Source organism: Crinia signifera, chromosome 4, assembly GCF_055691185.1.
Source record: "Crinia signifera chromosome 4, ASM5569118v1, whole genome shotgun sequence".
Lineage (NCBI taxonomy): Eukaryota > Metazoa > Chordata > Amphibia > Anura > Myobatrachidae > Crinia > Crinia signifera.
Window position 1 is genome coordinate 9,798,770 of NC_139220.1, and position 288,358 is coordinate 10,087,127.

Below are 288,358 nucleotides of genomic sequence, written 5' to 3' on the forward strand. Positions count from 1 at the left end.
GGTAATCCGGGTCCAGCTCTTTACTCACCTGGTAATCCGGGTCCAGACCTCGCACACCTGGTAATCCGGGTCCAGCTCTTACTCACCTGGTAATCCGGATCCAGTTTTTGCATGCCTGGTAATCCAGGTCCAGCACTTAACTGATAACCCGGTCTCAGATTTTGCACAACTGGTAATCCGGGTCCAGCTCTTACTCACCTGGTAATCCGGGTCCAGAACGCGCACACCTGGTAATCCGGGTCCAGTTCTTACTCACCTGGTAATCCAGATCCAGACCTCACACACCTGGAATTCCGGGTCCAGTTCTTTACTCACCTGGTAATCCGGGTCCAGACTTCCCACACCTGGTAATCCGGGTCCAGCTCTTACTCACCTGGTAATCCAGATCCAGACCTCACAAACCTGGAATTCCGGGTCCAGCTCTTGCAGACACCTCACCTGGCTGCAATCTCCAGGAGGTTCTGCAGGTGAATGGAAGTGAAGACTCTGTAGCATTGCTGGATGCCTCCTGGTGTTTGGGGGATGATTCTGTGCACCCTGGCGTTTCCTGCCCTGCTCCTGTCATGGGGTGAGGTTATATTTCAGCGTGTTACATTGGGTTAGTGCTGCCACACATATTGCATTGAGTTACCCCCGGTTCTGGGCACGAACACATCACCTGTGAGACTGGCAATATAGGGAGTGTGTATGTCCTATCCCCCTGTTATATCTCTCTGTATGTAATACGCAGTGCTGCCAGGTGTGACAATGACTACTGCGTCCGGCTCGGTGGTCTCCAGGAAAAGGATGATGTCGCCCAACACCAGAGGTGAGCTCTGTGTGACCCCAGCTGCCCTCTTATGGCGGAGGGCCGGGGTCTTATTGTAAACTGACTGTATAACTGTATATTTGCCTTTTAGCAGATCTGAGTAGGTCTCGCTCTGATTGGTCACTGGGCTTCAGCGCACGTCTTGCAGCAGAGTGCAGTGTTTGTGGATGGGCCCCAGTGGGGCGCTACCCGTACAGAGGCGGGGCTCCCACGCCCCATTACATGCTGTATGATTATGCAGTGATAACTGTGCAGTGTACGTGATATTCCTTCATCTTACATTACTGCAGAGAACTTGGTCCCACAAGACACAAGTCACACAAGACCGTGGGGTAGATGTATGAAGCAGTCATAAGGGAGGAGAAGTGATAAAGTGCCTAGTACTATATAACCGGCCAATCAGCTCCTGACTGTTAAGTTACAGGCTGGTCTTAAAAAGGGACAGTTGGGATCTGATTGGCTGATGATAAACCAGGCACTTTATCACTTCTCCTCCCTTATCACTGCTTCATACTTCTATATACACAGAAGTGTGTGTGTGTGTGTGTGTGTGTGGGGGGGGGGGGGGGGGGGGTGTTATATTGGTGTTAGTGTCTTATATAGCGCAGCAGATTCCGTTACGTCTTATATAGCGCAGCAGATTTAGTTGCGCTTTACAATTTTAGACCGTGATAGAACAAACTGGGTAATAACAGACAGACCTGGAGGTAGGAGGGCCCTGCTGCAAGGTTACAATCTACAGGGATTCAGTATAAAAAGTTTCAGCTCATTTTCTCAGCATCGAGTGATCTATGGGGGAAACATTTTGGTGAGCAACTGAAATCTTTCAGGTGTGGAGGATGCTGATCTGTGTACACTATTACAAAGCTCAGGTAACGTCACATACGCAATCTGCGCACACAATCTACACACAATCTGCACACACACACACATACAATCAGCACACATACACACACACACACACGTCGGGTGAGGGGAACCTGATGGCTTTTGCTTGTCACCTGTCTCCCGCTCAGGAGGGAAATGTGGCGTCCAGCACCTAAGGAAGGAGACCACGAATATATTGGAGATGAACTCGCGGATCATTGGTGGAGCACAGGCTGCGGTGGGGGGACAGCCGTGGACAGTAAGTGTGAGACTCTGAGGGCAGAATGGAGGATGATGTTGTTCATGTGCTGTATGGGTCTATGTACCAAGATTACTAAGATTTGGAGAGAGATAAAGTACCAGCCATCACCAGTATGTGTCATTAAGTCAACAGCATGTACAGTAGGTTGACAGACAAAAGGTTGACACATGAAGAGATCAACGTGCATTCGGTCGATGTGGTCAAAAGGTCGACCTGAAAACAGTCGACATGGAAAAGGGTCTACATGAGTTTTTCTATGATATTTTATATTAAACAACTTTTTTATACTTTACCATCCCGGTGCACACAAAGAGAATATAATACTAGTGTTCTGAGCACAGCATGTCGACCTTTATCGATACAGACACCAGAAAAAATAAAAAAAATTGTGTCACCCCTTTTCATGTCGGCCTTATGACCATGTTAACATTTTGACTGTCGTCCAACAGTGGTCGATCTTTTGACTGTCAAACCTAGACCCTGTAACCTAATAACCGCTGTGTCACAGCTGTGTTTGAAAAGGAAAGGAGCTGATTGGTTGGCCCTGCACAGGGGGGTTGGTGGCGGCAATGGGGCATGGGAATGCCCAGCGCCCCCATAAAACCGCTTGTGGCGTTCCCATGCAAATGCGGGTGGGACGCAGTGTGCCGGGGCGAGCAGCTGATGTCACATGGTGTCAGCCCCCCTGCCCTATCTTTGTCCCAGAGCCCTCAAATATAAGGCAGTCTCCATTGACTTATATTTGCGAGTCCAGGAGAAATGGTCTGGCAGGGGGGGGGGGGGAAGGGGTATCCAGGAGGGTTGCCCACCTTTCCGGGGGGGTGGGGGACCTGATTTTCAGGAGCCTCCCATCCATTCCGGTGATAAGGTGGACTGCTTTAGTAAATTTACCTATAAGGGGTTTATCCAGAGGCGGAACCCCCGGGCCCCTAAAGACTAAAGGGCCCACTGCTGCCACCCACTGCAATGAAGCATATTGTGAACTTGGGTTGGAGTGCAGGAGGGGGGCCTAAATTATATTTTTGCACCTGGGCCAACCACTCACAATTTCCGCCACTGGGTTTATCTGCATAATAAATAAAGAGTGTGTCTGTCGCATTGCACCCAGAGCCGCAAATTCGGCAACAAGGTGCCTCTGGACCCGGTGGTGTGCACCTCAAAGCCGTTTTTGGGAAATTTTGCTTAGAAATTTGAAAAACGCAAAGGTTCAATTTGCATATCTGTTTTTGTTGCTGTGGGGCATGGCCAGCAGCTCCGTGAGCTGCTGACTATGACCCCAGCCCCTCTGGGGCACTGCCGACTCCGGGAGGGATGTGGGAATGTCCCAAAAAACCGGGACGTTCCCGCGATAAGCGGGACAGCTGGGGAGGTATGAATTTGCCTTGCTTGATCTTGGAAATACGATCTGGGAAACAGAAGCCGAAGGAACAACTCCACACCTGATTTCATTGCTGTCATTGAGTATGAATGACTCATTCTAACATTATGGTGGAGGCTTAAAATAGTTGGGGATATACCGTACATATCTCACACACACACACACGTACACATACAGTAAACCACATACGCACCCACAACATGCTACACACACATATATACGTAGCACACCTTATACACATAACATACAACATGCAGTACAACCCACATATAGTGCACTTCACAAACCTACACATTGGGCAGATACACACATGCATAACACACCACACACAGTACAACACATGCCACAACACACACCAAAAAAGTACAACACACACAAACACAGAGAACGCACCAATAATAACTGCCTGATAGGTGCTACATCTCAGGTGTGGATGTGGAATTCCTCAACACACACAATCTATCATGTCAGGAGCGGTGTGTTTCTCACAACAACACAACACCTGATTTCATTGCTGTCATTGAGAATCAATGCAAACACATTCCAACATTATGGTGGAGGTTTTAACAAACGACAATCTTGGGCCTTTGGCACAGCATAGGACGAGATTTTACAGCAGTTTTGGAGATTAAAGTTTTGGAGACAGGCGGGTCAGCTAGTTTACGAAGATGGGAGTTCTATTGCAGAGGGGACGTTTCCCATAGTAACCAATCAGAATCTACTTATTTATATAGCACTTTGTAAAAGATAATAGATAAGATCTGATTGGTTTCCCATAGCAACATCCCATCTTTATTAAAACGCCCATCTTAGTAAATAAAACCCTGTAAGAGTCGATTCACCAGACTGGTATGGGAATGGGGAAGCATCCAGTTTCACCATCTTTATTCCGAAATTATTATGGTTATTTCTGTTTCCCCAATATACCAAAGCCACCAAACTAATAATCTCCCGCTCTCCCGCTCAGGTGTCCCTGCAGCTGAACCACAGACACATCTGTGGGGGAGCCATTGTGGAGAAGCAGCTGGTGGTGACGGCAGCACACTGTGTGCATCCGGTGTCTGAGTAAGTCTGTCCCTCGGGCTCCGCGCACTTTACATCTGCCTTATGGCTACAGGACTGTTCCTGTTATAATAGTAAAATGGCAGCAGTGGCCATTTTGTGTCAAGTCCCAAAATATTTCCAAGTATCCATTCATTAGGGCCCTGTGACCAAGATGCTTCAGGATTCATGAGGTACCACTTACTGACTACACTCTGATTGGTTAACGGTGTGGCATACAAAATGGCTGCCATAACCGTAGGTTACAATATCTATGATTATTAGGAATATGTAAACGTGACTTGTATTTATGTTATCTGGTAAGTATTATATATATATATGGTACATGGTTTTATGTAGTTAATGCCTCGTGAGACACCTATGCCTCATTTTTCTTCTCCATTTTGGATGTTTCCAGAGACAAGGTCCAGCACCTGACCGTTGTCGTCGGAGAGTATGACCGTAATGTCATGGACCCTCAGCAGCAAGATATGGCCGTCTCCCATGTGAATGTGCACCCCAACTACAGGAGCGACGGGAGCATGAGATATGACATCGCATTGGTTTATTTGTATAGAAAGATCGTTCTGGGTGAGCAGCCGGAAAAATGATTACTAGAATCTGATTGGTTTCTAAGGGCAATATCCCCACTTTTCACTTCACGAATCTTTAGTAAATTACGGTGGCTCCTCAGTGATGTCTCTACTTCTTGTGAAGAAATAATCTGTAATCTATTGAACTTTGTTTTAGCCCGCAAAATGGCTGACAATTGAATTGCCTCTGATAAATCTCAAACCGATGGATAATAAGTGAGTTTTGCAGTTTACGTAAAGAGTACATAAACTTTTAACCTTTATACCTAACTACGGGCTAACCAATGCTTAGCGCCACCTTATCAGCGTATCTCTCACACTACAACGATACCCTTATGGTGTAAATTAAACACATTTAAATATACCAGGTATTATTCCTGTAAACCCTTCCGCTTATAGCGAATAAGAACACGAGACGGTATAAATTCCGGAGTAAGGGTACGAAGTCCTTCACCGTATATTTAGTCCCTAATGGACACAGGGGTAATAGAATATGAAACAACAACACCATACACAAATCTCTACACGATACTTAACAATAACTAATGAAAAGGGGAAAAACAGATTCAAGCACAATCAGCCACAGTACAAATACAACAATACAGAAGCGCAGTTACCGTCTCACAACTGGCAGGCGCCACTCGGACCGAGTAGCTGTATTCAGTCCAGAGCACAGTCCAAATAGACCGTCTCTACTGAGTGTGCAGCAATTTATAGGGTCCAGACGATAGGGTAAAGTTCTTCATTGGCCAAGAGGTCAGGTTTCGCTTCTCCTGATTGGTACAGTATGGATGCACAGCTGTGTCTTTGTCCAAAGCTTCGTCGTCATATTTCCAGGGGTGCTGTGTGTCCGGTTTCAGCTGGATCTTTCAGTTAGCCCTTACCCATGGCAATGTGTAACATAAGATATATATTTTGTCCATAACTTCTGACTGGTAAATGCTGTATGGCTGCCCTCAGGGTTTGCACAATTATTCCTACTTGCTTCTATACACTATTTACGTAACTCTGCCAACCAAAATGGCGGCCATACCATGCTAGTGTGGCGGGGATGCAACACAACTTCGACACCTCACAAAATGGCTTCCTCCATAATTGTGTAACCTGCCTAGGGCCCATTGGCTCTTAGTCAGGCTCTGCAGGGGAGGGTGCAGAGAGCGAGAGACCTCATCTATGTCCCGCATACTGTTTGGATGGCACTGAGATGAGACGTTAATCCCTTGTGCTCCCTACGTCAGGTACTCAGGTGCAGAGAATCTGCCTCCCACAGGTGGGAGAGAAGTTTGAGCCTGGAACCGTGTGTGTCGCCAGCGGATGGGGAAGGGTTAATGAGAGTAAGTTTGTGTCAAGTAGATTTATTTTTTCCTAATTACCTCACCACTTACAGCTGTTTTCTACCTTTACGCTGTTTATGTGCAGGTTGGGTATATTATATTATTTTGGCAGTCAATACGTAGGGGAGAGATAAAGTACCAGCCAATCAGCTCCTAACTGCCATGTTACATGCTGATTAGCCGGTACTTTGGAGACAGGAGCTGATTGGCTTGTACTTTGTCTCTCTCCATCGCTTTGTGCATCTACAGTTTAATCTCCCGTCCCCTGTTGTTGCCAGGTGGGGCGCTCTCTGACACCCTGCAGGAGGTGAAGCTTCCCTTATTGGATGATGATACCTGTAGCGCCGTGCTGGATTATATGGGGCTCCCACCCTTACACAGGTCCATGATGTGCGCCGGCTTTCCGGATGGGGGCAAAGATGCCTGTCAGGTGGGAAACAAAGTGTGTGTGTGTGTGTATGTGTAGTTGTGGTTGTGTGTGTGTCTCCATATTCAGTTACATTACCAATGGCTACAGGTAAACCAAATATGCACCCTGCGCCTCCCCCCTGTGTTACCCATTGTGGTCTGGAACCCCTCGTCAGCTTGTGTCCTGCTATCTTTACTACAGAACCCATTATCTCCCACCAGTACCACCTGTCGCAGTGCCACATTATAGTGGTCAGCGGTACATGAGGTGGTGGGAGCACATACAGGGGGTGTGGTATAGGGTACCGACAGTCAGGATCCCTACAGTCATTAGCCCGACGTTGGGATCCCGACTGGCCGGACTCAGACAGCATGGTGTGCTCAACAAAGCCACTTGCGGTCTCGCTGTGCTCGCCATGCTGCGGGCATGGTGGCTCGCTATGCTCGCCACCTCGCTTCGCTAAGCTGGACCCCCATGAGGGAGAATAGCGGGTGGCCGTCGGGCACCCATCTGTCGGAGTTTTGACAGTCGGGATCCCGACATCCGGTAAAGGACTGTCGGGATCCCGACTGTTGGGACCGCGTCCGGCACCCCATACAGGAGGGGTGTGTGTACCATGACACATTGATGCCACACTTACAGTGCCACTGTCTTGTATAACCATTTCGCAAAGGTGTATGACAAAGTATCACCAGTTATGCCACCCTCCTTATAATGCCAGCTTTGTCATGTCAGTTGGCATTTTATTACATCTGAAAAAAATGGTTAACGTGGATAAGTGCGTGTGAGCCTGTCACGCCTGTACCATGGATGAGTGTGAGTCTGCCACCTGACATGCTTGTACCACGGATGAGTGTGAGTGAGTCTGACACCTGCCACATCTGTACCATGGATAAGTGTGAGTGAGTCTGACACCTGCCATACTTGTACCATGGATGAGTGTGAGTGAGTCTGATACCTGCCACGCGTGTACCACGACTGAGTGGAGTCAGACACCTGCCACGCGTGTACATGGATGAGTGTGAGTGAGTCTGACACCTGTCACGCCTATACCATGGATAAGTATGAGTGATTCTGACACCTGCCACGCGTGTACATGGATGAGTGTGAGTGAGTCTGATACCTGCCACGCGTGTACCACGACTGAGTGGAGTCAGACACCTTCCACGCGTGTTCATGGATGAGTGTGAGTGAGTCTGACACCTGCCACGCGTGTACCACGATTGAGTGTGAGTCTGACGCCTGCCACGCGTGTACATGGATGAGTGTGAGTGAGTCTGACACCTGCCATGCGTGTACCATGATTGAATGTGTGTCTGACACCTGCCACGCGTGTACATGGACTGTATGTTCTATGTTTGCTGAGAATATTACTGTATTCTGTCACATTCTGAGGGGCCCAATGTCCTATCTTCCATCATACAGGGAGACTCTGGTGGCCCCTTGGTTTGCAAGCGGCGATCTGGATCATGGGTCCTGGTTGGTTGTACATCGTGGGGTGTTGGTTGTGGAAGATCCTGGAGAACGCAGATGAGTAACCGGGATGCTATGGGGTCCCCCGCCATATACACCAAGGTCTCTGCTCTACTGGACTTCCTGAGGAATTCCACGGAGGACAGTGAGTACGGCCGGCGTACGCTTCGCAGAATGACCGGCACAGATTATACGGATTACACTGGAACATGGCGGTAAATGCAGTGTTTGGTCTCACAGTACCTTGGCCTACCCTAGCAGTCCGCTTGTGGTCAGTATGCCTCTATGGCCTATTAATCCTGTAATACTTTCTGTAGTATGACCAAATACCAACCAATATCTCTGGTCATGGATACGCCCCACCAGCCAATCAGAATAATCTTATTTATTTAGCACCTTCTAGAAGATAGCAGATTGTGGGCCAGATTCTCTAAGCTTCAAAAGTGATAAAATGGAGAGTGATAAACAGCCTGCCAATCAGCTCCTACCTGCCATGTCACAGGCTGTGTTTGAAAAATGCCAGGCAGGAGCTGATAGGCTGGCTGTTTAACACTCTCTATTTTATCACTTTTGAAGCTTAAAGAATCTGGCCCAGGATCTGATTGGTTTCCCATAGCAACATCCCATCTGAAGTAGAACTTTCATCTTAGTAAATAAACCCTTTAAGGCAATGCTAAAAAAACTAAATACATTTCCTATAGATGTGATTTTAAAGGAAAAAATAATATAATTTACTTTGCTGTTTTATTTGCGCACACGCAGTGGAGACGGCCATTTTGAGGGAACACATTATTGGCTGCTCAGGTAACAGCGGTCACCGTAGAAATAAGTTGTGTCGATGCTTCCAAGTGTTTGCGATCTTGTGAACATCGATTCGGTCCACAAAATGGCTGCCCGCTGCGTGCACTTTGCCCATCAAAAACTGGTAAATGCGTAACCTCAAAACGTCCCTGATACTCGGCATATGCTGCATTTTATCTCCTAGGCGGCTGCAGCTCCGATCCTCTGATTATCGTTGCCGTGAGCGGTGTCATCAAGTACCCGCTGGTTGCGGCCAGCAATTATTCCAGTAACCGGTAAGCCGGAGACAAAGACTCTGTGATTGTGGTATTACAGTGTATTTGCTGGGAGGCTTCCTATACGCCGGCTTCTCCTCATTCAGTCCTGTGTGCTGAGATGCTCTAGCTGCAGAAATGTGACAGGGCATGCTGGGATGTGTAGTTCCACAGCAGCCGGAGTCCCCCAGGTTGCCTATCTCTGCCCTGAGTTGTCTGTCGTATTGGACACAGAATGCCTCTCGCTGACATGGTAAAGTTAGGGCATACTTGCCTACTTTTGAAAACTAGTTTCAGGGAGATTATAGTTGGTAGGATAATTTTGAACAGAGCCACATTGAGGGGGCGTGTCATGCTCCGCCCAAGGGGCGTGTCTAGTTCCATATATGGTGAGACTGTGAAAAGAGATTGTGAACGTGGCACCTAGAAGTGTGGGTGTGTACTGCTACTGTACATCTGAGAGGAATCTATTAAAATTACTTATGTACAAATATAGATGATCCCAAAGCAGTTAGTAAAAGATACTATACTTGCTAAAGTGCTGGGAAATGGTGCTGATGATTCAATATAAATGTATCTATCACTCATTCCTTTCCCCCCAAAATGTAACAGTGTAATGTGGGCTAGGTAATAGGAGGGAGATTGCTAGACTAATGAGGGAGAGAGGGAGATTGGTGTTATTTCAGAGAGTCTCCTGCAGAATGCAGGAGGGTAGGCAACTATGAGTTAGGGGGTCATTTAAAAATGTGACCCTAAGAATTCCAGGTGCCCACATTTGACACCCAAAGAAACATATATAACTCACATTGCCCTTTTGCTTATGAGGACCTTGTACACTAGAAATCTGGGTAATAATGGTAACATATTGGGAGACTACAGGCTTTTGCTTCTAAGGGAAGATGTAGCAAACATTTTGAAAGAGATAGGGCTAGATGTACTAAGCTTGAAAAGTGATAAAATGGAGAGTGATAAACCATCAGCCCCCAAACTGTAATTGTTAAATCACAACCTGTAACATGACAGTTAGGAGCTTATTGGCTGGTCTCCATCTTATCACTTTTTAAGCTTAGTACATCTGGCCCATTAAATGTTAAAGTTTTCCCAAATCAACCAATCACTTATAACTGACTGTCGTGGAAATACGCTGTACTAGATAAATGATAGGTTGCTACGGGAAACGCCTACACTTTATCTTCTGCCAGGTTTGATAGATCTCCCCTAGGAGTACCCATGTTCTGCTCCACAGGAGACTCTGACAAACCTAAACGAACCATCTAAATGTGTCATTGCAGCCTCTGCCGCTGGACGATTATTTCCTCCGAGGAGACCATTATCCAGATTCAGTTCATTAAACTGGACATCGAGGATCACGTCACCTGCGCCCACGATTCTCTGACGTTTACCGTGAAGCTAAAGGATTTCCGTGAGTGTTTCCATGGCTACAAGAAGTATTTCTTTGTAATAAACCTTTCACTGCATGCCCCAGGGCCAGATTAAGCCTTCGCGTCACTTTAGACGGGGCCCCCTCCCACTTGTCATTACTGGCCACAAACTGCACGGGAGAATATTACACTGTCAAAACATAGAGTACAGGCAGTATAAACTGACATGCTCAGCGCTGCCTTTGCTTAAAAACCCTCCCATGACGAGGCTGTTGCTGCTGTCCTCCATGGGCCTGAGAAGCATATGATGTGCTCCACCAAGCAGAGCTCAGCTCTAGCCGCTCAGCCTCTGACCTCTTGTGCAAAATCTCATGGGACTTAGTCAACTCCCAGTAATGCATTGCACACTTGTGCAGTCAGTGTGCCTTGGCTCCTGATGCTCAGCACCATTAATCATTGTCACATTGGCAGATAGGTGAAGCTGCAGCAGTACCCCACTCCCAGGCACAAAACCTTTAGCTGAAAAAAAAATACATGCCAACCACAGGGGGCCCCTGGATAGAGGGGGGCCCAGGCATCCTGAGCCCCCCCCCCCCCCCCCCCTAATCCGGTCCTGGCTCGCCCTCTGTATTGGGGATAGGGGGCTGCTATTACGGCTACAATGACGGCACGGACATCATATTAATTATAGTTACCCTCATTGGGGAAACATTTCCAGGAACCACATTCTGGGGAAGAGGTAACGGAGGAACTAATAAATAATTATAACTTAGAAGCTGCATTGCATTGTGCAAAACTTTGGGGTGTGGTTAGGCAAAACTGTGGGTGTGGCTTTACAGGTGTAATGAGAACTTTTCTAACATACCTGGGAATAATTCACACCAGTCCATCTATTGCACCCAATTATAATAGCCTAGGTCACATGATGTCACATTGTAGGGCTGTCAGTACACTTGACGCAACACAGTGTCCCCTATTCACATTATGGCATAAAGTGTCCCCAGTGCATATTATGCCACAGTTCATATTACAGTATGTAACAGTGTCCCCTCCTATTCATTTTATACCACATCACAATGAGCAGGTCCAGGGGCATAACTAGATATTAGGTAGGCGTCTGCGGAGGGCACTAGGCAGGCGGCTTCTTATGATTTCCTGAGTACCAGTGTTCGGCTTGACCTGTAACATATATATATATAGCTGAGAAATGATGGTTATATACTGTGTGCATTTCTCCTTCTATATAGGAAAGGTCTGTGGATCTGTCCTGCCATCTCCATTAATCATCCCATCAAATAAGGTGACCGTTACGTTCCTTTCGGACAACACGGTAAATGGTGGCGGGTTTAAGTTCAAGTTCTCCACATTGCCAGCCACGTCGGAGAAAGGTGGGTGCTTCGGTGGCAGCGACCGATGTATCGGATACATTGGACAGTTCTTAGCGTTTAGGTTAAGTCGTCCAGATCAATTAATTCCGCTTCCTTTATGGGCAGGTTCTGGGTGCGGCAGCGTTTCAGCGCTCAGAGAGGAAGGGAAGATATTCAGCCTTAATTACCCCGGGTCATATCCCAGTAACACCACGTGCCGCTGGATCATCGAAGCGCCAGAAGGTGACATTATAAAAGTACGTTCAAAACGGAGTGACTGATAGTGGCGCCATTTTTATTTTTATTTATTCATGATTGTTCTGCTTTCATCAATGGAGGATGATTTATATATATATATATATAAAATGATTGAATAGACCCCTCCAAAAGCTGGTACCATCATAAGGATATGGGGGAGGGGTATCACACAGACTTAGAATTTGCAGATAGTAACTAATCCACTTCCAGTTATCATTTCATAGAATGTTCTTGACAAATGGTTCTAGTTTCTCCACTTGTCTTTCTTTGGTAGATCTTCCCCATTCTACTTGGGATCGACATGGTTCCAAAACTACTAGGAACCACCTGGTTGCTCCCCCATGTAGAAGAGATTAAAAGGGTTCTGTCTGAATTTAATGACTGGCCGGCAGCCTAGGCTCACCCAATGATGTGCTTCATTTGCATTGTGTGATTTCGGACTTCTCCAGGCTCTTGGGCAAGATGGTTGGCTAGTTGCCATGACTGTCATGCTTTGCATCTCTGGGGTTCTACAGGTTTTGAGACTCTCTGATTCTACTAATTGGGAGTAGGGAAGTTTATTGACATAAAATGGAATGTTTCCTTATTTGATGAGATCCCCTGATCTAAACCAGAATTCCCCCCCCACCCCCTGTCTAGCAACCATTTCCATTCGTCCGATCAGTGGCGCTGCAAGTCCCAATTCTTGGCCACCAAGATGGATTTAAAGCACTTTTGTGTTTCTGTACCTCCTGCAAAGTTTTAGCATCTTTGTGGAAATCGCTGTACATCCTGGGGTGAGGGTTACGTGGTTCATTTAGTTGTCCTAGTTACTTTCTGTCCTTGCAGCTTAGTTTTGAAGACTTTGCGCTGGAATACCAGGAGGAATGCGAATACGATCGGGTTTCCATTTACGCCGACAGAGATGAAACTCTCCTAATAAGTAGGAACCTTAATTTTCTGTACGTTACTGAATGTATGTTTAGAAATAAAACAGAACCTGAATGAGTTGCTCGCTGCATACTGACATATCCCTATATTTAGTCCATCCCGCATTTGAAGCCTGTGTTCTGAATCTGGAAATTCAAAGTTCATAGTGGAGTAATTTTCCCCTGTCCACACACTGCAGCCATGTGCGGAGAGGAGCCCGGCCCCATAGAAGTGGTTTTAATGTTTATTAAATTTTTTATTTTTTTTGCTTTTATTGTCTGATCTGACATCATCTCAATAATAACCGGGTGTTGGTAAATGTGGGGGTGCAGAGACACTTACTGCCTTAATTGGTTTGGTAATAGTGTCCTTGGGTGGCGCAACTCACACTAGAAGGATGTATAAAAACACCATCTGTAATTAAAAAGAATTTATTCAACAATGGTGTACACCTAAAAAACACATATAAAACAAGACACAAGTGATGAATTCATTTCAGGCATTATGCACAATACATCCCTTCGTTATTCTGTACAATTTGGACAATCTGCAAAGTGACTTTCTCCTCACCAAATCACGGTGCTGCGGTGGGCTTAGCCCTTTAGTGGAAAGGTCCTGCGACCACACCGCAGGTAGCTTGGTTCTTTTGCCAAAGAAAGTGCAGCGTGCTTCAAGTATAGTCCAGAGTACCAACCGGGATGAAAGTGCTTCGTGCAGAAAGTGCCTGGTGAATAAAGTGCCAAGTGCCAGCAGCAAGTGAAAAAGCAGCTATGATAGCCGCTCCAGCAACGCGTTTCGGGGATAACGCTGTCCCCTTTTTCAAGCTGAATAATCAGTAAGCTGCTAGATGGCTGTTTAAATCCCGTACCATCGTCCGCTACCGCCAATCACTATCGCGCTGTTTTCGCGCGTTACACAAATCAAAATACCGTCATACGATCAATGATACTTCCTGCTTGCGTTCCAGCAAGTCAGGAAGTATGCGCTCCATCAGTGAATATTCTGCCGGAAGTGATGTATCGGGACTGACGTGTCTGTCTCACGTCACATCCTCTGCGTTCCATCTACCGGAAGTAGACATCTCAATACGCTGAATAGGGATTTCTTTTGTAGTTTCCTGTAACTTTGCGTGTCAGCATTCCTTCCTGCTTGCGTTCCATTGATGGTAGTGATCATTACACATTTTCTTTGTCATCTATATTTATAATATTCGGATTTCTCAATGTATAGTGAAAGGTTTATGGGTAGTGACTCTCCTCATACCTTCTATGCAGTACTTCGTTCCTGCAATGTCCAGCCCTATTTACCGGGAGAGTCAGTCCCCTTTTAGTTGTTTTCCTTTCCTTCTTTGCGGATGAGCAGCACATATGGTACATAAAAAACATGAAAATACAAGACGTGATTAGTAAACAAGAATAACGATAAAAACAAGCATATTATTCTAAAAACCATTTTAATTCAAAATCCGCATTTAATCCATTCGGAACAAGTGTATCTAAATTAAAAATCCACCTCATTTCTGCTTTTGCCAACTGAGTATCCAAATCTCTTGATCTCCAGTTGGTCTTTATCTGTTGTAACCCTATAAATCTTTTTATGGATCCTTCACATTTATTGTGTATTTTTTTTAAATGGTCTGAAAGTGGATGAGTCATACATCCTTTTCTTATGTTATATACATGCTCGGCTAATCTAAGTTTCAAATTCCTGGTGGTCTTTCCTATATAAAGGAGACCACAATCACATTCGAGCATGTATATAACATTCCTAGAGTTACATGTAATAAACTGATTAATTTTATAACTCTTTCCCTTAATTTCTAGAGTCTGTACTTTTTTCTCGTTATTTTTATGGTAGGTGGATTTACATATAACACATGAACCACACCTATGGAACCCTTTATTTCTTTCACTCATAACGTTTCTGTCCATTAGTGCGCTTCGAACTAGGTGATCTTTAAGCGATGGTGCTTTCCTATAGATAAAGTGCGGGTGCTTAGGTATTACTTTGCCCAATACTGGGTCATCAAGTAGAATACGCCAATTCTTCTTGATCACCTTTTCTACTTGTTTATGGTGTGCCCCATATTGTGAAAAAAAGGCCCATTCAGCAAAGTTTTTATCTTGATTCTGTCTCTCTTGGGGCGGGATGCTATATAGCAGAAATGCGGTAAAAACCCCGTTTTCGGGGTTTCTACCGCATTTCTATATGCTATATGCCCCCTCCGCAGTGTCAGCGCTGCGGAGGGAATCGCCAGCTAAAGCTGGCGAATCCCTGCAGAAGCCTATGGGCTTCTTACCGCAGCGCTGTTTGAGGGATCCGTCACGGATCCCTCCCAGCGTGCCCTGCGGCCGGCGCCGGGGTCTGCGCATGCGCAGATGGACTCCCGGGTCACAGACCCGGAAGTCCAGCGCCGGCACCGCATCGCAAGGGACAGCGCTTATCGCAAGAGCTGTCCCTTGCATGAATAACGGCATATGTTATAGCATATGCCGTTATTAATAATGCGGTAGCCGGCGAAGGGGGCCGCGGATGTTACAACATCCCGCCCTTGTTCTTTTACCAAATCTATTCTACTCACAAGATCCACCTTATCTCTGGATTCTTTTAGCTTTTTTTGATCATAACCCTTTTGCAAAAACCTCTCGTCAAGTTCTTTGAACTGCTCTTCTAAAACATCATTGCGGGAACAGTTCCTTTTCACTCTTTTATACTGTCCCAATGGTATATTCTCTAACTTACTGCCTTAGCCGAGACGGAATAACCGATGTCCGCTCACATTACCCTCTTATCTTTGGTGTATTTAACATTTGTTTGTTTTGAACAATGGATTATTTTTAGGGGTTTTTTTTGGAACAAACTTCCATTCATGGGACACAAAATAGCTGCTCTACAGTGCTCATGTGGATGGGTGGTGCGGCCAATTTTAGTTAAGTGGGAATTCCCAGTCTGCTGTTGTTCTGGGCCCCCATGGGATCCAGTTACTATAGTATTGCTTATCTATGTAGGGGCCCCCAAATTACACCCTTGCTGCAAATTTAACTAAGTTCACAAACTCACTAGATCTGTCTTTGGTGAATTATTACCATAATGAGCGATTTGCGTTACTTTAGAGTTTAATGATAGTGATCATCTTAGTACCCTGCATCTTTCAAAACTGGTGCAGTTCCTCTTTCCTGCCTGGGGTGTCGCTGTCTGTTGCCTCTAGCATATGTCTGGTCTGCATTTCAGTGCTGGAGTGCAGACCACACTGTGCTAGAAGCCACTACAGCAAGAGCGACACTACAGGAAGGGAAGAGGAACTGCGCGGGTTGTGCAGGGTGCTAGGATTATAATTTTATTTTGACAAAGGTAGACATGCACAAGGTTGACACTGTAAAAAGGTCAACACAAGCAAATGGTTGACCCATTAAATGATTTTCCTGTTTATTTTCCGGCGTCGACACCTGAGAGCGTGGACTCCCAGTTAGTCTAGTGCATCCCCTCGCTTGGCTCACTTCACTCACCGTGCATCGGGCTGCGCTCTGTAATCCTTCCCGCTCGCATTCAGAGTCCACGTGGATGGTAAAGTACGGAAACTCATGCTGACCATAACCATGTCGACGTTTGCCTGTGTCAACAAACGGCCTTGTGTATGTTGACCATACTGTGTTGTCATATACACTGTATATAATATCCTAACCCAGTGATGGCTAACCTTGACACTCCAGCTGTTGTTAAACTACACATCCCAGAATGCCCTGCAACAGTTTTAGCACGGCCAAATAGCAAAACTGTAGCAGGGCATGCTGGGATGTGTAGTTCTACAACAGCTGGAGTGTCGAGGTTAGCCATCACTGACCTAACCGGTCTTGTTTTTTTTTTTTATCTATATACAGTAAAATTATGTGGATTTTTGGTTTCTCGCCAAGTCTTCAGCCCAAGCAACATAATGGTCATTACCTTCAAAAGCGATCTCGAGAACAACTTTTCCGGATTTGCGGCCACAGTCAGCTTTATCTACCCCAGTAAGTGTGTTCACAAGGCCCAGTGTAAGTGCCCTCGATCGGCCATCTTGTCTGGGCTTAAACAAAAGATTTACCGGCTGATTGATCAATCGGCAAAATGGAAGAAAATAAATAAAATGGGGACATTTCTGGCCATAGTTTTTTATCTCTTCGTCCTCCAGATTAACAGTGCCTCATGCCTCCATAGCATGTAAGCAAGAGGTACCATTTGCCATTGCTGGGCATTTATTCATTGAATATCTTGATTCATTTCTGGATAAAAAGCTGAAATTCATCAAATTGGTGCCATCCTCTATAGACGGTCTGTTCCTGTGATGGTTCTCCGTCTGATGTACTTACGTGGTCATCTCCTGTGAGATCATTGAGAATTATTTATTGTATTTTTATTTCTCTATTTCAGATCAAATGAGACCTTCTACCTCTACTAAGCTTCCTCCAGTCCTCGATGCAGATCCAGAGCCAAAGCTGAGTCACATTAATTCAAGTGAGATGACACTTGGCTCCTCATGGGCGGGGCTAAACCTTTTTTTTCCGTTTACCTGGTCCTCCTATAACCTTCACCTGTCTGTTGCACAAAACACCGGAAGTTATTGGATAAGATACAATACACACACCAAAAGTGTACTGCAAGTTTGCAAAAATGTATTTTTTTATTTTCACTTTGAGACTTTGAAGGAGCCCAAAAAACCTGCCCCCCCACCCCCAATACTGGGTGCCACATCTGTATTATTTTTATTTGTTTTGATATGTCCGCACTTCCACTAGAGCTGCTAATATCGGTTTCTGTCCCCAGGTGTTTGTGGGGTGGCGCCACTGTCCGCTCAGTGGCTCCTGAATCGTATTGTCGGTGGGGAGGATGCCTGCAGTAACTGCTGGCCCTGGCATGTTGGGATCCTGTTCCAGAAAACATTTCAGTGCGGAGGAGCGATTCTGTCCGCGGAGTGGGTTCTGACCGCTGCGCACTGCTTACCGTACGCATGGAGAATATGAAACTTGCACCATCTTTTCCTACAAGGGAGATAACTAAATATAGATGCAGGGTTTCTTACACTATATGCCGTTTTAATGTATAATCCAACAGTGCCCCCTTGTGGCTATATTATCATGACACTTTCCCTTTTACAGACAGACAGTATTGTGGAATAATCTCCAGTTTATCTAATACTGTAACTTAATTTCCTCCTGCAGTAGGAAAACTGTTTGTACCTGCCTAGAACAGTATATTTTTTACTGATCTCTTAGTGTAACACAGGTGTGCGGGTGGGGGGGTCCAGTTGCCTGAAAATGCCATGAAGGGCAGCAAATATAGATTGTGTATCTGTGCCCACATCTAGGAAAAAAATTCAGCTGAGGCGTGCTGGCTCTTATCTGGTTGACCTGACTCTATATATTGGTTGGTGTATCTCACTTTAACGTTAAACCTTCTAACTCCCCTGCTCCGTGTTGCTTCCCCTTTCTGCACTTGCAGATCCACCGATATCTCCCTCTACGTGATACTTGCCGGCATCCATGACCGATACTTGCCTGAGAAGACTGAGCAGGTCAGTTGTTGCGTTCTTACATTTGCTGCGGTCAAAGTGTTGGGACCCGGGAAATACGTAAGTTACAGATCTTGTGTTGACTGCAGGAGAGGACTATAAAGACCATTGTCGTTCATGAGCTGTTTAACACCATCACCTATGACTATGACGTCGCTCTGCTCCAGTTGGAAGAGAAATTTAATTTCAATGATTTTGTGCGTCCGGTCTGTCTGCCCAATATGGATGAACCTCTTGAGCCATCCTCGCTGTGTGTGGTCACTGGCTGGGGCAACACTGAAGAAGGTGACTATTTATGGCCTAATTATTGCTTCAAATTAGGTCTTGCATGGAGGAACCATTGTTGAGTACCTTGCACTGATGAGATCTAATAAAAGTGAAACAGTTCTATCAGTCGCCTTGTCTTCTTGTCTACCTTTTCTTTCTTCCTCTATTCAGCCAACCTCATTGACCTTAACTGTGACCATCATAGATGTGAATTTGCTCTTCATTTGTTGGACTGGTCCTATGCATAAGAACGGGAAGTGTGGAAAATGCTTACACACCTAGTCTTCTGTATTCGGTGTTGTCTTCTTGTCTTCTGCTCCAGTTGGGCAACTTTCCAGCCGCTTGCAGCAGTTACAAGTCCCCATTCTGGACAACAAGATCTGCAACAGCTCCTATTACAAGGGACTGATCTCGGAGCGCATGTTCTGCGCGGGGTTCCCAGACGCCGGAGGTAAAGACTCCTGTCAGGTTAGTAGGTTTCCTTGGAAATATAATTTCATCTTTACTTTCTCTCATGCCGGTAGTGACGCTGCCCAGCGCTAACCGTACGATTCCGGTTTGAAGTCGGTGGGTTGTTTCCTACACCATAGACCTGATGCGTATCCGGTCGATAGATCGAGGGTGTAGAGAATAGATTGACCATGTTATGTCTAGTTGGATGCCTAAGGATAGATCGACAGGAACGTTGATCACCATTGATCTAGACACAGTCGACTATCTTTAGGCGTCTAACTAGACTGGTTCGACTAAGCATGGTTGACCATAACATGGTAGCTCTAGACACAGTTTATCCACTATACAATAACGGACCTGATGACCCCCAAAAGAGTCATTATCTTGTGTTTGGGTCATACAATATTAATACTGCAATTGACAAACTGGGTGAAATGTGTTTGATTGATAAAAGTACATTGAGAAACTCCAGTAACTGAGATACCAGTTGGCAGCTGTATAGATCATATCATGGAATTTTGAATATTAAAACATGGAACTAACTGTAGACAAAAAAATTGGATTTTATTGGGTGTGAGTCCAAAATTTTTTTGCATTGTGTGTCTATGAATCCTGTCCTAGAATAGACTACAAACTACACAGCACATTAAAGATGTTTTGAATGACTGGGCTCTATATCGCCATCTTGTGTGTATAAATGATATTGCAGTTTTGTTACCATTTGCAGTGCTTCTTGAGGGGTTTCCAAATCCACCAGTGCCAAGTAGAAATTCTTTTCTGCTATCCGGGGTGTGTTCTGAACATTGTCTATGCAAAATTAATTTTTTCTATTTCAAATTGACACAAATGACACATGGTTAGATACCGTTAGTAACGTTTTTTTTTTATTTTTTTATTAAGGGAGATTCTGGTGGCCCGTTGGTCTGTCCCAGTGCGAATAAATCCTATGTGCTTTATGGCATTGTCAGTTGGGGCGTGGGCTGTGCCAGGGTGAAGCGGCCGGGTGTATATGCAAGAGTCCGGTCTTTCCTGCGCTGGATACAAATCGCCCAAGGTAAATAAACTGAAAGATTAAATGGATTTCATCGCTGAGGGAAATTGCCGGGCCTATCCTTTATTTTTCCTCCCATCTTTTGAAGGTATAAACCAAACCCTCAACAACGAGAGCTACCCAATAAAGAATCTGCGGACACTTTACAAAGAAGATTCACCACCTGCTGGTAAGATGCACATGAAAGGGGTAGGTAGCCTCAATGGCCAGTTGTGCCTTTATAATGAGCTATCGGAGAACCCTTGTGGACCAAAGCAGTCCTCGGAACCAAAATTGTTCCCATTTCCCAAGCTACCTAGCAGGTGCAAATGTATATTAGGGCAGAAGTTGACATCCACCCGCTCTGTGAATGAAATCAAATAATGTAACTTTTTATTTTAAGAAGTCTTTAAAAAATGTACTTAATTGACAAAAATTTACTGAACTTTCTTTTATTTGCCATCTCTGTAACCATAAAATAACAAGGTGTATTCCTGTAGGGTGTCCCGATGGGCTTCATGTAAGCGATTCAGCGGGTTACATCGTCTCTCCAGGATATCCGTATGGATATGCCGGTAACCTTAACTGCTCGTGGGTGATCTCCTCCAGGTCCACTTCCAGCATCATAAAGATTGTTGTGGAACATCAGTCTATCGAGAAATCTGTAAACTGTGTCACGGAATCTCTGTCTGTCTTCCAGGAGGTGAACAATGGAAGTAATTTATTAGGTAAGATGCCTCAGTCTGCCCACTAAATAGGACTGCCAAAACAGACTGTGTGGAAAGTGGAGAAGCTTGAGCTGCACACTCTAATTTTAAATGTAAGTACTGTCATGCTGATACTTGTAGTGCCATGCAGGAAAAAGAAAATGCTGGTGCACACTCTAAGCACAAAGAAAACTGATAGCCAATGAGCTATGATGTGCTCTACAGTTAACATGGGGTACAAATTAGGTTCTTGGCCAAAAATGTGTGCCCATCCACTACATCCAGGTGAACCCTATCAGGCGGGTCCCAAACACATTATGCCAATTTATCAAGGACTTGTCATAATACAGACCTAATACAATACAAGGCAGTCACAGGAAAGATTGTGGCTGAAATACATCTTGCATTTAGGACTATTAAAAAATTAATCATTTTAATTAGAATTTACTGATTTACCTTAGTCTCAACATTCAAGACACTCCAACTGAAATGTGGTGGAAGCAGGGGGAATGCGTTCATTTTAGAGGTTTATTTTTCAAACCTAATTGTGTCATGTGGAACCGCCATGGGGACCAGATTTGCCCCAAGTTTTTCTAATGTATAGTATGTTTCAAAGAAGACTGCTTCTGTTCTGAACTTTTTGGGGCATCTCTGGTTTTCTATTGCTGAAATGAAGATAATTCACACTTTAGGTGACACTATCTCAATCAATATTTGTAATTCACAAGTTAGCATTGCAAACTTATTTTTGCATTTTCTCAAATAATCAATCGACAGAGATTTTTTTTGGGGGATTTATACTGTTTGCCTCTGAAAGTGTGAATGTTTGGAGATATACTGTGTGTGTGTGTGTGTGTATATATATATATATATATATATATATATATATATATATATATATGTATATGTATGTATGTACACAGATTACAGTATATATTATTTTTTTTAGCAGATCATACAGATATTTAACATTGTTGTTTTTTTTTGTTTATAATAATATAAGTCTATAACCAGAAGTATTTTTTCTTGTTCTAAAGAATATCAATGTAGTTCCCTCAGTAATCTTAAACGATGCTCAGTCTACCTGTCTGTCTGAATAAATCACATCACATCATTTATGAGAAATATGGAGTTGAAGGTCTATTAATTTTTTATCAATTTATCACTAATAACCTTTAAAACTTTGTAGGTAAAACCTGTGGCTTCCTTTCTACTCCGATAACTTACGAATGTCGTTGCCTCATCATTAGAGTTGTTTTCATCTCCATCAGAGAAGGCCTGCGCGGTAGACGGGGCTTTTCACTGCGGTATAATATGTATGGCGGACAAGGTAACATATTATAGTAAAAGACTACAGCCACCCACACATAAGCATGCAGATTTGAGTGAATTAGGTGAGAATAACATTTAAATGTTCTTTTTCTGTGCTCCGTTGACCTGTCTCAAAGATCCTCTTAATCCGACCTTGTTTGGAGTTGCCATAGACCCTCCCCTCTAAAAGGTTCATACATATTAATGGGAAGTTCAAATATACTTTGACAACACCTGTATTGGGGCTATTGGATGCATTTTCTAGGAAGCAATAGATAAAAGACAATCTGAATGGGACGGAAGTCTCCTCGGTGACCTGAGCTCTCGTCCTTTTAAAGAGCAAAATTAATTGTCAGGCTGATGAAACAAAAATGTACTTGTGTTTGTCACTGATTTGTTTGTGTTCCGCAGCCCGGAGATTTACAGCGGCGCGGAACCGTACAGGACCTAGCGCACAGGAGAGCTGCACCGATGTGATTGTGACTACAGATAATGGGGTGATCTCGTCCCCTGGATACCCGGATAAATACCCCAATAACCTGAGGTGAGGGTCGCACATAGGGCCTGATTCACAGGGCTCGCTAGGCAGCATATTGTCAGAGATGAGGGTGAGCACCAGGCCTCTATGCATCAAGCACTGGGCCTAATTCAGTAGTGATCAGAGATGAATGAAAATCGTTATCTGCAATTTCCATTAATCTGCAGGCGCGCACAGTCGAGCGCTACAAATGCAATCGCACTGTGATCAATTATGGTTACACCGTTGTGCCACAACACCAGGAAGTAATCCAGCTTTCAGGAGAGGCTCCTGGTTGGCTCTGTGAGGACACATGACACCAGTGGCTTCAGTGAAACTGAATTAAGTATTTTTGAATTATTGAAGGAAATGCGTTGCGCAGAGACCCGGCCACATTTCTATTGCTTATTGAGAATTATATGTATGTCACATTACACTGCAAGATGGCTTCCACGCAGCTCATACTAATGATTAAACCTTATTCCACCCTCCATGGCAGATTTGTCTTATAATAACCCTGGATAAAGAAGTCAGGACTTGGCTGTTGCCTTGTCATTTTCCCTATGTCTCTGTTATTTCCCAGAGTTCCCTATAATTTTGTCCCCCCCCCCCCCTTGTATGAATGTTACTATAGATGTGAATGGAGGATCATCTCCCCACTTGGAAGCATTATACGGCTGGACATTGAGCACCTGGATACCGAGGAGGATGTTACGGGCTGTCTGGACAGTCTCCTAGTTTATGACGGAGTTGGGGAAAGCAGAGTCTTACTAGGTGAGGTGATGCCATGGGGGGAACCCGTCCCGGATGTGATAAACAGGCTCATAATTTGAATTTGAATATAATAATCTTTGAAGTAACGTATACGATGTCGTCTTTCCCAACAGGTTCCTTCTGCGGGAACGTGTCTCACTATGCTATGAAGTCCAGCAGCTCGGAGATGACTTTGATGTTCACCACAAACTCCGAAATGGTCATGGACGGATTTTCCCTGAGACATTCCTTCTGGAAGCTGCAGCCAGGTACTACAGCCATTGGCTCGGTAATCCACTGTTCTAGATGATGATGATTACGTAGCCAAGCACAAGTCCCAGCCACCCCTTGCTGGACATATATTATGCCCCACGTGTATGTTTCGGATGCAGTCTAGATAAGTGACGTGTTTTCATGCTTGACTTTCTAGACTCCAAGAGCATGAGAGATGACCAGCTTGCTGTAGGTAAGTGTGCTTACGGTATGTCTGTATATGTATACATTAAATTGCTGTAGATGCGGTCCCCCCCCACTTAGCATTAAATCTGCTATAAATGCAGTTTATACCTGTTTTTCTCCTTGATGGGCTCATTAAGGGCAATGGAGCTGTTCCCTTCTCTTGCGGACCATACAGAGCCTTCTCTGACCAAATTGGTGCCCTCCGATCAATGAATCTATAGATGAATTTGATGATGGCCCCAAACCCCAGAGTGGTCATGGATGGGTTTTCCCTGCGATATTCCACAATGAATATGCCACAAATTGATGCCTCGTGGCCGATGCTGACCGGTCACACTGCTAGGAAAGGTCACGTGGTCTACTAGTGGCTAACAGATGTGTCCTCTTCCAGCAACCATAAAAAGCCAGTGCTTTAATGTGGTTGCTGACTGGTGTCTTCTCCTGTCAGTGTCTTTGTGTGGCTAAGAAGCCGTTCAATGTTCCTACTGGGCTCCCTGGAAGTAATAGCGCACTAGATATTCGCCTGTATAGCCTACCAAATGCTTCACACCCACTTGTGGAACCTCTCAGACAATAAATCCGTTTTCTCATGTCTTGTCTTCAGGTTGTCCCACCCTGGATCTTCTTACAAATGGATCAGAAGTTCTAAGATCCCCCAACTATCCTGAGGCCTACCCCCGTGGCCTGGATTGCTGGTGGATCATTCATGTTGCTTCTGGTAGCCAGCTCAAGGTTCTCGTTGTGGAATTGGCTTTAGAGGAATCTCCAAACTGCACATGGGACTTTCTGAGCATTTATGGTGGGGCCGGCAATAGGACCCAGTTGATGGGTAGGTGTCTACAGTGGCGTAACTTGAAATATTGCGCCCCCCCCCACATATATACTTACATATTCAGGAGCTGGGCTGTCAGCGATGCTGGTGGGAGCCGGGCATGTGACATGATTCTGTAGAGCAGGCATTCAGAACCACAGTCCTCAAGGCACACCAACAGTGCAGGTTTTAGGGAAATCCAGGCTTCACTTCAGCACAGATGGTTTAATCTGAATCACTCATGTACTAATTAAGTCACCTGTGCTCAAGTCTGGATATCACTAAAACCTGCACTGTTGGTGTGCCTTGAGGACCGTGGTTGGGAAAGCCTGCTGTAGAGTCTCACATACTAAGCAAATGGCCGTAGCCTACACTGATGGGGCCCATTTTTCCATCTTAGGAGCAGCAAACCGACAGAGGTAGGAGGGCCCTGCTCGCAAGCTTACAATCTATAGGATAATAGGAGGGATACATAAGGATAGAATTCCATAGCATGGCAGTCCCATCAGATTACAGGACAGTCCTGATGGGTTGCAATTAGATATGAATGCTACTGGAGGTTGTGTGGGGTCCTGAGTATGATAAGCTGCCTGAAGAGGTGAGTTTTCAGGGAACGCTTGAATGTTTGGAGGCTAGAGGAGAGTCCTAAAGTGCATGGAAGGGCATTCCATAGGGTGGGTGCTGCTCAACAAAAATCCTGCAAGTGTAAGTGGGAGCTAGTAATGAGTGTGGATGAGAGACGCAGATCTTGTGCCGAGCGGAGGGGTCGGGTGGGGATATATTGTGAGATAAGCGAAGAGATATAAGTCGGTGTAGTCAGAGTGATCGCTGTGTATGTAAGTAGAAGTATTTTATATTGAATGCGGTAAATTAAATGATGGACTCCCCCACAGCCCTGTACATGAGTATAAGAACAGATGAGTTGTTTCTATTCTTCTATTCTAGTTACGCTTTGCGGGAACAAGTCCAATCTGGTCTTTCACACTGGCAGCGACTTTCTCAACCTCCACTTCCACACCGATGTGTCCGTGGCCGGTCGGGGATTTCTTATGCGCTACAGTGAGATGACAGCATCTACGAGTGAGCCATGTTGTCCTGCGCCAACCGCCAAGGATGATGGTAGATCAGGGATCAGAAAAAAATCGTATATTTTACAGCATTTTCTATCTATCTATCTATCGCTATCTATCTATCTATCGCTATTGTCATAACCTATGAAGTTTATTTGGTTCATTATACAGAGATCTGCGGCAATGCTGAAGTAGACCCGATGCCAAAAGGAAAGTCTGCAGCGATGGCGGAAGTTTCCCTTGATGAGGAAGGAACGTCACGGGTGGTGGGCGGCCACGCGGCCCTCTCCAAATCCTGGCCTTGGATTGTCAGCCTTCAGGAAAAGAATGGGAACTTCTACTGCGGAGCTGCAATCATCCATGAGAAGTGGATACTGACGGCTGCGCACTGCGACTTCCTGTAAATGTACTTTTAGTTCTTCTCCTTATTGGGTTTAGAAGAAAAACAGAACAAAACAAAAAAAAAAAGCACAATAATTGCTCATGCAGCAAGCAGGCCTGTGGGACTGCCAATGCCGACGTCCGTTTCACCCTTCGTTTGCTTTTGGGAGATTCTATATACATGGGAAATTATGAGTAGACCTCACAAAAGTCCCTAATGTACTGCAACTTCTTTCTTATGAAAAGCTTTACTATAAACTAGTGTATAATATTATAGAAAAGGTCACATGATCTGATTTGGCACCCCCCAAAAACAAATTGTTGCTTCAAGTGTAGTAGCTGGGTTACTGAACTTAGGCTTTTTCTAACAACTCAGAACCTACATATGCCCCCAATTGTACCATGTGATAGCAGAGAGGGTAGAAGGAGGAGGGAGGATGCTCCAGTGAAAACCGAACTCAGAGGGGTCTTCCAAAGAGTCTCTGCACATGCCGCTTGGTGATCTTTATATCTAACACTGTACAGCTGTGTGTAGAATTCTGTGCTACAATGTTATATTTTGTGTTTGTATTCTCTTCGCAGCGTCGGATCAGACCGAGTGTTTGTTGGACAGACGGACCTATCGCTTAGACCCAGGACAGAAGCCGTAGTTAGGAAGTCCTACGTCCATGAGCAGTACGACAGAGATCTCGCCCCTCCTGACTATGACATCTGCCTTCTTGAGCTGGAGACCCCTCTTGTGCTGGGTAGGTGGTCTCTTCTGAGACTACTTCTGCAATTTGAATCTATAATTAATAAAAGCATGGCACTGGTCAGTGTTAAGGCCTGCAGACAGACTGTTCAATCTGTTTGGGGCTCATCAGTGTAGCATAGGACACTTCATTTTGCATGTGACGTGATTCTGTAGAGTCTCACATACTAAGCAAAAGGCCGTAGCCTACACTGATGAGGCCCATTTTTCCATCCTAGGAGCAGCCTTTTACAGCAAGTGCCTCAGGACAAGTATGAACCTACTGTGCAATGGTCTGGTGAACATGGTTTACACCAGGCATGGCCAAACTGTGGCTCTCCAGCTGTTGTGAAACTACACATCCCGCTCAGCCTCCGGCTCCAGGGGCAAGGCAGTCATTTGGTCCTGCCCCCCCCCCCCCCCGTCAGGGGAAGGGGGGTGGGGGGGAACGACCAAATGACTGCCTTGCCCCGGGCGCCAGAAACCCTAGTTTCGGCCCTGGGCAAGGCATGATGGGACTTCACAACAGCTGGAGGGCCGTAGTTCGGCCACGCCTGGTTTACACGGACCTCAATGCTTTGCTGGTGACTATGAGGCAGAATGATTCTGAAGAAATCACGAGACCAAGTGAAGAAACGCGTTTTAATCTGAGTTGACCAAGACAAGGAATCAGACCGAGAATGGTTTGCCTCATAGTGGGATAATGAATATGAAGTGGCACTGATATTTTATAATGAGCGCGCTAAAGGGATTCATTTAATATTCAGACAATGACTCCAGAGTAGTTTTGTATTTGTTGTCCATCTCTGAATGAATTGTAGGTGAAATCTTAAATCAGGGTTGCCTACCCTCCCAGAATGTCCGGGAGGCTCCTGAAAATCGGGTCCCCTTTCTGGCTCCCTGGGAAGGTGGGCAACCCTCCTGGATACCGCCCCCCCCCCCCCCCCCCCCTGCATCTCCCACGCAGCGTTAATTTCCCGCGCTTCGTGGCTTTTGGGGGGCTATAGTTACAAATTGCGTTCTTTAGCCCCACCCCAGTACTGGGGGCAGGGCTTGATCACATCTACACCAGACCCTGTTCCCCAAGGTGCTGCTGACAGTCTCTAGAGTCTCCAGGCTTCTCCTGGATAGGAGACTTTAAAAGAAGGCAGTCCTGTCTTAAATACCGGTACATTCTTGTTCATTTCTGTTTAATGATGTTCTACATAAAAATAATGTCAGATGGTTGGAGGGGAATCAAAGTTCAATAACTGAAGTGGTTTGTTCCTAACAGGTGATTCCATCGCAGCGCTATGTTTGCCCCAGGATAATGAAGTCCTTCCAGGGGACGGCTGCCTGACCGCAGGATGGGGCGCTACAAAAGGCATGAGTAAGTGTACTGCCGTTCCGGTGTGTAGCAATCCTAAATTGGAGCGATGAGAGGTTCTAATTCATTTTCAGTTACTTACTGGTAAAATAAGTAAGCGTACAGTATAGTTATACACCGTATACTTGTGAGATGGGTCTGTGTATCTAGTGAGAAAGGAGAGAACAATGTGAGTGAGAACTGAACAATATTAATCTAGTGTCCCTAATAAAAACAAAAAATATATATATATATACAAAAAAATATAAATTTAAGGTTCAGTTATGTGGTAAAGGGATTGGCTTCTGTTTGTTCACATTTTATGATTGGCAGCCACCAGCACTGGTTTTGTCCATAAATAATTGACCATGAATAATTTGAATTGGTCCAGGTCCACCAACCCGGGGCGCCCCTGCAGGTGTCCCAAGATACCCCAGGGAACCACAGCACACAGTTTGGGAACCACTAAGATAGGTACTTACATTTGACACTAAGGCGCCCAAGGGATTATGTTGGTTGCCTTGTGTTGTTACCTTTACCTTAAATGCCTATAAATAATTCACACGGACACCTTAACTAAGAATAAAGACTCAGACAACCATGGCGTAAGTTTAAAATGGTCAAGTTATTTATTTAGGTGGTATGACCCTTGTTTGTCTATCAAAGGGATGGCCAAGAAAAGCACTTGAGACCAGCACCAGTCAGAGTTGTATGCCAATGGCAGCGACTGCACCGCTCCAATCTAACAAACACGTAAGGTACAGCCTGCACCGTGACGGCTCCCCGCCCCCTCTAAGGTAAGGCGCGGCCACCTCAAGGAAGTGCCCACCGTCCCCGCTCAACTCGGGACTCGCCCACCGTCCTGGCAAGGGGGGGGGAATACCGCACGGTGACCACCTGCCACCTCACCCGACTGCTGGTCGAGAGCGCCTTCTCGCCGGTTTTTTAAACTAAACTAAATTTACTAATTGGTTGGGCAGCCCGTAGGCAATGTGGACCAGAGGAAGAAAGAGAAAAAGGGAAGGGAGGGTTGGGATCCGGATTCCAAGAGGAAGTGCCTCCCCCCAGAGCTGGACCCTATATACCCTGCTTAAGCTGCCTCCCCTTTTGCTGCTAATTGGCCCAGCGACCCCACATGGCTGAAGTGCCTGGGAATCATCCCATTGCACCATTACTGCATTGCTTATATGGTTAACCCCCAAATCCCCGGGCTCTTAACTGCACTCTGGCCTATGCTGCCCTTGTTTTGCCTTGTGTTCCCTGCTGTAAGCATGCAGTACCCATGACTGGCCACATGGTGGCATTAAATCACAATTAATTCAGGGACCTCTAACAAGGTACAGTACTGCAAAAGACGTGACATTTAGAACTCATGGGTTTAGGTCAACATTGGTCAAGGTCGACAGTCAAAAGGTCGACATGGGGTTTTTAACTGTTTTTTTTGAGCCGACATGTGTCAACAGGCGGTATTTCATGCCTTACCATCCACTAGGGCGTGGTGGGAGAATAAATAGTGTCCCGAACGTAGCGAGGCACCGTGAGCAAATCGGTTCACTTCAAACTGTGTCCATGTCGAATGTGTTGACATTCGGGTAAAAAAACTGTGAAAAACCCCATGTCGACCTTTTGACTGTTGACCTTGCCCATGTCGACCTAATGCTTGTGTCGACCTAGACCCATGTCGAACTAGACCCATGTCAACCTTGCTGCCTGTCGACCTAGTGGTGTCGACCTAGTTGGTGTAGACCTAACAACCCATGAATATGTCTGTACTCCCCATGTTCGCGTGGGCTCCAGTTTACTACTGCTAGGATTGGCTGCAGACCTATACGGCCTGAAGCAAGCAAGTGTGCAATTATACCATGCATTGCTCTCTGCATATGTTACATCTACCCCACCTGCAGTGCAGCATGATATTGCCCAGTCGCTTGCTTTCTTTACTTGCTCATAGTACGCTTGTTTGTGTATTACTATTAATGAACTTGGGGGCTGATTCAGGTCCGGATCCGGTCCCAAACAGGCTGCAATTGATGTGTTTGGGACTGTGCATGTGCTGGCGCCGCAGCGGGCATGCTTCGTGATGGTGCATCACAGTGCCCGGTGAGCCGCAGGCTTATTAACCCATTGCAGGAATTTGTGGCAGCGATGGAAGTTTTGCTGGACAACCCCCATGTCTGCTATGGAGTCTGCAGAGGGCCTGGTTCCTTCTGTACATGGAGCAGGCAGGCACGCTGGTGATGTGTTGCCATGTGTGATGGGCTGTAATGAGGCCCAATCGGACACCGGTGTCACTGAAGCCTAATCCTTATTGGACGTAATTGTGCCTGCAACCGGTCAAAGTCGTCTGATCTAATTCTACAGCCAAATAATATGCTCTGAATAACTGCTGCAGATTTCTGTTCACTAAGACCCTAATCCCCGGTCTGTGTCCCGTGTGACCGCCCGCGCCTCGTCCTCTCCGTACAAAGGGCGGCGGCAATGGGTTCATGAAGTCACAGATTGTGTCTAACGCTTGTTATGTGGACTTTGAAGGCTTTTGTGTAAACGGTTAATTTCGGGTCACGCGTTCCAGAGACTTTTTTTTTTAAATGGTTCCCCACGTTGGTTTAATCCACCCCCTTTTAGGAACCCCCCCTTGGGTAACGCTCCTGATGGACACTGCTTGTGTACAGCATAGACAACAGACATCTGCCAACAGTAGAGATCTGATTGGCTGCCAGCACTACAGATCTGATTGTCTGTCATAGTGTGGCAGCCAATCAGATCTTTGACGATGTGTACTTAATTGTGACCCATCTGGGGACCCGTTTGATGACATGCTGATGTCCGCAACAAACATGTTTCATGAAGTTAGGGATTGGCAGGTTGGTTCTGTGACCCTGGCACACTTCTGATGCCCCCTTCAAATTACGGACCTTAGCTCGGAGGTTAAAGTCCATTAGCAAACGCAGGGGGGTTTCCAGTTGCCCAGAAATATGCCCCGTTCCCCAAAGCCTGGCCAGCGCCCACTCCCTGCAGTATAAATGGCGGATTGTAGCACATGCCCACTGGCAGCAGATTTTCCTACCTCGACCTCTTATGTGTGTGCGCCTGTGGATGTGAGCGCTCGCTCATCGCACCAGAATCGGGGAATTTGCTCCCCTGGATCATTGGGGCGCATATGTCTGACGTCCTGTATTACATACACCGCACTTTGGGACAGACTATAGTTTGTGACACGATATCTAAGCCTCCTTCATGGGCCGGCGACAATCACACTAAAGTCAAACATTTGGGAACTCTCGTCCAGATAAACTTTGTCTCCCCCGATAGTCCTATAATGAGCTGTACATGCTGCAGCCGATGGGGCTCAGGGTTGGCGACCGTCACCTTTAGGCTGCCCTCTCCGCCAGCTCTAGGAGGAGGGGCAGAGCTGGAGGCAGGCCTATCAGTACAAACACATGGGGGCACGGCCATTGCGATATTGTGATGGTGTAATGCTGTTATTACAGGCATTCCACAGCGGGGGGGGGGTCATGATTTGTGTCATCCGGTCCCCATGGACCCCCTGCTGAGGGTGGATTGCGGGAGGCTGCCATCATTGTGGGGGACTTGTCCACCTTTCTGTGGGGCAGGGAGACTGACCTGATTTTCGGAGCCTACCGGCCATTCCATGAGGGTAGGTGAGCATGCTACGGCTATAGGAAATACACCCAGGGACCTGCAGGCAATGAGCACATTTTGGGGTCATTAATTTCAACATTTATGTCTGGAACCCGCACTGTCCCACACTCCGCTCACCCTGCACCCATTTCTTTCTCTGCACAAATCTCTGGGTAAATGGCGCGTCGGCCATTTTCCAGAGTTGCGCGCAGTAAGAAAGTCTCCATAAAAATGTCTGCTGCACCATTTCCCCCGGAGCTATTTGTGTGCGCAATAGTCTCTTTCCCTCTAGGGCCAGCTATAGAGGAGGGGCTGATACGGAGGAGGTTGTATACATGTCTCCTCCTCCTGCCCACAAGCTGTAGGAAGATAGGGTTCTGGAGCCTACGCATGGGGCAATTTCGGACCATTTTAGTCAGGTCGCTGACAAAATGCCTCTACATCGCTCCGTGTGTAGGCGCCATAGCAATCGCTATCGCCTGGTGATTAAAGATCTTGCATGTAGGATAAATCTAGTTAGATCGCCAGTCAGTGTCAGTGTTCTCACCGGCCCTGACAGGTCGCTCAGCACACAGCGCTTCAGAATCGGAAGATGCGCCCTCTCCGGCGGAGGCTTGGCCATGTATAACGTTGGGAAGTGTCATGTCATTCATCTTTGCTCTGTTTCAGGCATCCAGCTTCCTAATTTGCTCCAGCAAGCGAAAATCCCCCTGGTGCCCGCAGAGGTCTGCAAGGACTACTGGGGGACGGATGTAACCGAGGGCAACCTGTGTGCGGGGGCAGTCGGGGCAACTTCCTGCCTGGTAAGAAGACTTCTCCCTACGCATCCAGCTCCTAATAAAACGCTGGTCCCAAAAAACCGAGGGGTACTAAATCACATTGGATTATTTAAATCCATTTAAAATTGAACTTTGACCTTTTAGTACATTTACCCCTAGGAGTTGTGGGTATTACACCAAATGCTGACTGATCCTGAAACAGGAAGAGAACTAACCAGCATAACATTTTCCCTGTGAGTGTGACCGCCACATCTACGCACCTTACGACGCACCGTATCATTCATACGCCGCCCCCCGGCCCTCCCAGCGTCACATTGTGTATATAGTCCCTAAATTCACAGAAAACCAGTGACCCTTAATACAGGGGTTCCCAAAGTTTTTGAATCACGGCACCCCAAAGCATCAGACATTTTTTCGCGGCACCCTTAGGCTAAAGGTTTCTCATTGACAAAGTCAGAAACAATTATTAAGTTAAATAAATTGTGTTTATATCTCATCCTTAGGGTCAACTATGTGGTAATGGACAGGATCCCCTTCTGTTTGTCCACAATTTGACTATTATAATGGACATAAATAACTTGAATTGGACCTGGACCACCAACCCAGGGCACCCCTGCAAGTCCCCCAAGGCACCCCAGGGTGCCACGGCACACAGTTTGGGAACCACTGCCTTAATAGACTGCACGCAGTGTACTGTCTGCAAATTCAGCTTATTGTCGACACAGGCCCATCGGCAGACAACCGAACGCACGAGATATCTGATCTACAGGAATCTGCCACCAAGTTACAGAAAAATGATCGGCTTCTCTCCCCTGGTTATTGAGGAAGTAAATTCCTGTAATGTGGCCCATACACTTGTGAGATATTGTATGCAATCATACAATTTCAACTACATCTGTTCGATAAATCGAATGATTGTATGCACATTTTAGGGACCATGTGACGTTTCTCGTCGATAGATCGTATGTGCTGCACATAATATCTATCGAATTGCTGGAGCGATCGCATGTGGGTTTTTAACCACGTGATCCCCCGGGTGGGGGGGGGGAGGGCGGAGGGAGCACCTTCAGCGGCATTGGGATTAGGAAGAGGGGGCCAGAGAGACCGCTGCCAGTCTGGGTGCTTTAGCGCTGTGAAGGAGCGCTAGCGGGAGTCAGTGGTGGCGGCAGAAATGTTGCCCAGTCAGCCAATCAGAGGGCCGCCCAGTGTTTTTCAAATTTCTGTTCAAATTCTGCCACCGCTTTGACCCCCGCAGCCCGCTAGCCCTACTTCATAGCTATATGCTACTCTGCCTTCCTCTGCCCGCCCGACGTGCCATCGGGTGCAGACTTTCTGTCTGTCGCTTCGAATCCGATCCCATAAGTGTATGGGCAGCGTTAGTCCAGACTGTGGCCACGTTATATGGCAGTGACCAGGAAGTGCAGCTGGAATTCCCAATAGCGCACGGGTTAGAATCCATTTTGCAAAGATATATTAAGCCCACGGGGAAGTAATTGCGCTAATTTGTTCCCTGTTAAACTTGTTACAAACTGACAAAAGTGAAATCTGTGTCTGACGTTTCCTTTACCGTCCGCAGGGAGATTCTGGGGGTCCCCTGATCTGCAGCAGGAAAGGCCAGTACGTGCTGGTCGGAGTGGTCAGCTGGGGCAGCGCTTCCTGTGACCCCAACACGCCAGCCGTGTATACCGCCGTGGCCAAGTACAGAGACTGGATTAAGCAACACACTGGGTTTTAATAAAATGTTTCTCCGTGTTTGCCTGGTTTTAATTTGAATTATTCACGTGTGGCCGCTCTGACCCAGGTGGGAAATGTTTTACCAACCACAGTATAGTTTGGGCAACAGTCAGCATTCAGATTATATATACTGTATATCTATAGCAAACTGGCGTGACCCTGGTTTGCAGACGCACATAGAGAAGAATCACTGTCTCGTGAGCGGCGCTGTCATCGCTATTCGCCTGCGTCTATATTCCTGGTGCAGGAGATCTGTTCGGCCATTACAGGCTGTGGGTCAGATGTATGAAGCCTGGAGAAGAGATAAAGCAGCAGCCAATCAACTGTGTTTGAAAATGACAGTTAGGAGTTGATTTGCTGCTGCGTTGTCTCCTTCCACTTCATCTCTTCGCCTGGCTTAATACATCTGCCCCCGTGTTTGAAAAAAAAATTATATTTGGCTACTACTTCATCTCTCTTCCCTTTATCTCTCTCTAAGTATTGATGTATATCTGAGAACCCAGTGATCTGCATGCGGATATGCGGCTGTAGGTGGGTGTGACTGTACCCAATCATAAGCAACTGTGTCTGTGTGTGTGTGAAAAAAAAAAACGTTGCCCCCCCCCCCCTCTGACCACATTGCCCCGGCGGCAGTGCTATCCCGCAGCCATAGGCTAGAATGGGCTATCTCCATCTCAGAATGGCGGTAGCCAAGGGATGCAATGCGCTGCTGCCTGATGTTGCTACACCAGCCAGCTATGGGGGATGCGGCCGGTGGAGATGCAGGGGGGATCGCAGCAGGGATCGGAGATTCCTGCTGTGGTCCCCCTTTGATGCATTTGGGGGAAAACTTAATGTTTGTGGCTAATCCCCCAAATCACCTATGGGCTTCTTACTGCGAAGGTGCTGTCAGAGGGACGCCTCTGCCAGCTCCTTTACCCGGAGTAAACCCACGCAAGCACAGGGAGAATATACAGTACACACAGTTAGGGTGGGAATGGAACCCATGATCTCAGCGCTGTGAGGCAGTAATGCTAACCATGACATCATCAGTGTTGCCATGTCCCCCACAGAGGGACACTGCTGGCCCTGGGACCGTCCCCAAAAAACCAAGACGGTTACGTGAAAATCGGGACAGTTGGGAGGTATGATACACACACTGTAGTGGTGTTGGAGCCGGATAAACTGCACACTAGCTGCGTACCCCACGGACTCATTACCTGTGGCAGCACTGTCGCCGAGTGAACCAGTGGTTCTTCTGGGATTTGCCTTATCCTGACACAGAGGACGAACCAACAGAGGGAACATTGGGGCAGATGTATTAAGCCGGGCGAAGAGATAAACTGGAGATAAAGTGGAAGGAGATAAACCACCAGCCAATCAGCTGTGTTCAAAATCTGACAGTTGGGAGTTGATTGGCTGGTGCGTTATCTCCTTCCACTTTATCTCCAGTTTATCTCTTCGCCCGGCTTAATACATCTGCCCCATTGACCTCTCTGCAGGGCTCCATACAAACAACTTAACTCTGTCCTCCAATGGTTTAATAACTAATATACCTTTAATTCAAGACACCTATGATTTAAACAGGTTCTGTAGTGGATTAAGACCAGGGACCAGATGCACTAAGCTTCAAAAGTGATAAAACAGAGAGTGATAAACCACCAGCCAATCAGCTCCTGCCTGAATTTTTACAAGCACAGCCTGTGACATGGCAGTTAGGAGCTGGTTCTTTATCAATCTCCATTTTATCACGTTTGAAGCTTAGTGCATCTGGCCCCAGGTGTGATGCACTAAGACACAGAACCGCTGTAATTCATAGATGTCCCGGATTAAAGGGCTATTACAGCAACGTGGCCTTGAATAATTAATATACTCATTTCATAACACTCGTTCTGCAAACTCAGCATCACATGTACCCAACATAGTAACCTCCCCTCCTGCATTCTGCAGGAGACTCCCTGACCTAGCAGCAATCTCCCTCTCTCCCCCATTAGTCTAGCAATCTCCCTCATGTCACCTAGCCCACATTACACTGTTACATCATAGTTACCTCCCCTCCTGCATTCTGCAGGAGCCTCCCTGACATAGCAGCAATCTTCCTCTCTCTCTCATTAGTCTAGCAATCTCCCTCATGTCACCTATCCCACATTACATTGTCACATCATAGTGGCCTACCCTCCTGCATTCTGCAGGAGACTCCCTGGCATAGCAGCAATCTTCCTCTCTCTCTCATTAGTCTAGCAATCTCCCTCATGCCACCTAGCCCTCATTACACTGTTACATCATAGTTACCTCCCCTCCTGCATTCTGCAGGAGACTCCCTGAAATAGAAGCAATCTCCCTCTATCCCTCATTAGTCTAGCAATCCCCCTCATGCCACCTAGCCCACATTACACTGTTACATCATAGTTACCTCCCCTCCTGCATTCTGCAGGAGACTCCCTGACATAGCAGCAATCTCCCTCTCTTCCTCATTAGTCTAGCAATTCCCCTAATTTCACCTAGCCCACATTACACTGTTACATCATGGTTACCTACCCTCCTGCATTCTGCAGGAGACTCCCTGACATAGCAGCAATCTCCCTCTCTCCCTCATTAGTCTAGCAATTTCCCTCATGTCACCTAGCCCACATTACACTGTTACATCATAGTTACCTCCCCTCCTGCATTCTGCAGGAGACTCCCTGAAATAGAAGCAATCTCCCTCTATCCCTCATTAGTCTAGCAATCCCCCTCATGCCACCTAGCCCACATTACACTGTTACATCATAGTTACCTCCCCTCCTGCATTCTGCAGGAGACTCCCTGAAATAGCAGCAATCTCCCTCTCTCCCTCATTAGTCTAGCAATCTCCCTCATGTCACCTAGCCCACACTACACTGTTACATCATGGTTACCTCCCCTCCTGCATTCTGCAGGAGACTCCCTGACATAGCAGCAATCTCCATCTCTCCCTCATTAGTCTAGCAATCTCCCTCATGTCACCTATCCCACATTACATTGTCACATCATAGTGGCCTACCCTCCTGCATTCTGCAGGAGACTCCCTGGCATAGCAGCAATCTTCCTCTCTCTCATTAGTCTAGCAATCTCCCTCATGCCACCTAGCCCTCATTACACTGTTACATCATAGTTACCTCCCCTCCTGCATTCTGCAGGAGACTCCCTGAAATAGACTCCCTGAAATAGAAGCAATCTCCCTCTATCCCTCATTAGTCTAGCAATCCCCCTCATGCCACCTAGCCCACATTACACTGTTACATCATAGTTACCTCCCCTCCTGCATTCTGCAGGAGACTCCCTGAAATAGCAGCAATCTCCCTCTATCCCTCATTAGTCTAGCAATCCCCCTCATGTCACCTAGCCCACACTACACTGTTACATCATGGTTACCTCCCCTCCTGCATTCTGCAGGAGACTCCCTGACATAGCAGCAATCTCCCTCTCTCCCTCATTAGTCTAGCAATCTCCCTCATGTCACCTAGCCCACATTACACCATTGCATTTTTTGGGAAAAAGGAATGAGAGACAGATACATTTACATTGAATCATCAGCAGCATTTCCCAGCACTTTACCAAGTATAGTATCTCTTACTAACTGCTTTAGGGCTCATCTACATTTGGATATAAGTCATTTTAAAAGACTCCTCATGCCCACGCTTCTAGGTGCCACGTTCACAATCTCTTTTCACAATCCTTCCATATATGGAACTAGACACGCCCTTTGGGTGGAGCATGACTCGCCCCCTCAATGGGGTGCTTTGCCAAATTCTATTAACAACTATAATCTCCCTGAAACTAGTTTTCAAAAGTAGGCAAGTATGGCCCCCAAATCACCCCAACATTAGAGTAACCATCCCATCATGACCTCGCCTTCAGTTAGGCCCCACCACACCCGCAAACTGTCCACAGCAACTACACACAGAGCTACTATTCTATAATAGAAGGCTAAAACACTGCTCCTCCACTCTAAGGGGGGAATTCAAGTGTTGTGCTCTCACCCACTAGCTGCCCCCTGATGGAGCAATTCAAGTATTCCACCTTTCGGCCACACACAGCCACCATTATCCACATTCCTGTTATGTTGTTCCGTCATTCTGACCCGCTGGTAACTAGTATTATAATAATTATATAGTAATAGTAGGTGTGTTGTACACTCACAGGTCAATATTAAAAGATCTCCCACTACCAGGTCTGTCTGCACCACAAGGGCACATAGTGTCCCTCATATACAGAATATAATTAAACTGGCCCATACTTACCTACCTGACCCTCTCCTTCAGGGAAAAAATGCTCTGCTCCTGGGCTTCCCTGGTAATGTAGGATTGCCATCACCTGTGGGGAGCTAGGTAATTGATAAGAAAGGTGTCACCACAGGTGCTGGCAATCCTACATTACCAGGCAAGTCCAGGAGCAGAGCATTGTGTCCCTCATGGAGAGGGTCAGGTAGACAAGTATGCGTGACTGGCCTCATATTCTATTTACAGCAATGGGGGCACTCTGTAACTAGGTAAATCGGACAACCATCGACAAATCTTTGTGCCACACACTGAATTGGTTGCCCTCATTAATCATGGCCGCCCTTGAGTGTACCACGTGATGAACCTGTTCGCCCGCAGCTTTCTGACTGGCAATGCGTATCATAGGCGGCTGCATTTCAGTGGGAGCCAATGAAGAAGTCGGCCATTTTCTTGCGGACCAGAATTAGCTGAAAGAAAAGCAACTGTCTTACGAAAAATGTCTCCGGTGATGGGGACATTGTTGTATGTGCTGTGTAACTAGAGCGCAGCGCTGACGAGGCCGGAAGTGACTGTAATGTATAGCTCAGGCTGCTATGTTCCCTGACCCGACTGCCAGCTTCTCTGTCACCTAGGGGCCGGGGGAACCCCGAAATCAGGACCAGGTAGGTGCATGCTCCCCCCGTATAATATATACACCGTGCACTCCCCACCCCCATATACTATATACACTGTGCATGTCTCCCACCCCCATATCATATATCTACTGTGCACCCCCCACCCCCATATGATATATATATTGTGCATGCCCCCCATATCATATATACACTGTGCACCCCCCATATCATATATACACTGTGCATGTCCCCCATATACTATATACACTGTGCATGTCTCCCACCCCCCATATCATATATACACTGTGCACCCCCATATCATATATACACTGTGCACCCCCATATCATATATACACTGTGTACACCCACCCCCACATCATATAGACACTGTGCATACCCCCCACATCATATAGACACTGTGCATGCCCCCCATATACTATATACACTGTGCACCCCCATATCACATATATACTGCGCGTACCCCCCATATCACATATACATCCCCATGGTGGAAATCTGGGTGTGTGATGTGTCTATAACTGCTTCAGTAATCGCCTGCATAGCGTGTTCCCATGTACACACGCAGTGTACACATCCATCTACATGCAGCTTATACAAACACTGTGCGTTCCCTTCTGTCCCCTGCACATCACACAGACTGATCACAGCTACACAAACACTGGTGTCCAGGCACACACGTCACATGCTGTATCCTGTATGTCTGCATCTACTGCAATTATTCCTACAGATCTATGTGGTGGTCACTGTACACTTCCATACCACAAACTACACAAAGATTCCCATGTGCATAGGCTACATACATGACCCAATAATTACTACATACTCTTTCACAAGAGTGACTGTAGCGCAGGGTAATGCGGCTGGTAAAGCTGTGAAATGCGTCGGTCACATCTGTCTGCACATAATGGGACGAGAGACGACATCACGTCTGTTCCTGTACCTTTATTGTGAATGCCACAGACAGTCTATGTCTCCTGCTACAGATCTCTGCATGGTGGTCGGCTAACGCTGACAGCCCTATAACCATGAGGCGACTAAACCGCAAGAAGACGCTGAGTCTGGTGAAGGAGCTGGACGCGTTCCCCAAGGTGCCGGAAAGCTATGTGGAGACATCGGCCAGCCGTGGGACTGGTGAGTGCCGGGGTGTGGTTGGCGATCGGACTTCTCTATGCTGCCAGACCGCCTAGCAGTAGATTTACTACAGCTCCTCAAACAGATGTGTGGTGGCGTTGCCCATAGCAACCAATTATATTTTGTTGATCATTTTTTAGAATGCAACAGAGAAATGATATCGAAGGGCAGATTGAAATCGCTCTCGATCTGCCATCTAAAGTGACAGGAGATTGCGGGGCGATTTTTAAATATCCATGTTTATTGTGGCTACCACGGGCGGGTTTATTTATTATTTATTTATTAACAGTTTCTTATATAGCGCAGCATATTCCGTTGCGCTTTACAATAGCAGACAGTGAAACAAAACAGGGTATTTACAGACAGTCAAAATGTAGGAGGGCCCTGCTCGCAAGCTTACAATCTATAGGGAAATAGGCATTGATACATAAGGATAGATACTGTATTCTTTATTGCATCGATTCCACCAGAACGCTAGGTTCTATGACTGGTTCTGGTATTTGATAAGCTTGCCTGAAGAGATGAGTCTTCAGGAAACGCTTATAGGTTTGGAGACTGGAGGAGAGTCTTATTGTGCTTGGGAGGGCATTCCACAGAGTGGGTGCAGCCCGAATAAAGTCCTGCAGTCGGGAATGGGAGCGGGTAATGAGTGCGGATGAGAGACGCAGATCTTGGGAGGAGCATAGAGGTCGTGTTGGATGATATTTTGAGATAAGAGAGGATATATATGTTGGTGTAGTTTGGTTTATGGCTTTGTGTGTAAGTAAAAGAATTTTGTATTGAATACGGTAGAATACAGGTAACCAATGAAGTGACTGACAGAGTAGCTTTGCAGACGATGAACGTCTGGCTAGGAAGATTAGCCTTGCAGCTGCATTCATAATGGACTGTAGTGGTGAGAGTCTGTATTGGGGAAGGCCAATAAGGAGACTATTGCAATAATCAATGCGTGAGATAATGAGAGCAGGGATTAGAGTTTTTGCAGTGTCTTGTGTAAGGTAAGGGCGAATTTTAAATATGTTTTTTAGGTGCATGTGGCATGATTTTGAGACAGATTGAATGTGGGGTACAAAGGAAAGTTCTGAGTCAAGGATAACACCTAGGCAGCGAGCTTGAGAGGTAGGAGTGATTGTCATCTTCTCAACAGCGATAGAGATATCAGGTTGGTAACTACTATTTATTGGCGGAAATATAATTAATTCTGTTTTTGAGATATTAAGTTTGAGGTGGCGAGATGACATCCAGGATGAAACAGCAGAAAGGCATTCAGAGAGACGGCTCAATACAGATGGGGACAGGTCCGGGGAGGATAGGTAGAGCTGAGTATCATCCGCATACAGATGATACTGAAATCCAAAGGAGCTGATTAGTTTGCCAAGAGATGAGGTATAGATTGAGAAAAGCAAGGGACCTTTAGATGCACATATTGGCTAAACCCAACCAAACTAATGGGTGTGACGCGACAAGTCCCGTTAGCGGGTGAGTTTTCATGCATTCCAGTTTGCCACCCCTGGGGGGGGGTCACGAGCTGAGATCTCGGCACCGGCAGCTTAATGCACTTAAACAGAGCTACATTTGAATATCTTTTGAATAGCGTTGAGCACCGTCTAATGGCTGCCTGCAGTGCAGACAATTGAATCTGGGTCCTAGAGTTTGATTGGTTGCTATTGGCTACACCCACACTTTTTACAAACTTAGTAAATCTCTCCACCCTTTGTTCTGCTGTATCACTATGGGATATACTGTGTATATATACGGATTACCGGCGGTGGGGATTCCAGCAGTCAGAAAATAGACGCCGGTATCCCAATGGAGGGAATCCCGATAGGGGTTAGGTAAGTATACTTACCTTCCCTCTAACACTTCCTCCCCACAGTCTAGCTGTAACCCCCCTCCTCCCACAGTATAACACCCCTTCTAAGTGCCTATCCCTAACCTCCCCGCACCCTATCCCTAACCTCCCCGCACCCTAAGCGCTATTTATTCATAATCTTGGTCGTGTTCTCTTCCCAGTCTCCCTGCTGGCGTTCTCTGTCATGGCCATACTCACGGTTCTGGAGTTCCTGGTTTACCGCGACACATGGATGAGATACGATTATGAAGTAGATAAAGATTTCACCAGGTGACTATACTCTGTAGATGGTTTATATCTGGTTCATTACCTTTGTTTCTAAACGGTTCCCTCATGTAAAGGACAGGTATACACTTATGTGATTTGGGCCGATTTCACCAGATTCGGATGGATCAGGCTGAAGAATCGGATGAAATTGGCCCAAATCCTATGTGTCTGACATCCCATACGATGCACGGTCCTGAGCGCTGCGGGTCTGCCTGCAGGTCTGACCTCCGACTTGTGCCTCCTCCTGGTGGCGGGGAACGGGGTTGCATGTAATACATCAGATGCAGAAGGTTTTATCTCATTGGATCCCTTCCCGGGCGGCTTGCAGGGAATCCGATGGCCATACACAGATGTGACCCATCACGGTAGTGTGTGTGGCCACCTTAAGATGGTGAGATACAGACTAGAGTGTGCTAGACGCACCAGAGCACAGAGTGGCGGGAAGGGGGTACTGCAGGGGCTTTGACAGGTGCCGCGTGCTAGAATGATCATTGTTCTACAGACACATGCATGGGATGGATAGTGATGGGTACAGTAGAGGTGGGCGTTCTGTGTTCCCTCTTCCACAGAACACCGATGTCTCATAGGTTTTCTGCTTCTATCTTCCAGTAAATTACGGCTGAACATCGACATCACGGTGGCCATGAGATGCCAGTGTAAGTATGTTCTCCCCCCAGTAGGTGGCGCTGTTGCTCCGTGCGCTCTTACACAGTTTTCACACAGTTTTCTCTCTCCAGATATCGGTGCGGATGTTCTGGATCTGGCCGAGACCATGGTGACCTCTGCCGAAGGACTCGTCTATGAGCCGGTGAGGAGGACGCGTGGTGCTGGAGCTTCAAAGCACCGAGTAACTAATTTGGGCCGAGGGGAGCTGAGGAAAGTGGTCATCACATGATAGCAGGAGGCTTTGGGGGCCACCAGATGCCTTACATTCATTGGCTCGTGCATATAATATATACCTAGCTTCAGCCAGGACAATGCAGATAGACCACTCTCTCCAAGTATACAATAGCTTGGCCCCCTAATATATACAGGAGAACTGTCTTTAGTAACGGTTGCAGGAGGACGCACAATATGTAAAGGTTGCAGGAGGACGCACCATATCCTGGAATACGCTGTACATCACAAGTACATGTGCGCCAGGCCGACCATTTGTCTCCGCGTGAAGGGAAATGCAGGGATATGCCGGAGAGTAATCTAGGACAAGGCTGTCTGTAATTTGGGTGGAGGGTCCTTTATTTGTTATGGCTACAGTTCTGTAAAAACGTAAAACAAACTAAATTCCGATGTTTGAAATTCCCTTCGGAACCCAGCATCGGGGAGAGAGCAGAATCCCACTATCTGACCCTGTTGTATCACTGATAGGAGGAGACCCCTCTAGGGTCCGGGGGGCCGGCTGCAGCTCAGGTGCCTTTTAAATGAATCCCATATAACACCTTGCTCATGTAGTCCCTTCTTGTCTCATCTTAGAGAATCAGGGGGTTTCCATCTGCTGAGTAACTATCCCTGTCTGGACAGGCTTGCTGGAAGTTGTAGTTCCACAGGATGTTTAAGCTGAGGGGGTCCTCTCTGGTGGGGATATACGTATAACTCCCATCATGATATCCAGTTTATACCTCCTTGTAGGTCCCGTATAAGGGGAAACCGTTTTCTTACTCCTGTTTATTTTGTTTCATCAAGTCGTTTGGAATTTAGGTATTATGGGGGAAGTGTATCAAACCTGGGGAACTTGCCTCTAGCAATCAATCAAATTCAAGCTAGCATTTATCAAGTGCATTCTGTAAAATGATAGGAACGAGCTGGTTGTTATGGGCAATGTCGCTCTTTTGATACCCTCTTGGTCTTGATAGAAAGGCTACGTTGGGACAACTGGGCTACATGGGGAGTGATATGTCCTGCCTGCTAATTGTCTTGTTCTTCTCCAGGTGGTGTTTGACCTGTCGCCCCAGCAAAGGCAGTGGCAGAGGTGAGGTGAAAGATCCCCAGACCAGCAGCTGATTGGTCAGTGGGAATGGGTGGCCCCTCCAGGACATTTCCCCCGTCACTATGTCCCTTTGTTTGCAGGATGCTGCAGCAGATCCAGAACCGGCTGCAGGAGGAGCTGTCCCTGCAGGATCTACTGTTCAAAAGTGCTATGAGGAGTTCCGTCACCGCGCTGCCCCCTAGGTGAGAGACCCGGAACTGCGCCAGATGGTTCTCACTAACCCTGCAGGCTCTGTTCCCTTCCTCAGCACTAATAACTGATCATATAATAATCATGTAGCGGGACTTTACCTAGATCTATACAGGGGATACACTATACTAGGTCTCTGTCTTACTGCGCCTTCATTGTCTCTGCTATGGGATAATCCTGTGACATTACCGCTGACTGGCATGTAGGCTAGCTGGGTGTGGCATTGATCCATTGGATCCACAGGCCAGTTTCTGGGGCACGGAACACAGCTGGGAGGAAGGATGACGCGATACAGGGGACATCCCGGGTAAGCTGCCTGATTGTCGGTCTCTGTCTTTCAGGGAGGATTCTCCTACTGAGCCGCCCATTGCCTGCAGGATCCACGGACATCTCGATATCAATAAAGTGGCTGGGAACTTCCACATCACTGTGGGCAAGTATGTCTGTGTCTCGTGAGCGGACTAAGTGCTGTCTTAGGGGGTAATTCAGACCTGGTGATTATATTCGCGGGTAAATACCGCCCGGCCAAACGCAAGCCCCCAAAACCCTGGGGTCCGCTCAGCGTCTCCAAGGGCGCGCCCACTGTTTGTTGTCATCCCTCCAGTCATTGGCTGCACGTGCAGCTGGGGATCCCCCGTGTCCGTGGTCCTGTACGAAGTCCGCCACTTCTCCCTACACAACGTGGCATGTTAATGGCGTACTCATCGTGGCGCCCTTGGAAATAGGGAATGTTGTTGCTTCTCCGTCGTTTCAGGTTCTACTTCAGTAATTTTTTTTTCTACTTTATCTTCATTTAGAGCAATTCCGCACCCGCGGGGCCACGCGCATCTGGCCGCCCTCGTGGCTCATGACAGTGAGTATTATCTGACCGTTTGTTACCACAGCGACCGGTGATCCCACTTTTTATTTCCTCGTCATCTTGATCTGGGGGACACTGTTACTACTGAGATTTGAGGCGTAGGCATTAGATAAAACCTATGAAGGGGTCTAGTTATGTGTCATCCGAGACCTCAATTATTTATTTATTATTGGCTATTTATAAATCGCGTACACATTGTGATTACAGAGCGTCCCTGCTTCATTGGAGCTTGAAATCTATATTCCCTATATGTGGACACAGACTATATGAACAGTCACATCAGTCCCTGCCCCAGTGGAGCTTACAATCTATATTCCCTACCACATGTATTTTTTTTTTTTTTGGGTTAGGAGCCAATTAACCTACCAGTATATATTTGGATTGTGGGAGGAAACCGGAGTACCCGGCGGAAACCCACGCAAGTACATGGAGTATATACAAACTCTGCACAGTTAGATCCATGGTGGGGATCAAACCCCTGACCTCAGTGCTGTGGGGCAGTAATGCTAACCATTACACCATCCGTACTGCCCCGTATATATAACACATGGTGGGGATAGAACCCATGACCTCAGTGCTGTGGGGCAGTAATGCTAACCATTACACCATCCGTACTGCCCCGTATATATAACACATGGTGGGAATAGAACCCATGACCTCAGTGCTGTGAGGCAGTAATATAACCATTACACCGTCCGTACTGCCCCGTATATATAACACACGGTGGGGATAGAACCCATGACCTCAGTGCTGTGAGGCAGTAATATAACCATTACACCGTCCGTACTGCCCCGTATATATAACACATGGTGGGAATAGAACCCATGACCTCAGTGCTGTGAGGCAGTAATGTAACCATTACACCGTCCGTACTGTCCCGTATATATAACACACGGTGGGGATAGAACCCATGACCTCAGCGCTGTGAGGCAGTAATGTAACCATTACACCGTCCGTACTGCCCCGTATATATAACACATGGTGGGGATAGAACCCATGACCTCAGTGCTGGAGGCAGTAATGTAACCATTACACCGTCCGTGCTGCCCAGTATATATAACACATGGTGGGAATAGAACCCATGACCTCAGTGCTGTGAGGCAGTAATTCTAACCATTACACCGTCCGTACTGCCCCGTATATATAACACATGGTGGGGATAGAACCCATGACCTCAGCGCTGTGAGGCAGTAATGTAACCATTACACCGTCCGTACTGCCCCGTATATATAACACATGGTGGGGATAGAACCCATGACCTCAGTGCTGTGAGGCAGTAATATAACCATTACACTGTCCGTACTGCCCTGTATATATAACACATGGTGGGGATAGAACCCATGACCTCAGTGCTGGAGGCAGTAATGTAACCATTACACCGTCCATGCTGCCCAGTATATATAACACATGGTGGGAATAGAACCCATGACCTCAGTGCTGTGAGGCAGTAATTCTAACCATTACACCGTCCGTACTGCCCCGTATATATAACACATGGTGGGGATAGAACCCATGACCTCAGCGCTGTGAGGCAGTAATTCTAACCATTACACCATCCGTACTGCCCGTATATATAACACATGGTGGGGATAAAACCCATGACCTCAGTGCTGTGAGGCAGTAATGTAACCATTACACCGTCCGTACTGCCCGGTATATATAACTCATGGTGGGAATAGAACCCATGACCTCAGCACTGTGAGGCAGTAATGTAACCATTACACCATCCGTACTGCCCCGTATATATAACACATGGTGGGGATAGAACCCATGACCTCAGTGCTATGAGGCAGTAATGTAACCATTACACCGTCCGTGCTGTCCCATGTTTCTATCCACCAGGGTTCTATCTGTTGGACACCAGGTGACTTGATCACTCGCTCATTATTTTATCCACCATTATCATTGTGCGAGCAGTAGGGCAGGTAGCGTGCTGTTTGTTTATGCAAAGGGAGGTACTCCTGGTATTTAGGGTTCCACTCTTCTTCCTGGTCCCTGCGCTCCGCGTAATTACGTCTCTGGAGAGTTAATGATACGAGCCGCAGGTGTACCCTGCTCTGCGCACCGGAGGATAAATAACTCTATTCTCATCTACACTTTCTCCCTTCATCCCAAATCCAGGTTATAACTTCTCCCATCGCATCGACCACTTTTCTTTCGGAGAGGTCATGCCCGGTATCATCAACCCATTGGACGGAACTGAGAAAATAGCTGAAGAAAGTAAGTGTGGGGGTCTCAGCCTGCCCCGAGACCCTCGCCTGTCACAGGCTGCTGTTGTGTTGATGGTTTTTGTTCTCGTTTTCCCCCTGGATGCTTCATGCCGTCCTTATTGGCGCTTTGCTTGCCCTGTATCCTCTGCTCTTTTGCCGCTGTGGCCTGTAACCGCGTCCGCCCTTTCTCATTCCCTGCCCGTTTACTCCGGTGTTTGTCCCCACGAGTCTTTCCTTTGACATAGTTTGTGGTCCCGCAGGCAACCAGATGTACCAGTATTTTATCACCATCGTCCCAACCAAGCTGAACACGCGCAAAGTGTACGGGGACACCCACCAGTTCTCCGTGACGGAGCGGGTGAGTGTGTGGCCTGTGTGCGCCTGGCCTCATTGTGGATACTAGCGGAGGCCATCCATCATTATATCTCCTTATCCCCTAATAGGAACGGGCCATAAATCACGCTACCGGCAGCCACGGGGTGTCGGGGATATTCATGAAGTACGACATCAGTTCGTTGATGGTGACTGTCACAGAAGACCACATGCCACTGTGGAAGTTTCTTGTACAGCTGTGTGGCATCGTCGGAGGGATATTCACCACCACGGGTGAGTTCCGTGAGCTAGCGCCGCTTGGGCGATATAGACGTAGAAGGCGGGCGTGTTTATGTAATCTGCGTGTGGTCTTTTCGCTGTAGGTATGATCCACGGACTGGGGGAGTTTTTCGTGGATCTCATTTGCTGCCGTTTCAAACTCGGAGTTTACAGTCGTCTAGAAGTGAGTGCGTGTCTTGTGATTGCTCTCTGTAACCGGGATGTATATAATATAACGCGTATGCTACGTCCGGGTGTCACGGGGTAACTTCCATTCACTTATGTTTGCAATCAGTGGTCCTCTTTTCCGTATCCCTTTTATGGGCCGGATTCAGGCTGCATTGCAGGTGGGGCAGATGTAACGGGTGCAGAGAAAGTTACAGTTGGGTGGGGGGTGTTTAAACCGATATCTAAATTGCAGTGTAAGAATAATACACCTCTTTCCTTCCGGGTATGGGTCATTGTGTCGACCACTGACGGTCTACACGGGCTTAAGTTGACATGGCCTTAGGTCAACATAATCATTATGTCGACATGGGGGAAGGTTGACAGTCAAAAGATCGACATGGGTTTTCACTTTTTTTTGTTCCGAATGTCGACATGGACACTGTATTGGCACATAATTATATTCTCCCCTCCATGTCGACCTAGTGACCCTGTCGACCTAAGGCCAGGTAGACCTTCACTAGATGACCCAACACATGTCGTCTTTATGACCGTATACCTTTCCCTCCAGTGATGGAAGCAGGCTGTCAGTGACTTGCCTGCGCTGTGGGCGGGGCACCTCGCCACTTCATATGAAATAGAACAGGACCGGCATTGGGGTGACTTTGGAGACCGGTCCCCTCCAGGCTGACACGTTTCTACATTAACAGATGACATGATGGGGTTCTAATGCTAATCTGAATGTCAGAGAGAGTGCGGGCTGACGGGCAGGGACCTGGAACTCTGCCACAAAATACTAACCATTAACCCCCCCGATTCCATCACCCGTTCTCTGACACTGACGCATTTCGCATGTTGTCCCAGAGGGTTTCTGTATCTGATCTCCTAAATCATCTTCTATACCCTAAACTTAGGGAGATCTAAGAGTCGCTACCCGGGATATAGGAGGCTTTGGGCCTGGTCATACAGGGGCGATACATTTTTGGTCATCAGGTAGTTAAACATTTTGTGTTTCTGTTTTCCAGGACAACCGAACAGCGAATATCTCCTCCAATCACTGTGCAGACACCACACCCTCCGACCCACTTTGAGTGATCAAAACTTTTGTTACAATAAACATATCGGCTGTTTTATAAGTTAAGTCCCTTGTGTGGATGTTCAGTGATACTTACCAGGGTTGAAAAAAGTACTTTAGACCTGGCTGGATGTGACACCGCTGATACAGGGAGAGACCAGAAAGGTTTACTTCCTGCTGCCTCAATTCCCCTCCTCACATCATGTGACACATCACTCATCTCCTGATATACTCTGTGCTGCTGGGGACCCTGCTCCTCCCACTATATAACTCTGTCTGTGGCTTCCTGCTGCCTCCATTCCCCTCCTCACATCATATCACTGCCCCTGTCACATGCAGCCCTGTCCTCACTGACACATCACTCATCTCCTGATATACTCTGTGCTGCTGGGGACCCTGCTCCTCCCACTATATAACTCTCAGTCTGTGGTTTCCTGCTGCCTCCATTCCCCTCCTCACATCATGTCACTGCCCCTGTCACATGCAGCCCTGTCCTCACTGACACATCACTCATCTCCTGATATACTCTGTGCTGCTGGGGACCCTGCTCCTCCCACTATATAAAGCTGGCCATACATCAGAAAGATCGATCTTAAGATCGATTGCACTCATGATTGTGTACAATTTCCCTTGAAATCCCCAGCAGTCCTTGGTGGTTTTTGGACACACAATCTACACACAATCCATCATACAATCAGTCATACAATCCATCTGCTGCATGATTTTGTACACAAGATGTGCACACAATCTGCATACAATCCATCATACAATCAGTCATACAATCCATCTGCTGATTGATTGTATGATTGTGTACACAAAATGTGCACACAATCTGCATACAATCCATCTTACAATCAATTGAGATTGTATGATTGGGTACAATATCTTTCTGATGTATGGCCAGCTTAACTCTCAAGCTGTGACTTCCTGCTGCCTCCATTCCCCTCCTCACATCATGTCACTGCCCCTGTCACATGCAGCCCTGTCCTCACTGGCACACCACACATCTCCTGATATACTCTGTGCTGCATCGTACCACCTCCTTCCACTCATTACCATCATAAGCTGCTTTATCATCAAGAATCGCACAAGCAGATAGTTCGCTCCCTTGCACAAGAGAAACTTGCGCTGAAATAATCTGCACTGCTGTTAACAATCCAGTGATCTGATTGGGTTCTGCAAGCTTTCACTTTCGATGGTGTTTATGGCCAAAATTTGTAAAAGCAGGACTTTAACTAGCAAAACACGGGTAGCAAAATCATCAACGTTTAAAATTTTGGGTAAAAACATCATAATAGAAACATCGGTTCGGGGAGCTGGCGCTTAGTAAATAAATCCCTTTAAACCACTTTTACGTTATACTTTTGATAGTCTGATTGTATTGTGGCTCGATCCCATCTGTTCCAGGACACTAGGTGGCGCTGTTGACCTCCTGAACCATCTGCATTACATGCCAGTTTGGAGCTGTGTGTAGGCACCACAGTGAGTAATAGGAATGCATATTTGGCACCAGGAGGGCATTAGCCCGCAGTACCTATTTGTTTCCCTGAAGCCCTTATTCATCGTATAGAAGATGTTCTGTCCCACGCCTGAAATAATTAATCAAAACCAGCTGTCTGATTAGCGAATTACACTTTTCACTATATATCACTTTATATCATATGAAAACTGTTTTACTATGGGCAGCACGGACGGTGTAATGGTTAAATTACTGCCTCACAGCGCTGAGGTCATGGGTTCTATCCCCACCATGTGTTATATATACGGGGCAGCACGGACGGTGTAATGGTTACATTACTGCCTCACAGCGCTGAGGTCATGGGTTCTATCCCCACCATGTGTTATATATAGGGGGCAGTACGGACGGTGTAATGGTTATAGCATTACTGCCTCACAGCACTGAGGTCATGAGTTCTATCCCCACCATGTGTTATATATACGGGGTAGTATGGACGGTGTAATGGTTACATTACTGCCTCACAGCACTGAGGTCATGGGTTCTATTCCCACCATGTGTTATATATACAGGGCAGTACGGATGGTGTAATGGTTAGCATTACTGCCTCACAGCACTGAGGTCATGAGTTCTATCCCCACCATGTGTTATATATACGGGGCAGCACGGACGGTGTAATGGTTACATTACTGCCTCACAGCACTGAGGCCATGGGTTCTATCCTCACCATGTGTTATATATACAGGGCAGTACGGACGGTGTAATGGTTAGCATTACTGCCTCATAGCGCTGAGGTCATGGGTTCTATCCCCACCATGTGTTATATATACGGGGCAGTACGGACGGTGTAATGGTTAGCATTACCGCCTCACAGCGCTGAGGTCATGGGTTCTATCCCCACCATGTGTTATATATACGGGGCAGTACGGACGGTGTAATGGTTACATTACTGCCTCACAGCACTGAGGCCATGGGTTCTATCCTCACCATGTGTTATATATACAGGGCAGTACGGACGGTGTAATGGTTAGCATTACTGCCTCATAGCGCTGAGGTCATGGGTTCTATCCCCACCATGTGTTATATATACGGGGCAGTACGGACGGTGTAATGGTTAGCATTACCGCCTCACAGCGCTGAGGTCATGGGTTCTATCCCCACCATGTGTTATATATACGGGGCAGTACGGACGGTGTAATGGTTACATTACTGCCTCACAGCACTGAGGTCATGGTTCTATCCCCACCATGTGTTATATATACGGGGCAGCACGGATGGTGTAATGGTTAGCATTACTGCCTCACAGCGCTGAGGTCATGTGTTATATATACTGGCAGTACGGATGGTGTAATGGTTAGCATTACTGCCTCACAGCACTGATGTCATGGGTTCTATCCCCACCATGTGTTATATATACGGGGCAGTACAGACGGTGTAATGGTTATATTACTGCCTCACAGCACTGAGGTCATGGGTTCTATCCCCACCATGTGTTATATATACGGGCAGTACGGATGGTGTAATGGTTATATTACTGCCTCACAGCACTGAGGTCATGGGTTCTATCCCCACCATGTGTTATATATACGGGGCAGTGCGGACGGTGTAATGGTTACATTACTGCCTCACAGCGCTGAGGTCATGGGTTCTATCCCCACCATGTGTTATATATACAGGTCAGTACGGACGGTGTAATGGTTAGCATTACTGCCTCACAGCACTGAGGTCATGGGTTCTATCCCCACCATGTGTTATATGTACCGGGCAGTACGGACGGTGTAATGGTAAGCATTACTGCCTCACAGCGCTGAGGTCATGTGTTATATATACTGGCAGTACGGATGGTGTAATGGTTAGCATTACTGCCTCACAGCACTGATGTCATGGGTTCTATCCCCACCATGTGTTATATATACGGGGCAGTACAGACGGTGTAATGGTTATATTACTGCCTCACAGCACTGAGGTCATGGGTTCTATCCCCACCATGTGTTATATATACGGGCAGTACGGATGGTGTAATGGTTATATTACTGCCTCACAGCACTGAGGTCATGGGTTCTATCCCCACCATGTGTTATATATACAGGTCAGTACGGACGGTGTAATGGTTATATTACTGCCTCACAGCACTAAGGTCATGGGTTCTATCCCCACCATGTGTTATATATACGGGGCAGTGCGGACGGTGTAATGGTTACATTACTGCCTCACAGCGCTGAGGTCATGGGTTCTATCCCCACCATGTGTTATATATACAGGTCAGTACGGACGGTGTAATGGTTAGCATTACTGCCTCACAGCACTGAGGTCATGGGTTCTATCCCCACCATGTGTTATATGTACCGGGCAGTACGGACGGTGTAATGGTAAGCATTACTGCCTCACAGCACTGAGGTCATGGGTTCTATTCCCACCATGGCCCTAACTGCAGAGTTTTTATATTCTCCCTGTGCTTGCTTGGGTTTCCTCTGGGTACTCCGGTTTCCTCCCACAATCCAAAAATTTACTGGTAGGTTGATTGGCTCCTAACAAAATTAGGTACTTGTTTCCTAGCACGGCGCCTACGATATTACATTGTATGGCATCTCATCGCATCGCATGCGGGCATATGGCATGCGATGAGATAAAAAATTGTATAAGCCCCAATACGATTTTAAATTGTATAAGCACCTTAATGGGTGATTATAATGTCAAATACACCCCCACGCCACCCCCAATATCAGCGCCAACCCGAAGCGTGGCGAGCGCAGTGGTACGCATCCTCCGACCTTTTCATACCCCCACTATCCACGTCGACGTGGAGTTGATTCTATATAGTGTGGCAAGCGCACGCGTATTACTTCACATGTATTCCGCGGGGCTCGCTGCACTCTCCACACTATCTAAAATCAACTCCACGCCGACGTGGATAGTGGGGGTATGAAAAGGTTGGAGGACGCGTACCACCGCCCCTCGCTGCGCTCGCCACGCTTTGGGTTGGCGTTGATAGTGGGGGTGTCGTGGGGGTGCATTTAACATTGTGAGCACCCATTACGGTGCTTATATAATTAATAATCTTATAGGGGGGTCATTTAACATTGAAAAACCCATTAGGGTGCTTGTACAATTTAAAATCGTATACCATCGCATTGTATGCCATATACAATGGTATACAATTTTAACATTGTATGACATCGGGGGCCATCGCACCACATCCCATTGTATGCCTTATGGTATGCGATGCGATGGGCGCCGTGCTAGGAAGCAAGTACCCAAAATGAACCCTAGAATATCTGTGTGTGCGTGTACATGTGATCGGGAATATAGATTGTAAGCTCCACTGGGGCAGGGACTGATGTGAGTGTACTAATATTCTTTGTACAGCGCTATGGAATATGTGTGTGCTATATAAATAACTGGTAATAAATTATAATGCCACCTAGTTGACAGGTTACCAAGAAATGTCAGCCTGTCGTAGTAATATCCTCTGATCAGAAGATAATCTTGACATGGGAATAATGACGCTGCCACCGATGTCTTTACGTAGTTGTAATTCTCCACTTCATTCTAGAACTCTTTGCATTAAACGAATGTACTCTCAGTATTTTGAAGGTATCCACATTGAAAGCGTACTGGAGCCCAGGTGACTGGGAGTCGCAGGTCAATGAGATATTTAAAGGCGTTTTAGCCGTTATTTGCTGTTTTCTCTCAGCGGAGGCTTCACCTGTTACTTTCCGCCCTGCGGCATGATTTTATCATTAGAAGTGATTAATTCTGTACGTCCACATCAGGGCGAAGGCCTGTTCATCACTCAGCAGCGTCACAGAAAGTACAAGTTTGATACAGCAGCGATGTGTGTATGTGCCGGAGATCTCTCCATAACGCAGGGACCAGTGTAGGGACTGACTTTCTAACTTTATTATTTTACGTTTCTATGGTTTTCTGTTGGGGGAAGGCTTGGGTGCTTAGAACGTTAGAAGGTGGATGTTCCCAGGAAATCTCTCGTGTTTAACTACATGCATGAGAAGCCACTTAGCCATATTTTTTTTTTATGGAACTTCAAGTCCCAGCGCTCCCTGCCAAACGCTGAGAATCTGTGTCTTTCATAGCTTTTGTGCAACTACAAAGCGCTGCTCTCCCTGCTACCAGAGATTTCCCATCTATTGTGGAACTACAAGTCCTAGGATGCCCTGCCAGAATGTCTTTTTTCCAGCTGCTATGGAACTACAAACTCCAGCTCTCCCTGCAACACTGGGGAAGGGCGTCGGGTGGCTGTTGCCCGTTGTCCCAGCATTCCGTGTCAGCTCTTGGTACCCTGTGAGTTTCCAGCACCACCTGACAGCCTATAGTAACCTGGGGATTTTCCAGTTGCTGCGAAACCACAATTTCTTTTCCAGCTGCTATGGGACCATGCGTTCCGCACTACCTGCCCAGCCCATGATAACTGCATTGATTGATCGTCAAATAAACCACCCTGGAGATGTTGGATAATGGGAAGGAGCCGGTGAACAACGCTTTACTGTTACCAGTGCAGCTATAACAGTGATCCCAATGTGTGCATCACCCAGCAGCGGTGATACAACACCACAAACACACTGTATACTCCACCCATAGACAATTAATCACTGGAGCAAGGGCGTAACTACCATAGGTGCAGCTGTTATGGGGCCCAGAGCTGAGAGGGGCCACCTGTGTTATATAAAGGGTGTAGCTATCATAGGTGCAGGGGGGTGCAGCTGTTATGGGGCCCAGAGCTTAGAGGGGCCAACTGTGTTATATAAAGGGTGTAGCTATCATAGGTGCAGGGGGTGCAGCTGCTATGGGGCCCAGAGCTGAGAGGGGCCACCTGTGTTATATACAGGGTGTAACAACCATAGGTGCAGCTGTTATGGGGCTGAGAGGGGCCACCTTCCCTGTCACAGTTACATGTGTTATATACAGGGGTGTAACTACCATAGGTGCAGCTGCTATGGGGCCCAGAGCTGAGAGGGGCCACCTTCCCTGTCACAGTTACATGTGTTATATACAGGGGTGTAGCTACCATAGGTGCAGGGGTGCAGCTGCTATGGGGCCCAGAGCTGATAGGGGCCACCTTCCCTGTCACAGTTACATGTTATATACAGGGGTGTAGCTATCATAGGTGCAGGGGGTGCAGCTGCTATGGGGCCCAGAGCTGAGAGGGGCCACCTGTGTTATATACAGGGTGTAACTACCATAGGTGCAGCTGTTATGGGTCTGAGAGGGGCCACCTTCCCTGTCACAGTTACATGTGTTATATACAGGGGTGTAACTACTATAGGTGCAGGGAGTGCAGCTGCTATGGGGCCCAGAGCTGAGAGGGGCCACCTTCCCTGTCACAGTTACATGTGTTATATACAGGGGTGTAGCTACCATAGGTGCAGGGAGTGCAGCTGCTATGGGGCCAGAGCTGAGAGGGGCCACCTTCCCTGTCACAGTTACATGTGTTATATACAAGGTGTAGCTGCCATTGGTGCAAGGGGTGCAGCTGCTATGGGGCCAGAGCTGAGAGGGGCCACCTTCCCTGTCACAGTTACATGTGTTATATACAGGGTTCAGCTACCATAGGTGCAGTGGTGCAGCTGCTATGGGCCCAGAGCTGTGAGGGTCCACCTTCCCTGTCACAGTTACATGTGTTATATACAGGGTTCAGCTACCATAGGTGCAGTGGTGCAGCTGCTATGGGCCCAGAGCTGAGAGGGGCCACCTTCCCTGTCACAGTTACATATTATATACAGGGGTGTAACTACCATAGGTGCAGGGGGTGCAGCTGCTATGGGGCCCAGAGCTGAGAGGGGCCACCTTCCCTGTCACAGTTACATGTGTTATATACAGGGTGTAGCTACCATAGGTGCAGTGAGTACAGCTGCTATGGGGCCCAGAGCTGAGAGGGGCCACCTTCCCTGTCACAGTTACATGTGTTATATACAGGGTGTAGCTATCATAGGTGCAGGGAGTGCAGCTGCTATGGGGCCCAGAGCTGAGAGGGGCCACCTTCCCTGTCACAGTTACATGTGTTATATACAGGGTGTAGCTACCATAGGTGCAGTGAGTACAGCTGCTATGGGGCCCAGAGCTGAGAGGGGCCACCTTCCCTGTCACAGTTACATGTGTTATATACAGGGGTGTAACTACCATAGGTGCAGGGGGTGCAGCTGCTATGGGGCCCAGAGCTGAGAGGGGCCACCTTCCCTGTCACAGTTACATGTGTTATATACAGGGTGTAGCTACCATAGGTGCAGTGAGTACAGCTGCTATGGGGCCCAGAGCTGAGAGGGGCCACCTTCCCTGTCACAGTTACATGTGTTATATACAGGGGTGTAACTACCATAGGTGCAGGGGGTGCAGCTGCTATGGGGCCCAGAGCTGAGAGGGGCCACCTTCCCTGTCACAGTTACATGTGTTATATACAGGGGTGTAGCTACCATAGGTGCAGGGAGTGCAGCTGCTATGGGGCCCAGAGCTGAGAGGGGCCCACTTAGCCTGTCAAAGTATCGATGTGCTCTATACGTTTTTCAGTATGAGATGATAATTAGGGGCCCTTACAAAATTTTGCTATGGGGCCCACATGTATCTAGTTACGCCACTGCGACTGGAGGCTCCTTTATTGCTTCCTGAGGGGAGAAAGATTCTATCCGACAACTTGGGAATCTCCATCGTGTCCCCGTATCCTTTTCTGGAAATGATTTATGGCTTCACAACTTCCTTCCCCATTTTGGATTTTGTCTTTATGGCTGGAGGCGGTCTTACCTGGCGGCCCTTTATCGGCCAACCCTAGTAGCCGGATGGTGCGCGGCTCGTAATGCCATTCTCTTGTAAGCGCGTTCCTTACATGTTGCCAGTTATCTGCAGATTTGTTCTGGGGAGAAGTTTCGGATGAAGATGGACAACTGACTTCTCATAGAAGTGGATTACAGTTAAGGATGGCCATCGATCATCGATGATTCTGAATCATCTATGGTTTATGGCCGATGTTGAATACTTGTGCCATCAATGAGGGAGAACCAGATGGTTTCCCTACATCGATGGCACAGTAGTAAGATGTTTTTTTTTTTCTCAAGGTTCCAGGACATCACTCCCAAACAACCCTGAAGCCCCACCCCTACATTTTGATTGGCCTGTGGGCCAGTCAGTCAAAGAGAATGGATGACCATCAATAGATAAAACTATCAATGGTTGTCCATCACATAGTTTGTAACTACCGATGGCTGGTTGCAGACTCACTATCGATGGCAACTGCACCAATGACCATTCCTAATTTCAGGTCACTTGGAATGAGCATCAACAGCAAAAAGGCCCATGTGGTCCAGGCCACACCCACACATCACTGACTCCACCTACTCTGCTTCTCACAATAAGCCCTTGATCATTTTCAGGTCCAGGTCGCTTTGGCCATAGGGGGTTATTCTGGAATTCCCAGCCTTGCGAGTCCACCAAACCCTGCCTTGCGAATGCTGACCTGGTCACCACCCATTCGCAGCATTTGTGTTTGCACGCACTGACTATGAATTGATATTTTACATAAACATCCATTTGCAGCCTGCGGGGGCACACCCACATCGCCGACCATCGAATGATGTGGAAGGCACACGCACAACTAAGGTTGCTCAGAGCAACCATAGATGTGCACTCTGAAGATAGTGGGCGGGCAGCTGATGTCTGGTGATGTCAGCTGCGTGCACCCGTGTCCTCGACCAATTAGCATGCGTATGCCCAGCGTTCTCATGGGAACGCACATGAACTGTTGGGCGTTCCCATATGCAAATGGACAAGCCCGCCACCCCACAAAACTCTCCGCCCCCCGCCCACACACTTGAGTGCATGCACCTGGCGTATGCACATGTGCAGAAATGACCCTGCACGTACGCCCACCATCGATGCCCTTGCGAAGATTCTTGTCCGTGCGAAGGGCCATAATTCAAGTCAGAATAGCAAGCATAGCCTCAATTTTGAGTAAAGCATGAATAACAGGAAAGAGTACGGGGTCTGAGTTCCGCGGGCGTGGTATAGGGGTCCGACAGTTATTATTCCGACGTCTGGATCCCGACTGGTGGGACCCAGACAGCATGGCAAGCGCAGCAAAGCCCCTTGCGGGCTCGCTACTCTCGCCACCTATTCTATCTCTATCTTTACATTTCAGCTGTTATGTCCCTTCTCTCCAGTGTACCTTTTATACCTAAGCTGTGACAGTGGTATCCCTAACCACAACCTATAATATTCTTTGCTGCAGTGACTCTTGGGGCGGAGCCTGTGGCTAGCCCCGCCTTAGTTTGAGTAAAATTACGGTAAATGCTGGTATTTCCCATGTGCTAATAAATGCTCTTGAAGGAAGACTTTACGGTAAATGGCATCTTCTGGGGAACGATGCCACATTATCTTCCTGGATGCCTGGTTTCAGCTTTGATGTGAGCACTGTAGGTGGCTGCAGGTGTCTTGTGTACATTATAAATCATAGCATTAACTACAAGCAGGGAAATATGCAGTAATCTGCCAGCGCCAGGCCCCCGAGCACCATGGATCAACTGTGTGGTTTATAATGCAAGCTGGATATTTCATTTTCTCCTTCCCAGATGCTATTTTCGCAGGAATAAATATTCTTTTTTTATTTTCTGAGTGACACTTTTTGGATTGCATCGGGTGCACCCTGTGCCAGTGCGTGATGCTTTTCAGATCGGTGCTGCTTTGGGTTCTGCATAAACACATTTAGGGAGATTTACAAAGCAACGAGCGGTTTTAAAGGCCTTTTAAAACGACATCTGCATCCTCCTCGTTTTACAGTGCCAAGTACAGGCAGCCTCGTGCTATGACAAGGGTGGTTTCATCTGTGCGGAACGGAGGCGGCCATGTTGTGGCTGCAGCTGGAAGTATCGCGAAAGGCATAGTTTCCGCTTGTCACGGTGTAGGGGGCTGCAACTTGGATCAGGACTTGTGTCACAGTTCATTGATAGATGGGAGGTGTGCTCCGCTGACCGCCCCCCCCCCCCCTTCACTGCCGTGTGTCCACTGGTGCGCCTATCGGTTTGTAAGAGGGATGTACTGGGACATAATCAAATCTGAGGCCACTGTAATTAGTGCAATACGGACTGGAAGCACTATAGTGTAGCATGCGATGAACTGGAGGCACTTTACTGTGGCATAAGATGAACCTATATAGTGTGGCTTAAAATGAACTGGGATCCTACAATGTGGCATACAATGAACTAGGGGCTATGCAATGTGGCGTAATATGTACTGGGGACACCCTGTGTAGTAATATGCAGCATAATGTGTACTGGCAGCACTACAATGTGAAGTACAATGCACTGGATGCACGGCAAAGTGGCATAATATGAACTGGGTGCAAAGTATGGCATAATGTGTACTAGGGCAGATCTATGGGGCATTGAATGAACGAGGGGTAGTACAGAGGACCACAAAATAAACACCTGATGCCGAGATCGATATCTCTTTAGAAGCAATGGGGTCCAATGTCAAAAAGTCATGGGGCCCACAAATTTCTAACTATGCCCCTGCATTTTAAACCCATATCTTTCCAAGCCCATATCTTTTCTGATCTTTCACCGCAGGAGCTGTAGGTTTGTCAATAGCTGTCATTCTACAGTCCCGGCTGCTGTTATTCCCTCTCGCAGCGTACCCATGTATGACACTGTCCCCCAGGGTGTAGCCCTTGCGCGGCGGTCCCCGTCTCACTTGTACACACACTTAGTGGCGCTTGCTGTGGTCGCCCAGTGTTTGGGTTTCTCAGGCTCTGGTGAGCACAGCAGATACTTGTGGATTTTTGCCTCTCTCGCTCGTAACCACTTGTGGTACGTGGTCAGCCGCCAGATACAGCATGTGCGGCGGCAGAAAGCCCCCCGGGGATAGTAGCAGGCAGGGAAGCCCAGAGCACTTTATAGTTACCCAGTTTTTTACCTTTTAGATTTTGACGACTGCAAAGTCGTCCTCATTTGCTTTGTCTAATCTCTTCTTTCTTTTTACAATCCACAGTAATATTTATTTACCCCTAATATATATCCCCGGCTTGATGTAATCAGTGGACATGGTTTAAGTCATCAACATCTGGTAGACATGCATTAGGTTGTTATGTATGAAAGGTCGACAGTTATTTTGGTTGACAGAGACAGAAGGTCAACAATTGTCGACCCACAAATGGTTGACTTATTTTTTGGGCCAAATTCTGTATATTTCATGTTAGGTGACCATCAGTGCATCTCCAGCCACGAATCGAGCAAGGTTGCTATTCCCACATGGATGGTAAATTAGGAAATGTTGGGTAAATCAAGAAATGTTGGGAAAACCCTCCAAAAATATCAGCCATTTACGCGCTGACCTAAGTCATGTTGACATTTTGAACCCGTTGCTTTTAATCATGGCCTAACGCATCTTTTGAACTTTTTTACCTGTCGATTTAATGCTTGTCGACCATATGTGTCGGTCTATTGGCCATTGTGGGAAAAAAAGTAGATAACTACCATTTGCCAACACCCATCTGACATGGCGGGGGCACCCTACTACAACATTGTCATACAAAAGGTTTGTACTTACTCCAAAACAGAGGTAGGGAACGTGTGGAACTACAAATACAAACATGGCCTCAAATGAGGTGCAAATCTCTATCGTATCATCCATAGGATTCAATATGATAACTTTTGTGCCCGAGCGGTCACGCGGTTGGCAATAAGCCGCTTGGTTGTATGCGATCACTTTGATAGAAATAGAAGGCGATTATATTTAGTAACGAGGCCTACACAACACATACACTTCTCTCATTTATTAATGGAGCCTGTCTCGGTTATGACGGCCCTTTAAGTTGGAGCAAAGATGTTATTGCAGCCCGGGGTTCTGTGAAACATTAAATGTGACCACATGAAAGGAGAAATTAAACATATTTATTATGATTAAACGTGTGATAACCGCTACTTCCTCCCATCCAGACACCACACACGTCCAGCCTATAACTTCTCTATAAGTACGCCTAAACAAGTGTCCCATAAATTTCATAATGTAAACCCTCCTTCCATCGCCCCACGGCGCTCGTCCCGCTCCATCTTGTAACATGCTGTAACTCTACGACTCCCTGACTGGCTGCCAGCAGATTCATGTTGGCACCGAGCGTTCGCCCTTATGTTTGGCTGCAGACACAAAGGCCTCTTTGTCCCGGCTGATGGTCGTGGAGACACTTACTCCGCACCGCGAGATAGGCTGTAAGTGGAAGTGTAACCGTAATTTATAATAAACCTGTTCTGCAGAATATCAGCCCAGACCGCAGGCTTTCTCCCCTGATATTCCTGGCTGCAGGTAACAGGATGCTGTGTTTTATGTAAACTCCTGACCTTCAATCTGTGGGTGCTGTTTTCCATGACTCCTAAACGCTTGCAGACGCCGCTGGCAGATGGATTTAACCCTTAAAACCACCACCGTGCTGAAACGTGACTCCTTTTTTTTTTAAGCGACGTGGAAAGTGCTCAGGTTGCAAAGATAAAATCAGATTGGTCTCGTGTGAATTCCGCAGACCACATAGGGAATGCGTCAGGAATCCAAACACGGTAATCGCAGAGCATGTTCCGTTCCCATGTACTGGTGTGGAGGGCGGATCTGGGGACTCTATAGACATAAGCTAGTGGTAGAGAGAGACAGTGCAGCGGGGGTAAGAGACAGTTCCTGAATTAGACAGTGGTGCAGCTCAGGGGAGACAACAGCAAAGAATGAGCCTACAGAGGCATGCAGTGTACAGAGTCATGTATTTATAATGGAGGCAGGCTTCAAGGTGGCCCAGGGCCTGAAATAAGTGGGCCCCAAACCGCTAACTGTGGATGAAATGCTTTGGAAAATGGTGCAAGAGTTTTCACTACACGTGCATCGGCACAAGGTGGTGGGAGGCAGGGATATATACTTGTGTTTCTCTGATCCACCATCTAAGACGTGGGGAAACTTTGCGGTGCCCAGAACAGGTAAACTTCTCAACATGACATGGGGGAATTAGGGGAAAAAGATTACACTTTCGCAACAGCGCCACCTACTGTCCCTATCACTTCTCCAGTCATTTTAGCCTGTAGCTGTTGCTATTCTCCACCAGTCAGCATTTGCAATATTCCTTTTACAGCGGAGATGGTGTTGCTGTTGCTACCTCAATTACCCATGCAGATTGCCTTCCCCACGACACCTGTTTGTCAAGGTAAACAAACCTGTTTAGGAGGTTTTCTTATGTTTTAGGTAACGGGACCAATTACCATTAGTGGCCTAGTGACGGTGTATCATTTCCATATTCAACAAATTCCAAGAATTGAACGTTTCCAAGTTTGTGGAAAATGACCTACCGGAGACCTGCTCTATCCTTGGGGATGGATGTCCAGGTTGCGAAGACAGATCTGTTTACATGTCTCCACCCCCCTTAGCGGTTTATTTACAAGGGGTCCGAGCTTCCACAGTAAAGAGGGCACATGTATGTCCCACAGCACGTAGCTATTGCCCCACATACTTGTCCCCTGGCACCGAGGTGCAGGAGATCATCTAGTGTCACACTTAATTCTTCCCCTAATAGCCAACATTTGGGGTCTCCAAGATCCCTAAAGGTTAGTGTTTTCTACCTGAGATCTAAAAAGTCCTAGATCAGGGGTAGGAAACATATGGCGCTTCAACTGCTGTATACCGTAAGGAAATAACATTCCAGCAAATACTTAACTTTATGCTGGAATGTTAATAGCTCATAACTCTTGAATGTGGATTTCTTTATTTAAGAATCAATTCTAGATAAGCAGCTTTAGGAAGGTGTTATATATATAAAAGTAAGCAGTGAGCAGAGCGGCTTTAGAAAGCACCTATGAGCTCTGCCTTCTTGTTTGAATGTAAGGTTCTTCCCCTCCATTTACCCACTCTGCCATCATATTTTATTCTGTGAGTCTGTGTGTGTAAGCCATACTTTGTACTGTGTAGATTTTGCTAAGGAGACAATGATCTATATGTGGACAGCTAAGTAAATAGTAGATGTTTTCTGAAAAGGTTCTAATGCATTTAGAGAAAACATTGTGGGGCTGCTGCTTTGATTTGTTTGTTGGCTGCAGCTGTCATAGATGGTGGATACGTAGACACATTTGTAACCTATTATAATATATCTGTCAGCAGCAGATTGTCAGTGACTGTTATATAACACCGCACAACAGCATCAGTTCTTGTTCCATTGTTACCATAACAATTACATGTGTTACGGTGACATATTAAGGAACTTGTACAATCCCATGTCACTGTCATGCAGAACAGGGGACTCTGTGTCCTTTACCCTGTAATTACCACTGTTATGTGCCAGTCCTGGTCTATAATAAGCAGCTAATATATCCCTGTTGCACAGTGTTCCCATGCTGGTGTGGTACAGCATATGCTGGATGCAGCAGTACAGTCCAATCAAGGAATGAAGAGAAAAATACCCCAATGGGAACCTCATAGAAGATATTTTCTTAAATAATGTGTTTTATTTTGGTGTTGTATAAAAGTGTATTTTGTTACTGCAGGATACACAAACAACATAACACATAAACCACTTGTCCTTATTTTACTACGGCTTTTAATGTGTGCATCATGAAAACGTGAAATTGTCTAATAAATCATTAGCAGATACAATAATAGTTTGGCAAACGATGGATGTGGAGTAATTACCGGTGCTTAGGTTTCTACCAGGTCCTTGGTTGAACAATATAGCTTGAGTGTAGTAACCAGTGGCGACTCCGGGGGTAAGGGTGCAGCACAGTTCAACTTGCCAACTTACAGAGGGGGGTGTGGCTAGCCAACATTACGGCCTAGCGGACCATTTGAGAGTATATGGTAGACATGGGAAATGTTTTCCATGTTTTTTAGTGTCTGTTGACATAGGTTGATACACCATGGACACCATATAAGTATACCGTCCAAGTTGAAAAAACGAATGTCGACCTATGGCCTGTTGACCAATAGTGGTCGTCCTATTGACTGTTTACCTTTATTACGTTCGACCTGTCGACCGCATCCTGTATATTCCTTACATGATCATTTACTAGATTAATTCCCTGTAGAAAATTCACCATAGTCCTGTGCAGTATAAGAATCCGCTTTATTGGCCAGGTATACTTGCGTATACTGGGAATTTGTATTCGGTTTGCTGTGCAGCAGCCAGGTGGGTAACAAGTAAACAGCATACAGTATCTCCTATATATTTGGCTACATCTGTCACTCAAAGTGGGTGTCTGTGTCTATAACGCTCTGTTCCTGGACTTTCCTCTTAATGTGTGATTGCCTTCATCTGTGCTGAACACCTTTCTGAGAAATTAACCTGTTTAAAACAGGTGATGGCAATCATACATTAAGGGGAAGTCTAGAAACAGAGCATTGTGTCCCTCCTGGAGAGGGTCATGTTGGGAGGTATGTGACAGAGAACCAGCCCAGTGAGCCCACAGACAGTGCCAGACACCCACTGCCTTCCCATGTTGCCCAGCACTGCTACTCCACAGCCACCAGGTGAGCGCCCCCCTCCCACGATTTGCGGCAAAACCTCCCCCCCCCTCCCGCGATTCGCGGCAAAAACACCCGCTCCCCCACGACCCCCCCACCGCGATTCGCAGCAAAAACACCCCCGCGACCCCCCTCCCGCGATTCGCTGAAAAAAGAACCCCCCCACGACCCCTCCCGCAATTCGCGGCATAACCACCACCCCGCGACCCCCCCTCCCGCGAATCGCGGCAAACCCTCCCCCGTGACCCCCCCCCCCCCGATTCGCGGAAAAAACACCCCCCCACGACCTCCCTCCCGCGATTCGCGGCAAAAATAACCCCCCCGCGACCCCCCCTTGCACGATTGGCTGCACCCCCCCTGCGACCCCCCTCCCGCGATTCGCGGCACCCCCCCCCGCAATTCGCAGCAGCCCCAGGATTAAATGGCACATGCAAAACACTGACATGGCTATGGTCGACAATGAAAAAGGTTGACATGAGTTTTTGAAGATTTATTTTTAATTTTTTTAATTTTTTCATATTCATTGTCATGTGTCGACATGGACACCAATGAAGTGGCACACTTATGTCAACATTTACATGTGTTGACTTTTCTGTGTTGATTTTTTCTTGTGGCGATTCGCGTCACACCCCCCCGCAACCCCCCCTCCCGCGATTCGCGGCAACCCCCCACCGGAACCCCTGTGAACCCCGCCCTCCCGCGATTCGCGGCACCCCCCGTGATTCGCGGCAGCTCCAGAATTAAATTGCACATGGAAAACACTGACATGGCTATGGTCGACAATGAAAAAGGTTGACATGAGTTTTTGAAGTTTTTTTGTCATTTTTTGAATATTTTCATATTCATTCTCATGTGTCGACATGGACACCAATGAAGTGCCACACTTATGTCAACATTTACATGTGTTGACCTTTCTGTGTTGATTTTTTTCTTGTGGCGATTCGCGTCACACCCCCCGCAACCCCCCCTCCGGCGATTCGTGGCACCCCCCCCGCAACCCCCCCCTCCCGCAATTCACGGGAACCCCCATGAACCCCGCTCTCCCGCGATTCGCGGCACCCACCCCCCGCAACCCCCCCCTCCCGCAAATCGCGGCACCCCCCGCGATTCGCGGCAGCCCCAGGATTAAATGGCACATGCAAAACACTGGCACGGCTATGGTCGACAATGAAAAAGGTTGACATGAGTTTTTGAAGATTTATTTCATTTTTTGAATGTTTTCATATTCATTGTCATGTGTCAACATGGACACCAATGAAGTGGCACACTTATGTCAACATTTACATGTGTTGACCTTTCTGTGTTGATTTTTTCTTGTGGCGATTCGCGTCACACCCCCCGCAACCCCCCCTCCCGCGATTCGCGGCACCCCCCGTGACCCCCCACCTCCCGCAATTCGCGGCAACCCCCCACCGGAACCCCTGTGAACCCCGCCCTCCCGCGGCACCCAACCCCGCGACCCCCCCCTCCCGCAATTCGCGGCACCCCCCGTGATTCGCGGCAGCTCCAGAATTAAATTGCACATGGAAAACACTGACATGGCTATGGTCGACAATGAAAAAGGTTGACATGAGTTTTTGAAGTTTTTTTTTTTTAATTTTTTGAATATTTTCATATTCATTCTCATGTGTCGACATGGACACCAATGAAGTGCCACACTTATGTCAACATTTACATGTGTTGACCTTTCGGTGTTGATTTTTTCTTGTGGCGATTCGCGTCACACCCCCCCCACCCCCCCCCCGCAACCCCCACTCCCGCGATTCACGGCACACACACACCCCCCCGCGATTCTCGGTACCCCACCCCGTGACCCCCCTTCCCGTGATTCACGGCACACCCCCCGCGACCCCCCCTACCATGATTCGCCGCAACCCCCGCCCCCGTAACCCCCCTCCCGCGATTTGCGGCAACCCACCCCGCGACCCCCCTCCCGCGATTCTCTGCAATCCCTCCCCTCCCGCGATTCGCAGCATCCACCCCCCCACAACCCCCCCTCCTGCAATTCGCGGCACCCCCCGCGACCCCCCCTCCTGCAATTCGCGGCACCCTCCGCGACCCCCCCTCCCGCGATTCGCGGACACCTAAGTTGCAATACAGGGCATCTTTCATACAATTCTAACCATATTTCTCATATACAAACGTTCACAAATTAAGGGGGCGCAGCCCCTTACGACGGTGTGAAGAGCGCCCGTAGGGCGCGATGAATCACCTAGTAAACAATAAACAGTTGGGGGAACATGTACAGTCATACAGAAAGTTATTCCAAGGGGACGTGTTATATTATGTGCAAAGGGTTATGGCGCGACTAGACAGTAAGGAGTTAATGAGTTCACGTGTCAACAGGTGAACCGCTTGAGGAAAGAAACTTTTTAGGTTTCTGGTGGACCTGGTGGGAATGGTCCTGTAGCGTCTGCCTGATGGCAGCGGGTTAAACAAGCCATGGTCAGGATGTAGTTGGTCCTTGACTATCCTCGTTGCCCGCTTTTTTGCTCTGGACAGGTCCTGGACAGAGGGAAGGTCCGTCCCGATTATCTTCTCCGCAGTTCTGACTACCTTTTGGAGTCTGCATTTGTTTCTCTCGCTGGCGGAGGCGTACCAGACCAGTATTGAGGAGCACAGTACCGGTAACATTTATAATGTATAGTTCGAGTGTACAATCTGTAACATGATTCTTATAGGAAAGGTAGGCCCACAGGGGGTTCCCTATGTACCTCTGTGGGCCAGACTCCTCATTCTACAAGGCCTGTTATACCTATCGGCTTCCATCAAAAATGTAAATAAAAGATGTCAAAGTCTGTTAGGGTCTGCTGGGACTTGTAGTTCCACCATCTTAACGATTTGTATCAGGAAGAACGTCAGTGCTTTTTTGCCTTTGGGGTAATTGTATGCCATAGTGGCTTTGGGTTATGTTAGGGTCTCACTGCTGTATGGGAAACCAGCCCAACCTGGCACAGACTGTCGCAGTTTGATGGGAGACCCCAATGTCGCTGTATACGCAGCCTTAATTACTTCACTAGCGTTCATGACTTTTATTAGGATAGGGAACCCATTTTTTACAATGAAATCAATTGATTTTTAAAACCGTAAACGGTTGAATCTATGAGAGTAATTCAAACCTGATCACACGGCTGCGGATTCGCAGCGGTCAGCGTACAGTTAAGCCGCAGCCCCACTAGAGTGCAATCCCGCCTTGCGAATTAATGTGCTCGCTGTACGTATGGATATGTTCTTATGAATTACCCCTTTAATTTAAGCTGTAATAATAAAGACAAACATTTTTCCAGATCTAAGCATAATGTTACTTGAAAATGTATCACTCGTTATTCAGTGTACGTGTGATGAACCTATCAGACGTTTCCCATTATAAGGTGACAGAAAACAAAGCCGTTCAGGTTTGATCCTGCCCTTATCCGCCCAGCAGACACCTGATCCCGCAGGTGGTCCTCGTAACCTCTGAAACGTATGAATTACACGGTGCTTACGTCTAAACACCACACCGTTGCCAGTGGTTTTCTCCAGCAATAACAGTGATTTGCACACCTGCAGGAATAGGGACGTTGGGCACAAGGCCAGTAGCGGTAGGGGCAGGGCGGGCACCTCTGCCACCTATGATCATACCTGAGGAACACAACCTCTCTTTGTGATCTAGGTTTATCTCTCGGTGGGAGGGCGCACAGAGCCCATTCCTGGGGGATCGGTTAATCTGCTGTAATCCACAGCAGGAGTCTGGTGTTACAAAGGTGACGGGGCGTGTCAGTCCGCACAGACTGCGAATACAGAGGCAGCAAACAACTGGAACAGTGAAAGTGAGGTGATCAAATAAATAAGAGAGAAGCCTATTATTGAGGAGCAAAATAGGACCAAGAGCAACAGAAGGTGGCATAAGACAGGAGCAGAGGGGATTTACCATCTGCAGAGATGCACGCAAATGAGTTTGAGGGAAATCGTTGATGGCATTACATCGATTGTAGTGTCATCCTAAATTGGAGAGGGGGAACGCACTGGGGACCCACCTCTATTTCACTAACCAGAACTAAAGGCCCACACACACTGGGCGACCTGAGCTGAAAGCCGCTCAAAACAACAGGTTTGAGCGGTTTTCAGCTCAAAGATGCCCATAGTGTACGGCCTGGTGATGAGCGCTGCTGCACGCTCCCACATCATCGCCAGGAAAGCCGCTCATCTGCTGGTATTACCAGCAGACGAGCGGCTTTACAGAGCACTGCGATTTGCAAAGCCACCGCGCTCCCCTCCCCCCACTGAGGGACTGCTCAGATTGTCAATAATGATGGGGAACCCCAAGACTTTTTTGTTAGCAATTATTAAACATAATAATCTTAAAATAGCAGCTGTATTACGGAAGGTCTCAATGGCTACATAGGGCACTAACAACTACAGACATCGATGAAGGATTTATAATGAGTCAAAGCTGATGCTTAGTAAATACTGGCTTAGACACTGAGGGCTATTTCACACGCTCCGGCTCCTGCCGGACGGCGAAACCCTGCGCGGCCAGGAAGCCGTGCTGCACACAGCAGTTTACAATGGTGGGTATGACCACAGCCCGGCAGCCGTCCCTTCCAGTGGTGGGAACCGGCTGCCACCGGGCCGTGGGCTTCCCGGGTGAATGGACACATTTGTGTCCATTATTAACTATGGTGTGAGGCACGGCTTCCTGGCCTTGCGGGGTTTCGCTATCCGGCAGGAGCTGGAGCGTGTGAAATAGCCCTAAGGGGGGTATTCAATCTCAGATTATGACCGTTGGAACATTCCGACAGTCGAATCCCAGGCTGTTTTTGTTCATCTCGACTGTTTGAATTCAAGGTCTCGATTTGTCGGAAAGTCAGATCATTGGCAAAAATGGCCGGAGATTATCGAAAAACGGCGGCAAATTTGACAATCCGTGGGCATTTCCGAAAAACCAGAATCGACTTGTTTTAGAGTTAGATCTGTTTTGTCTAAATCTGCTTTCAATGACATTTGGGAGCTGATTGGCCGGAACACGTAATAACAAGAATATCACTCATCGTTAAATGCCCTGTCTTGAACCGACAGCAACAACTGGCGCTTAGTAAATTAGACTCCTGCTGTTTTCCCTTCGGAGCAGGCCGGGGTCAGTACAGATCATCTCAGCGCAATGCTTTTTAGCTTCCATTTGCGTACATCAAACGTGTGCACCCTCCATACGAGTTGCAAAATGTAATATTGTATAATAACCCTCTTTACAGCAAAAGAGAATTTCTGACACATAAGACAAAGGCGGCTGGCTAATTAAAGCGCGCATGTGGTATATCTGACAGCGTTCAGACTTTTGGCGACGGCTTCCCTTCAGTGTTATTTATCCTCACCAGGAACGCAGCATGAAAGCGCATTTTATTTCCTGGAAAGATATTTTATTGCTGGGATCTCGCTGTTTGCCATAAATGTTTTTAAAAGCCTGAAGTATTTGTCTGTTTGTTCCCTCGAATGTTTGAGCCTCTTGTCCAGGTGAGCATCCATATTTCACTCCAAACCATGTCTGGAAATCACGTGGCTGAAGCAGGTCGACAGTTGGCCTAGGTGATCCGGGCAGGTGAAAGTGGTAGAGAAAGAGCCATGTTTCTGTGGGGCCCCCCACACACACACACGCGCGCGGCTTCTGCTGCCCTCGAGTTACGCTTTTTATCAATGACTGCTTTTCAGACCCTGCAGAGAGGAGAAAAAAAAACCAGAGCAGGACTTGGATGAAAAGAACCATTTCACACGTATATAGAATTTATGTATCACGACTTTGAGCTCCCACGGTGGCTTCGGAGAGAGGCCTGAACCTTGCAATCCCACAGGAGCAGAAGGAGAGCTGATCTGCAGAGCTGGATTTGCAGGAGATGCCTTGCCAAGTCTAGTCTTCTTGGGAGGGCCCCAGGCCCCGAAGGAGTGGCCCGGAGCTTTGGATTTACGAGCAGGAATGGCCAAGAGCTGCCCAGGGATAGAGAAATGTTGCCAAGGAGCAATAAGCGAGTCCATTCTGCAGCAGAAGAAAAGGGGGGCATACTCTGTACCCCCCCCCCCCCCTAGAAGCTTAAGTGACATGCTAGTAATGGTCTGTGTGCTCATGTGACCTGGAGCAAGTGTGACTCTGGTCACAGGGCACTCGCGTTCTGCTGCTTCAATTCCCATCATAGTAAATGTACCCCAATGAGTTGGACAGATGTCACAGAGCTACTGATTAGGGGCTGCATTGTGAGTCATCAATGAGTGCCCTGCTACAATGTATCAGAGTTATAATGAGTAACAGGTATATAGCAGCAGCACTATCAAATTGGGAACAAACACATTACTATAACAAGACTTGCAACAATCTATAACAGGGACAGACTGGCCATCTGACAATGCCAGAACGGCCAATGGCAAAACGCGCCGGCTTGGCTACTTGCCAGAGGATCTCCACCTTCCAGTGGTCTGCCCCACTCTGACTTGTGGCATACACCTGTGATGTGTGACCACGACACTTTTTGTGTGTGCGCAAGGGGCGTTGGGCCCTTGGATATCCTCAGTCCACTCCGGATTTCAGGATAACAGAAAGGTCAAGGGTGAGATTCAGAGGCGCATGTAGTGACAACATCTGATGCAAGCCGCCCATATTTTCAGTCCCAGTCACTGCACAAATGTCCCGATGGTTTACGCTCAGACGCAGAATAAAATTGTGCGCATACAGGTAGATGTATCGGGGAGGAGGCTAGACATTGGCATGTCGTGGACAGTGACTGCATCAAAGACTCAGTTGCACTGACACTGGCGGCCATGTTTAGATAGTGAAATTTAAAATTCCATAGCACTGGGGCAATCTTCAATGTACAGAGCTTCCCAATGAGAGGACATGTAGAAGAACACACCAAGGAACTAAAATATACTGCTGGAAATAGGACTAACAAGGGTCTGGCCAGGAATGTTGGGAAGGGAACAGATCTGGTGTTTCCGTAGCAAGCACGGAACCTGCCGAACATGAGCGATTTCTGCAATTGGATTGTTAAATAGACCAGTGCTAAATTTACAACCAATTACCTTACCGGCCACAGGAGGATCACTTGGTGAGAGAGTTAACATTGACCTCACCAGTGACTTCACCCAGGTAGACATTGAATGTCCTTGCAACACAAAGTAGATGTAATTCTATCCAGTCTCAGCATAACCAAGTAAAAACTGCAAATGGTGATGGTGAAGGGGAACCCCCCCCCCCCCCCGGGGCGGGTAATAATAAAAAAGTACAAATAGTATCAGTGACACATAATGACATTGCTACACAAAGTAGCAACTAAACGTACTACTTCGTAACTGTCTGTCACCTGTGTACCCGAGTAGTAAAACACTGGGGGTCATTCAGACCTGATCGCTGAACTGCGCTTCTTTGGAGCCCAACGATTAGGTGTACGCCAGCCCGCCATGGTCTCCACCTGACCCTGTGCATGGCTGCAAATACATTTGCAACTGTGCACACAGGGAAAACCATTCGCAATCACTCACCAGCTCTTTTTTTCTCCCTGTTCTAGACATACTCAGTGCTGCAATGGCCAATGGCTGTTGATGACAACGGCCCTCCCTCCCAACAGCTGCGTTTTTCAGGCACTCCCAGAATATGCCGATGTGCCGCCCCCAAATATAAAGCGCCCGTCACTCAGCATGCGACTGGACGCCCAGCGATGGCTAGTGATCGCACGGACGGCTCGCGAATTGCAGACCATGAACATACGTTGGGAATTGCCCGGGCTGAGAATTTGCAGTCGAGCGATCCGGTCTGAACGAGCCCTATTATGCAACTACTACACGCTTTCTGGATATCCAATGAACACACACACGCACATATTATGTATATATAAAAAATCAAATTCTGCGCTGGATATCAGAGACATTCAGAAAGCCATTTCCTCAATTGTTCGGCCAGCAAAGAGGATTTCCAGGACATCAGCGCTAGATTGATCACCGGTGAACCAAAGTATGGGCCCACAGTCAATGTATAAAGAGTTCACCGGAAAAATCTAATTACTAGGGCCAACTGCCAAGTCAGAATGCATCAGTTATACTGACAACCCTGGCAGAGAGTGTAAGGGGATACACAATGCCCTGCTGTAGACTAGGGGGGTGCAATTAGTGAGTATGCGTAACAGTGAATGCACTGTACAATGTGATATGAATAGGTCTGGAACAGACAGAAGGCGCAATGCTTTACAATGTGATATGAAAAGGTCTGGGACAGACAGAAGGCGCAATGCTGGACTGCACAATCTGATATGAATAGGTCTGGAACAGACAGAAGGCGCAATGCTGTACAATGTGATATACATAGTAACAGTAATTAAGGCTGAAAAAAGACATTAGTCCATCGAGTTCAACCTATTTGACTTTTAACTACTGACTTGAATAAGTCCTATCTATAGGATTCCCTTAGTGGGCAAAAATGTGTCCAGTTTTGATGTAAATTAATTAACAGTAGTTGCTGTAATCACCCCACTGGCAATGAGTTCCTGAATTTTACTGCTCTAATGGTGAAGAATCCTCTTCTTAATTCAGTACGGAATTTATTTTCCTCGAGACTCAGTACATGCCCGCGTGTCCTAAGTATAGGCCTGTTAGTGACCAATCATCTCCCAGTTCTATATGATTCCCAATCCTGTATCTGAACATACTAATTATATCACCTCTCAACCTCCTTTTCTCCAGTGAAAACACTGGTTAACCTATCGTTGTATTCTAGTGATTCGAGACCTTTTACTAGATTTGTTGCCCTTCTCTGTACCTGTTCCAATTCATTTATGTCCTTTTTAAGGTGTGGTGCCCAGAACTGAACACAGTATTCCAGTGTGGTCTCACCAATGCCTTGTAAAGAGGCACTATCACATTGGCATCCTTTGAATCCATTCTTCCTTTTAATGCATGCTATTGTCTGGTTTGCTGCTGCATTTGTGTAGTGTGCACTATTACCCAATTTTTAATCTATGATGACCCCCCAAGTCCTTCTCTACTGCAAAAATTCCCTATCACAACTCCATTTAGCCTGTAAGTAGCTTGTTTATTTTTGTTCACATAATGAATTACTTTACATTTATCAACTTTAAACTGCATTTTCCAACGTTACAGTTTAATTAAGTCACTTTGTAGTGTATCTACATTCTCTCCTGAGTTAATTTCCTTACTCAATTTCATGGCAAATATTGCAATTTTACTATATCATTAATGAATATATTAAACAAGGTGGGTCCCAATATTGAACCGTGCAGGACTCCACTATGGACCTTACCCCAGCTGAAATGTATGCCATTTACCACCACTCTCTATCCTCGATTGTGCAACCAGTTTTTAATCCAAATTTTATTTCCTAACCCTAAGTTACCTAGTTTTATTAATAACCTTTTATGAGGCACCGTGTCAAAAGCTTTAGCGAAATCAAGTAGTATTACATCATCAGATTTCCCTAATCCAATACTGACTTCCTCATATGAATAGGTCTGAGACAGACAGAAGGTGCCAAGCCGGACTGTGAAATGTGAGTGATATCAAGATATATATAAAATGCCCCAGCAGTGGTCGGTCGCTGCTTAGTGAGCGCTTAACACTGCCCACTCGAACGTCATGTGACATCAGCTGCCCCCCCCCCGGGAGGCATTGACCTGCCTGCGCTCCCATAAAATGCTGGGCATTCCCTTACTAACCACCCTAGAGTGTATAATTCGATGCCGGGGTACGCAAATGCACAAGCCCCGACCATCGGGGCTGGGGCTGAATTTGGATCACACTGAGCAATCCTGAATTGGCCCCAATAAGCATGAATAGGTATTGGATGTTGGGGTCTGGAGACAGGTTTCCTTTTATTTCCTGTTGGCCGCACCCGATGATTGCGCGGACTCCTAACTCTGAGCCGGTTGCAAAGCTGAGCCCAATGCATTGATTTCATGGTAATAAATGCATATATGTGCCTGTATCCAGGGTTGTATGTTACATTTTAGTCCCTATACACATCATTATCATCAGACCACACTGACCCCAGCCTACACTGTGTGTAAGAGATACATCTGGGAATAGTTCCATCACCACCGCGCCCGCGGATCCTGTTACAGCCCAGTGACACCGCTCCACTCGCAGCTGCGACGGTGTACTTGCGTTACGGAGATCTGTTATCATCTGTATATGAAGCCTGTCCCATATGCTGTCTTTCCATATTGGCAAAAGTGGCATCCTGTATGGTCCATTTAATGCCAGGCCTTCTATGAGTGAGCTAAGTTATCTGAGCCAGAAACCAACAGCACCTTATAATAGGAGAGAGGGCTCGTTGCTGAACATTCTCTACCGATCTATCAGCCTGCAGCCAGACAGTGAGTGGTTATCATCATGATGATTGGTGGATGGCTGGAGCTATGTACCAATCAGAGTGCAGCATTCTCTACCTGCCTACCAGCCGGTCAGTGAATGGTTTCCAGCATACTGATTGGTCAATGGCTGGAGCTATGTACAAATCAGAATGCAGCATTATCTTTTTAATTGTTTCTCATGAATGGGGGGGGGGGGGTCAGGGACCCCAGTGCAATGCTTTGCCGAGGGCCTACAATAATGTTAAGACGAATTTGTCTCCAAGGTCAGTCTAGTGGATTCCATCCACTGCTGAGCTAGGTAGTGACAGATTGTACCTGTTACTGAGCCAGAAAGTACCTGCTATGGAGCCAAGGTGCTCACCGCTGCCCGCACCTGGTGTGTGCTTTGGCCTTTTCAACCTGAATTTTTCAATTAGCAATCAAAAAAACAACATCTCCAGGTAAAAATGCAGCCGGACAATAAGGCACTTCTTGTGTCTGTACAGCGGGGGTGGATGCCGGCCAAGTCTTGCGAGCGAGAGCCTTGGGGCTTGGAAAAGAGATACGGGAGCAAATTGGGGGCAGCGGAGATGCAGTGTGCGGAGCGGGAGCCTTGCCAGCACACGCTCGCACATATACGTGTCCGTACGTACTCATTCTAAACACTATGAAGTTTGTATAACAGCGGGGAAATCATTTAGATCCATATTTCTGGGCACGGTTGCAAAAACCAAAGTGCGCTCCGTTCCTACTGCTGAGTTTCTCAATGCAATTGTGCAAATGTGTTATTCCTCATTCTAAATTCCACCTGCCCCCTCTCCCCCACTGACACCCCCTTTTACAAGACAAAAATAGAATTTTTGACAAATGCTTCTTGCTCATTCTTTGCATATCTGAGACATCTGGCATATTTCTGGAGCGTGGCGGATGCTGCCAGAGGGTGCTTGTACCATTGGACACGCGGTCTGCTCTTTTAGAGACCTCTGCAATAGAAATTACGGGAACGCTTTCAGACGATGAGCTATGATATAAAAATGTGTGACGTGTGGTCTCGGCCATTTGGATGAACAGCGAGGAACAACTGAGCGCAAGACCAGGATACACAATATAGAGGTAAAGAATGGGGCTGGCAGGTTCAGAGGCGGTATTGCGCAAAGGCTGCGGCACGCAGGATTGGCCGGCCTTGGGTGCTCAGGAAACCTGGCCATAGAACGGACCCTTTGTCATTTCTGAGCAGGGGTATGTCAGCGCCGGTCTGTCATTGTGAGTGAGCGCGTTGTGTGTTTTTGTTCTCCGGCTGTGAGATTGTGTGTGGTCCCTGTGCTGATAGCTACACAAAAATTTTGAAAGTCTGACCGGTGAGCTACTCGTGAATGCAACAAAGATGATGTGTTCTGTCCATAATTAGGTCCACATGTCCCAGTTTTCCCAGTACAGTCCTTGTTTTAAACACTGGAAATCTTTTCTGTCTTAATTTTTGGAAGTCAGACTAAAGGAGCCTACAGTATCTATCAAAATGGATGTGTGTAATCCTCCAGTATAAACTCTGGAATGCCTGGAGCAATTTACACCAAACTTGGTACACATATGACTTTACAATCTGTAAAAAATACTTTGGGGGCAACACACCCCTTGCGCCCCGTGAGCATCCCAGGGGCCCAAATAATAGTCCAGCCACTACACAAAGTGGGTCTGGGAAGCAACATATGGCAAAGTTGTATAACATAGAGGGGGTACCCAATCCGTGTCCTCTAGAGGTCCAGATTAGGTTCACAGCCACTAAGACCCACAATCCCGACAACACCGCGGACCTGGGGGACAAAAAGGGGTCTCGTTACTACATCAGGGATGCAAGATATGGCACAGTTGCATAACATAAAGGGGGTTTAACACAAAACAACTGGTCAGATCCGGGAGCCCACCACAGACTGGTGTACGCCGGTCACACCATGGGCATGGCAAGCAATTAAGCTTAAAACAAAAGAAAGATAAAGTTTACATAATGCTTACTGCATAACCAAACCCGAGTAACGCTGGGTACCTCAGCTAGAGAGAGAGAAGAAGAAGGTGTAGAGGTGCGCTCAGAAGGTGATGTCACCAATCCACAATTGTAAAAATACAAAATTTATTTCATACAATAAAATAATTTAAAATACATTTGTTATAAGTGGTTTACAGAGATTGTTGGTGAATCGTTGTAATTCATAATGACTCCAAACATAGGTGTAGATTGATCATGCGAAATAACCCTACGCGTTTCGTCCACTTGGGACTTCCTCAGGGGTAATACACCAAGATCTATGGAATCTTTATACCTTGGTACAATACATATACAATGAAGTACACTCTTTAAAGGTTATTTAAGGAAGGTGTGGTCACCGTTGTGAGTCGGATGACCCTGTAATGCTCCACTATAAAAAGCAACGATAATAGGATAAAAAGGCGAAATAACACACCTCTCCAACTGATGTCAATTTCAGCTGTACAGTTGATTCCGAATCAACTATCCACAGTCACGATCAGCAAGGAGAGAGATCCTATATATGATAGATATATATATATATGGCTAGTGGTGCCACTGGGACAGACACACATACACACATTATCTTCCATATTTTGCATCACAGACCATATACTGCCCATACAGTATATACCCACTGCACCAGTATACGCCCTCCATATATTGCCCTCTATATACTGGGCACCCCCTCTTCAATATACTGTGTCTCATAACCCCCGGTTACTTGCCAGCAGCACACACACATAACGTGCACCCAGCAGCAGGAGCCCCAGAAACCTGCCAGTTCCTGAGTGAATAGCGACCGCGCACCTTATAATAGGGCCCCGGTGTCTGCCGCTGTATCGTGCTTATAACTAGATGATCAATTAATATTAATATTTGCAGCATATCTCTAGGAAACTGATGTTTTACCCATAAATATAAAGCATCACCCGTATGTACTAAGAAGAACGGCAGCAGATTACCATTACCATTTTCAACATCAGCCGCAGCCCCATAAGGTCTACGATGCTGAGACTTGTAGTGCCACAGGAAAAGAGAAAATGCAAGTGCACGCTCATATCGATCCGTATGTGCAAACCCCCAACAGCGAACGGCTTAGGTGAGTTACACAATCGTTGGGCCGGTGGCTGCGGGGAGGGCTGAGGGGGGTAATGGCGCCGGACCAGCCTTTCATTGGCGTCCCCATGAACGCCCTGGGTGTTCCGCTGGCAAGACGATGCCTGCCAGGGGAGAGCGGATGATGTCACATGACCTCAGCCACCCACAAATAAAACAGACATGACGGGGGTGGACGTTCGGCCATCATCTATGGGCTTGCTATGCAGGGAACCGCTGCTTAGCAAAGCCTTAGTGACTCACCCCCTAACCACACTGGTAATCAGAACAATTATACATGGAGTAGAACTGAAGCGTGACAGTATAATGCCATCTGAAGATGGCGCTAGCTGCTGCAGCCTATGGGCAACGCATCACAAAACAGGGATGAGAAGGTTCCTCAAGCACTCTCCCCAGTAATGGATGCAATAGTCACTTTGGCGCAGATGTTGATGGTAGTAAGAGACTTGTCTTATGAGGGCACCACAGTTGAACGGTACGGTATTGGTGGGAGGGCACTACAGCTAGCACCATGCTCTAGGTTACTTGGCATGGGTAGCATTACAAAAAAAAACAATTATTATTCCCACGCCTATATATTGGGAGGCTGACTGCTATAATATACAGCCCCAGCAGGTGGGCAAGGGGTTATTTTCCAAGGTTAGTATTCTGTGTCTGCCCATCTGTAGCGGAGTGACCCTTTATACGTGGTCAGCATGAGGCTGGCATGTAACTACTGGCAATTTACTGTGCCTCCGCCTCAATGTAGTGGGATGGGATCATGCATCTCTGTAAAGTCATACATACTTGCGGATCAGTGGACTTGCTGGCCCTGGTGGGACTCCCCATAGCTAACCACGAAAGACTGTATACACTTGTGGTTGGGCCACCTCTACATGTGTACAGTTGTTTTATAGCCAGTGTCCTGGATGAGCCCCCCAAGGCCTGAAGACCTCCAGCACTGCAGTCACAGGGTTACCGGGGAAGCTGTACAGCTGATGTGGCACACAACCACTAAATGTAGGAGGGCGTGGATTCTGTGGAATTCTGGAATTAAAGGCCCCATGACTATGGCCAACAAGACTGCAGTTTTTAGAGATAGTAGCAGGAGGCCTAGAAGTAAGATTTCTTGGCCTCCTATAAACGGTTCAAGGTGTACAGTGGTCACAACTGCAGGGTTCCCTCCACCAGGTTAGCAGAGCCCCTTTCTCCCACCAGTTTTTCAAGGGTTTTCATCTTGCTCCATGAATTAAGGTTATGAAAATGGGGACCCATGTTGCAGGTCCGAAGCTGGTTTACACTTTGCCCCAGTGTCTACGAGAGCAGCATTTAGAGTGGGCGATTCATGACCACAGCAGATTGTCTACACCTCAATAGTACTGGGCTTCCACTTATTTCCAAGCCCACGTTCACTTCCACAGGAGTATAGTCGGCGTGCACCCATTTCTCTTTATTCTGCTATGCGTTGAAACAGGGGCGACAAAACCGATCTTCGAGATCAACAGTCCATGTTTTCCAGGCAAACGGATGTGTCGGTTAGGAATGATTGCAGCACACGTTTGAAATGTTAGTTAGTAATGACTGCACCTGTGCTCCAGGTTTGGTATAACTTACCGACAGTTAGGATTTCAATGGTCGTTTCTCCAACACTGGAATCCCAACTTTCAGGAGCCTGACGGGGGGCAAGAGCGTTCAAGCCCCTTGCGGGCTCGGTGGTGGTTTGCGCTCGCTACCTATTTTATTCTTTCTCTATGGGGGTTGTGGACCTCCACGAGGGAAAATCGCCCATGTACGTTGGGATTCCGACTGTCGTGCTCCTGACGGTGAAGAAACGGCTGTAAGAATAACAACTGTCGGTGAGTCATCTGGCACCCTTGAGCACCAGCTAGGCAGTCTGGGAAATGTGAGTTAGTAATGACTCCACCTGTGCACCAGCTAGGTCATCTGGAAAATGTGACAGTTAGTAATGACTGCACCTGTGCACCCGCTAGGTTGTCTGGAAAACATGAACTGTTGGAGGACCTTGTGGACCGCTTTGCCCAGCCCTGCAGTGAAACATACAATCCATGATAATAGTGACAATAGACGTAAAGAAAAACGGCATTTGCGAATCTTGATGCACAAATTTCCAGGTTCGAAACACAGTGGGCATTTCACGGCTGACAGTAGCGCAGCTGTGCAGAGTAGTTATAAATAGGCAGCATCATGTGTTCCCCGTGTGCACCAAGACACATACTGACTCTTATCTGTAGGGGCCCCTTGTGCAGAAAGCAAGGCTCTGTTGCCCTCCACCCCTAGTTGAGTTCCACGAATGCACAGCTCAGCTCTCCTGGTTCCAGGTCCTGTTCCACAAGCAGTGTATGAATCTCATGGCTCAGGGCTGCGTTCTCTAACAAGTGCAGCCTTGTTGTACCCCCCTGGCAGGTTTCGCCAAACGCAGAGCGCTGTCAGCGGTGCCGTGGGGGCTCCCCCTCCGCTGACGCGCACTCCCCTCTGATGTGGCCACTCTCCCGCACTCTCTGCTTTCACTCTCAAGTTTCTCATTTATTTTTCCACAAATTCTCTCATGAAACAGAATAGTCCTTGACGTTGTCCTACTCCTATACCGGTCCCCCAAAATGTGCTGATAAAACACTCATAACATACAAGAGCCTCATTCGAAGGTAACAAAAAAAGAAGACATATCACTCCCCCCCTCACACACTGGCCAGCCCTTTTTGACTCGGAGACTGAAAAAAATAATTATATATTTTTTTCTATTTTCCTGAACAAAATTCCATCATCCAGGCTCATGTCAACTGAAGCTTTATAAATAAATGCCTGTAATTTCCAAATATCCAACGTGTTCCACAGCTCTGTAGATAGAATTCTCTTTCTTACCGTCTCCATAGTAATAGAAGGGACTTAAGAGATTTGGGTAAAGAATATTTTACTGTAGCATTTAAAGAGGTTGCGATAACTTTATGTGCACAAAACACAGGCTCCTGAGAAAACAGTAGACCGAAAAAACCCAGTCTAAACTAAAATAATAAATATAGGGTCAGTTTATACTGGAAATTACTTCATAAGATGCCGTGATTTAACGATAAGCCAACTGCAGGCCTAGGGAGCAAAACCCACCTATGGGACTTTACTGCAATAGTCATCTGTAGATCTATGGCAAATGGACATTTTGAAGACTAAGTTCTGCCAAGGGCTTATCAGTCCATTTCCAAAACCCATGGCAAACATTTAGGGTAGCTCACAAAGTCCCATCCTAAATTTATGGACTTTGAGGTTCTGATGGTGCCCAACGGAAATGCAGATGTTGGAAAGGAGACCAGGTGTGATCTTCAGGTTATGAAAGGAGGTTGGTGGTGACCATCTACAGAGTTTCCAGCTTGAAGAGGATGATATAAGGCTTTTGGGAAGTCATGCGTCCCTTTCCTAGTCACGTGTCATACGGATATACAATAGTGTTAGTTATTTTTCCTATAACACAAGGATATAGTTACCACTTCCGGGAGTATATTGTCCCCTTCAATAGATCGCAGGCTGATATGCTTCTTAGGTTTTTTAAAAACAGGCTGGATCTCTCCCCGGTCTCCAGTGGGGTGCTTGCAGTCGCGTTCCCTCTGGTAAGCGTGTAACACGTTACCTTCTGTGGATGGATCTAGTAAATTATTGCCGCCCGGCAGTCATGTCAGTAGGCAGGTAGCAAGTGTGAACTGACGCGTTTCGCCGCCTGCGTCTCCCGACGGCTTTCTCAAAGATCTACACTAACCCGACAATCAACTGCGATCACTTAGCTACCACGGCAACAAGTAATTTTTTATCACTGTCTAAAAAGCGATAAAAGACAAATAGTGTCCATTTATTATGGCAAATAAAAGTGCTAAATTACTAATAAGATCCCGTTTCTGCAGAGTTTCAACTTCGCTGGTTACAAACAGACATGAGTCTGTTTAATATAAATTTTCTAGTAATTTACTAAGCTCATGCATTTTCTAAAGGGTGAAGACATTCGTGTTTGGGAGCAAAGTTTGCAGACACTCTGAACCGATGCTGGTTCTAAAAATACAGGGAAAAATTGGCTAGGTTACCCATGTTTAAAGATACAGCACCGGACTCTTAGACCAGTCCTGGTTCCAAGAATACTGAGCCCCCCCACAATATTAATTATTTTTACACTTAATGGACATGCACTCAGAAAGGTCAATCAGCAGGGGCGGATCCAGGAAAAAATGACAGTGGGGGGGGGGGGGGGGGGCGGCACCACAATTAATAAAGGGGGGTGTTGTTGTGTGAGCAGGTTTCTAGTAAAGGTGTATGGCCTAATAAAACATGGTTGTGGCCTCAAAGGGAATGCTGTACCCAGTGGGGCAAGTAGAAATAATTTTTTAGCCGTAATAATAGTGCGTGCTCCAAAAATGGGCGTGGTCACATGTTGTGAGGAGTGGCTATATAAAAAGAGGGGCATGGCCACATTATGCCACACACACCAAAATTAATCTTGTACATTATGCCACAAACTATAATGCCCATTACACAATATGCCCCACGCCATAATGATTCTTACACAATATGCCACACACCATTATGCCCATTACACATTATGCCACAAACCATAATGCCCATTTCACATTATGCCACATGCCATAATGCCCATTACATATTATGCTACACGCCATAATGCCCACTACACATTATGTCACACGCCATAATGCCCACTACACAACCTAGTCCTCAAAGTTGCAGACAGACATGTCACCTGAATGATTGTAGGCAGGGAGCTCTGCTCTCCAAATAAAACTTGCAGCTGAGCTCTCCCCATAAGATAGCAGTCATTCATCCTCATCCATACCAACCTCCTCAGCATGGCTGGTGCAAGGGTGTTGGGCGTCCCCTGCAAACTATTAATTTGCGCCCTCCCTTTAAAACCAGAGGCATGTTCCACAAAAAAAGGGTGTATTCTCACAAGGAGTGTGTTCTAAAATGATGCCAAACAGTAGCAATCCGCAATCCCATGGGAACACCCCCCGCGACATTGCAAAGTGCTGCGGATATTCAGTCAGGGTTTGCTCCTGCGCACAAATACCGACCATTGGGGCCGATTTTGGTTCACTGCAAGTGAACCAGAAACATCCCCTGAAATGTGGAGGGTGAAGGACAGTAAGGGTTTGCTCCCCCTTTGGAGATGACACGGAAACATTGTGACATTGCTGTAACAGACATTTTCTCTTGGAAATATACTCTCTCTAACAAAACAAAACACAGGTTAGTGAGATCCGGATTAAGGGGACACTTAAGACAGGAGGACTCCTATGGTCTGAGACAGTGGTTCACAACTCCAGTCCTTAGTCCCCCCAGCAGGGCCTACGTTCTGTATACCCAGGTGAGTTCTCAGCGTCAGCTTGTACAAATCCTGAGAATAAATCCTATTAGGGTTACCAAAGAACTTCAGTTGAGCTTTGATCCAAAAATAAAGTATTAAAGAATATTATAAATACTCTATAATGTGTAGTGGGTGTATGTTAGAGCGCACTGTGGCTAGCCGCTGATCTTTTCTGGACAACTTGTAGCTTGAGTCCAAGACTTCAGATCTGCAGAGGTCCGTATAGTAATTAGGAAGCTACATAAATGAGTGCACTTTATTTGGAGCACACACACACACACACACACACACACACACACACACATAACCTGGCTCAAGGCAAATGCTTTGAAAGCTAGTCTGCTACCTTGTGATGGGTGCAGGACAGGCATTTACACGACATCAGGATCCCGACTGTCAAAGCACCGACAGCCGGGTTCCCGACTGCCACCTGCTAATTTCCCTCGTGGGGGTCCACGACCCCCATAGAGGGAGAATAGAATAGGTGACTCGCTACCCGCATCGTGGCGAGCCCGCAAGGGGCTTAAGGCCCCCATACATTAGCCCGACTTGTCCTAGGGACAAGTCGGACCTGATTTCCCCGGCAGCCCCCCCGGGAGTGGAACACATGATTAGGCACTTGATGTGCCAAGTTTTGCATATGATAAATCGCCATACGATTTATCATATGCAACTCCCGGGGAGCTGCAGGGGGAGAGCCGGGCAGAATCAGCGGGCGAGGGACACTGGGGAGCATGGCAGCGAGGGGGGGACGCCGGAGAGCCAGGCAGATGCTGGGGACCTGCAGGGGGTGGAGTCGGGCATGGTAACCTCTCAAATAGGCAGCGGGCGGGGAGACGCTGGGGAGCCGGGCAGGGGACACAGAGGCAGCGCGCGGGGGGACGCCGGTGAACCGACGAGGGAGCTGGGCAGAAGGATCGGGGACTCACTCTGCAAGGGAGGAAAAAAAAACATTACAAATGAATGGGCAGCCAGTGATTGGCTGAGAGCTCTCAGCCAATCAGCAATTGGCTGAGAGAGCTCTCAGCCAATCAGCAATTGACTGAGAGAGCTCTCAGCCAATCACTGGCTGCCCATTAATTTGTATTGGTTTTTATTTCCTTGCAGCTGCAGAGTGATTCCCCGATCCTCCTGCCCAGCTCCCTCTCGGTTCACCGGCATCCCCCCGCACGCTGCCTCTGTGTCCCCTGCCCGGCTCTCCAGAGTCCCCCTGCCCGCTGCCTATTATATGAGAGGTTACCATGCCCAGCTCCACCCCCTGCAGGTCCCCAGCATCTGCTGCTGCTGACTCTGCCCGGCTCTCCGGCGTCCACCGCTCGCTGCAACTGCCCGCCTCTGCCCTCGCAGTGTCCCCCGCCCGCTGACCCTGCTGCCCGGAGGCTGCACATAAGATTTAGGAAATCTTATGTGCAGCCGGTCCGACCCCGATCCGATGCGCACGGGACCGCGCATCGGATGTTTAAACATGCGATTTGGGCCAATTTCATGGCCCGATTCATCCGAATCGGGTGAAATCGTGCCCATATCGCATAGTGTATGGGGGCCTTTAGTTGCACTGACCATGCTGTCCGGGTCCGGCCAGCTGGGATCACAACGTCGGGCTAATGACTGTCGGACCCCTGTACCACACCCCCTTGTGATTGCCTCTGTGTTTGTGCATGTGTGAGAGAGAAAGATGTAGTTTCACTCGCTGCCAACAGATGGCAATGTTTCTGAGACACACAAACGGACACTAGACATATACTGTATATAGATGATATATATAGATATAAAAACCATTCCCAGATACTTAGTGAGATGTACTATGCCTTAAAAAGTGATAAAAGAGAGAGTGATATACCACCAACCAATACTGGACATTTTTAAAAACACAGCCTGTGACATAGCAGTTAGGAGCTGATTGGCTGGCTGTGTATAGGTATAGATATAAAGCATCCCTTAAATTAAATACATACCACACCCATATATTATTACACCCCATAGATAACTGCAGAACACCACCAGCACCATTACATTATAATCACCCAAAGGAATTTATACACCGGCACCCTTCAAATAACATTAATATGCCTACATCCTATGTAATAATACACCCCAAATCATGGCACTACTGCACCTACTCTGCTGCCACAAGGGGCATTACTGCACCCTCACCCCAGGGGGGATTAATGCACCCACAGAGAGACATGAAAACCCACAACCCAGCCATAGGTGGCATTACTGCACCCACACCCCAGCCACAGGGGGCATTATTACTGCACCCACACCCCAGCCATAGGGGGCATTACTGCACCCACACCCCAGCCACAGGTGGCATTACTGCACCCACACCCCAGCCATAGGTGGCATTACTGCACCCACACCCCAGCCACAGGGGGCATTACTGCACCCACACCCCAGCCACATGGGGCATTACTGCACCCACACCCCAGCCATAGGTGGCATTACTGCAGCCACACCCCAGCCACAGGGGGCATTACTGCACCCACACCCCAGCTATAGGTGGCATTACTGCACCCACACCCCAGCCACAGGGGGCATTACTGCACCCTCACCCCAGCCACACGGGGCATTACTGCACCCACACCCCAGCCATAGGGGGCATTACTGCACCCACACCCCAGCCACAGGAGGCATTACTGCACCCACACTCCAGCCATAGGTGGCATTACTGCACCCACACCCCAGCCACAGGGGGCATTACTGCACCCACACTCCAGCCATAGGTGGCATTACTGCACCCACACCCCAGCCACAGGGGGCATTACTGCACCCACACCCCAGGGGGGATTAATGCACCCACAGAGAGGCATGAAAACCCACACCCCAGCCACAGGGGGCATTATTACTGCACCCACACCCCAGGGGGCATTGCTGCACCCACTCCCCAGCCACAGGGGGCATTACTGCACCCACACCCCAGCCATAGGTGGCATTATTACTGCACCCACACCCAAGGGGGCATTACTGCACCCACACCCCAGCCACAGGGGGCATTACTGCACCCACACTCCAGCCACAGGGGGCATTATTACTGCACCCACACCCCAGCCACAGGGGGCATTATTACTGCACCCTCACCCCAACCACAGTGGGCATTATTACCATACCTCCCAACATGACCCTCTCCAAGAGGGACAAATTACTCTGTTTTTGGACTTCTCCCTTATTTTATGATTGCCCTTACCTGTGTTGAAGCACCTTTCTTATCAATTAACCTATGTGAAACAGGTGATGGCAATCATACACTTAAGAGAGAAGTCCAGGAACAGAGCATTGTGTCCCTCCTGGAGAGGGTTATGTTGGGAGGTATGTTATTACTGCACCCTTACCCCAACCACAGGGGGCATTACCTCTCCGGACTCTGGTAAGCACTGCTAAAGAACTCGGCTCTAGCCTCCTGCTGCTGCCCGCCCCGTACCCGGCCGGCCAGCACCAAACTGGCCAACACGAGTACACGTGACTCGAGTCTTTCGCGCCCGTTCCACGCGCAGGCAGACTCCTTCCAGGGGGGGCGGGACCCGGCACTGTCAGGAGCCAATCGTGGATTTGCAAAGACACCCCGGCGTCTCGCTAATTGGCTGCATTCCTGTCACTCACCAAGCAACTTCCAATTTGGCAGCGTGACATGTACTGCTCCCGTCACCCGGTCACCGTGGTGTACTACTGTCTGTGTACAGGAAGATGGCGGCTGTGGCAACACCGGGCTCTGCAGGGTAAGTGGTGGTGGCTGGTGGGTGTTTCATGCGTCATGTGAGGTATGAGGGTCACACATGTGGCCTTTGGAATGTATCAGATCACCTATCACTGAAAATGAATTACAAAATTACCTAGTTGGTAAAACTAGCACACAATTGAGAAATGGTTTATTACATAGCGATAAACTAACTTCCCCTGTAGACTTCCCGGTAGTAATTAATCCTAACCCCACCCACAGCCTAGCCCTCCACTTACTGCCTAACCCTTCCTCCCCCTAACTGCACCCCACAGCCCAATCCTCCCCCCTTACTTCCTAACCCTTCCTTACCCTAACCCCTTCCCACAAACTAACCCTCCCCCCTTAGTGCCTAACCCTTCATCTGCTTAACCCCTCCCCACAGCCTAACCCTTCCGCCCCCTAACCCCACCCACAGCCTAACTCTCCCCCCTTAGTGCCTAACCCTTCCTCCGCTTAACCCCTCCCCACAGCCTAACCCTCCCCCTTAGTGTCTAACACTTCCTCCCTCTAACCCCACCCACAGCCTAACCCTCCCCCCTTTAGTGCCTAACCCTTCCTCACCCTAACCCCTGCCCAGAGCCTTACTCTTCCTTACCCTAACCCCACTCCAAAGCCTAACCCTCCCCCTTAGTGCCTAACACTTCCTCACCATAACCCCACCCACAGACTAACCCGCCCCCGTTAGTGCCTAGCCCCACTCACAGACTAACCCTCCCCCTTAGTGCCTAACCCCACGCACAGCCTAACCCTCCCCCTTAGTGCCTAACCCTTCCCCATAGCCTAACCCCTCCCCATAGCCTAACCCTCCCCCCTTAGTGCCTAACCCCTCCCCACAGCCTAACCCTTCCTCCCCCTAACCCCTTCCCACAGCCTAACCCTCAGCCCTTAGTGCCTAACCCCACCCACAGACTAACAATCCCCCTTAGTGGCTAACCCTTCCTCACCCTAACCCCTCCCCACAGCCTAACCCCCCCCCCCTTAGTGCCTAACCCTTCCTCACCCTAACCCCTCCCCACAGCCTAACCCTTCCTCCCCCTAACCCCACCCACAGCCTAACCCTAAACCTACCTCCCTCTAACCCCACCCACATCCTAACCCTTCCTCCCCCTAATCCCACCCCACAGCCTAACCCTTCCTCCCCTAACCCCACCCACATCCTAACCATTCCCCCTTGGTGCCTAACCCCACCCACAGACTAACCCTCCCCTTAGTGCCTAACCCAACCCACAGACTAACCCTCCCCCTTAGTGCCTAACTCCACCCACAGCCTAACACACCCCCTTAGTGCCTAACCCTTCCTCCCCCTAACCCCACCCCACAGCCTAACCCTAAACCTTCCTCCCCCTAACCCCACCCACATCCTAACCCTTCCTCCCCCTAACCCCACCCCACAGCCTAACCCTTCCTCCCCCTAACCCCACCCCACAGCCTAACCCTAAACCTTCCTCCCCCTTACCCCACCTACATCCTAACCCTCCCCACTTAGTGCCTAACCCTTCCTCCCCTAACCCCACCACAGACTAACCGTCCTCCTACAGCCTAACTTTGCTTCTCAGTATTTCTATACTAAATGGACCACATGCCCAGGAGAGCGAATAGGGGGCCCTCTGGGCGCAGTATTAGCGCTCAGGGTCGCATTGCCGAATGCAGTCACTTCAGGTGAATGTATTATCTGTCACAGGTGACCCTGTCATGTGCTGAGTGGCTATCTGGGCTGCTGCACATGCATGTTCCCCGCTAACCGCCATGCACAGCCTTTTCCGGCGGCAGGTTCCTGGGGAACCCTGATGGAACGACGCCCAAGATGTGTAGCCTGTAGGCTATAATGTACTTTTGCTATCTGTAGATGGAGGCAGCTGCAGGGCCAATACCGGAATTGCATGGTATATGGTCATTAGGTTGACCCTGTGAATGTCAACATACATTAGGTGGACAAGGTCTGAATGCTGACACAAGCATTAGGTCGACAATGGAAAGGTCAAAAGGTGACATGAGTTTTTCACATTTATTTTGAGTCAACATGTGCTGACAGGCGGTATTTCATCCACTACGGCGTGATGGGAGGATATAATAGTGTGCCAAGCGACGTGAGGCACCGTGCCCAAAGCATGGTGAGCACAGTGGTACACTTAGATGGTGTCCATGTCGACTATGTTGGCATTCGGGACACATTTTTTTTTTAAACTCATCGACCTTTTGACTGTCAACCGACAGACCCTGTTGACTTTAGTCATGTCGACCTTTTGACTGTCCACCTTCTGTATGAGTCGACCCAATGACCATACCCGATCGCAGCCAGTATCTTCATGCATCCATGTAATATTTGCTTCTAACCCCTGAAAATGGATGTCTTGGGGAAAATAGTCACAAATATTACTTTATAAATGGGCCCCTAAATCTTTGGAGGCCATTTCCCCTCTTTAGAGCATAATGTGCAGCAGTAAAGACATTCTGCTGAAAAACATTTATTTTTGTCGCATTTATAACTTATTTTTACAACTCGGCCATGTTTTTTGTGGTTGCTTGCGCATTATTTTGCAATGTACGAATATCTCCGACTTGTAGCTGTTTAAGGTGTGTACACACTTGTACAATCATGACTATATTACAATTTAGACTATCTGCATACAATTTAGACTATATAGTGCAGATCTGCACTATATAGTCTATGCAGCCAAGACTTTCTGGCTACGATACGGGATTGCATCGGGATTGTGCGATCTGCCTGAGATCCAGATGAGATTTTGACTATGTAGTCAAAATCTCATGCACATTGTACAAGTGTGTACACACCATTAGACTGACAACCTGTTTAATGTAAGGTCGCGTCTTAAGCAGGCCACGGGGTGTGAACGGATCGCCGCTGGAACACGACTCTCCCTTCATTACCAATATCCATGGGTCAGCTGCTCAGCCCTCCAGAGGGCGATGCACGCAGACGGGTGCTGTGGGGACAGGACAGCAACGTTTTTCCATGTGCGCCGTACTGACCACGCAGTACAAAATGGCAGCGTGACAACAGTAACACTTAATATTCTGACATTACATAATTTGGGAAGGACCGGTAACCTTCCAATAACCCCATTTCTCCCTAACCCAAATAAACACAAGACAATGTGTATGCAGGAACCGGGCCACAGCTATTGTATGACTCAAACCAAACACTGTAGATGATGTGACTCAATCACAGGAGAAAGGCCGCAGACTTGCCATGACCTGGGTAACTGCAGATTTTATGGCACTTATCACGTGGGAAAATTCAGGAACTTAACGGTGGTCGACACAGCAAGTACAGCATGGACAGTGAACACCTTAAAGTGATGTAAGGAAATGACAATCTTCTCAGTGACACCATAGCAAGTGCCCAACCCACTAACAGCTAATATTCCAATTATTATGCCTATGACTGTCCAATAGAGGCCAGGTTTCTAACCTTGTTTCCGGAGACATCTAATCTCATCGTACGCAGTGTGGTCTCAGCTGACCTTCAAGCAACACAATTGACATCATATTTATAATGTACTATTCTGTATGTTAAATTATCTATATTGTTTAATAAAAGCCTGGGAATAAAACCCGATGGTAAGAATTCCAAATAAAAGATAAAAGACTATTTTTTTTAATTAGCTTTCATCTTACAAATCATCATCTCCTTTGCAACACCTCTCTGGAAGGCAAACAAATATGACTGCCATGAGCTCTCAGCAACATTCCATGTGATGGCAAAAGCCGTACAGAGGAAGGATGTTACAGTGGATGCAAAGCTCAGAGGAGCATGCCTAAGCCTCTCTGCTCACAACATTGTGTGTAGTATGACAATGGTTGCCATAGCAATCGCCAACTATGTGTGGAAATCATCAATCATTATGAGTTCTTAAAAGAGACAAGCCAGCCTGCTAAAGCAATCTATGTTCTAAAAACACAATTTATATTTTACGGCGCTGTGGAGTATATCAGTGCAACATAAAGAATAACGAAAGGCCCATTTTCTTTGCAGGTGCAGCAAATATAAACACTACATACTGCAGCGCATAACGCGTTTGCAAAGGTAGGTAGATTGGGATGGGCAAAGAGCTTTCTCCGGTTCTTCCCCGAGCTAAGAGACACTCATTCATGTAAGTACAGTAACACCTCCGGCCTCAGCATAAAGTTCTGCAGCAGCTGAAACGTCTGATTTCCAGAATCTGCCTTTGCCGAGTGAAGGAGCGTGTTTATCCAACCCTGCTTGTGTACACAGTGGAAGTGTGAGGGCTTCTGTTGGCTCGACTGCCGGGCCAGCGAGAATTATTTGCAACCACCCACAGCACAGCTAGGCTCTGCAAGCAGGGATTAATAATGCACATTACTGTATGTCGTTCAGAACTGCCCAGCCAGACCTTCACCCCCCCCGAACTGCAGAGCATTGTGCAGGCAACATGGACCCTGGTACTGGTGGGCTGCATGGGGAAAAAGGTGGGTGAGGGGGTAATATGGCATCCAGAGATGGCGAGGGGAAATCGGAGCAGAACCTTCAGGAAATCCCATCCTGTGTGATTTACAACCTTCCCTCCCAAGGGTGACCTCACTGCACACGATAAATAGCGCTGTGTATATAGTACATGGGGGCAGGGGGCTCACCCCTATTTATAGAATCTATTCCTGGCTCCTGGCAGCTGTCTCTTGTTGTCTTTTCTCCCTCCCCAGATGTATGTTGGATACAATTTACCTCTCATCACTCACGGCCGGCTGTGCCAGTACCCAGCGTCCAGAACAAACAGCAGCACAGAGGGAGCGAGCGCACGGAGAGGCAGATCACACAAACATATACAGACTTATACATAGCCTGTGGGGACGGGTTATATACACTAGGAACACACTGGGCAGATGGAGTTACACCATTATATAACAGATAAATACACAGGCCGCTGCCAAGAGTTCCCGCAATGGGTATGCAGGGGTGCAAGGAGGGTCTTCGGGGGAGATTCTCAGCCAGGAGATGTATCCAACCAACTAACTGAGCTCATTTCAAACCACACCCTGTGGAGATGTCCAGGAAAGTCAGCAGAGATTTGCCGAGGTGATCAACGGTAGCGTTCGATGGTCGGTGACACGTTGCCATGAATTCAACCAGCCTTTCATTGGGCCAGCCGTTGGACTTCTAAAACATTTACCTCCAGAGGCTTGTCGTTTTGATTGTGAGGTGTAGGACGCTTGATAGTGATATTTAGCAGGTTTTTGGGAGACTGGCCTATCTAGAGACCAAGACAAACCTTATTCAGTCATGCGCAATGCCGATATTCGGTGAATTGCGTGTGCATCTTAGTGCCCTGCACAGGTTCCAAGGCACCTTGGCGAAACGCACGTAAAAAAAGACCAGGACATTGCTGAAAGATTCCTGTCTCATATGTCCACTGTCTCGGCATCCTGGACTGCGACCTCACTTGCAACTACCAAGTTTACGCCCTCTCCTATCCAGGTCACTTCCACCTTCATAGTGTTAGCAAGTGGAATGGGAACCGGTCTGCATAGTGTCTCTGGACTTAAGGTGCCCATACACTAGTAAGATTTATCTTCAGATCTGGCTGGTTGGAACAAAAACATGGTTATGGATGAGTGACAGTTTGTCAGTGTTCCAGCATTTCCAAGCAAATGGTCAACTGTCATTTGCTCTCATCCATAACCATGTGTTGGTTCCAACCAGCCAGATCTGAAGATAAATCTGCGTGTGTATGGCCACCTTGGACCCTTTATTACACTAAAGGCAACAATGATCCTCATCCACTCATTGCTCATCTCTAGACTGGTCTACTGTGACCTCTAAAATTACCTCCCTGACTCCTGCCACCCACACTCTAAATTGTACTCAATGCTGCTGCCTGGCCCATCTTCCACTCCAAACACTGTACACCTAGCTTACATAGTGGTCTATAGGCCCCCACACACTAGAACAATTTTTTGTCCGATTTCCGACCGATCATCCGATATATCACCCGATTTTTATCGATAATCGGCCGATTATTGCCCATTATCGGTAAAACCCGGCCGAAATAACGGGCGATCGGTCGGAAATCGAACAGTCGGCCAAAAAATTGTTCTAGTGTGTGGAGGCCTTATGTACTAAGTCAATAAGCACCTAACAGCCATGTTACAGGCTGTGTTTGATGAAACTGGCTGGTTGGTACTTTATCTCTCTCCACTTTATCTCTCGCCAAGGCTTGTGCATGTACCCCTTATTCCCTCACCCAAGCCTTGCATCTCGCTCCACATTTCCATCCTCACCCTTTGCTCTATTCCCCCCCCCCCCTCGCATCTCTTCCTAACCAATAACCTCTTCCTGCTCCGACCTCTTGGATCTTATTTGTGCCGCTGCCAACCACTGGTACTCTCTCCATCACTGTCTCAGACCTGTTGCCTTGCAAAGTCTATCAGATCTCGTCACCCTTGTCTATCAGCTCGCCTTTAGTAGATTGTAATCTCTCACAAGCAGGGCCTTCTTCCCACATACACTCTTCCTTACTTCATTTTTCTCTCTGTCCTTATAATATCCTGGCGCTGCCTGCTGCACTCATCTGTTACAGGTCTCCACCTGCTGGAAAGTAGGGATGGGGGAACTGGGTTAGGGATTTTCCGCACTCTGTATGGTCCCCTGTGTATCACTTGTTATGGGGATTCCAAAGTTGTCGCCTTATTGTAGCGGCGCGGGTGCTATCCAGGCAAATATCACGTCAGGTACATAACAGAAGAAGAGAAAAGGTTTTGCTCTATGGATGCACACCATATAATTGTAAATAATCTGACACACTTTAAAACTTAATAATCTTTATTTGAACGTTATTAAAACAAGTTTCCACAAATCCTGTGTCCTGTGACTTTGCAGTTATCATGGCTGTGTATAGGATATAAACATAGTAACATAGTAATTAAGGCTGAAAAAAGACGTTCGTCCATCGAGTTCAACCTATCTAACGTGTAACTACTGACGAGAGTAAGTCATAACTATAGGATTCCCTTAGTGGCCAAAAATGTGTCCAGTTTTGATTTAAATTCATTAACAGTAGTTGCTGTAACCACCCCACCGGCAATGAGTTCCAGAATGTTACTGATCTAATAGTGAAGAATCCTCTTCTTAATTCAGTAGGGAATTTCTTTTCCTCAAGCCGCAGTACATGCCCGCGTGTCCTAAGTATAGGCCTGTTAGTGACCAAATCATCTCCCAGTTCCATATGATTCCCAATCCTGTATTTGAACATACTAACATATCACCTCTCAACCTCCGTTTCTCCAGTGAAAACATTTTCAGCCTGGTTAACCTATCTTTGTATTCTAGTGATTCAAGACCTTTTACTAGCTTATTCGCCCTTCTCTATACCTGTTCCAATTCATTTATGTCATTTTTAAGGTGCAGTGCCCAGAACTAAACACAGTATTACAAGTGTGGTCTCACCAATGCCTTGTAAAGAGGCACTATCTCATTGGCATCCCTTGAACGCATTCCCCTTTTAATGCATTCCAGTGTCCTTTTTTTTTTTTTGCTGCTGCACTTGAGCAGTCTGCACTATTTATCATCTATAATAACCCCCAAGTCCTTCTCTACAGCAGAATTCCCTGTAATAACTCCATTTATTTTATTGCAATTTTACTCACTATGTCACTTCTAATATCATTAATGAATATATTAAACAAGGTGAGTCCCAATATTGAACCTTGCAGGGCTCCACTTTGGATCTTACCTCAGCTGGAATGTATGCCACTTACCACCACTATGTCTCCGATTGTGCAACCAGTTTTTAACCCAATTACAAATTTTATCTCCTAACCCAAAATTACCTAGTTTTATTAATATCCTTTTATGAGACACCGTGTCATAAACATTAGCGAAATCAAGCAGTATTACATCAACAGATTTCCCTAAGTCCAGCCCCCTACTAACTTCCTCATAGTCTGACATGATCTATTTTTGACGAACCCATGCTGAGCCTTACTTATCACCTTGTTCTGTTCTAAGAAATTTTGGATACTATCTCTTATTATTCCTTCTAATATTTTCCCCACAATGGACCTAAGGCTGAACGGTCTATAATTTTTAGGGTTAGTTTTGCTACCTTTCTTCCATATTGGTACTACGTTAGCTATGCGCCAGTCCCTTGGTACCGCCCCCAAGTTTTTTGATTCATCGAATATGAGATATAATGGTAGTGCTAAGACGGAACTCAATTATTTTAGTACTAGGTGATTCATCGCGCCCTTCGGGCGCTCTTCACACCGTCGTAAGGGGCTGCGCCCCCTTAATTTGTGAACGTTTGTATATGAGAAATATGGTTAGAATTGTATGAAAGATGCGGGAGGGGAGGGATTGCAGAGAATCGCGGGAGGGGGGTCGCGGGGTGGGTTGCCGCAAATCGCGGGAGGGGGGTTACGGGGGCGGGGGTTGCGGCGAATCATGGTAGGGGGGGTCGCAGGGGGTGTGCCGTGAATCACGGGAGGGGGGGTCACGGGGTGGGGTGCCGAGAATCGCGGGGGGGGGTGTGTGTGTGCCGTGAATCGCGGGAGTGGGGGTTGCGGGGGGGGGGGGGGTGACGCGAATCGCCACAAGAAAAAATCAACACAGAAAGGTCAACACATGTAAATGTTGACATAAGTGTGGCACTTCATTGGTGTCCATGTCGACACATGAGAATGAATATGAAAACATTCAAAAAATGAAAAAAAAAACTTCAAAAACTCATGTCAACCTTTTTCATTGTCGACCATAGCCATGTCAGTGTTTTCCATGTGCAATTTAATTCTGGAGCGAATCGCGGGGGGGGGGTGCCGCGAATTGCGGGAGGGGGGGTCGCGGGGGTGGGTGCCGTGAATCGCGGGAGGGGGGGTTACCGGGCGGGGGTTGCGGCGAATCATGGGAGGGGGGGTCGCGGGGGTGTGCCGTGAATCACGGGGTGGGGTGCCGAGAATCGCGGGGGAGGTGTGTGTGTGCCGTGAATCGCGGGAGTGGGGGTTGTGGGGGGGGGGGTGGGGGGGGGGTGACGCAAATCGCCACAAGAAAAAATCAACACAGAAAGGTCAACACATGTAAATGTTGACATAAGTGTGGCACTTCATTGGTGTCCATGTCGACACATGAGAATGAATATGAAAATATTCAAAAAATGAAAAAAAAAACTTCAAAAACTCATGTCAACCTTTTTCATTGTCGACCATAGCCATGTCAGTGTTTTCCATGTGCAATTTAATTCTGGAGCTGCCGCGAATCACGGGGGGTGCCGCGAATTGCGGGAGGGGTCGCGGGGTTGGGTGCTGCGAATCGCGGGAGGGCGGGGTTCACAGGGGTTCCGGTGGGGGGTTGCCGCGAATTGCGGGAGGTGGGGGGTCACGGGGGGTGCCGCGAATCGCGGGGGGGGGTTGCGGGGGGGTGTGACGCGAATCGCCACAAGAAAAAATCAACACAGAAAGGTCAACACATGTAAATGTTGACATAAGTGTGCCACTTCATTGGTGTCCATGTTGACACATGACAATGAATATGAAAACATTCAAAAAATGAAATAAATCTTCAAAAACTCATGTCAACCTTTTTCATTGTCGACCATAGCCGTGCCAGTTTTTTGCATGTGCCATTTAATCCTGGGGCTGCCGCGAATCGCGGGGGGTGCCGCGATTTGCGTGAGGGGGGGGGGTGCGTGGGGTGGGTGCCGCGAATCGCGGGAGAGCGGGGTTCATGGGGGTTCCGGCGGGGGGTTGCCGCGAATCGCCGGAGGGGGGGTTGCGGGGGGTGTGACGCGAATCGCCACAAGAAAAAAATCAACACAGAAAGGTCAACACATGTAAATGTTGACATAAGTGTGGCACTTCATTGGTGTCCATGTCGACACATGAGAATGAATATGAAAATATTCAAAAAATGACAAAAAAACTTCAAAAACTCATGTCAACCTTTTTCATTGTCGACCATAGCCATGTCAGTGTTTTCCATGTGCAATTTAATTCTGGAGCTGCCGCGAATCACGGGGGGGTGCCGCGAATTGCGGGAGGGGGGGTCGCGGGGGTGGGTGCCGCGAATCGCGGGAGGGCGGGGTTCACAGGGGTTCCGGTGGGGGGTTGCCGCGAATTGCGGGAGGTGGGGGGTCACGGGGGGTGCCGCGAATCGCCACAAGAAAAAATCAACACAGAAAGGTCAACACATGTAAATGTTGACATAAGTGTGCCACTTCATTGGTGTCCATGTCGACACATGACAATGAATATGAAAAAATTAAAAAAATTAAAAATAAATCTTCAAAAACTCATGTCAACCTTTTTCATTGTCGACCATAGCCATGTCAGTGTTTTGCATGTGCCATTTAATCCTGGGGCTGCTGCGAATTGCGGGGGGGGGGGGGGTGTGCCGCGAATCGCGGGAGGGGGGTCGCAGGGGGGGTGCCGCCAATCGTGCAAGGGGGGGTCGCGGGGGGGGTGTTATTTTTGCCGCGAATCGCGGGGGGTGTTTTTTCCGCGAATCGGGGGGGGGGGGGTCACGGGGGAGGGTTTGCCGCGATTCGTGGGAGGGGGGGGTCGCGGGGTGGTGGTTATGCCGCGAATTGCGGGAGGGGTCGTGGGGGGTCTTTTTGCAGCGAATCGTGGGAGGGGGGGTCGCGGGGGTGTTTTTGATGCGAATCGCGGTAGGGGGGGTCGCGGGGGGGAGCGGGTGTTTTTGACGCGAATCGCGGGAGGGGGGGCGCGGGGGGGGAGGTTTTGCCGCAAATCGCGGGAGGGGGGCGTTCACCTGGTGGCTGTGGAGTAGCAGTGCTGGGCAACATGGGAAGGCAGTGGGTGTCTGGCACTGTCTGTGGGCTCACTGGGCTGGTTCTCTGTCACATACCTCCCAACATGACCCTCTCCAGGAGGGACACAATGCTCTGTTTCTAGACTTCCCCTTAATGTATGATTGCCATCACCTGTTTTAAACAGGTTAATTTCTCAGAAAGGTGTTCAGCACAGATGAAGGCAATCACACATTAAGAGGAAAGTCCAGGAACAGAGCGTTATAGACACAGACACCCACTTTGAGTGACAGATGTAGCCAAATATATAGGAGATCCTAGGGTGTATTTTGTCCGTGCCAGGAGATTTGTTACTATTTAGGTTCTGTAATCTATTTTTGACTATTTCCTCTCTGAAAAATACAGTTTGGGAGCAGTCAGGAGCCGAGCATTTAATCTGTGGGAGATCTTCTGAAGATTCTTCCCTTGTAAATACCGAAGCAAAAAGTTCATTGAACAATTCCGCTTTCCCTTTTCCGTCTATTACCAGGGTACCCTGCTTATTTTCTAGTGGGCCAATATTTTCCTTCCTTAACCGTTTTCCATGCATATAACTGTAAAAATCTGCGGCTATTTTACATTGAGTCTCTAATTTAGCCATCTTGATTGTATTTTTACATTTCTTATTACATACTTTATATGCGGCAAATGATTTGGGTGTCCCATATTGTATAAGTTTTTGGGTCAGATGCACCAAACTTCAAAAAGTGTTAAGGTGCAGAGTGGTAAACTGCCAGCCAATCATCGCCTAACTGCCCGATTACAGGCTGGGTTTGAAAAATTAATGTAACTGGATGTTTATGACTCTACTTTATCACTTTTTATGCTTGGTGCTTCTGGCCCTATGTCTCATCCGTATCGTAATAGTTTACACTGTATATTCTATTATGGTGACACTGTACCTGTATATATACTCTGCGAGGTGCTGTGGACCCTTTGTGGCATGAAGAATGTTTAATATTAACAAATAACATTTATAATTATATATATATATATATATATATATATATATATATATATATATATATATATAAAAATAAAAAATGGATGTATATGTGTATGCTCCAGCATACCTCTGGAATGCCTGGAGCCATTTACACTAAACTTGGTACATATATGACAATCGCAAAAACAAAAATACTGTGGGGTAAGAAACCCCTAGAACCCCGTGGGGGACAAAAAAATGGGTCAGGTCACTACACAAAGTGGGTCATGGAAGCAAAGTTGCGTAACATAGAGGGGGTAGAGGACATTGCTTGGGTTCAGATTAGGTTCACGGCCACTTAGACTCCCAATCCCAACCCCACGGGGGCCCAAAAAGGGGTCTGGCCACTACACAAAGTGGGACGGGAAGCAACATATGGCAAAGTTGCATAAAATAAAGGGGGTAAAAGACATTGGGTCCAGGTTAGGTTCATGGCCACTAACGCCCACAATCCCGACACCGCCAAGGGCGCAAAAAGGGGTCTGGCCAGGGCCGGCACCACCACTAGGCAAACCTAGGGCGCCGGCCACTGGAGGGCGGTATTTCGCCCCCCCTTGCCGCCCGGGTACCTGTCCTGCGGCGCTGTGCGTATATAAAGCTGGCAGCGGGGGGTCCCGGCAGTCAATAAGAAATAACGAGCGCTATCCGCCGGGCTATGCGGAAGCGCTTCTGTTTTGGAAACACTGGCCGCACGCTGATTGGCTGAGATTCAGCCAATCAGCGTGCGCCTTGCGGCCAGTGTTTCCAAAACAGAAGCGCTTCCGCATAGCCCGGCGGATAGCGCTCGTTATTTCTTATTGACTGCCGGGACCCCCCGCTGCCGCCGCCGCCCCCAGCTTTATATATACACACAGCGCCGCAGGACAGGTACCTGGGCGGCAGACACCGGGGCGCCCCCACCCCGACTTGCCTGGGGCGCTCCGGTGCCTTGCACCGGCCCTGGGTCTGGCCACTACAAACTGGGTCAGGGATGCAAGATACTGCAGATTTGTGTAACATAAAGAGGGTAGAGGACATGAGGTTTAAGAAATAAAACCTGGTCATATCTGGGCATGGCCAGCGGGTAAGCTTAACACAAAAGAAAGATAATGTTCAAGTAATGCTAATTGCACAACCAAACACAGGCAACGCCTGGTACCACAGCTGGAAGCCTGGCCCAATGCCCCAACAAGTCCCACTGTGAAGGAGGTGGGGACAGACCTGGAAGAGAAGGACCGGATGCTAAGAATAGATTAATAGGTTAGATACATACAGATGGCACTTTCCATTCTATTGTTCTAAACTTTGTAGAGCGCTAAATTGGAGTGAGATAAAATACAGACCAATCAGCCCCCAACTGTTATTTTTTATAACACAGCCTGTAACAGGCACTTAGGAGCTGATTGGCTGCTACTTTATCTCAGAAGTGGGGCATAAATATCCAATTTTTAAGGCGATCCCTGTTTTTCCAATTATGCATAATGTATTTTTAATGTGTCTTAAGTTGGAACGAAGTAACGTTCCGCAGATCTCCATGGAAATTACTGCTACACAGAGAACGTGAGGCTCTAAGAGTTTCTGGATGGTTTTATTTATATTCTTATTTAAGAAAATAAACCGAATGCACCTGTGACCGCAGAGTATTAAAATGCGGCGTGAAACTCCGCGTACAATCAGAGCAAGCTCTTAAGCCTTGTTCTGCAAAGGAGAATGACATAATAAATAATTATTAATCGCAATAAATCAAAACATTTATATTGGAGACGCTGTGGCATTTACACCCTGACTTGTGCGTGTTGTGATAAAATTCTTCCCAAGGGGGAGCTCTTGAGTCAGTGTCTACATATCAGCTAGGCTGGGACAGGTCGTAAAATATTATCGTACAGATACAATGTGTCACTGGGGATTGCAAATCAATTACTGTTATGCAACATTACTGATAATAAACAAACACGCTGTGATGTGATATAATGTTGGATCACACAAGATCGCAATACACTCTCAAAACCACCTAAAAAGTCCTGGTTTATGGCTAAGATGGCTGACCCTAATGCCTGCAAAATCCATTTAAAATCATTCTGTTCATGAATTTATAAGCTTTTAATTATAATTTTCTAATTTGTGTAACATTCAACAAAAGTATTACCTCCAGCAAGCTTGGAAGCTTGGGTTTTAGATGTCTTAAGGAAGGCACCTCAGCAGTTACGTGCCGAACAACCAGACATGAAAGTAATGTGGAGGATTCAGACCAGGTTTAGGGAGCAGAAGCTAGGTGTGTAATCAGCAGCACCTGGGATGTCCTGCTATAAGGGTTTCCAGTGCAGAGTCACCTTGCTCTCGGTGGTGGAATATCTACCCGAGTGATAGGCCGCGGTGGTATAACATAGGGACAAGTGAAGCCTTTTAAGAGTCTGCTTTGCTGAGAGTGCCTGTGTGTTACTGCCTGCGATACCAACTGCAGATCAATTTAACCTGCTATGCTGTAAGCTGCTGTTGAGAATAAACAACAAAGTCGTCATCTGAGACCCTGTGTGTGATCCTCATCACAATAAAAAAAATATATATATATATATATATATATATATATAAAACGTAGAAGTCCATACATACACTGACCCAGACGGTCCAATGACAATGGTGTGACCAGTACAAGTAATTAAAAGAGTTTAATGAAGCTAAAAAAGCAACTCCATTAGAATCAGTAAGCAATATAGGCAGCAGGGCAGAGGAGATATGATTAATATGTTCAGATACAGGACTGGGAATCACATGGAACTGGGAGATGATTGGTCACTAACAGGCCTATACTTAGGACACGCGGCATGTACTGAGGCTCGAGGAAAAGAAATTCCGTACTGAATTAAGAAGAGGATTCTTCACCATTAGAGCAGTAACATTCCGGAACCAGGGGCGGATTTAGGGGTCAGGCTGCCACTATGCACAACTCTTTTGGCCGACCCCCCCCCCCCCCCCCTTATTAGGTGTGAGGGGGGCTGGGGGAGAGATGGGGGTAGATAGAGGGAAAGAGAGGAAAGAAGAGAGGAAGAGTTAGAGAGAGGTAGGGTAGTATATACTGCCTCTGTCTGCGGTGCTGAAGAGGGGAGAGCACGACTGCCCGCAGTAATATATTGAAAAGGGGAGGGATTGTCAGCTGACGCCTAAATAGGTGCGCCCCTAGGGCCGTGCCTCCCGGGCCTAGTGACAAATCCGGCCCTTCCTGGAACTCATTGCCAGTGGGGGTGGTTACAGCAACTACTGTTAATGAATTTAAATAAAAACTGGATGCATTTTTGGCCACTAGGGGAATCCTATAGATATGACTTACTCACGTCAGTAGTTACAAGTTAGATAGGTTGAACTCGATGGACTAACGTCTTTTTCAACCTTAATTACTATGTTACTAAGTTCTCTCTGAAAAATTACAGTTAGCAGCTGATTGGCTGGAGCCCCAATTATCATTCTTAATGAGTGATAACAAGAATGACTCGATAAATCTGACCCATTATTCATCACAGCAGCAAGAGTGTATCGCACGGCTGGTGCAGAGCAGCGCAAGGCCTTATTGCACACTGGTTGTACGGAATATGCACAGGATCTGAGCAACGCTGGGCCATACACAACTCAGTCTCATCCCCGCTTGCGGTTAGATTGGCGCCACTGGGTGGTAACGGGGCATTCACATGTCAGCTAAATTTAGCACGGGTGTGCCGTGTTGGCAGAACAGTTGGTTATGCATACCCTCTAACTGCACCTTTCTGGTCGGTACAATACCTTTTTTTATGGCCTGTACCGACCAAAATGGGCATTGTATCGGGTCTCCAACTGTCCATTGAAAGTAAAGACTACGCTCCTTTACCCGTGGACATGAACCTTTTCGAATTTGTACCGATTTCTGCCTACCAGACATTGGAGGGTATGGGCTGAGCAGAGTTGTGATTATGTGATAGTCCCCTGGTTTGCAGATTCACCTTTTCTATGTATAAAGGTAGTTTTAAGCCAAGCAAATGTATAGGGGCAATTTAGGCACGTAGATTCTTGCGAGGCAGCCTGTGCACAAATGTCAGCATCTTGTCCGCTGCCTGCAATATCGGTGCAATTACAGATGACTTACCAATGCATCGGCACCTCTGAGTTCACCTTTATCTGCAAAGAGAAACGCGGACGAGCACATAATGGTCCTACTTTCCTGGTCACCTGGCCTGCTCTATATCTATTTAGTGTTCCACCAAAGACACAGCTATTTATGCCTGAAAGTAAAAACCACATTTGCAGTTTTGTCTGTATATTGCAATTTTATTATTTATTAAGAAAAGAAAGAGGTCCTTTAAACAAATAACAGCTTTCTGCCACTCCCGCTGTAGCTGTTGGACTACATTTAAGGTTCTGATGCTGGACAAAAAGCTGAAATGGTAAAGCACAGCACATGTCAGTTATTCTCTCCATGACATTACTGACAGTGCTTCTTTCTTTTGGATCTAGCGGTGTGAAGGTGCAGAGAACATTTCTCCTTCATAAGAGACCTCATCATAATGCCCCACAGTACTTCGAGACGAGAGAAGCGCCACCGTAAGTAGCTGATCAGAGAGACTTAGTGCCAACTAGTGGCTGCCGGCATATGAAACACTTAAATCCTCCCCATAGAGGTGAGGAGTAGCATTATCCTTCTGTTATATAGGATGTGTCCTCAATTATCTATAGTATTTTGATGTCCTCAGTTAACTCTGCTCATTCTGTGAAGTTTTTTGTACAAAATTTTACTGTTCTACTTATTTTACTGTAATGTTGTGTACGGCAAAAATAAGATTATTAATTATATTTTGTGAGTATTACTAAAATGTAATAAATTAGGGAATAAATTAGTGGAGGACTTGCTAACATCCAGGAAAGAGGACTTATCGCTTATCACCACCCGCTGCTTGGCCGAGACTCCCCCCAGTGCCCAATACCCTCAGTAACATGTGAACATATGCCCCCGCATGAAGCCGAAGGGGTGGGAAATCATTAATAAAAGTCAGCCTAAACAGAGCAGCAGTCGAAGCAGTAATGCACAAAAGAATGTTTCATTTCACTGTGTCACAGAATAATGTCACATTTATTATTGGATTGATTTAATTCCTTGCAGTCTACTAGGTAACATACTTACAAATATGTGTAGGCCTATAAATAAATGCTATTACTTGCCATTTAAGCTTCTAGACCCATCTCCAGGTGTGTGGCAATGATGACTACTTTGTGGCAAACTCCTTTCCCAGAGGGTCAGGTCCAAGGGGCAACTGCTTCTGGGTCATCATTGACCCACCCCTGCTGTAAAATGCAATGATCTGCTGGATTTTGCAGTGTTATATCATGAGTCGCAGCGAAATGCGTCATCACAGAGAGTTCTGTCTGGAGTATACGTATCATCACCAATGCCGCTGCCATGTGCTATTCCACAGAGTTTTATACTATCCCCCATGTTTATTGCAGTATGCATGATACCACTGGGTCTAATAACAGGCATCATAGCCTGGTCTATGCAGATGATGCACATCTGAACCTATCCTTTGCTCCACATATGAGAACTCAATACAAACCCTACACATGGCTGCATACCTCCCAAATTGTAGGGAGACCAAGGAGGGACACAGTGATGCGCGCCGTAAATTTCAGGGGTGTGGCCTAATTAAAGGTGTGTGGCCTGTACTCACAGCTCTCCCGCGAGGCAACGCCCCCATTTTGCCGCTATGGGGGCATGACCCAGAGGCTCTATGAGCCTCTAGCCATACCCCCAGCCCCCTGGCTGCAGGAATAGACGCTGTGCGCACAGTGTTTATTCCCCACTGCTCAGCAGCCGACAGTGGACTCCCAACAGCCCCCCATCGCCGCGGGACACTGCCGGCCACCGGAGGGATGCGGGAATTTCCCCGAAAACCGGGATATTCCCGCGGTAATCGGAAGGTATATGGCTGTCTAAGTGACCTCCTGGAGTGGGTGAGTGCCAGTTGGCTGCAGCTGAACCAACTGGGCACTTGGGGTTGTAGAATTACAAAACATTGATCATGTGCGGAATCTTGGCGTTGTCCTTGATGGTGGCATCTGACACTTACACATCAGGTATCAGTCACAATCAAATCCTCATTCTTTCATCTGGAGGAACATAGCGAGAATTACTTAATTCCCTCTGAAGTTCTGCCAAAGTCACACATGCATTTGTATCATCTCCTAGACTACTGCAATGCCCTCTATCTATCACCCAGATACAGTATTGCACCGATTACAGATGGTTCAAAACACAACACACAGCTGATAGTCTAATAACCAACCAGCCCCATTCTAACCACATAACACCCATTATCTACTCCCTCCACTGACTGTCTGCAAACTCGCTTGACCGCACGGACCAGGAGGCCTCCACTCTAGAATCCTTCAAAAACATACTCAAGGCTTTTCTCTACTCAAGTGTTTCACTAATGTTCCTTTACATGCTCTCTGTATTGTATGAAAAAGCTTTTTGTTGGCAACATAAATGGTGTAATGGTCAGCATTACTGCCTCACAGCAGTGAGGTAATGGGTTCCATTCCCACCATGGCCCTAACTGTGGGGAGTTTGTACTTTCTTCCCATGCTCACGTGGGTTTCCTCCCACATTCCAAAAATATACTGGTAGGTTAATTGGCTTCCAACAGAATTATCCACACAGTAGGTGTGTGGGCGTGTACATGTGGTAGGGATTGGGAATATAGATTGTAAGCTCCATTGGGGCAGGAATTCTCTGTACAGCGCTGCGGAATATGTGTGCGCTATATAAATAACTGGTAATAATATTCTCTGTATAGCACTGTGGAATATGTGTGCACTATGTAATAACTGGTAATAATAGTCTCTGTACATCGCCGCAGAATATGTGTGCGCTATATAAATAACTGGTAATAATAGTCTCTGTACTCACTGCGGAATATGTGTGCGCTATATAATAACTGGTAATAATATTCTCTGTACAGCGCTGCGGAATATGTGTGCGCTATGTAATAACTGGTAATAATAGTCTCTACAGCACTGCGGAATATGTGTGCGATATATAAATAACTGGTAATAATAGTCTCTGTACAGCGCTGCGGAATATGTGTGCGCTATATAATAACTGGTAATAATATTCTCTGTACTGCGCTGTGGAATATGTGTGCGCTATATAATAACTGGTAATAATATTCTCTGTACAGCACTGCGGAATATGTGTGCGCTATATAAATAACTGGTAATAATAATCTCTGTACAGCGCTGCGGAATATGTGTGCGCTATATAAATAACTGGTAATAATATTCCCTGTACAGCACGGCGGAATATGTGTGCGCTATATAAATAACTGGTAATAATAATCTCTGAACAGCGCTGCGGAATATGTGTGTGCTATATAAATAACTGGTAATAATATTCTCTGTACAGCACTGCGGAATATGCGTGCGCTATATAAATAACTGGTAATAAAAATCTCTGTACAGCGCTGCGGAATATGTGTGCGCTATATAATAACTGGTAATAATAATCTCTGTACAGCGCTGTGGAATATGTGTGCGCTATATAATAACTGGTAATAATAATCTCTGTACAGCGCTGCGGAATATGTGTGCACTATATAAATAACTGGTAATAATATTCTCTGTACAGCGCTGTGGAATATGTGTGCGCTATATAAATAACTGGTAATAATATTCTCTGTGCAGCATTGTGGAATATGTGTGCGCTATATAATAACTGTTAATAATATTCTCTGTACAGCGCTGCGGAATATGTGTGCACTATATAATAACTGGTAATAATAATCTCTGTACAGCGCTGCGGAATATGTGTGCGCTATATAAATAACTGGCAATTTTCTCTGTACAGCGCTGCGGAATATGTGTGCACTATATAAATAACTGGTAATTTTCTCTGTACAGCACTGCGGAATATGTGTGCGCTATATAAATAATACATTCTCTGCGTTTCATCGTTTCTGTACTGTATTATGTTCACCTATCTGTTTAGTTCCTGTTGGAGAAAGAACACTAAATAAAATAATTATTATCCCAGACAGATGTGGGAGGGCTGACTATTTAGGGAGGAGTCCCCGTACATTTTTACATTGAAGTTGTTGTTTGGTTGTCCTTTCATGCACTCCTATGTGCACAATCGTACAATTTGTTTTTATTTAACTCGTCGATAAGAAATTCAGACACATGTCGGCAGTTGTTTACACACACAAACATGATAACGCGGGTGTGTTCAGGCATAACTGCTTTGATTGGCACATAACATGTTTATTGCCTGACGGATGGGTTTAGGAAGTTTTTTATATAAACACTGAAATATATGAAATTGTTTGAAACCAGAGTCAGATTCTCACATTTCTGTGTTATCTGTTTTGTAGAAATTCCTGAAATTCTGGGCAGCGGTCTAGCCGGATCTCTGATAAGCGGGTGCAGCATCGGCGGGGGGGGGGGGGGGGATCAAGACAGGGACTGAGTCACACAATCTGATCTCACTGTCATTGCAGCAAGTTATTTTAGAACACTAATATACATAATGGAGTTAAAATGTGTATATAATGTCGGTTATTTATTTGGAAAGGATACATGCACTCATATTAAATTCAAATAAACGGCTCATTCAGATTTGAGTAAAGGTTTCCAATTGGCTCATTCTAAATAAGGTGATGTGTGTACCCAGTGACCCGGGGGATGGGAGGGAGACGGCATTGGCAAGTGCATAGAATTCTGGCTTTTCAAGATCAATGTTGGAATAAGGCATAGAACGTGTGTCCCTGTCTGATAGTTTTATTTTTACTTTACATGAGCCAGATGTTAGGTTAGGTTTATGTGAAAGAATGCTAGGTAGTCTTGAGGTCCACAATGTATCCCAGGTTGGGTCTTGTGCGAGTGCGCTGACCAGTTAGCAGGTACTTTTTTTAGGATAACTTCTCAATAGCTGAATGTATCCCGGTGTTTTGATTATTTGAGTTTGCACATAGGCTAAAGATCCATCAAGGATGCTGCTCAGTATATACAGTAGGTTATAGTGTGCCCAACTGTAATTGGCTGTTAGATTATTATTATTTTTTTTACTGAACTCCGCAGTTGGTCAAAATTGATGCAGCACTCTCTTCTAAGGTTACATTAATTACAGTAGTTCCTCAGGGGCGTGCCCACTGAGCCCACTGAGGGAAGGAATTGTTTGGGGCTCATTTTAGGGGTGTGCTAAGTCTCCATAGGAGTGTGGCCAGCTGACACAGAGGCTCGGCTTAAAGGTGAGCATACATCGAGACGATTTGGTCCGATTTCGGCCGATTGCGATCAATCGGCCCGTTAAACCGGACCAAATCGTTTCTTAATGACATGGCATCGGGTCCGATGCGCGGTCCCGTGAGTATCGGACCCGGCCCCAGGGGTCGGACCGGCGGGACATAAGATCCGTCGCAATCGGTGGGGCGGGCGCAGTGCTGGAGCGGGCGGCGGTGACCAGAATGATCATCAGTGTCTGTCCACTCACTGTGTCCAGCGCCGTAGCGGGCGGGCAGCAGCTGCCGCAATTACAACTTTAAAATAGCATGTCAAATGACTGCCCGGCTAATGATTGGCTGAGATAGAGCACTCTCAGCCAATCAGTGGCCTCCCTCTGCGGCCGCTGATTGGCTGAGAGTGCTCTATCTCAGCCAATCAAAAGCCGGAGAGTCATTTAACATGCTATTTTGAAGAAATAGTGAGTCGTATTAACACTGCTGCCCCACTCCTTCCTCCCCAGCCGGCCACTCATTTGAGAGTCGCCGCTGCCCGCCCCCACTGCTCCTCACCGCCCTGCAGCTCCCTGTTATAAATCACCTCAAGTCCTAATCGTATGTGAGCCTCCCGGGGAGCTGCCGGGCGGCTCGGAGGAGAATTGGGTCCGACTTGTCCTTAGGACAAGTCGGCTCTATGTATGGGGGCCTTAAGAGTGCATGGTCTAGGTGCCTTGCTAAATAATATATATATATAAAGGAAGTCCAGGCACTCAGGCAGAATCAGGCAAAAACTTGGGTGCACCTCAATCCTAGGAGGATGAATATACGTGGAACGTCCGAGGTCACTCACAAGATTTGTAATGCTGCACGGCGGCAGACTTAGGGTAAATGAAACAAAAAACACAAGGCTGTGTGGGTCAACGTTTCGGGCTGGTAACTCTTTATCATATATATATATATATATAATACATACTGCTAGTGTTTACATGATAATGTACCAGAATGATTACAGTAATGCACTGTAGAGAATATACCAGCACTGTGAGTCCTGTTCATAGAGTGCTATATAAGCAAAATTATTATTTCTAATTACCTCGGTATATTCTTATATTGTTAGAGCTATGTAATTGAGAGCCTCCTAAATTCCACATGCTTTGACCATAATCCTAAAGTGTGAACCTTGCTTGATCTTCATCAGAGGTGGGTGATGTGTTTGCTAGGAGGAGGCTAGTAACCTCTAATAGGGTCTTTGCCGATCCATGTCACCCTCGTAGTGTTCATTCTAGCACCCTGCTCCTTGTAGTTCCTCCTTCCTGCCTGGGGTGTCGCTGTCTGCTGTGGTACTTCAAGAACAGTCTGTTCTGTATCTCAATGTTGAGATACAAACCCGACTGTTGTAGAAACACCACAGCAGAGAGTGACACCCCAGGCAGGAAGGAGGAACTGCAAGGATTTTATGAGGAGCAGGGTGCTAGAATGAAGACTGCCCTTGTCATTTTGTTTTATCCTTGTTGCTATCTAATACCCCTATCACACTCGCAGAGCTGGGTCATACCCGGGAATGTGTTCCCAGACGCTTCCCGGGAATGTACCCTTTTACACTGCACTAAGACCTAGGATCGACCCGGGACAGCCCCATTCACACTGATCCCGGGAAATCCCTGCAAATACATATGCCTGTCATTAGAAATGGACTCCAGGGCTCTGAAAGATGACATCAGCATTTGTGAGCCCAAGAAAGCTCCAATCAGCAACTTTTTTAAAGTCCCGTGTCCCCAATCCCGGGTACGGGACCATTCACACTGAGCGCATCTCGGGTCGATTCCAGAATCTACCCAGGTCAGGAACTAGGTAGAGATCCCGGGATGCTCATCCCAGGATATTCTTTCAAGACCCTTTCACACTGAGATAAATCCCGGGTTGATGCGCGTTCATGTGCAAATACCCGGGATAAAATTGCGAGTGTGAAAGGGGTATAAGAAACATTATAGGTGTCTTAGATTCCGTTCCAGCAGGTTGCCAAATAGTTTCTATCCATCTGTAATTGTTAGTTTACATTTTTTAGTATTTGCTGTGTATTAATTATTTACATTGGGCTGGGAGTAGGGTGGCCAATCCCGGGATCGGGATCGGCGGGATCCCGGGATTTGGCCCCAAAATGTCCGGGATTTCAATCCCGGGATTGGAGTATCCAATCCCGGGATTTCGGGATTAGACTGCGCACGCGCAGTCTAATGCCGAGCAGCTTCTGAGCACCCGCTCAGAAGCTGCCCGGCTGTTCCCAACCCCGGCGTGCGGCCTGCGCAGCGTGACCTCTGACTGTCACGCTGCGCAGGCCACAGCAGCCTATCACAGGTGACTGCTTCCGGCCGCACTGACCTCCCCGCAGCGTCCGCAGCGCTATGTGCCCCACTGCAGCCCGCCTATGTAAGGTAATCTGCGGGGCTGCAGCAGGCACCCCCCGCAGCGCTGCTCTGTCCGACCGCCCGCCCGCCCATGTCGATACCCTCCCGCCCATGTCGATACCCGCCCGCCCTCCCGCCCATGTCGATACCCGCCCGCCCTCCCGCCCATGTCGATACTCGCCCGCCCATGTCGATACCCGCCCGCCCATGTCGATAACCGCCCACCCCCCATGTCCATGCCCGCCCGCCCGACCATGTCCACCCCCCCCCCCCCCCCCGCCATGTTGATTATACGGGTGGACAGGGCATGTTTTTCTTTTAGGGATGCCAATCCCGGGATCCCGAGAATCCCGGGATTGAGCATTTTTCAATCCCGAAATCCGGGATTGAAAAAATGCCCCGGGATTGGCATCCCTAGCTGGGAGATTGCAATGTAATTCCACGTATGCATTCCTTAATATTTCAGCGACTATAAATAAATTCAGCGAGGAATCTTTAATCATCTGTTACTGAAATAGCGCAAGTTCTACTCCGTATGGGACTGGCTCATATGTGTATGCTAACTAACAGTTCTTTTTCATTTTCAAAACATTTTGAAGTTTCAATATATATTTAGATTAAATCGGTCAATTTAAAAAAATTTTTGTCTTAACTTGAAGTTTTTTATCTTTTTAATAAAAATGTATATTTTTTTTAAAAAAAAACTTTCAATTATATATATCTGTAAAAGGAAAAAGAGGTTAGACAAGGAAAGCGCATTTCTGATTCGTTTCCGCAGAATGACGCACTTTTCTCCGAGATAAATGCAAGTTGCATGTGCAGGTAATATTCGCTTGTGCATGGATTACAATCTAATTATTGGACTCTACAGTATGAGGGCATTAAGATAGAACCCATCCTACAATTAAATATAAGATGTATTCGTAATAAGAACTTCATTGATTCAATTTTGTTTTACAATTGTAAATTCTGCTCTTTGTTGACAAACGTCTGTCCGGTTTCCTGTGACTTCCAGTAGTAATATTACCGCCGGTGTAATATCTGCACCAGATCTTCAGGATAGCAAGCTGGTATTGTAACATTGCCACAGCTGCTCGTGGATTAAAAGATTACTCGTGGACAGTCAGGTTGACACCAGATTTTCGACATACATAAAAAGGTCAACAGTTGTTTGTGTTATTTTGACTGATGCATACCCCCCCCACTCCCTGGTGCCTAACCCTAACCCACCGCTCCCACAGCCTAAACCAAACCCTCCACCTAGTGCCTGCCCTAATCCCATCCCTAGTGCCTAACCCTCACCTCTGATCCCTAAGCCTTCCCTGGAGCGTAACCCTACCCCTAGTGCCTAACTCTTCCCTTTGTGCCAAAGACTAAAAACAGCTTAAGCCTAACCCATCCCCGGTTTCTAACGCTATTGTTGTGCCCTAACCATTATCTTCCCATGGTGCCAACCACAATCCGCCACCGGTGCTTCACCCTAACACACCTCTCCCACAACCTAAGCCTAAGCTTTCCCCATTATGTATTTTTGGAAGTGCTGCTCAGTCAGACACCGATTGGGGGAAACGTACAGAGCCAGATACGTACGATGCAACTCACAGAACATGCTCTCCACAAATGGGCCCGTGTCCGTCGCAGGATCAGGCCCCGCCGTGTCCATTTCTGGATTCCCAGTCATGGAGTCTGCACACATCCCACAGACAGAAATATGAAAATGCTGCGTAATTCTACTAATCCCTGAAACATACATCCGGGACCCAGACTGAATGTTCCTAGCATATCTCCTCACACACGACTGCTGTCTGCCCTCACCCTGGCAGGATCAGACACAGACAGCTGTCCGCACGCTTCAGGACACCCTGCCAGATGCTGCTTCCTAAAAGTTTTTCCTGAAAGTTTGACTCTCGTGACGACCGCTGCGATCTCGGCTTTCTGTGTATCCGTCTAACGTCTGCCTACTGAAAGACAAGGAAAAGAGGGAAAGCGCGGAATAGTGGAATAAGACCAACCAGTCACAATGACTACCTCTTGTCCAGTCCAGCACATAAAGGCTCTGTGTGTCCCAGAGAGGGCGCTGCTGGCACCGGCTCGGGGTGGATGCATTAATGAGTGACATCAGCCAAGGGAGATGCAGGGCACAAAGATTTTCCCAAGTACTGGATGATAACCTACAGGCAGATCAATCACGTTTACACAGGACGGAAGGGACACGGGACTCTCTCTAGGCGAATGTCCGAAACTGGAGCAGGGAAGCTTTGCAGCGGTTACTCTGCGGCCCCACTGAGCAAATTAAATTTTAGGACAATTACAATATTTATAGAAGATTGCAATTTTCTGCCCCTTGTGTAGAGAAGAGATGGCATGCCTGTGAACTTAGGGGTGATTCTGATTGACTCGCTAAGCAGCGAAAATTCGCCCCAGTGCCGCAGTCCGTACATCCCCGCTGCTTTACGAATGGATGTTTTGCATATACATCCATTTGTAGGGTAGCATACGGGGCCAAAATCATTCGCTGGTCGATGATTACTCAGTCTGGGCTGACTTAGATTTGTGGTGTCCGAAAACAGGGTAAGGTCCTCTGACATCAGCAACCTGCTCCCAGGTGCCCACCCAGTGGTCGCATGAGGACACCCAGCATTTTTGTGGGTACGCACCGGAAACGATACGAACGCCCCCTGCCCACCTCCACCCCAGCCCCCTTTTTATACCTGCAAACATCAATGAAATATCATTGTTCCTTTATGCTTGAGAGATGAATAAGTCTCAGACTAGACGTATTTTACAAAGAAAATGTAACTGTATAATACAATGGGCATTTCTGTATATTCTCTGTGACCGGTTTATTTTCATTTTCCTGTATTGTGCCACATCCGCAGTCTCACGGGTTAGTCCATGATACTTATTACATTGTGGATGTAGGACCATGGCCCTTATTCATGTTGACTCGCAAGTCTGCAAATTTTGCAGGCTTACGATTCCACCAGTCGCCGCCTGCACCGCTCTTGCATAGCGCTATTACCCGCAGGCATGCGAATGGATAATCTGCGTACTCACCCATTCGCATCCTTGCGTTTCGACACAAAATCATTCGATGGTCGCGGACCACCGAAAGCTTTATCCAAGCGCTCGCAAATGGTGTCTTACATCTGTGAGTGCCTGTACAGGAAGGGGGCGAGGAGCTGACATCCGTTGGTGTGTCAGACGCCCCCCCCCCCCCCCTGCACGAGCGGCATCGTGAAATGACCAGGAGAACTTCCAGCATTTTCATCGGAACGCCCATGAAATGTTGGACGTTGAATCCTCGGCCTTCAAACCCATGCCCCCTGCCGGCACTGATGTGTGCGAGCGCCTGCAAATAAACTATTCGCCATGGCCGCTCACACACAGCGGCTGCACACGCGCAGTCGCAAAACATAACTCCCCTGTGCGAACACGCAGCCTGGCTTTGGTCATGTGCCTCCGATCGTCTCCTTCCACCGACAAATGCTCTATGGAATTGCATAAACCGCATCAATATTCTTCCTGTGCTTCTCGCGATGAGCCCCAACAGACAGATGCCTACGGAGGAATTTATTTTATACCGTGTAGAGATGTACACAAAGCTGATGGTTTAGACATATCTCTGATGGCGTGAGATCTGTGTGTGCGCAAATGCAGATCTCATTCCGCGAGACGCTAGCTCGCCATGCCCTTCTCTGTGCGGCTGCATCCTTGGCGTACATCTGCAAATCAGGCCCATAATTCCTTGTTTACAAAGAGGACTACGGAGGAGGATCAAGAACGGGCCATGTGCTGAAATGTGTTTTTGGCATACAATAAAATAAAAATGTCTTTCTAAGTATGGCAGGAGATGGGATGATTACAGATCATTAAAGGGTTTGTTACCCCAATAATTATAGCCGGGAACACTGCGGCCGTGACGCTGAGTTTCTGGTCTGGCAGCGACGGAACCTTTGTGTTTAGTGGGTGTCATAATTAAACAGAAATGCTCTGGTTTAATTCCCCACTGCCCTGTTACTTATGTGACCAGCTGATTCCTATGGTGCTTTATATGTTGTGCTGTCGGGCTTGTAGGTTATAGAAAACATTCGCCTTTCACAAAAACAACACAATATTGCTATATTATATTGCATATTATAGAGGAAAGCGCAAGTGCAGTATGGAGAATAATTGGGCCGATAAATTGGTATTTGGTCATTAGGTCAATATACATTGAGTTGACCACTGAATGTAGACATACTTAAGGTCGACAGTTAAAATGTTGTCATGGGTTTTTCAATTTTTTTTCGAGCCGACATGTGCCGACAGGCGTCATTTCATGCCCTACCATCCAATAGGGTGTGGACGGAGAATATAATAGTTTGCCGAGGGTAGTACTGTGTCCATGTCGACATTTGGGACAAAAAAACCCCCAGTAAACCCCATGTTAATCTCTTGGCTGTCGACATAGACACTGTCAAACCTAATGCTTGTCGACCATGTTGACCTTCAGCATGTCGATCTATCTAAGCAGCGAATGACCACTGTTTAGTGAGCCAACCTAAATTAGACCCTTAATTTGTGGGGAGAAGACCAGGTGCAAACCCAAGACAAGAAACACCTCCGTACCAAGGGGTGTGGATCGCATTGTCGACCGACTTAGGTTGACAGTCATTAGGTCGACAGGCAACTATGTCGACAGGGTTCTAGGTCGACATGGGTGAAGGTTGACAGGTGTCTAGATCGACATGGAACAAGGTCGACATGGGTTAGGTCAACATGGTTTTTTTCCCCACAGGTTTTTTTACCCGAATGTCGACACCGTCGACATGGACACAGTTGGAAGTGAACCGCAGCCACTCGCTTCGCTCGCAATGCTTCGGGCACTGCGCTCGGCACACTATTTTATTCTCACACCACGCCCTAGTGGATGGTCGGGCCTGTCGGCTCAAAAAACAGTGAAAAAACCCATGTAGATCTAACACATTTGTCGACCTAAAACCATGTCGACAATTGTCCCATGTTGACATAGACACCTGTCGACCTTCATCCATGTCGACCTAGAACCCTGTCGACCTTGTTGCCTGTCGACCCAATGGTCTCGACCCAATGATTGTCGACCTAAGTCGGGTCGACAATACAACCGTATCCCGTACAAAGTATTGAAGCATTGGCTTCCCCACTCCCAGCACCCTGCATGCATGTAACACTTGTTGCCTTCTGATATGTTATTACACAAACGTCACTATTTGTTGCATTACATATACTAACTTAATTTATTCCTGATGGGGTGCTGACTGTGCATCTCTTCTGAGGGTGAGAGGGGTTGTTAGTAACTAATTGGTGTCCTATCAGTGACCTCATTTGAACCCAGATAGGAACATTCCTTATCTGCTCAAATACAGGTGCCGATCAGTGAACGACTACTAATAACTTTGCACCTCTGCAGTTATGACATCACATAAATTACCCCCCCCCCCCCCCCCCCCCTTGTGTAACATGTTAAAACTTCATTGACTTAGATGGGAAAAAAAGAAAAAAGTGGTGCAACTGTTATTGAGCCTGACACCACTTTTATACTGCATGTCTTCCTCCCTGACGCACAGTGAAGGCAATTCTCAACCTGTCAGTTATTAGAAGCTTGAGCTGTCACTGAGGCATTAAGTGCCTCCCACCTCAGTAGTATCTATAGTTTCTAGTAAACTGAATGCTTTATTTTCTCACACCAAAATCTGATTCTTAATCATAATAATTGACTTTAAACCCCGAACATATGAACAGAAATGTAGCGAATAGAACCGATATTCAAAACCCCCGCTTTAATGTCAGCAAACGGGGCGCGAAGGTGACTGCAACAGGCAAGACTATGACGCTGCCCACTCCAAAATCTTTGCTTCCTTGGTCGATATAGATTGTAAGCAGGGACTGATGTGAATGTTCAAATATTCTCTGCAAAGCGCTGCGAAATATGTGCGAGCTATATTAGAGACTGTTAATATATAAATAAATCATTTGACCCTTGCTCGTGGCCCAGTAGATGAGGTCATAGAGAGTACAAAGCAAGGCATCAGGCATAGCTTCCCCTGGTCATCCGGAGCTGCGCGCTGTGTTCCAGCAGACACGTGCGATTCTCCACTGCAAGATGTCCCAGGCTTAGATCTGTTTTTCAGCCTCCCTTCGCGAGAACCCAACCGATCATCTTATTTTTAACCACAGCTCGACGTCCGACTGTAAATTCCATTGCCAAAAAGCAAAGATGAAAATAAAGGCAGATTAGTGCTAAGAAAAAAAATTTGTTTACTCCTCGTCCCGTCTTTGTATATTTTACTGCTTGGGGGGTGGCGGAAAGAATCCTGGAAATGTGGGTTTTATAAGCGAGTTTGTGCATCCGAACTATGACAAGAATGAGATGTGAGAGTAAACCTGGCTTGATGAGGAAGAAAAGAGCCAGGATCCCGCTGGAGTTAGGCAATGATGGGAAATGTTCCTCGGAGATTGCAGAGCTGTCTCTCATCCAGCCCAGGGTGCTGCTGGGAAGTGATGCTGCAGAACTGGAATGCGTCCGGACGAGGCAGAAATTAGACAACACAACATCATTGGGAAGGGACAGTTTTCCTTTTAAAGTCATCGTTCTGTGAAGCAGCCGCACTCGGATAAGCTGTGACTCAGGAATGAGTCCATCTGCCCCTGTACTGATGGATTGGCTGCCTGTTCAGTAACCTGCAGAGGTCCCCTTTTACCTACATGCAGAGCGGCATGGTACCGGGTTTACCTGGCTAGAGAGAAGGTAGCCCAAACCATACACATCTTCCTACATCACCAGCATAGTGTTTAGATTGTAAACTCAAGTGGACAACGAAAATATGCCTGCGCGTTTCTACCGATTTATCTGTTCTTCCAACCCTCCGAAGATTCACACGTGACCTTCAGAACCCGAAAGCGTCATTACAGTATTACAATAAACACGCTACATGACTATAAGTATCTGGACAGCCCTTTAGTGCGCCTGCCCCTTTCGGGTGCACTTATGCTAACAGGTGTATAACATCCAGCACGCGGCTGTGTGTTCTCCATAGTCACACATTACAAACCATGAAACATAATTTGAGGGCAGATAAGAACCACTTGGCCCATCTAGTTTTCCCCTTTTTAAAACATGTTACCAAACCATATTTGATCCTTAGGTTATCAATATGCCTATCCCAAGCATGTTTAAACTGTACTACTGTATTTGCGTCTACCACCTCTCATGGGAGGCTATTCCACTTATCTACTACTCTTTCTGTGAAGTAATTCTTCCTCACATTTCCCCTGAATCTTCCTCCCTCTAGTGTCAGTGCATGTCCTCGTGTTCTGTTGCTCCTCTTCCTGTGAAAAATGTCTCCCACCTGTACCTTGTGATAACCCTTGATATATTTGAAAGTTTCCATCATGCCCCCCCCCCCCTTTCCCTTCTCTGCTCCAAACTATACATATTAAGATCTTTTAGTCTTTCCTGGTACGTTTTGTGATGTAGGCCATGCACCATTTTAGTTGCCCTTCTTTGTACAGTCTCTAATGTATTTATATCCTTCTGGAGATATGGCCTCCAGAACTGAACACAGTACTCTAGATGAGGTTGTACCAATGACCTACAGTTTACAGTGGCATTCTTACTTTTTTCTTTCTACTGCTGATACCTCTCCCTATGCAATCAAGCTTTGAGAAAGCTGTCAGCTAGGCAGCGAAACATGTCACGGAGCACCTGTTGATTTTACTCTTATTGGGCTACTTTGATTGGTATTGGACACCCCACTTTTTGGAGATGATTCTATTACCATCAATCCTGGGCTACCAGCTGGCAAAGAGACCTTTGTATACAACAACTTATGGGACTCCACCACCTGCATAACTGCGGATTACAAGTACGTATTATTGTTGAGGACACCCCGATTCCAACCAGGGTTCAACCGAGTCCTCCAACGTAACTCAAAATCCAGCAAGGTTTATGGACCCAACACTTACCCAGCTCTAAGAAAGGACCTGCCCAAGGAACATTACCTTCTCCAGGGAATTCCTATTGAAACTTCATACGGGACTCCATACCACTAAGTATACAACCCAAATTTATTAACAAATAGTTTGTTACAAATGTTTTTATAACTTATTAATTGCTAACTGAATATAATCTATTTAATAAATTACATATATTTGTTTTTTTACAATTAACCAATTGATCCATCTCTTTTAGCGCTCCACTCTTTTGTTGTTTTTTTGTACCCATTCTTTAGGGGCCGACACCCCCAAGTAGGAGCAGCTTGACACAACACCCTATTAGGCACCCGTTTACTTCTGACCGTAAGGTCATTAGTTAACCCCTTTACACTAAAACCATGGAGCACAACCAAACATGGAGCGACCTTTGGCACTAATTTTGTTTTCTTTCAAATAGAGAGTCTCCTTTAGGTCCATAGAAAAATACTGTAGATCAGTTTAATTATATACAGAACACCTGCATACTGTATCTGACTGCATGCAGACCCTGTGTAAAGTACAGTACTCACCCATATCCTCCCAAATCGCCGACTTTGGGACAAAGCTTCTCCCCCATCAAAATCGGGCCCATTGGGTATTCTTCTGTTTCCTTAGAAAGTAGTTTCTGTGCTAACAGTGCTTCTAAGAAGAGGGAACATCAGCTAATTTAGGGCCGGTTTCAGCGTGGGTTGTGGTCTGGTGAGGCTTCTCAAAACTACAACCCATGGTGGTAGGCTGCTGATGGCCACCCAGCACAGGGCAAGACCTCCCTGCTAAGCACCTGAAAAATTAATCTGTGCCCCCCCCCCCCCCCCCCCAAGATCCGGATCTTCATTAGTCATATTCATATTGGGCGATCGGGTCATTATACTGGTCTCTCGGGCCATTGTGATGGGCGATTGGGTCATTGTAAAGGGCGATAGGGTCATTGTAATGGGCGCTCGGGTCATTATAATGAGCGATAGGGTCATTGTAGTGGTCTCTCGGGTCATTGTAGTGGTCTCTCGTGTCATTGTAATGGGCGCTCGGGTCATTGTAGTGGGCGCTCGGGTCATTGTAGTGGTCTCTCGGGTCATTGTAATGGGCGCACGGGTCATTGTAGTGGGCTCTCGGGTCATTGTAATATGCTCTCGGGTCATTGTAGTGGGCGCTCGGGTCATTGTCGTGGGCGCTCGGGTCATTGTTGTGGGCGCCTGGGTCATTGTAGTGGGCTCTCCGGTCATTGTAATGGGCTCTCGGGTTATTGTAATGGACGCTCAGGTCATTGTAGTGGGCTCTCGGGTCATTGGAATGGGCTCTCGGGTCATTGGAATGGGCACTCGGGTCATTGTAGTGGGCTCTCGGGTCATTGTAATTGGCTCTCTGGTCATTTTAATGGGCGCTCGGGTCATTGTAGTGGGCTCTCGGGTCATTGTAATTGGCTCTCTGGTCATTGTAATGGGCGCTTGGGTCATTGTAGTGGGCTCTCGGGTCATTGTAATGGGCGCTCGGGTCATTGTAGTGGGCTCTCGGGTCATTGTAATGGGTGATCGGGTCATTGTAATGGGCTCTTGGGTCATTGTAATGGGTGATCGGGTCATTGTAATGGGTGATCGGGTCATTGTAATGGGTGATCGGTTCATTGTAATGGGCTCTCGGGTCATTGTAATGGGTGATCAGGTCATTGTAATGGGCTCTTGGGTCATTGTAATGGGCTCTCGGGTCATTGTAATGGGTGATCGGGTCATTGTAATGGGCTCTCGGGTCATTGTAATGGGCGATCGGTTCATTGTAATGGGCTCTCGGGTCATTGTAATGGGTGATCGGGTCATTGTAATGGACGCTCGGGTCTTTATCGTGGGCTCTAAGGTCATTGTAATGGGCTCTCAGGTCATTGTAATGGGCTCTCGGGTCATTGTAATGGGCTCTCAGGTCATTGTAATGGGCTCTCTGGTCATTGTAATGGGCTCTCGGGTCATTGTAATGGGCTCTCGGGTCATTGTAATGGGCGCTTGGATCATTGTAATGGGCTCTCGGGTCATTGACGTGGACGCCTGGGTCATTGTAATGGGCGATAGGGTCTTTGGAATGGTCGCTCGGGTCATTGTGGTGGTCTTTCTGGTCATTGTAGTGGGCTCTCTGGTCATTGGAATGGGCTCTCGGGTCATTGTAGTGGGCACTCTGGTCATTGTAGTGGGCTCTCTGGTCATTGTAATGGGTGCACAGGTCATTGTAGTGGGCTCTCCGGTTATTAAAATGGGATCTTGGGTCATTGTAATGGGCTTTCGGGTCATTGTATTGGGCTCACAGAAATGGTCTTCCAACAAACAAAGTGACAAAATGTTTCTAATTTTTGGAAATGAACCTATACATATAATACTGAGAATATTATGGATGATAATAAAATGACATTTGGTTATACTTTGCTGCTGGTTTTGGACAAAATATTTATTTTCTCTCGTATGAAAGGAAATTTGCTGTATGATTCTTTATCTTGCTGAGATAATGCAGCTCTAGACAGCAGGTGTAAGTTACCCAATACCCTCTTCCACCAATATCCTGGGTCAGACCCAGGATTTTTGACCCAGGATTTTGTTGGCTCTCACTAAAGTCTCAGTTTCCACTGCACTATACTCCCAAGGTATTTCTTGGGTAGACACTGTTTCCGGTTTCCTCCCACAACCCAAAATATACTGATAGGTTAATTGGCTTCCAACAATATTAACCATAGAATGAATATGTGTACATGTGGTAGGGGATATAGATTGTAAGGTCCACTGGGGGAGGGACTGATGTGAGTGTTCTAATATTCTCTGTACAGCGCTGCGGAATATGTGTGCGCTATATAAGAAACATAATAATATTCTCTGTACAGCGCTGCAGAATATGTGTGCACTATATAAGAAACTGTTAATAAATAATAAATAAATTATCCCGGGTTATCCTTGTACACTGCACCGAAATCCGGGTTGGAACATTTACTGGGTTGAAACCTGAGTCAGAGCTTTTACACCACCTGCAAACCTGGGTTTTTGCACGCTCCTGTACAAAAAACCCGGGTTATTAGGGCGGGTGTGGTACAGGGGTCCCACATTCGGGATCCCGACAGTCATTAGCCCGACGTCAGGATCCCGACTGGCCGGACCCAGACAGTATGGTGAGCGCAACTAAGCCCCTTGCGGGCACGGTGGCTCGCCACGCTAAGCGAGCCACCTATTCTATTCTCCCTCTATGGGGGTCGTGGACCCCCATGAGGGAAAATAGCCGACGGTCATCGGGAACCTGGCTGTCGGTGTTTTGACAGTTGGGATCCCGACGTCGGGTAAAAGCCTGTCGGGATCCCGTCTGGCACCCATTAGGGCTCGTGTAAAAGAGGTATGAGAAAACCTGAGATTTTCATGTCACTGGAAAAGAGGTACCAGTGTTCCTTGTATGATGAAGGATAGCCAACACTTGAAACTTTAGGGGGCAGCGTCAATTAGCACTCAGACCTCATGTGTTAATATTTAGCATTATTACATCATTTAGGAAATAAAATTGGAAAAACGTGCACGGTTCCGTCTGAAAAGGCGGCAGCTGCTGTGCAAAAATATGCAAATGCTACATGGGGCGTTCTGTGTAAATAAATGCCTCCAGCCGGCTTCTGTGGTCCGCTGCTGTGTCCGAAGATGGATTATCTCAGATTAGTAGAGTAGTCACTGCCAATACCAAACTCTTTCTTGGGCATCTGGAAGCGCTTCTGAGTGTTGGTATAGCTGCTGCAGCACCTCCTTGTAAGCACAATAGTGAGTTCTGCTCGCGCCTCTGCTGTAGACATCACACATCAATTCCAGATACAATGGGATCTATATATCGTTTATATGCACATGTATGTAGGGGTAATTCAGCCCTGTCACCTTTCACCAATCCAGGCTGATTTGCCTATCTTGCACGTGAATCAGCAGGGATGGATTCACACTTGCCCTCAGTGGCAGAGGGTGGGAAACTTGCCAACTCTCCATGCCCTGCCTGCCATCTCCACCTGTGCCCTGGCACCAATAATTTTTGGGCTGGGAGATTGGATATTTAATTCTCCTAATTAAATAACTTCCAGGAGTTCTACAGAATCAGGCTTCTTCAGAATGCTGAAATCTACTGCAGGAGAATGGTGACCAGATCCTGTGGAAGGAGTAACAAAACTGGGCACCAGTGTGGCACTGTAGGAATTCTCAGGTAAGTCCCTTCCGGAGACTCTGTGGTGCGGCTGCCAGCAGAGAGACCACTATTAAGGATTCCATGGCATCAATCGATGTTTTTCTCATCGGAATCGCTGCCGGACCACCACGGCAGGTAAAATACTCTGGTTATTCTATATACATTCCTAATTGCTCCTCTAAAACATTAATAGGCAGCAGGATATGAGCCGTACGGCACAGAACACCACCTCTCCGCTGTGGGGCTGAGGAACGCCGGCCACAATAGGCTTCTCTTGTCATTTTTGACAAAATGGTCTGTTTAAAATCCCATTTTTCTTGGAGTGGAAAATTAGAGCTGGAAAAAAAAAAAAACATTTATATCAGAAGATAAATCTTTGTGGCGTCCATGAATGTGACCTTTCCGTGTCACATTCTGCAGGTCTTACCGGGGAATCTGCCCATTTTTTATCTAAGTCTCGTTGAGGGAAGGGTTCATTAGGCGGCGCATCCTCGAAAATAACATTCACTCTATAATAGTACATACCTAGGAAACTGTCCGTGGAAGACTCTCATCAATCATTCGCTTTAAATGTTTTTCCACCGCTCCGTAATTTAATCTGGGGAGCACGTGTCCTGTCCCACCTGTAACGCATCTGTCCTGGATGTCGGATGATAACCAGCTGTTACTGGCCGCTCCCACCGGGATGTCACCAGACGGGGATGCGTTCCGAAGATGATTCAGAGGCGGGCGCAGCGGCGATGACAGACGCAGTGGAGTGACATCTGTCCTAACCTCATTTGCGCAGTACAGATTTGGATGCACAGTATCGGGAATGTAAGGGGCATCTCTGCAACCTAACGGGGGGTGACGTCTCAGTCCTTGCGCATTTGGGTACATGGATTTCTGCCTGGGAAGGACTTTGAACAACATTAGCACAAAGATGCAGGTGCAAATATGACAGAAGGTGCGGCCGCATCTTCATCCATCTCAGATCCAGCCCCTCTGTGAGCCCAGGGAAATAAATAGATCACAGAGTATTGTCTAACTTTATTGACAACAAAAGGACCATTCATCTTGTAGCAAATAAGTTGAATACTATACGGTGGGGGCAGAGGGCCTCCGATTGCTAAGGGAGATCTCCATAAAAGCACTTGGGTTTATGGAAACATTTAGCAACATATTTGGAAGAGCAGATAGACCAATTAAGGCCGTGGCTTGCAGAGTACAGTCACTTCTGCGTGTAGATGTTCAGGGCAGTGCGAAAAGAAGATGGACTATTAGGATGTGAGATTACTAGAATGAAAATAGAGAATGAGTCTTGTAGTCGCGTCCCCCGTTGTATGAAGGGGCATGCGGACATTTCTATTCTGCAAAACGTCTTGGCGTTTGCACGGACTCAGAGTTTCAGGATGGTGCATCGAGGGCAAATTTGATTTTGGTTCTGGAGGTCATGGGGAGCGGGATATAGGGATTTGCACTATGGTGCTGCAGATGTGGGCTGGTGGCAAGGAAGGAATAGCCATCTTGTTGCAGCTGTAGATGCGTCGGTAGTTGGGTGAGGGCAATGCCAGATAGAAGGACGAGACAGGATTAGGATGGTAGAGTGGATGAACATTTTGGTGGCATATTTGGTAAGAAGACGACATGATCCAAAAATGAAGCAGGGCACAGAGTCAGGCGTGGCACCACAGCTGAGGGCTTTGGGAAAATTGTGCTGAGGACAGAGGCAACAGGTCTGGAAGACAAGAGGTAATAGCCTATATTTTAAAAAGTCTAATGCAACTCACCTCTAAGGGGGAATTCAAGTGTTTTGTGCACCTTCGGCCTCTAGGTGGTGCTCAACAAGTGTTTCTCCATACGGCCGCACACAGTAGGCGGCTCTGACATTACGGTTGGCCACGTAGACAGGCTAAAAACTAGTATGTATTGTGATATGAATCGCATACCAAGAGTAAAAGCTCCAAACGCAAGGTTTAATTTGTCCTCCGCTTTCCGCAGACAGACAGTTCACAGTTGAACTTCCGTTGTTGTTACCAGCAAGTGACAGATGACAGCAGACAGATTTTCGTTCCAACCAGCCAGATTGAAAAGATAATCTTATCCATCTTTAATCTTCAGAGACCACTGAGAACCGGGACCCAGTAGCCACACCCTGGCCTATCACCTGGGCTGCTAGTCCACCATCAGGAGCCCTGTTCCTTGTGTCTGACACATTTTTTAAAAACAAACTGACAGGTGTCTGCAATCATACTTTAGGTGACCATACACTACTGTGATGTATCGCAGCAGTGTATGGACATCCGATCCCCACTGAGCTGATATATTGCAACACCGATAAAATATGTATACAATATAATTATATATTAGCAACTCATTAGTTGCACAGCACTGAATGATGAACTTAATAAGCAAAAATGACCTGGTTGACCTTTGGGAAGCTGGAATCTCTGGAGAAGAATGGGAACATTGCAGGGGGGATAGTTTAAAGATCAAGTTAATGCCTGAATTTTGGCTGCCGTGTTCCAGATTGGTTCATCGTCTCCTGTGCACATTCAATACGGCGTGCAGTCCCTGACTGGTGAAGGACGGACAGTAAGATGATAGCTGCTACATTCCCAGCCACAGATTCATTTGTCCAATGACTTATTCACTCGTGTCAACAGTTTCCTAAACCAAAATATATCCTTTTATGTGCAATGAAATGACGTCTAGAACAGATACATCTTTTACAGCCCAAACTTTAATTGTAGCGATTTATTAGGCTGCAGTTGGACTATGCCCAAGTAGATAAGTGGATTTAGTTCTAGAACAAGGCTTCCTGTAATTGTGCGTTCCAGGGCTGCATTCAGACAGTTGTCACCGACAGCAGCTCACGCTGTGCGTTTATATACCCCTTAGGTTAGAGATTAGGATGAGGTCAGTATCCTGGTGTTCAATATACCAATGCTGGCATCAGAAGACCGGCACCGGGACCTTGAAATGGATCAGGATACCAACACTGGAATCCTGACAGCCGGCGTCCCCATTGGTAAATATGCGGGCGACTGGGGAAGGGGGAGGTAGGTTTAAGCACTTAGGGTTAATTTGAGGGGGAGGAGGTTAGGGTTAGGCTGCAGGAAGATTAGGGGTAGGCTGTGGGGAGGGAGGGTTAGGCTGTGGGGTGAGTGGGAGGTTAGGCTGCATGGGGAGTGGGAGGTCAGGGTTAGGCTGCGGGGAGGGAGGGTTAGGCTGTGGGTTGAGTGGGGGGTTAGGCTGCATGGGGAGTGGGAGGTTAGGGTTAGGCTGCATGGGGAGTGGGAGGTTAGGGTTAGGCTGTGGGGAGGGAGGGTTAGGCTGTGGGGTGAGTGGGAGGTTAGGCTGCGGGGAAGGAGGGTTGGACTGCATGGGGCGTGGGAGGTCAGGGTTAGGCTGCGGGGAGGGAGGGTTAGGCTGTGGGTTGAGTGGGGGGGTTAGGCTGCATGGGGAGTTGGAGGTTACGGTTAGGCTGCAGGGAGGGAGGGTTAGACTGCATGGGGGAGTGGGAGGTTAGGGTTAGGCTGCATGGGGAGTGGGAGGTTATGGTTAGGCTGCATGGGGAGTGGGAGGTTAGGGTTAGGTTGCGGGGTAGGAGGGTTAGGCTGCATGGGGAGTGGGAGGATAGGGTTGGCTGCATGGGGAGTGGGAGGTTAGGATTAGGCTGAAAGGGGAGTGGGGGCTTAGGGTTAGGCTGCTGGGAGGGAGGGTTAGGCTGCATGGGGAGTGGGAGCTTAGGGTTAGGCTGCGGGGAGGGTCAGGGTTAGGCTGCAGGGGAGTGGGAGGTTTGGGTTAGGCTGTGGGGCAAGGGGCTAAGTTCAGGTGGCGGGGTACAGGGTTTAGGTTTTGACACTAGCAGGAAGGGTAAGGGTCATGGGGGGGTGTTAGGGTTAGGTTGCAGAAGGGTCAAGTGTCGGAACTGCCGTTGATTGGCGAAAGCTGTCCGCAGATTCGACAATCCAACTGCTGATCTTTCCACCTGTTGGAGATATTAGTAGGGATTGCGGTTACCCGCTCGAGAGGCAGAATGTTGCTTAGTGAGTGGATCTGAATTACTAATATCCGTAATTGCATTGAACATGTGCCCATTTTAGTGCCATAATCATTGTATATGTAGACACCCATAACCCTGCCCTTTATCATTACATAACGAAGAAGTTAATGTTCGGTGGGTGCGTTAGTGCATATGAGAGCTTAATACCTGACACAGGCAAATGACTCCTAAATGACTCAGAAATTAATCACACTTAAGGATGACAACAGGATGTCTTCTGCCTACGTCCATTGCAACACTAAAATTCCACGTTCTAAGTGTTTGACAAGCTCGTCTTTAATAAATAATCAAGAGCTAAGTCTACTGTCCAGACACGGAGCGTAATGCGAAAATGAACCCGTCGAACAAGTTCATCCCAAATGTGAAAAAAAGTATCATTATCCGCTAATGTGACGGGGAATGTGAATATAGTTGTAGCAGGTGTGCGCGCTGTTGTATAAAATCTGCTGCCAGAAGGTCAGACGGACACAAAAACATTGTAGCTAAACAGCCTATGACCACCAAGGTACAACAATCCGAAGAATTGTCATTACGTTTGTCAAAACAATCCGCTTCTTGGACCCCACGAGTTTTCTTCTAGGAAATCGGTGGAGGTATTAATATCACTCACATACCATGTATTCTAACCGATGTACATAGGATAAGGCCCTGAAATCAAACTCTCGCTACAGGAAAATTACACAATTCGCTCAAGAAGTCAACGCTGATTAAAATACAGAGAATTGAAAACATATCGATGTAATACATGTGACAGGTCTAGAGAAACAGTCGGCCGCTGGGAATACCCCTTAACTCGGTTTGACGGTAATCCATGTCCGTATTTACAATAAACGTTCTAGAGTTACATAGCGTTGCAGGTCTTGCCGTCTTCGTGATGGATAATTTTCAGGGAGATTCGTTTATTAGAGTGGAAATAATCCCCCCCAAAAATGAAAACACCATGTTCGAGTCCTCAAAGTGATATGTTCTACAGACTTTGGTTGGCTGGGGGCCGCCAAATGTATCTCTCTCTCTGTGTGTGGTAGCGGATATGATGTGTGATTAAAGAGGGGCCAATTCCGCGTTCTTACTGCGTGACAATGGGGTACGTTTGCTCCTTCACCCCAATCAACGTTCATTTCTTCTTTCCTGCAAGTTATTATTTACCCATGCAGAGTATAGGACGGGAGTGAAGTAAAGACGTTAAAGAATTTAAATTGTCCCTGTTACTTTTACTTGCGTGCAAGCATCTGTTATCGCCTGGATGGGATCACCATGCTGCGGTTGGCAAAAACGATTCGTAGACATTTTGATCTGGAGTTTCCAGTGAATCTGGGGGATACTGAGAAATCGAGGAACATTGGAATGGAAAGTGTGTACCATTTATATGTCTAATAAAAATAACACGTTACGTTGAAATGCAGTCAAGATAATTTATACCTCATTAGAGAACGCACTAGCTGTTAATATGACTGTTTAATTATTATAATCTGGAGCTCGTTCTGGCAGACGAGATAGCGGACTTTTAGCGAGCCTGCCCGAATCGCCTGTTATTGTTTACTACAGTACGTATCTGCCCCGCCCCCTGTCTATCTGCCCCGCCCCCTATCTATCCGCGCCACCCCCTATATATCCACATCACCCCCTATCTATCCACACCACCCCCTGCCTGCTTCCCTGCACTGCAATGACAATAACACCCCCCCCCCCCCCGGTACCGTCCCTACCCCATTCCTCCCAGTGACGTAACATATACATGAATGATATGTTTTTTAACCTACATGCTTGTTACAAGGGGATTCTTGCTCGTTGGCAGGGGTTTCATGCTCATTGCCAGGGGGTAACATGTATGTTGAAAGGAATTACATGCTCATTGTCAGGGGTTACATGTTTGCTGCCAGGGGGCTACATGTGAGTTGCCAGGAGATCACATGCTCATTGCCAGGGGTTTCTTTGCAATGAGTTTCTATGCCCGTTGACAGGGGTTTCATGCTTGTTGCTAAGGGGTTTCATTACCCATTCTATGCCCTGGAATCCGGCACTACTGGGTAGCGATGTATGTGCTGTGCTCTTCTGACAGTAGGTCCATCTAGCACAGGGGTGGGCAACAAGCGGCCCTCCAGCTGTTGATGAACTACACATCCCAGAATGCATTGCATCAGATTCAGCATGGCCAAATACCAAAACTAAGGCAAGCTGGGATGTGTAGTTCATCAACATCTGGAGGGCCATTTGTTGCCCACCCCTAATCTAGCATCTGTCTCCAACAAGGCGGTGGCCATTTTTTCAGGGCCAGTTTTGCAAATTCCTGGATGGCCAGACCTTATTTGTATCTGCTGCAACTTTGCACCCCCCTTGGCGCCACCCCTCCCCCACCTAGGGTTGCCTAGCCCTAGCTGTGCCACTGATTCCACCCTCTGCATTTGGGGCTCTATCTCGTGTGTATATCAGAGATAGGACAGACACGAGACAAGTATTATATACATTTGTAAATCAACACAATAATGCGGCATGCTGGTCAGTGGGTAACACAGTAGTGCTACGGCTTTATAGCTTCTGCAGAAACGACTGGCACAGAAGCGAGGATCTTACATATAAAGGAATGATACATATATAATATCTCATTTATATATCTTTATAGCCTGTTATACTAAGGTAGAAGCAGTCATTACAGCACAGGAGTCTGATTCAGGCAGATCACAGCCCATCTCTGATCCTGCCACACGGGATTGCACAGATACATGGGTCTCTCCTCTGGCCTGTGAATGGTTACGATGGCCCCTGTTTTGCTGAGTGACAGAGCAGATCGCAGTGACGAGACTTATTGCTTACACCAGACCGTGACTTTGTTTGTTGCTCTACCCCGTCCTATGTACCGTCATGCACCGACGCTGCATTAGCCTTGGATTGGCTTCAATATCTATCTCATGTCTGTCTTATTGGCATGGTCTCTGTTCCTGACATAAGGGTCTTCTTTGGCCGCAGGATACTGCCCGCCCAGGTCAGACCTCATGTTTGTAGGAATGTCTGCAGTGCTCTGTACAGAAGACAGATTAGGTGTAATGAAACAGATTCATTGTGGTGGTAAACTACTTCTGTGATCTCTTCACTGAAGATGCCCCAAGCGTCTGGCCAATGAGACATGTCCAGGAGCGTCCAACCCGTTCCAAGGGCTAGTATAAACAGGGTTAAACCATGTACCGCATCGGGAAGTACCATAAGGTGGCGGGGCACTGCCACAACATTTAAGAGGGTGTGGCAAGAAACTGGTTGCTTGACACTGGATGGGCCGTGGCCTCACAACCTTGAAGGCTTAAGGCCTCATTGGCTGAGCAGGACCCGCCTCTGACGTATGGCCAGCTAGATGGGTGAGTACTCAAACAGCCAATCAGAAGTGGCTAGGCCAGCGATGGGCAAGCAGATATAATTCAAGAATGCAAAATTCATGTGCATGAGTATAAATTCCCATACACATAATATAACCCGCGCTATTGATCTAAATAAAATAAATAAGTGGGTCAGTAGTGCGTATGGAGAATTAAAAACGTGAAAAACAGAATAATAAAAGTATTTTGTCATAAGACATGATACGCATTGGCCATAAATATTATCCATTCAGTAGACTCTAATACTGCACCTCCATTACCCTAATTCACATCCAGTTGCCAAGTGGAAATAGTATCAGTATAATCTGAGACTTCACTGACGCGTTTCATGATGCTCCACTTACCACCCATGATTTGGTTGTCAGAGGGAGACATACTGCGCAGGAAGAGATGTATTAGAACACGAGGACATGCGCTGACACTCGGGGGGGAGGTTCAGCGGAAACGTGAGGAAAAGCTACTGCACTGAAAGGGTAGTAGATAGGTGGTATAGCCTACCAATAGAGGTGGTAGAGGCTAAGGGGGGTATTCAATGTTGATTCTGACTGTCGGATCATTTCCGACAAATACCGGCCAATTCGACAGTTTGTAATCAATCTTCCGACAGTCGGAAACATTGGAGAGAGATAAAGTATCAACATTTTATCACATGCAATACACTTTAAAACTCATTCAGTATGATAAAGGTTGTTCCAACCAATCAGCCCCCAACTGTCATTTACATAATATGGCATTTGGGAGCTGATTGGCCACCATTTATAATAAACAAAACAAGTCTTAAAACCTGGTGCTTATGATAAAAATTGATGACAGGTCAGCCCCTTTATCTCTCTCCACGGCCGAATAAGGGCCTACGTCTATGCTGACATAGATATAATGGGGAGACACTATGGAATCTCTGATAACGTCTGTAGGTCTCCCCAGGTTAAAGGAAAAAAAGGGTTGATAAAATAGGAAAAATAAAAGTAAAAAAACAATAACACGAGATAAAACGAATCCTTATTTCGCTCGCTATATCTTCATAAGACCTTGATTAAAAAAAAAAAAAAAAAGTGCACATTTGGTGTCCCTGTCCCGGAACCAGACAATTACATTTCAGGGTCATTAATATGTGGCTGTAACCATAATAGTGCCCAGCTTTTCAAAATAATATCCAGGGACACATCTCCGATGAATAACATCTAGTTACACGTACTACTACAATACCGTAACCACCCACAAACCACAGCATTGTATGCTAACTTTACTTGGGGACTGATTCAGCCCTGCAGGGCGAATTTACATAGCCCTGGGATCAGAAAGTCACGCCCAGACAGAGTGAAATCCCGCCCTGCCTGCGAATGGCTTGCGATAATATCGCCTATCGGCGACCAGGTGCAAATCCGTTTGCAACTCACCATCGAATGATCCGGGGCGGAACTGATATCGCAGGCTCTACCGAAAACACCTGGGCACGCCTGGGTTTCCCTGTGCCCCCAGAAAACGTCCAGGTGCCACGCACAGCCGCCTGTCTGATCACATGGCCGCGTACTCGCATGACCGACCAGTGAAATTCCGATGTGGATGTGTACGGCTGCACATCCATTTGCACCTGAGCGAATATGTCCAAATTCCATTGGAAGCCGCTCACCATTGAATGATATTTAGACTGGGCATCAGTCATTGCAGCTGCCACGTAGCTCAGGACGTCACGCACTCTCCGCTACCAGGCTTTGGCACGCCCGCATTTCCCCCAACACTCACACCGTTTTTTTTTGTTTCGTCACACCCTGCTTTTTTCTTGGCACTACCAGGAAACAGTCAGTTCCCATCCCCACACGCCCACTCCCTGCCAATCATCGCGTGTACGGCCAGCGAACAGAAAAATTTGCAGGACTCGCAGCCGGGCGTTGTGCATGTGCATTGCAGCCCTTACGTATGTGCAATACATCGATAATCGTCCGCGGTGTGAATCCGCAGCCGGGCAATAAGGTCTGAATTGGACCCTTATTGTCAACTTGCTAGGGGATTGCTGAGTTTTGTCACTGATCGGCCTCGCACATGCTCGCTACGATACGTACGCATACCAAGTCGTTTGATAATCGAGTGCCTTCACACGGCAGCGATCTGGTCTCCAGAACCCCCTTGGATATAATGATATACTCTTACTTGTCCCTCTATGCTCAGACACGCTGCAGCAGATCAGTGCATAGAAGCGTGGAAGCAGGGTCAAGAGGTTCAGTTGTTGTTAGAAAAAAACCACCAGAAAGAAACACAGAGGGCTGATTAAGCCTGAAGGGGCATAAACCACTGAGGGTTCTTCACAGGTTACACAGTGCTGTTGGTCACATGTATGTTAATGAGGATGGGCACAAGGCCTATCAGAGCAGGGGGAGGGTTCTAAACAGGGTAGGAAGGGATCACGAGTTATAGTGACAAACTCTCTGTCTGAAGAAGCCCCACCCACCCTGCCCTCTTTCTCTTCTTCTCCGGTGGCGGTAAAGAACGGTGATTCTTTAAGAACTCTGTGTGTGTGTGTGTGTGGGTAGTGGGGTGCACTCTCCCTCGACATCGATTGTCATGGGCCATGCTTCTGTCCGGGGGATGGCCATCACCACCAGGCCGGGTGGCTGACCAGGGAGAGTGATCACCAGCGAGGTATGTATGCATAGTGATCTTTAACCCCACCTTTCCTATAGTGACCGTTCTTTAGTGCCGCCACCATTTATAGTCAAAGTTTTAGTTGTCAAAATAAATTTGACATTCTTTTGAAACGCCAGCACTTTGTGTCCGTGTCTTATTTTAGGTTAAGTTTTTTAAGTTTAGAGTTAAGGTTGTGTTAGGTTTGTCAACAGACAAGGTGTAAACCGGGAGGATACCCGATGGTGAGTTTATGTGCAAAAAACGTGAAATGAAAGTGGTTTTTAGCGTGAAACGATTGCTGTAGATGTAGGTGGGGTGGTCTGATTATCTACCGCTCTGACAAATACACCGACCATACCATATATGATATACACAAGTACAATTACTCCTTTGTGTGCATCCACAGTTAAGATTTGCATATCTAATGCTAACTCGGCATGGGCATAGAAATTGTACGGTTAATAACGGAAGTATTCAGGGTGATTTGACAACAATAAAGTAGCGGGCAGGTTTCTAGCTGTAGCTGCCCTGGCTCGCACGTTCCCATCTCATCTCAATGTCCCAAATATTTGCACGAAGCGATTGCACGGAAGCAGTCCTGCGGTTGAACTACCGTAGCTGTTTAATGGCACAATATAAGGCTCTCCGGCACTTCTATACCTCCCCTGCATGCGCGTTTAACCTGTGAGTCATTTAATGTCATATAAAAGTTAACTGTCTTCACTGTTAATGTTATAGTGGGGAAGTTATCTTCCGTGTCCAAGCTTTGTGTTTACGAGGATGTGAATACTTATATGTCAGGGAGCGTATCCAAGTGTGATATTTTTAACACATAGAGCCAATCACTTGTCATTGGGAATAACACGTATTAGTGTAGTGAAGAGCAGGGATCTGAAGTCAGTGAGTAATATACAGTGTATATACCAGGACTGCGGGAGAGTCAGCCTCTGCAGTGGCCGCCTGGGGTCTCATAAGTCGGGACGGACATCGACCATCGATGATTCAAAAATCAATGACTGATGTAGATCGGTCCTCCTCCAGATGGTTCTCCTCCCTCGATGGCACCATATCGTTTTTTTTTTTCCCCTCTCGAAGGTGCAGGGACTCAGAGCACCCATATAGCCCCACCCCAGATTTTGATTGGCCCATGTACTAGTCAATCAAAGAAAATAGATGACCATCGATAGTCAAAAACTTTGATGGTCATCCATTAGATATTATACTGCCAAATAGATGAATGAAAACAGAGGAAATTGCATCTACACACAAACTAAATGGTCACGTGCAAATTAGCCTATGTTTAAAAATGGGGATATTGCCAAGACCTTGTTATATCCAGTACAAGAAATGCTGTCATACGTATCATTGATTCCTGCTGTCTAGAAGTTAATCAGCTCTTCCCCAGCCACTAAGACCCCTCAGGGGCGTAACTAGATATTCATAGGCCCCATAGCTAAGTTTGTAAGGGCCCCCTATTAAGCAACTGATGGTGATAAATGTATGTAAAACATATTACTTATACAGTAAAGATGGGACGCCTGCAGCTCTGAGCCCCATAACAGCTGCACCCCTTGCACCTATGGTAGTTACGCCCCTTGCCATGCTTGGAGAATGAACCTCTGGCTGGCCCAGCAGTCATAGCTGGCTAGACTATTAACCATTTTTTTACAGCTGTATCTGAAAGCCTTTCTAACGTGGCGGTAATGTGTGTGCAAACCGTACTTCTGCCCGGGCAATCCTGAGTATCTGCAAACTTTACCAGAACCAACTTCAGCCTTGTAACCTGTTATGTACAGCCATTGCCAGAATATAAAGCCAATTCAGCTTTGTTATTGCATAGCTTAATTATAACCATTGGCAGAATCATCAGCTACAGTGACTTTACCACCAGTATGTAACCATCAGATACAGCGACTTTACCACCAGTGTGTAATCATCAGATACAGCGACTTTACCACCAGTGTGTAACCATCAGATACAGCGACTTTACCACCAGTGTGTAATCATCAGATACAGCGACTTTACCACCAGTGTGTAACCATCAGATACAGCGACTTTACCACCAGTGTGTAATCATCAGTTAAAGCGACTTTACCACCAGTGTGTAACCATCAGATATAGCGACTTTACTACCAGTGTGTAATCATCAGATACAGTGACTTTACCACCAGTGTGTAACCAGATACAGCGACTTTACCACCAGTGTGTAACCATATACAGCGACTTTACCACCAGTGTGTAATCATCAGATACAGTGACTTTACCACCAGTGTGTAATCACCAGATACAGCAACTTTACCACCAGTGTGTAGCCATCAGATACAGCGACTTTACCACCAGTGTGTAATCATCAGATACAGTGACTTTACCACCAGTGTGCAATTACCAGATACAGCAACTTTACCACCAGTGTGTAGCCATCAGATACAGCGACTTTACCACAAGTGTGTAACCATCAGATAGAGTGACTTTACCACCAGTGTGCAATCACCAGATACAGCAACTTTACCACCAGTGTGTAACCATCAGATACAGCGACTTTACCACCAGTGTGTAACCATCAGATACAGTGACTTTACCACTAGTGTGTAATCATGAGATACAGCGACTTTACCACCAGTGTGTAACCATCAGATACAGCGACTTTACCACCAGTGTGTAACCATCAGATACAGCGACTTTACCACCAGTGTGTAATCATCAGATACAGCGACTTTACCACCAGTGTGTAACCATCAGATACAGCGACTTTACCACCAGTGTGTAACCATCAGATACAGCGACTTTACCACCAGTGTGTAACCATCAGATACAGCGACTTTACCACCAGTGTGTAACCATCAGATACAGCGACTTTACCACCAGTGTGTAATCATCAGTTAAAGCGACTTTACCACCAGTGTGTAACCATCAGATATAGCGACTTTACTACCAGTGTGTAATCATCAGATACAGTGACTTTACCACCAGTGTGTAACCAGATACAGCGACTTTACCACCAGTGTGTAACCATATACAGCGACTTTACCACCAGTGTGTAATCATCAGATACAGTGACTTTACCACCAGTGTGTAATCACCAGATACAGCAACTTTACCACCAGTGTGTAGCCATCAGATACAGCGACTTTACCACCAGTGTGTAATCATCAGATACAGTGACTTTACCACCAGTGTGCAATTACCAGATACAGCAACTTTACCACCAGTGTGTAGCCATCAGATACAGCGACTTTACCACCAGTGTGTAATCATCAGATACAGTGACTTTACCACCAGTGTGCAATTACCAGATACAGCAACTTTACCACCAGTGTGTAGCCATCAGATACAGCGACTTTACCACAAGTGTGTAACCATCAGATAGAGTGACTTTACCACCAGTGTGCAATCACCAGATACAGCAACTTTACCACCAGTGTGTAACCATCAGATACAGCGACTTTACCACCAGTGTGTAACCATCAGATACAGCGACTTTACCACCAGTGTGTAATCATCAGATACAGCGACTTTACCACCAGTGTGTAATCATCAGATACAGCGACTTTACCACCAGTGTGTAACCATCAGATACAGAGACTTTACCACCAGTGTGTAATCATCAGTTAAAGCGACTTTACCACCAGTGTGTAACCATCAGATATAGCGACTTTACTACCAGTGTGTAATCATCAGATACAGTGACTTTACCACCAGTGTGTAACCAGATACAGTGACTTTACCACCAGTGTGTAACCATATACAGCGACTTTACCACCAGTGTGTAATCATCAGATACAGTGACTTTACCACCAGTGTGTAATCACCAGATACAGCAACTTTACCACCAGTGTGTAGCCATCAGATACAGTGACTTTACCACCAGTGTGCAATTACCAGATACAGCAACTTTACCACCAGTGTGTAGCCATCAGATACAGCGACTTTACCACAAGTGTGTAACCATCAGATAGAGTGACTTTACCACCAGTGTGCAATCACCAGATACAGCAACTTTACCACCAGTGTGTAACCATCAGATACAGCGACTTTACCACCAGTGTGTAACCATCAGATACAGTGACTTTACCACTAGTGTGTAATCATGAGATACAGCGACTTTACCACCAGTGTGTAACCATCAGATACAGCGACTTTACCACCAGTGTGTAGCCATCAGATACAGCGACTTTACCACCAGTGTGTAACCATCAGATACAGTGACTTTACCACCAGTGTGTAACCATCAGATACAGCGACTTTACCACCAGTGTGTAACCATCAGATACAGCGACTTTACCACCAGTGTGTAATCATCAGATACAGCAACTTTACCACCAGTGTGTAACCATCAGGTACAGCGACTTTACCACCAGTGTGCCATCTTCAGATACAGCAACTTCACCAACAGTGTGTAACCATCAGATACAGCGACTTTACCACCAGTGTGCAATCATCAGATACAGCGACTTTACCAACAGTGTGTAACCATCAGATACAGCAACTTTACCACCAGTGTGTAACCATCAGATACAGCGACTTTACCACCAGTGTGTAACCATCAGATACAGCGACTTTACCAACAGTGTGTAACCATCAGATACAGCGACTTTACCACCAGTGTGTAATCAACAGATACAGCGACTTTACCACCAGTGTGTAACTATCAGATACAGCGACTTTACCACCAGTGTTTAACCATCAGATACAACGACTTTACCACCAGTGTGCAATCATCAGATACAGCGACTTTACCACCAGTGTGTAACCATCAGATACAGTGACTTTACCACCAGTGTGCAATCATCAGATACAGCGACTTTACCACCAGTGTGTAATCATCAGATACAGCGACTTTACCACCAGTGTGTAATCATCAGATACAGCGACTTTACCGCCAGTGTGTAATCAGATACAGTGACTTTACCAACAGTGTGTAACCATCAGATACAGCGACTTTACAAACAGTGTGTAACCATCAGATACAGTGACTTTACCACCAGTGTGTAACCATCAGATACAGCGACTTTACCAACAGTGTGTAACCATCAGATACAGCGACTTTACCACCAGTGTGCAATCACCAGATACAGCGACTTTACCAACAGTATGTAACCATCTGATACAGCGACTTTACCAACAGTGTGTAACCATCAGATACAGCGACTTTACCAACAGTGTGTAATCATCAGATACAGCGACTTTACCGCCAGTGTGTAACCATCAGATACAGCGACTTAACCACCAATGTGTAATCACCAGATACAGCGACTTTACCACCAGTGTGCAATCATCAGATACAGCGACTTTACCAACAGTGTGTAACCATCAGATACAGCGACTTTACCACCAACGTGTAATCACCAGATACAGCGACTTTACCACCAGTGTGCAATCATCAGATACAGCGACTTTACCAACAGTGTGTAACCATCAGATACAGCGACTTTACCACCAGTGTGTAATCATCAGATACAGCGACTTTACCACCAGTGTGTAACCATCAGATACAGTGACTTTACCACCAGTGTGTAACCATCAGCTACAGTGACTTTACCACCAGTGTGTAATCATCAGATACAGCGACTTTACCACCAGTGTGTAACCATCAGATACAGCGACTTTACCACCAGTGTGTAACCATCAGATACAGCGACTTTACCACCAGTGTGTAACCATCAGCTACAGTGACTTTACCACCAGTGTGTAACCATCAGATACAGCGACTTTACCACCAGTGTGTAACCATCAGCTTCAGTGACTTTACCACCAGTGTGTAACCATCAGATACAGCGACTTTACCACCAGTGTGTAACTATCAGCTACAGCGACTTTACCACCAGTGTGTAATCATCAGATACAGCGACTTTACCACCAGTGTGTAACCATAAGATACAGCGACTTTACCAATAGTGTGCAATCATCAGATACAGCGACTTTACCACCAGTGTGTAATAACCAGATACAGCGACTTTACCACCAGTGTGTAACCATCAGAAACAGCGACTTTACCAACAGTGTGTAACCATCAGATACAGCGACTTTACCAACAGTGTGTAACCATCAGATACAGCGACTTTACCACCAGTGTGTAATCATCAGATACAGCGACTTTACCACCAGTGTGTAATCATCAGATACAACGACTTTACCGCCAGTGTGTAATCAGATACAGTGACTTTATCACCAGTGTGTAATCATCAGATACAGCGACTTTACCACCAGTGTGTAACCATAAGATACAGCGACTTTACCAATAGTGTGCAATCATCAGATACAGCGACTTTACCACCAGTGTGTAATAATCAGATACAGCGACTTTACCGCCAGTGTGTAACCATCAGATACAGCGACTTTACCACCAGTGTGTAATCACCAGATACAGCGACTTTACCAACAGTGTGTAACCATCAGATACAGCGACTTTACCAACAGTGTGTAACCATCAGATACAGCGACTTTACCAACAGTGTGTAACCATCAGATACAGCGACTTTACCAACAGTGTGTAATCATCAGATACAGCGACTTTACCACCAGTGTGTAACCATCAGCTACAGTGACTTTACCACCAGTGTGTAATCATCAGATACAGCGACTTTACCACCAGTGTGTAACTATCAGCTACAGCGACTTTACCACCAGTGTGTAACCATCAGATACAGCGACTTTACCACCAGTGTGTAACCATCAGGTACAGGGACTTTAATACCAGTGTGTAACCATCAGATACAGCGACTTTACCAACAGTGTGTAACCATCAGATACAGCGACTTTACCACCAGTGTGTAATCATCAGATACAGCGACTTTACCGCCAGTGTGTAACCATCAGGTACAGCGACTTTACCGCCAGTGTGTAACCATCAGGTACAGCGACTTTACCGCCAGTGTGTAACTATCAGATACAGCGACTTTACCACCAGTGTGTAACCATCAGATACAGCGACTCTACCACCAGTGTGTAACCATCAGGTACAGCGACTTTACCACCAGTGTGTAATCATCAGATACAGCGACTTTACCACCAGTGTGTAACCAGATACAGCGACTTTACCACCAGTGTGTAACCATCAGGTACAGCGACTTTACCACCAGTGTGTAACCATCAGATACAGCGACTTTACCAACAGTGTGTAACCATCAGATACAGCGACTTTACCACCAGTGTGTAATCATCAGATACAGCGACTTTACCACCAGTGTGTAACCATCAGATACAGCGACTTTACCACCAGTGTGTAACCATCAGATACAGAGACTTTACCACCAGTGTGTAATCATCAGTTAAAGCGACTTTACCACCAGTGTGTAACCATCAGATATAGCGACTTTACTACCAGTGTGTAATCATCAGATACAGTGACTTTACCACCAGTGTGTAACCAGATACAGCGACTTTACCACCAGTGTGTAACCATATACAGCGACTTTACCACCAGTGTGTAATCATCAGATACAGTGACTTTACCACCAGTGTGTAATCACCAGATACAGCAACTTTACCACCAGTGTGTAGCCATCAGATACAGTGACTTTACCACCAGTGTGCAATTACCAGATACAGCAACTTTACCACCAGTGTGTAGCCATCAGATACAGCGACTTTACCACAAGTGTGTAACCATCAGATAGAGTGACTTTACCACCAGTGTGCAATCACCAGATACAGCAACTTTACCACCAGTGTGTAACCATCAGATACAGCGACTTTACCACCAGTGTGTAACCATCAGATACAGTGACTTTACCACTAGTGTGTAATCATGAGATACAGCGACTTTACCACCAGTGTGTAACCATCAGGTACAGCGACTTTACCACCAGTGTGTAACCATCAGATACAGCGACTTTACCAACAGTGTGTAACCATCAGATACAGCGACTTTACCACCAGTGTGTAATCATCAGATACAGCGACTTTACCACCAGTGTGTAACCATCAGATACAGCGACTTTACCACCAGTGTGTAACCATCAGATACAGAGACTTTACCACCAGTGTGTAATCATCAGTTAAAGCGACTTTACCACCAGTGTGTAACCATCAGATATAGCGACTTTACTACCAGTGTGTAATCATCAGATACAGTGACTTTACCACCAGTGTGTAACCAGATACAGCGACTTTACCACCAGTGTGTAACCATATACAGCGACTTTACCACCAGTGTGTAATCATCAGATACAGTGACTTTACCACCAGTGTGTAATCACCAGATACAGCAACTTTACCACCAGTGTGTAGCCATCAGATACAGTGACTTTACCACCAGTGTGCAATTACCAGATACAGCAACTTTACCACCAGTGTGTAGCCATCAGATACAGCGACTTTACCACAAGTGTGTAACCATCAGATAGAGTGACTTTACCACCAGTGTGCAATCACCAGATACAGCAACTTTACCACCAGTGTGTAACCATCAGATACAGCGACTTTACCACCAGTGTGTAACCATCAGATACAGTGACTTTACCACTAGTGTGTAATCATGAGATACAGCGACTTTACCACCAGTGTGTAACCATCAGATACAGCGACTTTACCACCAGTGTGTAGCCATCAGATACAGCGACTTTACCACCAGTGTGTAACCATCAGATACAGTGACTTTACCACCAGTGTGTAACCATCAGATACAGCGACTTTACCACCAGTGTGTAACCATCAGATACAGCGACTTTACCACCAGTGTGTAATCATCAGATACAGCAACTTTACCACCAGTGTGTAACCATCAGGTACAGCGACTTTACCACCAGTGTGCCATCTTCAGATACAGCAACTTCACCAACAGTGTGTAACCATCAGATACAGCGACTTTACCACCAGTGTGCAATCATCAGATACAGCGACTTTACCAACAGTGTGTAACCATCAGATACAGCAACTTTACCACCAGTGTGTAACCATCAGATACAGCGACTTTACCACCAGTGTGTAACCATCAGATACAGCGACTTTACCAACAGTGTGTAACCATCAGATACAACGACTTTACCACCAGTGTGTAATCAACAGATACAGCGACTTTACCACCAGTGTGTAACTATCAGATACAGCGACTTTACCACCAGTGTTTAACCATCAGATACAACGACTTTACCACCAGTGTGCAATCATCAGATACAGCGACTTTACCACCAGTGTGTAACCATCAGATACAGTGACTTTACCACCAGTGTGCAATCATCAGATACAGCGACTTTACCACCAGTGTGTAATCATCAGATACAGCGACTTTACCACCAGTGTGTAATCATCAGATACAGCGACTTTACCGCCAGTGTGTAATCAGATACAGTGACTTTACCAACAGTGTGTAACCATCAGATACAGCGACTTTACAAACAGTGTGTAACCATCAGATACAGTGACTTTACCACCAGTGTGTAACCATCAGATACAGCGACTTTACCAACAGTGTGTAACCATCAGATACAGCGACTTTACCACCAGTGTGCAATCACCAGATACAGCGACTTTACCAACAGTATGTAACCATCTGATACAGCGACTTTACCAACAGTGTGTAACCATCAGATACAGCGACTTTACCAACAGTGTGTAATCATCAGATACAGCGACTTTACCGCCAGTGTGTAACCATCATATACAGCGACTTAACCACCAATGTGTAATCACCAGATACAGCGACTTTACCACCAGTGTGCAATCATCAGATACAGCGACTTTACCAACAGTGTGTAACCATCAGATACAGCGACTTTACCACCAACGTGTAATCACCAGATACAGCGACTTTACCACCAGTGTGCAATCATCAGATACAGCGACTTTACCAACAGTGTGTAACCATCAGATACAGCGACTTTACCACCAGTGTGTAATCATCAGATACAGCGACTTTACCACCAGTGTGTAACCATCAGATACAGTGACTTTACCACCAGTGTGTAACCATCAGCTACAGTGACTTTACCACCAGTGTGTAATCATCAGATACAGCGACTTTACCACCAGTGTGTAACCATCAGATACAGCGACTTTACCACCAGTGTGTAACCATCAGATACAGCGACTTTACCACCAGTGTGTAACCATCAGCTACAGTGACTTTACCACCAGTGTGTAACCATCAGATACAGCGACTTTACCACCAGTGTGTAACCATCAGCTTCAGTGACTTTACCACCAGTGTGTAACCATCAGATACAGCGACTTTACCACCAGTGTGTAACTATCAGCTACAGCGACTTTACCACCAGTGTGTAATCATCAGATACAGCGACTTTACCACCAGTGTGTAACCATAAGATACAGCGACTTTACCAATAGTGTGCAATCATCAGATACAGCGACTTTACCACCAGTGTGTAATAACCAGATACAGCGACTTTACCACCAGTGTGTAACCATCAGAAACAGCGACTTTACCAACAGTGTGTAACCATCAGATACAGCGACTTTACCAACAGTGTGTAACCATCAGATACAGCGACTTTACCACCAGTGTGTAATCATCAGATACAGCGACTTTACCACCAGTGTGTAATCATCAGATACAGCGACTTTACCGCCAGTGTGTAATCAGATACAGTGACTTTATCACCAGTGTGTAATCATCAGATACAGCGACTTTACCACCAGTGTGTAACCATAAGATACAGCGACTTTACCAATAGTGTGCAATCATCAGATACAGCGACTTTACCACCAGTGTGTAATAATCAGATACAGCGACTTTACCGCCAGTGTGTAACCATCAGATACAGCGACTTTACCACCAGTGTGTAATCACCAGATACAGCGACTTTACCAACAGTGTGTAACCATCAGATACAGCGACTTTACCAACAGTGTGTAACCATCAGATACAGCGACTTTACCAACAGTGTGTAATCATCAGATACAGCGACTTTACCACCAGTGTGTAACCATCAGCTACAGTGACTTTACCACCAGTGTGTAATCATCAGATACAGCGACTTTACCACCAGTGTGTAACTATCAGCTACAGCGACTTTACCACCAGTGTGTAACCATCAGATACAGCGACTTTACCACCAGTGTGTAACCATCAGGTACAGGGACTTTAATACCAGTGTGTAACCATCAGATACAGCGACTTTACCAACAGTGTGTAACCATCAGATACAGCGACTTTACCACCAGTGTGTAATCATCAGATACAGCGACTTTACCGCCAGTGTGTAACCATCAGGTACAGCGACTTTACCGCCAGTGTGTAACCATCAGGTACAGCGACTTTACCGCCAGTGTGTAACTATCAGATACAGCGACTTTACCACCAGTGTGTAACCATCAGATACAGCGACTCTACCACCAGTGTGTAACCATCAGGTACAGCGACTTTACCACCAGTGTGTAATCATCAGATACAGCGACTTTACCACCAGTGTGTAACCAGATACAGCGACTTTACCACCAGTGTGTAACCATCAGGTACAGCGACTTTACCACCAGTGTGTAACCATCAGATACAGCGACTTTACCAACAGTGTGTAACCATCAGATACAGCGACTTTACCACCAGTGTGTAACCATCAGGTACAGCGACTTTACCACCAGTGTGTAACCATCAGATACAGCGACTTTACCAACAGTGTGTAACCATCAGATACAGTGACTTTACCACCAGTGTGTAACCATTAGATACAGCGACTTTACCACCCTTGTGTAATTATACCAACTTTCCTCAGTAACGCCACCTGTCTTCAAACACAGGTACTTATTGATCCACCCTGGTATATAGTTCCCATTGCCTCACTACCCACATTAACATTTTTCTGAATTCCTACTTGATTCTTTTATTTGAATTGATTTTATTTTCTCCAACTCACATCCATCTTCTGCAATGTCCTTTGTTCCCGTTACAAGTCACCCATTGTCCTTCATCCTCCACCTCGACTCGCATCTAAACATTCTACGACGTACGTTACTGAAATAAGTTTACCACCAGTGTGTAACCATCAGATACAGCGTATTTACCACCAGTGTGTAACCATCAGATACAGCGACTTTACCACCAGTGTGTAACCATCAGATACAGCGACTTTACCACCAGTGTGTAATCATCAGATACAGCGACTTTACCACCAGTGTGTAACCATCAGCTACAGTGACTTTACCACCAGTGTGTAATCATCAGATACAGCAACTTTACCACCAGTGTGTAATCATCAGATACAGCGACTTTACCACCAGTGTGTAACCATCAGATACAGCGACTTTACTATCAGTGTGTAACCATCAGCTACAGTGACTTTACCACCAGTGTGTAACCATCAGATACAGCGACTCTACCACCAGTGTGTAACCATCAGGTACAGCGACTTTACCACCAGTGTGCAATCACCAGATACAGCGACTTTACGAACAGTGTGTAACCATCAGATACAGCGACTTTACCAACAGTGTGTAACCATCAGATACAGTGACTTTACCACCAGTGTGTAACCATTAGATACAGCGACTTTACCACCCTTGTGTAATTATACCAACTTTCCTCAGTAACGCCACCTGTCTTCAAACACAGGTACTTATTGATCCACCCTGGTATATAGTTCCCATTGCCTCACTACCCACATTAACATTTTTCTGAATTCCTACTTGATTCTTTTATTTGAATTGATTTTATTTTCTCCAACTCACATCCATCTTCTGCAATGTCCTTTGTTCCCGTTACAAGTCACCCATTGTCCTTCATCCTCCACCTCGACTCGCATCTAAACATTCTACGACGTACGTTACTGAAATAAGTTTACCACCAGTGTGTAACCATCAGATACAGCGTATTTACCACCAGTGTGTAACCATCAGATACAGCGACTTTACCACCAGTGTGTAACCATCAGATACAGCGACTTTACCACCAGTGTGTAATCATCAGATACAGCGACTTTACCACCAGTGTGTAACCATCAGCTACAGTGACTTTACCACCAGTGTGTAATCATCAGATACAGCAACTTTACCACCAGTGTGTAATCATCAGATACAGCGACTTTACCACCAGTGTGTAACCATCAAATACAGCGACTTTACTATCAGTGTGTAACCATCAGCTACAGTGACTTTACCACCAGTGTGTAACCATCAGATACAGCGACTCTACCACCAGTGTGTAACCATCAGGTACAGCGACTTTACCACCAGTGTGCAATCACCAGATACAGCGACTTTACGAACAGTGTGTAACCATCAGATACAGCGACTTTACCAACAGTGTGTAACCATCAGATACAGTGACTTTACCACCAGTGTGTAACCATTAGATACAGCGACTTTACCACCCTTGTGTAATTATACCAACTTTCCTCAGTAACGCCACCTGTCTTCAAACACAGGTACTTATTGATCCACCCTGGTATATAGTTCCCATTGCCTCACTACCCACATTAACATTTTTCTGAATTCCTACTTGATTCTTTTATTTGAATTGATTTTATTTTCTCCAACTCACATCCATCTTCTGCAATGTCCTTTGTTCCCGTTACAAGTCACCCATTGTCCTTCATCCTCCACCTCGACTCGCATCTAAACATTCTACGACGTACGTTAAGGTGCCCACAGACGCATCAATTATCGAATGCGTTTTGTACTTTTTAAGCACAAATTGCATCTTATGTACAATTATTGGATGGTGTTTATGTTCCCTGGAGCCCGATATTGTATGTCTAAAAAAGTACGTGCTGCACGTAATTTTTAGACTACATCTGAAATTTAACATTACAAACCTGGGTTCATCACATGCATCCAAGTGCACATCTCATAGCAAGCTGGAAGAAAAATTGTATAGAACCATTGTACAGTCAAAAACGCATAGCACAGTACAATTGTAGCGTCTGTGGGCACCTTTACTGAAATAAGTTTAGTCATGAGATTGAGTCACTTCAAGTAGACGTTTCCCACCCAACCAATGGGAGACAGCCCTACATTGTTGGACCCTGACAATGTAGTCTGGGACCTGACTCACTGGGTTTCCGAAGAGAACCATTGAGACCTCCCAGGTGTGGAAAAAAGATAAAACTATTAAATCCCATGATGAAAACAAAGGGCAAGTCTGATGACTCAAATTAATTAAAAGCAAATATTAAAGCTTGTTCATCTTTAAGGTCTCTCATTATCCATTGTATTGGACGGGAAGGTGGGAGACAATCGGGGAACTCAAGGAAATGCTATTTACAGGATATTTTCTCTGCCGTATTATAGTCCATTATTTTCCACATCACAGAAGACCATCTAATTACCAGGCTACAAGCAGACAGAGTATTCTTGATACTGCCTACGCTTTCAAAGGCTTTTTCCAATTACACGAGCGGAGACAGTCTTTGGGCGCAATGTGTAATACAATTACTCCACCTTTATGTCTGGCTAAACAGACCATCAAATCGCAGTATATGCTGTTCCAGGGAAGCTTCAATCACTTATATATACCGATTATCATAAGAATACAGCCTAACTGATAGTTGAATAGGTCGTTGAATTGTTGCTCATGTAGTTCAGTGCTCACTAGAAGAAAAAGCTCTGCACTGGGGGGGGGGGGGGGGGGGGGTCTGGTACCAGGTGCAAAAATATAATTCCTCCACCCCAACCCAAGTTCACAATATGCAACACTGCAGTGGGTGACAGAGAGAGGCAGGGGAGGCAGAGTATGACAGGGGGTAAGAGTAACAGACAGCAGGCCCCTGTGCATTGCAACTGCTGCACCAATGGTAGTTCCACCTTTAGGTTTGTCCAAAAAGGATGCTAAGAACCTCTGTTTTGCTATTTGTTAGATTACAATTATTACACATATTCTTATTAGCAGTGCATCCTGACCGCTGTCAAAAGACCAGTGCCAGAACCTCGAATAAATCAGGATGCCAGCATCGGAATCTGATAACAGGAATTCCAATTAGTAAGTATGAGGTATCCGCTTGGGTCGTGTTGGTTAGGTTTCGGCTCTGGGGAGGGGGAGGTTAGGGTTAGGCTGCGGGGAGGGGAACGTTGGGTTAGGCTGCAGAGGAGAAGGGGAGGATAGGGTTAGGTTTCAGGGAGGGGAGGTAAGGGTTAGGCTGCAGGGAGGGGCGGGTTAGGGTTAGGCTGTAGGGAGGTTAGGGTTAGGTTTCAAGGAGGGAAGGTTAGGGTGCAGGGAGGGGAGGTTAGGGTTAGGCTGTAGGGAGGGGAAGGTTTGAGTTAGGCTGCAGGGAGGGGAAGGTTAGGGTCGAGTTACAGGGAGGGGAATGTTGGGTTAGGCTGCGGGGAGGGGCAGGTTAGGGTTAGGCTGCAGGGAGGGGAAGGTTAGGGTTAGGCTGCAGGGAGGGGAAAGTTAGGCTGCAGGGAGGGAAGGATAGGGTTAGGCTGCAGGGAGGGGAAGGATAGGGTTAGGCTGCGGGGAGGGGAAGGTTAGGCTGCCGGGCGGGGAAGGATAGGGTTAGGCTGCAGGGAGGGGAAGGTTAGGGTTAGGCTGCAGGGAGGGGAAGGTTAGGGTTAGGCTGCAGGGAGGGGAAGGTTAGGGTTAGGCAGCAGGGAGGGGAAGGTTAGGGTTAGGCTGCAGGGAGGGGAAGGTTAGGGTTAGGCTGCAGGGAGGGGAAGGTTAGGGTTAGGCTGCAGGGAGGGGAAGGTTAGGGTTAGGCAGCAGGGAGGGGAAGGTTAGGCTGCCCATAGGGGAAGGATAGGGTTAGGCTGCAGGGAGGGGAAGGTTAGGGTTATGCTGCAGGGAGGGGAAGGTTAGGGTTAGGCTGCAGGGAGGGGAAGGTTATGGTTGTTAAATTAGTTGTAGGCATTTACAGGCTTACAGGGTTAGGGATAGGTAGTAGCAGGGAGGGTTCGGGTCAGGCTGCAGGGGTAGGATTCGGCTGCTACAAGAGATGGTTAGGGCAGTGGTTCCCAAACTGTGTGCCGCGGCTCCCTGGGGTGCCTCGGGACACATGCAGGGGTGCCGCGGGTTGGTGGTCCAGGACCAACTCAAATTATTAATGGTTAATTATTTATGAGCAAAACCAGTGCTGATGGCTGCCAATCATAGAATGTGTACAAACAGAAGCAAATCCTGCCCTTTACCACATAACTGCCGCTAAGAATCGCATATAAACCCAATCTACTTAATTTTTTTGGGACCTAGGGGTGCCGTGAAAAGAATTCTGATTCTCTAGGGTGCCGTGAATCAAAAAAGATTGGGAACCCCTGGGTTAGGGGGTAAGGGAAGGTTACATTTTCACTATTGGGCTGCCGGCGTCCTCAGCGCTGGGAAAGTGTATGTATCCCTTATAGCGTGTGCATCTGCATTTTCTTTGTCTTTGTTTTGTTTGCTTTCAGAAGAGATAGGGCTGTTCCCGATCTTGGGGTTAATGCTGTCTGTTGCTATTGGCAATCCAGAACAGCAGCGTGTTTTACCAGCTGTGTCCCAGCGAATGCGCCCTGCGCCTGGTCAGTGCGTACCATCGGCATCGCAATATAGCAATGGGGGTGATCATTCTTGGGATAAAACGGCTTCAAGTAGTTAAATAAAGAAGTCACATTTTTTTTAGATTTATTTAAAAAAAGTTTAAATATTGTTTTTTAAACATTTTATTTACTTTTCCCTATACCTCTGTCGGTGCCACTTTATTAGGAGACAGTGATTTTTGGTGGCACACAAAACACTGAGCAGTGATTTACGGCATGACGAGCCCACTTGGAGCCATCGCCGGTCAGATTGAAGGTTCTAACCACTAACCATCTCCTCCTTCAGAATAATGGTCCCCTGTTCGTTTTCCCCGCTCTGTGCCTGTTATTGCCCAATACTGCAGCCAATGGCGACCACTTGGCATGGCGACGGCCTGCTGCGCTGTGTTAATCATTAGCCCTCCAGCCACACCTTGTACCACAGCCTTCCCCGACTTCCTATGAACGTATAATAAACACGCTGCCTGATTAGTCAGAAGAATCCTGCTCTCCGGGTCTGGACGCAGTAAGGAAATATCAGATCTGCTGTCGGAGGCTCATTTCTGGCAGTAATGTAATGCGGGTTATTTGTGCTCTTTTGGGCATTTTTAGTTTTGCTCTCAGAATTAGAATTTGTTCACATTTCAGAAATGTACCCTTTAGTAACAACTATAAAAACACTATTCAGACTGTTCAACAGGTGCGCGCGCCTAAGGCTGCGGGCGTGGGGCGGTGGCGGATAGTCGCGCCCATGGGAACACCAATCGTTTCATGGACCTTCCCATGTAAACGCTGGGCATAACCATGGTAATCGGGCTATGACATCACAGGCAGCTGACATCACCAGATGCCCCTCTGAAGGTGCACGGATTCTAAGGGGGTTATTCTAATGCACTCGGAAAGGCACACCTGCAGTGCACATGGTTTTGTTCATTAGAGAGTGATTGTGCCTTAGTGAGTCAACCAGAATAACCCCCTAAGTCACCTGAGAGTCACTTCGACATGTGGGCACGTTCCACATCATTCGAAGGTTGCCGACCATCGAATGATGTGGGTGTTGACATCCATTCGCAGGCCCTGCATGCGAACACACGCTGTGAGGGGGGGGCAGGCGTACCACCATTCGCAGGGTGGGTTTTGGGGTTGACTCGCAAGGGTGTGAATTCACATCCTAGCGAATCAACAAGAATAACCTCCCTCTCCACTTAATCCTCAGTTTCTGCCACCCTGATGGCTTAGTGTCCTGTCCGCTGGCACAGCACTGTGTATATACCATGTAACTTGTCATACATTGTCTTCATCTGCAAGTCGCTATTTTCTTGGTTTGCTCAGGAGTTTATGTACTGTCCTGCGGAACCCTTGCTGCACCATACAAATACATTATAATGATATTCATAATAACAGCCTAATACTGCTTTCACATTGCAGAAATGGGTATTGACCCGGTATTCTTAAATGGGACTTTAAAACAGGTCTGAACCTTAAGACCTTTCGCACTGCAGGTGAAAACCGTTTTAAAAAGCATTTAATACCATTCACACATTCAACCCGTTTAACCCCAAGGGACACATTTCAAGCCATAGAAATAGAGCCATTCACACTGCCTAAAAAACGGCTTTGAAACGTGTAGGAATACCAGTTAACTTTAACCGGTAAATCAACTCTGGCACTTTCATACTGCAGCCTTAAACGTTTTAAAAAGGGAAAAAAACGGCAATATACCGTTTTAAAAGTGCAGTGTGAAAGGGGTATGAGTCCCCATGTGTGAATAAATGTTTACGCATGAAGGGTGACATTCTATGGAATGTGCTAAATGCGCGGTTTTTTTATCGCACCACTTCGCCCTTTTTAAAATCGCAAGATTGGCCCGTTTTTCGCATATTTAAGCCGACTTTCTCGGCTCCTGATTGGCCACTAGGCGGCCAATGGAATCATTCTGAGAAGAGGCGCGGAAGATGAAACATCTCTGCGCCTCTTCAGTCCGAGAGCGGGTACCACAGCAGCCGGGAGCAGCGCGTCTGCCGGAGAGGATGCCGATGTCGTCGCCGGGGACCAGGTGAGTAGGATTTCCTTCCTCAGGTACCCCTGTGGACTTCATCGGATCCTGGACCCCGGACCAGCCCCGGAACCCCAGGACCAAGGCCCCGGAACCGGACTCTTCAGCCCTGGAGCCCCGGAACCCCAGGACCAGCCCCGGAACCAGAACCAAGGCCCCGGAACCGGACTCTTCAGCCCTGGAGCCCGGACCCAGGATCCAGGGACCGACCTACGGGCTCAAGGTAGGTAAGTATCAGTGTGTGTGTGTTATGTGTGTATTAAACTTTTATTTTTTAGGGTGTCAGTGTGTTTTATTTCACTATTTTTTGTACTATAGAACTACAAGTGCCAGCGGGCCCTTAAATGCCCCGCATGCTGGGACTTGTGGTTCTCCAAGTCCCAGCATGCGGGGTAGGCTTGCTGGGACTCATAGTTCGCCAGTAGAAAACAATAGTTTATCTTCTTTTTTTTACACTATCCATCAGCCCAATGCCCACCGCCCAGGGGCATCGGGGACAGCCCCGGACTTTCAGCATGGGCTGGTAAGTCCTGGAGGGGGGGGGACCCCTTCATTGGGGGGGTCCCCAGGACCCCTGCCCATGCTGACCAGCCACGGGGATAATGCTTTGGCCGTGCGACCTTATATAATAAGTGTCCCCCGGCTGTGGCATTACCCTGCTGGCTGGTTGGGTCTGGTGCTGGTTCTTAAAATACGGGAGACCTTGAGCCTGGTGCTGGTTTCATTAAATCAAGGGGACCCCTATTTGTCGGGGACCCTGATTTTATGTCACCAGCACCGGCTCAATGAGCCCGGGGCTGGTTATGCTCTGGCGGGGGACCCCGCGCTGTTTTTTTTTTTTTTTTTAACTGTTTTTTTTTTTTTTACACCAGAACCCTGCACAGAACATTGCGATCTGTGCAGGGTTCTGGCTAATTCGCCCATCAGAACCTGGTCTGATTTTTGGGCGAATTATAGACACACTTTATACAAATCGCATACCATTAAATATGCGATTTGTATACTTTTCCATGTGAAAACATCTGGATGCGATGTGCTGCGAAAAGCAGCCATCGCATTTCCAGTGTGTCCAACTTGTTGGCAAAAATCGAATTTTTTTCACATTTTCGGAGCTCATTAAATATGCGAAAATTGAAAAAAATGCGATTTCGGCCGTTTTTGCGAAAAAAATCGCAAAAGTCTATTTATCACAACCCATAGAATGTCACCCGAAATGAAAATGTATGAAATCGGTGGAAGCATGGCTCTTAGTTTGGGGTACTCTCTGTGGCGCAGACTAAGCAATAACTACCGTTGACTATTAATGTAGTAAATCCACAGACCAGGCTATGGAGGAAGCCTGCGTATGTAACACGCCGGATGCGTAAGCTGTCCTCTTCCCGGATCATCTCTTCGGACAGACAGATAAAGAGCGAACTCATCCGCAGACTGACGCGTCACGGTCTTCTATCAGTTGGCACGTCTCGGCGTGAAAGGCCATCCATTGACACATTACCAGGGACACGCAGGGTTGATAAGAGTGACACAGAGCTGCCGCCTGGGCCGAGGGACGGGTGCAGTGCTGGCGTCACAGATAATTATAGCAGAGGGTCTTGTCATCTCACAGCCCCGAGTCACTCTTCAGATTTAACGACATTAATGCGTGCTAATGCCTGACCTTTCCTCTGACAGCTCCGGACGGTGTGATTGTCGCACTCCATGACTGGCACGATGCCCTCTGCCTCCACTGATAAACTGATTCTAATTACTATTGATTAACCTACTTTGTTTGGGCTGCTCAAAGAAGGCTGAACTAGATCCTTGCCTTTTTACTGTATGCGTTATGACATCACCGGTATGACATCACTGAGATAGGTAGTTGGGTAGGAGGCGTGTATTTGAAATATGGCATCTGTTGGAGGCAGTGTATTTGGTGTAGGGTCTCGGGTAGGAGACAGTGGGCGAAATTTACTAAGATTGCAGATTACAGCCGATCCGCGGAACGAATGGGTACGACCGGGATTGGTCGTAATCGGCTGAAAATACGAACCGAGAATTCAGCAGATTTACTAAACTGCCATATTCTCTTGATTCGTATTTTCCGATGATGAAGTCATACGTATTTGGCGCCGTATTTAACGTTAGCCAAATACGTTTGATTGGGCTGCATCGCACGGATCAGTGAGATCCCTGCAATGTTGCCCTGTGTAAAAAAATAGAGAAATAAATAATTAAACAATTGGTGTGCGGTGTCTCCCCCCCGCGTCCTCCGACCTTTTCATACCCCCACTATCCACGTCGGCGTGGATTTCATTGTAGATAGTGGCCCAAAGCGTGGCGAGCGGACACGGATTACTTTACATGTATTTACTGTACTTGATAGTGGGGGTGTCGTTGTCGATGCTATGCGATATTTCATTGTACAAGCACTCCTGTAAATTTAACGGGAATATCGCATGCATCGCACACCACTAAATACGGTATGCGATGGGCGCCGTGCTAGGAAACAAGTACCGAAAATAGAATAAAATATTGGTACTGTTGTGGAACTACAAGTGCCAGCAAGCCTCCTCCACATGCAGGGACCCAGGCCCGCTGGGTCTTGTAGTTCTGAAACAGAACCATTAGCCGAAGAAAACATACACACCTAGAAAAATAAATCACATACTTTATTACATACGACAATCACACATATCTATAGGGTCTGTCGTAGGCCTGTCCTTTTCTCCAGTAAAAATATATAGGGTACAGTACCTGTGAAAAGAAATGATACTCACCAGTCACCAGCTCCTCCGACGTAGATCCCATCCTCTTCAACCCATAGTAGGCATCCATGGGTGTAAGTAAAACAAACCGAGTGTCCCGCTCCACCGGGCTGAGGAGCCGAAAGTGTGTTTACACTCCCAGATGGGATTTCCTGGTGACAGCTGATTTTTTACACTTTTATGCCATCACCGCGGGGTGAGCCTGGAGTCATATGCTGAAGTATGGGGGGGACCCCTACTCGTTTTGTCCTCCGTATTTTGGGAATCAGGACCAGGCCGTGAGCCTGGTGCTGATTATAGAAATACAGGAGGACCTCAGCTTTATTTCACCCCGTTATTTCTGCAACCAGGACCGGCTCAGTGAGCCCGGGGCTGGTTATTGCCCGGACGATGGTGTTATACATTATTTATTTATGTTCTATGCATAATTTCTGCTGAATTACCGGCCGTAATTAGCATACGACCTGATAGTCGATTTGGATGCACCATTGAAGTGAATTTTTTTTATTTAATTACCAGTTTCTTATATAGCGCACACATATTCCGCAGCGCTGTACAGTGGAGCTTACAATCTATATTCCTTACCACATGTACACGCACACACAGACATTCTAGGGTTAATTTAGTTAGGAGCCAAACAACCTACCAGTATATTTTTGGATTGTGGGAGGAAACCGGAGTACCCAGAGGAAACCCACGCAAGCACGGGGAGAATATACAAACTCCGCACAGTTAGGGCCATGGTGGGAATTCGAACCCATGACCTCAGCGGTGTGAGGCAGTAATGTAACCATTACACCGTCCGTACTGCCCCGTATATATAACACATGTGGGAATAGAACCCATGACCTCAGCGCTGTGAGGCAGTAATGCTAACCATTACACCGTCCATACTGCCCTGTATATATATAACACATGGTGGGGATAGAACCCATGACCTCAGTGCTGGAGGCAGTAATATAACCATTACACCATCCGTACTGCCCCGTATATATAACACATGGTGGGGATAGAACCCATGACCTCAGTACTGTGAGGCAGTAATGTAACCATTACACCATCCGTACTGCCCCGTATATATAACACATGGTGGGGATAGAACCCATGACCTCAGTGCTGTGAGGCAGTAATGCTAACCATTACACCATCCGTACTGCCCCGTATATATAACACATGGTGGGGATAGAACCCATGACCTCAGTGCTATGAGGCAGTAATGTAACCATTACACCGTCCGTACTGCCCCGTATATATATATATATATATATATAACGCATGGTGGGGATAGAACCCATGACCTCAGTGCTGGAGGCAGTAATATAACCATTACACCATCCGTACTGCCCCGTATATATAACACATGGTGGGGATAGAACCCATGACCTCAGTACTGTGAGGCAGTAATGTAACCATTACACCATCCGTACTGCCCCGTATATATAACACATGGTGGGGATAGAACCCATGACCTCAGTGCTGTGAGGCAGTAATGTAACCATTACACCGTCCGTACTGCCCCGTATATATAACACATGGTGGGGATAGAACCCATGACCTCAGTGCTGTGAGGCAGTAATACTAACCATTACACCAACCGTACTGCCCCGTATATATAACACATGGTGGGGATAGAACCCATGACCTCAGTGCTGTGAGGCAGTATTGCTAACCATTACACCGTCCGTACTGCCCAATATATATATAACACATGGTGGGGATAGAACCCATGACCTCAGCGCTGTGAGGCAGTAATGCTAACCATTACACCATCCGTACTGCCCCGTATATATAACACATGGTGGGGATAGAACCCATGACCTCAGTGCTGTGAGGCAGTAATATAACCATTACACTGTCCGTACTGCCCCGTATATATAACACATGGTGGGGATAGAACCCATGACCTCAGTGCTGTGAGGCAGTAATGCTAACCATTACACCGTCCGTACTGCCCTGTATATATAACACATGGTGGGGATAGAACCCATGACCTCAGCGTTGTGAGGCAGTAATGCTAACATTACACCATCCGTACTGCCCGTATATATATAACACATGGTGGGGATCGAACCCATGACCTCAGCGCTGTGAGGCAGTAATGCTAACCATTACACCATCCGTGAATGGTGAAATACGTACATTGTCTTTCGATGGTGTATTCATTCTTTAAAAAAAAAATACAAATTAACATACCGGTCATAAAACACACCTGTATTTTTGGCAGTATACGGCCCTTATGTCGACACTAATTAGGTCGACATACAATACATTGGGTCAACCACTGACAGTCAACAAGGCTTAAGTTGACAAATAAAAAGGACGACAGGGCCAGGTTGACACAAGCATTATATCGACAATGGGAATGTTGACAGTCAAAAAAGTTGACATGGGATTTTCATTTTTTTTTTTGTTTGACCCAACATGTGCCGACAGGCGGTATTTCATGCCCTACTACCATCCACTACATCGTGCAGGGAGATTATAATAGCGTCGAAGCATGGCGAGCGTAGCGAACCACGTGAGGGGACGAGGTGCATTTTTCAATGTCCATATCGAATGTGTTGACTTTCGGGATAAAAAAAAAAAAAAGGGAAAAACCCTGTCATGACATTAGGAAGCCCTGTAGAAAGCATACGTCACACAACAAAGGGACATATGTATTAAGTCTGGTGAAGAGATAAAGTGGAAGGTGAAAACGCACCAGCCAATCAACTCCCAACTGTCATTTTTCAAACACAGCTGATTGGCTGCTGCATTATCTCTCCACCAGGATGGATACATCTGCCCTAAGGTGCTCAGTGGTTACCTTTGTCCTGTGCTACAGAAGCGTGTAACACAGAAGGTCCTTTCAGGCCGAGTTGGGGTTCCGTCCTGTATGCATGATATCGGGGTGCGCTGTACACATTATTGGGGGCTATCTCCCACACAGCCTCCCAGCACGGCCCTCGGCTCCCTCCCGTCTGCACATTCACAGAAAGGCTGCTTGTTCTACTTCTGTTTTTTTCCATTTTCTGGCTCTGCCTGGACTCACTTCTGAGGAATTTCTCTCTCTTGGGCTGAGAACGAGTTTTTCTGGGAGCTGCGAGTGTTTGTGCTGTGTCCGGATGTGCAAATCTCAGGACCACCGGGCAGGGAGAGCGGCGAAGTGGGGAGAGACCCAGCAGAGTGACATGAAAGAGAGGGCAGCGAGCAGACAGGGGAGGAAGAGGGAAATGTATAACATGGGTGTAAGGGTAAAGGCTATGTTAGCGCAGGAGAGGTTATATACATCCAGACTGCTGTAGGACAACACAGAATAAATTAGGGGGTAGTGATGGACGTGTGGATGCGGACCGTAACAGGACAGCACATGCATGACTTCCCAAGTTATTAATCGGCACGTCACTGTACATGTCCATACATGTTAGCGAGAAATAGATTGTAAGCTCCGTTGGTCAGGGAGCGAGAGCCAAATACATTCTGCTGCGCAAACTGACAATTGCAAGAAAATGTTATACGCCCACAATCCATCCTCTCATGCAAGGGACAGAGCACAGGGGTATAGACAGGGGCAAATTTAAGGGTCAAACTTTATTGGTTGCAACCCATCTTATGCCTCCTCCTCCCTCACCAGTTACTGAATGGTGACAAAAACAAATCTCCTGGTCATGGGCCTAGCAGGTCTCTTACAAGTAACCATGTTGTGCCCCCCCCCCCCCCCCCCCAGCATGTGGCACCCCTAGACGCCTGCCTCAGGTTCCCATTGGGAAATTCACAGTGGGGTATAGAATAGGTATCCTCAGGGGCGGCTCTAGAGGCGGGGCTACAGCTCAGTTAATAATTCAAATAGAGGAGCCACACCCACTGCCAGTGAGTCAGTTTAAACGGCAGTTGGTGGCAGTTGCTTTGAGTCCTCTGTTTGAATTTTGAACTGTGCTGCAGCCCCTCCTCTGGAGCCTCCCCTGGGTATCATCATTATAGTATGTACTGTATTGCATGAACGTTCACCTATGCTTTATAGGAGTGAAGTAACCGATTGATTCCTCCATACAGTTATATGAGGACCTTCTGTACACCCATCAAGCTACAAAAACAGTGTTTTCAGAGTTTGATTGTGGCACGGATGCCATCTTTGGATGGCGTTAGATCCCGTAGCCCTGTTCATTAGTGTCCCCAGCATGGTGTATCCATGCATTAGTGCAGAATCTACTGATCTACCTCCGTGTTGCCTACTTTTTGGGTTGTATTCAATGTTGGGTCACGACTGTTGGGCTGGCCTGACAGCCGTGACCCTGTTCCGTTCTCGGTCTGCTCGCCTGAGAATTTGCAGACGGGATTCAATGTCCTGCCTGATGAGAAGGGGGCGTGGCCGCGAGAAGTGGCCGGGAATCGGCAAGCTGCGGCTGGGAGCTCGTCAATTCCCGGCCGTTCTCAGCAGAACGAGCCCGACTGCTTGTGAAGTTGGGCAAATTCTGCCGAGATCCCTGTTCTATGCTGCCGGGGAAGACAGCATTGAATAGGGCCCCGCCCCCATTCCCCCCCCCCCCCCCCCCCGTCGTGAATGGCGCCGGGAGATTGAATATGCCCCTAAAGTCTCCTTTCCGGGAGAAGCCCTGAGAGGAGACTGTCAGCAACACTTTGGGGGGCGGGGCCTGATGTAGATGGTTGCCCACCTTTCTGGGGGGCCAGGAGGGGAACCCGATTTTCGGCCAGTCCGGGAGGGTAGACAACCCTGATCTACCTCCCTCCACCATCCCACCTTCCCCATAAATTGCTGTGATTTTTTTTTTATCACCATAAGTTGTTTGATAAAAAAGATCATCCCCACTGCAGGGGGTATGGATCATTAGCTCGACCAATTTAAGGTTGACATACATTGGGTCAAAAGGCATTAGGTCAACACAGACAACAGATCAAAATGCCTTAGGTCAACAGGGTCGAATGTCGACACGAGGATTAGGTCAGGGCCGGTGCAAGGCACCGGAGCGCCCCAGGCGAGTCGGGGTGGGGGCGCCCCGGTGCCGGGGGGGGGGGGAAGGTTGGTACCTGTGTAAAAAAACTTCCGTCCCCGGCGTTCCTGCTGAGTGCTGGTGCGTGCAGGGGTGTCCGTGCCGCCAGGGGGAGCCTGCGGCGCTGTTATTGTGTATAAGCTTGTCGCGCCCGGCGGGGTCCCTACAGTGAATAGAAAATAACTAGCGCTTCCTGCGCCGCCGCGCGCATAGCGCTAGTTATTTTCTATTCACTGTAGGGACCCCACCGGGCGCGACAAGCTTATACACAATAACAGCGCCGCAGGATCCCCCGGCGGCACGGACACTCCTGCACGCACCAGCACTCAGCAGGAACGCCGGGGACGGAAGTTTTTTTTACACAGGTACCACAGTGCTGGGGGTGAGGGGCGAACTGCCGCCCTCCAGGTGCCGGCGCCCTAGGCAAATGCCTAGAGCTGCCTAGTGGTGGCGCCGGCCCTGGATTAGGTCGACAGTCAATAGGTCGACATTGTTTTTTTCAGCATGGACATCATATCGGTGCACCCAGAACTTGTGGGTTGTGGGCCCAGGTGCAAATATATAATCTGGGCCCCCTCCTCCACCCCAACCCAGGTTCATAATAACTTATTGATGGTTTTATGCAGCAGTGGGCCCCTTGGTTGTCAGGGGCCCCGGTGCAATGCACCTGCTGCACCAATGGTAGTTCCGCCTCTGGGTGCACCACATCCTCTCGCATCGGGCACTATTATTTTCTCTCTCCAGGCCTAGTGGCTGTTAGGGCATAAAGTAATGCCTGTCGACACATGTCGGCTCAACAAAAGCCCTGTGAGTCAACCTGATTGCATGTGGTCCCCGGGTAGCTCAATAAGACCACATGCAATCAGCGGCTCAAGGGCAGAAGTCTCTGCAATGTATGGGGGCTCTTAGTCTAACACCGGGTACACATTAGATGATGTGTACCAGCCCGACATTGCTGCTGACGGGAGCACGGCATGCGACAACTGCCTACACACTTACCGCTGCTGGGTCCGACGTGCGGGAGCCACATGTCATGCTGCATTCAGACGCCTCCCGCAGCATGCGGAATACTTTTTTTCAGCACTGCCGCATCCAAAGACGCAGCAGCGATAGAATCGCATCCATCTCCTGAATCAGGCCCAGTCCCCAGCCACACTCCCCTCCCTCCATTGCACTTGTTATGTCTCGCACGCTCCCCATTCACATGCTTCCCTCCCACCCACTCGGGTACAGTACTTGGTTTATTTCCTTTTCCTAACTTGGGATTTCTTTTGTTTTGTTCTCATCCTGAGAGGAATTTATGATAATCCAAAATAGACTGGGATCAGTTTGCACCTGATAAAGCAGTAATGGGATCCGCGCAGGGTGCAGGTGTGAGAGCAGAGTGCTGACCGCGCGGGGAGGGAGATGTGTCAGGTGCGGGGTGGCTGCCGCTGTACAGCGCTATGGCCCTTATTCTGCATCGTGCGGTACGGCCCGCGTGCGGCCGTACCGCCGATGTTTTCAGTCTGCACATGCGCAGAGGTCAATCTGCGCATGTGCAGCCCAATTCGCCGCAGACGTAGTTCGTCCGCCGCAAAGGGGGCGTATAGGGGCGTGAGGGGCTTCATACCCTCATTTCCCTATGCATACGCCCCGCGTTTCATGGGCGTTCCCATGCAAACGCGGGGCGTATGCATGCTAATGAGGGTATGATGCCAGTGATGGGGGCGGAAAGCTGACGTCGCCGGATGTCAGTTCTCCGGCCCCATACAAGCTATCACACGGACGATTGTCCGTGTGGTCTCAGCTTGCGGGACCTGGTGGGGCGTGCGGCCCTGTCTTCGATGGTCGACGACCATCGAATGCAGGGGGCAGCTCCCACCATGGTGGAGGCGTACGCCCCACCATTTTCTTGCGGATCGCCAGCCGGCCGTGTACGGACGGCCGTGGCGATCCGTATCGTGGGCGGGGATTGGTTTGTGCGGCCGGAGCCCCGTGTGCGGCTCTGGCCGCACCAACCAGAATAAGGGCCTATGTGTCCTGCTCTGGTGTCAGAACTCCCAATCATCTTTTTTGTGTTTATTCCTGAAGCAAAAACTACAAATATCGTTTACAAAAAATATTATGATATAAAATATACATTGCAATATTAAGTGTGTGACGCTCAGAATGGGATATAGGAGGCCATTCTGTTTGACTCTGTCCCCTGGGTGTGTTCGCACTGGGGGGACGATTTTTTCGTACTGCACAGGCGCATATTCGCATATGCGCCTGTGCAGGGCTGCTGTGCGGGCGCCTTCTATGACTTGCATAGTCGCCTTGGCACTTACACAAGGGGGGGGGGGGGGTGGGGGTGGGCAGGGGGTGTATGCTTGGAGACACCCAGCATTTCCTGGGAGTACCCACGAAAACACTCAGTGTCCCCATGCAAATGCAGGCAAACAGCTGCCTGCCGGGGGCGGGTTTCTGACCTAACAGGATGTCAGCCGATCGCATTGTTCTCGGCAGGGCCGGTGCAAGGCACCGGAGCGCCCCAAGCGAGTCGGGGTGGGGGCGCCCCGGTGCCGGGGGGGGGGGGGGGTTCCTGTCCTGCGGCGCTGTGTATTTCAACCTGGCGGTGGAGGCAGCGGGGGTCCCTGCAGTCCATTAGAAATCACAAGCGCTATCCGCCGGGCTATGCGGAAGCGCTTCTAGTGTGAAAACACTGGCAGCACGCTGATTGGCTGAGATCAGCGTGCGCCGTGCTGCCAGAGTTTTCACACTAGAAGCGCTTCCGCATAGCCCGGCGGATAGCGCTCGTGATTTCTAATGGACTGCAGGGACCCCCGCTGCCTCCGCCGCCAGGTTGAAATACACAGCGCCGCAGGACAGGTACCCGGGCGGCACAAAATGCCGCCCTCCAGTGGCCGGCGCCCTAGGCAAATGCCTAGATTTGCCTAGTGGTGGCGCCGGCCCTGGTTCTCGGACCGCAATTCTGACTTCGTTAATTCAAACTCATTTGTTTATGCAAAATATCCATTCACAAAGTGGCAGGGATGTTTGGCTGGTGGCGTTAGAAGGCTCGCTTAGCGAGCCATCCAGAATAACCCCATATACTGATGGCCGGCAGTAAGGATAAATCCCAATGGGGATACTTACCTTAATAATACTTTCCCCTACCAGATGTCTAAACCCCCCCACCCCTAACTCTAACTCTCCCTGTTAGTGCCTAACCCTCCACCCCCTGCAGTCTAACCCTCACCCCTTAGTGCCTAACCATAGACCCTTGTTAATGCCTAGCACTAACCCTCCCTCCCGCAATTATCAGCGAACAGAACAATCATCTTCCCCCTTTTTGTAATTATTCCTGATGTTTCGCTGATATTATTTCTGTCTGTGAAATGAATCCGTTCTCTTGTGAAACCAGACGGGGGGTAGCGATACCTGAGTGTTTTCACGTTTGCGTCCCTGAATATCTGAGGCAGGTGAAACAGAATCCTCAACAAGACGCGCTGAGCGCCGGCTTTTCCAGGACAACAGGATAACACCCAGTGATACAGTAAATTTACTGCGGATAAAGGGATACTATCGGATGTGGACAAAATTGATTGTACACCCGATGCAAGTGAAGTGGCGTGTTCCTGCAGCAGACACATGAAGGTATAAAACGGGTAGCGGGCACTGATTAGAACATTTGCTATATACATCTATCTACCTCCTGAGGAAGCCGATGAGATCTATAAGGCAGAGAAACGCGTAGAGGAGAGCGGGGACGGCATCGGCAGCACGCAGATCCTGAACTGGTTGGTGACCCTCAGACATGGCCACATACAATACGGACTGCACCAGTGGCCGGAGTGCGCCACCAGGGACTGGAAGGAAGCCGGGACTCCCACCAACTGCAGAGATTTATCTAAGTACAATATACATTACACCATGTGCACATAGGTGGGACTGAGCTTGAATTAACGCTTTCTACTGACCCACTGACCGGTGAAGCAAAGATGCTTGGATAGTTTTTTAAACTGTTTACTTTATGCACAGTGGCATAGCTACATATGGGGCAGACCCTGCGGCGGCTTGGGGGAGCGGTGCCAGCAGGGATAGATAAGTATGAAAAAAATCACCTGTTCTGGAAAAAAGCGCGAAAAACCCATGTCGACCTTTTTCATGTTGACCTTTTTATGCCGACCTATTGCTTGTGTTAACCTAAGTCTCGTCAAACTTTTTAAGGTGTCGACGTATGGGCTGTCGAACAATAGTGGTCGACCTATTGAGTGTCAGCCTTATTAGTGTCAACCCATCTACCGCATACCGAGCGAGGTGGGGGTTCGTGTGCTCAGGTGTCAACATTGATTCCGAAATACCAGGAAACGGCATAATGACCTCTTCATGTGTCGACCTTTTCTGTGTCAACCATTTGCATGTGTCAACGTTTTACCAGTTTCGACCTTGTGCATGCCAACATTTATTTGTCGACCTATTGACTGTCAACCTAGACACTGACACTGTCGCCACAAAAGACTGTGTACTATGTATAATCACACAGTGTCAGCCGCTACTTGAATTTGTTTGTGGAACCAGATGGAATAGGGTCCGATGACGGATTCTGGATGTTGAAGTAGCTCCTGGTCTGTGGCAGGACACTTGCTGATACCGGTGGACTTAATCGGACCCGATCCGGGCTACGGCTGGACTCCACCAGACTGAATCTGGCTACTCCTATACTAGATTGGATCTGGGCTACAGCTGGACCAGAGTGGATCCGGGCTACAGCTGGACCACAGTGGATCCGGGCTACAGCTGGACCAGATTGGATCCGGGCTTCGCCTATACCAGATTGGATATGGGCTACAGCTGGACCAGAGTGGATCCGGGCTACAGCTGGACCAGATTGGATTCGGGCTACAGCTGGACCAGATTGGACCCGGGCTACAGCTGGACCAGATTGGATCCGGGCTGCAGCTGGATTAGAGTGGATCTGGGCTACAGCTGGACCAGATTGGATCTGGGCTACAGCTGGACCAGATTGGATCCAGGCTACAGCTGGACCAGAGTGGATCTGGGCTACAGCTGGACCAGATTGGATCTGGACTACAGCTGGACCAGAGTGGATCCGGGCTACAGCTGGACCAGATTGTATCCGGGCTACAGCTGGACCAGATTGGATCCGGGCTACAGCTGGACCAGATTGGATCCGGGCTGCAGCTGGATTATAGTGGATCTGGGCTACAGCTGGACCAGATTGGATCCGGGCTACCGCTGGACCAGATTGGATCCGGGCTACAGCTGGACCAGATTGGATCGGGGCTACAGCTGGACCAGAGTGGATCCGGGCTACAGCTGGACCAGATTGGATCCGGGCTACAGCTGAACCAGATTGGATCCGGGCTACAGCTGGACCAGATTGGATCTGAGCTACAGCTGGACCAGATTGGATCCGGGCTACAGCTGGACCAGATTGGATCCGGGCTACAGCTGGACCAGATTGGATCCAAACTACAGCTGAACCAGATTGGATCCAAACTACAGCTGAACCAGATTGGATCCGGGCTACAGCTGGACCAGATTGGATCCGGGCTACAGCTGGACCAGATTGGATCCGGGCTACAGCTGGACTAGATTGGATCCGGGCTACAGCTGGTCAGAGTGGATCCGGGCTACAGCTGGACCAGATTGGATCCGGGCTACAGCTGGACCATACAGCTGGACCACATTGGATCTGGGCTACAGCTGGACCAGAGTGGATTCAGGCTACAGCTGGACCAGATTCGATCCGGGCTACAGCTAGACCAGATTGGATCCGGGCTACAGCTGGACCAGATTGGATCCGGGCTACAGCTGGACCAGATTGGATCTGGGCTACAGCTGGACCAGAGTGGATCCGGGCTACAGCTGGACCAGATTGGATCCGGGCTACAGCTGGACCATACAGCTGGACCAGATTGGATCCGGGCTACAGCTGGACCAGAGTGGATTCAGGCTACAGCGGGACCAGATTGGATCCGGGCTACAGCTGGACCAGATTGAAACCGGGCTACAGCTGGACCAGATTGGATCCGGGCTACAGCTGGACCAGATTGGATCCGGGCTACAGCTGGACCAGAGTGGATCCGGGCATCAGCTGGACCAGATTGGATCCGGGCTACAGCTGGACCAGATTGGATCCGGCTGCAGCTGGATCAGATTTTATCCGGGCTACAGCTGGACCAGATTGGATCTGGGCTGCAGCTGGACTAGAGTGGATCTGGGCTACAGCTGGACCATAGTTGATCCGGGCTACAGCTGGACCAGATTGGATCCGGGATACAGCTGGACTAGAGTGGATCCGGGCTACAGATGGACCAGAGTGGATCCGGGCTACAAATGGACAGAGCAGGCTTACATAGGAGTTGCAGATCCCTGATTGGCTGCTGGGGTCAGCTGAGGTAAGAAGCTCTAACTGGAGGAATGCAGTCAGCTGACATGCTCCAAAATGGCATTGTCCATGCATCTGTTCTCAAAGAAGGACAAGCAGAAATCCTGACCAGCAAGACAATTGGGTAAAGGCCCCCATACGATGTTCGATGTGGGATGATTTCACCTGATTCCGATGGATTGGGCAGAGAAAATGGCCCAATGCAGATGTGTTTGACATCCCATCGGGCAGAGTAGGAGGTCGGACCTGCATGCATACAACCATGGCATTACCCCACAACTAGTCAGTCCTTGTCACGGTCCCTGGGGGATTGGGAAACTCCCTAATAAAGGGGCCCCCCTCCAGGGCACACTAAGGCCAGGATGGAACTGGGGAGCTAACCACGGCATCCATTGGGTGCCAAGTTCCTTGTGTGCCGAATTGTGGTAAATATACCCCGTACCATTCTACTCCACCTATATCACTTGTCGCACTCACATGCCAGACTTTACCTAGTGCAGTGGAGCGCTACAGTGAGGTTCTCCAGTTACAGCATTGTGGGTCCCATGTTTCAGTAAATATCTGCAGAATTTGCTGTTTTGGGGGGATAGCCACAAATGTGCAGTGATCCCTCCATTCCTGACAGCTGCTGCAACCCCCACAGGTGTCTATAAGGGATGCAGTCCGAGTTACTGGAGTTTGGCCCCTGCAGCTAACGTCATCTGAAGATGGTATTAGCCCATTGTAACCTAAGGTGTACACTTCACAAACTCAGCCAGTAGAGGGCTCCTGCACCAATGTTGGCTGTGCATGCACATGAGTCCAGATACAGGAATAATCCAATCGCAGAGACAGGAGCCACCCCGAGTCGCAGTCCCCGTGTGTTTTCATTCACACATTCCAGCGTACAATCGAATCTTGCAGTGCGATTTTGGGAGCTAAATTCGTGCCCAGATCTTTAAATGTGATTATTCATAAATGGCCAAACGTGCACGGCTCCTCAATGTTTTATTGACCATTAGGTAGGAGAATGATCATTACTGGCACAATACTACCCCACTGACTGCACTGTCAGGTGCCGGCGATGGGGCAGGAGTCAGCGAGCTGAGCATGGAGTCTGTACTGTGAGCGCGAGGTCAGATTCAGTCCGTCCAGGAACAGACTCAGCACCAAGAACCTTAAAACAGAGCAATATTTAGAGAGCAAACAGCGGGCGAAGCTGTGTTTTCTGAGCACTTTCCTTTATTGCTCTTGGGGGGCACATCACTACACTCTTGGGTCCTGGCGGAAGGAGAGATAAGCCCTTTGATGTGGACTGGGAAATAAACACAGGGATCTGCTGTCTGCTATTTCTGAAAATATGGCCCTTCGAGCCGCTGTGTTGTATAGGAAACGGAGACAATCATAGTCAGCGCAAAGAAAAATCCCTGGTATACTTCTGCCCACCGGCTGGCATCGATCCGGACCCAATCCTATGCATACTGGCTGGCATCGATCATTGCCTGATCCTTTACACCAGCTGGCATCGATCCCAGTCCAATACTATACACCAGCTGGCATCAATCCCTGCCCGGTCCTATACACCAGCTGGCAACAATCCCTGCCCGGTCCTATACACCAGCTGGCAACAATCCCTGCCTGGTCCTATACACTGCCTTTTGCCGATCCTAAACACTGGTTGCCATCAATCCCTGCCTGGTCCTATGTACCAAGCAATAGATAACACTGCGCTACTTCGAGGAGGAATAAATCTGATTACCACCATGGCATAAAATACATATGATTTAATCACAAACCTCAATTAAAATACAAAACAAGGTATTCTTGTGTTGATAGAAAAAATATGTATGAAACCATTAAAAAATAAATAAAAATAGCAGCATGTGTGGATGCTTTCTTTACCAGTCTCTCTGGAATTAAGTGATCTAGTAACAATCCCGTCCCGTTCCTAAAATGACCTCCAATTGCTAAGGATGTATCCAGGGCCGGTGCAAGGCACAGGAGCGCCCCAGGCGAGTCGGGTGGGGGCGCCCCGGGGGGTGGGGGCAGGGGGTACCTGTTGCGCTGTCTGGGGAACGGGCAGGGGGTCCATGCTGGCATCTGACAGGAGCCTGCAGTGGTGTCCTTGCCGCGCGGGTACCTGCGGCGCTGTGTATAAAGCTGGTGGCGGCGGGGGGTCCCTGCAGTAAATAAGAAATAACTAGCGCTATCCGCCGGGCTATGCGGTGGCACGGGAAGCGCTGCCAGGTTTGATAACACTGGCCGCACGCTGATTGGCTGAGAGATTCAGCCAATCAGCGTGTCGCCAGTATTTTCAAAACAGAAGCGCTTCCCGCACCGCCGCATAGCGCTAGTTATTTCTTATTCACTGCAGTGAACCCCCGCCGCCACCAGCTTTATACACAGTGCCACAGGTAACCACGTGGCAAGGACACCACTGCAGGCTCCTGTCAGACGCCAGCATGGACCCCCCTGCCCGCTCCCCAGACGGCGCAGCAAGTACTCCTTTTGCACGGGGGGCGAACTGACGCCCTCCAGTGGCCGGTGCCCTAGGCAAATGCCTAGACCTGCCTAGTGGTGGCGCCAGCCCTGGATGGATCCCAAGGCTGTCTTCATACACTCACTATTGTAGATCCTCACTCACTGAGCATATAAATTGGTACCTATTCTACCAGCATTTGCTACTAACCAGCCTCCCTTGGACAAAATTCCAATTGGATCTATTTACAGCGGTATTCCAACCCCAGACCAGACCGGTACAATTGATTCAGGACGTCAGAGCCTTAAACTATGGGCCAAAAGCTTTTTCCTGTGCTGTGATACCATTCTACTCCAGGATACACCTTGCCAATTTATATGCTCAGCGAGTGAGGATCTACAATAGTGAGTGTATGAAGTCAGCCTTGGGATCCATCCTTAGCAATTGGAGGTCATTATAGGAACGGGACTTGGATTGTTACTAGATCACCTACTTCCAGAGAGACTGGTAAAGAAAGCATCCACAAATGCTGCTATTTTTATTTATTTTTTAATGGTTTCATGCATATTTTTTCTATCAACACAAAAATACCTTGATTTGTATTTTAATTGAGGTTTGTGATTAAATCATATGTATTTTATGCCATGGTGGTAATCAGGTTTATTCCTCTCCTCGAAGTAGCGCAGCGTTATCTATTGCTTGTTTTTTTCCCCCTTTTAGTGGGCGTGACTACCCCACCCCACACAACAGCTGGGAATCTAACCCTAATCAGCGCCTGTTAGTCCCTTGTGGACACTCTGCTTTTTCTTTGGTCCTATGTACCGGCTGGCATCGATCCCTGCCCGATCCTATATACCAACTGCCATCAATCCCTGCCTGATCGTATACACAGCGACTGGCATTGATTCCTGCCCCATCCTATACACAGGCTGGTGTAATTCTCTGCCCGATCCTATACACCAACTGGCATCTATCCCTGCCCGATCCTATACACCAGCTGGCATCTATCCCTTCCCGATCCTATACACCAGCTGGTATTGATCCCTGCTCGATCCTATACACCAGCTGGCATCGATCCCTGCACGATTGTATACACTGGCTGGCATCGGTCCCATCCCGATCCGATACACTGGCTGGCATCGATCCCTGCCCAATCCTATACACCAGCTGGCATCTATCCCTGCCTGATCCTATACATCAGCTGGTATTGATCCCTGCCCAATCCTATACACCAGCTGGCATCTATCCCTGCCCGATCCTATACACCAGCTGGTATTGATCCCTGCCCGATCCTATACACCAGCTGACATCAATCCCTGCCAGATCCTATACACTGGCTGGCATCAATCCCTGCCCGATCCTATACAACGGCTGGCATCGGTCCCTGCCCGATCCTATACACCAGCTTGCATCAATCCCTGCCCGATCCTATACACCGGCTGGCATCGGTCCCTGCCCGATCATATACACCAGCTTGCATCAATCCCTGCCCGATCCTATACAACGGCTGGCATTGATCCCTGCCCAATCCTATACAATTGCTGGCGTCAATCCCTGTCCAGTCCTATGCATCGGCTGGCATCAATCCCTGCCCAGTCCTATACACCAGCTGGCATCAATCCCTTCCCAGTCCTATACACCAGCTGGCATCAATCCCTGCCCAGTCCTATACACCTCTTTCTGAAAGGGGAGGGGGGGATGTTGAGAGTTTTGTCCGCACTGGTCAGTGGTTACGCACCACTGTTGTTGGATTTGATGAGGGTTTAGTCTATAAAGTCTGTGAGAGACTGGTGAGAGATCCTATTGTGGATACATTGGAAATTTGTTGTGTCTGTTTATTGGACCACCAGTGGTCCCCTCCCAAACGCCCACCGCTGCCTGTGCGGAAAGGGGGACTTTGAAGTAGATCTGTGAGAGCCGGCGTATAAAGGCTTGTCCTGCGCTGTGGTTACGTTGTGTGTAAGACAACAGCAGGTGGCTGTGAGTGATGTGTAAGATGCCGCTGTCAGGGGGATTAGTGCGATGACGGGAAGGTTGGTGAGGTTCTGTGCTGCGTAAGGATGATTTATGTGGTTTGGCTTAATGATGTTTAAGTGGTTGATGTAACTGTGCATTGACTTGGAACGATGGCTCCATATTAGTCCCACTTACTGAATATGGGATTTAATGAGTGGGTAGCTAAGACATTGATGGTCGCAATTAGTGGTTAACGGAGGTTCAAAACAAGGCTCAGTGTGTGGGGAGCGACTGTGTGTTGGGGCTACCACAAGTGTGTCTCAGACTGCACAGACTAGAAATTGTGCACCCTGCCAAAATGTCTTGTTACCTACATGCTTTCCCCTTACTGACCGAACACCTCGGCTAGTGTGAAACATCGGGGACTGCGGCGAATTCGACCGGTAACGAACGAGTCTGAATTGGCCTGGAAAGTTTACAGCAGTATAAGATCAACAAGCATTATTGACAGTTTTGTTTTAGTATTTTGATCCTTTGACGCTGTCTATCTGTCAAAGCCGACCCATCCCGCAGCCGACCCATCCCGCAGTATTGGGCGTGGCGTCTCCGACATCAATGGATGTGATCAGATTTTCTCATCTTCCTGTAAGGGAACAGTTTGTGTTGTTGTCACGCTGGCGGAGGAGAGTAGACCTGTCCTCTCATGACCGGGAATTCCATCCTGCTTTGTGTTGTCCTCATACTGTAACGTGAGTAGAAGGTGTGTGTATATCGCCGCTCGGTGTTCTCCGCTTCCTGTGCTTTCATATGCACTGTCTTTGTGTCTCTCGGTACCTGCAGCGGCCTGCGGGACAGGAATCCTCACTGAGCACATGACTGAACAGTCCCTGCAGGGACTCATTATGGAGAAGGTAAAACACAACTTTACAGGTAAAGTGTGAGAATTAGCCAATAAGGTCTCCTATGTCCTCTGTGCTGTGGGAACAGCCATTATATGAACCCGTATTAATATATTGAGAATATTAAATATCACTGAATACAAAGTGCCTCAATGTGGGCAGCTAACAGTTAAAGTAGATCTCCAGTCTTAAGGCCCCCCACACATTAGTGAGATTTGGGACCTTATTCTGGATCACACGCAACACTGCAAATTTCACAGCTTTGCATGTGGACTAAACACCCCCCCCCCTGCACACTGCGATCCCCCACACGGCTGTGATTGGATGATTTGCATAATCACGATGGTTGGCGACATCGAATGAAATGCTGGGCGTTCTCATTGCCTGTACCCACCACCACCCCATGCCCCCGCCTACACTGCTAGGTGCGAGCGGGATGGCGAACATGTAGTTCGCTGTGCCCGCTCGCACCCTGCATCTGCGGACCAAACTAATTAGAATTACCCCCCTTGGTCCAATTTGACCCGACGGATCGGCACGATAAATTGAACCAAATCTCACGTGTTTATCTCCCCGCCTGACCCGATGCACGGTCCCTTGTGCATCGCATCGGAGACGGGAGGTTGGATGGGCTGCACATATAAATCTTATGTGCAGCCCGCATGGGATTTATCACATGTAAAACTTGGCTCATCCAGTGCCTAATCGTATTCGAGCCCTCATGGGTAGCTGCCAGGGAAGGTAGGTCTTAATGTATGGGGGTCTCTATAATAGTATCGTAGATCAATCTTTTGTGAAGTGTTGTCAATAATTTCGTCATCGGTAACGATATCAGATCATTTCCAACATCATTCTGTGTGTATGCACAACATCGGGGACATTTAACATTATCTTCCACAATAAGTGGCTCTACCTACGGACTTTAAAACGCACGCTCTGGCTACAGGATCCCTGCCCTGTTCCGTGCTTGTTTCTTGAGTGGATGCACGCAGAAAAAAAATTGAAGAAAGCAGAAAGACCTAAAAAAAACCCTCTTTTTGCTCCGTGCTAGCTATTTCCATAAGAGGGAGCAGCTAACAGCGCATAAACACAGCCTTACTTATTGGTTGCTTATTACGGGACGTTAAATCAGATAAAATCAATCCTTCCAAACAGGACTATCGGGACAGCAGAATTCGGGGGCAGATGAGTACCTGAAATATTTCCGGTGCTAAATTCCACCAGTGCCTACAGTAAGGGGGAAATTTACCAATATGGATTCGTAAAAAAATAGGTGTATTCGTAGGCAGAAATACACCTATTTTTTACACATTTGTATTTTCAGAATTTACTATCCCGAAAATACAACAATTCGTATTCCTAAAGATGGGACATTCGTATTTGTATTTACAAATACGAATGTCTACACCATCGATAGGATACGACAGGAATCACCATTTAAAAGAATGGTGGTTCCTGATTTACTAAGCAGCCGTACTGATAATACGGCTGCTAATTGGTGTAAAACAGGCACGCAAATACGACAGGAAAATACACCCTGATGTTCCTGTCGTATTTGGCTTTAGCCTGCACGGATCAGTCAGATCCGTGCAGGCTTTAGTGTAAAAAAATAGAAAAATTAAATAAATAAATAAAAAAAACAGCGTGGGGTCCCCCCCACAGTTGTAACCAGCACCAGGCTGAAGGAGCCGGGGCCGGTAATTAAAAATCAGGGAACCCGACAAATAGGGGTTCCCCGATTTTTAACAACCAGCCCCAGGCTCCAGGTCCGGGGCTGGTTCCCAAAATACGGGGGACAAAATGACTAGGGGTCCTCCGTATTTTAGGAACCAGCCCCAGGCCAAACCAGCCAGCAGGGTAATGCCACAGCCGGGGGGAGACTTTTTATAAAAGTCCCCCCAGCCAAAGCATTAACCCTCTGACCAGTCAGCCTGGCCAGGGGCCCTGGGGGAGTGGGGACCCCCCCAATAAAGGTCAGGTCCGGGTCCGAAGAAATCCATGGTGGACCTGTGGAAGGAAATCCTACTCACCCAGGTCCTCCATGGAAGTTCTTCTGGCTTGGTCCGACATAGTCCAGGGCTTCTTCCTTCTCCTTCCATCTTCTTGCTTCTTTTTCAAGCTGCCGGTGACTCCAGCAGCTCCCCGACTGTCAGAGCCGCAGAGATCCTTCCTCCTCGGCGTCTGTACTAAGAATGAATTCTGGCCAATCAGAAGCCGACTTTCCTGGCTCCTGATTGGCCGCTAGGCGGCTTCTGATTGGCCAGAATTCATTCTTAGTACAGACGGCCGTATATATGGCCAGCTAATACGAATGGTTACACCATCGGAGGGTTACAAAGCAGTCGTATCTGACTGCTTTGTACATTCCCCTCCGGAACACGACTTTGCATACGACTGAAACAGTCGTATGCAGCCGTAGGGAAAATACTAATACGAAAAACTAGGTTTTTCATATTAGTAAATTTCCCCCTATATGTCAGATGCTAATAGAGGGACAGCTGATTGCACGAACATTATGAAAGAAAAGAGTTTTATAAACCACCCAATTTATTATTTATTTACAGTTATTTATATAGCGCACACATGTTCTGCAGCGCTGTACAGAGACAATTATTACCAGTTATTATATAGCGCACACATATCCCGCAGTGCTGTACAGAGAATATTATTACCAGTTATTTATATAGTGCACACATATTCCGCAGTGCTGTACAGAGACTATTATTACCAGTTATTATATAGCGCACACATATTCCGCAGCACTGTACAGAGAATATTATTACCAGTTATTTATATAGCGCATACATATTCCGCAGCGCTGTATAGAGATTATTACCAGTTATTATATAGCGCACACATATTCCGCAGCGCTGTACAGAGAATATTATTACCAGTTAGTATATAGTGCACACATATTCCGCAGCGCTGTACAGAGACTATTATTACCAGTTATTATATAGCGCACACATATTCTGCAGCGCTGTACAGAGACTATTATTACCAGTTATTATATAGCGCACACATATTCCGCAGCGCTGTACAGAGAATATTATTACCAGTTATTTATATAGTGCACACATATTCCGCAGCGCTGTACAGAGACTATTATCACCAGTTATTATATAGCGCACACATATTCCGCAGCGCTGTACAGAGAATATTATTACCAGTTATTTATATAGTGCACACATATTCCGCAGCGCTGTCCAGAGAATATTATTACCAGCTACTGTATTTATATAGCGCGCACACATATTCTGCAGCGCTGTACAGAGATTATCATTACCAGTTATTATAGTAGTGTACATATATTCCGCAGCGCTTTACAGTATCAGTCCCTGCCCCAGTGGAGCTTGCAATCTATATTCCCTACCACGTGTACACACACACACATACAGACATTCTAGGGTTAATTTTTTGGGAGCCAATTAACCTACCAGTATATTTTTGGATTGTGGGAGGAAACCGGAGTACCCGGAGGAAACCCACGCAAGTACGGGGAGAGTATACAGTTAGGACCATAGTGGGAATGGAACCCATGACCCCAGTGCTGTGAGGCAGTAATGCTACCATTACACCGTCCGTGCTGCCCCAATGAGATCTGTTCCGCATACTTGACTACTTTTAAAAACTAGATTGCTGGAGATTACAGTAGGATGCGCCATGGGAAGCACAGGATAATGTCACACGTGTCTATGTGTAAATGCTTGTTGTTGCTGCAAGATATGTGGGTACTTATTTCCTAGCACGGCGCCCATCGCATAAGATTGTATGCCTTAATTAAGGCATACAATCTTATGCGATCACATACAATTGAAAAGATTTTTAATTGTATGTACAATATCGCATCTTATGGATCTCATGGATCTTATGCATCCATAAGATGCATAAGATCCATGAGATCCATAAGATAAAAATCGTGGGCGCCGTGCTAGGAAATAAGTACCGATATGTGTATATATAACACTAGTAACAATATATTTTGGGTGCTGATAATAATATTACTGCCTGCAATAGGAGGTTTCTTGTTCGCAACTATATTTTGCTTTGATATTTCTCTCTGATCACAGTATACATGATTAATGTGACGCCTATGCAATAAATTCCAAATGCTATTTGACCTTGTGTGACTTCATCCCTATTATGCTTTCCGGGTATTAGATGTAATTTTATTGTGAACACCGGACTGTCTGCAACTTGTCATCACGACCTATATTTATTGGATGTGCTGTTTTCCATACCATTATAGCAGTAGCCAAATCAGTATGGACACAAGATCAGATGTGTTTAATCGAAGAAAGATTACTAACAAAAATTCTCACTAACAGCCGCAGTATGCTTTGAATGAGTGCACACCAGCACAGGTAAGAAGACCCTGTGTGATCATGTGCTGCTGTCTCTCTCCTGTCAGGGGTTCGGAAATGGGGGGGGGGGGGATTAATTAGAGTAATCAGCAGGGACTCCTAAGGAGCTACAGGAAATCACAATGATTACAGAAAATCACTGCTTAGAAAGAAATTAAAAAAAAAACAAAAGCGCTACCTCTATTAGTAAATATATACCAACACCAAAGAATTCAAAAATGGAGTGATATACATAACTTTTTAACAATGGATAAACGGCTATCTTAGTCCATAAATGTCCTCCAATTATCTGAAAAACAATCCCAAAAAAAGACTCCAAGTTTGGAGTATTTTTGGAAATAATACAAACAGAATTGGTGCAATACTTCTTTGCAAGTTAGAGAATAATTTATTCAACTGAATACACTCACAAACAAGCGAAAGGAATAGCGCTTGATAGATAGTTCCCACGGCAAATACAGCTGGGCTCCTTATTCAGTACTTGCATCACCACTTTTAAATACGGCAGTGTTCTGAAATCAGAGGTGAACTCCCAGGCATCCAAACAGCGTATTTTTAATTGGGATGTCAGGGAGATCACATAGATGGGAACAAACAATTGGTGCAATACGTCTTCTTTTTGACTGTAGAGAATTTATTAAAAAGGTGCACTCACATGTTACAAGAAATTAAAAGCATAAACACTAAGTCCCAAAGGCAATACTGCTGGGCAATTCCACAACAACCTGGCTTCTCACCACCGATGGAATAGGGGAGATCACTGGAGTCCGCGTGCCGGCTCGAGGGTCCAGATATCCAGGCAAAGGGAATCGCCAACCAGAAGTGTCCTGCAGACCGTAACACACTTTACGCGTTTCGGACCGTCTTGTCCTTCTTCAGAAGTGTGTTTAAGAGTCCACTATTACACAAATTTATACCCCCACAATGGACGGTGTTATTCTCCATTCCAATCACGTCCGCCCGGCTGCCCGCGGCGGTCCGTTCCATTGCCATATACGGAAGTGGAAATGCGTCATGGCATATCCGGAACTAACGTCTGCGTGTCACTTGCGTGTCAGCAGCGGTATCCCGTTTCATTAATTTGCGTTCCACCACCGGACAATTGTTCATTCTTCAATTTGTTGGAGTTTTTCTAAAAAAATGTGCAAATAAGCAAAAGATGTGGACATCGATATATAGAATAAATACAGTACAAAACAGATAAAAAATAGATAAAAATACCAATACAGTGCAGATAAAATAACGGTCAAGAGCAGCAAATGAATAATTTAAGTTAAAAAACATTTTAACTCGAAATCAGTATTAAGGCCATTGGGAATGAGTGATTTCAGCTCAAATATCCATTTCATCTCAGCCTGGGATAGTCTTTTTTCAAGACCTCTACTTCTAGTTTTAGATAAAATTTGTTGGATCCCGGCAAAGTTTATTATGGAACATTCCCTTTTATTGTGGATGGCCTTAAAATGTGCCGACACAGAGTGTGTGTCGACACCTTTTCTAATATTATATATGTGTTCGGCCCATCAAGTTTTTGCATTTCTGCTGGTTTTTCCTACGTAGAAAAGATGGCACAAACATTCAATAAAATAAATAATGTTTCTCGAGTTGCATGTAATAAAATCTTTAATGGGATAAATATGACCATTTACCATAAAATTAGTCATGTTACTGCAAGAACTCTTGACCGTTTTACACATCAAACACATGCCGCAGCGGTGGAAACCCTTAGTACGAATACTCTGTCTGATTTCTGGTTCCATGCTGCTGTGTACAAGCTTATCCCTTAAGGAGGGTGCTTTCTTATATACTGTATAAAGGAGGGATATGGTGGGATAACAGTGGCTAAGACAGGATCTTGTAATAAAATTTTCCAATTTGACTCAAAAACTTTCTCTATATCTTTAAAATTGGAATTAAAACGAGAAATAAAAGACCATTGTGCTTTATCATTGGAGGTTTTCTTCTCTTTAACCTTTAGCAGCTCTGACCTATCTATTGTTTCGATTCTTGTCTTTGCTTTTATAAGGTTTTCCTGTTTATAACCTTTGGCAGATAGTCTACTGGAGACTTCTTCCATCTGTTGTTCACATACCGGTATTGTACTGCAATTTCTTTTTATGCGAGTGAATTGGCTAAATGGAATGCCATCCAACCAGTTATGATGATGCATACTGGTGCGTTCGATAAAACTATTACTATCTGTTTTCTTTCTAAAAGTTTTAGTTTCCAGTTTATCATTAGCAGCATATATCAAAAGATCAAGAAAGGAAATTTCTTCTTGGCTTTTACAGAAAGTAAGTTTAATAGACATCTGATTGGTATTTAATTGATCACAGAAAGTGTCAAGTGCAGCTAGGTCTTTATCCCCAAAAAATAGCACATCGTCTATGAAACGTTGCCAGGATACCAGGCCCGCCCCCAGTGCACCATCCTGCCATATCTGATGCTCCTCCCAATACGCCATAAAAAGATTGGCGTAACTGGGGGCGAACCTGGTACCCATAGCAGTCCCAACAATTTGCAAATAAAAAGTGCCATCAAAAATAAAATATAATAATTGTTGGTCAAAATGAGTTTAATACCATCTAAAATGAATTTTTGTAGCAATGATCCCAGATCAGTTTTTTCCAGAAAGAAAGCCACTGCTTTTAAACCCTGTTCCATATCAATAATGGTGTATAAAGTGCTAACGTCTGCACTGCACATAAACATTCCTGTTTCCCATTTTTGATTGTTTATTTTTCGCAACACATCACCTGTATCTTTGAGAAAGGCTCTTGTGCCTTGTACTAAGGGTTGTAAATAAAAGTCTATAAGAGCAGACAAATTTGATGTTAGGCTGTTACAACCTGACACAATGGGGCGCCCAGGGGGTGTCACTGGATTTTTGTGTATTTTTGGTAAAATATACATTGTTGGTATAGAGGGGTTCTTTATGGTCAGAAAATCACATTCTTTTTTTGTGATAGTTCCTTCCTCTAAAGCTTTCATGAAAAAAACATTCAATGTTTTTTCTATTCTCCCAGTGGGATCACTTTTCAGTTTTGAATAGGTTTTACCATCATTTAATTGGCTCTGAATTTCTTCCATATACTTGTCCTTATCTAATAAAACAACCCCCCCCCCCCCCCTTATCTGCAGGTTTTATGACCAACTCCTTATCTTCACTTAAGGTTTTTACAGCAGCAAATTCCTTCTGTGTGAGATTGAGATTGGATTTAAATTTGTGGCTTTTACTTTGTGTTTTCACAATTTTTTCAATTTCATGACAGACTATACGGTTAAAACAGTCTAGATGGCTACCCCTTGACTGAACCGGATAGAAAGTTGAAGGTGGGCGAAATTTATTGGTAGAGATTTCTGCGTCCATATTTATATCTGGTGAATCATTTTTATTTAGAAAGAACCTTTTTACAGTCATTTTTCTAACAAATCTTTGGACATCCAGAAAAAGATCAAAGGCATCTGGTTTGTTCGATGGCGCATATTTTAAGCCCTTTTTAAGTACATTTATTTCATGTTCATTTAAGGTTCTTTTACTAAGATTGAAAATATTTACCTCATTCTCCACTGTAGCAGTTTGATTGGAGGGAACAGACAATAAATTTGTCATCTGTTTCTTCTTTTTTTTATTATTGAGTTTTTTTTCTTTTTAACTCCTCCTCTTTTACCTCTGCTGGTTTTTATTTTGCTGCTTAAAACCCTATTTGATTTTCCTAATTCCTTTGGTGGAAATACGGTCGCCTCCCTAAAAAAGACTGTCTGGAGGTGGATGGTTGGGATTCCCCATTTTGTAATGGCTCGAACCTATTAGATAGGGGTATCCTTGGATACAGCTGGTCCGCTGTTCTCCCCTGATTTCTCCACCTGTCATAGGTTCTAGGTTCCTCTGAGTAGTTTCCATATTTGTTATTATTATTCCTCCAATTATCACGGTAATTTTGCCTCCGTGGTTTTTGATAATCCCTTTTAGTGTCACCATTAATTTGATGATTCTTTGGGGGATTCATCTTCTTCTCATTTTGATTAAATTTTCTGTTACTATTTTTATTTTTAGTGGCAGGTGTTTGGGCTACTGATGGTATTGGTTGAATTAGATTGATTTCAGTTGTATTTGCTGTATCTAGCACTTTTTGGGTGTCCCTCATATATTTCTTATTTTTCTTATCCCTCACTTCTCTAGTGTTTTTTTCTATTTTTAGCAGTAGATCGTTCTCAGCTTTTTTTTAAATCTTCCTGGTCCTTAAACGGTTTTACAAGTGTTTGTAAAGGGGTAGCCATCTAGACTGTTTTAACCGTATAGTCTGTCATGAAATTGAAAAAATTGTGAAAACACAAAGTAAAAGCCACAAATTTAAATCCAATCTCAATCTCACACAGAAGGAATTTGCTGCTGTAAAAACCTTAAGTGAAGATAAGGAGTTGGTCATAAAACCTGCAGATAAGGGGGGGGGGGGTGTTTTATTAGATAAGGACAAGTATATGGAAGAAATCCAGAGCCAATTAAATGATTGTAAAACCTATTCAAAATTGAAAAGTGATCCCACTGGGAGAATAGAAAAAACATTGAATGTTTTTTTCATGAAAGCTTTAGAGGAAGGAACTATCACAAAAAAAGAATGTGATTTTCTGACCATAAAGAACCCCTCTATACCAACAATGTATATTTTACCAAAAATACACAAAAATCCAGTGACACCCCCTGGGCGCCCCATTGTGTCAGGTTGTAACAGCCTAACATCAAATTTGTCTGCTCTTATAGACTTTTATTTACAACCCTTAGTACAAGGCACAAGAGCCTTTCTCAAAGATACAGGTGATGTGTTGCGAAAAATAAACAATCAAAAATGGGAAACAGGAATGTTTATGTGCAGTGCAGACGTTAGCACTTTATACACCATTATTGATATGGAACAGAGTTTAAAAGCAGTGGCTTTCTTTCTGGAAAAAACTGATCTGGGATCATTGCTACAAAAATTCATTTTAGATGGTATTAAACTCATTTTGACCAACAATTATTATATTTTATTTTTGATGGCACTTTTTATTTGCAAATTGTTGGGACTGCTATGGGTACCAGGTTCGCCCCCAGTTACGCCAATCTTTTTATGGCGTATTAGGAGGAGCATCAGATATGGCAGGATGGTGCACTGGGGGCGGGCCTGGTATCCTGGCAACGTTTCATAGACGATGTGCTATTTTTTTGGGATAAAGACCTAGCTGCACTTGACACTTTCTGTGATCAATTAAATACCAATCAGATGTCTATTAAACTTACTTTCTGTAAAAGCCAAGAAGAAATTTCCTTTCTTGATCTTTTGATATATGCTGCTAATGATAAACTGGAAACTAAAACTTTTAGAAAGAAAACAGATAGTAATAGTTTTATCGAACGCACCAGTATGCATCATCATAACTGGTTGGATGGCATTCCATTTAGCCAATTCACTCGCATAAAAAGAAATTGCAGTACAATACCGGTATGTGAACAACAGATGGAAGAAGTCTCCAGTAGACTATCTGCCAAAGGTTATAAACAGGAAAACCTTATAAAAGCAAAGACAAGAATCGAAACAATAGATAGGTCAGAGCTGCTAAAGGTTAAAGAGAAGAAAACCTCCAATGATAAAGCACAATGGTCTTTTATTTCTCGTTTAATTCCAATTTTAAAGATATAGAGAAAGTTTTTAAGTCAAATTGGAAAATTTTATTACAAGATCCTGTCTTAGCCACTGTTATCCCACCACATCCCTCCTCTATATATAAGAAAGCACCCTCCTTAAGGGATAAGCTTGTACACAGCAGCATGGAACCAGAAATCAGACAGAGTATTCGTACTAAGGGTTTCCACCGCTGCGGCATGTGTTTGATGTGTAAAACGGTCAAGAGTTCTTGCAGTAAAATGACTAATTTTATGGTAAATGGTCATATTTATCCCATTAAAGATTTTTTTACATGCAACTCGAGAAACATTATTTATTTTTTTGAATGTTCGTGCCATCTTTTCTACGTAGGAAAAACCAGCAGAAATGCAAAAACTTGATGGGCCGAACACATATATAATATTAGAAAAGGTGTCAACACACACTCTGTGTCGGCACATTTTAAGGCCATCCACAATAAAAGGGAATGTTCCATAATAAACTTTTCCGGGATCCAACAAATTTTATCTAAAACTAGAAGTAGAGGTCTTGAAAAAAGACTATCCCAGGCTGAGATGAAATGGATATTTGAGCTGAAATCACTCATTCCCAATGGCCTTAATACTGATTTCGAGTTAAAATGTTTTTTAACTTAAATTATTAATTTGCTGCTCTTGACCGTTATTTTATCTGCACTGTATTGGTATTTTTATCTATTTTTTATCTGTTTTGTACTGTATTTATTCTATATATCGATGTCCACATCTTTTGCTTATTTGCACATTTTTTTAGAAAAACTCCAACAAATTGAAGAATGAACAATTGTCCGGTGGTGGAACGCAAATTAATGAAACCGGATACCGCTGCTGACACGCAAGTGACACGCAGACGTTGGTTCCGGATATGCCATGACGCATTTCCACTTCCGGATATGGCAATGGAACGGACCGCCGCGGGCAGCCGGGCGGACGTGATTGGAATGGAGAATAACACCGCCCATTGTGGGGGTATAAATTTGTGTAATAGTGGACTCTTAAACACACTTCTGAAGAAGGACAAGACGGTCCGAAACGCGTAAAGTGTGTTACGGTCCCGCAGGACACTTCTGGTTGGCGATTCCCTTTGCCTGGATATCTGGACCCTCGAGCCGGCACGCGGACTCCAGTGATCTCCCCTATTCCATTGGTGGTGAGAAGCCAGGTTGTTGTGGAATTGCCCAGCAGTATTGCCTTTGGGACTTAAGTGTTTATGCTTTTAATTTCTTGTAACATGTGAGTGCACCTTTTTAATAAATTCTCTACAGTCAAAAAGAAGACGTATTGCACCAATTGTTTGTTCCCATCTATGTGATCTCCCTGACATCCCAATTAAAAATACGCTGTTTGGATGCCTGGGAGTTCACCTCTGATTTCAGAACACTGCCGTATTTAAAAGTGGTGATGCAAGTACTGAATAAGGAGCCCAGCTGTATTTGCCGTGGGAACTATCTATCAAGCGCTATTCCTTTCGCTTGTTTGTGAGTGCATTCAGTTGAATAAATTATTCTCTAACTTGCAAAGAATTATTGCACCAATTAAATTTGTATTATTTCCAAAAATACTCCAAACTTGGAGTCTTTTTTCGGGATTGTTTTTCAGATAATTAGAGGACATTTATGGACTAAGATAGCCGTTTATCCATTGTTAAAAAGTTATGTATATCATTCCATTTTTGAATTCTTTGGTGTTGGTATATATTTACTAATAGAGGTAGCGCTTTTGGGTTTTTTGAATTTCTTTCTACACAGTACTCTTTATGGTGCATGACAAAACACCATTTTCATTTAACCCGTTTCCCCTGCAGCTCCCCAGGAGGGGGAAGCACGATTAGGCACTTGATGTGCCAAGGTTTGCATATGATAAATCGCATGGATTTATCATATGCAGTCCCCGGGGAGCTGCAGGAGGAGGGAGCTGTGCGGGGGACGGCAGCGTGATGCCGGCTAATTGAGAGCCGAGCAGGGAGAGGCTACATAGGGACCCGGGCTGGAGGAAGCTGTGTTGCGGTGGGGTGACAGCGGGAGGCGAGCAGGGAGAACTTGATGACATGACGCTGGCTGCCGGGCAGCGGCGGGAGCCGGGAGAAACAGATAACTCAGAGGTCTCAGCCAATCAATGGCTTGTTAGTCATCTCTATGGGCGTTTTTTTTATTTTTAAGTTATCTGTTTCTCCCGGCTCCCGCCGCTGCGGCGCTGCCCGGCAGCCAGCGTCATGTCATCAAGTTCTCCCTGCTCGCCTCCCGCTGTCACCCCACCGCAACACAGCTTCCTCCAGCCCGGCGCCATATGCAGCCTCCCCCTGCTTGGCTCTCTATAGCCGGCATCCCCCGCCCGCTGCTGTCCCCCGCACGGCTCCGGGGCTGGGCTGCACATAAGATTTGGCAAATCTTATGTGCAGCCCGTCCAACCTCCCGACCCCGATCCGATGCGCACGGGACCGCGCATCGGATCGGAGGGGATGTCTACAAGTGCGATTTGGGCCGATTTCACTGCCCGATTCATCCGAATCGGGTGAAATCGTTCCCATATCGCATAGTGTATGGGGGCCTTTACAGAGACACTCCTTAGTGACACCCCTGACAGAATCTGAAGAATCCGGGAGATTAGGAGTACAATGCCGGACAGCAGGAGATTTATGACAAAAAGGGGATCCTGCTGCAGGATGTGGGAGGGTAGGCAACAATGCTATTCCATCTATCACAGGAGAGAAATGATCGGGGTACTATTTTGCTAATATTGTTGTTGTAGTCCTGCCTACTGTGTTTTCTGGGTCTAATATAACAGCGGCGCAATTTTAGGCTAAAGCTGGTGTCACAATCAGGTGAAATTGAAACCCCCTCTTCTGGAGAGAAGCGACTGACATAAACGGTGGAATCTTTGCTGGAGATCTGGCCTGCATTTGGCTAATAATTGTGAGAACAAAGCTGTTCTCCTTCTCATCCAGACATGTCGTTCTGATCTGCTAAGCCGCAGCTCACCATACCAGCAATTACCCAGCGTGTTTTATAAGTACAAGAGAAACCAAGAAGGCTGGGTCCTGTGCCAGCGGAGCCCGAACAATGGTTCTAAGAATAACTGCAGTTGTACACAATCGTTGTAGTGTCTGCTGCTTCCTATGCGCCACGGTCGCAGATGTTTTTGGGACTGATTCAGAGGCATGAGGCACTTGATAGCTCGGTGAGCGTATACTAGGAAATCACACATGTGTGTAGCATTCACCAGTCTAACATTATTTGCTGTAACAGATAGCGAGGGAGGTTTATTAAACTAGTGCAGATACTGTAACCCATATCGACCAACCAGGCGCCTGCCTTAATTATATAACCCATACAGGGTAAATGACGGGACCTGATTGGCTGCTGAGGATACAGAACACTTTCCTGCATTGATAGCTTCAGTAAATGTCCTCTGGTAACTTTGCACATACCTCCTGCATGCTAAATGCAGCCAAAATATTTCCTTGAGAATGTAAGGGTAATACGTCTAGGCCAAACATCCTAGTGTGCCAGGTCATATGATACCGGGGAGCAGGGAGTGCACAAGAGCTAATCCCCTAAACTGCGGATCACATTGCCTTTCTATGGTGGAACAATGAACTTTATGTCCCTGATCTGCAGTTCCACTGGTGACCAGCAGATAGAGCTGTAGAGAAAACCTTTCTGCTCTGATTTGTTGGGCACTGGAGCTAGTAAGTTAAAGGGCGGAGTCTAAATGCATTCCTCCCAATTATCTTGATATTGGCTGGGACAGTCCTGATTTGAGGGAGCAGTCCCAAAAACAAGACATTTGGATGGGACATTTATTAGATCTTCTAAAGAGCACAAATGGAGGTGTTGCCCATATTAACCAATCAGATTCAAGATATTGTTTACCTAGTACAATGCATAAAATTATAGCTCGCATATGATTGGTTGATATGGCCACACCTACACTTGTCAATGATGTGATAAATGTCCACCCAAATGTCCCTATTTTTAGTCTGGTTCCTTAAATTAGGACTGTGTAAAGTGTCGCAGGGGCATGGCACATGGCAGCCAGCGGCTGATTGGTCCACACTTGTCTCTCTCCACTTTATTATTCTCCAAGGCTTAGCACATCTGATAGGGGCTAACAAGACAGCGAGGGGGACAAGCCACAAGTGGGCTCAGGTAAGCTTTGTGGGGGCTTGTAGTGGGTGGCTCTCTCCCTTTGTGGGGGATTGCAGTGGGTGACTCTCTCCCTCTGTGGGGGCTTGCAGTGGGTGTCTCTCTCCCTCTGTGGGAGCTTGCAGTGGGTGGCTCTCTCCCTCTGTGGGGGCTTGCAGTGGGTGGCTCTCTCCCTCTGTGGGAGGTTGCAGTGGGTGGCTCTCTCCCTCTGTGGGTCTTGCAGTGGGTGGCTCTCCACCTCTGTGGGAGGTTGCAGTGGGTGGCTCTCTCCCTCTGTAGGGGCTTGCAGCGGGTGGCTCTCTCCCTCTGTGGGGGCTTGCAGTGGGTGGCTCTCTTCCTCTGTGGGAGGTTGCAGTGGGTGGCTCTCTCCCTCTGTGGGGGCTTGCAGTGGGTAGCTCTCTTCCTCTGTGGGAGGTTGCAGTGGGTGGCTCTCTCCCTTTGTGGGGGCTTGCAGTGGGTGGCGTCATTTGTTTTTGTGAGATGGGTAAGAGGTACTTTCATCTGATGAGTAATGCTGCTCAGAGGCAATGAGTGGATATTGTGGCAGACAGGTAATTATGTGTTATGTATTTTATAAGTCGAGGTGAATACACGGCCTTACTGTTTCCTTCTCTCCTCTTAATAATTCTCAACATATAAAGTATTTGGATAAAGTTCTGGGATCTGTGTTTAGGGAGTGCAGGGAGAATGATGTGCGTGTATAAATGGTGCATTCACCTTGATAACGAGCTTGTGTTCTCAGCGGATACTGCCGGCATGGGACAGAGTGCCTCAATCAGCAGCGATTGTATTGTAATGTCATCAGTCGCAGGCGGGTTAGCCCCATGTATCCACATAGTACTTCTAGCCCCCCATATTGCACCAATAGCCCGATATAGCACACAACGGACTATGCAACCTATCACCTGATTCAGAGATAAACATCCGACAACTTCACCCAACCACTCCAGTGTCTGGTGCGGGAGACATTGCTGCCTGTAGGTGGGGAGTTACCCCGGCAATACTGCTGCCTGTACGTGGGGAGTAACCCCAGCAATACTGCTGCCTGTACCTGGGGAGTTACCCCGGCAATACTACTGCCTGTACGTGGGGAGTTTCCCCGGGAATACTACTGCCTGTATGTGGGGAGTTACCCCGGCAATACTGCTGCCTGTAGGTGGGGTTACCCCAGCAATACTACTGCCTGTAGGTGGGGAGTCACCCCAGCAATACTGCTGCCTGTACGTGGGGAGTTACCCCGGCAATACTACTGCCTGTATGTGGGGAGTTACCCCGGCATTACTACTACCTGTATGTGGGGAGTTACCCCGGCAATACTGCTGCCTGTAGGTGGGGTTACCCCAGCAATACTACTGCCTGTAGGTGGGGAGTCACCCCAGCAATACTGCTGCCTGTACGTGGGGAGGTACCCCAGCAATACTACTGCCTATACGTGGGGAGTTACCCCGGCAATACTGCTGCCTGTATGTGGGGAGTTACCCCAGCAATACTACTGCCTATACGTGGGGAGTTACCCCAGCAATACTGCTGCCTGTACCTGGGGAGTAACCCCGGCAATACTACTGCCTGTACGTGGGGAGTTTCCCCAGGAATACTGCTGCCTGTACGTGGGGAGTTACCCCGGCAATACTACTGCCTGTACCTGGGGGGTTACCCCAGCAATACTGCTGCCTGTATGTGGGGAGTAACCCCGGCAATACTGCTGCCTGTACCTGGGGAATTACCCCGGCAATACTACTGCCTGTACGTGGGGAGTTTCCCCGGGAATACTGCTGCCTGTACGTGGGGAGTTACCCCGGCAATACTGCTGCCTGTATGTGGGGAGTTACCCTGGCAATACTGCTGCCTGTACGTGTGGAGTTACCCCAGCAATACTGCTGCCTGTACCTGGGGTGTTACCCCGGCAATACTACTGCCTGTACGTGGGGAGTTTCCCCGGGAATACTGCTGCCTGTACGTGGGGCGTTACCCTAGAAATACTGCTGCCTGTATGTGGGGAGTTTACCCCGGAAATACTGCTGCTTGTACGTGGGGAGTTACCCCAGCAATACTACTGCCTGTACGTGGGGAGTTACCCCGGCAATACTGCTGCCTGTACGTGGGGAGTTACCCCGGCAATACTGCTGCCTGTACGTGGGGAGTTTTCCTGGGAACACTGCTGCCTGTACGTGGGGAGTTACCCCGTCAATACTGCTGCCTGTACGTGGGGCGTTACCCCAGCAATACTGCTGCCTGTACCTGGGGAGTTACCCCGGCAATACTGCTGCCTGTACGTGGGGAGTTACCCTGGCAAAACTGCTGCCTTTACGTGGGGAGTTTTCTCGGGAATACTGCTGCCTGTACGTGGGGCGTTACCCCAGCAATACTGCTGCCTGTACGTGGGGCGTTACCTCAGTAATACTGCTGCCTGTACATGGGGAGTTACCCTGGCAATACTGCTGCCTGTGTGTGGGGAGTTACCACCGGCAATACTGCTGCCTGTACGTGGGGAGTTACCCTGGCAATACTGCTGCCTGTACGTGTGGAGTTACCCTGGCAATACTACTGCCTGTACCTGGGGGGTTACCCCAGCAATACTGCTGCCTGTACGTGGGGAGTTTCCCCGGGAATACTGCTGCCTGTACGTGGGGAGTTACCCCGGCAATACTGCTGCCTGTATGTGGGGAGTTACCCCGGCAATACTGCTGCCTGTACGTGGGGAGTTACCCTGGCAATACTGCTGCCTGTACGTGGGGAGTTACCCCGGAATTACTACTGCCTGTACGTGGGGAGTTTCCCCGGCAATACTGCTGCCTGTACATGGGGAGTTACACCAGCAATATTACTGCCTGTACGTGGGGTGTTTCCTCGGGAATACTGCTGCCTGTACGTGGGGCGTTACCCCAGTAATACTGCTGCCTGTACATGGGGAGTTACCCCAGCAATACTGCTGCCTGTATGTGGGGAGTTACCCCGGCAATACTACTGTCTGTACGTGGGGAGTTACCACCGGCAATACTGCTGCCTGTACGTGGGGAGTTACCCCGGCATTACTACTACCTGTATGTGGGGAGTTACCCTGGCAATACTGGTGCCTGTACGTGGGGAGTTACCCCAGCATTACTACTTCTTGTACGTGGGGAGTTTCCCCGACAATACTGCAGCCTGTACATGGGGAGTTTCCCCGGCAATACTGCTGCCTGTACATGGGGAGATACCCCAGCAATATTACTGCCTGTACGTGGGGTGTTTCCCCATGGGGAGATACCCCGGCAATACTGCTGTTACACCACCGCCCCCCTCTCTACTCCACCGTCCTGCATCCTCTCCATCCTGCGCCCCCTCCATCCTACCGTTTCTCATCTGAACCACAAACACTTCCATCACATCTCCTCTCTAGCAGGAATCTATTCCTCCCTTGGTGGGATCTTTCCTGCTAACGTGGATGGAGCCTCATGAGGGAGAGGACCCCACAGCTCTGGGATACAGGGGCTGATAAACATCAAGGTCTTATTACATATTATTTAAGTTTGATGTCGAGCCCCAGAGGCAGGAAGTTCTGAGAATTATCTGCGATATCAGAGCTGGACACATGTCAGCGTCTGATCCGCCAATGTTACACGAGCCACAGTACTGTCATTGTCTGCGCTCATTCCCTTTGTGGGTGCTGACACTCCCCAGCCTCCGAGACCTGTCACGTATTGGCACAGGACCCGCAAGGTAAAATCCCCAGCAGCCTATGCGGCAGGGCTGAGGGGTCCGGAGATGTCTGTTCCGTCGAGGTTTCTTGTTTGTAAAGCTGGTCTGGGGGGTGGTCGCCTATAGGGAAGGGGGGTTTCTATCAAATGTGTTTTAGAAAGTGTCAGCCTTTTATTGGGCATGCGACTCGGGAAGCGAAGGGGGTGATGTAACGTTTGGCTTCTGGTCGACTTCAGGTTTAAACCTTGGACCGTTTTCAAGATATGTAATAGTTTGCAATGTGAGGAGAAGCAGAGTATTTTCTCTGAACGGTAATTCATTTACGGAAAAAATATACCATGTTTACATGTAGATGTTATTTTCCCTTACATGGGTGGTAGAACATGTGGGGCACTCCGTCCCGTGCTCAGTGACCTATTCCCTGCCTGCACGTCTTTCTAGATGTGGACGGTATGGTGCTGCAACCACATGAGGTCTCAGTGTAATTTTTTTATGGCGCCACAAGGGTTCCGCAGCGCCTAACAATACATAAATGAGCGAAAACAAGAAACCAAAGACTTACAGAACAAGGAAATGTTGGGCAAGCACGTGGTAACGAAATACAGTTGCATCACGGGACAGGACACTGGAGTAATTATTAGGGTGGCAGAGACCTGGGGTGAGGTGCCGTGGAAAGGAGCGACTTATAATCTAAAGCTGGGTACACTCTGCGATTTTAACTAAGGAAGGGCACTATAATGTTAACGATATTATCTTGATATTATCGTGAATATCGTTTCGTTTGTAGCCACTATATCATTATCGATGCACACTCCCGCAGGTTGTTATCGATCCCCCCTGTCACCTGAACATGCAGTCCTAAGCCTGGTTCACAAAAGCAAAATCTTTCTCTAATGGACAAAACCATGCTGCACTGCAGGTGGGGCAGATGTAACAGGTGCAGAGAGTTTTGACCATTAGAGAGAGGTTTCGCTTTTTGCGATCCATACGGATGTCAGTAGCTGTATGTGCAGCAGAGGTCCATGTGACCTCACTGAATAATATTGATAATGATATTGTTCAGTATTTAAGCGTTAGATCATTCAGCAGCACCGCCAATATCATTAATGATTTTGGCGGTCCCAGCATATCATATCGTGTGTACCAACAGAGAAAGTCGGCTCATGATTGGCCGCTAGGCGGCCAATAGAATCATTTGGAAGAGAGGTGCGGAAGATGAAACATCTGCGTCTCTCCTCAGTCTGTTGCGGGTACCGGCCGGTGTTTGTTATTTTCTGAAGACCAGGACTACCACGGAACGAAAAGGACAGATCTTAGCCGAAGGACCTTGGTGAGTTGGATTTTCTTCCACAGGTCCCCCTATGGATTTCTTCGGATCCTGGAGCCCCGGACTCTGCGGCCCTGGAGCCCCGGGACTTGTGGCTCTCCAAGTCCCAGCTTGCGGGGGAGGCTTGCTGGGACTCATAGTGCCCCAGTATTAAACAATAGTTTATTCTTTTTTTTTACACAAGTTCATCAGCCCGGTGACCACAGCCCAGGGCCACCGGGGACAGCACCAGGCTTCTGCCTGGTCAGGTAAGTCCTGGGGGGAGGCGACCCCTTTATTAGGGGGGTCCCCACTCCCCCAGGGCCCCTGGCCAGGCTGACTGTTCAGTAGGGTGATGTTTTGGCAGCGGGACCTTATATAATAAGTGTCCCCCGGCTGTGACATTACCCTGCTGGCTGGTTTGGCCTAGGGCTGGTTCTTAAAATACGGGGGTCCCCTAATCATTTTGACCCCCGTATTTTGGTATCCAGCCCCGTCCCTGGAGCCTGGGGCTGGTTTTAAAAAATTGGGGAACTCCTATTTGCCAGGTTTCCTGATTTGTTAATACCAGCCCCGGCTCTTTCAGCCTGGTGTTGGTTACAGCTGTGGGGGGGACCCCACCCCGTTTTTTTATTTATTTATCTATTTTTCAAAAAAATTTTACACATTGCAACCTGCACGGATCTTACTGATCCGTGCAGACTGGCTAAACGAATTCGTATTAGCGGCCGTATACACTCTGTATTACTGCGATAATCACAAGGACGCGCCTGAGTTTGGACTCTTTCACCTGCCATCTCTGTATTACTGCGATAATCGCGCGGACACATCTGCGTTTGGACTCTCTCACCTGCTATCTCTGTATCACTGCGATAATGGCGCGGACACGTCTGCGTTTGGACTCTCTCACCTGCCATCTCTGTACTACTGCGATAATGGTGCGGACACGTCTGCGTTTGGACTCTCTCACCTGCCATCTCCGTATTACTGCGATAATGGCGCGGACACGTCTGCGTTTGGACTCTCTCACCTGCCATCTCCGTATTACTGCGATAATGGCGCGGACACGTCTGCGTTTGGACTCTCTCACCTGCCATCTCTGTATTACTGCGATAATGGCGCAGACACGTCTGCGTTTGGACTCTCTCACCTGCCATCTCTGTATTACTGCGATAATCGCGGGGACACGTCTGCGTTTGGACTCTCTCACCTGCCATCTCTGTATTACTGTGATAATCACAAGGACATGTCTGCGTTTGGACTCTCTCACCTGCCATCTCTGTATTACTGCGATAATGGCGCGGACACGTCTGCGTTTGGACTCTCTCACCTGCCATCTCCGTATTACTGCGATAATCACGGACACGTCTGCGTTTGGACTCTCTCACCTGCCATCTCCGTATTACTGCGATAATCGCGAGGACGCGTCTGCGTTTGGACTCTCTCACCTGCCATCTCTGTATTACTGCGATAATGGCGCGGACACGTCTGCGTTTGGACTCTCTCACCTGCCATCTCCGTATTACTGCGATAATCGCGAGGACGCGTCTGCGTTTGGACTCTCTCACCTGCCATCTCTGTATTACTGCGATAATCGCGAGGACGCATCTGCGTTTGGACTCTCTCATCTGCCATCTCTGTATTACTGCGATAATGGCGCGGACACGTCTGCGTTTGGACTCTCTCACCTGACATCTCTGTATTACTGTTATAATCGCGAGGATGTGTCTGCGTTTGGACTCTCTCACCTGCCATCTCTGTATTACTGCGATAATCGCGCGGACAGGTCTGCATTTGGACTCTCTCATCTGCCATCTCTGTATTACTGCGATAATCACGAGGAGGCCTCTGCGTTTGGACTCTCTCACCTCCCATCTCTGTATCACTGCGATAATGGCGCGGACAGGTCTGCGTTTGGACTCTCTCACCTGCCATCTCTGTATTACTGCGATAATCGCGAGGACGCGTCTGCGTTTGGACTCTCTCACCTGCCATCTCTGTATTACTGCGATAATCACGAGGACACGTCTGCGTTTGGACTCTCTCACCTGCCATCTCTGTATTACTGCGATAATGGCGCGGACACGTCTGCGTTTGGACTCTCTCACCTGCCATCTCTGTATTACTGCGATAATGGCGCGGACACGTCTGCGTTTGGACTCTCTCACATGCCATCTCTGTAATCACTGCGATAATGGCGCGGACACGTCTGCGTTTGGACTCTCTCACCTGCCATCTCTGTATTACTGCGATAATCACGAGGACACGTCTGCGTTTGGACTCTCTCACCTGCCATCTCTGTATTACTGCGATAATGGCGGACAGGTCTGCGTTTGGACTCTCTCACCTGCCATCTCTGTATTACTGCGATAATGGCGCGGACAGGTCTGCGTTTGGACTCTCTCTCCTGCCATCTCTGTATTACTGCGATAATCACGAGGACGCGTCTGCGTTTGGACTCTCTCACCTGCCATCTCTGTATTACTGCGATAATCGCGCGGACAGGTCTGCGTTTGGACTCTCTCACCTGCCATCTCTGTATTACTGCGATAATGGTGCGGACAGGTCTGCGTTTGGACTCTCTCTCCTGCCATCTCTGTATTACTGCGATAATCACGAGGACGCGTCTGCGTTTGGACTCTCTCATCTGCCATCTCTGTATTACTGCGATAATCGCGCGGACAGGTCTGCGTTTGGACTCTCTCACCTGCCATCTCTGTATTACTGCGATAATCGCGAGGACGCGTCTGCGTTTGGACTCTCTCACCTGCCATCTCTGTATTACTGCGATAATCGCGCGGACAGGTCTGCGTTTGGACTCTCTCACCTGCCATCTCTGTATTACTGTGATAATCGCGAGGACGTGTCTGCGTTTGGACTCTCTCACCTGCCATCTCTGTATTACTGCGATAATCGCGAGGACGCGTCTGCGTTTGGACTATCTCACCTGCCATCTCTGTATTACTGCGATAATCGCGAGGACAGGTCTGCGTTTGGACTCTCTCACCTGCCATCTCTGTATTACCGCGATAATCGCGAGGACGCGTCTGCGTTTGGACTCTCTCATCTGCCATCTCTGTATTACTGCGATAATCAGGAGGACGCGTCTGCGTTTGGACTCTCTCACCTGCCATCTCTGTATTACTGCGATAATGGCGCGGACAGGTCTGCGTTTGGACTCTCTCACCTGCCATCTCTGTATCACTGCGATAATCACGAGGACACGTCTGCGTTTGGACTCTCTCACCTGCCATCTCTGTATTACTGCGATAATGGCGCGGACACGTCTGCGTTTGTACTCTCTCACCTGCCATCTCTGTATTACTGCGATAATCGCGAGGACGCATCTGCGTTTGGACTCTCTCACCTGCCATCTCTGTATCACTGCGATAATCACGAGGACACGTCTGCGTTTGGACTCTCTCACCTGCCATCTCTGTATTACTGCGATAATGGCGCGGACATGTCTGCGTTTGGACTCTCTCACCTGCCATCTCCGTATTACTGTGATAATCGCGAGGACACGTCTGCGTTTGGACTCTCTCACCTGCCATCTCTGTATTACTGCGATAATGGCGCGGACAGGTCTGCGTTTGGACTCTCTCATCTGCCATCTCTGTATTACTGCGATAATGGCGCGGACACGTCTGCGTTTGGACTCTCTCACCTGCCATCTCTGTATTACTGCGATAATTGCGAGGACGCATCTGCGTTTGGACTCTCTCATCTGCCATCTCTGTATTACTGCGATAATGGCGCGGACACGTCTGCGTTTGGTCTCTCTCACCAGCCATCTCTGTATTACTGCGATAATGGCGCGGACACGTCTGCGTTTGGACTCTCTCACCTGCCATCTCCGTATTACTGCGATAATGGCGAGGACGCGTCTGCATTTGGACCCTCTCACCTGCCATCTTCATATTACTGCGATAATCACGAGGACGCGTCTGCGTTTGGACTCTCTCACCTGCCATCTCTGTATTACTGCGATAATGGCGCGGACACGTCTGCGTTTGGACTCTCTCACCTGCCATCTCCGTATTACTGCGATAATGGCGAGGACGCGTCTGCGTTTGGACCCTCTCACCTGCCATCTTCATATTACTGCGATAATCACGAGGACGCGTCTGCGTTTGGACTCTCTCACCTGCCATCTCTGTATTACTGCGATAATGGTGCGGACACGTCTGCGTTTGGACTCTCTCACCAGCCATCTCTGTATTACTGCGATAATGGCGAGGACGCGTCTGCGTTTGGACTCTCTCACCTGCCATCTTCATATTACTGCGATAATCACGAGGACGCGTCTGCGTTTGGACCCTCTCACCTGCCATCTTCATATTACTGCGATAATCACGAGGACGCGTCTGCGTTTGGACTCTCTCACCTGCCATCTTCATATTACTGCGATAATCACGAGGACGCGTCTGCGTTTGGACCCTCTCACCTGCCATCTTCATATTACTGCGATAATCACAAGGACACGTCTGCGTTTGGACTCTCTCACCTGCCATCTCTGTATTACTGCGATAATGGCGCGGACACGTCTGCGTTTGGACTCTCTCACCTGCCATCTCCGTATTACTGCGATAATCGCGAGGACGCGTCTGCGTTTGGACTCTCTCACCTGCCATCTCTGTATTACTGCGATAATGGCGAGGACACGTCTGCGTTTGGACTCTCTCACCTGCCATCTTCATATTACTGCGATAATCACGAGGACGCGTCTGCGTTTGGACCCTCTCACCTGCCATCTCTGTATTACTGCGATAATCACAAGGACACGTCTGCGTTTGGACTCTCTCACCTGCCATCTCTGTATTACTGCGATAATGGCGCGGACACGTCTGCGTTTGGACTCTCTCACCTGCCATCTCCGTATCACTGCGATAATCACGAGGACACGTCTGCGTTTGGACTCTCTCACCTGCCATCTCTGTATTACTGCGATAATGGCGCGGACGCGTCTGCGTTTGGACTCTCTCACCTGCCATCTCTGTATTACTGCGATAATGGCGCGGACACGTCTGCGTTTGGACTCTCTCACCTGCCATCTCTGTATTACTGCGATAATGGCGCGGACACGTCTGCGTTTGGACTCTCTCACCTGCCATCTCTGTATTACTGCGATAATGGCGCGGACACGTCTGCGTTTGGACTCTCTCACCTGCCATCTCTGTATTACTGCGATAATGGCGCGGACGCGTCTGCGTTTGGACTCTCTCACATGCCATCTCCGTATTACTGTGATAATGCGCGGACACGTCTGCGTTTGGACTCTCTCACCTGCCATCTCCGTATTACTGCGATAATGGCGCGGACGCGTCTGCGTTTGGACTCTCTCACCTGCCATCTCTGTATTACTGCGATAATGGCGCGGACACGTCTGCGTTTAGACTCTCTCACCTGCCATCTCCGTATTACTGCGATAATGGCGCGGACGCGTCTGCGTTTGGACTCTCTCACCTGCCATCTCTGTATTACTGCGATAATGGCGCGGACACGTCTGCGTTTGGACTCTCTCACCTGCCATCTCTGTATTACTGCGATAATGGCGCGGACACGTCTGCGTTTGGACTCTCTCACCTGCCATCTCTGTATTACTGCGATAATGGCGCGGACACGTCTGCGTTTGGACTCTCTCACCTGCCATCTCTGTAATCACTGCGATAATGGCGCGGACACGTCTGCGTTTGGACTCTCTCACCTGCTATCTCTGTATTACTGCGATAATGGCGCGGACAGGTCTGCATTTGGACTCTCTCACCTGCTATCTCTGTATTACTGCGATAATGGCGTGGACAGGTCTGCGTTTGGACTCTCTCACATGCCATCTCTGTATCACTGCGATAATGGCGCGGACACGTCTGCGTTTGGACTCTCTCACCTGCCATCTCTGTAATCACTGCGATAATGGCGCGGACACGTCTGCGTTTGGACTCTCTCACCTGCCATCTCTGTAATCACTGCGATAATGGCGCGGACACGTCTGCGTTTGGACTCTCTCACCTGCCATCTCTGTATTACTGCGATAATCACGAGGACACGTCTGCGTTTGGACTCTCTCACCTGCCATCTCTGTATTACTGCGATAATGGCGCGGACGCGTCTGCGTTTGGACTCTCTCACATGCCATCTCCGTATTACTGCGATAATGCGCGGACACGTCTGCGTTTGGACTCTCTCACCTGCCATCTCTGTATTACTGCGATAATGGCGCGGACGCGTCTGCGTTTGGACTCTCTCACCTGCCATCTCTGTATTACTGCGATAATGGCGCGGACGCGTCTGCGTTTGGACTCTCTCACCTGCCATCTCTTTATCACTGCGATAATGGCGCGGACACGTCTGCGTTTGGACTCTCTCACCTGCCATCTCTGTATTACTGCGATAATCACGAGGACACGTCTGCGTTTGGACTCTCTCACCTGCCATCTCTGTATTACTGCGATAATCGCGAGGACGCGTCTGCGTTTGGACTCTCTCACCTGCCATCTCTGTATTACTGCGATAATGGCACGGACGCGTCTGCGTTTGGACTCTCTCACATGCCATCTCCGTATTACTGCGATAATGCGCGGACACGTCTGCGTTTGGACTCACTCACCTGCCATCTCTGTATTACTGCGATAATGGCGCGGACACGTCTGCGTTTGGACTCTCTCACCTGCCATCTCTGTATTACCGCGATAATCGCGAGGACGCGTCTGCGTTTGGACTCTCTCATCTGCCATCTCTGTATTACTGCGATAATGGCGCGGACACGTCTGCGTTTGGACTCTCTCACCTGCCATCTCTGTATTACTGCGATAATGGCGCGGACGCGTCTGCGTTTGGACTCTCTCACCTGCCATCTCTGTATTACTGCGATAATGGCGCGGACGCGTCTGCGTTTGGACTCTCTCACCTGCCATCTCTGTATCACTGCGATAATGGCACGGACACGTCTGCGTTTGGACTCTCTCACCTGCCATCTCTGTATTACTGCGATAATCACGAGGACACGTCTGCGTTTGGACTCTCTCACCTGCCATCTCTGTATCACTGCGATAATCGCGAGGACACGTCTGCGTTTGGACTCTCTCACCTGCCATCTCTGTATCACTGCGATAATCGCGAGGACACGTCTGCGTTTGGACTCTCTCACCTGCCATCTCTGTATTACTGCGATAATCGCGAGGACGCGTCTGCGTTTGGACTCTCTCACCTGCCATCTCTGTATCACTGTGATAATCGCGAGGACACGTCTGCGTTTGGACTCTCTCACCTGCCATCTCTGTATCACTGCGATAATCGCGAGGACACGTCTGCGTTTGGACTCTCTCACCTGCCATCTCTGTATTACTGCGATAATGGCGGACAGGTCTGCGTTTGGACTCTCTCACCTGCCATCTCTGTATTACTGCGATAATGGCGGACAGGTCTGCGTTTGGACTCTCTCACCTGACATCTCTGTATTACTGCGATAATGGCGGACAGGTCTGCGTTTGGACTCTCTCACCTGCCATCTCTGTATTACTGCGATAATGGCGCGGACACGTCTGCGTTTGGACTCTCTCACCTGCCGTCTCTGTATCACTGCGATAATCGCGAGGACACATCTGCGTTTGGACTCTCTCACCTGCCATCTCTGTATTACTGCGATAATGGCGGACAGGTCTGCGTTTGGACTCTCTCGCCTGCCGTCTCTGTATCACTGCGATAATCGCGAGGACGCGTCTGCGTTTGGACTCTCTCACCTGCCATCTCTGTATCGCTGCGATAATGGCGCGGACAGGTCTGCGTTTGGACTCTCGCACCTGCCATCTCTGTATTACTGCGATAATGGCGGACAGGTCTGCGTTTGGACTCTCTCACCTGACATCTCTGTATTACTGCGATAATGGCGGACACGTCTGCGTTTGGACTCTCTCACCTGACATCTCCGTATTACTGCGATAATGGCGCTGACACGTCTGCGTTTGGACTCTCTCACCTGCCATCTCTGTATTACTGCGATAATCACGAGGACGCGTCTGCGTTTGGACTCTCTCACCTGCCATCTCTGTACTACTGCGATAATCACGAGGACGCGTCTGCGTTTGGACTCTCTCACCTGCCATCTCCGTATTACTGCGATAATGGCGCTGACACGTCTGCGTTTGGACTCTCTCACCTGCCATCTCTGTATCGCTGCGATAATGGCGCGGACAGGTCTGCGTTTGGACTCTCGCACCTGCCATCTCTGTATTACTGCGATAATGGCGGACAGGTCTGCGTTTGGACTCTCTCACCTGACATCTCTGTATTACTGCGATAATGGCGGACACGTCTGCGTTTGGACTCTCTCACCTGACATCTCCGTATTACTGCGATAATGGCGCTGACACGTCTGCGTTTGGACTCTCTCACCTGCCATCTCTGTATTACTGCGATAATCACGAGGACGCGTCTGCGTTTGGACTCTCTCACCTGCCATCTCTGTACTACTGCGATAATCACGAGGACGCGTCTGCGTTTGGACTCTCTCACCTGCCATCTCCGTATTACTGCGATAATGGCGCTGACACGTCTGCGTTTGGACTCTCTCACCTGCCATCTCTGTATTACTGCGATAATCACGAGGACGCGTCTGCGTTTGGACTCTCTCACCTGCCATCTCTGTACTACTGCGATAATCACGAGGACGCGTCTGCGTTTGGACTCTCTCACCTGCCATCTCTGTATTACTGCGATAATCACGAGGACACGTCTGCGTTTGGACTCTCTCACCTGCCATCTCTGTACTACTGCGATAATCACGAGGACGCGTCTGCGTTTGGACTCTCTCACCTGCCATCTCTGTATTACTGCGATAATCACGAGGACACGTCTGCGTTTGGACTCTCTCACCTGCCATCTCTGTACTACTGCGATAATCACGAGGACGCGTCTGCGTTTGGACTCTCTCACCTGCCATCTCCGTATCACTGCGATAATCACGAGGACGCGTCTGCGTTTGGACTCACTCACCTGCCATCTCTGTATCACTGCGATAATGGCGCGGACAGGTCTGCGTTTGGACTCTCTCACCTGCCATCTCTGTATCACTGCGATAATGGCGCGGACAGGTCTGCGTTTGGACTCTCTCACCTGCCATCTCTGTATTACTGCGATAATGGCGCGGACACGTCTGCGTTTGGACTCTCTCACCTGCCATCTCTGTATCACTGCGATTCCTTTGCTTCCCCAGTGGTAATATTTTGTCTTTGTTGTTACATAGCTGTGAATCCTCTCCTGTAGCCATCACCACCCTCTCCCCATCCTCCCCAGTGTCCTTCACATCTGACATATGCGATGTGCGATGCCGCCTGGATAACGGAACATTACACTCAGACATAACTCCTCAGAAGCCAGCAGCATTATCTATAACCACGCAGCCTCCTCCTTCGTTTCACAAATGTCATATTCCACCTTTTCGTTTATTATCGGGGAAATGGAATAGGGTCTGAGATCACCAGAGGTGCGGGATGGTCTTTTAGCCATCTAGAGGGCCGGACATTACCCTCAGTAATAAATTAACAGAAATCATTAAACCGATGGAAACAACATCACTCTTGTTACAATTTATCAGCAGGCTATTTATTGTAATGTCGGGTACACACCTGCTGATATTCCGCCCGATATATAACGTTCTGACGTGGATCATATGATATATCGGCTGTATTGTCTAGTGTATATAATCGATCAGTGTGCCCCTGCTGTAGTTAGCAAAGTCTTTTGGTTGGACATGCTGGAGGGCCAATCAGAAGACATCGCTAGCATCACCATGCTGCCAAATGCCCAATCCCTGCATCGGCATTCGTGCGCGCACATGGGCCTTATTCAGATCTGAGCTCAGTACAAATTTATTCGGAAAATGGGCAAAACCATGCTGCACTGCAGGTGGGGCAGATGTAACATGTATAGAGAGAGTTAGATTTGTGTGAGTTATTTTTTTTTCTGTGCAGGGTAAATACTGGCTGCATTATTTCTACACTGCAATTTAGATTTCAGTTTCAGCACACCCCACCCAAATGTAACTCTCTTTGCACAGGTTACATCTGCCCCACCTGCAGTGCACATGGTTTTGCCAAATTTTCAAACAAATTTGTACTGAGCTAAGATCTGAATAAGGGCCTTGGTCCCGTCGCATCGCCATAGTGTGTATCTGGCTTAAGGCCAACAAGTATCGGATTTGATATTCTATTGTGATGGAGCGGGAAGATAATAAGGACGTGCACAATAAGGAGCCTATTGAGACGCCCACTGTCAGTGTCTTTAGACTCCACTATTGGTTGCACCATCAAAACTTTCACAAGCCCGATAGTAACACACAGTAGTTATTAAGGCTGAAAAAATACATTAGTCCATCTAGTTCAACCTCTCTGACTTGTGGCTACTGATTTGAGTAAGTCATATCTATAGGATTCCCTTTGTGGACAAAAATCTATTCAATTTTGATTTAAATTCAAACAGTAGTTGATGTAACCACCCCCCACCGGCAATGAGTTCCAGAATTTTACTGCTCTAATGGTGAAGAATCCTCTTCTTAATTCAGTACGGAATATGCGTGCCACTTTGGGAACCGAAGGCAAACCCTTCAAATACTTTGGCACCTTGGACCCGATCAAAGAATTCCCGTGATGAGGGGAAGGGGATAGCTGTTCTTTACTGTGATCTCCTTTAATCCCCTTTAGTCTACACATGGGCACATGCCTTTTAGAGGATTATCCTTGATATATTCGGACATGGCTTGGGTCTCTGAGACTGACAGCGGGTAAGTACGACCCCTAGGTGGGGTTTAAACAGGAAGCAAGTCTATGGGACAGTCCCACTCGCGATGAGTAGGTAACTGATCAGCAACTTTCTCCCTGAAGATGTCTTGTCATTCTTGATATTCCATGGGTAACCCTGGAAGAGTCTGAGGCTCTGAAGAACAGAGCCGAACCACTTTGGACAGACAGTGTTTTTGACAATGGAGTCTAGAAGGGTGACTTCTCGGGGATTAGACAAGTTGTTCAGAGGCCTGAGTAGTTTTTCTCCACTATGGAATTCCCTATGTAGCTTGCTCATTTTTGTTCCCGTAATGAATAACTTTACATTTTTCAATGTTAAACTGCATTTTCCATCTTACCACTCACCTTTCCAGTTTAATTAAGTAGCTGTGTAGTGTATCCACATCCTTTCCTGAATTAATTTCCTTACTCAATTTCGTGTCATCCGCAAATATTGCAATCTTACTCATATCATTAATGAATATATTAAACAAGGTGGGTCCCAATATTGAACCCAGCTGTAATGTATGCCATTTACCACCACTCTATGTCCCCGATTGTGCAACTAGTTTTTAATCAAATTACAAATTTTATCCTCTACCCCTAAGTTACCTAGTTTTATCATTAACCTTTTATGAGGTACTGTGTCAAAAGCTTTAGCGAAATCAAAAAGCATTACATGAACAGATTTTCCTAAGGCCGGCCCTCTACTGATTTCCACATAGAAGCTAATTAATTAGTCTAGTATTATCTATTTTTGACGAACCCAGGCTGAGCCTTACTTATCACTGTAATCTATTTTTGACTATTTCTTCACTCAAACATACCATTTGGGAACAATCAAGAACTTCAAGATTCTTCCCTTGTAGATACCAAAGCAAAAAATTAATTGAATATTTTTCGCTTCTCTTTTTCTTCTATTACCAGGGTACCCTGCTTATTTTGTAGTGGTCCAATATTTTCCTTCCTTAACCATTTCCAGTTTATATATAACTAGAATTTTTGGGGATTAGATTTGCTATCTGCGGCCATTTTACGTTCAGTCTCTAATTTTGCCATCTTGATTGTATTTTTACATTTCTTATTACATTCTTTATATGCGGCAAATGATTCTGGTGTCCCATCTTGTTTCAACGCTTTGAATTCCCTCCTTCGGTTTCCTTTTGACCTTTTTTTGTTTTGTTTTTTTCCCCTAGGAATAAATTTATCTGTGCCCTACAGCAGTATTTGTTTTAAAGTTTGTCACATTTTAGTAGCATCCATACCTCTAAATAATTCCTTCCAGTTTATATCCTTTAAGGACTCCTGAAACTCACCTATGCCAAGTGCAGACTCTCCATCTGAGTATGACCTCCTATGGGAGTGATGAATCGCCTTTGTGCGCAACTACTTTCAGCTACATGGCCTGAGACACGCCCATAAGACGAATCGTCTCCGTGTATCTGGCTTGTCACCCCCGTCACTGCTCAGATCCGCCCAATACTTTTCTAGTACATTTCAGACCCCATGCATCTGAATCAGTACCGCTACTCTGCGTGCTGACAATTGTGGCGCAGTATAAAACCGTCACTGCACTGCACCTGACCGTAGCATTAGGTTTCACCTACTGTAGTAAGCCTAGAACAGAGAGAACAGCTGTATGCAGGGTTATATTGCAGAGAGCGCCCTCTGGCTGCTCAACCGGACCATTAGGGTGGCCAATCCCGGGATCGGCGGGATCCCGGGATTTGGCCCCAAAATGTCCAGGATTTCAATCCCGGGATTGAAGTATCCAATCCTGGGTTTTTAGGATTCGACTGCACATGCGCAGTGTAATGGTGAGCAGCATCTGAGCCCTTGCTCAGACGCTGATTTGCCGTTCCCGGCGTGCGGCGTGCGCAGCATTACTTGGTCATAGGTCATGCTGCGCAGGCCGCACCTTCTTCGCCGCCGGAACCCTCCACCTCCCGACCAGCACTCCCGATGGCACACAACACCCTGCCTAACGACAACCGCTCCTGGCGGCCGTATCACCTGCCGACTGCCTCCTCCTGGAGGCTCATCCGCTATGCTGCCACCTACCCCTCTCCCATATGTAAGTTAACGTGTGTCATGTCTTCCGCTACGTTATCACATCACAAGCAGGGTCTTTACCCTCCAGGCGGACTCTGCATGTCAACTAAAAGTTCGGATCCCGCCTCCGCCACAGTCAGCAAAGTGCAGTGAAAACAAAGGCACACTGTTTTTGTTTGTTTTTCAATTTTTAACCTGATTCTGCTCAACACGCAAAGCTGCAAATTTCTTTTTGCTGCCTGGCCGGCCGGCCGGCCGTCCGCCCGGCCCCCTCCTTGCTCACTGACCATCGTATATCGAATGATTTATACAGCGCTCGCAGATGTAAGACACCGCTCTGGTGACTCACTGTACATCTGCAAGCGCCCTGTGTGGGAAGCGGGTGTGCAGCCAACGTCAGCTGCCCGCCCCGCGCAACCGGTCATGGGCGCATTTACATGGGGGCACCCAGCATTTTCATGGAAATGCCCATAAAATGCTGGGCGTACCCATGGGCGCGACCACTCACTGCCTCCTTACAACCCCCGCCCGCACTGCTAGGTGAAAACGGGACGGTGAACAAGCAGTTTTCCGTGCCCGCTCGCACCAAGCGGCTGCACATGTGCATACATATGTATTTGCATGCGCAATCGGTAAACATCACTCCCCCATGCGAACATGCAGGGGAGCGATAGGGTCCCTTGTGTGTAGCTGTAGGTATAAATAAGATCCCTTGTGTGTAGCTGTAGGTGACAGACCCCTTTTACAGAGAAACGTTCCTGAGCTATTGTTGTGAATACAGCATTTGCTGCTGGAGCGCGTTCCTTTCCTGAATAAACAAGAGCGCACCGGTATTACAGAGCTTTGTTCAAAAGTTACTGCGAGTTAATCAAGCGTTCAACCATCAACCCCGTAACGACTTCCGAGAGCCGTAACTGCCAGCATTGCAAAACTATTTCCAGGGACACTTCATGGATGCACAAACTGTGCCGGGCTGCCCAGATAGGCCTGTCAGTGACGCCTGGGGGACAGTTGCTACTAGCAATGATTCTGCCTATGAAGAACTATAGCCACAGTATACCTGCAGCCAAATAGCGGGGGTCCGAATTCCAGTTTTGCCAACCACCCCCCAGCACCTGTGGGGAGCCAGGTAATTGATAAGAAAGGTGTCACCACAGGTGCTGGCAATCCTACATTTCCAGGGAAGTCCAGGAACAGAGCACTGTGTCCCTGAAGGAGAGGGTCAGGTAGGCGACCCTGAGTTAGATTTGTGTGTGTGTGTCTGGTGTGCAGGGCCGCCACCAGTAATTTTGGGGCCCGGGACTTACCTTCAGTCTGGGCACCCCCCCCCCCCGCGCTCCCGCAACAAAACACACCGCCACCCACGCCCCTTCCCCGGAACTCACCTCAGCTGACCTTGCTCTCGGTGAACACACAAGCCACAACACAGGCACAGTGCAGCCCGCAGAGCGCCGAGCCCCTCTGTGTCCTAGGCTCGGCGCTCTGCAGGCTGAACTGTGTATCGTGCATGCCTGGCTGGGTGGCCGCTGGGTGGGGGAAGCGGGGTGTCACTGTGGGCAGCTGCCCAGGCCCCTCCAGAGGCCGGGGCCCAGAACAGCTGTACCCACAGCACCCCCCTGTCGGTGGCCCTGCTGGTGTGTATAAGCTGAAATCTAAATTCCAGTGTAAGAATAAAGCTGCCTAATATCTGTGGGCTACATTCAAAAACTGCCACTACAGTATTTACCCTGCACAGAAACCATAAAAATCTATTTTCGCCCCTTTCATTGCAGCATGTTGCTTTACTTCCAAATCAAAACCAGGCCCAGTAGGCCACTAGAAGGTATTAATAGCAAAGACACGAAGCACCGGAATATCTAGGACACTCTTGTGCTAAGTCAGTGCCTCATGTCTCTGTGATGTCACTCCAGCATTGGTTTGACCTACAATGTGCAGGTGATGGGCCCATTGTAATATCCAAGCAGACATTCCTGCAGACACTTACTGTAAAGCCAGGGTTGCAAGGAATTGTAACGTTATAGGAGGCGGAAGAGACAGCCACGTAATGGGGAGACAGCGTGAAGATGAGCTGGGGAGACGGCGTGGAGATGAGCTGGGGAGACGGCGTGGAGATGAGCTGGGGAGACGGCGGGCAGATGACATGGGGATGCATGCGTAGGTAGAGATGACAGTGGCCACAGTTGTCAGGAAGCAGCGCGTCATCCCTGAATAGAGAGATGAGACCGTTCACATCAGATCAGGGACATACTGTTACGGTATAACACTGCAAAGTGCTGACAGTTTAAAGAACAACATTTTAATTACTGGTGACTGCAAGTGTGAGGCCGAGAGGGGGGGGGGGTCAGTAACTAAAGATATTTAGGCCGAGTGTTAATCCTCCGCGCATATTGTTATACATACATTACAGCGTTTGCTAAAGCAGGCGTGGGGTGTTTGCACAATATGTCACAGCAGTCATGTTCAGTGTCACGGGTCACATGTGTGACAACTCCACACGCTTGGACGCGGGACGCGGAAGCCGGGGCTGCGATAACATCGGCTATTTTTAGGAGGCCAGCCGTAGACTTTGTGGGCTGACCGCGAATTCAAAGAGACAACCAATCATCAGCCACTTAACGCAGGTCTTTCATGCTCAGCTTCCCCTGAAAGGACAAAGTATCAGATCCCCGAACCCTCATCGTGGGCATGAGAACAATGAGAGGAGGAATGTTTGCCATGCTTGGCTGGCACCGGAGTGGATGAGAGGGGGGGGTGGGGTGACAGGAGGGAGGGTAATTACAGGACGTCACTTAACACACCAACTGTGAGTGGGATCAAAGTGGGCATTTTATCAGCGTGACTCAAGTTGCTGACGCTGGGCACAGACAGACACGGAAGGGGGGGGGGGACAACGAGCAGTCATTTGACAAAAGATACACAGAATACAGACAAAGGTCACGTTTCCCTGCAGGATGTTGGGAAATAAGAGGGTGGTAGGTGCCGGGGCTAGCGGGTCACCAAGCACTGCCCGTGGGTGGACAAATCACTCATTGATAAGTTCCTTCAGTGTTCCAGTGGGTGTTGCATAGAGTTTTGACACCTCACTGTAAGGACTTAGATTAGGAAAACCTGGGAGGAGTCGGTGACGGGTGACCGTAAGAAAGTCCATCGGCTAAATTATAATGAGATGTGAATATAGACATGTGCAGGCCTGATGTGCAAACGGATTCGGTGACTGTTACAGTCGCTGAAGTGTTTGCACACAGTGGGGGGGAGGGGGGGTGGCGCATGGAGACGCCCAGGGTTTCCTAATAAACACCGCAGAGAACACAGGGGGTCCTCAGGGGCGAATGGGAGTAAAGGCTTCAGTATGAGCTCAGGAAAGGGTTTCTATACGGAAAGTACTGGGATTAACGGGCACAGATTGTATTTGGCTGGCATGGGGTAAGAAATCGGACTTGGGTGCCTTATATACTACAGTATAACTTACCTACAGCCATCTGTCCCAGGAAAACCTCATTGGTTAAATATTATCTAACCCAGGAGAAGGTTGGAGAATGCACTTGTAGATTGTAAGCTCCTCAGCATCCCCGTGTCCCGTCTGGATGACAGCATCCCATCTGACTGACAGCGTCCTGTCTGATTGACAGCATCCCAGTGACCCATCTAAGTGACAGCATCTCAGCGTCCCATCTGACTGACAGTATCCCAGTGACCCGTCTAACTAACAGCATCTCAGCGTCCCATCTGACTGACAGTATCCCGGTGTTCCGTCTGGCTGACAGCATCCCATCTGGCTGACAGCATCCCGTCTGGTTGACAGCATCTCAGCATCCCCGTGTCCCGTCTGGATGACAGCATCCCATCTGACTGACAGCGTCCTGTCTGATTGACAGCATCCCAGTGACCCGTCTAACTGACAGCATCTCAGCGTCCCATCTGACTGACAGTATCCTGGTGTCTAGTCTGGCTGACAGTATCCCATCTGGCTGACCGTATCCCATCTGGCTGACAGCGTTCCGTCTGATTGACAATATCCCGGTGTCCCGTCTGGCTGACAGCATCACAGTGTCCCGTCTGACTGACAGCATCCCAGCGTCCCATCTGATTGACAGCATCTCGGCATCCCATCTGACTGACAATATCCCGGTGTCCCGTCTGGCTGACAGCATCACAGTGTCCCGTCTGACTGACAGCATCCCAGCGTCCCATCTGATTGACAGCATCTCGGCATCCCATCTGATTGACAGTATCCCGGTGACCCATCTGGTTGACAGCATCCCAGTGTCCCGTCTGGCTGACAGCATCCCGGTGACCCATCTGGCTGACAGCATCCCAGTGACCCATCTGGCTGACAGCATCCCAGTGTCCCGTCTGGCTGACAGCATCCCAGTGACCCATCTGATACAGCATCCCAGTGTCCCGTCTGACTGACAGCATCCCAGTGTCCCGTCTGACTGACAGCATCCCAGTGTCCCGTCTGACTGACAGCATCCCAGTGTCCCATCTGACTGACAGCATCCCGGTGTCCCGTCTGGCTGACAGTATCCCATCGTGCCAGCGAAACACGATAACTGGACGTATCAAATCTCTCACCCAAAATAATCAGCCCTGTCTGAGGTGTTAGACTGAAATGACCTACAGTAATTAACAGCTTGGTAATTTAGCACCCTGCTCTGCAGCTACAATATTTATGTCTAATTATCAGCCAAGAGGCCAAAGACCCCTCTGTGCATTCCCCGGATCTCATCTTCATTTCCTGCTACTGCTGTTTTGCATCAATCAAGAACATACTGTAGTGGGGACAGAGACGTAAGCATTGGAACTAGCTGGATAATGAGGAGGAACAGTAGAGTTCACCAAGCAATTCAAACAGTTGTTCCTGGATAGGCCTATGAAAGGGGGTACGGCCATAGCTGTCTTTTTTCTTTGCGGTGCCTACTCTCTATCTCTATTAGACGTGCAACCACATGTTGGAATCATGACTTCAGTAGGTGCTGGACCTAAAAGAACGTCTCATTCCACACTCCTGAGCTAAAGGTTATTTATGCTACCCTAAGTCTCTGCTACAGGATATGGTGAAATGCGCATGTACTAGAATTCAGGGTGAACATGAAATGCGCTGGGTAATTTAGAGGGCCTCACTGAGTCCCGTGATATGAGAAGAGTATAGATATGTGAAATTTGCAAAACCGTTTAATTAAATATTCGCTTCACTCTGCTTTCGGCGGTCTGAATTTACGCATTTTGCCGTCCGGAGTAAGAATCGCAAATTTCCTGTGTTCTTCTTTTGTTCCCCCCCCCCCCCCCCATAGTCGTGGTCATCGGACCCTCCTCTTCATCACCTGCCAAATCATAGTCATTGACTCCTAACTGTCACTTGTTATTGGCTGAACAGAGAAGGAAAAGGGAGCCCTCTTGTGGCTGTCGTTGATAGTGGGCAGGCCGCTTTTATTCTTCTCCAATTTGTATTATATGTAAACATAAACTATATACTTTTTATTTTCCCATGTATACAGCAATGACTCAGTCCGAATATTTAGCTGAAAACCAAAAAGCACCAAGAGCATTAGTGGTCCTTAGTACGAGGGCGAGAAGGGGTGCGAGGGGGGAGGCACGTTGCCTGGTGTTTAATTAGTTATGATAGTGTATAAGAAATTGTGAGCGTCTGACTGAGCTTATACTGTAGGTTATAGAAGCATCCACCCAGCGGCAATTTGTACCTGGAAAATACAGTGAATTGTTGGGAACTATGAGTGTATTGTACCCTCTTACGCAACGCTTGGATCTTTCCCAAAAACCTTCATAGGATTCCCTGATGCCTAATTTGACTTCAAGGCCGATTTGAAGGAAACCTGTACCCTGAACTTGCAGACTCAGGTCATCTCTCCCATGTTCTTCCAGACAGGTGAGTGCTGGGAGATGCAAGCTGTCTCTCCGCTATATAATTATATCTCTAATTGTTTATGCTTTTGAGTCATTTTCCTACTTAATGACACCATCCATTATTACTGCAGTCATCGTATACTGAGACTGCCACATGTCTGGGTTTATGAGGAAATGTGACTGTTACCGCAACTTACAAAATATTATGACACAGAGATCATGGCCATAGGCTAACGGGATTTGGCAGTTCCATTCGGTAACTTATAGCAACCATGTGAGGCATGCATGGGCAGATTGAGTTATAGCAGGAAGAAAGGCTACCTTTGCAGACATACAAAGACTAGAACCAATGGCAGCCATGGAGTTGTGTTGATTAAAGGTGATGACAAGACTAAAGAAGGTGCTAGAGATCGCGTGGAGCAGGTGCAAGCTGGAGTCATCATTTTGGTGGTTCCTCTTTTTCTGCAGCAACTTCCAACTAGCCCACACCACAGCAGAGAGGCAAGGGTTCCCCAAGCAGACGCTGACAAGTGTTCTGCAATCTAATTGACTAAATACACAATAAAAAATGACTCTCCTAATTAAACAAGATTGCAGATAAGTGTCCTTTTGGCAGTTATATAATAATATAAAATAATATAATAAACATTAGATGGGTCAGTGTCGTACCTATACCGGGTGCAAGGTTTGCAGGGCTTGTGTACAGGTGTTGATCTACTAACCTCCCTAGATCGCTCAGCGCACATCGCTGCACAGCTCTGGGCGTTCCTCTGCACCAGCCCCCTGTCCGCCCCCTCCCCTGCGCCACTGGGACAGGGGGCTGGTGCACATATTCGCACATGTGCAGACCACCCGCTATCGACAAAACTGGGCCGAATATGGACCTGTATGAATGGGTCTGACTCATCCTCATTATGCTATGAATTTGCCAGTGAGCTGAGCAAGTCATTTTCTTTATCAGGGGTGCACAGACCACCAGAAGACACGCGCCCCCAGAATGGGGTGTGGCCTCCTGTAAAGGGGGCGTGACTTTCATAAGGCGCTTTGTGAACTGCTGGCCAGGCCCCCAGCCCCCCCATCTAAATGAATAGACACTGTTCCAGTACGGTGCAGCACTAACAGGAGGAACTCCCAACTGCCGCCCCCCCCCCCCCAATCCTGGGACACTAGCGGCCCAAAAAAACAGGACTGTCCTATGTAAATCGAGACAGTTGGGAGGTATTACTGCTCATTCTCAGCAGATGTTGAATTACAGTCATACTGTGTATAGAAATATTACAATATGAAGCTTATTCGGGTGTCGGTGTTATTACATAACATGCAAATGTGATTACTGGCTGCATTTATACAGCATTAACTACAGGTCCAGCATGAGCAATTTGTATTCCATAGGAATGTAAATACAGTATACTGTATATAGAAGTCAATGCAAAGGTCTGAGATCTGGTTTAGTCCAGTGGGACCTGGGGAAGAGCGCTTCTCCCTACTCCATAGCGCAGCCCACTAATGTAGGATTAGGAACGAGAGAAAACCCAGAGGCAGCGGGTCAGAGCAGCCAGCGTACAGCTGCGAGCTCTGTCATGTCACAGAATGCTAATGGCCCGGCATTAAGTCAGCGAGTGCTATCCGGATAGAGTGGGTTACGGAGATGCAGGACGTACTCGGCAAAGTAATAACGGCCCCAATTCTGACTTCTCTTGTTCTCGTTTAAAATGAATTTACATTAAAGGAGAAAAGCTCCATACAGACATGTCATTTCACTATGGATTCATTTATACGTAGTGTTCACATTGTACTGTATGGCATTTATTAGGGAAAACGCTGAAATTAACCAGCAGTGGGGGGGGGGGGGGTCATATTGCTGCGCCACTGACCCCAATCAGGATATGTCAGAACTGGGAAAGTGTTCTTCAAAGCGGGACTATAACCCTGGAAGATGACAGAATCCGATCCGTTAAGCGATGACGGGCTTCCGATGTCCATCCCTAGGCCTATAGTAACACAAAAGAAGCTTCGTTCTGATTGGTTGGCTACATACTGTGGGCTGTTCCCTGTGGCTAATGGCACTGAGCGATCGCTAGTGGGAGCTTCAGTCACCCGGAGCAGGACAGAAATGGTCTGCGTCTTGTGTATGAGGGAAAATCTTGCTATGGGGGCCCACAGACGTCCAGTTACGCCCTAATCCTCCCCCAAACCCTGCTGTGTATCCAAAATAAGATGACTCCTAGTTTATACGGCGATGTGATTGATGAGGATACGGAAAGAAATTTATCACGCGGTACCAGAGCGCGTTACTCCATCCTCCACCCCCCTCCCCGGGTCATTGGACAACCACCACTTAGTATAGATCCACCTTTGCCAATGTGGGGTCGGCTGGTCACCTGCATCAAATCCCCAAACTCGTCAGCCTGTCTATGAGATGCATCATAATCACATTACCCATGACTGCTGCAGAATTGGAAATGCAAACCATATGTTGTGGGATAAATGCTACCACTCCCCCCCCCCCCCCCCCCCCCCCCCACCGCCCCCTCGTTTACAAAAAAATAAAAAATACAGGCCAGGAATATATTAATAATTTGTTTTTGTGCCCAGCAGGGTAAACGAGATGACACTGGGGAATCCGGCAAGCGCGAGGTTAATGCCTATTTTTAGACACGAATGTCAGCCGCGTGCGCGTTATGGAATCAGCAAGTCCTAAAGTTTGGATAATGGGCACAGCCATATAAGCAGCAGCTGGACAGGTAAGGTCAGACAGTGGGATGGTTAACGCTGGGGGTGCGGGCACAGAACCACCATAACCACACTGCAGAGAGTAATTGAGGACACGGCCAGACTCTAACAGGAGTTATCGCGTTACAATGGCACAGTGTCTGGCAGTGTTTTGGTTAACGCGGAATTGCTGGCACAGCTTGGCGTGTGTACTACAGGATGGGTGGGACAGTGGTAGGAAGGGTTAATGGAGGAGAGGGGGGGTTAAGTCTGTTCCTTGCCAGGCTCTGGGCTGTGTGTGGTCATGGGAAGAAGGGGGGAGTTATGAGAGAGAAAACATTTGCAGAGCCCAATCCGAAACACATAGGACCCTGTGACCCCAGCAGAGACACCCCTCTCCAGAGCTGTGCCCCCCCTACAGCCGGTCGCAGAACAGACCTGCATTGCAAGTAGCCCCCTCCCTCGGGTCACACTCCACAGCCGGCAGCGGCCAAGCAGAGCCAGCTGCGAGAGCAACATCTGTAGAGCGGCGCTGCCAGAGCCTCGTGTGTGGCCGCAGGTGGCAGAACAGGGAGAGGGGAGCGGGACAGGGTGAAGGCCAGGCACAGGAGCTAGACAGTGGGGGGTGGGCAAAGCACAAGGGACGAGGCAGGTATGAGGGATTTGAAGCTCAATGCCCAGTTGCATTCGAACACAACACCTCACAGACTTGCATTGGGCACTGTGGTGGCACTCAGTCACGCGTCGTGGGGACACCGTGGCACAGCACTGAGTGACTAAGCGAATCTTTATGGGATATTTGTGAGAATGCAAGGTGTCATGGATGAATCGTGTGTGTGTGTGTGTGCGCGTGCATCTTGGAAGGGCATAGAAAGGGAAGGATTATTCGAACAGGTTTGGATCATAAATAATTCCGCGGCCATTACCTTTAATGCAAGGTAACAACAGAATGCAGGTGTCCTTGGCTCACCCCTGGAACATTACCTGAGGCTGGTCACCCAGGGACGGGGTAGAAACGACGTGTGAGCTAATTCTATGACGTGTCTTATGCATGTTCACACTGCAGAAGCAGAGCGTATGTACATATGGAGCTGGGCAGAGTCGGCGTGTGACATTGTTGACATGCTGTCACTGTCGTCTGCCTTATAGGGCTGATTCAGCTCCCGTGAAATCTCAGTACTTGCGCAAGTCCTCCATGCAGTTACAGCCAGTGACGGCGTGACTGACAGCCGGCCAGCGTTTGTGGGCGGCACTCCGGGAAACGGGCCCGGCTGTGGGAAGGGAGGGGCACTGATGTCAACAGTGACCCCGATCTCTCACAGGCATCACGCAGAGTAAGGGGGTTATCCTGGTTCACTCGTAAAGGCAAATTCCTTCTCAAATGGACAAAACCATGTGCACTGCAGGTGGGGCAGATGTAACGTGCAGAGAGATTTACATTTGGTGAGATATTTCGTTTCTGTGCAGGGTAAATACTGGCTGCTTTATTTTTACACTGCAATAAAGATCTCACTTTGAAGTAAAACCCCTCCCAAATCTAACTCTCTCTGCACATGTTACATCTGCCCCCTTCCCCAGGGGGGCAGCAGAGCAGGGGCAGATTGGCCCACCGAGAAACCGGGCCATTTCCCGCGGGAGGGCTGCAGTGCATGCGTGCACAGCACCTCCCAGGCTCCCAGTTCCCGTTCCCCCTCCGCCCGGCCAGCATTGAAGAAATAGCAGCAGTCGGTAAATACCGTCGCCGCCGACACGCCCCCCCCCCCCCCCCCCGGGCGTCCATACCGTCGCCGCCAACACACCCTCCCCGGCGTACATGCCGCCGCCACATGTAACACACACACCCCCCAGCGTACATACCGCCGCCAACCCCAAAAAACAGACTTGTTAATACTTAGTGGACCTGGATAGTGTGCCGAGTGTATTGAGGCACCCTGCTATCCCTGTACCCCACCGCCTTAAGTCACCCCCTAGTCACCACCTTGTGGCTAAACCTAACCCTCTTCTTCCCTGGCCTAACCCACCCCCAGTATACTTACGTTCACCGTCACGTTCGCCAAAACACTGACCGCATCCTGTATTTTCACTGCAATTTCAGGTCATTTTGAATGGAATAAAAAACCCTATTGAGGCGATTTTGAAACAATTTAGAAACTTGTTAAAGTGTGACCATTTGTTATTTAAGATTATCCTAATGATGTTACTTCACCGCAAACATATAAATGATGACCCAAGTTACCCATCACCTATTGCCTAACTTTGCTGACTTTGCAAATCCTGTAAAAAAAAGTACATTTTGCATATCTGCTTAAAAATTACCCGTCCTTGACCTGTCGTAAGGGCTCGGAGCCAAAGCACACTGGTCATAATTACAGCGATTAATATTAATGCTCTCGCAATTACACATACACCTAGAATGCTTCCCTAAAGCAGTTTATTTTCATTGAAAATGCTGATTATGCCCAGTCATAGAAACCTGTTATGCTGCAGTATTCCAACTGTTTTTGCATTTTTTGAAAAGACGTTCATTCTGCTTGTTCTGCAAAACTCGACATGTACGATTATCTCTGTTCACACGTCAAGGGAATATTATCTTTACAAATCTGAAGAGGCTGCAGCCAACAATTCGCCATTCAAAGATGCCAGCCCAAGGGATTTATGGTAAATGCTTAATCTGTTGCCATTGGTGGCTCGAAGAGAAGACGTCAATGGTCTTCCACAGCCCTTGACCTTCCATTAGGATTTGAAAAGGGCTTTAGGGAAGTCGTTGATGATTTCAGAAGACTCTAGCAAGAATTACCAATACCTAGTTTCCTAATTGTGGAAACTGATGATTTGATTTTGTTGTCTAGCTTGCCCAAGACATCTGGCAGCTAGTCTCACTATCGGTTTCAGAGGTCAATGGAGACAATTCGATGGGTGGAATTTTCAGCTTACTGCATGTGAAGGTCCAGGACTCTCTGCAGGGCCTTCTTGGCACCCAAGGAACAACTTTAACCAACTGCCCCACCCCGCCACCAATACCCACTTTCCAGCCTCTCAATGAAAGTGTGGAGGTGGCATCTTAGACGTTCCTCAACCACCTCCTGCATTATCTACAACAAGGATGTCTTCCTCAAAGACATCCTTAACTTAGTGATGGGCAGTCTCTCTGGTGTCCCCCAAGAACCCTGCACCGTAGGCAGCGGCCTAATTGTAGGGCTGACCCTTGATGTATGTAATACGGTCATAAACATTCTGATACTATTATCCCTGCCAACCCGATGAACCTATTTCTGTTGAACTACCCAACTGCAAGTCCACAAACTTAAAGGAAACTGAGTCAGTCATCTGTTAATTCGCCGGAGTGTTGTAGCAGTAGCAAAGTTCATGTTTTCCCAAGGAAGCTCTAGCAGATCCTCCTACTATACATAACCTGGGGTAATATACTCATTTGGACTAATAAGCCTCCCAGGTTCCAGAAGAATTTGATGTTTCGGCATAATCTGAACGCAGAGGAGGGTCCTCCAGATCTTTGGCTATACAACATTCCAGGAAGATTATGTATTGGTGCAGGAGTGGAGAATACAACAATGGATTTACCTGTATACTATGTGCTCCTGCATGACCCCACTTACTCACTTCTCATAGGCCAGCCCTACGAGAAGTGAGACAGATGCTCTGTATAATTTTATATTATGCAAATTATAGATGTTACTTCAGTGCTGATTGGTTGACATGGGCCACTTCTCCTCTGGCTCCCTTCTCGTCTCTTATCACTGCTTCATACATCTACCCCATAGTTATGGCCTGTAGATGTTGTCCAATCCTCCGGGGATGCAATTCCAAACCAGAATTGCAGACCTGGTTTCAAGTTCTACATCCAATCTATGCATACACATCTGTCCAATTCTTCTGCAGATGTCTAATCTGCTTAATCAATGTGCTGAAAGGATTTTATCGCACAATCTTTGGCAGGTTTTCTGCTACTCACAGGGAGAAAAATTGGACAAACCAGTCTCAAGAGCGTACACACTTGTAAATCGGTCTGGTGATGGACGATCTGGTCACCTGATTTTTCAGCAGGTTTTTTTTTTTAAATTCACTTTGATGCCTTGGTGCGGTCGGCTTGTGCTGGCCTTGGGGGTCCTATACCTTGGACTTGAACCTTAGGAATGTTAGGGACCCACCAGATAAGTTCACCTGGTCTCCCAGCCGTTTTCTGGGAGTATCAGGAAAAATGTCTTGTGAGCTAAAACTCTACCGATGTCTGAGGTTGGAATGGATGTGATTTGGACGAGTCTGTACCCAGCTGTCACGGTGACCAGACACAGGCATGAAGTTGGTCACCTTTCCTTGTTTCATGATTAATATGGTGGTTTTGCGCTAGCGTACAGTACTTCAACAGCAAATATATATTTTCTCCCTCTGCCTTCTGTGCTCTGTTATCCCCCCCCCCCCCCTACACACACACCTCCGTATGAATACTAAAATAAATATTCCAGCGCCTGGCAGTGGCTTAATGGGGTTTATTGATTCATGTGTAATTCGCTCTGTTTACATTCGTACCTACCTGCGGCAATCAGCGTTACTTGCAGGTTTGCGCCGCTGTTATTTCTTCATGGAGTATTGGAATTCCGCCATGGAGTTACCAGGCTGTAAGATAAATATAATTACCCAGTAAGAGCGGTATCACTTTCCACACTACAACTGTAATTCATTAAACGGCCTGATATTCGAAGACGATTACTGAGTTACAATAATTGTGAGTCTTGGTAGACGATTATAAAAATGCACACAGGCGCAGATTGTGGTTATAATACTAGAAGCAATAGTTCTTAGGAGGTCATTCTGGTTGGCTCAGAAGTAGTTCGCTGCTTTGCCCACCGGGTGTGCGAGGGCCGCCCTATGCAAGTCTCCGAAGGTGCCCGCATAGAAGCCCTGTACATGTGCATTCGCGGAGCTTCAACATCAAACTCCCTGTGCGAATGTGCGGGTGAGTTCGCTAACCAGAATGAGGGCCTTAGTGTCGTTTCAGAGGGTTACCCAATTAGCGACATAACATAACCTCGATCCACTGCATGCAAAGGTAAAGTGAGAGCGTTATATTATAAACAGCAAAACCTGGAAGGATATCATTTATTTATTTACAGCTACTTATATAGTGCAGTGGATTCTGATGTAGTGATAGAACAAACTGACCTAGAGGAAGGAGGGCCCTGCTCGCAAGTTTACAATCCATAGTTTTAATACATGTGCTTTGCCAATTACATGATCCCTCTCCCCTACCCCCTTAACCCAAACCCTCCCTGCTTGCAGCCTTACCCTAATGCCCCCCACCACCCCCCCCAAGTGGCGTAGCTAGAAATTTTCCGCCTCCCCAACATTAATTACTATTTTTTTTACCGTTGCCAGGGGTTTCTTGCCTGTTGCTAAGGGTTTCTTGCTCGTTGCCAGGGGTTACGTGCTCGTTACCAGAGGGTTTCCTGCTCGTTGCCAGGGGGAGTTTCATGGTCCCTAGTGAATTCATTGCTACATCTGAACTTCTTTCACATTTACCCGCCAGTACAGGTGATTTTATTATAATAAATAGGTGAAACTAGTTTTTATCATCCAAGTTTAATAAATAGAATGAACTAAATATCAAAGTAGGGACAGTGAGGCCGATTCAGACCCATTTCGTTATGGGCCAAATTCGTCCCCGATGTTTGGGTTTTGCGCAGAATTTTATGGACGTTACCATAGAAACGCTGGGCGTACCCCTGCTAACGCAGGTGTGTTATGGGACGTCACATGACCACAACACCCACCCCAAATTCGGGGTACAGCGGCCAACTGGAGTAAGTGTTGACTTAAGTGTTGACTTATTTTTCAGACCAAAGGCTGGAAAAAAATGATTACCGTACACATCCCCGCACAAGCTACTAAGGGGATTCGCGTGGCGGGTGGTCCCAGAGAATGAATCAGGCCCGAAGTTAGCGAAACATCGCTCTGTAGTTTATATAAATGAGCAAAAACGCATAATATTTACATTACTCAGGGATTAATGAACAATGTCGTTTGCATAATCTAAAACCCACAAGTGCTTTTTCTGTTTCCAGGACATTGTGTCCAGATAGCCTGCGAGCCGGATCGCTACAGTCCCAGAATTAGTGCCTTCAGTATCAGGGGCGAGCACAGGCTATCTGGATGGGGGAAAGTTTCCAAATGTTTGATGTTAAAGCGATAATTGGCAGCCGGTGAAGGAGGCATGTAACAAGCTATAGTCTGCACAAAACCAAGGGGGTGATTCTAGTTTGATCGGTCCCCGGCGTATTTGCATCGGGGACCAATGTTTAGCCTCTGCGCGTGCGTGTATTTGCATACATGTGCAGGGCTGTTGTGCAGTCGCACGGGGGGGGGGGGGTAGGATGGAGGCGGGCAGGGGGTGTTCGCATGGGGACTTACTGAGTGTTTCCTGGGCGTTCCCAGAAAAATGGTGGGTACGACCAGAAAAATGCTGGACATCTCCATGCGAACGTAGACGGGTAGCTGCCTGCCAGGGTGGATGGCTAACTTCACAGGCCGTAAGCCACCGCCATGTTCTCGGACCCGGACGCCGTAAATATAAGACAGCCAAGACTGACTTATATTTGCGAACAGAGGAAAAAATCATTCGATGGTCGGCGACATTTATGCAAAACATCCATTCGCAATGCGGTGGGGCAATTTGCACGGCGGCGCGGGGTACTCATTCACATGCCCATCGTTAGACGGCTCACTGAGCAGCGATACTGTAATACAGGACATCAGGTGTATGCAGCCCAACGTTCACGGTAACCAATTACCGGAACTCTGGTCCTGATGTCTCTCCCGGTCCCAGGAGATGCTGCGGGAGATGAGAGCCACCGGGAAGGGAGGCAGCTGCAGCGCTGCCTCCACCTTCTCATGCAGAACCCACAAATATAGAACACTTTATATAACTCAGATATTACTCACCCCCTGTTCAGAGAGACCTTGTAATAAATGATCCAGGATATAGGAAGTGACTTCATTTGATCAAAAACTTTGGGAACTATGATTGGTCGAAATAATAACCACTTTAGTAATACCGACAAGATGAAGCTGCGTTATACTCGGTCCCGGCTATATTACATCGCTTCCTTTCTTTTCTTTTGCATTCCTCAGGTGACGTTGGTGTTAAAAGCATCTCGCGGACACCAGGAATCACTGCGGGGATATCAGGTAGCTGCTAAGGGGGTCTAAATATTTTATTTAATGCATTTAATAAATGTTTGGCGAGCACTTATTGTAACACAGGGCAATGATTTGTTACTCCCTATAAACACCGGGAAATGTAACAACAATCCGCACGCGCCTGAGACCACTGATCGGTAATGGCAGCTACGCCGGGGCAGATGCCAGTACAATACCGGAAGTGCCTGGAACTGACCCAACATCATTCTGGGAATAACCTGAGCTGGAATTGTAATGCTAACCATAAAGTACAGGGAAGATTCCGGACAGACTGGCGCACCTGTGAGGTCACCTGTCAGCCAGTCATGTTTATTCTTATGATCTGGCCCCTCCCAGTGTAGTGGCCCCGCCCCCTCCTGTCTCTCCACAAACACCCTCTGCCGGGTCACAGAGCCGAGTACCGGACTCATCTAAGGCGGGCGCCCATCTATATCCATCTGTTACAGGGGCAGGAGTGGGCTCTATCTCGGGTTGTAGAGTCTGTGGTCGGTCTCGGGGGGGGGGGGGGGGGGGGGGGTATTATAGGAAATGTGGAGGTTTGTGGTTTGTTGTGACATCTTTAAGGTTTGGGGGCCACAAGACTGCCCTTGGCACTAACACAGGTGTAATGATGCATTAATCTTGCCTATTTTTGTGTAGGTTCCGCCTACATTTAATTTGGTGCTGCCCACATGAGGGAACTTCTCGTACCCACTCCGCCCCTGGTTTTTAATGAGATAGGTGCACAGGTTGGTAGCAGGGGCGGATTTAAGAGTGAGGGCGCCCGTAGGCACAACAATAATGGCCGCCCCCTCTGCCTAAGTGTATTATTTTTATTGATTATTTATAAGCCGTCATTTGATAGAAGGAATAAGTAGGACAGATTAAAGGGACAGTATCTACATTCCCTATCCATGTACACTCTATACAAGTTGGAATATGGAACAGTACAGTGGATATTGTGCAGTTACTGGTACATTTCAGGCTGACAGCACCAACAGAAGCATCCAAGTGCCGCCCCCAAACTTGTGCCGCCCCTAGGCATGTGCCTCACGTGCCTAATGGGAAATTCGGCACTGGTTGGTAGGAGATCTTCAGGACAGTATATAGGGCATAGCTGCCTACTCTCCTGCATTCTGCAGGAGACTCCCTGAAATAACAGCAATCTCCCTCTATCCCTCATTAGTCTAGCAATCTCCCTCATGTCACCTAGCCCACATTACACTGTTACATCATAGTTACCTCCCCTCCTGCATTCTGCAGGAGACTACCTGAAATAACAGCAATCTCCCTCTATCCCTCATTAGTCTAGCAATCTCCCTCATGTCACCTAGCCCACATTACACTGTTACATCATAGTTACCTCCCCTCCTGCATTCTGCAGGAGACTCCCTGACATACAGTAGCAGCAATCTCCCTCTCTCCCTCATTAGTCTAGCAATCTCCCTCATGTCACCTAGCCCACATTACACTGTTACATCATTGTTACCTCCCCTCCTGCATTCTGCAGGAGACTCCCTGAAATAACAGCAATCTCCCTCTATCCCTCATTAGTCTAGCAATCTCCCTCATGTCACCTAGCCCACATTACACTGTTACATCATAGTTGCCTCCCCTCCTGCATTCTGCAGGAGACTCCCTGACATACAGTAGCAGCAATCTCCCTCTCTCCCTCATTAGTCTAGCAATCTCCCTCATGTCACCTAGCTCACATTACACTGTTACATTTTGGGGGAAAAAAGGAATGAGAGACAGATACATTTACATTTAATCATCAGCGCCATTTCCCAGCACTTTACCAAGTATAGTATCTCTTACTAACTGCTTTGGGATCATCTACATTTGAATATAAGTAATTTTAAAAGATTCCTCTCAGATATAGCAGTACACACCCACGCTTCTAGGTGCCACGTTCACAATCTCTTTTCACAATCTCTCCATATATGGAACTAGACACGTCCTTTGGGTGGAGCATGACACGCCCCCTTAATGGGGTGCTGTGCAAAATTCTACTACCAACTATAATCTCCCTGAAACTAGTTTTCGAAAGTAGGCAAGTATGATGTACTGTAGGGACTGGTATGTTGTCCTGAGATCCATAACTGTCTAGGGATGAAATGTACCAAGCAGCGGCGCTACATCCTGTCGCCCATTGCGGCGGTGCTCAGCTCATATGTACGAACATATACCATGAAAAACACCTATTAAGAGCTGCGTGCCTGGACTTCCGGCTCATCTGCGAAGCCCATAGACCTCTATGGGGTAACACCTGGTACAGCAATCTCCTGATGGGCCACACCGTGTGACTGTTCTAATGTTCTGGATAAGGATCCAGAACGTTCTAAGGTTCTGCACGCTCCGCAGCTTGATGTGAATATTCTGATAAATTGCGTTTAGGTAGAAGAGCTGACAATCTGAAGTGTGGCAATCTTCTCACATATATAACTTGCTCCGTCGTTTTCTATGCAGTCACTGAATCCTGCAGTGTCTCCTTGTTTCCCTTTGCTGCTGGATCCCGGAGCTGCCCGTAATCTGCATCTAAATGCTAAGGTCGCGGTTATCTCTCGTCTTCAACTCTTGCTACAAATGTCTCTTATTAAACTCTCCACCGTGGCCATCCCCCGCACCTTTCATGTCTCTTGTCACGTGTTTCTCGTGGCCTGTAACCCTGGCGCTTGTATGAGATGGGTAAAGAACATTATCTTGATTCCAATAACCAGTCTAATTGCAGCTTGCGTCAATAAGCACAAAACAAAATTACATTTTACAAAGAAGAAAAATAAACGGCTGAGCATATCTCGGGCCTTATTCAGGTCCGTTCGCAGTTTTGCCCGAGTTCGCATGGGGACCGATGTTTTCTTAGTGCGCATTTCTGCGGATGTGCATAGGCACGGTGCGTGTACCCACGGCGAACATTCTGCCCCATTAGCGTATAGGAACGCCCATACAATACTAGGCATTCTCATGCTAATGCGGGCATGACGGACAGTGTATCAACCACAATAACCCCCCTTGTCTGTTCTCGGACCGCGCAAGCTCTGGCATTCACATATACTGTAGGGGATATCCCTATTTTTCAAAGGGGGATCTTTTGCACCAAGGACAGAGCTAGTGCACCCTGATAGTGGTGACAGATATGAAACCTAGAGTTTGTATATAGCATGTTCTGTCTGTAATAATCTCTTATATATTTGGCTACATCTGTCACTCAAAGTGTGTCTGAAGCTGTAACGCTGGGTGGAGCCTCTGACTCACATGACTGACTCACATGACAGAGAACCAGCCCAGTGAGTCCACAGACAGTGCCAGACACCCTCTCTGCCTCTCCATGTTACACAGCAAAGACACAGCTACTCACCAGACACACCAGGTGAGCGCCCCACACCTCCATACTTCCCAACATGACCCTCTCCAGGAGGGACAGAGGAGGTTATTCTGATCGGAGCGGCAAAACGTGCGTACGTTCGCTATTAACGTACGCTATCCGTACGCGGCCGTTGGTGTTAAGTCCACCCACAAATCAGCCGCATACGTACGGCCAGAAACAACGTCGAAGGGGAGTGGCGTACAATTGAGCGTACGCCAACGTACACGGACGGACCAGCCCTTACACTCCGACAACTTGCGTACAATTGAGCGTACACCACCGTTTACGGACGTCTCTCGTCCGTCTTCCCACCGACTTCTTGCGGCTATCTGAGCGTACGCCAGCTTGCACGGACGGGTCCCTATTGTTTTCAATAGAAAACTCAGCTTATGTCACCGCTCGTGAGAGTGAACGTACGTCCGTGTACGCTGGCATACCCTTCACATATATGGACCTGCAATTCTTGCCTTTCAACTATAATTATGAAAATTAATTAAGTGATTGAATTAATTAATGTGCAAAATAGTGGGCATGGGCTTAAAACATTGCTGAAACATCCTTTGTAGGTGTTAGATGTGGTTTATGTTATTGTATCATAAATACAAAACCTATGTTTGTATTAGAGTGAACACGTTGACACATGTCGACTTGTGTAGATTGAGTGTGCTACTGTGTAAAGTCTATGAAAGCACGTAGTGAATGTGTATAACTGTTTAACAAATACCTACCTTAGCATATATAAGCAGGTCTTAAAAAGATTCTTACCTTAAATTAAACAAACCTTTACATGTAGAGAAGTATAGAAAGATAAGCTTCCAATGTGTTTGAGTGCTGTGTGTGGCTTGCAGGTAGTGAAATCATGGTTTGGACTTAATAGACTGCAGCATTGCTTATTACATTCAGGTGTATGTGTTTGAATAGTAATCAGCGTAAATTAGCAAACCCAGGCGCACGCAGGCATGCGGTATCTGTAGGGGTGGTCTGAGCTGGCGGTTGGCGGCCGCCTGTTTTGTGTCCGAAATGAACGGTGCTTTAGGCGATCGTGCGGTAGTAGCACCGCTCATTTTTGGTGCACACCCCCGTGTACACCCATATTTACGCCCATCTTCCCTCATTATTTCGGCCGCTCCCCTCAACACGCCCCTATGCCGCCCCCAATGCCCGTACACTCGCGTACAGGTTTTTTCGCACGGAGAGACCCGTCCGTAAGCGTTGTGGAGTGTTCGCGCCTGCGCATTAGCGAATGTACGCATGCGCAGATCATGAAAACCCCGGAACGTACGCGTACGGCCCGGCCGCACCAACCAGAATAAGGCCCAGAATGCTCTGTTTGTGGACTTCCATCTTAATTTATGATTGTCATCACCTGTTTTAAACAGGGTAATTGATAAGAAAGGTGTTTAAGCAGAGGTGATGGTAATCCATAAATTAAGAAGAAAGGGTACTCTTTACTTAGTGCGGCGCCCGTCGCGGGCATCGCGGGTACATTAATGTATGGCCGCGACGCGACCGACGCGATGCCCGCGATTTCCCATTGAAACCAATGTTAAACAGGGAAATCGTGTCGGTCGCGTCGCGGCCGCACATAAATGCACCCGCGATGCCCGCGACGCGATGCTCACGATTTCCCATAGGGAACAATGTTAAAAGTCGCGATGGACCCGATTTTAGTGTTAAATGGCTCAATCAACCCGATTTGGCCATAGGAATCAATGTTAAATGGGCCACAGAGCCCATTAACCCTTAAATGTCCCCCCAAATTTTTAACGCCACCCCACGATCCACGCCAACCCGAAGCGTGGCGAGCGCAGCGAGCCCGCGAGGGGCGGCGGTACGCGTCCTCCGACCTTTTCATGCCCTACTATCCACGTCGGCGTGGTGTGAGAATATAATAGTGTGGCGAGCGCAGCGAGCCACCGAGCCCGAAGCGTGGCGAGCGCAGCGAGCCCTGCGAGGGGACGCGGATACCTTCACAGGTAGACGCGTCCCCTTGCGGGCTTCACAGGTGTCCGTGGCGACCCGGACACCTGTGAAGCCCGCGAGGGGACGCGTCTACCTGTGAAGGTATCCGCGTCCCCTCGCGGGGCTCGCTGCGCTCGCCACGCTTCGGGCTCGGTGGCTCGCTGCGCTCGCCACACTATTATATTCTCACACCACGCCGACGTGGATAGTAGGGCATGAAAAGGTCGGAGGACGCGTACCGCCGCCCCTCGCGGGCTCGCTGCGCTCGCCACGCTTCGGGTTGGCGTGGATCGTGGGGTGGCGTTAAAAATTTGGGGGGACATTTAACGGTTCATTGGCCCTATTTGGGCTGTGTGGCCCATTTTACATTGATTTATATGCCAAAATCGGGTCCATTGAGGCATTTAAGTGTCAAATCGCGGTCAATCAGGCTTTTTAACATTGTTTCCTATGGGAAAATCGCGGTGATCGCGGGCATCGCGACCATCCAATTTTACCCGCGATGCCCGCGATTACCGCGATCACCGCGATTTTTACCCGCGATGACCACGATTTTGATCGGCGGCGCCGTTCTAGGTAAAGAGTACCGAAGAAAGTCCAGAAACAGAGCAATGTGTCATGTTGGGAGGTATGCACCTCCCTCCCTCCCTCCCCCCCCCTCCCCCCCCCCCATTCACGGCATGCCCACGATTAAATGGCACATGCAAAACACTGACATGGCTATGGTCGACAATGAAAAAGGTTGACAAGATTTATTTTTCACTTTTTCAATGTTTTCATATTCATTCTCATGTGTCGACATGGACACCAATGAAGTGCCACACTTAATGTCAACATTTACATGTGTTGACCTTTCTGTGTTGATTTTTTCTTGTGGCGATTCGCGGCACCCCCCGCGACCCCCCTCCCGCGATTTGCAGCACACCCCCCGCAATTCGCGGCACCCCCGGTGACTCCCGCGATTCGCGGCCCCACCCCGTGACACCCCCTCATGCGATTCGCGGCACCCCGCGACCACACCCCCCCAATGATTTGCGCCAACCCCCCGGGCCCCCCCTCCCGCAGTTCACGGTGCCCCCCACGACCCCCCCTACCGCGATACCCCACCCCTGACCCCCCTCCTTTCATTGCGGCAACCCCCCGCCCCCGCGACCCACCCTCCCGCGATTCACTGCAACCCCCCGCGCCCCCCCACGATTCGCGGCACCCACACCCCCCCCTCCCGCAATTCACGGCATCCACTCACGACCCCTCCTCCCGTGATTACCCCTCACCCCAGCGCGCGATTCACGGCAACAACAGGATTAAATGGCACATGCAAAACACTGGCACGGCTATAGTCGACAATGAAAAAGGTTGACATGAGTTATGTCAACATTTACATGTGTTGACCTTTCTATGTTGATTTTTTTCTTGTGGCAATTTTTTTCCAGTGACAACTATGTGCACGTCAACCTACACATCATCAACCAATTCTTTGTATAATATATAACACCTGTTCTGTTTTACTGTAGGTGTTTTAAGTCAGATCTTTTACTGCTACTATTACTGTTTATGTAAATGCATTCTGAATGACAGCAACATCCTACCGTCCTTCTACAAGAATATATAACCAACTAGGTGATTCATCGCGCCCCGTGCCCCCCCCCCCCCCTCCTGCAATTCACGGACCCCCCCGCGCACCCCCCTCCTGCGATTCGCAACCCTCCCACGCTTTGCGGACCCCCGCCCTCTCCCGCGATTCGCCGTCACCTGCGCCCCCCCCCCTCCCTTGATTCACGGCACCCCCGCGCCCCTCCCGCAATTCACGGCACCCCTAAGCCCCTCTTTAGTCCCCCGTATACTCACACACCCCTATCATTACCCAGCTTCCTGCTCTCCTGAACCGTAACTTCCACCACTGGGGAGTCGCTGACGCTGTTTTGCCCACATGCCCCTATCATGCCTCATAGCCCAGCCTCCTGCTCTCATGCACCCTAACTCCCACCCAGTAGGAGGAGACACTGACTCAGGGCCACCATCCTGTACTCCTGTACTGCCACGCTGGACCCTCATCCACTGGCAGAAGCTGCACAGTATCTCCCACCCTCCTCTTTAGTCCCCCTTATGCCCACACACCCCTATCACTACCCATCCTCCTGTTTTCCTGTGTCGTGACCTCCGCCAGTGGGGAGCCGCTGACTCAGAAACACCCTACTATACTATTGCACACACACACCTAAACAACATGCACACACAGCCACCCCCCCCCCCCACACCCACAAATGTCACTGTACCATCCACACTATCAATGTACATCTTACTCTGTAACCGCTTTTTAATTAAACAAAACAATGCACACCCCCTTCCAAATCATATGCTCTCTATTTAACACATTTCACCTATAACTCAAGTTGCAATACAGGCATCTTTCATACAATTCTAACCATATTTCTCATATACAAACGTTCACAAATTAAGGGGGCGCAGCCCCTTACGACGGTGTGAAGAGCGCCCGTAGGGCGCGATGAATCACCTAGTATAACTGTATTTGGGCACATTTACCTGTGGCAATTGCAGTGCAGCAAAACACCCGGGCCGAAGGGTGACGATCGTCTACGTTACCACTAATCTTGGTCACAGACTGTGAAATGGACACATTTTGGTCCAAATAATAATAAAAAGGTGTTGACCCTTTTTGAGTCAACCATTTTTATATTGACCCCGTTGATCTTCTGTGGACCTTAGACACAGCTGACCTTTTCGCTGTCGACCTTTTGATCCTGTTCCCCTGAACATGTCGACTAATAGGGTCAGGTAGGTGCCCCCCTGGGAGATACACAAGACAACCCATTGAGAGCTTAGGAGGATTCTCGTATACAAAAACCCCTGAGGACCTTGTAATTAAAAGCAGTCCCTGGATCGGAAAGACTCTGCTGGCCCACAACCAGACACTGACCCCCAGGGCCGCCAGCAGGGAGCATGCCTAGAAACTTCTTGTAAATGGCAAGTGGGACCCATCAAGCGTGCCTGAAATTTAGGGTCATGTCCTAACAGACGAGGGACGTGTTGTACAAATTGTGTCACTCCCACAAGGCCATGCCCCCATTTTCTACACAGTGGAGGCACGCCCACGGTTCTGTGTGCTGCTCAGTGGCGTAACTCCCGGAGGCAATGGAGACATTGGCCGCCGGGCGTTAGCCACTAGGGGGGGCACTGAGGAGCCGGCACCAGAAGCCTGTGACTTCTGCAGTGAGCGGTAACGTACCTGCTGCTGCAGTTGTCACAGGAAAGAAGGAGCCAGCACCACAACTATGGGGGCATGATCCGACGCAGGAGCCAGATCAAAGTGAGTGCCTGCCGATATCATTGCTGCAGCAGCCGGGCCATGGGGATGAAACTGAAAGTACAACAGTTCCTAAACTACAGTTCCTAGCAGCCCTTGCTGCAGGAAGCTCAGGGCTGCTGGGACTGAGAGCTATAATTTACTTTTAGTTACTTTCTTCACTCACTGGCTGCAATGCTGTCAGTTCTATGGCAGCTAGAGGAAGAGAGGGCTGATCATTTCAGCTCCTCACACCCTTCATCAGCCTCCCAAGAGCTTATATGAATAACCCTAGCAGGCTTCGAGAAACAGTCCGAAAAGGGGGCGGGGCTAAACGGCAGACACTCCAGCATCATGGTGAGTGACAGAAATGTGCACTATATATTTATCTCTGTGTGTTACTATTATACTGTATGTGTATGCATATGTATGCATTGACTACTGTATGTATATTTGTGAGTGAATGTATGCATAGGTGTATGTATGCAATGCATGTGTGTAACTGTGTGTGTGTGTGTGTGTGTGTGTGTGTGTGTGTGTGTGTGTGTGTGTGTGTGAGATTTTATGTATATTGTACACACAGTTACAGACAGGCTGACGTGGACTGGGGGACAGTGTGTGGTGATGGGGGGGTTGACAGAAATCCTAGTTACAGCTACTGCATACCTCCCAACTGTCCTAATTTCAGCAGTGAATAGATGCTGTCAGCATGCACGCAGCATCTATTCCCTGAGACACAGGGGCTGGGGTCATGGCCAGCAGCTCAGAGTGCTGGCCTTGCCCCCTCAGTTGTGAAAACAGGGGTCGTGCATACCTCCCAACTGTCCCACTAAACATGGGAACGTCCCATTTTTTGGGGACGTTCCCGCATCCCTCCCGCGGCCGGCAGTGTCCCGCTGCAGGGGGGGGGGCAGTTAGGAGTCCCCCCCCCCAATCTGACAGAATAGACGCTGTGCGCATGCACACAGTGTCTATTCAGCGGTGCAGTGGCCAAAAACGGGGGGGGGGTGACCCTAATTTGCGTATGCAACACCCTAATTTGCATACACCACTCCCCCTTTTCAAATGCTGTGTCCCTATTCTTCCTTTTAAAAAGTTGGGAGGTATGGTCGAGGCACTAGACCAAGCCCCCAAATTTCAGGTGCATGCCAACGGTGCGTGCATGGGTCCCACGGGCACGCTACTAATGTTGGGAGGTATGGTAGAGCATGGGGGGTAACTGCTGATGTTATCTGTGGTATCTGGGGGTTGCAGATGCTGTCTGTAGATCTGAGGGTCACTTATGCTATATATGTGTAGTTGGGGGGGCACTACCATCTTTGTCGCCTCCGGGCACCTGGTATGAACTTACGCCACTGGTGCTGCTGGCCATGCCCCCAGCCCCTCTGCCTCCGTGAAAGCATCTATTCACAGCTGCTCTTCTCTGCAGAGCAGCACCGGGCAGGGGGGACTCCCAACTGTCCACCCCACCGCAGGAGACTGGACAGTCCCAACAAAACGGGTTGATCCCACAAATATCAGGACAGTTGGGAGGTATGAGAAAGGGACTGGCTGGACCAGACAAAAAGAGGCTCTCAAGTATGATAAGCAGCTAACATTTCCCTTGAAGCAATGTAGAGGAGAGAAATGATGCGATGGTCTCCGATCGTCGAATGATTTTTCTTCCCTTCAGAAATAAAAGTCAGTCTAAACTAAATGGGTCGGAATAGAAGCTATCACCAAATAATTGGAATAGAAGTTGCAGAACAAGTCCATAGCGCTAACGCACTTCATGCAGGCTTGTCATGTTTAGGTCTAGAATGACTTAATGATGATGTATGGGATTCCCAGAGGAAGAGAATTTATAGATGGAGTTAACAAACTGCCACCCATCAACTATAAATGAGAAACGCGAGGCAGGGTGAAATAAATATTACAAAATATTCCGTCTGCTTTATACCAGACGCATCGTCCAACCGGGTCCTTTCCAACACTGCGGGCTGTACGTCACCATGGTCATTACACGCTATACTGTACATTGTATTTCCATACCAAAGCACCAGCGCACGATGTAGCTCAGTCATGTATGGGTGCACAATGGCGTCTTGTCATTATTTACTGCCACACAGGCTGCACCGCTTCACCAGTATGCAGAATCCTACCAGTGCCAATGCTGGGCACTAAGCTGGCATTGCACTGGTCCGATTTGTAATGTGCAGCAGTTTTTATATACAAGCGAAATATTTGGTAAGTAAACCAAAAAATGTTGTATATAAACTATATAGAGATATATGTTTCCTTCCGTTCCGTCAGTCAAACAATTGTTTACAACCAAAAAATGATGTTTTCAGTTTTTGTTGCATTGCCGCTATGTGGTCTAATAGCCTTAGTTTTCTATCATCTATATACCGTATATGTCTAGTGTCCGTGAGTCTCAAAAACACTGCCATCTGCTGGCAGAGAGTAAAACCGCATCTCTTTCTCACACATACACAAACACAGAAGGTAGCAGACTAGCTTTCGAAGCTTTGGCTTCAGGCGGGCTTGCTAGTACTATGTAACTGTGAAAAGTTTGTCAGGTTTACCATGATAGCCGTGTACAGACAAACGTATTATTTATGAAGATGATATATATCTATAAATATGTATTTATATTACACTAGAGTTCTGACAAGTAACGGGGTCTTCCCATCCCCAAAACATTACACACCAGAGGCGTGGCCTTGCAGTGCCCTCTGTTGTATATTCTCCAAACAACCCTACAAACCCCTAGGAAGGCAATAACACAGGGGATCCCAGAATCACACACTGTAAGGAATGGACAAAATTGTAATTCTACGTAGTTGGCGGTTCCGAAGTGCTCAGGGATTGGTCACTGCACCTTTGCGCCGTACTCCGCGACAGATTTCTCCACCTCGCCCCACGCCTTGATACTGTACACTTCTCTTTCGTGGTCATCCTACACCTTGATGTGGTGCGGTTGCATCATTGTTTTGTTTATCTTTGCACTTCAGTGCAAACCCAAAAGCACAAATACAGGTGCACCGGTATAAGCACAAGAATAGTGTAATACAACACAACCAGCATCTTCACAGGTGCCAAAGTGTCTGAAATGATAGCAAGTTACATGGCGAGCACAGAATCTTCAATAAGCCCAACAAGGAGAAAGGAACGCTCCAGTAAACACTTTGCAGAATAACCTTTTACTCGTCTACTGATATATGCCCCAGACAGGAACCAAGCTCGAAACTTCTGGAAGTCACAAAGATAAACTAATAACTTTCCAGTCTTAACTGTGTGACATTTATTTGTCAGTATTTCTAACTATGTTGTACAACATGGTAAAGGAATTCCGGGACATTCTGTGACTGAGAACGGCTACAAGATATATATATATATATAGACTAATAAGGAAACTTACTATATGGAATTACACGAGATCCACCCCGTCCAACATGAGACTCCCGGAAACATTGTTGGGCGATGGGGTGTTGCGTGCCAGACATGGTGAAGGAGATCATATAATGAGCAAAGTCATTATACAAGGACAACTCAAGTCTGTTTTAATCAGAAACCCTTCCTACGACTCACATTGTATTGCTAAGCAAATAAAGCCTTTTATCTGGAATGTTTTTCCAAAGTAATCTACTGCCCGAGGCGGTCACTGGGTGAGTGACCCGCTTGGCATGACTAATAGAATGCAAGATCAACCTATATGAGTATTTACACGGCTAGACCAATTTCTAGACAACGAGAAGCTAAGGAAACCCACGCGTTTTGCTATTTTTATGCGTAAGGTAATATTATTAAAATGACGATCGCACGAACTGTCCCCCATTGTTAGACAGGGAATGTTTATTTCCCAAGGATAAAGATTACATTGAAAATCTAGTAAAGGGGCTTAGCGCTTGCGCGGATATAAATGCGTATCATTTTCGCATTTCCAGGTTGTACGCATCTCTGTGACTGGACTTCCCATTATCATTGTGACCTAACACCAGCCCCAACCCTGTACGGTGCCCATACAGACACAAGCAAACTTCTGAGTGTGAATTACACTCCACTTGATAAAGATGGCGCAGTGTGTCGAAACGCGTAGGTTTATCAATTATAGCATGAGCAGAGCTTGCTAGAACGCTCTTTCCCTGTAATGGCTTTCCACAGTCAGGAGCTGCGCATGCACCGTCGACATCACGCTGCTACCGCTGCCATCAGCACCCCCTCACCGTCACAATACCCCCACCACCACCACCACCACCCACCTCGTGCCTCAACCCCACCACAGTGGTAAAACTTACCAACTTCGGGGATCGCTGATCTGAGTCCTGCAATACTGATGGTCATTGGGCTCCCTGCTGCTGTAACCTCCTGGCGTTGTAAAGTGAGCTGCCAGTTTGCAGCGTCACTTTACCGCACAGGTGGTCACAGGAAACACTGCCGTTTTTTTTTTTATAGAAAATTTGACCAGATCACATTTCCCATTATAAGTATGGGAAATGCGATCTGCTTACTAAAATATATATATATATATATATTTTTTAAATAAATGATGTTAATACTTTAAATGTGCCCCTTATTCTGATCGTTTCACCAGCATATCCTGTTGCACTTTACAACTGAGAAACACACAGTAATAAGATATTTTTGCAGGATGACTGCTGAACGTTGCAAATGGGTCCAACTAGATTGCAAGCCTTGTGGGCTCTAGGATTCAGTCAGACAGCAATGTTGGAGGGTCAGGTGCTATTTGAGAAACTGGTTTAACCCCTTGAGTGTCAACATCGCTGTGACAGACAAAATACCCGCTAAAATGAAAGCGTTGCTCATATTTCTTATATCAATTCAAATAAAAAACGTGTAAAAAAAGATTATATAAGTTAAACGTTACAGGTTATTATGATTATAAAAACACATTTTTTAAGGGGGTAATTTTCACACCTATTTTGGCACTCAAAAGGTTAATCAATTGGAAACTGAATGAGACCAGTGAGCATCCCACCAGCCCGAAAACAGACTCAACGTTCAATTCAAATAGCAATATGTGTGAAATGTGCCTTTATATAGAACATGGCATTCATAAATCCAGCTTATTTACTGTGAGCGTACCCTAGGATGGACTCTGAATCCCCGGATTAACACACAGTTTTCATAAACATTTTCATTATAGCACATTGTGGTCTGTTTCACTGCTTGTTTGGTGCTAGACAGGACCACTCATGAAGAATCTGCGACCATAAGCAAACTTGGCAGGGAAGGACGAATACATTTGAGTTTAATATTAACAAAAGTACTGTTGAGGATTTTGAAGGTGGGTAGGGCCAACGTTCCTCAATGTTTGCACTTGGGTCCACCAACACACCTGGCCCGGATAATTGCACATGTCTTTATTTGCTGGAAGCCGACAGCTGAAATTCCCCCAAAAAGCAACTGTTTTACTTAATCATACGTTGAGATGCATGCGATGGGTCCAACTTGGCCGTGGGCGCAGATAATTAACGTGAATGCTGGCATCTTCGGTGGAGCACGCAAAGTACAAATCAATAAGGATGGCAAGATGAAATGTATTCGTGATTATACTGTTATTCTTAACTTAAAAATGATTTTGTGTGATGGTGCCAAAGGCGGTAGAGGAATGCCAGCAGCTTGTTGGTAGAGGAATGCAGGAAAAAATATTACGTTGTTAATGTCATGCTTTGTTTAGTGTTAAAGTTGGTGACTTAATAGCATAATTATCCAAGTACGGAACTAGAACAATCATAATTTCTGGTTAGAAGTGCGCGGTTGTTTATAACATTGACGATACATTTATGGTCATAGACTGCAAAGTCACTTATATCTCCCTCAGCTTTAAGCTGCAACCCTTCATTCTGCTAATGTAGTAGAACAGATCCCATAATTACATTTAATTAAAGGATCCAATTCTCTCCCACCATGGAAGCCTCCTACCCAGCATGAAGTCCAAGGCAGAAAAAATGTTACAGGGCCTTTTACGGGACCAGAAATACAGCTACTCGTCCATATTAAATAACATCAAACTCTTATAAAAATATTATTATTAAATATTTAAAAAGTGCGTATGCGAGGGGCAGTTGGAAGAACTCCCAGAGGCAACAGAACACTTGCTCCTGGGGGGGGGGGGGGGAGAATACCTCTTGCTTAGACCTATATCAATCCAATGTTTATATCTGCGCCTACTGTATGCCTAGACCTACTGTAAACAACACAAAAACCTGTCCCATGGCTAGACCGATACATAGACAAAACATAAACCTGTCCCATGCCTAGACATACACCTAGACAACACATAGACCTGTCCCCTGCCTAGACATACACCTAGACAACACATAGACCTGTCCCATGCCTAGACCTACACATAGACAACACATAAACCTGTCCCATCCCTAGACCTACACCTAGACAACACATAGACCTGTCCCATGCCTAGACCTACACCTAGACAACACATAGACCTGTCCCATGCCTAGACCTACACCTAGACAACACATAGACCTGTCCCATGCCTAGACCTACACCTAGACAACACATAGACCTGTCCCATGCCTAGACCTACACCTAGACAACACATAGACCTGTCCCATCCCTAGACCTACACCTAGACAACACATAGACCTGTCCTATGCCTAGACCTACACCTAGACAACACATAGACCTGTCCCATGCCTAGACCTACACCTAGACAGCACATAGACCTGTCCCATGCCTACACCTAGACAACACATAAACCTGTCCCATCCCTAGACCTACACCTAGATAACACATAGACTTGTCCCTTGCCTAGACCTACACCTAGACAGCACATAGACCTGTCCCATGCCTAGACCTACACCTAGACAGCACATAGACCTGTCCCATGCCTACACCTAGACAACACATAAACCTGTCCCATCCCTAGACCTACACCTAGATAACACATAGACTTGTCCCTTGCCTAGACCTACACCTAGACAGCACATAGACCTGTCCCATGCCTAGACCTACACCTAGACAACACATAGACCTGTCCCATGCCTACACCTAGACAACACATAGACCTGTCCCATGCCTACACCTAGACAACACATAGACCTGTCCCATCCCTAGACCTACACCTAGATAACACATAGACTTGTCCCTTGCCTAGACCTACACCTAGACAGCACATAGACCTGTCCCATGCCTAGATACACCCTGTATCTAGGTATACCTGTGGGCCACCCAAAAGTGAACAAAGAAGCCCATCTAAGCCATTGTGTCATGCTCAGCAACTGCGCAGTCCATTGTAGAATCCCCTGACAACAAGCAAGATATCCCTGGCAACAACCATGTTGCCCCTAGCAATGAGTATGAAACCCCTAGCAACAACCACGTAGGTAAAATAAATATATAATTAATCTATGGAGTGGCCCAGAAACTTCTTTCGCTGGGGAGGTGCAAAATTTCTAGTTGCGCCACTGCATAGCTTACCGCTATCTGTCAATGTGCTGCTTACACACGTATAGATGGCGATAGCATACCTCCCAACATTTGTGTGCTCCAATCCGTGACCCCCACATGGCTTGTTCTAGGGGCCCATCCGCTAAGGGGCCATTGTAAATGGTAGCTAGCACTAAAATAGCATTTTCATCACCTCACTAGCAACATCTGGACAGCTCCATCATTGGGCCATATGGAAGGAATCATTTCCCAAGGAAAACAAATAATTGCGGTAGCCGGGGCTGTGAGAAGTTGGCCGTCACCGTTGCACATACAGAAGAATACTAATCACAAAGCTAAATATACAGCCGCGTAGTTCAAGTATGTCAGGTCAGGCTGGGGGGGGGGGGGGGTCACAGCGCAGACAGAATAGATGCATGAAGGACAATGTCCACGTACAGCGCCAGCACACACGTCCCAATATACGCGTGCTGATAGTGTACTCCAGCCGTGCGTAGGTCACTATCGTCTATAGAGGTGATGGGCCATGAATGCTCCTAGCCCCCCAATCCATCACCCCCACCCCACATTCCTTCCTGCTGTCATGTCACGTGTGTTAGTTATAGCTGGAGACACGTGTATAAAACACCAGCTGATGTGTTATTACGGATACAGAAGGTGTTTCTTTCTCTTAACAAATGGAGCCATTTTCCATATTACCATGATTAAGGGGCCTATTTATCATTCCTGTACGGCTCCCGATAGTGTCCAGGATCAGTAGCAGTGTTTTTACCACCCCGCTGCCGGATTCTACACATACATATCTGAGGTCATGTGCAGAGCTGATGGCCGAACCGTAAGAAGGCAGCGGTGGAAGGATCTGAGTGGAGCCCAGTTCGCATCCCCGGATCTCATTCTTAAAGGAAAGATAGGGGCTCCTGGAACCAGCGCTATCTAAAGATGACGATTGTTCTGCTGAAGGTTAGACAGAACTATCGGATACCTAATAATGACTGGCCCCTTACATTACACATGTGTTTCCGCCAGGGCCGGATAAACGGCCTTATGGGCCTGGAGATGAAAATATTCAAGGGCATATTCTGAGAAGTGGAGGAGGTGCACCCAATGACCTGTAGAACCCATACATTATACGCCCCAATGTCTCCCCAAATATACAAAAGTACAAACATTGCATAAGTGTGTAAGATAGAAATGCAATTGTAATACTTTTAATTTATGGCCAACCATGAGGCCTTGTCTGGTGATCATTATGTTGTCATGGTCAGGGGCGTAACTATAGCACCGCGGGGGGGGGGCGCTGTGCATGTGGGGGCGACGGGGGCTGCGGTGCTATAGTTAACCCCCCCAATTCCCCGCAGACTTACCTATTGCGCTGGTCCCGGCGGCTCCGTTCTTCTACTGAGGACCACCAGAAAATGGCCGCCCCCATATAGCACACAGTTCTCTGAAACTGTCTGCTGTATGGGGGCGGACATTTTCTGGTGGTCCTCAGAAGAACGGAGCTGCCGGGACCAACGCGATAGGTAAAGGGATTGAGGGGGGGTTTGCATGGGCGGCGGCAGGGGGGGGGGGGGGGTTAGGGGTGCTGGGGGGGGGGGCGCCCAAAACGTAGCTACGCCACTGGTCATGGTGATGGGCCTATTTTTATGTTGAGGCCTGGAGCTGCAGCTCCATCTTCCTCATTGTTAATCTGGTCCTGGCCATGTGTGACGGACCATATCAGTGATGATAAGTGTAATGTGTGGTCGGTTTTAGGGATGCCCATCGTTGATTTAAAGTTAGCGATGGTCTACACCCGACTTTTGCCATCGATGGGGAGGACCAAATAATATCCTGCCATCGATGGTGTCATTTTTTTTCTACAAGTGCCGGTATAGGGAACATCCTGACTCCCATGAAGCCACACCCCCAGGCAGTGATTGGCCCACGGGCCAATCAGTAAAAGAGGGCCAATCACTGCAAGAACAGGATTGAAAGTCAGGGTTATGGGTTGAAAGGTCGACAGTTGACCACTATTGCTGGACAGGCAAAATCTCAACCTTTTTCCATGTTGACCATTTGCATGTGTCGTCTAAATGTATTCTGAATTTTTTGCTATGTTGACTTTTTGCCTGTTGATCAATAGTCGTCGACTTAATGACGGTGGACATTTTGACTGTTGACCGTTTGACTGCATACCGATCATCGGCAGGTGAAACCATCGACGGTCTTCCATAGCATCATTGCCCACTTACAGCTTCACCATCGCAAACCCGGGAGCAAAGTGCGACGGAATCTTATTGTCAACGGGATATACAGCGCGGCTCCCGGCGTTGCTCTGCGTGCTCCCCGGTGACACAATGCACTGTTCTAGACAAACACCCACCCAATAGGTCATGTCGGAGATGAAACAATTCCTAGCGCGCCGGCTCGCACACACTGCACAGTAAATAACGGCGTTAATACCGCTAAGTGCAGGTTGATTGCATCATAAAAAGTAAAAACAAGCCGAGGAAACCTCACAAATATTTTCCAAACCAGCTCTCAATTGTGACTGTAGTTTGGGATTTATGGCCCTGTGCAGCCTCAGACTTTCCTAACATAAGTCTGGAGTTGTCAGAGCGCCAGGGAAAGGTCCGGAACAAACTCGTTTTCTCTACTTCTTCATCTTCGGGCGACTTCTGCACAGAACACGGGCGGTGAGGGCACCACTGCGGCGGCTGCACCCCAGACACAACATGACTGAGCAATAATGGGTCAGGATATTGGACATGGCCTATGACCAATCATCCTTGGTGCAGGCCAGAGAATCCTGGGCGAATTGCACCACACAACGCCGCCATGGCAACTGCGGTTACACTTCGGGGCGCGTGAGACTATAAGGGGTAAATGTAGCTTCTAAAACATGAAAAGAGCTGATGTTGGCCATAGCAACCAGTTAGAATCTGTCTGTCATTTTCTAGTATAGATGCAATAGAGAAAAGATTTAATAGTGATCGGTCCCCAGCGTATTCGCTTTCGGGACCGATGGTGTGGCCGAGGCAATGTGTTCGAGGCTTGTTACTGAGAGGATTCGGGGGGGGGGCATTGACCCACTGGCTAAGCAGCGAGCGCCCGCTGATTAGTGAGCAGGGATGAATAACCCCCACAATCTGGTTGGTTGCTATTTTACCTCCTAATGTCCCGGAGGGAATATCAAATTGCGGCCTGCTCACGTGTCGGCGTCCGTCCAGGCACATGGGAGGTAAATCACTGGAATTATTGGATGGAGGGGGCACGGAGGTAAAAGTACACCCAATTCTGACAGATTTACATGATTTGTCAGCGATAAAGAGCCCAGCGTGTTATGTAGACACATGAAATGGCTCGCTGGCTCTCTCCTCCCGTCTGCAGCTTTATTGCACATATCAGGTTTATACACGTTCAGACCGGCAGGGTTTATTGACACAGAAAAAAAGAAAATTACTACAGAAAGCAAATCTGTAATCCACTCCGCCGTGCGCCTCTGTTTCCACGTACTCGCCGTTCCCTCCTGACAGGAGACATTCCGCTGCGCAGCGCCGTGTGCATGGGGAGTCTGCCGCTAAAGAGGCAGCCGCAGATAGGGGCGTGCCGCGGAGCTAGACGGGATTTTAGTGCGCGTGCTCCTGCAGGGTGTACATGGGCAGAAAGTGTTTACATTCTTTGGGGGGGCATTTTGCACCTGTATCCTTATCTGTATACTGTACTAGCGCTCAAACACCTCCGTGGAGTTGTCACTCTATGGGCCTGATTCAGCTCAGTTGAGTACAGCTAAAAAAGCACGCAAATGGGTTAAGACATGGCTGCACTGCAGGTGGGGCAGATGTAACATGCAGAGAGAGTTAGATTTGGGTAGATGCATGTTCAAACTGAAATCTAAATTGCAGTGTAAGCTACATGCAAAAGCAACCAGTATTTACTCTACATAGAAACAATAAAAATGATTTGCATAGATGTTGCCTGTGCTGTTGTAGTGTCTCAGTTACTGTAATGTTCCGTGTCCCCTGTATTGTACTGATGTGTGCCCTATGTACAGCGCTGCCCCTGGTAGTACACGGACACCTCCTCTGCTTCCCTACATCCCAGCAGTATTGTGTACTGAGCATTGTGCTGCTGTTACCTGTGCTGTTGTAGTGTCTCAGTCACTGTAATGTTCTGTGTCCCCTGTATTGTACTAATGTGTGCCCTATGTACGGCACTGCCCCTGGTAGTACACAGACACCTCCTTTGCTTCCCTACATCCCAGCTGTATTGTGTACTGAGCATTGTGCTGCTGTTACCTGTGGTGTTGTTGTAGTGTCTCAGTCACTGTAATGTTCTGTGTCCCCTGTATTGTACTGTGTGCCCTATGTACAGCGCTGCCCCTGGTAGTACACGGACACCTCCTCTGCTTCCCTACATCCCAGCTGTATTGTGTACTGAGCATTGTGCTGCTGTTACCTGTGCTGTTGTAATGTCTCAGTCACCAGGGCCGCCGACAGGTGGGTGCGTGGGTACAGCTGTCCCAGGCACTGTAATGTTCTATGTCCCCTGTATTGTACTAATGTGTGCCCTATGTACGGTGCTGCCCCTGGTAGTACACGGACACCTCCTCTGCTTCCCTACATCCCAGCTGTATTGTGTACTGAGCATTGTGCTGCTGTTACCTGTGCTGTTGTAGTATTATTTTCTGTGTCCCCTGTATTGTACTAATGTGTGCCTTATGTATGGCGCTGCCAACCACTGGCGGTGCCTTATAAATAACATGTAATATTAATAATAATAATAATAATATTCCTCCCCGACGGAACACAGCTAGACGTATCTTTCCACCCGGTAAAATGCGACCTACGCAGTTGAATCACTGGAAGCGATGTCTGTTCTTTGCTTGCAGATTCCCCCAATAGTTCGTAGACAAGAATTGCCTTTGGCCGCTGATTCAGACATATTTCTTTATTTATTCTTCGTATGTGTTTTTAACTTTCTAATTTTGGATAAAATGTGGAATATCCTCATTCCTGCCGCTAACAGGCCGGAGCACCAACATATGTACATGTGTAGTTCTTGCCCCATTTGAAGTGACGTGGAAGGTTATTAGGCGCAAGGAGACGCTGCAAATGATCCGTGCACTGACATTTTAACATGACTGAGAGGCCATACATTGAGCCAGGCTGGGTGTGGGATCCACGTCAGGAGATCCTGTGGCTCACAGATCGCGGCTAAGTGGCTTGTAAGGACCCAAGAATGGGGGTTTAGCATAATAGTTTGAGTAGCGACCAAAATGCACAAATATTAAGCACAAGAATTGCAAATTTTACCAATTTCTTTTTTTAATTATGTGAATTGTTGCTTTTTCTCTCAAAAATTCAACGAACGTTGGCCAGATTCAGTGAAGCAAAAAAAAAGCAAGTAATATATAGAAAAGGCTAAATTCTCCTCACCACTTCGAGGTGAAGAACCGCCACTGAGAGGCCACTCTACAGATCAAATTACTCCTTTGTGTGATAGAAGATGCCATAACAGAAAGTGAAAGCTATTTTTGCAGGGACACTGACCTGTTTCAAACTAGCTGGATATGGAGAGAGGGAGCTGTGAAGACAGATTGGAGGTAGGAGCAGATAGGGACTGGGGGAGGGGTGGAGAGTTTGGACTAAAAATGGTCACAGTTCACAGTGAAAGTACATTGCGCAAGCCGTCATTTTGATGGGTTTTTAACTAGTACTTTAATATTCTTTCTCTGCAGGGTAAATACTGTCTGCTTTTGCATTTAGCCCACAGATGTTAGGCAGCTTTACTTTTACACTGCAAACCCCACACCTAAATCAATTCTCTTTCAGAGACTTAACTCTGGGAGACAATTGAGTCATCTGCCGCCGGGCTCCTGCTCTAGAGGGGGAACCTTTCCGCCCCTATGAGTTAGAATCAGTTAATTGTATTGTATTTGAACCCATGACCTGTTCTAGAAGTTCTGTTGTCCTAGAAGCAGACACCTTGCTGATGAGCTGTTTGCATAGGAAGAACTCCTTCTCCTGTACAGTTACAGTAAATGTATTCCTATCATCTGACGGTCCGGAATCCTGTGCAGGTCCTCAGCTAAAATTTCTCACATCAAACCCATGAAGTATCCAAGTGCAGGAGTTTCCTCTGCCCGCCACCGTCCAGTATCACCCCAGGCTTTCACTGAGCTGAGGTCCCACGGTCCCACACTGTGTTTAACTGCTGAATGTACTATAACTTTACAATTTATTTGCATTTTTGCGTTTGCTTGCAATGTACACTGGCCATGGTTAATATTGGCTGCGCGCCTTTGTATTAGACAGCAATTTGATGTTTGGATGATTTATTTTTATCATCTGAACCAGATTGCTGCAGTTTATTTTTTCAATAAAAAAAGAAATCTGTATATACAGTAGTATCCATTGTATACAAGGACCGTTCGTGTCGGATTCCAAGCCCGATGTTGATTCTTTCTAAAAACAACATCTCCGCTAAGAAGCTTACACCACGATTTAAGACCTCTGTAAGAACATGATCCAGAACCATGGAATCAATGGACCCAACATCTCCCTGACGGATCAGACATGGCTTTTCCACAGTAGTTGTAACAGTCTGGTGTAACCCATGGTATATCTTGGTATCTCTTGGTATCTTCAAAATATTCTCAGGTTTCTACCATCTTTCATTCATTCGTGTTCCTAATTTTCTCAGGTGACCTTTCATCCAAGCCGGTCCAAGCAGATCCTCACTTCAATATTACAATGTTTCAGTCACTTTTAATTCATTACCTTCTTTAAAAAAACGTACAAAGTTGCAAAGCCTAGATGAAGATGCTCTGATTTTGGAAGATGGAAATCTTCAGGACTTGGCTCTGCAAGGAAAGAGATGGTTTATCCAACCATGGAAACACTATGTATGCAAGGGCGTGACTGTCGGAGGACCACATGTGTCCAAATTGGATACTCAAAGTGGGCACAGACCTTGTCTTTCAGCCATCACATTCAACCCTACAGATCTTGATTGACGGCTGGCTTAAAGGAAGTGCTGGTTGCATTATCGGCGTGTGAATGGGTCTAGAAAACATGTTCTCAAAGTCGGTCCTCAGGACCCCGCACAGTGCATGTTTTGCAGGTCTCACAGAATCAAGTGAAATCATTTGCTCCACCTGTGGATCTTTTAAAATGTGTCAGCGAGTAATGAGTGCACCTGTCAGGTGACCTGGAAAACGTGAACTGTGTGGGGTCCCGAGGACTGAGTTTGAGAACCACTGGTCTAGAATGAATACCTATACTAAAAAAAAAGATCAACTAAACCAAAATGCTAAATTGCCACCTTAAGTGTTGCCTAATACCCCTGTATAGTAGTTACCTAGATTCCCACCCTGCATTCCGCCCACTCCAGCAGTGAAGAGGGCATCCATTGAACCACACCTCAGCTGTTATCTCCTGGGACCTCCACCTTGAGTAGGCCTCAGCGCAGATACCAGTGGTAGGTCCTTGTGACCTTGGCCAATACTCTTTGTCTCCCAGCCACCACAATTACATGAAAACTGCCTAAAAAATAGTCCTCTTAGACCGCGGAGTATGGACGATAAAATCAAAGGACTGTAAAACGTTTCTGCGAGCTGTGGAATGGGCCGGCATTAGCCCCTGTCTCCTCCAGAATGTGATCAAAGCCGAGTTTTGTTATTTTCTGCTAAAAACCCCCTTTGTATCTACGTTTGCTAATGGCGTTCCTAGCTTAGCCGTATCCAAGTTATGCTAAAAAGCTGTGTCGACCACAAACATTAGAAAAAAGATCTCCGTGAAAATGGATATGAGGTGAATATAACTCTTTATGGACGGGCTGATTTATATACTTATAAAAGAAAGCCTTGTGTAACCTCTCCTCTCACAATGACTTATTTTGTCAGTGGCTTGTACCTACACTACTTAACCAATCCCTGCCACGTACGCTGCGCACTACTGTATGTGTATGTGCGATAGTGCAATGTAATCAGTGTTAAAGAAGGACTCCACATTTGTACATTGGGGGACTATATGTTTTATACGTGTGTGTGAGGGGGGGAGGGGGTAGCAATATACTCTCATTCTTGGTTAATGGATAAATGTCTTATTGGCCAGCCAAGAGCAGGGTTATAAATACATTACCTTGTGGAGGGGTCCCTGACCCTGTGACCTTGCTGGTTGGGAGAAGATAATACATTTTATATTCAAGCGATTTTCCTACTTGCCTACTATGTATAAGGAGTGGTGGCTGGGCTATGATGTCATAAAGAACCACTCCCGTCACATCAAAATGCCACCAATCACGTCACAGCAAAATGCCACCGCTTCGGTACTAGCAAAATGCCACCACTCCCATCACAACAAAATGCCATCGCTCCCGTCCCAGCAAAATGCCATCGCTCCCGTCCCAGCAAAATGCCGCCACTCCCGTCCCAGCAAAATGCCACCTCTCTCGTCACAGCAAAATGCCACCGCTCCAGTCACAGCAAAATGCCATGATTTGCTAGTTGGATGGACAAGGGCTAAAGGACATGGGGCTTAAGACCTGTTCGCTAGGCTGCGTATAAGTGCCACCCGCCTAACGCCCGCTCTCCCCCCACTGACCGCATCCTCTTGCTAGCATGGGACGGCACGAACAATCATGGCTCACCATGGAATGATTTATTTTCTCTGTTCGTGGATATAAGGAAGTCTAAACTTACTGTTACCCTAGATGGAGATGGCCGACAATGGGCGGGCCGGGCCCATCCCACGCAAACATCGACACACCTGCGTTTCCAGGGCAACGCCCAGCATTTTTATGTGGGGTGCCCATAAAAAGATAGGCGTCCCCCTACTACAGCAACCCTGCCCGCCCACTGGAACAAACCCACCAAGCCCACCATCAGGCACGGGGCCGAATTTAGACCGGAACGAATGTGTCTGAATCGACCCCTTGGCTTTGAATCCTTCAGCCCGACCACTTCCACTCGCAGCCGCGATTCCAGCTATTGTCTCCCCATTCTGCCCCCGGGGTACCAACTCTTTACGGGGGCAGAAGAGCAGGATTCTATGGGCATATTTGTATTCCAAAAATGACATTGGTTTCCAAGATTAGAAAGAAGAGAAGCCCAATGGGTCACAGAGGGGGAATATTATCGAATGATGGTTGAGTGAACACCTAGAATGCTCTAAGTTCCCACCTTCTGGAATGTTCCGATAGATTCCCATGTGTAGGTGTTATGGCTAAGGTCCCTATTAATTGGGGTCATCGTTATCTTAAGAACTATTTGATAGAAAAAAAAACTACAATATTTTTGGAATTCATCAGACCCAAAATAACCTACATTTCTTCAGATATCCTTGGCAGTAATTATTTTGTTGTTGCTGGGTTGGCGTTGGCACTGGCGGTGACCCCAAAAGATCAACATGAGCAAGTTCGCCGTTGTAAAAAGGTCGACATGACTTTTAAAATTCTTTTGTGGCAATGTCAACACGTCAGCACATGGACCACCAATTAGTTTACCACGTCCCCTCGTCATGCTGCAGGTCAGGTGGAATCCAAGGGGGGTGATAAGAAATGTGAAAAGAAGAAAATGTGAAAAACTCATGTCGACCTATCCCTGCGTCGATCATACCAACGACAAGCTTTTGTGTGTGTCGACCTTTTATCTATGTTGTCCTTGTGCACGTCGACTATATGGTGTCAACCTATTGACTGCAGGTTTGCCTACCCTCCCGGAATGGCCAGGAGGCTCTCGAATATCGGGTCCCCCTCCCGGCTCCAGGAAAGGTGAGAAACACTCCCGGATTCTGGGGGATCCCCACTCCGCCCCCCAATCACAGCGTCTTCCCCCCAACCTCGGCATTTAATTACCACAATCCGCGGGACTCCGAGTGGGCGGAGCTAAAATGTAAAATCTCATCATTTTAGCCACGACCCCTCCATAGAGATACGTGAATTAGGTTATTTTACATCCTGGGGGCGGGGATTTGATTTAGAGTAAGGGCCCCCATACATTACGGCGACTTCTCCCCTCAGAGTAGTCGCACGTAGTGCTCCCTTGAGGCTCTTGGGACCTTCCCGGGCTGCAGGATCACATGCAATATATCGCATGTGGTTCTTTTGGATGTGATATATTGCATGCAATCCCGGCCGAGCCTGCCCGGCTCAGAAACACTCCAGGAGATTGCCTTTGCAGCCAGGGCGGAGGGTCCGGTGGGATGTGCACAGGACTGCGCATTGCTTCGGACCCGCTGTCAGTCACCTGCAATCAGTTATCCTGTGATTGATTTCTGCAATCCACAGTGCAAATTGCAGGTACATCGCCCACGTACAAAGATATGCCCCACTCCGTGTATGTCTGCAAATCTCACCAACCAGCGGCCAGCTGCAAATCCATTCACAACGTGCTCACCATCGAATAATGTTCCTACTGTCTGCAGTCTGTGCGTATCCCAGAACCTACTCGGCCTTTGCTGATCGGGGCAGGTGCCGATGACCCTCCTTGGAAACACCTGGGCATGCCGGCATTTTTCCTGACAATCCCAGAAAATGCCCGGCTGACACCCACAAACGCCGGCATCCTGTCAACCAAATCGTGAACGGCCAGCGATCAGAAAAGAAGCAGACTTTATGGAATGGGCGCGGTTGCATCCCTCTGGTACATCGCAGGGCCTGATTCTGCCGACTCTTCACATCCGCAGCCTCAGCTGTCATCAATAGGCTCTGGTCTTGGGTGCAAAAATTCTGCCCAAAGCAGGGTCCTGCCGCCACCTGCAAAGTACAACTGAGAACAAGCCGGCTTCCTGTCAATCACCTCGCCTATAGTCAGCGAAGAGAAAGAGTAGCGCGATTTTACAGCCTCGCACATGCATACTACAAGCCATAGGCATGCGCAGTCTATCGATAATCACTCGGCCTGCATCTTCGCAGCTGGCGATCACTTCTGAATAAGGCCCTAGGCATCATCGAGGCCTGGACTCTCGCTCTTCAATACAGTGGATGGGTTGCCCTTGCCTACGCCAGTAAGGTCCTGCTGTGTTTTTTTGAGAGTCCCCTGGGCATCAGGGAGGCAAATACGCATTTATTTAATCTTATGATCAGTTAGAAACCGTTCTTTGTTCTAGTTTTAACTTGAAATAGATACGATTGGTACCCACACTAGGGCGGAGGCAGCATCATCAGAAGAGGGCTGGGAACAAAACTCATTCCTTGATTAGATAGGGAGGGCTGCATAGGCTCGAGTGAATTTAAGAGCCTTTGAATTTGGTGGTTGTAAATAAAGCTATTGAAGAAAGCGCAAAGTTCCCAGGGGAAATCTCAGGTTGAGTGGCATGTAGATCTGCCAATCAGGTAGCATAGGGGCGTCAGCTTAGAGAGGGGTATATTAGGTGATGCTGGCAGGAAGTACTTCCTCTTTGAGTCTGGATCCCCACCCTCCCTATCCCTTTTTTTCTCTGTGCTACCTGGCCTCCGGGCCATTCACCAAATTGGCTTCTATAGCTTTAATTATAAGTCAGGTGGAGTGTCAGGTGGTCTCTGTGCGGTATTGCCCCCCCTTTGCCAGGACGGCGAGCGATTCCCGACTCAGGCGGTGGGACGTTGGACACTTCATGGAGGTGTCCTCGCCAGGCCATAGAAGGGGTGGTATGTCCGTCACAGCGCGGGCTGTACCCCACAATAAGGGGTGTTGTCGGATTGGGGCACTTTGGTCGCTACCATGAGCAACACCCGTGACTGGTGCTGGTCTCAGGTGCTTTCTTTGCCATCCCTTAGACAAATAGGGGTCATACCATTACAATAAATATTCATGACCTGTTTAAACTTACGCAGTGGTTGTCCGCGTCGTTATTTATAGATTAAGGCGTTTGTGTGATTTATTTCTAGGCATAAGAGTTAAGTAAAGGTATAGGCCAAGCAAAATAATTCATTAGGCGCCTTAAAACAAATTTGGTTTGCGCTCACTGTCACCCCCAAGAGGACACTTCGACCCTCACAACAGGAATGCCCCTAAAACCACCTAAAACTACATGGTACATTATGAATGTCGTCAATCTCCTTTAATCACTCTGCTGAGAAATAATCAAATATTAGCCAAATCCTAATGTTCCCGGGGAACAAATGATGACATCACATTTAAAATAAATGCTTGATTGCAAAAAAAAAACCAACATCTAATTTTCGGAAGAAGAGGCTTTGATCTTTGGAGTTGCCATCGGCAAAATGTTCAACGTATGTAGCTTTAAAATAAGCCCCATTTGCCTGTGATGTTCCTGTAATCCCCACTGGATGAAAACGATAAATTCTAATCCAGAGTGAAATCAGGTCTTTGACGGAGCGTTGAGCTGGATTCTCTGATTAAAGGGAAAGATGCTGCAGCTGGGTGTGTCGCCTCTTACATTGCAAGACCATTAATATGCATGACTCATTCTGTTTGCGCTCGACCCTATCGCAGATCTCCGGGACGGAGGAGGCTCCGATATCTGAGGGGGTTAAACTCGAAACCCTGGGGATGAGAAATAAAATCCACCCGTTACAATAAGACAAGATGAGTTTGGAAAAGTTCACATGGAAACAATGCCCAGCCTACGAAGGCCGCTCTGCTTCCAATATCCTTCCCCGAGCATAAAAAAGTAACATCTTTAGACTGTTTATTTTTCCAAATGTTATATGGAAATTGTGTTAACTTAATAAGCTGAAATTTTACTTGTGTAGCAAGAGAAAACATCGCTCACAATCCCGCGTTTGTCTTGCGCTCACAATGTTGTTTTTATTGTCGTAATGTGCTGATGGCGTACAAAAAAATAAGAGAGAGAGAGAAACGTGGGTCTTGAACCATCGCCGTCGATAACACGATCAGAAGTTTGACCTTGACGAGTTTGCAATCTGCTCGCGTCATTCCGTCTCTGCAGTGACTGAAGGGTGGTCTCCGTCCAAAAACAGCAAACCGACCCCAAAAATAGCATATGGTAAATGTTCGTGTTAAAATGAAACCAGCAGGGAAAGAAAAAGACGGGAGAGAAGAAAAAGTTCACAAAAGGTACAAGTTAGCTAGAAAAAAAATGAACGTATCTGTCCCCATGTACGCAGGCGGCCATTTTTGTGGGTGGAGCCATTGTTCGGGAGATAGCAACTCACCTATAGGCTGTGGCACAGTGACTTCATTTAGAAGGTGTCTGTAGGGCAATGGTAATATGTTTCTATCAGTGTTTAAGCAGCAGTTCCTCATTCTTTGTCATGGCGGCTGCTTAAATCTAGGACCTCACGCATGACACGAAATCTTAAAATGTTATAATTATATCAAATATCTCTGCAGCTGCAAAAAAACTAAGTTTTGTTTATTTCATAGTTGCCTACTTTTCTGCCCCGGGGGTGTGTGTGGCTGTAGGAAGTTGGGCTGCTCAGGGGTGTGGCCACATAATCGCTTCATCCTGGGTCAACCAACCCTATACCCCAGCAATACAGAGCAGTGAAAATGCATTAAATAGCATTAAATTTCAGGGAACGATGATGGGTTTCAGCACGACACGCGCCACCGGGTCCCCCTCTGTCCGCCCACTTGTGCACTGTCATTCCTAGGGGTACTCTAGGCTTTTTATGTAGTATCCTATTGCAAAATATATATTGTTGGGAGGGGGGTTCCATTACATGCTATCCAAAGAACCCCACCCACTTGCTCAATTGCCCCTCCCCTTTATGCTGCTTCTCTATTGAACTATATATACAGCCTGCTCATATTGTTGCTGCCTACTTACCTCATTCTGAGGATCATGGGGTATCCTCATCTCCTCTGGCGATAGGTCTGTCGCATCTCCGTAGCAGAGAGATCTATTAGGGCATACACCCCAGCTTCCAGTGCATGTGCATATTGGAGGTGGGACGGGGATGGGGATGCAAATATATATATTTTTAGCAATAGGTGGTAACTGAATGGGGCAGGACTGGGCACTAATGTTATATTATTCACACAAAACCCCCATAGAGGAGGTTTATGGTTAATCAGACTCCCCCCCCCTGTGTTCACCACTGTATATAAAAACATCTCAGTGATACACAACGCTAGACACAATGTTGTTGGAGATTGTGAACTCTTGTGAATAATATTCATAATTTCTGCACAAATGTGACACAAATGCGTTCGACTCTCTGTCGAAGGCATAAAAATTAAACGTAAAACTGAAACAAACAGAACCTAATACATGAAACAACTAACAAAAGGATAAATGTTTTCATGGATTTATTGATACGATTATACAATATAACATTTCCTTGACAGAAAAGTGAGGATTATCAATTCATTCATGTAATGCGTAGTTGTGAATTGATCAGCCATGACATGAGTAAACCATTGGGGGGACCCATCTTCTGCTCATGGTCATCTCTTTGGGCTGGGTTTAATATTTTTCAGTTATGGGTGTCATCCTCCTCCAAATATTCCCAAAAACGTTACCACAGATTTAAATCCTCCATCTTACATGCATCTGTTCTGTGATTAGGAAAAACAGCATAGAACATATTCTTCTAAAACATGGCAAATAATGTGGGGGTGGGGGTACTCAATGCATGTCACACCAAAACAACTACCAGCCTTTATTATGTAAGAATAATAATTCTAGTATTATTACTATTAAGCCGTATCTATTGTTTATGTGCCGTTATATAATACTCGTCACCATTAGCAATATATAATTCAGGCTGAGTCTTTCCTTACATAATTTGGCCACAGCAGAGAACACTTCCATGCGCCAAAATAAATCCATTTTGGGCAAGTCTAAATTCCCAGTTTTATGGATTTTGCCGTATCATGCAATCTGGCAGCCTCCGCTCTCTCTGTTTCCACTGGAGAGGTCTCCCTAACCCAGACCCTCTACATCATTTAGTGAGTCCCCCCGCCGGGAGCGTAAATCAGCTAAAGGGAGGGGCGCATCCTTCCAAAAATATCACTTCAGACTAGAGATCAGAGAGATATCAAACAAAATATTTTCTTTCCCCATGACCTGGACCATACATTCTGTATATTACACCGGCCACAGATTTACGGCATTAAGCTGCCAATGTATGCCAACTCCTGCGCTCTTGTATATGTATATGCCTGTGAGATAATAATAATAATAATAATAAAAGAAATATTAATTTGAATTGATCTGTTATTTCAGTTTCAATGACTTTCCTCAGGGACACATAATATATAATAGAACGCCCATACTTAGCTTCTAGCCACAGACTTATTATTTTGGTCAGTGGCCTTTGCTATGGGAACAAACGTCAACAAACCATCACCCCAATACAGTGGTTCCTCAAGGAGCACTAACAGGTCATGTTTTCCCGGTCTCCTGTGGATTTGTAGAATGTCAGAGTTGGTGATAGACAGTGCTCCTGCTGGGTGACCAGAAAAACTACGATCTGTATCACACTGAGTGACACCTAATTAGCACCTGTTGTAGCTGTCACGACTCAGGGTTTGAGACATGCTTATCTCCGTTCCAGGTGCTTGGCCAGGCTTGCTCAGAGACTATAATCCAGGCCAGCAATGCGGCGTCCCGGTGTCTGGCTGTTGTGGGTGCGCACGGTCAGCGTCTCCCGCAATATCATCTCAGTGGGTACAGCTGAACACAGCCTGCGGCCTTGTTGCTTACAAACTCCCAGCACTGGGCCTTCTCTCTGTTACGTGCCTCAGGCTTTTCCACATACACACCAAACATTGTTTGTGTCTCCAACATGGGAACGGCCATATTGGTTTCATTCACAGGAGTTCACCAGCCAATCCGGGAATGGTTATTCTGACATCATCCTGCAACAGCCAATCAGCTACAGGCTCCGCCTATATATATACTGAGACTGGAGCCAGAAGTCAGTCAGTACAATGATGTCATATGAGTAGCAGCTCTCCAAGCTCTCCTAGTACTTCTGCTGCATCCTGACTGCCACTAGTGTCCAGTCCGGGACATTGCATCCACTATCAAAATACCTGGATTCCTGATTGCCTTCTACACCTGCTGGACTATCTACCTTTATTAGTACCTGCATTACTCCATCCTCACTACAGCTGTCAAGTCACCAATCAGAGAGACTAACATCAATATCTGCACTAAATACACATATCTGCTGTTGCCGTTATCATCATCGGTGAACCTCTCCTATGACAACCATAGTGGCTCATCTAGTCTTCCAGAGACTCTACCTTCCCCAGTGACGGGTTCCTCCACAGACTTTCAGTACTGTCTATGCAGTCTAAGTTTATTAAAGAACCCAGCTTCTGTTATACTCCAGTTCCAGTACAGAGTCACCCCTCAGACATGACAGTAGCTTTGCTTTATGATTTTCCATTAATTAATTAAATAATCATTCCATCTAATTGCTTTTTGAATGTTAGAGAAGACCACCTCCCTGATAAATCCATTACCAGAGACCAAATGGTCTATCTATTGTATTGGACTGATCCACCGGGGGGACAGGGGAAATTCCCGGTGGGCATGACTGCCTGAGGGCCCACCCCGTCCTGTAGGGATCAGGTTATAGACTGTGCACTGGAATTGTACATTGTTACGCTATTAGATGGTCAGCTACCTGATGGGGCAGGACCACCAATAAACATCAGAGCTTGGTTCGCTTTTCTAGAAACTATACTGAGATTCGCCCTCTTGCTAATCAAAATTGGTGGTCATGATACCCCCTTGTCCCCTCCTCTTGTTGGCTGTAGGCATTGACATAATGCACCCAGATCCTGCCAGTGATTGGAATGGCATTACTGCTATGCAAGTTTGGGTACAGTACCCAGTGGTTCCCAAACGTCCAGAATCATGGCGTGCCGAAGCCAAACGTCTCTTGTTGAGGAATTGAGAAACAATTATTCAGATTATTTAATTGTGCTTATCTGTCATCCAGTTATTTGGTGGTAGACTTGGTGGAACATCTCTTTACCCACATATTTATGATTGGCATCAGTAGTAACCATAAATAATTTTATTAGATCCCGGACCACACACCTGTAGCACCCATGCGAGCACCTGAACCCTCCACCAAGGGTTCCTCTGCATCTAGTTTGGGAACCACCATGTTAATCTACAATTAATTCATCCAGGTGGTAAGAGCTTAGGTAGTTTCTATTTACCGGTGACAGGCATTTTGCCAAATTTTTTATTCAGTTAAAAACAAATCCAGCGGTTACGGTCAGCATTGTGGTGGTTAGTACGTTGCTATCCCATCTGCCATCAGAAGGCTGGCACCGGAAACTCGAAGGATTAGGATGCTGACAACGGAATACAGGTCGAGTCTTCCGTATTCGGAGATCTCGTATCCTATCCTAAAACCGTGCTTTTTTTTCCGAATATTCCAGATTTTTTTTGTTTATTTTTGTCCCTTTTTTCATACAAACCAAGTCCCCCGATGTCCACGGCGGCCTTGAGGATCTTCTTCAGTGTCTTCAGCGGTCCCAGGAGTGCATTGCGCGGGCGCACCGGTGACGTCACCGGTGTGCCTGTAAACTCGCGCAATGCACATCTGGGTCTGCTGAAAAAGTTCCTGAAGGCCGCCGGGGGATGCCGAGGGGGGGGGGGGGGGAATGGACCATTGGGGGGACCAGGTAAGTATGTTAAAAAAATATATGCTTAAAACTGGAAAAATCCCTTATCCGAAATGCTTGTGGTCCCGAGCATTTCTGATAAGGGCTACTCAACCTGTACCAACAGGTGGCATCCCAATCGAGGAATATGCAGGTCATGCCAAGGACAAGCCGGGAAGGGGGGTGTTAGGATTTAGTATATATACCCCAATGTAGTACTAGCCCATCAGCTCCTAGCTGCTATTTTGAAAAATGGAACTTTGGAGCTTAGTTTGTAGTTAGTACATAGAGGGGTATCAAAGCTTGAGGTCAGCTCCTAACCATCATTTTTAAACACAACCTGTAACATGGCAGTTAGTAGCTGATTGGCTGATACTTTATCTCTCCAAGGATTAATACATATACCCCATAGGCCACCTTCAGCAGGAATAAGGAGAACAGAACCAGACACTCAAAGTCATCCAGGGACTCACCAGATCAGGACAGTTGAGTTCTCCTTTACAAAGTGTATATGACATGTTTAATACAGTGCGTCTGTACATTTCCAACTTTCCCCGTGTAAAACCTGCCGTGCCTTTGATTTAAAGCAACGGCAACAGCTCACAGCTCGTTTCCCAGCGTTCTGCGGAGAACACCCTATTTGCACAGAGGGGAGAACGTCTTTGTGGTCGGGACAGGATGAGAATTAAATGTTCCACTTTGATTTGAATATTCCAGATGCCCCCAAGGCACTTATTTAAGAATTTCTAATTCCAAGATTTACGAAGTGACTGGAGCAGGGAAACAAACGCTGAGCAGGGCGGACGTGAGGTCGGATTGTTATGAGGCCGCGTCAAAATATCCTGATTAGAAATGACAAATTTGCAGCAAAGGAGCGAGAGCAGGGGGGGTAAAGCCAGGGTGGGATCTATGTGGGTTACATAGGAGTCTGGGGGAGTGCCAGATGTCAGGCAGCACGTTTAGGAATACATAACCCGATTACATAACCCTACAGTCTTGTCTAACTTTTATTATAATTTTCTGCATGTGTTAATGAACAGTTACATTTCCAAGTACCTAGGAATAGCAGCCTTCATTGGCTCTCCGACCCTGAAACTCTACTCAAACTGGCAGCTTCAACTCCCCAATGCCATGCCTGTTCGGGAAGCGGGTTCAGCTCCCATGGTGCACAGTGATTTCCACTCGTAGTTTGAATGCCGCAACCATCCACCTATATAGTGCATGGTTAATAGTTGCCGCGAATTTGCCGCAGGTGAATCTGCGGTGCTAGCTCATAAATAAACTTGAATTCTGTAAACTTGACTTGCAGGATAATATAGATAAGCGCTCTCAGCTGGCGTCCAGGGACCGGCACCCGCAGTGAATTTTCAGGGCTCCAGTTACGCTGTGTGACATGTCCGGTGGGTCGGGGTCAGACTCTTTTGGGTTGCAGTGGCTGCGTCCTGCACATGGTCCGGCAGGCCTGCATTGTACAGGCTGCAGCTCCAATGTTTTGTGCTGCCCTACCCTGTCACCACCACACTGCATCGTTACACTGCGGTAACATTTTTTGGGAATGTGACTGCAGATTAAGGGCTCGCACACTGGCACATGCACACAGATGCACATTGGCAAAAATCGCAATTTGTTATTTTTTGGGGCTAATTTGATGCTCATTTTGAATTGGGCCAACGATGCCAACATCAGCATCCTGACTGTCAGGATCATGAATGTAAGAATTCTAGGAAGAGGTAGGGTTAGCCTATGGGGTTGGGGGTCTTTTGACCGGCGGCATCCTAAGTCTCGTACCCAGCCCTAATATGAAGAATTGTTTTATGTCATTACTGAGGGTAATGGTTGAAAGTTGAATGCTCGCCCAATGCAAAGTGTACGGGGACTGTTCCAAGCAGTGCTGGTAACCTGAGACGTAAGATATGTACATTGTTATTCTATTAGGAGAATTATTATTAAGTTCATGGGGAAAGCGATCGGAACATTTAAACACAAGTGTATTTATCCTTTCACATAAAAACTGTCTCCGATCCAAGACGTGTATTGTTCCGAATTATCCCCGGGAAGGGCCAGAATATTTTCATTACATGCTCGATCCCATTAAAATTATTTTATGCAGCCGAAACTGGATATTTCAATGAGAGCTGAGGCCCAGGAAAGAGGCTCCGGACTGTACCACAATTATGGGTAGGTGGAAAATAAGTCAGAACAATGGAACAAGTGGCGTGGGGCCTATTTAGTAATAAATATGTGTGGAACGTAACCCATAAACACATTTCTGGAAGTGATTGCAAATACTAAGTATCCCCCAAATCTATGCATAGGGGACCGTAGCAGATACCTGGGTTATCTTCTACAGGCTACCATATTTGATCCCGAAAGCAGCCCCATAGGTTTTTGGGGGCTGTTTTATGGTGGAATTCACCAAGCTTTGCAATGCGAAGCCCCGGTAACTGACGCCACCTTTAGAGGGCGTTAACCATTGCAGCCTATAAATTGCTCTTTGCAGAAATGACTGAAGGATCCATAGGTCTCCCTACCCAGCAAATGACAGCCAGCACAGGCCTGGAAAGGTCACATAGAACAATGGATGTGATTGCATTAGCACTATCCCAGTCCTTCCTTTATCATCCACTAGGGGGAGAAGTTAGTCCCTTCACGACCATACATGTTTCAGTCTATATACAGTAGGGCAAATTGGTGTTCCGTCTTACAATACCTAGAACACCGTAGCGCTGTCTGTTTCTTCCCCTGACTAAACCTGGTAGGTGCAACATTTGCTCCAACATATTATGGAGATGTTGGGTCCTACTGTCCAAAACCCAACAGGAAAATAGCCACTTCTACCACCCTTCTACAGTTGTTACCTACTTTTAATTAGAGATGAGCGGTCCAGATTCCGTGGAATTGGAACCGCTAGGAATATAGCCGGCCCGCGAGCCGCGCTCGCTAATTTCTGGCTTTGTTCGGAAACCCGAGCGCCGCCAAACACAGGAATCTGGTGTCAGATTTTCGCGAGACGCCAAGTCTATAAAAGCTTGGCGTCCCGAGAATTTGGCGCCATTTCACAGTCACACTTCTAGCTGCGCACAGCTCTGCAGTGGGGTCTGGGCATTATGCAGAGGGGTGTTGTCAGTGGGCAGAGGGGTGCAGTGCAGAGGGGTGCTGTGCAGGGCAGAGGGGTGTTGTGCTTGTGCAGTGCAGACTTCAGGGGTTTGTGCTGTGCAGAGAGGTGTTGTGCAGTGCAGAGAGGTTTGTGCAGTGCAGAGGGGTTTGTGCAGTGCAGAGTGGTGTTGTGCAGAGCAGAGGGGTTTGTGCTGTGCAGACTTAGAGGGGTGTTGTGCAGTGCAGAGGGGTGTTGGGTAGTGCAGAGGGGTTTGTGCAGTGCAGAGGGGTTTGTGCAGTGTAGAGGGGTTTGTGCAGAGCAGAGGGGTTTGTGCTGTGCAGACTGCAAAGGGATTTGTGTGCTGGGGTTTGTGCTGGGTTATATTTTATATATATATACTTAGTAATTGTACTGGTTGTGTGTTAGGCAGGCTGTCAGTTAGTGTAGTGGGGTACAGTAGTACACAGGGAGGCTGTCAGTCAGTGTAGATGGGGTACAGTAGCATAACTCCCAACAGTCCCGATTTTAGCGGGACAGTCCCGATTATTAGGGCCTGTCCCGCTGTCCCACCCACGGCCGGCAGTGTCCCGCGGTGAGGGGGGTCTGTTGGGAGTCCCCCCTGTCGGCTGCTAAGCAGCGGGGAATAAACGCTGTGTGCATGGGCACAGCGTCTATTCCCGCAGCCAGGGGGCGCGCATCAGCTATATCCCGGATCCTACACAATGAAAGTTGGGAGGTATGCAGTAGTACACAGGGAGGCTGTCAGTCAGTGTAGTGGGGTACAGTAGTAGGCAGGCTGTCAGTCAGTGTAGTGGGGTACAGTAGTACACAGGGAGGCTGTCAGTCAGTGTAGTGGGGTACATTAGTACACAGTATTTTTTTTGTTCATTGTGGTGTGCTCATTAAAGTTAAAAACTCTAAATTAATATTTCTCTTCTTTATTCATTGTTGGTGTGTACTGCACCCATAGTGTACTGTCAGAAGTTCTGTGTGTGATTGTTCAGCCTCCACGCAGCGTTATACAAGCTGCACATTAAAAAAAAAAAAAAAAAAAAAAATTGTTTTTGCTCTTCTTTATTGTTTGTGTGTACTGCACCCCAATACACCAAACTGATACTGTCAGAAGTGTGTTAATAACCAGCCAGCTTGTTGCAGACCTTGGCCTAAAGTGAATGAAAACAACATTGTGAGCTGTAAAATGGTCAAAAGTCTGGAAAGGGCTGGAAACAGTGGCATAACTATAGTACCGCAACCCCAGCGGTGGCGGGGAGGCGCTGAGAGGGTGTGGGAGCCGGGTGGGGCTGCGGGACTATAGTTATGCCACTGCCTTCTGCCCCTGCAGCCGACGCATCTGTCTGCGTTGCCTCCTCTAGCAACCTTAAAAATGGTCTACTGTATGGGGGCAGCCATTTTCCGAGTGTCACTTCTCAATAGCAGCAGTAGCCGGGAGACCCGGGACCCTCGCTGACAGGAGCGCCGGCGGCAGGACTCGGAGGTAACGGCCGCACGGGGGGGGGGGGGGGGAGACGGGGGGGGGTTTGTTTACCCTAGGGGGAGGCACTGCCAACATTCTCGGAAGGGGGGGCACCGATTTAATAGTTACGCCACTGGCTGGAAATTACTGTTATTGAGGTTAATATTACTTTATGGACAAAAAAACATGCAAAAATTATGCCGATTTGGGTGTTTTTTTGACCATTTTTGAAAAAAATCCAAAACCTTTCACCGCTGTTTGACAAAGTCAAATCCAAATCCTGGAGACGAATCCAAAACCAAATCAAAATTTTCTGCCCCGGCGCTCATCTCTACTTTTAATGGGGGCGGCCTTGCGGGTGACAAGCGAGGAATAAAATGAAGGCCTAATTTATTCCATGCTTGTCAGCTATCACCCGTCCCTCTGTTCTGTGGGGGGGTAAAGTACTTAAGGTGACTGCCAGATGGCTGTGCTAATGTAACTTACTGATGGAACCATTACATTATGTACATTGTGCTACAGCGCCAGCTGGGCAGCCTAAAGCCAAAGTCTCCCTCACACGCCACAAGCATTAGGTCCTACATGCCAGGTGTATACCCTGCATTACATGCACATGGGCAGCATGATTGGCGGGTCCCTGAGTGCCCATACACGCGTGTATAGCAGCATTACCTGCACATGGGCAGTATGACTGGTGGGTCCCTGAGCGCCCATACACGTGTGTATAGCAGCATTACACACACATGGGCAGTATGACTGGTGAGTCCCTGATAAGCAAATTATTTATTAAATAGACACAAAATACTATATATAATAAAATATACAAAAGCTCTGATCCATCCATCAAACAATTGTTTACATCTCAAAAATTGTGTTTTCCATATTTGCTGCCCTGTCGCGTTGTCGCAACGTTGTCTTATAACTTCATTTTATCAATATCCTGTAACTGTGGCTTCACCCTGAGAGCTGTGGATGATATCGATGCTCTAAACAAACTTACTCAGGATCTGCGATAGAAACAGGCTGATCGGGGCCGGAGCTGACGTCACAGCCCCTCCCTGAAAACACCCGGGTGCGCCTTCGTTCTCCCTGACACTCCCGGAAAATCAAGTCAACTTGCATACTGCCAGCGATTAAAAAGCAGGATTTTATCATACGATGCGCATGTGTATTATGCACAGTCTGTGGATAATCGCACGGCACTTTGTCCCTGTTCCCCCTGGTCTCCAGCAGCCCAGCCTTGCTTTGTGATAGCTCTCGCTCCCGTTATACTGGTAGCCGGCGTCACGTCACTCAGACTGCAGATAACGGATTAATAACAAGATGCAAAAAATAACTCAGCAGCAAATAAAGCAGAAGTTTGTGCAACATCTTTTCCACGTAAAACGGTTATAGAATGTATATGCTTCAAAAGGTTATGTTTAATGATAAATGGTTAATTATACATTGTTGTAGATACATGACTTCTTTAGCCCTCGTTAATGTCTTAATTTAGTGCCCCGTCCCGATATTTGTCTCCACCTGCACACCGCGTTCCCGGCGCATTCTGTAACAAGGGGATAATGCTAAAAGAGGCACAAGATAGAGCAGGATATGTCAATAAAAGAAGACAAAATGTTCCAGCTCGGAGATAATACTAATGGCAAAGAAAGTAAAACAATATTCTGAAGACATGGAGATTTAAGGTCTGTACAGGTTTATGGGGTGAAAGGGATCCTTTATAATGGGAAGCAAAGGAATATCCACTCAGAGATTCAAACACTGCAGTCCATCAAACGGGCAATAAGCACAATTTTGGGACACGTCCTCGCTTTCAGATTTATATAAGAGGCATTAAGCTGAGAAGAAATAGTCAGCAAACTGGATTTCTGAAGAGTTATGTCTTTTATTCCAAGGCCGAAGATGCTTCTGGCTGTATTTGCTGCCGTTGTACCATTGTGGCGCTGAGAAAGGCAATGGGCATGACTCATAGGCGGTGTCAGCTGCAAACACTGCTGGGCCTTTGTGCTAATGCTATGGCGGATGCTCACCCTACTGAGACATCTGCTGGTCACGGCATGCATTAGGCCGTGTCATCACGTGTAAAACCAGAAGTGCCATCATGCCCTGGATTTAAGGGTAAGCTGGTGCTTGTAGTCCACCTGTAAAGAAAAAGGACATAAACACACACATACACACCATGTATTTTATTATGCTGTTTAACAAAAACTTCATAACACATTCCTCGTTCAGAAATGAAGTTCTTAGAAAGTCCTAATGGGCCAATCTTAGCTCCTACTGGGCATCCACGGGTCTTGGCAAAATAACAAACAGAATGGGGTTACAACGAAATTTGAAGACTATCAATGGGAAAGCACTGATTGGCTGAGAGCAATGTTGGCTGATGACGTATAGGCCTCTTGTAGGCTGATGACTTATAGGCCTCTTGCAGGCTGATGACTTATAGGCCTCTCGTAGGCAGGTGACTTATAGGCCTCACGTTGGCTAATGATTTATACGCCTCTCGAAGGCTGGTGACTTACTGTATAGGCCTCTCGTAGGCTGATGACTTATAGGCCTCTGGTAGACTGATGACTTACAAGCCTCTCGTTGGCTGATGACTTATTGGCCTTGTGTAGGCTGATTACTTATAGGTCTCTCGTAGGCTGGTGAATTATAGGCCTCTCGTATGCTGATGACTTATAGGCTCTCATAGGCTAATGACTTATAGGCCTCTCGTAGGCCGATGACTTATAGGCCTCTCGTAGGCCGATGACTTATAGGCCTCTCGTAGGCAGATGACTTATAGGCCTCTCGTAGGCCAAGGACTTATAGGCCTTTCATAGGCCAAGGACTTATAGGCCTTTCGTAGGCTGTTGACTTATAGGCCTCTCGTAGGCTGATGACTTATAGGCCTCTCGTAAGCTGATGACTTATAGGCCTCTTGTAGGCTGATGATTTATTGGCCTTGCATAGGCTGATTACTTATAGGCCTCTCGTTGGCTGGTGACTTATAGGCCTCTTGTAGGCTGATGATTTATAGGCCTCTTGTAGGCTGATGATTTATATGGCTCCAGTAGGCTGATGACTTATTGGCGTTGCGTAGGCTGATTACTTATAGGTCTCTCGTAGGCTGGTAACTTATAGGCCTCTTGTTGGCTGGTGACTTATAGGCCTCTCGTTGGCTGGTGACTTATAGGCCTCTCATAGGCTGATGATTTATAGGCCTCTTGTAGGCTGATGATTTATAGGGCTCCAGTAAGCTGATGACTTATTGGCCTTGCGTAGGCTGATTACTTATAGGTCTCTCGTAGGCTGGTGACTTATAGACCTCTCGTTGGCTAATGACCTATAGGCCTCTTGTAGGCTGGTGACTTATAGGCCTCTCGTTGGCTGGTGACTTATATGTCTCTCGTTGGCTGGTGACTTATAGGTCTCTCGTTGGCTGGTGACTTATAGGCCTCTCGTAGGCTGGTGACTTATAGGCCTCTTTTTTTTTCAAAAATATGTTTTATTGAACCTCATATATCAACGATGTTACAAACAATGGAATTGAGAATATGACAATATTCAATGAAGATCAATCCACAATTTTCAAAATTTTTCAAAAATAACCAACATAAATTGTAGGTAAAGAAAAATATAACATAAAGAGGCATGATATGGCAACTGCAGTTGTGATATAGCAATAGATTAGATAATGATTTATAAACAGCTATATCGTGTTTAAGGATATTGGCGATCTTTACCAAGGAAAGAAAGAAGTTGCCAAAAGTGTTTAGTAAAGCCTTAGCAGACAAAACAAAAATGAAACCATAAAAACAATAACAATATTAATTCGATAGCACCTAATGGATATCAACTTCGAGACATCCAAATAACTAAATAAATAAATAACAGCCTGCTCCCGGTTCCAAGTCATCTCCCCATCCATGGACTGATCCAACCATCCAGTGGAGAACACAAGGGAGAGAGAGAGAAAGGTAGGAACAGAATAAGGAGAAAGAGTGTACATGTAGAGGGGTCTCAGCAAGTATGACATCTAAATAGTGACAGGGGTCTTATTCTGGAGGAGTTGTAGGTTATACCATGAGGTGGACTGGAAGCACAGTTGAATTGCTGCTTTGGTCCTAGGTGGCAAGATTTGGATATATTTATCCCAACACTGGAATAGGGCTGCGGTCATAGATTCCTTATGGAGGGACGTCTCTAGCCAATCCACAGTAAATAGGAAGAGCAACCTAGATGTCGCCATCTCCAGGGAGGGGGCTAGGGTGTGTATCCACTGTTGCAGAACGGCTTTTCTGCACACACCAGATATGATCACCAGGAGTTTTTTGTCATGTTTGGAGACAGAGGGCTGGTCCGCAATGTAACCAAACAACGCCCATGCCTCACTGCACCGAAAAATCAATTTCATTGAAGAGGTGGCAAAATTGTGTAAAGTGTTCCAGAAAGTTTGGATATGTGTGCAGGACCACAGGCAACGATATAGGTCAGCATTATGTGAGTGACATTTGGGACAGTCAGAAGAGTCAGTGGTGCCCATCAGGTGACAACGCCTAGGGCAGAGGTAGGCCCTGTGTAGAATTTTGGAAGACATCTCCTGATAAGAACTAGCCGGGATAAGCTTGAGGTTGGAGAGGAATGTGTCTAAAATGGTTTCAGGCTCTAGCGTGGTAGTCTGCAATGACCATTTGTGAAGTCCCTGGATGTCCGAGTCAGGGTCCAGTTCGGGGCGTATACGTGCATATAGTTTAGATATAGAATGTGTGCAGGAGCGAATAACGGAATCAAGGGGATTTGTAATGTCTTTGGGGCCGCAGTTTGGGGATTATGGATTGCAAGTAGTGCGTTGCTTGGAGGTAGGCAAATTTATGTGTGGCAGCAGGTGATAACGTGATACAGCTTCGTCAAATATGAGTATGTAAGGTGTTTAGTAAATGTCTTAATGATAGAATGCCAGAAGAGCGCCACGTTGTGAAAGGAGAGTTGGTTTTACCATTCTGTAACTCAGATTTGGTAAGTAAAACTGGGGTCATTTGTAGAACATATAATAGTTTAGGGAAACTGGTCATTTTAAAAACATTACAGCAGCCTATAAAGTTAAGAGGTAAATTTTTCCATAGGGTGAGTTCCATTTAAAAAATGTTAATAACCGGAGTAATGTTATGTGTATATAGGGTATGTGGGTGTGGGGGAAGGATAATACCTAAGTAAGTGATGGAGGAGGTGGCCCACTTAAAGGGGAAGGGGGTGCCTGACCAAAAATGGCGAGGGCTTCAGATTTGTGAACATTGATTGCAAATCCAGCAAAAGATGAGAAGCTATTAATTGTGTCAATAAGGATGGGGACCGAGTGTTTAGGGTTAGATAAGAAAAGAAGGATGTCATCCACGAATGCCACCACCCGTAGCTCCCTGATGCCTATGGTTATGCCTTGAATACAAGGTGATAGAGCGATGTAACAAAGGAGTGGTTCGAGTGCCAAGTTAAAAAGTAGGGGGGAGAGGGGGCAACCTTGGCGGGTACCTCTTTCAAGGGAGAAAGTGGGAGAGGTAACATTGTTAACCATTACCTGGGCCTTAGGGTCTGTCTATATAGATGTGATGAAGACCCGAAAGGATTCACCAAATAGTTTGTTTGGCCAATACCCTATGAAGATGAGGCCAGGCAATCTGGTCAAAAACCTTTTCGGCGTCTAGGTTAAGGAGGACATTATCATGAGTTTGATGGAGACGTGTATGGGTTATTGCGGCAATAGCTACGCGGATGCCCACCACTGACTGTCTTCCTTTAACAAAGCCCAACTGGGTGGGTGAAATTAAATGTGAAAGACCAGCTGGAGGCTTATAGGCCTCGCCTAGGCTGATGACTCATAGGCCTCCGTGAGGCTGATGACTTATAAGCCTCTCATAGATTGATGACTTATAGGCCTCTCGTAGGCTGATGACTTATAGGCCTCTCATAGGGTGATGATTTATAGGCCTCTCGTTGGCTGATGACTTATAGGCCTCTCGTTGGCTGATGACTTATTGGCCTCTCGTTGGCTGATGACTTATAGGCCTCTCATTGGCTGATGATTTATAGGCCTCATAGGCCGGTGACTTACAGACCTCTCGTTGGCTGATGACCTATACGCCTCTTGTAGGCTGGAAACTTATAGGCCTCTCGTAGGCTGGTGACTTATAAGCCTTTTGTTGGCTAGTGACTTATAGGCTTCTCGTAGGCTGATGACTTATAGGCCTCTCGTAGGCTGAGGACTTATAGGCCTCTCGGCTGATGACTTATAGACCTCTGGTAGACTGATGACTTATAGGTCTCTTGTAGGCTGAGGACTTTTAGGCCTCTCGTAGGCTGTTGACTTATAGGCCTCTCATAGGCTGATGACTTATAGGCCTCTCGTAGGCTGAGGACTTATAGGCCTCTCGTAGGCTGAGGACTTATAGGCCTCTCGTAGGCTGAGGACTTATAGGCCTCTCGTAGGCTGAGGATTTATAGGCCTCTCGTAGGCTGATGACTTATAGGCCTCTCGTAGGCTGAGGACTTATAGGCCTCTCGTTGGCTGATGACTTATAGTCCTCTCATTCGCTGATGACTTATAGGCCTTTGGTAGACTGATGATTTATAATCCTCTACACAGCAGTAGCAACAGTGACACTCTCAGGATACGGAAAGACATTACACTCTTTCATATAAATACATTTACATTTTGTGCATAACCTTGGAATGACGGCTAATGTAGGCTGATGACTTATAGGCCTCTCGTAGGCTGAGGACTTATAGGCCTCTCGTTGGCTGATGACTTATAGTCCTCTCATTCGCTGATGACTTATAGGCCTTTGGTAGACTGATGATTTATAATCCTCTACACAGCAGTAGCAACAGTGACACTCTCAGGATACGGAAAGACATTACACTCTTTCATATAAATACATTTACATTTTGTGCATAACCTTGGAATGACGGCTAATGCAGAAAGTGGGCTCCAAAAGCAACAACGGCAATCAGCAAACCAGAACCACCGCACTTCCCAACCCTCCCCTCTCTCTGTTCCGATATATGTGCTCAGAATACAAAAAGTAATAAGATTATTAATGCGGTTGGAATGTAATTCCACTTATTCCTACATCCCCAAATAATAGAACGCAAGATGTGAACCTTAGCGCCAGATTTCCGAACTCTAACACACCTACAGTGCGCTGCCATACCACTAATCTCCAGTACTCACACTCTGCCAGATTATTGTGAGAGCAAGGTCTCGAAAGCAGCTCAACAGCCAGGTCCTTAGGCTCCAGCTATGCCAGGTTCCCAGAGAGAGAGAGAGAGAGAGCAAGAGAGAGAGCGAGAGAGATAGATTATTAGAGAGATCCCAGACACTGCATTCTGCCACAGGCTGGAAAAACTAAAACAGAAAAGAAATGCAGATATATTAGACCATCGATGGTCACAATCAAATGATTTAAGCCCCATACGGTACCCTGGGAATGGATGTATAAGCAAAACATCCATTTGCAAAGCGGCAGGGATTTGCAGACCGCGTCAGTGGGGCGGTCATTCGCGCGGGCAGCTTGCTTCATTAGAAAGCTCACTAAGCAATGATTTGTCGATGCTTAGCCAATCAAAATCACCCCCTAAGTGCTAGTTACAAAGGCTGACAATACATAGATGCCCATTTATCAATTAGTTTTAGCTATTTAAAACTCATTGCAAATGATACATGGTGCTTTAGCTAATCAACTTCTAACTGTCAGGTGTTTGAAAAATGACAGTTTTGAGCTGATTGGTTGGAGCGCCATTTATCCTCGGCGGCATATTTTCAATGGGTAAAACTTGTTCCTAAATGGACCCACAGAGTATTGCATCACATGCTTTGTCTAAGGCACCCAGGCGTGGCCGCAGTGATGCTGTACACAGGTAATTGGCCACTGCAGAAGCAGGCGAAATGCGTCAGCTGGTCTACTCTCCGAAATGTGTGGCGACTGCCGTTTTATCAGCCCTCGATGCGAATGGAACACTTTACAATGATATGACTTCATTCATTATTTCCCTGCGTAAACAACGGACTTTATTGCAGTTCCAAGAGACTGAGATTATCACGGAGAATCATTTCACAGGGGATAATTGTTCCAGGCCTCGGGGGGGACTGACGCAGCAGATTTCTCAGCACTTGCAGGAGATCATTAGGAGCCTGGTCACGTGACTGCTGGGAGATCCTGCATAGGACACGTGAGATCTCTTCTGCTCCCGGCACCTATCGGATCCAAGGATTTATGCCGGATTGAGCAGAGATGATCGGTCTAAGGACGGAGGTCTCTGAGACGGGGAGAATCCCGCCGTCTATGGGAGGGGATCCCCAGAGCATTATGGGAGGGGATCCCCCAGAGGTGTGTACCGAATATTAGGTCAGCGTTTCCTACACATAACTGGCACTCACCTCTCTGGTTTCATGTGTCGCTGCAGGGTGGGAACACATTAAATTTTGGGGTTGGGCAGCCGCCAGTTTACATCACATCCCAGTGACTCAGAGACAGGATTTCTGCAAACACCATCTCTCCGAGCAACCGAAATGTCACACACCGGTTAGACCCCCTTTATATATAATTCCAGGTGAGCAGCAGAGAGAGTCTGGCATTACTGTACCTGTACCCCCAGGGTACAGACAAAGCACTGAGCGGTGACAGCCCTATTTGTCACTGGAACCGTACGTAGGCTCGGAATGCAGTAACAGTCTATCTCTCAGGCAGGTTACACTAAAGACCTCTGAGCTACTGGGAATATGACACACGGCTCCATCCGCCGCCTGTCCTGTCACATTTCCCTCTGCAGGATATGAAACATCCTAACTTGCTTCCCATGCAACACCTCCTACACAGCACTGCCTGGGTCCAAACGTGGTGACCCGTGGCTGGGGCCAGTCCTCAGGTGCCCTGGGTGGCCGGACCTAAGGGGCCTGTCTAGGAAGGTAGTAGTTGCAAATATTTACTATCAAACCCCCCCTCCCCCCCCCCCCCATTCCCGGCTGGTTTGCAATGCGGTTTTGGGCACTAATACTACACCTGATGTGACTGTTCAAATATTCTCTGTACAGCGCTGCAGAATATGTGTGCGCTATATAATATAACTGGTAATAATATTCTCTGTACAGCACTGCGGAATATGTGTGCGCTATATAATAACTGGTAATAATATTCTCTGTACCGCGCTGCGGAATATGTGTGCGCTATATAAATAACTGGTAATAATATTCTCTGTACAGCACTGCGGGATATGTGTGCGCTATATAATATAACTGGTAATAATAGTCTCTGTACAGCGCTGCGGGATATGTGTGCGCTATATAAATAACTGTTAATAATAGTCTCTGTACAGCGCTGTGGAATATGTGTGCGCTATATAAATAACTGTTCAAATATTCTCTGTACAGCGCTGCAGAATATGTGTGCGCTATATAATATAACTGGTAATAATATTCTCTGTACAGCACTGCGGGATATGTGTGCGCTATATAAATAACTGGTAATAGTATCTGTACAGCGCTGCGGGATATGTGTGCGCTATATAAATAACTGGTAATAGTATCTGTACAGCGCTGCGGAATATGTGTGCGCTATATAAATAACTGGTAATAATATTCTCTGTACAGCGCTGCGGAATATGTGTGCACTATATAAATAACTGGTAATAATATTCTCTGTACAGCGCTGCGGAATATGTGTGCGCTATATAATAACTGGTAATAATATTCTCTGTACAGCGCTGCGGAATATGTGTGCGCTATATACTAACTGGTAATAATAGTCTCTGTATAGCGCGGTGGAATATGTGTGCGCTATATAACATAACTGGTAATAATAATCTCTGTACAGCGCTGCGGAATATGTGTGCACTATATAAATAACTGGTAATAATATTCTCTGTACAGCGCTGCGGAATATGTGTGCGCTATATAATAACTGGTAATAATATTCTCTGTACAGCGCTGCGGAATATGTGTGCGCTATATAATAACTGGTAATAATATTCTCTGTACAGCGCTGCGGAATATGTGTGCGCTATATACTAACTGGTAATAATAGTCTCTGTATAGCGCTGTGGAATATGTGTGCGCTATATAACATAACTGGTAATAATAATCTCTGTACAGCGCTGCGGAATATGTGTGCACTATATAAATAACTGGTAATAATATTCTCTGTACAGCGCTGCGGAATATGTGTGCGCTATATAATAACTGGTAATAATATTCTCTGTACAGCGCTGCGGAATATGTGTGCGCTATATAATAACTGGTAATAATATTCTCTGTACAGCGCTGCGGAATATGTGTGCGCTATATACTAACTGGTAATAATAGTCTCTGTATAGCGCTGTGGAATATGTGTGCGCTATATAACATAACTGGTAATAATATTCTCTGTACAGCGCTGCGGAATATGTGTGCACTATATAAATAACTGGTAATAATATTCTCTGTACAGCGCTGCGGAATATGTGTGCGCTATATAACATAACTGGTAATAATAATCTCTGTACAGCGCTGCGGAATATGTGTGCACTATATAAATAACTGGTAATAATATTCTCTGTACAGCGCTGCGGAATATGTGTGCGCTATATAATAACTGGTAATAATATTCTCTGTACAGCGCTGCGGAATATGTGTGCGCTATATAATAACTGGTAATAATATTCTCTGTACAGCGCTGCGGAATATGTGTGCGCTATATACTAACTGGTAATAATAGTCTCTGTATAGCGCTGTGGAATATGTGTGCGCTATATAAATAACTGGTAATAATATTCTCTGTACAGCGCTGCGGAATATGTGTGCACTATATAAATAACTGGTAATAATATTCTCTGTACAGCGCTGCGGAATATGTGTGCGCTATATAATAACTGGTAATAATATTCTCTGTACAGCGCTGCGGAATATGTGTGTGCTATATAATAACTGGTAATAATAGTCTCTGTACAATGCTGCGGAATATGTGTGCGCTATATAAATAACTGGTAATAATAATCTCTGTACAGCGCTGCGGAGTATGTGTGCGCTATATAATAACTGGTAATAATAGTCTCTGTACAGCGCTGCGGAATATGTGTGCGCTATATAATAACTGGTAATAATAGTCTCTGTACAGCGCTGCGGAATATGTGTGCGCTATATAATAACTGGTAATAATAATCTCTGTACAGCACTGTGGAATATGTGTGCGCTATATACTAACTGGTAATAATAGTCTCTGTATAGCGCTGTGGAATATGTGTGCGCTATATAACATAACTGGTAATAATAATCTCTGTACAGCGCTGCGGAATATGTGTGCACTATATAAATAACTGGTAATAATATTCTCTGTACAGCGCTGCGGAATATGTGTGCGCTATATAATAACTGGTAATAATATTCTCTGTAGAGTGCTGTGGAATATGTGTGCCCTATATAATATAACTGGTAATAATATTCTCTGTACAGCGCTGCGGAATATGTGTGCGCTATATAATAACTGGTAATAATATTCTCTGTAGAGTGCTGTGGAATATGTGTGCGCTATATAAATAACTGGTAATAATAATCTCTGTACAGCGCTGCGGAATATGTGTGCGCTATATAACATAACTGGTAATAATAATCTCTGTACAGCGCTGCGGAATATGTGTGCGCTATATAATTAACTGGTAATAATAATCTCTGTACAGCGCTGCGGAATATGTGTGCGCTATATAATAACTGGTAATAATATTCTCTGTAGAGTGCTGTGGAATATGTGTGCGCTATATAAATAACTGGTAATAATAATCTCTGTACAGCGCTGCGGAATATGTGTGCGCTATATAACATAACTGGTAATAATAATCTCTGTACAGCGCTGCGGAATATGTGTGCGCTATATAATTAACTGGTAATAATAATCTCTGTACAGCGCTGCGGAATATGTGTGCGCTATATAATAACTGGTAATAATAGTCTCTGTATAGCGCTGTGGAATATGTGTGCGCTATATAACATAACTGGTAATAATAATCTCTGTACAGCGCTGCGGAATATGTGTGCACTATATAAATAACTGGTAATAATATTCTCTGTACAGCGCTGCGGAATATGTGTGCGCTATATAATAACTGGTAATAATATTCTCTGTACAGCGCTGCGGAATATGTGTGCGCTATATAATAACTGGTAATAATATTCTCTGTACAGCGCTGCGGAATATGTGTGCGCTATATACTAACTGGTAATAATAGTCTCTGTATAGCGCTGTGGAATATGTGTGCGCTATATAACATAACTGGTAATAATATTCTCTGTACAGCGCTGCGGAATATGTGTGCACTATATAAATAACTGGTAATAATATTCTCTGTACAGCGCTGCGGAATATGTGTGCGCTATATAACATAACTGGTAATAATAATCTCTGTACAGCGCTGCGGAATATGTGTGCACTATATAAATAACTGGTAATAATATTCTCTGTACAGCGCTGCGGAATATGTGTGCGCTATATAATAACTGGTAATAATATTCTCTGTACAGCGCTGCGGAATATGTGTGCGCTATATAATAACTGGTAATAATATTCTCTGTACAGCGCTGCGGAATATGTGTGCGCTATATACTAACTGGTAATAATAGTCTCTGTATAGCGCTGTGGAATATGTGTGCGCTATATAAATAACTGGTAATAATATTCTCTGTACAGCGCTGCGGAATATGTGTGCACTATATAAATAACTGGTAATAATATTCTCTGTACAGCGCTGCGGAATATGTGTGCGCTATATAATAACTGGTAATAATATTCTCTGTACAGCGCTGCGGAATATGTGTGTGCTATATAATAACTGGTAATAATAGTCTCTGTACAATGCTGCGGAATATGTGTGCGCTATATAAATAACTGGTAATAATAATCTCTGTACAGCGCTGCGGAGTATGTGTGCGCTATATAATAACTGGTAATAATAGTCTCTGTACAGCGCTGCGGAATATGTGTGCGCTATATAATAACTGGTAATAATAGTCTCTGTACAGCGCTGCGGAATATGTGTGCGCTATATAATAACTGGTAATAATAATCTCTGTACAGCACTGTGGAATATGTCTGCGCTATATACTAACTGGTAATAATAGTCTCTGTATAGCGCTGTGGAATATGTGTGCGCTATATAACATAACTGGTAATAATAATCTCTGTACAGCGCTGCGGAATATGTGTGCACTATATAATATAACTGGTAATAATATTCTCTGTACAGCGCTGCGGAATATGTGTGCGCTATATAATAACTGGTAATAATATTCTCTGTACAGCGCTGCGGAATGTGTGCGCTATATAATAACTGGTAATAATATTCTCTGTAGAGTGCTGTGGAATATGTGTGCGCTATATAAATAACTGGTAATAATAATCTCTGTACAGCGCTGTGGAATATGTGTGCGCTATATAATAACTGGTAATAATATTCTCTGTAGAGTGCTGTGGAATATGTGTGCGCTATATAAATAACTGGTAATAATAATCTCTGTACAGCGCTGCGGAATATGTGTGCGCTATATAACATAACTGGTAATAATAATCTCTGTACAGCGCTGCGGAATATGTGTGCGCTATATAATTAACTGGTAATAATAATCTCTGTACAGCGCTGCGGAATATGTGTGCGCTATATAATAACTGGTAATAATAGTCTCTGTATAGCGCTGTGGAATATGTGTGCGCTATATAACATAACTGGTAATAATAATCTCTGTACAGCGCTGCGGAATATGTGTGCGCTATATAATAACTGGTAATAATATTCTCTGTACAGCGCTGCGGAATATGTGTGCGCTATATAATAACTGGTAATTATATTCTCTGTACAGCGCTGCGGAATATGTGTGCGCTATATAAATAACTGGTAATAATAGTCCCTGTACAGCGCTGTGGAATATGTGTGCGCTATATAATAACTGGTAATAATATTCTCTGTACAGAGCTACGGAATATGTGTGCGCTATATAATAACTGGTAATAATAGTCTCTGTACAGCGCTGCGGAATATGTGTGCGCTATATAATAACTGGTAATAATATTCTCTGTACAGCGCTGCGGAATATGTGTGCGCTATATAATAACTGGTAATAATATTCTCTGTACAGCGCTGCGGAATATGTGTGCGCTATATAAGTAACTGGTAATAATAGTCTCTGTACAGCGCTGCGGAATATGTGTGCGCTATATAACATAACTGGTAATAATAGTCTCTGTACAGCGCTGCGGAATATGTGTGCGCTATATAACATAACTGGTAATAATAATCTCTGTACAGCGCTGCGGAATATGTGTGCGCTATATAACATAACTGGTAATAATAATCTCTGTACAGCGCTGCGGAATATGTGTGCGCTATATAATTAACTGGTAATAATAATCTCTGTACAGCGCTGCGGAATATGTGTGCGCTATATAATAACTGGTAATAATATTCTCTGTACAGCGCTGCGGAATATGTGTGCGCTATATAACTGGTAATAATAGTCTCTGTACAGCGCTGCGGAATATGTGTGCGCTATATAATAACTGGTAATAGTATTCTCTGTACAGCGTTGTGGAATATGTGTGCGCTATATAATAACTGGTAATAATAGTCTCTGTACAGCGCTGTGGAATATGTGTGCGCTATATAATAACTGGTAATAATAAATAAACCAATTGCAATTGTGATTATTAATATATGGGCCTCTTTCAGTCTCATGTAATAATCTCTGCATGTATTGCCCCTGCAAGTCTCATGTACCCCCCCCCCCCCCCAGAGATGGCAGAGAATGGAGGTAAGTGACTATAACAAAGGGGAATGTGCAAGAATACAATTTCTAAGCAAATAAGCAGAACACCAGAAGAATATACATTGGACACCTGCTCAGTGCTGTATCTGTCACAGGTGCAGTGGCGGAACTTGTGGGCCCAGGCCCCCTCCGAAACCCCAGCCCTATTTCAAAATAGCCTATTCCTTTTTTTGGGCAGAATGGGCCCATAGCCATCAGGGGCCCCAGTGCAATGCATCTGCTGCACGGGATGCAGTTATAATCCCGGCGGTCGGAATCCCAACGTTCAAAATCCTGACGCCGGAATCCTGACGCCGGAATCCCGACCGCCGGAATCCCGACACTTTCTCCCTCTATGGGTGTCCACGCCACCCATAGAGGGAGAATAAATTAGTGTGCCGAGCTTAGCGAGGCACCGGGCCCGCTGTGTGGTAAGTGCAGCGAGCCCACAAGGAGGGTGGGGGGGGCGATCCACGTCTCCCCCTTGTCGGGATTTCGGCGGTCAGGATTCCGGCGTCGGGTTTTGAACGCCGGGATTCTGACCGCCAGGATTTCGTGTCAAATCCTGCTGCACCAATAGTAGTTCCAACTGTGCGTGGGTGCACGGTGTACATGGTTCCGAGAACGACCAATGGGTCCCCCTAATCACATCTAGCGGCCACGTCTCATGTTTCCCCAGTTAGCAGGTGTCTGCAATTATGCAAAAGCAGCCATATTGTACCCAATGCGCCCACATCTCGCCCCTGTGTCAGTGGTGGACTCAAAAAAATCTGCATGGGCACATACTGGGCACAGATGTTATACCCCCCGTCATCACCTTCCTCCGGAGCTCAGAGTCTCAGAGTCCCCCCCACCCTCTGGTGTCTGGATCCGTCCGGGTGACTTTGTGCCTCTGATCCTGAGATTAGCAGATTATCTCTGTGAATTGGAGAAGAGTTCCCCAGACCAGGCTGTGGACCTTCCTGGGCCCTGTAATCAACAGATTTACAGGTGTGGTACGAATCTGGCCATACTGGTTTATTACACAATGACTGTGTGACAATAAGGCCCCTGCACCTGGGGACAGGTAGATAGTCCTTACACTGAGCACGCTCGGGCTAGTTGCGCATTACGGGGAGTAGAATACAGAAGGTGCTTATGACATGTCACCCTTGCCTACAGTCAGGGCAGTTTCTAGACCAGGGTTTCTCAAACTCGGTCCTCAGGACCCCACACAGTTCCATTTTCCAACAGGTGCATTGATTACTCATTGACATGTTTTAAATGATCCACAGGTGGAGCTAATTATTTCACTGGTGATTCTGTGAGGAGACCTGCAAAACATGCACTGCGTGGGGTCCTGAGGACCAAGTTTGAGAACCTGTGTTCTAGACAATATGGCTCCCATTGTGAACAGTCAAAATGCGTGCATATCTGCCCACCCCACTACCTCCCAACTGGTGGAAGATGATCGTACACCCCATTTTTATACCCTGTCCTCCCCCTACCCCGAATTTTCAGCTCCAACCACCCCCACCCCAGTCCTGATCATTCCAGGCATGGCCTACATGAGGTATTGAGGCATTCGCTGTAGTGATTCCTGCCAGGGAGTTGCACATGGCCACACCCCTACCCTACCCAAAAAGCCACACCCCCTTTTCAATAAATGCATGGTAAATGCCACCGCACATGGTTGTGTGTCTGTGTGACTGCGCAGGGTTGTGGATCTGTGTCACTGCACGTGATTGTGTGTCTATGTGACTACATGTAGTTGTGTGTCTATGTGGCAGCACGGGGTTGTGTGTCTGTGTGTATGAGTTGCCATGGTAACTGGCTCCTGGACACACCCACTGATTACTGCTGAATGAGTAGGTACAATACCTCGCATCCCCTATTATGTCACACACACACAATGCACCACACCATCCCCAGCCCGGGCATGCCCTGTCATTACAGCAATCCTGTCTCCTGCACTTACTGTACACATAGGTCATTAGCAAAGGATCTAATACACAGGTAACAACACAAATGCAGCGCTGTATCCTTTAGCAACCATAACTGGAAGATAATAATCTGATTGGTTCGCCTAGTGCACAGTTACAGTCACCAGAAGGTACAGAAAGTGCCCAATGCCAGGTAATTGATTGGTTATAGGAATCTATCAGCCCTTTATAGAGAAGCTGAGCTAATACATAATCAATAGATACAGGGTTGGGGGGATTTATCAATGCTCGGTGAGAGATAATTTACCAGCCAATCAGCCCCTAACTGCCATCTTACATGCTGTAGTTGGGTCCATTTACTAAGTCTTTGAGAGATAAATTATGTACCAGCCAATCAGCTCCTAACTGGCATCTTACAGGCTGCAGTCAGAACTATTTACTAAACCAGCCTCAGGTGCCTGTTGAGGTTGAATCAGATGCAACCCATTAGAAATGCCCATTAGCTGCCAATCTCAAGGGGACCTCCCACACCCCTCTGCTTGATCACTGCTGATTGGGTAGCCTGGCGGCACCACCCACCTGGCAGCCATCGGGGGGGGGGGGAATGTAAAGATGCAATGTCTTAGTGCTCCGATCATCGATGGTCCTATATACCAAAAATCAATGTTTTTAAAATCGATGGATTAAAAAAAAAGTTGTTTTTTTTTAAATTTAATCTTGATGGATAAATTGTATTCAATCATTTGAAAAAAAAAAGACAATTTCCGAGTGTTTTTTTTTTTTTTTTGGGAGAAGCTACGAAGCCGTTTCTGCAGAGGATGTGAGTGTAACATTACACACCACCACGTGTCGCATCTCTCCGCTGCAGGCGGCTGGTAAGCTCACGCTCTGGGACCACATCTGGTTACAAGATGACAGCTGCAGCTCCTGCCCCCAGGGGGGGAACTCATGGGTAAGACAAAACAAAGGGGAATCCCCCCAAGAAGATCCACATTAATGGAATGTGCTGTGCTACAGATGGAGGAGCCGGTGCGGTCTGCGCCATGTGGAGGGGAGGCCGCCTTCCGCTGGCGTTCCAGCTGTTCTGCCTGCTCGCTGCTAATATGTATCACACAGTGGTGTGAGAGGGAAGCTCAGGCGGGACAAGGTTCCTGCTGGGATTTACTGGCAGGAGCAGAGTTTGCACCAGTCCTTGCTGTGAGAGCAGAGGGAACCGATACTCACTGAGGGTACGAGGGTAATAAACCTACAGCAACCAATCAGATATTTCTCTCCAGCGGCGTTCCTTCATAAAGGGCCCAATGATCTTTGGTGACATCAGATGAGTCGGTTTGGCAGAGTGATGTCATATCTTGTATGAAGCACTGGTGCACAAGTGCCCAGAGGGGGCTGGGGTAGGTATAACAAGTACCAGATCCTTGGACTTTCTGGTGCACTCATTTTATGGGTAATCGTTATCATGCCCCCCAAAGCCGGTTCTGTAATCTACCCCCCCCCCCCCCTTCAGCGCAGAGATAGATTAAGGCTCCAGGGGTCCTAGGGTACTTAAGACAAGACAAATAACTATGCCCCAGATGTAGATCTGAGTTTGGCGGTTGTGCAGAATACTGGCCGAACTCGGATGTTTTTGTTTTTTAAAAGGGACAAATGTTAACAATGCATGGCCTTGCCTTGTAAACGATCGCCGAAGGTGCTCGCCCAAAATTGGGGGGGGGGGGGCAAGTGACAATCACAATCCCACAAGGTCACACCATGCTTTTGCTGCTGTGGGGGTGCTGTGTTGGCTCGCCTTAGGACACCTGCGTTAAGGTTTGATAGGTGTTCTGCCCCAGTCAAACGCCTGGTAACTGTTGACTTAAGTTACTGTAGGACACAATCCTCCTAACTCTAAAGTTGGCTACACACTGGCCGATGCTGTATATCGACCAGCTGATATATCGCGAGCCCGTCAGGTGTGTACCCCCATGTGTCTGTGAATGACATTTATCACAGACATATCGCGTCAGCTGTGCGGCACAGACTCTGGTCCAGATGCACTAAGCATCAAAAGTGACAAAATGGAGAGTGGTAGACAGGCAGCCAATCAGCTCCTGCCTGACGTGTCACAGGCTGTGTTTGAAAAATGTCACGCAGGAGCTGATTGGTTGGTTGTTTATCACTCTCCATTTTATCACTTTTGAAGCATAGTGCATCTGGCCCAATAGCTTATATATCTCCAATATATCTGCACATCGGATTGTGTGTACGGGTGGGTGGGAAAACTCTGGCCAGCTGTGTGTCCTGACCAACGCGTTGAGTAGCCAATAGGTAAGTGTGCATACTTACTTACCTGGCTTAGTCGGTGTGACGGCGGCTCTGCCGACGCGTTGGTCAGGTGTGTGCCCATTTTGGCTCATAAATTACGCAATAAAGAGATTTCCGTTATAAAATTAGATATTTGTGGTGTGATTTCCATGTTTCGATTCATTAGAGATCAATATAAAGGTGCCCATACACTAGTAAGATTTATCTTCAGGTCTGGCTGGTTGGAACAAAAACATGGTTATGGATGAGTGACAGTTTGTCAGTTTTCCAGCATTTCCAAGCAAATGGTCAACTGTCATTTGCTCTCATCCATAACCATGTTTTTGATCCAACCAGCCAGATCTGCAGATAAATCTGCGTGTGTATGGCCACCTTAAGAGTCTTTAGAGAAAATGTTTTAAAGGTGCAATAACTGTACTAGAAGCTGATTGGGCAACGTCTCCACTTTATCTCTCCCCAAGGCTTGACACATCTCCCCGTTAGTTTGTTACTTTCATCTGTACAGTTAGCGCGATTATTCCCAGCGCCCTATAATCTACTGACGGACATCCTCCTGTGTCATCAGGACAGTCTCCCATTGAGTTCCTATGTCGGCTACAAGGCTTGTAATGCAGTCACTAATGTGATGTCGCCCAGCCACTGTGTGTCACACAACCAATCCCACATTGTGTTAATGTATAACACATCCTTCCCCACTGTGACCACAATCCCTGCGAGCGTTCAGGCGCCGTGGTAACAATGAGGATCTGGAAGAAAGATACAAATCGTTTGTTACATTGTAATCCGCGGTAATGGTGGTGTGATGGCTGGAGGCAGATACAAAGTCTCCCATGGCGAACGCCTTAAAGGGGGCTCCCTCTGTAGGGTCCAAATCAGAGGCTGGCATTGTAGCGGCATCCGGCGCGAGCGTACAATCTGTTCAGTCTGCGTGCGCGTCTGTGTCGCACTGTGTGTGCACTATGATGGTTGGCGCTGGGAGAAGCAGAACACATTTGGGGGATGTAGTCATCTGACATCAGCGCTCGGCCTGAAGACGGCCATCTCCGGCCACGATACTGTGAAAGTCAGTACAGAATTACTTTTATCTGTGAATGGCGAATAAATCATTTGTTCGTCAGCGACCATGGAATGATTTTTGGTCCAAGCGGCTGCATGCAATGGGGTTGTGTTCGCGTACACACCCCATCACATGCTAGGGAGGGGATTCTGGCAGCGTGGGGGCCGGGCGTTCGGTGGGGCAGCGCTTACCTGTTCGCTAGGCTGCGAGAATATGCAGCCTAGAGAACAGGTCTGAATTAGGCCTTCAGATGTAGAGCGAGGCGTGGTTTGTAGGTAGGTGTTGCTGGGAGGTGATGAGGTGGATGGTTAGCCGCTTTTTGTTGCAGTCACACTGGCGTCCATGTTCAGACATTCTGGGCCTCTTTAGGAATGGTGAAATGTCCATTGGTGCGATCAATTGTGCGTCTTTGTACTCGCAGCGGCGGATCAGCAATGCAGCTGGTGGGCATCCCAGTAGGACGCCCATGTGTGGCGTTGGCATAAAGATACATTTGCGACTGCGATAAGGCCCAACTCTTAATCTGGCCCTTAATCCACCAGTAATTTGACTTTCTGTTTGGCTTTGTATAAGGACAGAGCTGGGTTATGAAGACCCCATGAGCCCCAACATAAACCTGTAGGTCCCTTCTCCCCTTGAGTAAACCCAGGTACTTGGGCAAGGTTGACCAATGGCAATCCATAAGGGTTCTGGGCAAGGTTGACCAATGGCAATCCATAAGGGTTCTGGGCAAGGTTGACCAATGGCTATCCATAAGGGTTCTGGGCAAGGTTGACCAATGGCAATCCATAAGGGTTCTGGGCAAGGTTGACCAATGGCAATCCATAAGGGTTCTCAGTAAGGTTGACCAATGGCAATCCATAAGGGTTCTCAACAAGGTTGACCAATGGCTATCCATAAGGGTTCTGGGCAAGGTTGACCAATGGCAATCCATAAGGGTTCTCAGCAAGGTTGACCAATGGCTATCCATAAGGGTTCTGGGTAAGGTTGACCAATGGGTATCCATAAGGGTTCTGGGCAAGGTTGACCAATAGAAATCCATAAGGGTTCTAAATAAGGTTGACCAATGGCAATCCATAAGGTTCTGTGCAAGGTTGACCAATGACAATCCATAAGGGTTCTGTGCAAGGTTGACCAATGGCAATCTATAAGGGTTCTGGGCAAGGTTGACCAATGGCAATCCATGAGGGTTCTGGGCAAGGCTGACCAATGGCGATCCGTAAGGGTTCTGGGCAAGGTTGACCAATGGCTATCCGTAAGGGTTCTGGGCAAGGTTGACCAATGGCAATCCATGAGGGTTCTGGGCAAGGTTGACCAATGGCAATCCATAAGGGTTCTGAGCAAGGTTGACCGATGGCAATCCATAAGGGTTCTGGGCAAGGTTGACCAATGGCAATCCATAAGGGTTCTGGGCAAGGTTGACCAATGGCTTTCCATAAGGGTTCTGGGCAAGGTTGACCAATGGCAATCCATAAGGGTTCTGGGCAAGGTTGACCGATGGCAATCCATAAGGGTTCTGGGCAAGGTTGACCAATGGCAATCCATAAGGGTTCTGGGCAAGGTTGACCAATGGCAATCCATAAGGGTTGAGCTTTCGTTATCTGGGCAGGGGAACCCATCTTTGGAATGAGATAGATGATTTAGCAGAACCTGGTGAACTTACAGAGGCATGGACCATACCAAGTTCCATTCATCAGGGGAGTTTGCTAATGTACTCATGCTGTTGGAGTCAATGACTAATGGCAATACTGTTCTGGACATTGTTTATTTTCCAAGTATTTACAGGTAAAAAAAGAGGTTGTTTGCGGCTCTCTTAAATAAATTGGTAAGTATTGAACTGTAGAAATACACATTTTTAATAATAACAATAAACATATTTTACAATAAAAAATTGGCATGCTGTTATTATATGCGGAAATGACAGTAAAATGATACAAAATAAAAATAATTTAAAAAAATGTATGGCGATTATATTCATCGTGACCTCTGATCCTTATTGTAAGATAATGGGAGGATCCTACTGGGACTTATACAATTATTTGGTATCATTTTATTGTCATTTCTGCATATAATAACAGCAATGCCATTTTTTTATTGCAAAATATGTTTATTACTTAAAATATAAATTTTTACATTTAGATATTTACCAATTTATTTGAGAGCGCAGCAAACAACCTCTTTTTTCCCCCCTGTAAAGCATTGTTTAAGGGTTTGATACAGGCTTGTCTACCCTCCTGGAATGGCCGGGAGCCTCCTGGGAAATTGGGTCCTTCTCCCGGTCCCCCGGGAAGGTGGGCAAGTCTCCCGCTTTCTAGAGATAGCCCCCGCTCCCACCTTGCCCGCTGGTTTAATTATAATCGGCTGAAATTGCGGGTCCGCGGAGAGGGGGCAGGGCTAAAATGTTGCGATTTCAGCATTTCAGCCCCGTCCCGCGAATCTCTGAGTTTTCCGGCGTGGGGGCGGGGCCAATTGATGTCAGCCTTGCTCCCGCCCCCCTGACGTGTTGCCTCTCCGGGCTTCTCCCGGAGAGGTGAAATTGAAAGTAGGCAAGTATGGTTTGATACCTCTGATATACTGTATTGCTGCTTGGGTTCAAAAACAGCCCTTTCCAATGAGCGGCCCACAGTATATCTAACCTTTGCTATCTCCTAAGTATGTCTGATAGCAAGAAGCCATTTCTGAGAGACTTCAGAGATCAGTTCTCATGTTGCTTCTCATGAACATTATCCTGGAGTCTCCAGTCATCTGCCTGAGAGTAAATATCCTACCCTTATGACTGACCCTGCAGGCGCCGGGCCTGGGAAAACACCGGTGACAGAACGGCAAATCTATACAACATTGCTGTATACAGCTGCCAGCACATCCTATTATAGATCCGGTCAGGAGAACAGCAGTCCAAAGGCGAAGAGCCAGATCTGGAGGTGTTACGCAACTGTATAGTAGGGGCCGGTGGAGTCAGCTATTGGGGTGTGTGTCACTGCCATGGGGGTCACTGTAGTATTTTGTAAAGTAGCTTAATGGTTTTTGAAGAACAAGTACCTCAAGTACCACCCGGAAGGTCGTGTTTTCTGGTGAGTAAAGCCCCATACACACTGGGTTTCCAGGTCACCCGGCAGGCGCACAGGTGCACTCATTATTCACTGACACATTTTAAAAGATCACAGGTGGAGCTAATTATTTCACCAGTGATTCTGTCCGGAGACCTGGAAAACATGCACTGTGTGGGGTCCTGAGGACCGAGGTTGAGAACCACTGTACTAGAGGATACTGTAAAAGATAGCGCGCTGAAAGGGCTTCTGAATGATATCTTTTAAAGTACCCTCCAGTCCCTACTCTCAATGGGCCTAATTCAGACCTGATCACAAAAATGATCTCAAAATGGGCAAAACCATGCTGCAATGCAAGGGGGGGGGGGGGGGGGCAGATGTAACAGGTGCAAAGCAAGTTAGATTTGGGTGGGGTGTTTTGAAACCTAAATTGCAGTATAAAAATAAAAGCAGCCAGCATTTACCCTGCACAGAAACAAAATGACTCCCCCAAATCTTACTCCTGCTGCACCTGTTACATCTGCCCCACCTGTAGTGGTTTTGCCCATTTTGAGAACTAATTTGTCATGTGACCAGGTCTGTCACTATAGTTAATAAAGCGCGCTCAAAAAGAGACAACCTCACCTAGCACCCGGTCCCCGGCTGCCCGCCATGCTGATGCTGATGTAGTTATGCTTTCTGTTTTGCAATTGCACATGCGCAAAAAGTCTCGAGATCTCCTGTGGCGCCTGCGTTCCACATCGTGTGTACACAAAGCCGATGCAAGTGTGCAGTGACTGGGAGGCGGCCTATGACTGGTCCGTTCGATGGGCTTATTAGGGGTGTGTCACGGTGCAAGCAGCTGCGTTCCCAGAAACACGAGTGGCCATCGTCAGGTGGAGGAACTGCTCCTGCCATAGTGCTGCCGCAATCTTCAGTGGTGGCATTTATGGATGTGCCAATCATATTACTGCGTGGACAGACGCAACAAGTGGGCGTCTCAGTTTTGATATTCTGGGGGATATCCTAAAGATAAGTTTGATGGATAAATAGTCCCATAGGTACAGTATCCAGGACTCTGAGTTCCTACCTACCTACCTACCTGTCCAGACAAATGAGACTATTCAACATCATACCGAGAGGAACATGTGCAGACAAGTACAGGAGTCTTCAGGTCGTCTTGGAACCTGAGCTGCCTACACAGATTTAGGGAACATTCAATCCCGGCCGCTATTTCCGCCAGTCGGATCTGTTTTGTCAGAAACGTCCGTTTTCGTCAATCTTCGGACTTTCTGACACTCGTCACTCGGAACATTGAATTCCCGCTGTAGAGTTACAGAACAGGTCTGAATTAGGCCTTCAGATGCAGAGCGAGGCGTGGTTTGTAGGTAGGTGTTGCTGGGAGGTGATGAGGTGGATTGCTAGCCGCTTTTTGTTGCAGTCACACTGGCGTCCATGTTCAGACATTCTGCGCCTCTTTAGGAATGGTGAAATGTCCATTGGTGCGATCAATTGTGCGTCTTTGTACTCGCAGCGGCGGATCAGCGATGCAGCTGGTGGGCATCCCAGTAGGACGCCCATGTGTGGCGTTGGCATAAAGATACATTTGCGACTGCGATAAGGCCCAACTCTTAATCTGGCCCTTAATCCACCAGTAATTTGACTTTCTGTTTGGCTTTGTATAAGGACAGAGCTGGGTTATGAAGACCCCATGAGCCCCAACATAAACCTGTAGGTCCCTTCTCCCCTTGAGTAAACCCAGGTACTTTGGCAAGGTTGACCAATGGCAATCCATAAGGGTTCTGGGCAAGGTTGACCAATGGCAATCCATAAGGGTTCTGGGCAAGGTTGACCAATGGCAATCCATAAGGGTTCTGGGCAAGGTTGACCAATGGCTATCCATAAGGGTTCTGGGTAAGGTTGACCAATGGCAATCCATAAGGGTTCTCAGTAAGGTTGACCAATGGCAATCCATAAGGGTTCTCAACAAGGTTGACCAATGGCTATCCATAAGGGTTCTGGGCAAGGTTGACCAATGGCAATCCATAAGGGTTCTCAGCAAGGTTGACCAATGGCTATCCATAAGGGTTCTGGGTAAGGTTGACCAATGGGTATCCATAAGGGTTCTGGGCAAGGTTGACCAATAGAAATCCATAAGGGTTCTAAATAAGGTTGACCAATGGCAATCCATAAGGTTCTGTGCAAGGTTGACCAATGACAATCCATAAGGGTTCTGTGCAAGGTTGACCAATGGCAATCTATAAGGGTTCTGGGCAAGGTTGACCAATGGCAATCCATGAGGGTTCTGGGCAAGGCTGACCAATGGCGATCCGTAAGGGTTCTGGGCAAGGTTGACCAATGGCTATCCATGAGGGTTCTGGGCAAGGTTGACCAATGGCAATCCATAAGGGTTCTGAGCAAGGTTGACCGATGGCAATCCATAAGGGTTCTGGGCAAGGTTGACCAATGGCAATCCATAAGGGTTCTGGGCAAGGTTGACCAATGGCTTTCCATAAGGGTTCTGGGCAAGGTTGACCAATGGCAATCCATAAGGGTTCTGGGCAAGGTTGACCGATGGCAATCCATAAGGGTTCTGGGCAAGGTTGACCAATGGCAATCCATAAGGGTTCTGGGCAAGGTTGACCAATGGCAATCCATAAGGGTTGAGCTTTCGTTATCTGGGCAGGGGAACCCATCTTTGGAATGAGATAGATGATTTAGCAGAACCTGGTGAACTTACAGAGGCATGGACCATACCAAGTTCCATTCATCAGGGGAGTTTGCTAATGTACTCATGCTGTTGGAGTCAATGACTAATGGCAATACTGTTCTGGACATTGTTTATTTTCCAAGTATTTACAGGTAAAAAAAGAGGTTGTTTGCGGCTCTCTTAAATAAATTGGTAAGTATTGAACTGTAGAAATACACATTTTTAATAATAACAATAAACATATTTTACAATAAAAAATGGCATGCTGTTATTATATGCGGAAATGACAGTAAAATGATACAAAATAAAAATAATTTAAAAAAATGTATGGCGATTATATTCATCGTGACCTCTGATCCTTATTGTAAGATAATGGGAGGATCCTACTGGGACTTATACAATTATTTGGTATCATTTTATTGTCATTTCTGCATATAATAACAGCAATGCCATTTTTTTATTGCAAAATATGTTTATTACTTAAAATATAAATTTTTACATTTAGATATTTACCAATTTATTTGAGAGCGCAGCAAACAACCTCTTTTTTCCCCCCTGTAAAGCATTGTTTAAGGGTTTGATACAGGCTTGTCTACCCTCCTGGAATGGCCGGGAGCCTCCTGGGAAATTGGGTCCTTCTCCCGGTCCCCCGGGAAGGTGGGCAAGTCTCCCGCTTTCTAGAGATAGCCCCCGCTCCCACCTTGCCCGCTGGTTTAATTATAATCGGCTGAAATTGCGGGTCCGCGGAGAGGGGGCAGGGCTAAAATGTTGCGATTTCAGCATTTCAGCCCCGTCCCGCGAATCTCTGAGTTTTCCGGCGTGGGGGCGGGACAATTGATGTCAGCCTTGCTCCCGCCCCCCTGACGTGTTGCCTCTCCGGGCTTCTCCCGGAGAGGTGAAATTGAAAGTAGGCAAGTATGGTTTGATACCTCTGATATACTGTATTGCTGCTTGGGTTCAAAAACAGCCCTTTCCAATGAGCGGCCCACAGTATATCTAACCTTTGCTATCTCCTAAGTATGTCTGATAGCAAGAAGCCATTTCTGAGAGACTTCAGAGATCAGTTCTCATGTTGCTTCTCATGAACATTATCCTGGAGTCTCCAGTCATCTGCCTGAGAGTAAATATCCTACCCTTATGACTGACCCTGCAGGCGCCGGGCCTGGGAAATCACCGGTGACAGAACGGCAAATCTATACAACATTGCTGTATACAGCTGCCAGCACATCCTATTATAGATCCGGTCAGGAGAACAGCAGTCCAAAGGCGAAGAGCCAGATCTGGAGGTGTTACCCAACTGTATAGTAGGGGCCGGTGGAGTCAGCTATTGGGGTGTGTGTCACTGCCATGGGGGTCACTGTAGTATTTTGTAAAGTAGCTTAATGGTTTTTGAAGAACAAGTACCTCAAGTACCACCCGGAAGGTCGTGTTTTCTGGTGAGTAAAGCCCCATACACACTGGGTTTCCAGGTCACCCGGCAGGCGCACAGGTGCACTCATTATTCACTGACACATTTTAAAAGATCACAGGTGGAGCTAATTATTTCACCAGTGATTCTGTCCGGAGACCTGGAAAACATGCACTGTGTGGGGTCCTGAGGACCGAGGTTGAGAACCACTGTACTAGAGGATACTGTAAAAGATAGCGCGCTGAAAGGGCTTCTGAATGATATCTTTTAAAGTACCCTCCAGTCCCTACTCTCAATGGGCCTAATTCAGACCTGATCACAAAAATGATCTCAAAATGGGCAAAACCATGCTGCAATGCAGGGGGGGGGGGGGGGCAGATGTAACAGGTGCAAAGCAAGTTAGATTTGGGTGGGGTGTTTTGAAACCTAAATTGCAGTATAAAAATAAAAGCAGCCAGCATTTACCCTGCACAGAAACAAAATGACTCCCCCAAATCTTACTCCTGCTGCACCTGTTACATCTGCCCCACCTGTAGTGGTTTTGCCCATTTTGAGAACTAATTTGTCATGTGACCAGGTCTGTCACTATAGTTAATAAAGCGCGCTCAAAAAGAGACAACCTCACCTAGCACCCGGTCCCCGGCTGCCCGCCATGCTGATGCTGATGTAGTTATGCTTTCTGTTTTGCAATTGCACATGCGCAAAAAGTCTCGAGATCTCCTGTGGCGCCTGCGTTCCACATCGTGTGTACACAAAGCCGATGCAAGTGTGCAGTGACTGGGAGGCGGCCTATGACTGGTCCGTTCGATGGGCTTATTAGGGGTGTGTCACGGTGCAAGCAGCTGCGTTCCCAGAAACACGAGTGGCCATCGTCAGGTGGAGGAACTGCTCCTGCCATAGTGCTGCCGCAATCTTCAGTGGTGGCATTTATGGATGTGCCAATCATATTACTGCGTGGACAGACGCAACAAGTGGGCGTCTCAGTTTTGATATTCTGGGGGATATCCTAAAGATAAGTTTGATGGATAAATAGTCCCATAGGTACAGTATCCAGGACTCTGAGTTCCTACCTACCTACCTACCTGTCCAGACAAATGAGACTATTCAACATCATACCGAGAGGAACATGTGCAGACAAGTACAGGAGTCTTCAGGTCGTCTTGGAACCTGAGCTGCCTACACAGATTTAGGGAACATTCAATCCCGGCCGCTATTTCCGCCAGTCGGATCTGTTTTGTCAGAAACGTCCGTTTTCGTCAATCTTCGGACTTTCTGACACTCGTCACTCGGAACATTGAATTCCCGCTGTAGAGTTACAGAACAGGTCTGAATTAGGCCTTCAGATGCAGAGCGAGGCGTGGTTTGTAGGTAGGTGTTGCTGGGAGGTGATGAGGTGGATTGCTAGCCGCTTTTTGTTGCAGTCACACTGGCGTCCATGTTCAGACATTCTGCGCCTCTTTAGGAATGGTGAAATGTCCATTGGTGCGATCAATTGTGCGTCTTTGTACTCGCAGCGGCGGATCAGCGATGCAGCTGGTGGGCATCCCAGTAGGACGCCCATGTGTGGCGTTGGCATAAAGATACATTTGCGACTGCGATAAGGCCCAACTCTTAATCTGGCCCTTAATCCACCAGTAATTTGACTTTCTGTTTGGCTTTGTATAAGGACAGAGCTGGGTTATGAAGACCCCATGAGCCCCAACATAAACCTGTAGGTCCCTTCTCCCCTTGAGTAAACCCAGGTACTTTGGCAAGGTTGACCAATGGCAATCCATAAGGGTTCTGGGCAAGGTTGACCAATGGCAATCCATAAGGGTTCTGGGCAAGGTTGACCAATGGCAATCCATAAGGGTTCTGGGCAAGGTTGACCAATGGCTATCCATAAGGGTTCTGGGTAAGGTTGACCAATGGCAATCCATAAGGGTTCTCAGTAAGGTTGACCAATGGCAATCCATAAGGGTTCTCAACAAGGTTGACCAATGGCTATCCATAAGGGTTCTGGGCAAGGTTGACCAATGGCAATCCATAAGGGTTCTGGGTAAGGTTGACCAATGGGTATCCATAAGGGTTCTGGGCAAGGTTGACCAATAGAAATCCATAAGGGTTCTAAATAAGGTTGACCAATGGCAATCCATAAGGTTCTGTGCAAGGTTGACCAATGACAATCCATAAGGGTTCTGTGCAAGGTTGACCAATGGCAATCTATAAGGGTTCTGGGCAAGGTTGACCAATGGCAATCCATGAGGGTTCTGGGCAAGGCTGACCAATGGCGATCCGTAAGGGTTCTGGGCAAGGTTGACCAATGGCTATCCGTAAGGGTTCTGGGCAAGGTTGACCAATGGCAATCCATGAGGGTTCTGGGCAAGGTTGACCAATGGCAATCCATAAGGGTTCTGAGCAAGGTTGACCGATGGCAATCCATAAGGGTTCTGGGCAAGGTTGACCAATGGCAATCCATAAGGGTTCTGGGCAAGGTTGACCAATGGCTTTCCATAAGGGTTCTGGGCAAGGTTGACCAATGGCAATCCATAAGGGTTCTGGGCAAGGTTGACCGATGGCAATCCATAAGGGTTCTGGGCAAGGTTGACCAATGGCAATCCATAAGGGTTCTGGGCAAGGTTGACCAATGGCAATCCATAAGGGTTGAGCTTTCGTTATCTGGGCAGGGGAACCCATCTTTGGAATGAGATAGATGATTTAGCAGAACCTGGTGAACTTACAGAGGCATGGACCATACCAAGTTCCATTCATCAGGGGAGTTTGCTAATGTACTCATGCTGTTGGAGTCAATGACTAATGGCAATACTGTTCTGGACATTGTTTATTTTCCAAGTATTTACAGGTAAAAAAAGAGGTTGTTTGCGGCTCTCTTAAATAAATTGGTAAGTATTGAACTGTAGAAATACACATTTTTTATAATAACAATAAACATATTTTACAATAAAAAATGGCATGCTGTTATTATATGCGGAAATGACAGTAAAATGATACAAAATAAAAATAATTTAAAAAAATGTATGGCGATTATATTCATCGTGACCTCTGATCCTTATTGTAAGATAATGGGAGGATCCTACTGGGACTTATACAATTATTTGGTATCATTTTATTGTCATTTCTGCATATAATAACAGCAATGCCATTTTTTTATTGCAAAATATGTTTATTACTTAAAATATAAATTTTTACATTTAGATATTTACCAATTTATTTGAGAGCGCAGCAAACAACCTCTTTTTTCCCCCCTGTAAAGCATTGTTTAAGGGTTTGATACAGGCTTGTCTACCCTCCTGGAATGGCCGGGAGCCTCCTGGGAAATTGGGTCCTTCTCCCGGTCCCCCGGGAAGGTGGGCAAGTCTCCCGCTTTCTAGAGATAGCCCCCGCTCCCACCTTGCCCGCTGGTTTAATTATAATCGGCTGAAATTGCGGGTCCGCGGAGAGGGGGCAGGGCTAAAATGTTGCGATTTCAGC

The 288,358-nt window shown here is 47.1% G+C and overlaps 2 protein-coding genes and 1 long non-coding RNA gene across 5 annotated transcripts; all 3 read left to right on the forward strand.

The window, feature by feature from the left end:
- Positions 1 to 423: 423 nt before the first annotated feature.
- OVCH1 (ovochymase 1) lies at positions 424 to 34,688 on the forward strand. 3 transcript variants are annotated; one of them, XM_083181028.1, is made up of 33 exons: positions 424 to 808; positions 1,825 to 1,934; positions 4,283 to 4,380; positions 4,775 to 4,947; positions 6,188 to 6,283; positions 6,562 to 6,713; positions 8,118 to 8,310; positions 9,151 to 9,241; positions 10,513 to 10,643; positions 11,850 to 11,990; positions 12,096 to 12,226; positions 13,056 to 13,149; positions 17,015 to 17,143; positions 17,544 to 17,627; positions 17,937 to 18,114; positions 18,612 to 18,684; positions 18,771 to 18,966; positions 19,271 to 19,416; positions 20,302 to 20,455; positions 20,541 to 20,621; positions 20,932 to 21,159; positions 22,328 to 22,468; positions 22,861 to 22,993; positions 23,601 to 23,740; positions 23,854 to 23,988; positions 24,150 to 24,185; positions 24,783 to 25,007; positions 25,935 to 26,108; positions 26,231 to 26,459; positions 27,023 to 27,186; positions 28,444 to 28,539; positions 32,827 to 32,960; positions 34,513 to 34,688. In XM_083181028.1, exons 1-33 carry the CDS (start codon positions 748 to 750, stop codon positions 34,669 to 34,671), a joined length of 4,506 nt encoding a protein of 1,501 aa, XP_083037154.1. In that variant the 5' UTR covers positions 424 to 747; the 3' UTR covers positions 34,672 to 34,688. The 3 variants fall into 3 exon arrangements, with proteins under 3 accessions (XP_083037154.1, XP_083037156.1, XP_083037157.1); XM_083181030.1 differs by lacking the exon at positions 22,328 to 22,468; XM_083181031.1 differs by lacking the exons at positions 424 to 808; positions 4,283 to 4,380 and having other exon boundaries at positions 1,823 to 1,934.
- Positions 34,689 to 39,366: 4,678 nt separating this feature from the next.
- Positions 39,367 to 49,914, forward strand: ERGIC2 (ERGIC and golgi 2). The gene is made up of 14 exons (XM_083181032.1): positions 39,367 to 39,552; positions 40,509 to 40,656; positions 42,670 to 42,778; positions 43,385 to 43,431; positions 43,513 to 43,583; positions 44,701 to 44,741; positions 44,840 to 44,941; positions 45,290 to 45,385; positions 45,746 to 45,801; positions 47,929 to 48,027; positions 48,278 to 48,375; positions 48,461 to 48,623; positions 48,713 to 48,792; positions 49,799 to 49,914. The coding sequence occupies exons 2-14, from the start codon at positions 40,551 to 40,553 to the stop codon at positions 49,862 to 49,864; spliced, it is 1,134 nt and encodes a 377-aa protein (XP_083037158.1). The 5' UTR covers positions 39,367 to 39,552; positions 40,509 to 40,550; the 3' UTR covers positions 49,865 to 49,914.
- A 38,279-nt stretch (positions 49,915 to 88,193) lies between these two features.
- On the forward strand, positions 88,194 to 209,639 carry LOC146072221 (uncharacterized). The gene is made up of 3 exons (XR_014472994.1): positions 88,194 to 88,312; positions 104,533 to 104,619; positions 209,540 to 209,639. It is a non-coding gene; the product is annotated as an uncharacterized LOC146072221 (long non-coding RNA).
- Positions 209,640 to 288,358: the final 78,719 nt, after the last annotated feature.

Excerpts from the sequence above, each read along its gene's own strand:
- OVCH1 (XM_083181028.1), top strand. The coding sequence starts at position 748 with ATGACTACTGCGTCCGGCTCGGTGGTCTCCAGGAAAAGGATGATGTCG. Across the intron at positions 20,622-20,931 it reads AGAAGATTCACCACCTGCTG|GGTGTCCCGATGGGCTTCAT; the intron begins GTAAGATGCACA and ends GTATTCCTGTAG. Across the intron at positions 24,186-24,782 it reads AGATGACCAGCTTGCTGTAG|GTTGTCCCACCCTGGATCTT; the intron begins GTAAGTGTGCTT and ends TCTTGTCTTCAG.
- ERGIC2 (XM_083181032.1), top strand. The coding sequence starts at position 40,551 with ATGAGGCGACTAAACCGCAAGAAGACGCTGAGTCTGGTGAAGGAGCTG. Across the intron at positions 40,657-42,669 it reads ATCGGCCAGCCGTGGGACTG|TCTCCCTGCTGGCGTTCTCT; the intron begins GTGAGTGCCGGG and ends TTCTCTTCCCAG. Across the intron at positions 43,584-44,700 it reads AAGGACTCGTCTATGAGCCG|GTGGTGTTTGACCTGTCGCC; the intron begins GTGAGGAGGACG and ends GTTCTTCTCCAG.